Genomic DNA, 288,358 nt, shown 5'->3' with positions numbered 1-288,358 from the left:
TTATTTTCTGAAAGCGTGAGACGTTAAATACACATGGTCTCTTTTCCTTATGGGGCTGTAACTTAACGCACAAGGTAGAGAATAAAACAACTGCACTTATGTTAGAAGCAGGAGATCCTGCTTTATCTAGGAATGTAAGTGCATATGATTCGATAACTGTGAGCAAAGCACATCGGCATTCTGAAAAACCATCAGTATGGTGATACAAAGCAGGGCTAAGCAGTTTCCTCTTCTGTTAAAGACAGACATCCCAGGATTCAGTGAAGCTTATAAACTGACATCAAGATACGTAGTCAGTCAGGTAACTTTATGGTGCCCTTGGGTTTTTACCATGGTCCCGTCCACTGAAACATCCATCATTTCTTTCTGCGTGTGGTGACAGGCTTTATAAATCACTTAGATCAATTCCTCACCTAATACATAAATATTGCCCCCAAATTCCCATCTGATAGAGATCCAGCCTTAGTTTAACTGGTTTCCATTTTAGGTCAACCTTTAAGATTTCTTACGTGTTTTGACAGTTTTTCTACAACTGGAAAGCTTCTTAACCAATTACTGCTGTCTTTGTTAGGTGATATAACACCAGAGAGACACTGCTGGGCCCACAAACTGAGTGGTGTGGAGTTAGTTTGTAAGGCGCAATATTCCTCCCAAAGTGTTTTGAATTTTCTTAGATTCTTTCAATTGTGAAGAACTGAAGAGATTGACAATCAAAAATGTTTTGTCATTCACTAATCCAGAGTTCTTTATTACTTTTGCCTCTTTGTACTAAGTGTCTTTGAAATTAATTTTCACTTATCTTTTGCTTAGATTTCTTTTCTATCTCCCTTGAAGAAATGCATAGCCCTGCATGCATCACAGCAATTTAAAAGTGGGCAAAGAGGGGCTCAGAGACTGTAGCTATATAACACATTTTTGAATGAATGATCTCAGCTGTAGATATGAAATTGGCAGATTGGTTTAGAAATGCAGGCAGAAAGTTACTGAAGTAGATTTCATCTTCTCAAGTTCAGTGTCTCATTAGGAGGCAACTCTGAACCCTTCCACAATTGAAGAATTACCCCAGATTCTTCTCATTTATGTTAATAACAGTAAACTCAGTATGATTCATCTGCCCCATTCTTCTGGGATTTTACTGTGTTCTTAAATGTGAATAGTATGAAGGTCTTTATCATAAATAAAAGAAAGAAATATTACTTTTAAGACCCAGGATAGATTTCTTTGCATTCACTATTTGGTTATACAATTTCTGAAAAAGAGGGTTATAAAGGTATTTGACTTACAATGAAGATTTAAAAAGTACACATTTGTATATTTAGCAAAGCAAATGCAAAGTATACCTGTATCAGAACACTGCTCACAAGGTATCCAAAAGGATAATTTAGTTATTTTATTATAATATGACCCAGGACCATCTGGGGCAGTTTATGGGCATACAAATAAAACAAGGAATTAGTAGATTACCCTTATCTGTGCCTCCATTTTATCTGCAAGATTTCGGATCATCTTTACTACCATTACTCTGGATTCTTTTTCAGGTAGAATGCTTATTTCCTCTTCATTTGTCTGATCTTGTGGGTTTCTACCATGTTCCTTCATCTGTTGAATGTTTCTCTGTCTTTTCATTTTGTCTGACTTACTGTGTTTGGGGTCTCCTTTCTGCAGGCTGCCCCTCCGTGGATGGGTTTGGACCAGGGCCTTAAGAAGGCTTCCTGCTTGGGTGGACTTGTACTTGTTGTTCTGGGGGCTGGAGCCAGATCCTGTCTCTCTGAAGGATAGTGCTGCGTCCACTAGTGTGTTTGAGGGCGTCTATGGGCTCAATATGCCTGTGGACAGCCTTTCTGCTAATGGGCAGGCTCGCGTGACCAAGGTAGATCACCTTTAAAAAGAAATTCTCTGGGCACTCTATACTTCTCAAAGGGCTCAAACATTTTATTTCTATTCAAAAGATGCAGCTTCACTTTTTCATTCATTAATTTAAAAGTACTTGGAAATTTCCACTATGTGCCAGCCCGGGTGCCACTACGAGATATTGAGAAAACAATGCTGAGTAAAAGCATATAGGGCACAAATCTTCATGGCTCTTTCATGGAAAGGCATTGCACAGACAGAAGTGCTTATTCATGTCCATAATGAACTGATGCAAGTTCTGAGACAGAAAGAAATACGGTTCCAGATTTAAGGATAATCAGGCGTGTCCTCAGCAGCTTCCCAAAGGCAGCCCAACTAGTCAGGTTGGGAATCCCAGACCGCCACCCCCTCCCTCCCTCTTCAGACAAAAGTAACAGGGACTGCATCAAACACCTAGAATCACACACCGCTGCTAGCCTTCTAACTCTCTCCCTTCACTCCACAACTACCCAGTCGTGGTAACAGCTTCAGAACCACATTGAACAGGTGTCCTAACAGGCCTCAGCCCAAGGCGAGCCAAAGCTGACCCAAGTGCACACCTCTTCCACTCTGCGAGGAAGGCTGGGGTGCTGGAGTCTGCTCCAGAAGATCCCCAAGAGCTGATGATGCGCATCGCTTCCATTTTCAATGACATCCTGTTGATAGCTGCACATTGGCCGTGATGTCATACAGACAACTTATATTCTGAAAACACTTAACATACAATGTAGGGCTCCTCTAGCCCAGTGTTCCTTACCACGCTGGATACACCCCGCCCCCAGTGTTTTTAAGTGTCCTAGGGTCCGAGTGTCAGAGGTGAGGCACAGGATGATTGATGTGCCAGAGCTACGGTCAGTGTTCCTATTTGGAAGCAGGGAGGTCTGTCTACGCTAACCATTCTGGGTGAAACATCACGCAGGTCTTCAGAAAGAGCTCAGTGCCCTTAGGACAGTCCTGTCTCCAGTCTGCTGGCCACCTACCTCCTGGGCACAGGTAGAGTGGGGTCACCATCAGAATGAGGGTCATCCATCGGAAATCTACAACAGAAACTGCAGGATTTCAACAACCCGTGACCCCACACGTGACTCAGGCCGCTGGACAAGTATTTAACAAAACAGCATCACAAACTGTGTCTCTGCTGCATAAATTTCTATTTTTTTCTGAGAACACTGTTCAATTATTCAGCACAGCATTAATGACTGTATTCACCATGTTATATGTTAGATCCTCACAATGAATTCGCCTTATAACTGAAACATTGTCTCCTTTTGTCACATCTCCCTATTTCTCTATATTCTGCCACTCACACACCCCCCACAACACAGTGCCAGAAACCACCATTCACTCTCTGTATCTATGACTTTTTAAGAAATTCTACGCATAAGTGATCAGTTCAGTTCAGTTGCTCAGGCATATTGGACTCTTGGCAACCCCATGGACTGCAGCACGCCAGGCTTCCCTGTCCATCACCGACACCCGGAGCTTACTCAAACTCATGCCCATTGAGTCAGCAATGCCATCCAACCATCTCATCCTCTGTCGTGCCATTCTGCTCCTGCCCTCAATCTTTCCCAGCATCAGGGTCTTTTCAAATGAGTCAGTTCTTTACATCAGGTGCCCCAAAGTACAGGAGTTTCAGCTTCAGCATCAGTCCTTTCAATGGATACTCAGGATTCATCTCCTTGCTGTCCAAGGACTCTCAAGAGTCTTCTCTGACACCACAGTTCAAAAGCATCAATTCTTCAGTGCTCAGTTTTCCTTATAGTCCAACTCTCACATCCATACATGACTACTGGAAAAACCATAGCTTGGACTAGATGGACCTTTGTTGACAAAGTAATGTCTCTGCTTTTTAACAGGCTGTCTAGGTTGGTCACAACTTTCCTTCCAAGGAGTAAGCGTCTTTTAATTTCATGGCTGCAGTCACCATCTGCAGTGATATCGGAGCTCAAGAAAATAAACTGTCACTGTTTTCATTGTTTCCCCATCTATTTGCCATGAAGTGATGGGACCAGATGCCATGATCTTAGTTTTCTGAATGTTGGGCTTTAAGCCAACTTTTTCACTCTCCTCTTTCACTTTCATCAAAAGGCTCTTTAGTCCTTCATTTTCTGCTATAAGAGTGGTATCATCTGCATATCTGAGGTTATTGATATTTCTCCCAGCAATCTTGATTCAAGCTTGTGCTTCATCAGCTTGGCATTTCACATGATGTACTCTGCATAGAAGTTAAGTAAGCAGGGTGGCAATATACAGCTTTGACATACTCCTTTCCCAATTTGGAACCAGTCTGTTGTTCCATGTCCAGTTCTAACTGTTGCTTCTTGACCTGCATACAGATTTCTCAGGAGGCAGATCAGGTGGTCTGGTATTCCCATCTCTTGAAGAATTTTTCACAGTTTGTTTGATCCACACAAAGATTGTGGCATAGTCAATAAAGCAGATGTTTTTCTGGAATTCTCTTGCTTTTTTGATGATCCAGCGGATGTTGGCAATTTGATCTCTGGTTCCTCTGCCTTTTCTAAATCCAGTTTGAACAGTTGGAAATTCATGGTTCACATACTGCTGAAGCCTTGCTTGGAGAATTTTGAGCATTACCTTGCTAGCGTGTGAGATGAGTGCAGTTGTGCGGTAGTTCGAACACTCTTTGGCATTGTAACCATTCAATATTTGTCTCTGGTTTCTCTTACTTGGCATAATGCCCTCTGAGTCCATCCACATTATTCCAAGTGGCAAGATTTCCTTATTTTTTAAAAATAATAATATTTCATTGTGTGTGTGTATGTGTATATATATATGTTTACACATAACATCACATGTAAATACATATAATACTGTGTCTCTGTATATATACATATACATATATACCATTATATAAAACATTTTACATTTTACCCATTTGTCCATCAAAGAACACCTTAGTTGTTTGCATACCTTTGTTATTGTTATAACGCTGCAATAAACATGGGAATACAGATATCTCACTGCAATAATGATTTTGTTTCTTTGTATATATACATAGACATGGGACTGCTGGATCATATGGTTATTCTATCTTTAATTTATAGAGGAAGTTACGTATTGTTTTCATAGTCACTGCACCAGTTACATACCCACTAACAGTGCAAAAGATTTCTCTCTTCTCTACATCTTCATCAACACTTTTTATCTCTTGCCTTTTTGATAAAAGCCATCATAACAAATGTGAAGTACTGTCCATTTTGGTTTTGATATGCACTTCCCTGATTACTGCTGAGTACCTTTTCTTGTTGGTCATTTGTATGTCTTCCTTTTCAAAATGTCTATTCAGGTCCTCTGCCTACTTTAAATTTTTCTTTCTCTGTTGAATTCTATGAGCTCCTTGTTACCTTGGATGTTAACTCTTTATTGGGTGTGTGGTCTGCAAATATTTTCTCCCATTTGGTAGGTTGCCTTTTCATTTTGTTGATGGTTTACATTGCCCTAAGTTTTTTATGTTGATTGTTGCTTTGTTGCCTTTGCTTTGATGCAAAGGATCAGAAAGGATCTTACCCCTCTAATGTTTTCTTTTAGGTGGTTTATAGTTTGGGGTCTTATTCAAGTCTTTATTCCATTTTGAGTTGTGTGTGTTTATGTGGTATAAGATAGGGGTCTAGTGTCCTTCTTCTACAGGTGGATATTCAGTTTTCTCAGCACCACTTATTAATCTTTTCTATTGTCTTTCTAGCCTTTATTTCATTTATTTCTACTCTGATATTTGCTTTTTTTTTTTTCCCTTCTACTAACTTTGGGCTGAGTTTTTTCTTTTTATAGTCCTTGAGGTTTACAGTTAGGTTATTTGAGATTTCTGTCCTCTTAATGCAGGCATTTATTATTATAAACTTCCCTTTAGAACAGCTTTTGCTGCATCCCACAAGTTTTGTATGTTTTGCTTGCATTTTCATTTATCTCAGGTAATTTATTTCCCTCTTGCTTTCTTCTTTGACTGGTTGTTCAGGAGCATGTTGTTTCATACCCATGTTGGTTTATTTGACAGTTTTCCTCTTGTAACTGATTTCTACTTTCATACCATCGTGATGGGGTTTAAACAGGATTTAAATCAGCTTAAATTCGTTAAGACTTTTTTGTGGCTTAACAAATGATCCTGAGTTCTCTGATCCTCTCATTTGCTAAACTGGTCTGCTGTAGAACTGCTTATTGCATTTTTCAGTTCAGTTATTGTATTTTTCAGTTCTATGGTTTCTAGTTGGTACTTTTTAATAATTTTCCCCTGTTGAAATTCTTACTCTGCTCATGCATTGGTCTTCTTACCTCAGTGAGCATCTGTATGACCATTAATTTGAACTCATACACATTCTTATTTATCAGATAAATCACTTATCTCTGTTTCATTACAGTTGCTTTTGGGAGATTTATCTTATTTTTTTGTTTGGAACATATAACCCTGTCTCTTCATTTTTCTTAATGCTCTATGTTGATTTCTGTACATTAAACAGGCACTTCTATCTTGACAGACTGCCTCAAGGAGATGGACCTTGTCAATAAGTCAGACTGAAGCTCCTAGTTGCCTCTCAAACCTTTGTGATTGTCCAAGCCGCCATCTTTGTAATTAGTGGCTCTCGGAAATTGAAGATATGCCAAGACCTGCCAGTTTCCCAAAGGCGTGGGAAATGTCGTTATGCCTTTTCAGGCTCTGGGGTGACTACTAACCGCTCGCCCCTTCAGCTCCCCAATGCGCTAGTTGAAAGCTCAACTTTCAGGCAGCAGCTGAGAAAGTCAGGATGTTAGATATGCAGTCTAGCCCTGATTAAGGAGAAACTGGGAGCTGGGTATTTTGTCCACTCACACTGTGCTAAGCCAGAGGGAATCGTCTCTGGAATTCTTTATGCACCCAAACAGAAGTGCTTCTTTATTTGGTGTAGTCCCTGGGGACTCAAGAACGTCAATCCCTGTCAGCTTCCAGTGCTCTGTGACTTGGGAGTCACTAACAGTTGGGTGACAGCCATAATAGTTGGGGCCCTTGATAGGTAGATAAGCTCCTTCCAGGGAGAAAATGGACATTGGATTTTATCACTGGAGGAAGCTGTGGGGACACAGCAAAGGATATGCCCACCAGCTCTCTCAGATTCCTCGGAGGATCCCAATTAGCACCTGAAGCAATCAGAAGCCAGGGCCTTAAGCAGCAGCGGGGGAAGCATGCAGTCATATCCCTTCCAAAGAAACAGGAAGATGAACATTTTTGCCTGCTCCCTCTGTGCTTAGTCCTAGGGAGACAGCTGCAGGAAGCATCTGTTTTGCCCATTTGAAAACTGCTTTTTGTGTTTGTTTAATATGGTCCTGTAGTACTTGTAAAGGCCTCACTCGAATCCCCAAGTTGTCCGAAGGCATGGACAAGTTCTTTCCAGGGAAGAGACTAGGTTTTACAGCTGGAGTGAGACAGAAAGGGAAGATAGGGTAAGTGTATTCTCACTCCTCAGGGCTCCTGGGAGGATCATAGTCAGCAGTGAGATTAAGTCTGATCAGAAGTTCAACCCTCAGGGACCAGCCCTGAAAGTACTTAGGCAAACTGCTTCTGGAAAAAGATCTCTTCAAGAAAATTAGAGACACCAAGGAAAACATCTCATGCAAAGATGGCAATAAAGGACAGAAACGGTATGGACCTAACAGAAGCAGAAGATATTAGGAAGAGGTGGCAAGAATACACAGAAGAGCTATACAAATAAGATCTTCATGACCCAGATAACCACGATTGTGTGATCATTCACCTAGAGCCAGATATCCTGGAGTGAGAAGTCAACTGGGCCTTAGGAAGCATCACTATGAACAAAGCTAGTGGAGGTGATACAATTCCAGCTGAGCTATTTCAAGTCTTAAAAGATGATGCTGTGAAAGTGCTGCACTCAATATGCCAGCACATGTGGAAAACAGGGGCCACAGGACTGGAAAAGGTCAGTTTTCATTCCAATCCCAAAGGCAATGCCAAAGAATGTTCAAGCTACCACACAATGGCACTCATTTTACACGCTAGCAAAGTAATGCTCAAAATTCTCCAAGCCAGGCTTGAAAAGTATGTGAACCGAGAAATTCCAGATGTTTCAAGTTGGATTTAGAAAAGGCAGAAGAACCACAGATCAAATTGTCAACATGTGTTGGATCATCGAAAAAGCAAGAGAATTCCAGAAAAACACTTGCTTCTGCTTTACTGACTATGCCAAAGCCTTTGACTGTGTGGATCACAACAAACTGTGGAAAATCCTTCAAGAGATGGGAATACCAGACCACCTGATCTGCCTCCTGAGAAATCTGTATGCAGGTCAAGAAGGAACAGTTAGAACTGGACATGGAACAACAGACTAGTTACAAATTGGAAAAGGAGTATGTCAAGGCTGTATATTGTCACCCTGCTTATTTTATTTATATGCAGGCCAGGCTGGATGAAGCACAAGCTGGAATCAAGATTCCTGGGAGAAATATCAATAACCTCAGATATGCAGATGACATCACGCTTACAGTAGAAAGAACTAAAGAGCCTCTTGATGAAAGTGAGAGAGGAGAGTGAAAAAGTTGGCTTAAAGCTCAACATTCCAAAAACTAAGATCGTGGCATCTGGTCCTATCACTTCATGGCAAATAAATGGGGAAACAATGGAAACAGTGACAGACTTTATTTTTGGGGCTCAAAATCACTGCAGATGGTGACTGCAGCCATGAAATTAAAAGACGCTTGCTCCTTGGAAGAAAAGCTACATTAGAAGTGGTACATTAGAAGACAGTACATTAGAAAGCAGAGACATTACTTTGCTGACAAAGGTCCATCTAGTCAAAGGTTTTGTTTTTCCAGTAGTCATGTATGGATATGAGATTTGGACTATAAAGAAAGCTGAGTACTGAAGAACTGACGCTTTTGAACTGTGGTGTTGAAGAAGAAGACTCTTGAGAGTCCCTTGGGCAGCAAGGAGATCCAACCAGTCCATCCTAAAGGAAATCAGTCCTGGATATTCATTGGAAGGACTGATGCTAAAGCTGAAGCTCCAATACTGTGGCCACCTGATGCAAAGAACTGACTCACTGGAAAAGACCCTGATGCCGGGAAAGATTGAAGGCAGAAGTGGAAGGGGACAACAAAGGATGAGATGGTTGGATGTCATCACTGACTCAATGAACATGAGTTTGAGCAAGCTCCAGGAGATAGTGAAGGACAGGGAAGCCTGGTGTGCTGACGTCCATGGGGTTGCAAAGAGTCAGACATGACTGAGTGACTGAACTGAACTTCAGGAAAAGGACTGGGAGATGGATGCTTTTGCCCGGACCCTCTGCACTGAGCCCTGGTGGGTAGCCACAGCCAGTGCTCCTGTGGCTGCTAATGGCCGCCTCTTCATTGACTGTGGCCCGTGGCACTCAGGAATGCAAGCTCTGTTGGCTTCAGGCCTAGGTGACTTGGGGGCCCTTCTCTCAGGTGGTGGCCTTAATAGTTGGGGCTCTAGATATATGGCCCAAAACTTTTGCTCCTCAAGGTAAAGTGGGGAGTGGGGTTCCCTCCCCATTTATGGCCCTATGGAAGAGGTGGGGTTTTTGTTGAGTGTGCCTCAAAGACTTTCCTGTTTTGATATGTTTTTTTTCCAGTTGCCTGATATACAGAAGTCACTGAGCTAGTTTCTGAATTTCCCTCAGAGGGAAGTGCTGTGTGCAGCTGTATAGTCAACGTGTCCATGGGAGGAAGAATTCAGGAGCCCCTTATGTCACCTTCTCGGTGGCATCATCCAGATTTTCACTTTTGACACAATTAAGGGCTCATTCTCCAACTCACCATCCTATTAGCCAGATTGGAAAGGTGTAAACTCTATTTTCCAGACTCCCTTGCAACTTAAGATTTCTTATCTGATTTAGACTCTGTTACATGAACCAGTTTAATATTTGGAAGGCTTAAGAGAGGCAGTGTTAAGAAGCAGTAAGTTTATATGTCTATTCTTTTTCTTCCTCCATGTTGAGAGGGTTTCCATGACAACGTCTCATATCCAAGTTTACAAAGCCTGAATCAGAACCCCAGGGGTGTTCTTAAACTCTGAACTCTAGTATTGGCCTCTAGTGAATTAACACTCTTGTGAATCAGTCCTGTATAAATCTGGAAATCAGGCCACAGACCAAAGCTACAGCTTTCTTCTTAAGCCCTTCAAGTGACGTTCTAGTCACCTTGTTTTCTATATTAAACCTTTACTTCTGAATATAAGTGGTTTCTTTCTTCAGCACATAAAATATTTGGAGAAAGAAGTTAACACAAAGATAATTATCTGGGATTATTTTACTTGGTTTGGATTAGAGGCAGTAATGGCCTACTCTCATTGGAAAACAGAATATGGAAAACAGAGTGCATGAAATGATCAAAAAATCACTTAAATTATCATACAGTGTCACCTAGAATAAAGAACAGAGCTTGTTAAAACAACAGGTTTCCAAAATGAGCCTTGACAGAGACAAAAGTGAATACAGGGACTGTAAATTGGACTGGTAGCTTGTTAATTCCCTCAGATACAGATTAAGAAAAGGGGGGAAGAGAAGGAGGGAACTAGGAAGGATGGAAGACAGGGGAGGAAAAAGAGGGAGATGGGGAAAGGGGGCAGAGAGACAAAACAAAGGATGGTGGGGAAAAGGGAGGGCGCTTTGAAGAAAATGACAAAATCAAGATGGACGAAGTCAAAACGACAAAGTCAAGATTTTAAATTCTTTGCTTTAAGGTATTACCATGTACCAGAGACCTGTGCCTGCTCTAAAATGTTCTCTATTAGTGTGATACAGCTAAAAATCAAAGGCACAGTCTGACCACATAGGCTATCAAATTAAAATATAGATCAAAGTACTGTGTCATCAACTGTCCTATACAATTTAGTGTAATTTTCCAGGAAAGTTTTTCGCAGTTTCAATGAATATATCTAGGCAGATTCAATGGAATCTGAACTCTCTGCCCTCCAGATCTACTGATCTTCTCATGTCAGTAGAAGCAGCCTCTCTTTCCTTCTTATATGGTTATTCTACTTTGTTTGGAGATTCCTTAAGTTCTCACACAAAGTAGTTACCTCATAAGCAAAAAAACCCACTATCCTCATGACATACTGCAGTCAGTCTCCGGACTTAGAATAATTAAACTCTGCATACCCAGGGGCCAACAACAACCAAAAAAACCCAACATGGGATGAGATAGCTTTACAGCAAAATTTTAAGATTTTGCCAATGTATTTGGTTTGACCATGAAAAAAAATGTGCAAGAATAGATCCCTGAGGTCCTAAATAGGAAGAGAGCTTCAATTTTTCAGATTAGGTCTAATCTATCAATGTGTGTACATTTTCCAGAGATTTGTAATTCCGTGTGCTAACGAAAGCATCTGGGAATGCTTCTAAGACTCGCTTACATGGAATGATATAAACATTCCAGAAAATTCTTATTATGATGGACAAAAGAATACAAAGATTTAGGACGATAAGAATGATGGAGTAGATTTATTATCTATAGATCACTTATCCTAACTAAAATTACATCTGTAGGAGAACCCAAAGAGCATACTCTTCACCAAAGCACTGAGAAATGCAGAAGTCAGACAGGCAGCAGCTTATTATAAAGCACTACAGAGATCGTCCCTTACAGGCCAGCATTCATGTGGGAAAGGTCGCCATGTAAATGGTCTGACTTATTTCATGAGTTGATGTGTCTGCAAAAGAGAAATGCGGTGGTTAATGTTATGGGTCAGTTTCGACAGGACAGAGTGCTCAGCTATTCACTTAAACATTATTCCTGAATACCTTGTGAGGGTATTTAATAGAGGAAGTTAACATCTGTAATCAGTTGACTTTAAGGAGATTAACCCTGATAATCTGGGTGACCCTCGAAAGCTTTAAAAGCAAAACTGGAGGGGATAATATCACCAATACAGTGACATAGGTTGTTCCAGACTTCGTTCTCTGTCACAAGAAGAACCATTCTAGAGCAAGACAACAGTGAAAGAATCTTACAACGTGGGGTTAAGGCTGAAACATCCCCCTGACCATAAAACCTCAAATATACTGCATTAGAAGGTTAAGAGAAGTGGAAATGTGTTGACTGATCACCTCTCCCCTAGGTCGGCTCAGCACCTTGCAGAGAAGTCTCCCTTGAGCTTCTGGTTCCTCCAGTGGGAAAAGACATCAGCCCGCTCCAGCACTGTGGGGGCCCCTATTCTGATCTTTCACCAGTCGATTGCAGGGGCATCTGTGGGACCCGGGCTACGGGAATTTCACTGGAATGGAGAAGGGGGCTTGCAACATACCAGCACATGGAGCTTGAAAGACAGAATTCAGACTTCCAGTGCCCAGCAGATACCAGTCAGAGGCTTTGCTCATCCACATATCCGATTTAGTGGCATACACTGACCAGAGAATCCAGCAGGGTGCAGATCTGCTGGATGTAGATTCTCAAATAAGGAACTCTGCTGGCCCTAAAGGTTGATTTGCCCACACCCAGGCAAGGAACTTCCCAGGCAGCACTAGTGGTAAAGAGCCCTCTTGCCAATACAGGAGACCTAAGAGACATAGGTTCGATCCCCGAGTCAGGAAGGTCCCCTGGAGAAGGGCATGGCAACCCACCCCAGTATTCCTGTCTGGAGAAGCCCCACAGCTGGAGTAGCCTGGCAGGCTACAGTCTATAGGGTCACAAAGAGTCAGACATGACTGAAGCAACTTAGCAGGCAGAGAGCTTAATCACACCTCTACCTGCTGTGGAGAATGTCTTCTGGCCACTTCTGACCAGATGGGCTGCCAGGGGCATTTGGAAGCTGTGTAGCCCAGCAACTCTCACACCAAGAGGAAGGCAGGCAGAGCTGACTTCTTCCAGAGCAAAGCCAACACTGGCCACAGGTAGAGAAAGCAATTCGCAGCCAAGGCTAAGGGTGGTACCCAGCTCTTCCCAACTGGAGAACCTTCTTGGGAAACTGAGAGTTGCCTGGAGTGGATTCTCCTCCACCCACCCAGGCAAGGGAGCTGAGACACAGCCCCATGGACTGTGGCTCCTGACCCCATCTGAGCAGAAGGGCTGGGGAGAGCCCGGAAGCTGTGCAGCCAGGGGCACTCAGGCCAGCATGAGGGAACGCAGCGCCGGTGGTTTACAGAGCAAAGCCACTGGTCCTCTTTGGCCAAGGAGCTTGGAGCATAGGTCAAGTTCATGACAAGTTAAGACAATAAACAGAGTTTTACCAGCCTTAGAGCTGCTCCTCCCACTGCATTCATACAAGGAAAGATAAATATCATATACTAACGCATATATATAGAATATAGAAAGATGGTACCAAAGACTTAATTTGCAGGGCAGCAGTGGAGAAACAGACAAAGAGAACAGACTTATGGACATGGGGAGAGGGGCGGAGAGGGTGAGATGAATGGCGAGGATAACACAGACACTTACATTACCATATGTAAAATAGATAGCCAACGGGGATTTGCTATATGTCTCAGAGAACTCAAACAGGGGCTCTGTACCAACCTAGAGGGGTGGGATGGGGAGGGAGATGGGAGAGAGGTTCAAGAGGGAGGGGATGTATGTATACCTATGGCTGATTTATGTTGAGGTTTGACAGAAAACAAAAAAATTCTGTAAAGCAATTATCCTTCAATTAAAAAATAAATAAATTTTAGAAAAAAGTAAACTAGAAAATGATGACAAATGGAAAAAAAAAACCTACAGTCATCAAAACAGTAGACCAATGAAACACCTTTGAGAGCCAAATATAAACCAAGTAGAGAGGATTTACAAGTGAGGGAAGAATACTCAATGGAGAAAATACAGTCTCTTCAATAAATGGGTCCTGGGATAAGTGGATATTCACAGGCAAAAAAGTGTAACTGGATCCCTATCTTACACCACCCACAACAACTTAAAATGGATTAAACACTTAAATGTCAACCTAAAAGCATTAAACTCCTGAAAGAAAACATATGAATAAAGTTCCCTGATTTGGGTCTTCGTAATGATTTTTTGCATACAGCACCTAAAGCACAAAGAACAAAATCAAATATGAGCAAATTGGACTACATCAAATTAAAAAGCTTCTTGTGAAATGAAAGAAACAATCAACAAAGTGGAAAGACAACCTACAGAATGAGAAAAAACATATCTGCAAATCATGTATCTGATAAGGGATCGAATACATATATTTTTAAAAACCTCGTATAACTCAGTAGCAATAATAATAACCCAACTTAAAAACAGGCAAAGGACCTAATAGACATTTTTCTGAAGAAGACATACAAATGGCCAACAGGTACATGAGAAGATGCTCAACATTACCCATCATTAGGGGAATGCATATCAAAACCACATAAGATACCACCACACCTTTTAGGATGGCCATCATCAAAAAGACAAAGATAATAAATGCTGGCATGAATGTGGAGAAAAAGGAACCCCTGGATACCACTGGTGGGAATATAAGCTGGCATTGCCACTATGGAAAATAATACAAAGGATCCTCAAAAATGTTTAAGTATAATTACCATATGATTCAGTAATTCCACTCCTGGGTATGTATCCAAAGGAAACAAAAACACTTAACTTGAAAATATCTGTACCCCAGTGTTCATAGTAGTATTATATTTACAACAGCCAAGACATGACAACTACCTAATTATCCACCAATGAATGAATGAATAAAGTAGTTGTATAAATACACAATGGAATATTCAAAAGTGAGGAAATTCTCCCATTTGGGACAGGGAAGACAGACCTTGAAAGCATTATGCAAAGTATACTAAGTCATAGAAAGAATACAAAGTGTATGAATTCACCTATATATATAGAATCTCAGAAAAACAAAAAACAAAGCAAACTCAAAGAGGTCAGACTTAGTGATACAAAGGCTGAGGGGTGAAGGAGGAGAGCTGGAGAAGGTGGTCAAAAGGCACAAATTTCCAATTAAGGTGGCTCAGATGGTAAAGCGTCTGCCTACAACGCGGGAGACCCGGGGTTCAATCCCTGGGTCGGGAAGATCTCCTGGAGAAGGAAATGGCAACCTACTCCAGTACTCTTGCCTGGGGAATCCCAGGGACAGAGAAGCCTGGTAGGCTACAGTCCATGGGGTCACAAAGAGTCGGACACAACTGAGTGACTTCACTTTCACGAGTCTGATCTACATGATGACTATAGTTAACACTGTTATATGATATATAGAAAGTTAAGAGTGTGGCTCAGTGGTAAAGAATCTGCCTTCCAGTTCAGGAAATGTGGGTTCAGTCCCTGGGTTAGAAATATCCCCTAGAGAAGGAAATGGCAACCCACTCCAGTATTCTTGCCTACCTACCACATTCCATGGACAGAGGTGTCTGGCGGGCTCCTGTACATGGGGTAACAAAAGAGTCAGACATGCCTTAGCAACTAAAACAACATGATATACAGAAGGTTGTTAAGAGAGTTATCTTAACAGGTTCTCATCATAGGACATTTTTTTTTCTTTATTCTTTTTTTGTATCTAAATGAGATGACAGATGTTAGCCAAAATCAAACCATGATGCTATGAACTTCAAATTTGTACAGTGGTGTGGGTCAACCAACTCTTAATGAAACTGGGGTGGGGGAGAACAAAACTGAGGTGTCCCTGAGTTAGAAGAAATTCCATCCACAGACTGCAGTTAGCTTCTGCTTGAGAGAGGCCATCCTGCTGGTCTGCCCTGCAGATCTGACTTCCCAGCCCTCACAATCATGGAAACCAATTCCTTGATCTCTCTTCCCCACTGGCGCAGGCAGAGACAAATGCCAGCACTAGAATCAGTAGGCTGCTGTAATCGACATCAAGTCCAGAATAGTCATCAAAATGTTTTGATAACTAGGAATCACTGGCAGCGGCTTAAAATATTTGGGTGGAAAACTGTTGCCAAACAGATTTTTATATGAACAACAAACAAAATCCCATCAAGCTATAGGTCTGACCTGTGTGCACCCAACTTGAATCACTACCATTATTATGAAGTGACACTGCCTCTGAATCACTTCCAGACCCGTTTTATCTAGTCTGGCTTATCTAAGACCTTTGAATCAGGAGATAAGGTATCCCTTTGACACTGTCACAAGTGTGTAATATAAAGCTTCTTTACAGCCTCCACAAAGGTGCTGCATCTCCTCACTAGTTACAGTCAACCAGAAAAGGACCTTGGCTCTGGGAGTCTGGATGCCAGCATGAGACGTGACAGGCTGAGGGCCTGGGATCAGGAGATAAACCAAACTTCAGCCTAAGTGCATATCAGAATAGGCCGAGTGAGTCTGCAAATACACTCTAAGGTCATTTTCCTTGCTTCTGAATGTATTGTTGGTACATACATGTGCTGCAACTAACATAAATCCCACTACTGGCTCCGTGACCAATGGAGTGAATTGCTGCTGCCAATGAAAAGGGCATATTTGAAACCTCTAAAGTAATCCTTACCCATAAAACACAATACTGAACCTTTGGGAAAATGTCAAAAGAGTACCAACATCAAGTCTTGAGAAGATATAAGAGTGCTGGTCTGGGTTAAGTCGTGTTCCCCTCCATTCTCACCCTCAGTACCTCAGAATGTAACCTTATTTGGCAACAGGGTTGTTGCAGATGTAATTAGTTAAATTAAGATAAAATCAGACTGGTGTGGTTTCTTAATCCAGTATGACTGGTGTCTTTGTTTTAGAAGAGGAGAGACACGGAGAAGAGAAAGCTATGTTAAGACACAGATACTCACAGAGGGATGATCCCATGTGATGATGGAGGCAGAAACTGACGTGATGAGCTGCAAGCTAAGGAATGCCAAGGACTGATGGGCATGGCCAGAAGCCAGGAAGAGGCAAAAGATGATTTTCCTCTGCAGATTTCTGAGGAAGCATGGCCTACAACAACTTGATTTTGAATGTCTAGCCTCCCAAGACTGTGAGACAATATATTTTCTGTTGTTTTTAGACATCCAGCTTATGATACTTTGTAACTACAGCCCTAGGAAAGTACAAGAGACCTGTACTTCCCATCTTCATTTAACTTCCATTTCATCAGTGAAAAAGTTAGATGAGTCTTGAAGAAGGCAATGCCTTAACAGATCAGGTAGTAACCTCAATGACTGCTGACTAATCAGATGGGCCTTGCCTGAAGAAAATCAACAAAGCCTCTAGGAAGTAGCATGGAGTTACTGAGAAGGCAGATGGTTTATTTTTAATATTAAGCCAAGTCTATCAGAATCCATTTTCTTTCACTTGGAAGAGCCAATAGTATTTTTTACAATCTTAATTAACCTCTATGTTAATGTTCTAATTCTCCATCATACCTAGGTCCACAGGGATTTCCATCATCTCACATTTCCATTGAACATTACCTGTCTGCTACATTAAGGACTTCATGTCTATCAGACTTGATGAGCATAATACACATAATATCACATAAAGAAAAATGCATGCAAGATAATGCACAATAAACCCCAAGAAAATTCAAGGACATGCCAGTTTAAGGAAATTTCTGGATGCCTGTTTCCAGGCATGGTGCAGCTATGAAGGAATGACAATTACTGCGCTTTGTCCAACCAACCACAGAGAAAAGGTTAAACATTCAGTGGGACTCTTTGATTCTGGATGCAACATGATCATACTTGGATGTGCTGCTCTATCTACCAAGTAGCCTGCACAACTTAAAGCAGAACCCAGAGTCGGCGCCCCAGCTGTCCCAGAGTGCGTCATGAGGGCGCCATCACCCGAGCCTTCAGATGGTCAAACAGTGCTTAAATATCCCATGGGCCAGAGTGACTGACGTCGTTCAGTGGTGTCTGACTCTTTGCAACCCTGTAGACTGTAGCCTGCCAGGCTTCTCTGTCCATGGGATTCTCCAGGCAAGAATACTGGAGTGGGTTGCCATTTCCTTCTCCGTGGGCTGGTGGAATGCTAAAGGGAGCCTGCCGCAAACTCCATATGAGTGTTTCAGAGTTTCAAGCAATAAAACTCCTTCTTCAACAACTCTCCTTTTGAGACATAGCTCTGGATTGTGGCAGGTTCTAGTAGAGATGGGAGAAGTCTGTCACCAAAGAGCTGGGAAGCTGAATGACCCACGTGACACTTAGCGTCATCCATGGTCCTAAGGCATCCGGGCAGGTGCAGCAGACGTCCAGTATCCAGCGGGAGGGCGATCGATGAGACTGGACTCAAGTGGCATCTAATGGCAGAAGCGTTCTGCATGAGTGGGTGACTTAAACCCAATGCACTGATTTCTCTCCCTCGACCCACATTTTTGGTCTCATGAGAAAGCTCCCTATGACAAGTTGACTGAAGAATAAAATGGCAACTGCTTTACGGACATTCTCTTCAAAGACGTGGAAGATTTGTCCCTTTAGCGTGATTTCCCCCAGCAGAGCTGTCCTGGCATGGAAACTGGTTGTGTTTTAAATACAGCAGAATCCCTGCTCAGAGCTCTAATTTGAGCCATAAAACACACATAGTAACTGACTTGTAATTAATTTCTGCTCTACAGAAAATATTCTGATTTTGTTTATTTCTATAAGCAATGATGGGAAAATTGAAGTGGTGGCATTGGAATCTGACAAATTCACAGGCAACTCACAAGGCTGAAGGAGTCACAGATGCATGGGAGATTACCAAGCTAAACAGAAAAGTCCAGAATCAAAATGTGAAGTGAAAATCCTTAACAGAAAATAGAGAAGGATGCAGAAGTCTAGGTAAGTGCCACAGATGTTCTAACACATAAGGTCAGCGTGGCAGTTGTACTTGTCTTGAGGGTACAATAAAGAGAACTTCCAACAAGTAAAATGGAACTGACTAGGGGGAGGGTGTATGGAAAAAATCCAGCAGGGAGATTTTTCAGAAGAGACGAGGCAAACAAGTATTTGAAATCTGAGTTAGATTGGATGTTACTGTGTGTTATCTAGTAAAGAGAATATACACGTAAGTATTTAAGCCTTCACAAAAGAATCGAGCTTTTAAACACTTTAAAAAACTAGAAATTCTTATGTGAAATTCGAACATTTAAAATACACAAAAGCAAAGACACTCTGATTGAATGGGAGACATGCTGGAAGTGGACGGCTTCCCTGTCTTGGTCTCCTTCCTACTGTTAAGCTGCCACTGGTTTAAAAACCATCAGTGTTTAAGTTTTTTACTGAGAACAAAATCACGGCTGCATTTAAAAAAAAAAAATAGCATCAAATTAAAATGGAAGACAACCCAAGCTTTCCCCAAAAATGTATCTGAAAATTGTAAAAATGGTAGTTATAAACTATCCTCCTATATCTTTGACAATTTTTACATTTATAAGTCTCTTATTTTTTCTGCAGTCTCAAAAAAGTCTCAGTGTGATTCCAGAAACACAGAGTAATGTAAATGCTTGAAATAAGGATAAAATATTTGTTTACCAATTGTGTCTGGGCCCCATGGGGATTTAATAGTCTTATCCTATACCCACCTTGAAGGGAGAATTAACATTTCAGTAAAACCTATAGCAGTTTCTAAGGCTTTGTGAAATTAAATTTGTTTTGGGGGACTCAATACAGATTTTGTAGGAAAAAGGAGAAGAGGGATGTATCTGCATGCCACACAAAAATGCTCAATATAACTCCCCGCTTAGACTTCTGAGTTCTATCTCCAAAGTTCTAACGCATCTACAGTCATGTTATTTCCCTCCCATCCTTTCAGAACTCAATGTTTCCAGGTCTCTTGACTTTGGATTTCACCAACACTTCTATCCTCAGGTCTTGCTATTAATATAATCTTTTCCTTATTTCCTTCCCTAGATACAGAGCCTTACCATTTGCTCAGCAAAGAATGCAATCTCCCTACACCCAATTTTTCTGAGAAGTCAGCAAATAGCTGATGATTCTGTCATTTTTTTCTATCATATTTTTAACTTACTTAGGTTCATGTAACTGGTGGAACAAATCTCCATTGACACCCAGTTATATATTTTTCCCATCTCCTTCATTTATATAGTTCCTACCTACCCCTACCTATGGCCTCTTCATGGCATTATTACAGCAAACTTCATAATACTATACAGGCAGAAAAGGCTAGATTAAGTCATAGTAACAAAGGAATCCAAAATCTTGGTGACAGGAAAAAAAAAATCTACATATATGTCTTGCCCTTTCTACACACCTGTTATGCCTTCCCACCACTCTCCAGAACTTAGTCTGATGAAGCAAACACCGTCTCAGACATTCCTGGTCACAGTAACAGGAGAAGAGAGCTCTGGTGGCGTGGAGGCGGGGGTGCTGGGGGTGGTCTGAAAGCAGTAATTGAATGCACAGGCTCAGATGTGCTATATACCTTCTTATACCTTATTACCCATCCACACAGAGAGGCCAAAAAGCACATTATTCTATAAGTGGAGAAGGCGGAAAGCCAGAAATATTGCAGTCATCACTAATGATTACCATGCTGTATTAATAACATCTCAACCCACCTCTCATTTTTCTCCCCCACAAATGCAGAGGTGTAATTTCCAAGGTTTTGACACTGCTTGTTCCTTGCCCACTTATTTTATATCTTGCAAGGATGTACTGCAAAAACAGCTCTTTCTAACTCTACCATCTCCTGTTTCTCTTCTGAATCTCCAGTTTCCTTTTTCTTAAGTATTGTCAAAAAATACTTTATCCACGCTATAGAAGAGCTGGAGGATGAAATGTGGAATTTTGCCAAATTCACTCTAAAATGTTGCCTGAAAGCTCTCTTGCATGAGAATCATCAGAAAATAATCTGAAGATTCTCAGTCTCTTCAATTACCCCAAGGAAAGACAAAAGCGGGCCAGAGGTCTGTAGTGGATATCAACCAAAATGAATTTTTGCCACTTGTATCATTTAGTCTAAAAGTGAGCGGTGTGTGTGTGCATGCGCTTGTTCACTCAGTCATGTTTGACTCTCTGCAGCCCCATGGACTGCAGCCCACAGGCTCCTCTGCTCATGGAATTCTCCAGGCGAGAATACTGGAGTGGCTGTTAATGCTTTGGCCCCGATTCATTTGTCAGAACATCTAGTTTGAATCTCAAACCCTGAACAAATGAAAAGCAGTAAAGGTGAAGAATATTGCAGTTACAAATACAGAGGGAGAAAGATCATTAAGAAAAGGGACTCAGTGAAAGTGGAAGTGACTCAGTCATGTCAGACTCTTTGTGACCCAAAGGACTTTACAGTCCATGGAGTTCTCCAGGCTGGAATACTGGAGTGGGTAGCAATTCCCTTCTCCAAGGGATCTTCCCAACGTAGGGATCGAACCCAGGTCTCCTGCATTGCAGGCGGATTCTTTACCAGCTGAGCTGCAAGGGAAGTCCAAGCGTAGTGGCTAAAGAGGGCATTATCTGCGGTGATGGTATCAGGGATTGAAAGTGTAGGACAGAGTTAGGAAGAAGGGACTGAACCAAATACACCTTCACAGAATTGGGTGTATGTTCTTATCTCCAAGTACAGTCTTCCTTAAAATTATTAAGAAAATAAAAGTAACCTAGAGTGGAAAAAAAAAAAAAAAACAGCAAAAGAAAGAATACTAGAGTGGGTAGCCATTTCCTACTACTGGGGACCTTCCCTAACCAGGGGTCAAACCTGAGTCCCTTGCATCTCCTGCATCGGCAGGCGGGTTCTTTACCACTAACATCTCCCGGGAAGCCGATAAGTGAGGGGGCAGCAGTAATTCACCATCGGTGTATAATCGATTTGTAAAAATTTCTCCTTTCTATTTAGATTGGAGTTGATTGGTGGCTGGTATTATAAATTATTTTTTCATCAGAACATCCAATACTGATTTGCACATAGTAGGCAGTTCCAAACTGTCAGTTACATTGTACAATACGAAACTAAGTGCTTCTAGGAATATTTAAATAGGCCAGTAGAAGCAAGGATTTTTTTTTCCTGCAAAGACCCTTTCTTGATTAGAATTAATGTTAATCCTCTATATAATCTACTTTCACAACAACTTTATAAGTATGCATGATTTTGCCAAATTTTAAAGTGGAAGAAAATGTTCTCAGAAAGATTACTTTCTCAGTTGTAAGTGACGATTTGGTCATCAGGGAATCTGCAGCAGAAATTCATGCTTTCTGAACATAAATCCAGGATTGTTTCCATTAATAATCTGTTATAACTCTTGAAGCCAGATGTATCCCTGAGGATTGGGTTTGGCTGCATATACCAACAATGGAACGGCACAGAAGTTCTCTTTTCCTGTTGCCTCTATGTGGAGGTGGGCAGACCTGAGCCGCTGGTGACCCTATGGAGCGATTCAGGACCCCCGCTGCTGCCTTTCTTCCTCACCTTGGCTGCCACCCTCAGCAACAGTTTATGCTCCAAGAGCACAGCTGGGTTCCTGGGGTTTCCGGCCATCACCTCCCTGTGGAGGGCTATATGGAGAACTACTAAAAATGAGAAGCTGTGTACTTTGCAGTCCTCACGACACTTCCATCTCTGTGTCACTGGTCAGAACTTAGCCTGTGACCAATCTCACTATAAGGGTGGCTGGAAATCTGGGGGATCAGTCTTTAGTTCTGAGAGACATGAACTCGGTAAAACTCATGGACCTGTCACCAAGGAGGAGGGGAAGAATGGACGTGACAGGACAATGGCTGTCTCCATGACAGTTCGGTACCTATTTTAATCTGAATATTCTCTCCATTTTCAGCTCAGTTCAGTCGCTCAGTCGTGTCCGACTCTGTGATGCCATGAACCATCAGGCCTCCCTGTCCATTACCAACTCCCAGAGTTTACCCAAACTCATGTCCATTGAGTCAGTAATGCCATCCAACCATCTCATCCTCTGTCGTCCCCTTGTCCTTCTGCCTTCAATCATTCCCAACATCAGGGTCTTTTCAAATGAGTCAGCTCTTTGCATCAGGTAGCCAAAATATTGGAGTTTCAGCTTCAACATCAGTCCTTCCAGTGAATATCCAGGACTCATTTCCTTTAGGACAGATTGGTTGGATCTTCTTGCAGTCCAAGGGACTCTCAAGTCTTCTCCAACACCACAGTTCAAAAGCATCAATTCTTCAGTGCTCAGCTTTCTTTATAGTCCAACTCTCACATCCATACATGACTACTGGAAAAACCATAGACTTGACTAGACGGACCTTTGTCAGCAAAGTAATGTCTCTCCTTTTTAATATGCTGTCTAGGTTGGTCATAACTTTCCTTTCAAGGAGTAAGCAGCTTTTAATTTCATGACTGCAATCACCATCTGCAGTGATTTTGAAGCCCAGAAAAATAAAGTCAGCCACTGTTTCCCCATCTATTTGCCATGAGGTGATGGGACCAGATGCCATGGTCTTAGTTTTCTGAATGTTGAGCTTTAAGCCAACTTTTTCACTCTCCTCTTTCACTTTCATCAAGAGGCTTTTCAGTTCCTCTTCACTTTCTGCCATAAGGGTGGTGTCATCTGCATATCTGAGGTTATTGATATTTCTCCCGGCAATCTTAATCCCAGTTTGTGCTCCCTCCAGCCCAGCATTTCTCATGATGTACACCGCACATAAGTTAAATAAGCAGAGTGACAATATACAGCCTTGATGTACTCCTTTTTCTATTTGGAACCAATCTGTTGTTCCATGTCAAGGTCTAACTGTTGCTTCCTGACCTGCATACAGGTTTCTTAAGAGGCAGGTCAGGTGGTCTGGTATTCCCATCTCTTTCAGAATTTTCCACAGTTTATTGTGATCCACACAGTCAAAGGCTTTGGCATAGTCAATAAAGCAGACATAGATGGAACTCTCTTGCTTCTTCAATGATCCAGAGAATGTTGGCAATTTGATCTCTTGTTCCTCTGCCTTTTCTAAAACCAGCTTGAATAATTGGAAGTTCACAGTTCACAGGTTGCTGAAGTCTGGCTTGGAGAATTTTGAGCATTACTTTACTAGCATGTGAGATGAGTGCAATTGTGTGGTAGTTTGAGCATTCTTTGGCATTGCCTTTCTTTGGGATTGGAATGAAAACTGGTCTCTTCCAGTCCTGTGGCCACTGCTGAGTTTTCCAAATTTGCTGACATATTGAGTGAAGCACTTTCACAGCATCATCTGTCAGGATTTGAAATAGCTCAACTGAAATTCCATCACCTCCACTACCTTTGTTTGTAGTGATGCTTCCTAAGTCCCACTCAACTTCACATTCCAGGATGTCTGGCTCTAGGTGAGTGACCACAGCATCATGACTATCTGGGTCATGAAGAGCTTTTTTGTATAGTTCTGTGTATTCTTGCCACCTCTTCTTAATATCTTCTGCTTCTGTTAGGTCCATACCATTTCTGTTCTTTATTGAATCCATCTTGGCATGAAATATTCCCTTGGTATCTCTAATTTTCTTGAAGAGAGCTCTAGTCTTTGCTATTCTATTGTTTTCCTCTATTTCTTTGCATTGATCACTGAGAAGGCTTTCTTACCTCTCCTTGCTAGTCTTTGGAACTCTGCATTCAAATAGGCATATCTTTCCTTTCTCCTTTGCTTTTCACTTCTCTTCTTTTCTCAGCTATTTGTAAGGCCTCCTTAGATAGCCATTTTGCTTTTTTGCATTTCTTTTTCTTGGGGATGGTCTTGTCTCCTGTATAATGTCGTGAACCTCCATCCATAGTTCATCAGGCACTCTATCAGATCTTAAATCTATTTCTCACTTCCACTGTATAGTCATAAAGGATTTGATTTAGGTCATATCTGAATGGTCTAGTGGTTTTCCCCACTTTCTTCAATTTGTGTCTGAATTTGGTAATAAGGAGTTCATGATCTGAGCCACAGTCAGCTCCCAGTCTTGTTGTTGCTGACTGCATAGAGCTTTTCCATCTCTGGCTGCAAAAAATGTATCAATCTGATTTCAGTGTTGACCATCTGGTGATGTCTATATGTAGAGTCTTCTGTTGTGTTGTTGGAAGAGGGTGTTTGCTATGACCAGTGCATTCTCTTGGCAAAACTCTATTAACCTTTGCCCTGCTTCATTCCGTACTCCAAGGCCAAATTTGCATGTTACTCCAGGTGTTTCTTGACTTCCTACTTTTGCATTCTAGTCCCCCAACATGAAAAGGACATCTTTTTGGGGTGTTAATTCTAAAAGGTCTTGTACGTCTTCATAGAACCGTTCAGCTTCAGCTTCTTCAGCGTTACTGGTCGGGGCATACGCTTGGATTACCGGGATATTGAATGGTTTGCCTTGGAAAGGAACAGAGATCATTCTGTCGTCTTTGAAATTGCATCCAAGGGCTGCATTTTGGACTCTTTTGGTGACTATGATGGCTACTCCATTTCTTCTGAGGGATTCCTGTCCACAGGAGTAGATATAATGGTCATCTGAGTTAAATTCACCCATTCGAGTCCATTTTAGTTCACTGATTCCTAGAATGTCAATGTTCACTCTCGCCATCTCCTGTTTGACCACTTCCAATTTGCCTTGATTCATGGACCTAACATTCCAGGTTCCTATGCAATATTGCTCTTTATAGCATCGGACCTTGCTTCTATCACCAGTCACATCTACAACTGGGTGGTGTTTTTGCTTTGGCTCCATACCTTCATTCTTTCTGGAGTTATTTCTCCACTGATCTCCAGTAGCATACTAGGCACCTACCGACCTGGGGAGTTCATTTTTCAGTGTCCTATCTTTTTGCCTTCTCATACTGTTCATGGGGTTCTCAAGGCAAGAATACTGAAGTGGTTTGCCATTCCCTTCTCCAGTGGACCACATTCTGTCACACCTCTCCACCATGACCCGACCATCTTGGGTGGCCCCACACGGCATGGCTTGGCTTCACTGAGTTAGACAAGGCTGTGGTCCGTGTGATCTCCATCTTCAACCTCCAGTAAATAATGACTAACCCAGAAAATTACTATGAATTTATAGCAATGCATTTTGTCAATTGTGAGGTATACTCTTTCACCACCACCTTTTCACATGATGTATCTTATTGTCAGTAGAATCAATAAGATCAGTGAGGAGACACTTATCATTACTTGTCACCTGCCCTAACAGCCAGATTCTGTTTGCCTAAGTTCACCTCAGATGATGCATAGACGTCGCCTTGTTGTCGTTATCTGAGTCGCTCAGTCACGTCCGACTCTTCGTGACCCCATGGACTGTACTCTGCCCGGATCCTCTGTCCACACTGGAGTGGGTAGCCATTCCCTTCTCCAGGGGATCTTCCCGACTCAGCGATTGAACCTGGGTCTCCTGCACTGCAGGCAGATTCTTTATCATCTTAGCCACCAGGGAAGCCCAGACATTGCCTACATGGAGACTTACATTAATAACAGCTCCAGAACCCGAGCCTCTCCTGACTGAGGAAGGACAAAGCTCCATGCCCTGCCACACTTGGATAAATTTAATAATCATTTATTAACTAAGTATTCTTTCATTTACTTGATAATTCAAGAGTATTTCTTGAGTACATAAAATCAAGTAAGTATTGTACAGGGCCCTGAGGACATGCCAGATACTATGTCTTTGCTTTCATGGCTTTGGCACTCTTCTGGAGACAATATGACAGGAAAAACAAATTATATAAAAATATAGATACCAGAAGTGCTGTGTGCAGAGAAAATAAAACAGGGTATGTGACAAGGGGTGTGCTTGTGGGGAGCAGGGTCTTCTTAGAATTTACAGTCAAAGAAAGTCTGGTAGGTGATACCTGAGTGGATACTTAATTGAAGTGGAGCACCGACGTGCACGCCCAGGGGAAGGACACTCCAGGAAGCAAGGGATTCAGGATTAAGCTTCTCTCTCAGACCCAATATTTGATCCGGTGAAAAAAGAAAAGACCTATCAAACCATGTAAACACATGGAAGAAACTTACATGCATATAGCTAAGTGAAAGAAGCCAGTCTGAAAAGGTTCTCCACTGTGTGATTTCAATATATAACAGGCTTGAGAAGGTAAAACTGTAGCAACAATAAAGGATCAGTGGATAGATACTACAGGTCTGTGAGGAAGGATGGATGAATGAGTGGAAAGCAGGGGACTCTTAGGGCAGTGGGCCTGTTCTGATGCTGATAATGAACACACTGCATTATGCATTTGTCAAGACCCACAGAATGTTTGACAGAGTGAACCCTAATGTGAACTATGGACTTTAGGTAACTGTAATATATTGATATTGGACCATCAACTGGAATACATGTACCACACTAATGCAAGTTGTTAGTAACAGGAATGTGTATGTTTGTGATGGGGGGGGGGAGAGGAGTTGGGGAAAGGGAGTATGTGGGGAATCCATTCTTTCGGCATAGTTTTTCTGTAAATTCAAAATTCTCTAGAAAGCCTTTAAAAAAAAATAGCTAGGGGGAGAAATATGCATAAAAGGATAAGAAGAATTTGTGACTGCTTCTGCAATCTACCACAGCAACAAAGACCATCTGCCAAACCTCCAAGATTCATCTCCTAATTCATCTTGCCAGCCTCTGGTCAAATGGCCTAGCAACTCCCAACCCAGGCCCTGAATACAACTGTGTTTCGACACCCTGGTACATTTCCTGATGTTCTTCCCTTAGCTTGAGGGCTCCAAACTCCCCTTCTCTGTGTATTAAAGTTCTTTTCATTTCTTAACCAGCTTCTCTTATTTTCTCCATAAACTGTGTTTGTATCCTTTAGTCAAAAAGAATCCTCCTTCCTTTGTCTTCCAACAACATCCTGCAAGTGCCTTATTATTGACCCTGGTTGGCCTTATATTATGCTGTTATTCTATGGTTTTTAATCTGTTCCCCTTGAGGACCAGTTCTGTATCTTAATTTTCTTTGATTCAATTATAACACAGCACAGTGCAAGGCATGTAAGTGGTACCAAGTGACTGTTAATTGGAAACAGTAATCTAAAACATAGAAGAAAAATGATAATTTAGTCACAAAAGTCTTGTTTTCTTGGTTTTCCAAAGTAGTTTGGATTTCCTGGTCCTCTTTCAGTGTTAATGCCCCAAATGCCATTTTACTTGTAAGATACAGAGAATGATATGGAGAGACAGTGTATGTACCTGTTATTAAATTACACAAATGACAATAATAGCAAGTGATTTCATGTAAAGTATGTAGTGGAAGGGGAAATTGGATCTATTGAATATAAAAAATATCACATTTAACTTACAGGCTGTGAAGGAAAATACATATGAATTATTAGCTATTAGAGCGAGCAGATTCCTACTGTAATTGACAATGCTAACACTATAAGCACAGACAGAGTTTCATGAGAATGAATTTGGAGTCAATGCTATACCATTTGGGGGTACATTTTTCTTTATTACCTTGACAATCGGAAACAGTGGGGATTTGAGTTGCTGATTTTAATTGATAAGCAGATTGCTTTTTGCCAACTATTGAGCTCTAATGGCCTAAGGTCTGCTCATTTTTTCAACATCATTTCTGCGCAATTGAAATAAAATGATCAATTAGTCTTTTAAGCACAGCATCTGTGTTTCGAGGGCAAGTTAAGAACGGATGTAAAAATTGATTTTGTGGGTGAGTCTCAGAGGGGTACTGGCTCTTTCCCTTCAGGAAAGTTCCCATCTTTGAGCAGAAGGCAGCTGCTAGAATTAGGGCACAGTGGCAGATAAGTGCAGGTTTAGTACACAACCTATGGAGCAGTTTTAACTGGTAACAACTGACGTAAGTGAGAGCTAATCTAATGCCACATTAGCTGAGAAAAACAAGTGACCTAAAGAGAGAAATAACTACTCAGTGTTACATACCTAGAAGGGATAGAAGGCCATGACCCCAACAATACACAGCCTCTCCCGCTGCCACTATGAGGGACATGTGGGGTAGGGACAAGAACCAAGGAGGGAGAACCTCCACTGATGGGAAACTTTATCTTCTTCAAAATTAGGTAACAGACTCACATAATCCCCTGGGCTTTGTAATATACACTTATTAATACAAATGTTTGTAGGGATGTACTTAGTGATAGAAAATTATGCTCACACATGCATGTATTGTATTATATGTGTATGCATATCTGTATTATTTAGAGAATGTATGTACCTCTGTATATGAGTTCAGTTCAGTTGCTCAGTCATGTCTGACTCTTTGTGATGCCACGGACTGCAGCAGGCCAGGCTTCCCTGTTCATCACCAACTCCAGGAGCTTACTCAGACTCATCTCCACTGCGTTGGTGATGCCATCCAACCATCTCATCCTCTGCCATCCCTTTCTCCTCCTGCCTTCAATCATTCCCAGCATCAGGGTTTTTTCAAATGAGTCAGTTCTTCACATCAGGTGGCCAGAGTATTGAAGTTCCAGCTTCAACATCAGTCCTTCCAATGAATATTCAGGACTGATTTCCTTTAGGATGGACTGGTTGGATCTCCCTGCTGTCCAAGGGATTCTCAAGAGCCTTCTCCAACACTACAGTTCAAAAGCATCAATTCTTCAGTGCTCAGCTTTCTTTATAGTCCAACTCTCACATCCACACATGACTACTGGATAAACCATAGCTTTGACTAGACGGACCTTTGTTGGCAAAGTAATGTCTCTGCTTTTAAATATGCTGTCTAGGTTGTTCATAACTTTTCTTTCAAGGAGCAAGCATCTTTTAACTTCATGGCTGCAGTCACCATCTGCAGTGATTTTCGAGCCCAAGAAAATAAAGTCTGTCATTGTTTCCACTGTTTCCCCATCTATTTGCCATGAAGTGATGGGACCAGATGCCATGATCTTAGTTTTCTGAATGTTGAGTTTTAAGCCAACTTTTACTCTGTTTCACCTTCATCAAGAGGCTCTTTAGTTCTTCTTCACTTTCTGCCATAAGGGTGGTGTCACTGGATATCTGAGGTTATTGCTATTTCTCTCAGCAATCTTGATTCCAGCTTGTGTTTCATCCAGTCCAGCAATTCTCATGATGTACTCTGCATATAAGTTAAATAAGCATACAATACAGCCTTGACATACTCCTTTCCCGATCTGGAACCAATCTGTTGTTCCATGTCCAGTTCTAACTGTTGTTTCTTGATCTGCATACAGATTTCTCAGGAGGCAGATAAGGTGGTCTGGTATCCCCATCTCTTGCAGAATGTTCCACAGTTTGTTGTGATCCACACAGTCAAAGGCTTTGGCATAGTCAATAAAGCAGAAGTAGATGTTTTTCTGTATGTACATACATACATTAAATGCATGCATATCCATATATACATAAATGCATGTATATCCATATACATACATAAATTTATGTTTATCTGTACTTTAGAAAATGTATGTATATCTGTATATATTCTATTATTTAGAAAATAGTATTCACAGCTGTATGTATTCTAAAGTGTATACATAGGACCAAGATAACACCAGAAGAAATAATCTGTAGTAGTAAGAAAGAATCTTAGGTTATTGCACACAGCCCAGAATGTAGGGGGAAAAAATGAGCAAGAGTATGATATGCATAAACTCAACTGACTTAATATTCTACATGACATCCAAGACATGCCTAGTTCGAAAAGCTCCACTGATTCACTGACACCCCCAATTTTGATTAAAAAGATACCCTCCTGTTGTTTCATTTTCAGTGATGGAGCCTAGAGTTCATCAGATCCATTCCTCTGCTGTGAACACCACCCCAAGCAGCCATCTGTACCCCTCCCCCACCCAAGGCGCACACACACACACCCCACACTCCAGCCTCAAGGGAGGAAAGACAAAATTCATTTACCAAAATCATAATAAAAGTATTTATTTAGTTGTTTTGACTTTTAACTGAGCCAAATTTTATAAAACGCCTTGTACATGGCAATCTCATAAAAACTGCTATTACTGTTACTGCTATTGTCTGATTCCAAGGCAACACATAATCTAGGCATTAACCATTGTGCATAATGAGTTCGTCATGATACAATGTAAGGCGCTGAAGTGGAATCACATTCAGGAGTGTTTGGCTTATTTACTCCCCCTCCCTGAATCTCCACTTCTCTCTCTGTGAGATGGAGCGGTAACGTCTGCCTCAGGACTGTTGTCGGGAACTGATGCACAGTAATTAGGAAGTGGGTGTTGGTGGATCAGTGTCAGTATCGTCTGCGATCTCCTTCTAAACCTTTCCTGCGAGTGTCTCCACTCGAGACAAGAGGATGCAGCACTTGAATCGGTGGGTTGTACCCCTGCCATTCTTTCCTACTCTGAGTGATGGATGAAAACCTGTTATCTCTTTCTGAGCAGCAGCTGCTGTTGACTGCCACACAAGTGTTCCCAGAACATGTTGTGAGTAGATAGTGATGCTTTATTGCCCACAGTCAGCTGACCATTTCTCTGGAGGAGTGAAAAGCCCAAACACGGTATGTGAACCAATGCAGTCAACCTATTCAGAATTGGACCTGGATGGATCCAAGAGTGATCACATCCTTAACTACCCCATTTGCAGCAATGCTGCATGCTTACGAAGCACTCAAAAACCCATTTGTTGTAATTGTGCATTTAAAATGCCCCAGTTTTTATGTTTATCTCTAAAGCCAATTATGTTCCTAAATTTGTTTTGCAAGTTTTCTCCCAGGAAATATCCAGTCATTCTCCAGATTTGAGCTATGGTATGACTTTTTATCTCCTTCCACCATCCTTTCCTATTCGACTGGCCACCAAGAACTTTGTTAAGAAATTCGAGATGAATATTAACATGAATCCTGTACTAGCACTTCTGCAAAGAGGCAGAGTAATCTTGGAGGCCAGAAGGATATAGCCCTGATCGTCTCTCTGTAGGGGCTCTATATCAGTTAAGCCTCGCTTCTCTCAATTGTGAAACAGAGAGAAGAATGCATTCTGGTAAAGAATGGTTGATGCTTAAGTGAACACATGAAAGGAAAATGCCTAGCACATAGCTGATGTTCAGCTTTTCTATGGGTCTTCCTTCTCTACACACGGATTTGCTCAGTCTATCTTCTTGATCCCCCTTGTTAAAAACTTATCCTGAGCCTCTTGCCTATTTTAACTCAGCCCTGTCACAACTTCAGAGAAGCAATTTGTGAGCAAGTAGCTGCAGAGATACCTCCAGCTGTGTAGTTTCAGAGCTCCAGGCTTGGTGGCAGGGATGGGAAGGCTGGAGCCTTCCTGGGAAGAAGCAGTGACACTCTGGCACCACCCCTAGGAGACCACAGGCGGCCGGACAGACAGGAGCACTTTCTGGGCGCCCACTGGGCTCAAAGCACCTGACTGGGCTCCGTGAGGGCAGACAAAGGAAAGAGACGACGGCCCTCCTGCCTGGCTGCTCCTTCCACCAACTGCTCAGAAGCCTGAGAGAAGCCAGGCAGTCAAGGTCAGCTGGAAGATGTCACACCGCAATGCACTCTACTCGAGGAGAGCTCACTTTGAGCTGGCAGGTATTTGTTAGCACAGAAAATATTCACTCCTGGAGTAGGAAGCTGGAAGTTAACCAGATTCAGGGCGCTCAGGGGGCCTCGTAAATCACAGAGCCACTGAACCACCTGAAAACGCCACTGAGGACAGCGAGAGCATGTATTCCAGTCACAGAGGAGCGCAGGAGCTTTTTGTAAACCCAGCGAAGGCAGATGCTGGGCGACCGCTTCGCAGAGAGGACAAAATCTAGGACAGCGGCTACAGTAAAGCCACAGCGAAGCCACAGTCCTCCTGGTGTCCTTATTTTCACTCAGTCCTTCTTAAGTTTTTGGATCTGTCATTTGTGAATATTGCCTGATCAAAAGGAAAACCTCTTGTGTGAGCAGAGAAGGGCTGGGGAGGGCAGGGGCTGGTTTCTCTCTGCAGTGGATCCATCCCTCCGCCAGGCCTGGGGAGTGTGGAGGAGCAGACTGTTCCAGCTGGAGATAATGGGGTGCATGATCGCCCCGCTGTCTCAATTATTTCTGAAATGCAAGCGTGCAAGGGCAGATCTGTGTTTAGGAAAAACCCAAGCCTTCCCACACAGCTGTGGGCTTTGTTCTCGTCTTCTTCTCTGAGTCCCACTCTCTCTGGGAGAACTAGATTCTCGCAGAAACTGAACCAAAATGGGAAGATTAATCCAGGTGGGTTACATGCCAGTTGTTTTTCGACAAATCTTTGAAGATGGACGTGTAACAGACATTTCTAATTATTTATAATGACACTTCTATTACTACGGCTCTTTTCTCCTAAGGACTTAGATTTCAGCATGCTCTGGAAGCCTACTGCTATTCATCACAGGTTATTTGTTTAAAAATTGAAGTACGGTGGATATGCAATAGGCAATCGAAAGTCACATTTTATGCATCTTTCCATTATTAACATTTTTCTATTATCAAGAGTGACTACCTTCCTGTGTCAATTACATTATATTTATTTTTTTAAAGACAAATTTCAAAGTTGTAACTTAAAAGATTTAAAGGCAAAGTCAACAATAAACAAGTATAGGAAAAAGAAATTCAGATTTGAGACAAAACACTAGGTTTAGTTGAACGATACCACTTTAGAAAATGTTACTTACCCTTTCCAGGCACAGTGTCATTAGGTATAAAACAAGGATGAAAATGTCTATGAAAATGACAATGTTGTGGTTATTAGAGTTGAATTGTAGCTATAAGGGTTGCATGTGATCAGTTAAATACATGAAAGCTACCAGGTGAAAGTCTATGATCACTAGTGTTTCCCTGGGTAGCGGTTCACGTTCACACAACGGAAGGATAGCTTTGAACAGAGGTCCCATATTTGAGGACCAGGGATAAAGTTTCAAAGCTGGATTTCTCCAGGAAGTCCACGAATACCCTGAAAACAATGAGCAAAATTTCCGGGCACCTGTGTATGTTAGGACTCTGAGTTGCAAGTGACAGAAACTGAACCCACACCAACTTATCCGGACAAGAAAGTACAGGTAGAAGCCTGGGGAGCTTGGGGACAGGTGGAACCTGGGCCTGGCACACAGCCAAGGTGCCCGTCCCACTTGGTAGCTGTCTTTCTCAAATGCGCATTATTTGTAAGCAGATAGGGCGGGGGTCCTAGAGAAAGAGAACAAGGCATGGCTTTCTTTACATCAGAGAAACTATTCTGGCCTTAACCATTTTGTGATCTAAGCCTAACTAGAACGCTTGCTCTTGAACAGGTCTCAGTAACTGATGTTCTCAAGGGAATGAAGAAACAACGGAAAAGTAGTCAAGAAACAATCATCAAAATACACCAGAGTCCTGGTTCCTCCTCAAGGGGTATACACAACAATCTGATACCAATCTGAGTTCTACAGGAATTAGGTCCCCCCGCCCAGGTGGAGGATGGAAAGATGATGTTGACCCCTCAAACTTCAATCAACTAAAGCTTGGCCTCTGGCAACCTTTGCCCCAATTCTGTGATGAATTCTGCTCTGCTCAAGCCCCTTCAAGTACACACATACCCTTTCCTCAAGGGTTCCTTCATTTTGGTATTGGGGAGACACCGTTTTGTGAAAGATCTCTCGTGTTCTTCATACTTGCTGCAAGTAATAATAAATCCCTCCTTCTCCCTATCTCTGGGTTGGTTGTGTCTTTCAGCAAACCTAGTTTTTGGGTAACATATTCAATTTTACACAGCTGACCAGCTTCTCAAAAACATGTTGAGGGGCATGGATTCAGACCATCGCTTCACCCATACTCGAGAGGAACTGGTTCTCTCTCTTCCCAAGAGGTCTCAGGAGACAACTCCTTGGGAAGAGACTTCTGTCTTTTTAGAACATCACTGTGAGCAGGAGGCAGAGTATTGAAGATGCTAATGTGTACCACTTGCATGATGCAGAGCAGGAAAAAGGAAAGCATTTCCCAGGAGAAAAGGAGATTGAGTATGGGGAGAGAAAGTTCACATAAATGGACTATTTTGTGGGAATTCTTTATCAGATTTTCAAACGTTTACATTCATCACAGAAGAACCACACATATCTATAGACTTGAGAATTAAAAGGATGTTTCCTTTTGTGGAAACATGTCTTAAGGCAGGTATTTCTTAAAGAAACACAATCTTCTGTGATACGTACAAGTTTTCACTTAATTTCAGTCCTGTGATTAAAAAATTAAGTTACTAATACCTTCATATAAACCAATTAATATTCCAATTGACATGCACAGAAGGCTACAATTAAGTTCTCAGTGGCCATCTTAGGTTCCATAAAATGGCTAATATCAGTAAATTGACATTTATCAACTTCAACAAATATTTGAATACTTGTTATGCATAAGATTTTGAGCTTAGATAATGTCAAAATATAGTTGACCACTTTGAGGAAACATCCTTAACATTTGTGACGATTAATTTTACTCTCAGCTTAGCTAGGCTATGGTGTCCAATTGTTCGTCAAACACCAATCTTGATGTCGCTTTGAAGGTACGTTTTAGACGTGATGAACACTGCAATCCATAGATTCAGGAAAGCAGACTAGTCTCTATACTGTGCATAGACTCATCTAAACAGCTGAAGGCCTTAAAAGCAAAAATGGGTTTCTCAAAAAAGCAGTTTGGCCTCAAAACTGCAGCATAAAAACCTCACCTGGGTTTCCAGCCAGCAGATTCCCGGCCTGCAGATTTTGGAGAATACTGCAACACCTACCCTGACGTGAAATTTCCAGCCTGCTGCACAGATTTCAAGACTCACGGGCCCCACCATCATGGGAACCAATTCCTTAAGGCAAATCTCTTTCTTTCTCCTACTGGCTTCGTTTCTCTAGACTCTGGCTAACACAAGATCTCGAAAATTTTATAAAGAGTATCAAATAAATAAATAAATAAATAAATAAATAAAGAGTATCAAAAATTGAACCGAAAACCCAAAAATTAAAGCAGCAGAAGAAGCAGACCTTCTGCAAGGTCGCCTACCTTGGCGTGGCCCTCGATCACCTGCGTGAACACATCCCACCAGCAGCGCAGGCAGCGGGGACAGCGCGGCGGGCGGAACAGACGCTTGCAGGAAGCCTGCTCTGGGCCAACGCGGCTGCCTGAGGCCGAAGCCCAGGCGCTGCCCACGAGAAGCCTGCGGTGCTAGAGATGCACGTGTGGGTCATGATCGTCCTGCCTGAGACGGTGGTTAGCATGGGGTGGGGTGGGTTGGCTACAACGGAAAGAGCTTCAACCAGGTGCAAATCAAGCCTGACGGGCCCCTACCTGACCAAGTTCTCATCACCTATGGGCTCGTGGGGGACAGGGGGGGATTGATCGATCACCCACTCCAGTGCTCAAGTAGCCTGCTCTGCCAATAAAGGCACAGAATTATCAAAAAAAAAAAAAAAAAGACAGTTCTGTGACTGTTTCACATAAAAAGAAATACAAAAGATACTTAATGTTCTTCAAGATTAGGGAAAGCACATTAATAAGTAAATTAAAATATGTATATTACATGTCAGAATGAGAAAAAAAATACTTTAAATTTGTATTAGTAAACAAATGAACTCTGTTATTAGGTAACCACGCAGAGATAATTTTTTTAACCTGTGGTCATTAATTACATTAAGGTAGTTAGAGACTTTCAGTGTGAGAAAACAGAGAAAAGATATGCAAAGTAAAACAAGTTAAATGTAAAACTGCTAGCTTAAATTTGGAGACTCATTTTTCTCTTAAAAAACAAGCACATTTCTTGACTCTGTCCACAGAAAACACCTAATAGCAATGAGAAGCGGTGTGGTTTGTGAATATCATTTCTACTAAAATATTCCAGGGCTCTTGATGAAATGAGTGTTTATAGCCAGACCTGGGGCAAATGATGGGAACATGAACTTGAGACATCTTACTGTAACAGGAAATAAGGAGTTTATCTAGACCAATGTCCTCATATCAAAAGAAAACAGAAACCAAAATGTAAAGTGCTCTCTCCCCATTGGCCTTAAATGTGGAGCCCCATACCAAGGTCACAGGTGTGGAGCCTTGAACCACAGTCACGGGGCAAAAATCTCTGGAACTTACCAAGCCCCATAGCAACTGTTGTTTGAGCCTTGTGATCTAAACCGGCCAGGTCCCTGACGCCATGTTTGGTAGAAATACCCACACTATTACCCACCCTCTAGCATCCTAACCAATCACCTAATGCCACCCTTCTAGAAAGAATTTTCTCTGTCTCAAGGCTGTAAATTGGCTACCAGCCTGTGAAACGGTTTTGCTCTCCCTTGGGCAGGCCTGCTGTTCTAACAGTGTCTCCCACTCTAATAAATTTTATTTTCCTCTCATTCTGCCTCATGTTTGGAAATTCTTTTTCAACCTGCACGCAGACCATGATAAATAGGACAATGTGAGCATCAAAATAATAATAATGCCAGTGATAGATTGAAATGCATATGATATATAAAAATCCATGAGCTCATTAATATTCCTTAGGAAAAACTATTCCTTGGTTACCATTTGGAGTTCATAAGATCCAATGTTGTTCCTCTAAAAACTGGTGCAAGAAGAACCAGGCGTCTATTCTTCCTTTCTTGTAGAAACTTTAGGGTAGGGTAACTAAGTAATTAATGTGTGTAGTTATTTATAGAAGATTCTCCTCTAATATTGGAGAAGGCAATGGCACCCCACTCCAGTACTCTTGCCTGGAAAATCCCATGGACTGAGGAGCCTGGTAGGCTGCAGTCCATGGGGTCGCTAGGAGTCGGACACGACTGAGCAACTTCACTTTTCCCTTTCATGCACTGGAGAAGGAAATGGCAGCCCACTCCAGTGTTCTTGCCTGGAGAATCCCAGGGACGGCGGAGCCTGGTGGGCTGCCGTCTATGGGGTTGCATAGAGTCAGACAAGACTGAAGCGACTTAGCAGCAGCAGCAGCTCCTCTAATAGATGCTGAAATAATGATATAATTAGAAAATCATCATTTGCAGCCTCCAGGTTATCAATGGAACTGGAAAAAGGTCATCAATGGATGTTCAACCATTTGTTAAAGATTGATAGGGAAATTCATAAGAATACTTTGAACCCCAAATCTAATCATCATTAAAAGTGTGACTACCACTTAATAAGTGTTGGTGAGAATGTGGAAAAATTGCTACCCTTGTGCACTATTGGTTGACATGTATACAACTGCTCTGGAAAACAGTACAGCAGGTCCTCAAAAAATTAAAAATAGAACTACCATATGATCCAGCAATCCCACTTCTGAGTGTATAGCTACCAAAATTGTAATCAGGGTCTTAAAGAGAAATTTAGACACCCGTTTTCATAGCAGCATTATTCACAATAGCTAAAATGTGGAAGTAACCTAAGTGTCCCCTGAAGGATGAGTGGATAAGCAAAATATAGTCTATACAAGCGATGGAACACTATTCATGTTTAAAAAGGAAGGAAATTCTGAAAATGCTACAGGACGGATGAACCTTGAGGTTATAATGCTAGGTGAAATAATTCAGTGACAAAAGACAAATATCCCGTGATTTCCCTTGTTTGCGGTACTTCTGATAGTCAAAATCATAAAGACAGAAAGAGTAACGATGGATGCTAGAGTCTGGGCAAAGGGAAAGTAGGTTGTTATTTTATAATAGTTTTAGAGTTTTAATTTCATAAGATAAAAAGTTGAAGGGATGGATAGTGTTGACAGTTGCATAACAATATAAATGAATATAATACTCCTGAACGGTACATTTAGAAGTGGTTATGCTGGTACCTAGGTGGCGCAGTTGTAAAGAATCGCCTGCCAATGCAGCAGATGCAAGAGACGTGCGCTCAATCCTAGGGTTGGGAAGATACCCTAGAGTATGCAACGGCAGCCCACTCCAGTTTTCTTGCCTGGAAAAGTCCATGGACAGAGGGGCCTGGTGGGCCACAGTCCGTGGGTCACAAAGAGTCAGACGGCTGAGCAGCTGAGCACAACATGCAGGTACATTTTATGCTATGTATATTTACCGCGGTTTTTTAAAAACAGACTGTGAGGCATGAACCTCCTGATGTGATACAAAAGGAACTACACATTACAACCTTCAAGAGATGTTTGCCTAGATAATTGCAACTAAATCCACTCAAGCATCCACATTTAACCACTTGTTTACAAGGAATGTGTGTATGTACTCAGTCAATAAGTTATGTCAAACTCTTTGCGACCCCATAGACTGTATCCCATCGGGCTCCTCTGTCCATGGGATTCTCCAGCCAAGAACATTGGAATGGGCTGCCATGCCCTCCTTCAGGGGATCTTCCTGACCCGCGGATCAAACCCACATCTCCTGCATTGGCAGGCGGATTCTTTACTGCTGAGCCACCTTGAGTTGAATCTGGAATGATAAGCAGATTGAAATTTGATAGGAGAAGGGAGGGCTTAGAGGAAAGCATTGAAAGCAGGGACCATATCACAAGAATAAAGGAGGAGCAAGCTGTTCCTGTAGGAAATAACAGGCATTGAGCTGCATTCTGGAAGACCTTGAATGGAGACGTGAGAAGACACAAATAAAAATAACGGCAGTCACTCATGAGTGCTTTACAGGGCAAGGCTTTGGATTTCTTGTGCTCATTTATTTCTCAGCAATCTCGTATGAGAGGCATTGCTTTCACTGTTATACAGATGAAGAATCTGGGGCTTACAAAAGGAGAAGTAACGTCCTCAAGCACGTGTGTGCTCACATGCTCAGTCGTGTCCAACTCTTCGAGACCCCATGAACTGTAGCCTGCCAGGCTCCTCTGTCCGTGAGATTTCCCAGGCAAGGATATTGGAGTGGGTTGCCATTTCCTACTCCAAGGTCCCCAAGGATACTCAACACTTAGAAACAAAGATGATTTCAATGGTTCAACGTCATTGCTTTCTTGACAGTAAAATAGGAAATTCTTGAAGAAATTATTGCTTACACCTCTCTAGCTAAAATGCAAATCACTCTTTGTGACTTGTCCCTGGATTATTTATTTATCATATACTATATGATTTAATTGATTCAAAATACCATCAATTACAACACTCAATGATTTCATGTACCAAGAAAAATGCTGTCAATTAGCGTAAAATGTAATGTTTCATCATTTAGAATTTTTATCTGCTACTCATTGAATAATGCTATGGTATTATTTAGACATTTATTTTGAATCACATATCACTGTTATTATATGTAAAATTAATGATATTAGCAAACTATGTTGGCTAAGGATTCCTAAAATTTCTTAGCATTCAATGTGGACTTTCCTACATTGCTTTTCAACTCAGTCAGCAAGGTCTATATTCTTCTATACATTTTCCTTTGTGCCATCAAGAGCCAAAATATACTTACAGTCCACTGGTGTTGGGTACTTGTCAGTTTTGCCATAATATACAGATAGTCTACTTTTGAGTTCCATTTAGAACTTAATCCATTTTTTTTTCATGTCCTTCCCACCTCCTCTTGCAAGTGTCTTTATCCTATGAGTTAAAAGAGTGCTTCTGATTTTCCTCCAATATACTGAAATTTAATTTTGCAAGTTTCGATGCTATAATTTTTCATATTTTCTTATAAAATGACATCTATGGCACAAATACTATGAGGCAAAATAAAATGTCATTGGATATAACTTGTATCTTGATTACAGAGGTGTTAAAATGTGAGAAAGAAAAGTACAGGCCTTAGCGTTGCTAAATATGGTAGTGGAAAACAACGTATTTGCTTAAACATTATGAGATGTGGAGACAGAACCAGCGTAGCTAGCTGGGAGACTGTTGGGTTGAATCCTCTCTTGAGTTACTTACTTCCAGTGTTTCAGCAACAGCCTCCCTTCCTCCCTAATTTCTCCCTGTCTTTCCTTTCCTCCTTCCCTCACATATTTACTGAGTGCCTGTCATGAACTAAACATTAGTATAGGTACTTGGAAGTCATTGGAAAAAAAAAAATAAGGATCACACCCTTATACATTTTGATTTCAATCTTAAGGAAGAGAAACATCTGATAATTGTAGAGAAAAAGAAAGATATTTAAATGAGTGGGCTATGCAAACAAGTCAACAAAGTCAAAACAAAAACATTTTTTCTTATAGCCAGTTTAGACTCTTCAGAAATTACTTTCTGATCTTTATATTCTTAATTTGCATATTATGTGAATAAATTATGTATGTGTGTGTATTACTCTTTAAAATTGAAATACACATGGAGCTATTTGTACAGAACATCATATATTCGTCAAGGTGAAGAAGAAAGACTTCTGCCTAAAACGATGATCAGTGAAATGCAAAAAAGGCAACAACATGAAAATGAAACATAAATGAGGTTTATAAAACTATCTTGGATATATTTCTCTGTGGTGGTGTTTTCAGCCCATATGATCCATCCCCCCCTTTAGCACATGAGTTCTTCTTTAAATAAAATGCCTTTGGAGTTATTTTGCTGTTTACTCATGTGTGCTATGAATTTTATTTTTCCTCCCTTAAATCCATGGAGAATATGTATCCTCCCAAAATGCATTTAGTCATTTTGAACTTGAAATATTTCCTTGGATTCTTCATATAGGAACAAATCTATTATTTTGTACAGGGAATATTTTTTTTCCTTTGCTTGATATCACAGGATAAAGAGCATATCATTTTCAGCAATTTAAATTTAAATAAATCAGTGTGGTAACTTTGATTTGCCTCTGTTCCTTCACAGCCACATATAGTAGTTCGCATTAATCAAATTAATAATAAAGGGATTAAAATTGCTTACTTCTAAGCGAAGGTTGTGTCAGTGGTATTAAATGTTGCACTTGGAATGATTGTTCTTGCATGTTAATTATTAGCTGCCTGAGATACAGAGAAAGTTCAAGGAAATGATGCTCTAACCATGTGTTACCTAATTTAGGAAAAGTTCCTTTAAAGAATGAGCTGCATTGCACTGGGCTTTCTATCTGACCATGCACTAATTTAGATCAATGACCTTCAGTCCTTTAAGTCCACTATCATTGGCAGTCATTGGGAGGCTTCTGTAAAGCTGTTTACAAAGTTACATATCAAGACACAACAAAAGATGCATTTGTTTGCAAAATCGAATTTGTAATTGTGTGCGATAGAAAGGTCATCTCATTAGCTGTAGTGGTGAACAGAAAATTTGTGGCATTTTGTTTTTGGTGTGTGCGTAGACTTGAGAAAGAGGAGAAAGTGGAAGTAAGAAAGAAACGATCACTAATGTGGTTTTTGTCAACTGCTTAATTTCTTTCAGCAGCCTGACTGCTGCCACTTATGGATCCCGCAACACAGATGACCATTTTTCCTCTGTTAAGCCTAGGTATACAAATAATAAAGGGGCAAAATCAGCAACTGTTTGGTTGCTGTAGTGTCCACTCAATGACTTTCAGTCTAAAGAACCAGACACCCCAGCAGAAAAGAGCCTTCTTTTTGAGTCCCCTACCCCTGGATGGAAACTTGGACAGGACTCATGACTTTTGGCTCACTGAGAGTTAATAGACAGTTCTGTCATTACTTGAAATCACAAAACATAGTCTCATTTCAGCAAGGAAGAATATCTAGTCCAAGATATTAATCGACAATTTGACAGCTCAATCTTCATTGTGAAGGAAGGCTTTCAGTTTCTGTTTTGCTCTAACCAAAGCTTGAGCACAGAAGTGCAGTGTTACTGCTTTTTCCCATTCCCACCACACCCTTGTTTTGTATCTGTAGTTTTGACTCTGGGGACTTGGAGTATGGGGAAGGAGGAGGGAAAAGGTTAGAGAGGTAGGAAGTTTATTTACTGATGGTTTCAGGATTTCTGGCCTTGGAGGATATTTAAAGCTGTCTCTTGTAATTATTTAATTTTTTCCCCCTCCAATATAGCACAGTAGGTCACAGTCACAATAGACTAAGCTATAAAGGAAGCAAGTAACTAACTGATCTAATTGGAAGAGGGGATGTCACCCCAAACTTCAGTCTTAGTTGTACTGGGTCATCTGCGCCCATATTGCTACAAACTGCAGTAGACTAGAACAAAGTAAGGTGAACGTACATCCATCCAAGGTCTCCTATTCAGCCGGTCCTGTGGTCCTTTTGCCTGTGTCACACCTTGACCTGGCCATTGAGCCTGCTGACAGCGGCACAGATCTGACTTTAAGCTAGAATGAGGACCGTTCCATGGGTGTGGAGAAGACCGTTTCTAAGGATAACTACAAACAACTAGGCCAGCATTTGCCCAGGAGCTAATCTATTAGACCACATAGCCCCAGCACATCAGCAGTTCTCAGAGACTTTGTCTTTATAATGCAGAAAAAGATACTGTTCATGGTTTTGATATTTAAAAAAAAAATGCTTATTTTTTTTTGCTTACTGCCTCCACCTTTGTAATCTATACTCTGCTTTGCTGGGATTCCTGCTCTGCCATAATCTCCAATTTGCCCTCAGTAGTGCAAACAGAGTCATTTTCTCCTTAACATTTGCATTTTATTCTTTAAAAGACAATAGTCTTTGATGTAATCAGCATTCCTGCCATTTGACAGATGAGATAACTGAGGCTCAGGACTTTGAGTCTTGTGCTCCAGGCCTCACTGCTAAATAAGTTACAGATCCCTATTCATTTGGGAGTCCATTCAAAGTCTGCTTGTTTTTAAAGACTGCAATTTTTTCATTAAACCGATAAGTACCTCCATCTCTCAAGAATAACCTGTGCCATTTGGGGAACACAAGAAACAAAGGACCCTACTCTCCCTTCATACCATCGTTACTTTATCTAGGAGGTAGTGGAGAGTTGGGTCTGCAGGATCTGCAAAGGTTGCAAGAGAATTTGATGAGGGTGTATGCATGTGTATGTCTGTTTAATAATGCCCTCCCAATTATTTGTTATTTAAATAGCACTATTCATATTTTCCCCTGCTTACATTGAACCTTCCTGCTGAGAACTTTTGTGTCTTTAAAACCTGGTGCCTGAAATGTGAAAACACAAGGACAAGGTTAATGAAAGCAGAGAGAAAACTTTCTTGATATCTTTTGGGTTGTTGCTTGTGCTCTTTTAGATTCATGTTCCGACTTAGTGCCTGAATACCTGAGTGCTTGCTGATTTGTATGATTGTCCTAATGACCAATGACATGAATTACTGAAAACCTAATTAGGCCTTTGAGCTAAGAATATTTTTTAAGAGACTCTGACATTTGGTGAGAAATGTGGTGTCAGCGGAATATCTAGCCTGAATATAATTTCTAATTTGGGGAAAAGTATTGGCATGTAATTATGCGAGCATGTAGAGGGAGCAATTATATGAACCTGTCTTGAATGCTGAACTTTAGAACAATGGGAAGGGATGAATGTGGGCCAGAGCCAGACAGAACACATAATATGCCCAGTCTGCCCAGAAGCTTGTATATAAACTTACAACTTATATACTTAAGATCGCTAAATAGCTACTTGGCATTGCTTCAGATAATTCTATGTGTTGATCCCAAAGTGCATTTAATGCCACACAGAAGAGTTGGAGGTCCTGGGGGGAGAACATTGGTCCCAGGAAGGTCAGAGAAGACGGAAGCATTTCAGAAGTGCAAAAATCTAATCATTGGGGTTTTAATGAAATGTCTCTGATTTTTTGAGGAAGGAATCTTTTTGATATTAATCTGACCTCAGAAGTCAACCAGGAACTTACTTGCCTCTGCAGAGGTGAGCCAGTTAGCTACTGTCACATAACAACAGTCTCAAAACTCAGTAGCTTGAAACAGCCCTCTATTATTATAACGCTCATGTCTGTGGGTCATCTGACAGCTGATGTGGCCTGGGCTCAGGTGATCTTGGCTGAACGTGCTCACGTGCCTGTGGCTGGTGAGGAGCTCTGCTCTAGCCTCGGCTTGTTTGAGGCACCAAGCCTCAGATCTGCTCCAAAGGTCCTCAGCCTCCTCTTGGCATTAACAGGTTTGCCTTGGCTCATCCTTCTCATGGTGATGACAAGAAGGCAAGAAGAAAAGTGGTAGGCCCCTTGAGGCCTAGGTCCAGAATTAGAAAATGGCTACTGGTCACTTCTACACACTTGTATGAGTCAAAGCAAATCATATGGCTGAGTCTAGAGCCAAGGGGTGGGAAAATATGCTCCACCTTTTTCTAGGAAGAACTACAAAGTCACATGCAAAGGGCATGAAGACAAGTAAGGGTAAATAATCAGGATAACTAATGTAACAGATAGACCATAGAAGAAACAGGAATGCTGCTTGCAAAAGCATTTAATTTTAGGAAACATCTTCTGAAACATACAAAGAGAGGAATGGAAGGAAAGGACTTATTCTATGGTAGAGCTGTGGTGTGTCTTCTTCTAAGAAGAAAATGTGAGCCAAGGACAAAATCAAAGGTTGTACAAGCTTTGTGACAAGCTTCATATCACTGTCATCTTTTAGCAAAAGATCAGATAACTGCCATTATAAATACATGTGCTTTAAATCTGGAAACGTGAACTGATTTGGAGAATCAAATCATAACTGAACAGTTCCCCTGTGTGCCTCTAAGTTCCCAGACCTCTGCTATTCTGTTCTGCTCTTTCATTTCTAAATTGGAATGTAATTACTTTGGTAAAGCCCATTCGACTTTGCTTCCAATCACATGGTTTCACCACTGGATCAAAAGCCAGGAAAAATCATTTTAAAGAAGAAACTGAGAAGTTGATTTCCACCCTCAGCCTATACTCATCCATATACTACTTCTGCTGGTAAGAATGGGGAATAACGGAGCTAGCCCAACAAGAACTGTGTTCCTGGCAGTTTTTCTTTGGTGCAATGCCAACAGTCACTGGGTAATGATACTGAAGGGGCTAATATAAATTTCATTCCATGATAAAACATCATAAAAACCATAGCAATACTATTTATAAATCTGAACAACCCTTAGAATGGAACACTAATTCCATATATTGCTATTGTCATCAGGACAACAAAAAATATAATGAGTCCTGTGGCTGTCTGAGGAGGCCTTACAAATAGCTGTGAAAAAAGAGAAGCGAAAAACAAAGGAGAAAAGGAAGGATAAACCCATCTGAATGCGGAGTTCCAAAGAATAGCAAAGGGAGATAAGAAAGCTTTCCTCAGTGATCAGTGCAAAGAAATAGAGGAAAACAATAGAATGGGAAAGACTAGAGATCTCTTCAAGAAAATTAGAGATACCAAGGGAATATTTCACGCAAAGATGGGCTCAATAAAGGGCAGAAATGATATGGACCTAACAGGAGCAGAAGATATTAAGAAGAGGTGGCAAGAATACACAGAACTATACAAAAAAGATCTTCATAACCCAGATAGTCATGACGGTGTGATCACTCACCTAGAGCCAGACATCCTGGAATGCGAAGTCAAGTGGGACTTAGGAAGTATCACTACGAACAAAGGTAGTGGAGGTGACGGAATTCCAGTTGAGCTATTTCAAATCCTGACAGATGATGCTGTGAAAGTGCTGCACTCAATATGTCAGCAAATATGGAAAACTCAGCAGTGGCCACAAGACTGGAAAAGGTCAGTTTTCATTCCAATCCCAAAGAAAGGCAATGCCAAAGAATGTTCAAACTACCACACAATTGTGTTCATCTCACACACTAGCATAGTAATGCTCACAATTCTCCAAAGCAAGCTTCAGCAATATATGAACTGTGAAATTCCAGATGTTCAAGCTGGATTTAGAAAAGGCAGAGGAACCAGAGATCAAATTGCCATCTGTTGGATCATCAAAAAAACAAGAGAGTTCCAGAAAAACATCTATTTCTACTTTATTGACTATGCCAAAGCATTTAACTGTGTGGATCACAACAAACTGTGGAAAATTCTGCAAGAGATGGGAATACCAGACCACCTGATCTGCCTCTTGAGAAATCTGTATGCAGGTCAGGAAGCAACAGTTAGAACTGGACATGGAACAACAGATTGGTTCCAAATAGGAAAAGGAGTACATCAAGGCTATATATTGTCACCCTGCTTATTTAATTATATGCAGAGTACATCATGAGAAACACCAGGCTGGATGAAGCACAAGCTGGAATCAAAATTTTTGGGAGAAATATCAAAACCTCAGATATGCAGATGACACACCCTTATGGCAGAAAGCGAAGAAGAACTAAAGAGCCTCCTGGTGAAAGTGAAAGAGGAGAGTGAAAAAGTTGCCTTAAAGCTCAACATTCAGAAAACTAAGATCATGGTATCCGGTCCCATCACTTCATGGGAAATAGATGGGGAAACAGTGGAAACAGTGGCTGGCTTTTTTTTTTTTGCTCCAAAATCACTGCAGATGGTGACTGTAGCCATGAAATTAAAAGACACTTACTCCTTGGAAAGAAAGTTATGACCACCCTAGATAGCATATTAAAAAGCATAGACATTATTTTGCCAGTGAAGATCCATCTCATCAAGGCTATGGTTTTCCAGTAGTCATGTATTGATGTGAGAGTTGGACTATAAAGAAAGCTGAACACCAAAGAATTGATGCTTTTGAACTGTGGTGTTGGAGAAGACTCTTGAGAGTCTCTTGGACTGCAAGGAGATCCAATCAGTCCATCCTAAAGGAGATCAGTCCTGGGTGTTCATGGGAAGGACTGATGTTGAAGATGAAACTCCAATACTTTGGACACCTGATGCAAAGAGCTGACTAATTTGAAAAGACCTTGATGCTGGGAGAGATTGAAGGCAGGAGGAGAAGGGGATGACAGAGGATGAGATGGTTGGATGGCATTACTGACTCAATGGAGATGAGTTTGAGTAAACTCCAGGAGTTGGTGATGGACAGGGAGGCCTGGGGTGCTGTGCTCCATGGGGTCGCAAAGAGTCAGAGACAACTGAGTAACTGAACTGAACTGAACTGAACAGGCCAATATCACTGATGAACATAGATGCAAAAATCCTCAACAAAATTCTAGCAAACAGAATCCAACAACATATTAAAAAGATCATACATCATGACTCTAGGCTTTATCCTAGGGATGCAAGGATTCTTCAGTATTCACAAATCAATCAGTGTGATACAGCAATGAACAAATTGAAAGATAAAAACCATAAGATTATCTCAACAGATGCAGAGAAAGTTTTTGACACATTTCAACATCCATTTATGATAAAAACCCTCCAGAAAACAGGTATAGAAGGAACATACCTCAACATAATAAAAGTGATATGTGATAAATCCACAGCAAACATTATCTTCAATGGTGAAAAATTGAAAGCATTTCCCCTAAAGTCAGGAACAAGACAAGGATGCCCACTCTCACCACTACTATTCAGCATAGTTTTGAAAGGTTTAGCCACAGCAATCAAGGAAGAAAAAGAAATAAAAGGAATCCAGATTGGAAAAGAAGTAAAACTCTCACTGTTTGCAGATGGCATGATCCTCTACATAGAAAACCCTAAAGACAGCACCAGAAAATTACTAGAGCTAGTCAATGAATACAGTAAAGTTGTAGGATATAAAATTAATACACAGAAATCCCTTGTATTCCTATACACTAACAATGAGAAAACAGAAAGAGAAATTAAGTAAACAATTCCATTCACCATTTTAATGAAAATAATAAAATAGTTGGGAATAAATCTACCTAAAGAAACAAAAGACATATATATAGAAAACTATAAAACACTGATGAAAGAAATCAAAGATTTCTTAGATGGAGAAATATACCATGTTCATTGATTGGAAGAATCAATATAGTGAAAATGAGTATACTACCTCAAGCAATCTATAGAATCAATGCAATCCCTGTCAAGCTACCAATGGTATTTTTCACAGAACTAGAACAATTAATTTCACAATTTGTATGGAAATACAAAAAACCTCGAATAGTCAGAGCAATCTTGAGGAAGAAGAATGGAACTGGAGGAATCAACCTGCCGGACTTCAGGCTATACTACAAAGCTACAGTCATCAAGAGAGTATGGTACTTGCACAAAGACAGAAATATAGATCAATGGAACAGAATAGAAAGCCCAGAGATAAATCTACGCACCTATGGACACCTTATCTTTGACAAAGGAGGCAAGGGTATACAATGGAGGAAAGATAATCTTTTTAACGAGTGGTGCTGGGAAAACTGGTCAACCACCTGTAAAAGAATGAAACTAGAACACTTCCTAACACCATACTCAAAAATAAACTCAAAATGAATTAAAGATCTAAATGTAAGACCAGAAACTATAAAACTCCTAGAGGAAAACATAGGCAAAACACTCTCTGACATAAATCACAGCAGGATCCTCTATGACCCACTTCCCAGAGTAATGGAAATAAAAGCAAAAATAAACAAATGGGACCTAATTAAACTTAAAAGCTTTTGCACAACGAAGGAAACTATAAGCAAGGTGAAAAGACAGCCTTCAGAATGGGAGAAAATAACAGCAAACGAAGCAACTGATGAACAATTAATCTCAAAAATATACAAGCAGCTCCTGCAGCTCAATACCATAAAGATAAATGACCCAATCAAAAAATGGGCCAAAGAACTAAACAGACATTTCTCCAAAGAAGACATACAGATGGCTAACAAACACATGAAAAGATGCTCAACATCACTCATTATCAGAGAAATGCAAATCAAAACCACAATGAGGTACCATCTCATGGCAGTCAGAACGGCTGCTATCAAAAAGTCTACAAACAATAAATGCTGGAGAGGGTGCAGAGAAAGGGGAACCTTCTTACACTGTTGGTGGGAATGCAAACTAGTACAGCCACTATGGAGAATAGTGTGCAGATTCCTTAAAAAACTGGAAATTGAACTGCCATACAACCCAGCAATCCCACTGCTGGGCATACACACTGAGGAAACCAGAATTCAAAGAGACACGTGTACCCCAGTGTTCATCGCAGCAGAGTTTACAATAGCTAGGGCATGGAAGCAATGTAGATGTCCATCGGCAGACAAATAGATAAGAAAGCCGTGGTACATATACACAATGGAATATTACTCGGCTATTTAAAAGAACATATTTGAATCAGTTCTAATGAGGTGGATGAAACTGGAGCCTATATACAGAATGAAGTAAGTCAGAAAGAGAAACACCAATACAGTACATTAACACATATACATGGAATTTAGAAAGATGGTAACAGTGACCCTATATATGAGACAGCAAAAGAGACACAGATATAAAGAACAGACTTTTGGACTCTGTGGGAGAAGATGAGGGTGGGATGATTTGGGAGAAGAGCATGGAAACATGTATATTACCATATGTGAAATAGATCACCAGTCCAAGTTCAATGCATGAAACAGGGCACTCGAAGCTGGTGCACTGGGATGACCCAGAGGGATGTGATGGGGAGGGATGTGGGAGGGGGGTTCAGGATGGGGGACACACGTCCACCCGTGGCTGACTCATGTCAATGTATGGCAAAAACCACCACAATATTGTAAAGTAACTGGCCTCCAATTAAAAAAAAAAAGTTATGTGGTACCTGTATATGTGATTTATATATATGTATGTGTGTATGTAGGAAGTACTTAAAAATGTGATGTGATATATTAAATTTAAATACAAATGTGTTTGAACACATTATACAATTTTGTATATAATTTCTAATATATAGTATTAAAATATTATAATATTTGTCTATTTAGTCATTTGAATATCTTGGAATAATCCTTTACAGATGGTATAACCAGTTCATGTACCAATTAATATTTCTCAGTTTTACATATCATGAAAAGGAGGATCTGTTTATTAAAGAAATCTACAATAGATTCTGGTGAGCCCAGCCTTTAGATCAGATCTGGTTTGATACCTGACTTACCTACTTAGAAGCTAAATGTACTCAGGAGTTATAGTATCTTTCTAAACCTTAGTTTTCTTCTGTTAAATGGGGGATATTTAATACTACTTATAACTGTTAAGGATTAAATAAGATAATATATAGATGGGCAGAGCTCACAGTATGGGCTCAATAAGTATTAATCACTTCTCTGGCATGCTGTAGTCCATGGAGTCATAGAGTCGGACATGACTGAGTGACTGAAATGAACTGAACTTCCTTTGACACATATAGTTAGCTTTACCTTATTTTGAGGGGGGAGGCATTTCTAGGTTCATTCCTAGGTAATGTCAAATAGTATGCTGAATGGAGTGTTAGAGAGGAAGTGAAGAAACCGGCAAGGGTCCTCTTAATTCAGTTCCGAGGACAGCAACATGGGACACCCACAGTAAGCATGATCCCATGGTTAAAAATGGAGACACACATTATAGAAATCACCACTTGTGAAATCGAGGACCAGCTGAAGTGGCCCACCTGACATAATTGGAGGGCAGAGACAATTTTATTTTGCTGCGTTACCTCTCCAGGGAGATGGGGACTCACAATGAGTCTTCCACTCTATAATAAAGACAACTACTTTCTATGCATCAACATCCTAGCTTAGACAAGAGTCAGACCAGCTGTGAGAGATGTTGAAGACATATTTCAGTTTTATTATTTTAGGTATTGATGGGTATGTTAATCCATTTCCACATACAATTCCTATAATCACAGATAGGGAGTGAACCTTGAACTGGCAAAACCTGTCTCCTGTTGTCAAAGAGTTAAGTTGGAAAGATGGAACCTCAAAGTTGAGAATTGGTGTATCATCTTCCTTCCCAGCCTTGCTGTGCTGACGGCTGTCGGCACACACACAAGCTTTCCTTTTTATCCAGGCGCTGATCCACTGATAATAATGTTGTCTCTTTCTTCCCCCTGGCAAACTTTCTGCTTTCAGTCCATAGCTCAGAGTTTCCCATGTTCTGCTCTCTAGGTTCTGACAGCTGTTTTCAGACTTAACCACAGAAGCCAAGAAATAATTGTAGTATAAAACTCTCTTTCTATTGTCACATTGCTTCTTTCTGCAAATATATCTCAGGAGTTAAACTTTGAAACTTTGATCTCTCACACCAAAAGAAAAAAATATTTATATGAAAGTAACTTAATTTTAGTGTTCATGATTTATCACGGAAAGGAGGTGTTTAAAATTTTTAGAATTTTTTTAACAAAATTCTAAGATAAAAGAAAAAAAGAAATCACAGTATTTACAGAGATAACAGAATGGCATAGCCATGCAGAACAAATAACTTTGGTTTTTCCCCTTTCACTTTGGTTTAAATATTGACCAAGATTCAATTTTTTTCCTGCCAAATAAAACTTCAATAAATCAAAGTTTAGAGGCAAAAATAACATATTTTCTTTTTTCCCATCATATTTTATACAGCATTGAGTCTAATAGAATATTTTATGTATTTAATTCATACCAATACACTATAGGAAGCTTTTATTAAACTGAGTCACTATTGCTCAGACAGCAAACAGTTTACAAATGTACAACAATGTGTATTTCTAAATAATGCAAAAGTGGCAAAGTATTTATTCCTAATCTTCTTCTGACTTTAATCTTCAATTTATTTTTCATTGACTTCCTAATTAATTATTCCATCAATCTAAAAAGCAAACACCAGTTTTACTTTCCTCCCAAAGAACACAGTTCTATACCTGGAAATCTGATGTTCATTTTTTTCCCGATAAAGTTATGTAACTCCTGGGACAAAAATGGCCATGCCATGTTCTCCCAGAAACCAGGCTTCTGCTTGAAAGAGCAAAGTTTAAAAGTCTTGTCACAAGTAGCTATTGGCAAATATCCGGTCTACCTCAAAAAGTTTTCATTTAACACTACCACCCTATAGAGCTCCTCCAGCATAAAACATGTTTATAAAGTTACAAATTTGAATGTAACTAAAGATACATAGACATTTTATTATTACACTTTAACATACTGCTTGATAAATTATGTACCAGTTAAAAACACTAAATGATCTCAAGGTGCATTCAATATCTGTAGCGTAGTTAACAAAAACACACACGAAAAAAATATATATTCTATATTCTGTGGAAAATAACACAGCTTTGATAATGATCACTGTTAAAAATCTCCAATTCTGACTGATATCTTGTTTTTTAAAGGAAATAGATATAATTTTAAGGCAGTGGATAACCCAAAGGATTTAACTCCAATTTTCAGTTCCAGTGATTTACATTGTAACCTATGAAAATGGGAATGTTAGCCATGAGTTTTCCAAACTGTCTCTCATACATTGGCTTGTTTTTTTTTTTTTTGACAGAAAATAATTTACTAGCAGTTGTCTCTAAAGGTAAATGCTACCCAAGTTCTGTGTGATGTTTTTTTCAGAACAGGAAAAAGCGTCAGTTTGGGAGTCCTATTTGTTATTATGTGTGTGTCCATATGTGTGTGTGACTGCTTCTGAGAGTCAGCTGGCGGCACATTCACAGAAATAGTTCATCTGGTGCTTATCAACCTGACTCTCTGACTCCTCCCTAGTGATAAAAATCAGTTTTTGATTAGGGCAATGTCCCCAATCTTCACAAGCTTCCACCTTTGGGATTTAGGTGCTTGTGAGAAAGTTTGGGGGCATTACTGATAGCAATCAGAATCAGAAAGGTACCTGCTCAGATTATTCATATAAACAATTGAAAGAAAAACATCACATTATACATCAGATTAACAGCAACTCCCAGAACAAAGCTTACAGTGTATAAAAATAGCTACGTAAAAAATTTACATAAAAGGCAAACCAAAAAGAAATTCTCAGTGCAGACATTTACAGAAAAAAATCAAACCAACACAATATATGACCTATCATCATGGCTGCCAAAACTTGTTATTATTTGTAATTTCATTTCATTGTTTTAATTGAGATAATTCTCTGATATCCCATGACAGCTTGGTAGAATGAACTGCTTAATACTTGAACCATGAATTGCTGTCAGTGTCTTTGTATATGTCTTAAATACAATCCACGTTCATGCTTCAATTGTTCTATATAGTTTTTTTCTGAAATTATAAAAAGAAACCCACATAATTCAGATAAGTTACCATAGCAATCACTTTTCACAATCAGTAGATGCCTTATACTAAATGTGATACTTTGCAAGAACTTTTTATAAAACTCTGTCATCCCTGAACCTAGCTGTAATCCCAGTTATTGTTGCAGCTCTTCAACTAATAATTTTTTTTTTTGAATTGTTGAAAGTCTTTATTTTGGGGAAACTTGCTTAATTCTTATGAAAATTATAAGGTTTTCCACGAAAATATTTCATTCTGTTTCTCTTCAGGTTAAAAATCTCATTTATCCCTTCAAATCACACCCCATTTTGTAGGCTTTGTATTCAAGCTCAATTTTCCTTTGAGAATTTCCTCTATCTGATTTTGAAGAAAACGGAAAGGCAAACTCTATGTTTATAAAGGATTGAGGAATGAATCCTAGAGAAGCAGAAATAAAAATCAGGTGGGAATGCTGCATGCTTGGCCTCCAATGGGAGGCAGGATGGGGAACAAATTTAGTTTTTACTCCTTTCACCCTATCATTTTGAAATTCTGGTTTTCAGATTTTAAAAATGTCTTATTTCAGTCATTTTATTTTTCTTTCCTGTGTGCATCCTTCTAATTTCAATTCCTTCCCTTGTTCTCATCTCCTTTATGGGATAAACTTAGGTGACCTACTCAAACTATTTAACTTGTGGTTTACTTACAATCAACCAAATTTCACTGTGGCTGTTGGGGACTTTTACATATATGAATAAAGTATGGTAACACTTATCCTCAAGGACATAAAAAATAATTTGTCCAAATGACTTCTCTGTTGGGCTGGCTTGAGAGAGCATAAATAAAAGTAAAATGTTCAAATTGAAAGAGGCAATACCATGGAAACATACCTCTTGGAGACTGTCTTTAAAAGCATACTTACATAGCAATTATATATAGATATATGCAATATATATGTATATATATAATATCAATATGTGCATTATACACACATATATATGCATGTATAGATACATACATATAACATATACACTATTTGGAAAAGTTGTGTGTACACACATACAAATTTGTTAGTCTTTTCATTAGAATGATTCAGAAATGGCTGCATAAATGCACTGACACTTCTAAGTGTATTAAATCCTTGTATTAAAATTATATCTTAAAATTGTTCTCACAATTGCTTTTTAAAGTAAAATATGAGAATGGCTCTTACCTAACCAAAACATCAACTTATAGAATTAAGCTTTTTGCACTCAGCAAAATTTTTGGCATTAGATTGAAAATGCTCACTGAATGTTAAAATCTCTAAATTGAGTTCAATTATCCTGAGGATAATGATTTTCTTGAGAATGGGGAGTCCACTGAGATTCCATTCTTCTGAGAATACCTTTCTGAGTAACCAAAGTTTTCTTTGGAAAAAATCTCTTCCTGTTTTTAAAGCTGCAATTATAATGCATGTTAATGTCAAGGCCTTCCCTTTCATCACTAGAATGTTTCATATTTTTCCAGGGAATGATCTTTGTAAACCTCACACAGCCTACCCACCTGGACAACAAGTGGAACAGTTTCTCTCTTAGGCTTCTGTTTTGTGACTGTTTTCTTCTAACTTTTTGTTTTCTTCCATATTACCAAGGTCCTTGTTTACATGTTTTGATGCAGTCCTACAAGAGAATTAAATACACATTACCACACTGACAAACATATTTAACGTTTCTTAAAAGCTGTTAAAACTCAACATTCAAAAAACAAAGATCACAGCATTCAGTCCCATCACTTCATAACAAATAGATGGGGAAATAATGGAAACAGTGACAGACTTTATTTTCTTGGGCTCCAAAATCACCATAGACGGTGACTGCAGCCATGAAATTAAAAGACGCTAGTTCCTTGAAGGAAAAGCTATGACAAACCTAGACAGCATATTAAAAAGCAGAGACATTACTTTGCTGACAGAGGTCCATGTAGTCAAAACTATGGTTTTTCCAGTAGTCATGTATGGATGTGAGAGTCGGACCATAAAGGCTGAGTGCCAAAGAACTGATGCTTTCAAACTGTGGTGTTTGGAGAAGACTCTTGAGAGTCTCTTGGACTATAAGGAGATCAAACAAGTCAATCCTAAAGGAAATCAGTCCTGAATATTAATTGGAAGGACTGAGGCTGAAGTTGAAGCTCCAATACTTTGGCCACCTGATGTGAAGAGCCGACTGATTGGAAAAGATCCTGATGCTGAGAAATACTGAAGGCATGAGAAGAAGGGGACGACAGAGGAGGAGATGGCTGGATGGCATCATTGACTCAATGGACATAAGTTTAGGCAAGCTCTGGGAGTCGGTGAAGGACAGGGAAGCCTGTCCCATGCAGACCATGGGGTTGCAGAGTCAGACACGACTGAGAAACTGAACATTTTTAATATTAGAGTTCACATTAATGTATCTTTGAAAAGCAAATGTTTTACATCAAATACACATATGCTCTTAGGATGAACAATTCCACATCTGTGAGCCTTGACTGGTAATAGAACACATTGCACTGAAACTACCTTGGACCTGGGGTTGCATTAAACATATGCTAAGAGAAATAGAAGTCATCGGGGAAACCTCAGTGATGGTACTTCAAATTATTATTGCTATATAATTCCTAGTAATTGTTATTGTTGTTCAGTTGCTAAGTCATGTCTAACTCTTTGCAATCCCATGGACTGCAGAATGCCAGGCTTCCCTGTCCTTCACTATCTCCCAGAGTTTGCTCAAACTCATGTCTATTAAGTCAGTGATTCCTAGTAATACTTACACTTTTAAAACTTATATAACACCACATGTGTTTCTTGATTAAGGAAGCTGGGATAGAAAATGTCATTTTTCCCTAAAAGTATTGCTATGTTTTAAATAGAATTCTGTAACTCATTTGCTAAGAATCACAACTTAATAGTGTTAATACTGTTTAAGAGTGTATGCTTTATGTCCAAGTGAGATAAAGACATATGGCTCATTCATACTGGGACATTCATTATATTGAGCCTAAATTTAATTTGTGATTTAAAAATTTTTAATTTATCTTAAACTACAGTCTTAAATCTTGCCAAGATGACTGAGTCCTATAATATGTGACAGAATAGATATGAATTTACATATATAATATAAAGGTATATATACTCTTATATATATACATATATATAATGTAGATGGTATGTATATAATGTAGATAGTATGTGTATATATATATATAATGTAGATGGATATATATATATATAATTATATGCATAACACAGATTTTTTGAGTTCTACTCTCTTTTTCTAATTAGTTGCTTTGTGTGTGTGTGCGCAGTCACATCTGACTCTTTGCAACCTCACGAACTATATCTCACCAGGCTTCTTTGTCTATAGGGTTTTCCCAGCAGGCATACTGGAGTGGGTTGCCACTTTCTCCTCCATGGGATCTTCCTGACCAAGGGATCGAACCTGTATCTCCTGCGTTGGTAGGTGGATTCTTTACCATTGAACCAACTGGGAAGCTTAATTAGTTACTTAACTAGTAACAAATAAAATCTTAGTAACCTCAATAATGGAGTTTTCCAGGTGAAGTGGTGATGAACAGGGAGGCCTGGTGTGCTGCAGTCCATGGGGTCTGAAAGACTCTGACACGCCTGAGAGACTGAACTGAACTGAACTGAAGTGGTAAAGAATTCACTTGCCAATGCAGGAGACCCAGGAGATGTGGGTTCGATCCCTGTGTCAGAAGATCCCTTGGAGGAGGAAGTGGCAACCTACTCTAGTATTCTTGCCTGGAAAATCCCATGGACAGAGGAGCCTGGCGAGCTACAATCCATAGGGTCCCATAGAGTTGGATGTGACTGAGCAACTGAGCATGCACACATGCAACCTCAATAAAATCCGTAGAAGATAATGTCACCATCAAAAGTGTACAATGGATTTTCAAAGGTGGATGTACGAATGTAACTGGTAACGGGCAACTAGCTCAAGAAACAGAACGACTTCAGAGGCAGAAGTCCCTCATACTCCCTTCCGGTCACTGCTACCTCCCCAAAGGTTATCACAACCCAGACTTCTCACAGAATGGTTTCATCTGTTTTTATAATTCGTTATAAATGGAACCGTACCATATGTATTCATTTCTATCTGCCTCTTATTTAAACTCAACTTTATGTTTGTGATATTCATATATAATGTTACATGTAGTTATAGGTTGTTTGTTCTCATTACTGTATAGCTTGTTACCAGACTGATTTATTTCACTGATGATGGACATTGTTGCTCTTTATTCTTTCTGGGATTTCACTTATGTTGATACATAAGTTAGACCTTTACGTGTGTCCCACATGTCTCTTATTCTCTTAAACATCCTATCTATTCTTTTCCCCTCTGTGTCTTGACCTCTATGTATTCTATTGATCTGTATTCTAGTTTGCTTCTCTTGTGTTCTGCTGTGGCCAAACTACTTCTAAATTTATCCACCAGTGACCTATTTTTAATAACCCAAACCCTAACCCTAACCTATTTTAATATATTTTCAGACCTATCTTAATATATATTTTAATATTATATGAGAAATGCTGGGCTGGAGGAAGCCCAAGCTGGAATCAAGATCGCTGGGAGAAATATCAATAACCTCAGATATGCAGATGACACAACCCTTATGCCAGAAAGTGAAGAACTAAAGAGCCTCCTGGTGAAAGTGAAAGAGCAGAGTGAAAAAGTTGGCTTAAAGCTCAACATTCAGAAAATTAAGATCATGGCATCTGGTCCCATCACTTCATGGGAAATAGATGGGGAAACAGTGGAAACAGTGACTGACTATTTTTCTGGGCTTCAAAATCACTGTGGATGGTGACTGCACCCATGAAATTAAAAGACTCTTGCTCCTTGGAAGGAAGGTTATCACCAACTTAGACAGCATATTAAAAAGCAGAGACATTACTTTGCCAACAAAGGTCTGTCTCGTCAAGGCTATGGTTTTTCCAGTAGTCATGTATGGATGTGAGAGTTGGACTATAAAGAAAGCTGAGCGCCGAAGAATTGAACTGTGGTGTTGGAGAAGACTCTTGAGAGTCCCTTGGACTGCAAGGAGATCTAACCAGTCCGTCCTAAAGGATATTAGTCCTGGGTGTTCATTGGAGGGATTGATGTTGAAGCTGAAACTCCAGTACTTTGGCCACCTGATGTGGAGAGCTGACTCATTCGAAAAGACCCTGATGCTGGGAAAGATTAAGGGCAGGAGGAGAAGGGGATGACAGGATGAGATGGCTGCATGGCATCACCGACTCAATGGACATGGGTTTGGGTGAACTCCAGGAATTGGTGATGGACAGGGAGGCCTGGCGTGCTGCGGTTCATGGGGTTGCAAAGAGTTGGACACGACTGAGCAACTGAACTGAACTGAATATGGTGGCTTAGACAGTGCCTCAGATGGTAAAGAGTCTGACTGCAATACAGGAGAATTATATCATATTTAATATTATATTTAAAAAATATTTTGAAGTACATTTCCATTTTTGACTCCATCTCCTTTGGCCATCTTTTCTTTCACTTTCAATATATTATTTATAGTTTTATTAATATCCTTGTCTGTTAACTACAAAACCCAAATAATGCACAGATCCACTTGTCTGCTGTTCCTCTTGATTACTGATTATATTTTCTTGACTCTTTGTATATCTAGTCCTTTTTATTTTGCATGACACCATATACAAAATAACAGAAGAGACTATATACAATGTTATTTTCCATCACATAAGATCCCCCCTTTACTTTGTTAAACAGAAAGGTGAGTAGATAGGATGACTTCAATTTGGTCAGGGTTTGAGCTAGGTTGAAGCTCAGTTGCAGTTTTAGTAAGATTCAGTCTACATCTAGTTTGTCCCTACCCCTAAGTCATGGCCCTCTCAAGCTTCTGATTGAGATTCTGACATGTCTCGCTTTCTCCAGACCTTAAACATAGAGAGATCCAGCTCTTCCCATCAGAAAGTCTCCACCCCGGTCTCCACGCATCTGTCCTGTGACATTTCAAATGTGGTCAATCTCTTTAGTCTCCTTGACTTGAATGTAAACTCCTTGATAGTAAGGACCATATTTTATTTATACCTTCTTGTCTGAATAAGGTAGGCACCCAAAAGATATTTCTTTTACTGAATTAAACTAACTGGCCTTATTACACTTCATATGTATTTCCTTTTACTGTTCCTTATGATATTAGTGTTCACCAATATCGAGTCTAAACTAAAGAGCCTCTTGACAAGGGTGAAAAAGAGAGTGAAAAAGCTGGCTTAAAACTCAATATTCAAAAAATTAAGATCATGGCACCTGGTCCCATCACTGTATGGCAAATAGATGGGAAAAAGGTGGAGGCATTGACAGATTTTCTTTTGGGGGGCTCCAAAATCACTGCAGACAGTGACTGCAGCCATGAAATTAAAAGACGCTTGCTCCTTGAAGGAAAACTATGACAAACCTAGATAGTGTATTAAAAAGCAGAGAAGTCACTTTGCTGCCAAAGGTGCATCATCATCAAAGCTATGGTTTTCCAGTAGTCATGTATGCAAGTGAGAGGTGGACTATTAAGAAGGCTGAGGGCCAAAGAATTGATGCTTTCAAACTGTGGTGTTGGAGAAGACTCTTGAGAATCCCTTGGACTGCAAGGAGATCAACCAGTCCATCCTAAAGGAAATCAACACTGAATATTCACTGCAAGGACTGATGCTCAAGCTGAAGCTCCAATACTTTGGCCACCTGATGCAAAGAGCCAATTTATTGGAAAAAAGCGTGATTCTGAGAAAGATGGATGGCAGGAGGAGAAGGGGACGATAGAGGATGAGATGTTTGGATGGCATCATCAACACAATGGATATGAGTTTGAGCAAACTCTGGGAGATAGCAAAGGACAAGAAAGCCTAGCATGCTGTAGTCCATGGGGTCTCAAAGAGTCAAACACAACTTAGTGACTGAAAAACAACAATATAAAGTCAATACAGCCCCAGCTGCTTTTTCACAGATAGGTAAAATAGAATACTTTTGATAGCAATCAGCATAGTGACTGCCTAAGGGAAAAAGGATGACAGGGCTGGACAGGAAGGAATTCCAAAGGGGTGATGGGGTGCTCTATATCATGACTGGAGTAATGGCTACAATGATGTATACATTTATCAAAACATACTGAATTGCATATTTAATGTAAGCAAATTATACCTTAATATAAAAATATTATATAGAGAAAAACTAAAGCATTATCCTCATGGCCAAGAATTGCAAGAATCAGGCAAAAAGTACAATAAGAACCTGGATACCGCTCCCATTTCCAATTCTACTCAACTTCTAGGTGGATTTAGTATTTGTGTAGGGATGAAGGGTAATTTCTGTGATTTCAAAAAATTCTATCAAAAGAAAGGGGTCTCGAGAGGAAGGGAGTGACTAGAATTCTAAGGAAGTTGTGGTTTTCAGGGCAAATCATAATATTTTTCAGCATATTGGTCAGGTAAAATCAGGCTAAGAATCACTGCTTACAGTTTGGCATTATGAAAAAGAGTTTGTTAAGGGTAACATGAAACATATTTGTAGAATATGTTTGTAGAAGAAGAGTTGAGCAACTTCAAATTGATTACTTTTAAAATTAAAAGAGAAAAAATTTTCCCATCTTTCTTAATCTCACTATCCAAAAAAATAATTGCTAAACCTCATATTATGCCTCAGTGTGCCCCAGGCCCTGTTCTAAATGCTTCATAGATATTAAATTATTTTACTTTAGGATGCCTCTGTTTTACACTGAAGTACACTAATAAACTTGCTTGTGGTTACCCAGCTAGCAAACAGCAAAGCCAGGATTCAAACTCCAGTAGTCTGGCTCCAGTATCTACGGGCCAAGTTACACAGTTATACAAATATGCTAAGTGTTAACCACTGTGAAATGTATTAAATAGAAATAAAATCGTGCTGCTGTGGGGGGAGGGAGGTATTCACGGAGTGCATGTATGTAAGATTTACTTGAAGTTTTTATGAATTTCTCCATTTTTGTTACTGAGAGTCTGCTCTCTCTAACTGGGAAAAAACTCTAGAACTTACTCTGATTACTTTTGGGCTCAGTTTTGAGATTGATGTGGTAAAAATAAATATAATTTTATGGGTGTGTCTTTTTTAATTTGTGGAAATTTTAGAGGTGTGAAAGCATTACACAGGTTAGAAATGCATCTACTACTGGAAGAGAACAAAATTTTAAACCATTCTTTTGAGCAATATTTTCAGTCAATATATTTTTCTAAGTTGATTCATTTGAGGAAGGATGTTAAGGCATTTATAAAGAATGAGCATTTCGGTTAAAATACAAATTATTACAGTTACTTGTCTGAAGAGTTATGCATCAGTCAGCTTTTTTTATAATTTTTAAATGAGATGAAATTTAAATAATAGAATAACAAATTAATATTGGAAGAAGCTCTGGAGGTGACCCTCTAATCAGTAAAGTGGAGAGAAGAGTCTTAACCCTGGGGTTAGTAAACCTGGGTTCTCATCCTCATGTGCCAAGTCTGAGCTGCGAGTCCTTAGACAAGTCCGTCCTCTCAAGATGTTTGCTCCTCTGTGAGTGGGGGAGCTGGTGTGAGGATCAATGCAGAGTGTATGTGAAAGTCCCCAGGAAGTGACAGGGACTCACGAAACAATGGTGAGTCCTGGATTGTTGCCCAGCCACATGGCTACCGAGTGGCCAGAGTTCAGTCCTCGCTCTCAACCACTCTTCTGTGTTATTTCTGTAAGTGCAGTGCTGCTAAGCATTCAAGTTGCTTTTAAGTAACATTTTTAGGAGATTCTTTAACTTTTTTGTGAGATTTTCCCCAATACTATAAATTTGTTTCCAGATCTAAATGTGCCTTTGCTTTAGAGTTACTAAGAGATGGGATAGAGATGTTACTAATGCTACATTGGAAATCATATTGCAGTATATAAAGGTATCAGATCAACACGAGGTACACTTTAAATTTATTCAATGTTATACATCAACTATAGCTCAACTAACATAAATTTAAAAGGGGATAAAGGAGGTAGGAAAAGCAAAGGGGTAGGAATGGCAGACATAGCCAATATATCATAATCTTGGAATGTGGTGTCATTGGAAAGGATACATAAAGTGCTCTAACAGAGTTGCACATTTGGAAAATAAAAATAATAGCCATGTATAATAATTCATACATGAGAGAGTTCATAGGACTTTAGGTTTTCCAAATGTAGGCATATGTATAACAAATTTGAAAACTGAGAGGCAACACGAGGAATTATTAATACTTCCCAGTTTAAAAGGGCATTTTCTATGATTTCCACTTTATAGCATGCCTGGAACACAGCACAGAAGGGCACCAGGATCACAGGTATTTAAGACTGGGACCCTGGCAGTGTGGAATTGCCACTCTCAGCAAACCGGCCATTGATACCTGTGCAGGTAATCAGGGTCATAACCATGAGAACAGTTATTTTTCTTTATTCTTTGGTCACAGCTCTCAGCAAAGTAAGCTTCCCCCTGGGCTAACCTTAATAAAGAGTTAGGAGAGGAGGACTCTAAGCCCCACATCTCAGAAGGATATTCGTCAGCAATTTCTGGGTTTGAAGAAGGAAAGAAAGAAAAATGGATAGTTGGACTTCTTAAAAGTTTTGATTAGATATCCTTAGCATTTTTTCAAATGACTCTCCAATGAAACTCTCCACCAAAACAGTATATCCTAATATGTTATATCCTAACACCAATATATATCCTAACCAACATATAGTTTGGATATCCTAACTAACATATATCCTAACATATTCTAATATAACACCAAATTATATCCTAACACTAATATCCTCAGTGAAAAATAGAAGATAGCCTTTCATTTGGGCAATAGCAAATATGGAAGCCACCATCATGTTAGTGGATCAGTGGATCAAAATAAACATAACAACACTGAGTATACATGAAAGCAGGATGCCACCGGCATGTATTCAGCATCATGGTTCAAAGCATTTCCTTTAGGTGGGTGATTTAGGCGTTTCCTTTAGGTGGGTAATGTGGTAACAGTATGGGCAGAGGCAGAAACTTGAGGAATAGGCCTTCCCTTCACCTTTGAAACAATGATTTTAAAAAAACACAAGAGATGAAAGAAATTAAGTGAAATGCATATATATATATAGACAGGCTTCCCTGGTGGCTCAGTGGCAAAGAATTCACCTGCCAATACAGGAGACGCAGGTTTGATCCCTGGGTTGGAAAGATCCCCTGGAGAAGGAAATGGCAACCCACTCCAGTATTCTTGCCTGGAGAATCCCATGGACAGAGCAGCCTGGTGGGCTACAGTCCATGGGGTTGCAAAGAGACAGACAGGACTGAGTGAGTAAGCACACAGAGAGAGATAAAAATGGAAATTTTGATGCTATCTCCTTCCACTGGAAAGGTTTCAGTCCACATGTAGTCGGAGAGAGCAGGGCCATGGACAGTTCTGCCCTTTTGAGTGGTCCTGACCTTGTGACTGACTGAATGGGGACTCCAGCATTCCCACATTATCTTATTTCCTCTTTAGTCTCTTCTATTATTTATGCTTTGATAGAATAATGTGGCATTGTCTTTTCTTCCTCTTTTGGCTGCCTGCCAGGCTATGGGGCAGCAGAGGAAAAAGAAGCCAAAATGTGGACTAGCTTAATGTCTAACGTAAGGCAAGAGGCCACGTCAGCTCTGCACTTGAAAGCACATCCTTCCACCCCTAGCACTACATAAAATGCCAGCAGGCAATTAAAGTCAGAGATGAGGTTTTAATTCCAAAGAAAGCCTTGTGAGGCAGCAAAATGTATTTGAAAGTTTATATGGGATACGGAATAAGATACTGCATACGCTAACTTGGGCAGGTAATATTCACTGAGCCTTAGATACTATGAAATATGTTTAATTAAACTTACCTCATTAAATTTTGAGGATTTCAGTTATGTAGTCATACACTAGGAAATTCACTCAAAATGTGCCATAAATGGTCCTTCAGCCCTGTATTTTCAAGTCATTCAGAGGGGAGTCAATCTTTCCTTATGGGAACATTGATTTTAGAGAGAATGTTGATTGAAAATAGAACTCAGTTAAAATTACATTTCTTGCAAGATCCTCTTCCATATACTAAGAGATACTAATGAGAAGAGTTCTAGAAAGGTTTAATATAACCATATTTCTTAAAGTCTTGGGGTTAAATACTAGTCTTCTTTTGGAGAAGGTAATGGTACCCCACTCCAGTACTCTTGCCTGGAAAATCCCAGGGACGGGGGAGCCTGGTGGGCTGCTGTCTATGGGGTTGCACAGAGTCGGACACGACTGAAGTGACTTAGCAGCAGCAACTAGTCTTCTTTAGCCTTTTGCCAATTTAGGACTGTCTGTGTTTTTCCCTAAGACAGTAGTAGAATAGTAAAGCATTATATAAGGCAGAACTGACAAATGATATTTGTGATTTTTAGACTTCCACATTGCCCTCATATTGTACAAAAACTTCATGAAAATAGTCATGAGTTCCACAGTTGCAAAAGATAAATCTCTTGGTAAATTTCCAAGATCCACACAACATGTATTTTGACATTATAAATGTCTGGTTGATGCTTACTTTTAGTTTAGTGATGGTCAGGGGTCTCTTAAATGCAACCAATCAGGAAATTATGGTTTTAATACACTTCTGAATAAGCTTGTGGCTACATCATGCTGCCTGACATTTTTTCCTTTGTCTCTGACTCTCAATTTTTCAGTAGTTCTTGTACTATAAAAATGCAGGAGAGAAATTAGAACTCAAAAAGTAACATTTAACTTCCTCCAGATATAAAAACAATGTTCAGAGAACATGATGGAGTGAAATGGAGTAAATAGTTTTAAAAGGCTTTGAATTATCTCTAGGTCTAGGTCTTTATGTCTCCATGTTTCCTATTAAGCATGGCTCAGATGGTAAAGAATCTGCCTGCAATGCAGGAGACTGGAGTTCAATCCCTGGGTCAGGGAGATCCCTTGGAGAAGGGAATGACTACCCACTCCAGTGTTCTTGCCTGGAGAAGTCCATGGACAAAGCAGCCTGGTGGGCTACAGTTCATGGGTTGCAAAGAGTTGAACATGACTGAATGACTAATATTTTCACTTTTTTCACTCGTTAAACAGCTAGATATGAACTGGGTTTAGTCAGTTAATACCTTTTGCCTTGAAATGACAGTTAGTACCCTGAATGCATAGGAAATGATGAGTCATCCATTCTCACTATCAAAATATCTCAAATTAAAAAAAAAAAATTCCAGTGAGAAGTTATATGAATAAAAACAGTAGAGGAAGCACAAATCCTTATTCTACAATGAACATACCATATCACAATGTCACACACAACTGCTAAGCATTTTCTGCTGCAGTTTTCCATATTTAAAATAGATATAAAAATATGTATCTCATATGAATGGAATGGGGAGTTCCTGTCTTTTGAGTAGTCACTAGGTATGCTGTGCTCAAATTCTACTTGGGCATGAAAGATTGTTTTTCTCATTTCTCTCCCCACTGATGTTAAACTGCCAACGCAAAGAACTAATATAATTGTTGCTACAAGTTGTTTGCAATAATGGGTGACTCACTAAGACTGTTGATGGTATCATTTCACAGGAGGGTAACCACAGGGGCATATTTCTTTAGGTATCTGAGAAAAAAGTCTGAACCATATCTTTGTTATTAAATTCTCTCATATCCATATAAAATGGTGATGAACTAAGCTAAACATAGATGTGAAACTCTCATATTGACTTGTAAAGGTGAGGTTACACAGAGGAAAAGGAAGAAAAGGGGGTCCTGTGGACCCAGAAACAGATCTCAGGATTCTTAACCTGAAAGCTCTTGCTATGAGTCTGCACTTACTCTGGGCAGAAGTATTAACAATAACTCACACAGCAAAACTGCTTGCTTATCTCAGAGGGCAGCAGAAAGAATAGCTAGTCAGGAACGTGAAGCACTCTCTAGGAGAAGGAAATGGCACCCACTCCAGTATTCTTGCCTGGAAAACCCCAAGGATAGAGGCTGGCAGGCTACAGCCCATGGGGTTGCAAAGAGTCGGATACGACTGAGTGAGCACAAATGTGAAGCACTTAGCAAATCTGAAGAGTTCTGCAAAGTCTTAATAAAAACACTTTGATGCTTGGGGTAAAAATTGCAATTTATTATTCTGATTACCAATAATATTGACTCTAGCAAAGTTGGTGCACTTTTCAATTAATAAAAGTTATTTAGACAAATGTTCAAGTCAGATGGTAAAATAAGCACTTGATTAAATGAAGTACTTCAAAAGAAATGCATGCAGTCTTAATCCTTAAACTAAAGACACTATGAAGCTAAATGTCCAGCATTTATTTACCCATGATTTTAATTCTGGGTTATCATATGGTAATATCCAATGACATAACTTAAAACAGAACAACCTCCCTGCCCTCCACACACAATTTTTTTTTCCTATTCATAGAAAGACAAATAGGATATGATGAAATATTGGCAATCAGAGTATGATGATTAAGGACACTGGGGAATGCCATGAGTTTCACATTCATTTGATCATAATGTAGAAGACTGCTGTTTATTTTTCAGTGTAATTCCAGGATACAGAGAAATTTTATTTTTATTCTTTAAGAAGTAAAATTATTTTGAAGTGCCCTAAATAAAAATTACTTTCAGAAACCCTAAATAAATAAAACCAAAATACTCTAGAGGCCAAGTTGTTAGATTTGTGAGCACCTCATTGTAGATTATAAAGGAAGGATAAGATTTTGATAGTCAGGAAACTTAGACACATAGAAGGAGAATTTCTAATAAGATAGATACCGCCTCTGGGAAACTGCATTTCCTTTCTTCTACATGGTACAGACAGTCTTCTACACTTTCCATAGAAACCATGGGTACAAAGCAACAATGAAGAGTTTGTAGGTAAAATGTTCACTGAGGAAAAAACCCACATTTGTTATCAAGTGATAGTGTGGACTGTTCAAGAGAGAGGGCTGAAGTGCCAAGACGAGCAGTGGCTATGCCCTAGTGTGAGAGTGGACATGCATATCAACTACAGTACACAACAGGAATGTGTTTCTGCCTCTCTGAAGAGAGAGAAAGCAAGGCGTAATGAGAGAAAATAAGACCCAGGAATTAAACACAAAGATTCTAAAACACTACTGCCTTAAATAAAACATAATTCTGTCCCTTACAACTGTACGATCTTAAGCAACCCTTATAACCATTCTCTGCCTTGGTTTTTTTCCAAAGTGAAATATGTATAATAAGATTATCTACTTCAGAGATGGACTGTGAGAACAAGGAAGAACTCAATTCATGCTCATATTATGTGAGTTTAAAAATTGTAAGCTACTACCTTCTTTTGATGGTAGATCTGTTCAAATATTACTTCACTGAAATTTGTATCTGTAAAGAGTAGAATCATGGATCTGATTGAGTCTGTTTTTTCTTTTGATTTTAAGTTAACTCAACCTGAGTTGTTGATAGGGGTTATATCAAAACATTAAGAAAATACAAAGTAAAGTCCAAAGTTGCCACAAGCTATACACATTCCCTTGTAAAATTCAGTTTCCTCATTTATAAGATACAGGGGTTTGAAACCCATGATTGAAACCAAGGGTATGCCACAGAATCACTAATGGAATTTTTATAAAATGCAATACAAGAACCGCATTTCTGCCCAATTGCATCTGAATCTAGGGTCAGAGTTGGGGAAATGAGGAGTGCTAGGCACGTGTGTATGTTAAGAATTTTCACTGTTAAAGGTGAAAGGAGTAAAAAAGCTGACTTAAAACTCAACATTCAGAAAACTAAGATCATGGCATCTGGTCCCATCACCCCGTGGCAAATAGAAGCGGAAAAAGTGGAAACAGTGACAGATTTTATTTTCTTGGATTCCAAAATCACTGTGGATGGTGCCTGCAACCATGAAATTAAAATACACTGTATCCTTGGAAGCAAAGCTATGACAAACCTACACAGCATATTAAAAAGCAGAGATATCACTTTGCCAACAAAGGTCTGTATAGTCAAAGCTATGGCTTTTCCAATAGTCATGTACAGATGGGAGAGTTGGATCACAAAGAAGGTTGAGAGCTGAAGAATTGATGCTTTTGAACTGTGGTGTTGGCCGAAGACTCTTGAGAGTCCCTTGGACTGCAAGGAGATTAAACTGGTCAATCCTAAAGGACATCAACCCTGAACATTCACTGAAAGAATTTGATGCTGAAGCTAAAGCTCCAACTGGGCCACCTGATGGAAAGAGCCAACTCACTGGAAAAGAACCTGATGCTTGGAAAGATTAAGGGCAGGAGAAGCACGACAGAGAATGAGACGGTTGAATGGCATTGCTGACTCAATGGACCTGAGTTTGAGCAAACTCCAGGAGATAGTGAAGGACAGGGAAGCCTGGCATGCTGCAGTCCATGTGGTCCAAACAGTTGGACACAATTTGGTGACTGAACAACAACTATTAACTGGATTTTCATTATAAAACATTATTAGATGATTTGTGAGGTTGACTCTATATGTATTATTGTATCATTCTAATAATCTTTAATCTAAACACCATTTAGTCATTTTTAAAGTAATCTTATTACTTTAATCATTTTTTAAAAAATTCAACACAACATAATGATGACTTTTTCCATGAATTAGATCCTCCTATGAAAAAAAGTGACCTAACTAGAATCTAAGAGAAGTAGTGACAGCAAGACGGCTTGACCTCACCAACAATTTCACTGCTGGCCAGACCTGTCACTATAAAGACACCCACTGTCCCCATGGGATGTACTAACCACTTTTAATTAATATCCACAAACCTCAGTCAAACAGTTCAGAATGGCTGACTCCTAGGGACTATGTGCTTTTTAAAGATCTACCTATTGAGAAAAATAAGATAATTCAATTCAGACTACTGACTGAGAAAAATAAGGGGACACATGTGAAATCACTCCAAGTCATGTCCCCAGTGTTGGTAATGTAGTCATGGTGAGCTGAAGGCAAAACATGATCAACCTGACTTTGGGCAATATGTCTTTCCTCTAAGAGAAACTTACATGCTCAGCTGAAATAAACATAATGAACACATTGAATTTTCTCCCTGTGAAAGTCAATGAACAATGAAGATCTTTTTTCTTCAACTTACTTTGATTTCTTCATGTATAGCCAATAGACGACACCGGCAACTAGGGCAGCGAGGAGGAGACCAACAACAATTCCCACAATTAGTTTTGCCTGGTCATTAACCTTTTCTTTGTTTTCATCTACAACAAAGAAGAAAAGCCCATGCAATTACAGACAATGCCAAGCATTTCTGAAAAGAAGTCAATCTAGTTATTATTTCTGATTAAAAATGACCAAGGCTCACTACTAAGAGTAACATGCAAACTTGTGCTTCTAAAGGATTAAAATTTTAGCATTCTTACTATCTTGTCTCATTTGCTATTTTAATTCAAATCAAAATGTGGCAGCTAGGAAAATTACTTATGCAATGACACTTCATAAATCTTGAGCAGATAGTCAAGGAAGAAGAGCCGGCAGCATAGTACCTACCACTTATCTCGTCTGCCTCATCGTGTTCTGGAATACTTACTGAAATGAAAAATGTTAATATGAAATTAAAAACAAAATTTGTTGATATATGAAAGTCACCTTTACCATTATAGTATGATGTAATAATACTCAAAGATAAAATATCTATTCTACAGCTGAGGGTAGAAAAATTTACATTTAATAAAGCGTGAACTTCCGTACAAAGAAATTCATCTTGTTTTAAAGAAAAGACAGTAGATAAAACTGCAAAGGTATTCGTCTACCATAGAAAACTTCACAACTGACAAGCTATAGTATTAATCTGAAATCCATATTAACTTTCCCACTATCTACCACCTTTTAATAGGACTTTATTTTTTAGGAGAAACAAGTTGCAATGCATGGAATCTACAGTGTAGTGTTTCTCAACTTCAATTTTCCTGCCTCAGTGGAGGAGAATTTATTTTCATACTCTAGTGTCAGAGATTTGCCACTTAGAGACATTTTCAAAGTGGTAGGGGTGGTGGTTAAAACTGGGGACATCTCAGAGGGGAAGGTGCAATATACATGATGCTTATAAAAGCCCTCCAGATGACTAATAGCACTATGATCTTGGCCCATTTAAGGGACTGTCACTGTGGTGGATTATCATTTAATATTAGACTAAATAAATATTTTTATTTATGACTTGCATCAGAACTTTCAGTTATGATTGTTAAAATGCAGATTCCTAGACCCTCCTCATACCTACTATATTGGAATTTTAGGAGGTGCTCATTGACTTTGAAAATGATGGTATTAAATGTTGATCAAACCACTGCAAGGTCTATAAAGCCACCGTTTAATGGGTTAGAATTAAAAAGAGAGACTTGTGTTCAGGAAGAAAGGATAACTTCTCTTTTAGGTAGGACAGATCAATACTCACTGAATTGAATTCAGAGAAGTCAATGCTCCTATTTTAGAGTTAAATTCATTTGGTTCTTTTCTCCTGTCAATCCAAAAGGCTTTTATGTTCCAGTCATATTCTGTTAAGGGCCATTATCTTTAGAAAATTATTTTCTCCTAGCTTCAGCTAATTCCTAGCCAGTATATCTCTGTCTTGCTAAAATCACATAAAGGATTCCAGCTGACTGAGGAATGAAAGTTTGGAGAGTCAGTTAGTATCCTGTCCGGATCCGAGTCTCAATCTAGGCCAGCCCTAATTTAAGACTAACACAGCAAAATAAAGAATTATAGAATCGAAGATGATAGATAACTTCAAATTAAATAAAGAAGCAGATATTGGTATGTACCCATTACCTTGATTTCAGCATTGACAGATTTTTTTCACTTTCTCTGAGATTATCTCATTTGTTTGATTTTTAACCTATGATTCAAATATGATATTCAAATGCATCAATTTTTGAAACTAAACTTTTGGATTCCTGATACCAGTTTTACTACCAATTTGCTGAATGACTTTAAGCATGTGGCATTCCTTTGCAAAATAAGAATAGGATAAATACCACAAAGAATTGAAATGAAAAATAATAGATTAAAGGGAATTAAAAATTTACCAAATTTAAAACTGTTAGAGAAATGTTTTCAGGTAATCTTTGAATCATCTGTATTCTGAACACAAAACATGGTTTAAATAAGAGCAACACAGTCCTTATCCTCTGTTGATCTTGGAAATATTCCTGTACAAGATAAAGTCTCTGATCCATAAAACATGAAATGATTTAACTGTCAAGACAAGGATTGTAAAGAATGGACACCAGGAAAAAAAAAAAGAATCTTATGATGATGATACCAAATGCAAAATAAATAAAACTTACCATAATGCAGTACAGGAAGATGGAATTGAAGATTTTAAACTAATGAAGAATAACTTCAAATTTTCTTACTTTTTTTAATGCCAGAAAGGAAATACTCACTAGCAGAGACATTCAAGGAGTTTACTGTTCTCTCCAGCTGGTTTTCTGCTGTGCAAGTTAATGTAACATTCTCTTCAGGGGAAATGATAATTTTACTATAATACCTGCCATTGATATATGGAGATTCCTCTGTCTGGAAAAAGAAAAGGAAAATGGCTTTAGAAATGGAAATGAATTAAAAACATAGGAAAGGGTAACACTGAATGGAACAAGATAGGTGTGGTGCTCTGTGTCATTATCTGGCATGCAAGGGTATTTGTAAGTTCATAGGTGAGACCAGGTCAGGTTTCTAACTACATCAGAGAGGAAAAAGAATAGTGAATCCATACTTGGATTTCTCTTTATGTTTCTATTATTAATTTAAATAATTAAACTAACTAAGCTCTTCTTTTTCAACAGATGTCTCAAGTTAGTCTATATTTGGCATGATAGTACCTATCTCAAAATAATTAATTAGTGATTAACTCATCACCAGTTTTCTCCTAATAAACATATGAGTTTAATTCTATTTGTAAACTATGTCCTCAGTTAGCAGAGCATGGAACCCTTAATCCCAGGGTGATGGGTGCATGCCCTGAGTTGGGTAGTTGCTCTCCTATATTTAGGGCTTCCCTGGAGGCTCAGCAGTAAAGAATCTGCCTGGAATGCAGGAGATGTATGCAGGAAATGTGGGTTCAATCCCTGGATCAGGACGATCCCATGGAGAAGGAAATGGCAACCCACTCCAGTATTCTTGCCTATATTCTTGCCTGGGCAATCTCAAGGACAGAGGAGCCTGGTGGACTACAGTCTGCAAAAGAGTTGGACATGACTTGTCAACTAAACAACAAAACTGTCATTCCCCTCCACTATAATACTGAATTCTTTTATTTTAAACCATGATACGTACGTGCATATGTATGTATGGTTTTCTCATGGGAAAACCAGACTCCCTCCCTCTCTCTCTCTCTCTCAATTTTATTGAGTTAAATACAGAGGATGGGTTCTTTTTCAGTGACTGGTGATGAGGGTAACCACTTCTATTTAATTTCTTCAAACATAAGAGACAATCCACACTACTCTCTTCTGTAAGAGGATTCTCAGTCCAACCCCACTAAAGCAAGCATGTACTTGCATTGTTTTCTGAGACATATTATACACACCATGTCCTCTAGTCCTCTATTGCTCTATATTTGCTTCCTCCTCAACTGCATTGTAAAGGCCTTGAGGACAGGACAGAGCTTCATGATTAGAGATATCGTGGAGTCCCTGGGATAGGGGTGGGACAGAGGTACCAGTAGTTGTAAAATAATAGATTCACCATATGATGGAGGAGGGAACAAATAAAAAAAATTATGGCTGGATCAGCACAAGCCTAGGACAAGAAAAATAACATATCACCTAGTGGGCCAGAATCAATCCTTCTCCTTGACAATGAAGAATGGAATTATTACTTTTATCCTCATAGTAAGTTCACCTGCTATTTTGTCCAATTCCCACTAGTATTTTTCATATGACTTTCTCACTGGACTTTTCTCATATGACTTTTTAAATTTTTATTATTTTTATCTCTACAAAATGCATTTGCTTATTTCTAGGTTGACCTTTTAAATCTTTGTATCTTTTTCTTCATTAAGCACTTATCTGATAATTTTTTTATTTTTTATGTTTGCATTACACTGAAACAAAAGGTCTTTTTTTCTGTAATTATTATTAAATTGAACTAGAGAGCCAAAAAAAAAAAAAAAAAAAGAATAGAGTAGAATAGAAACAGTTATTTTTGATGCTAAAAAAGAGATCTAAACATTGTCAGCAATTCAGGTCTTTATTCTGAAATCAAGAGCCTCTTTGTCATCCTCAGGCATGTTCTCTTACTTGTGTGTCCCATCACATGTAACCAAGTCAGGAAGCATTTGCTTGTGTCCACTCCTTTAGGGACATTCCATACCTGAGTTATGCAAATAAACATGCATCACGCATAGTTGAAAGAGCCAAAATTCACCATGTTCTGCAAAACTAGACTGTATAAGCTGGACTAGTAGCCCACCTTCAACAGACAGAGAAAGAGTGGACATTGTAAATTACAATTCTGGTTTATGCATGCCTTCTCAGATTTCAACAGAGTCGAAAGCTGGGAAAGAGGCAACACAGATGATTCAAATAATCAAATGGCTCATGTGGGTATTCCTGAGGAATCCTTAAGGGGCTCCACTGAAGAGAGGGACATGAAGACTGTCGCAGAGAGAATGGAATTAACCAGTATGTCAGTAACCCAAGCTGACTGGCAATTTAATGGGATTACAGCTCTGAACAGTTTGTGATAAGCCGGATTCTCATATTTTTTTGTCAAAGAGAAAATTATTGGTAGTGTTCATACATTCTTGGCCTTTTACTACTGCAAACTAAAATGGTGAGACAAAGGTACAAATATTACTGTTTGGTTTACATATACGTTTGTTCAGCAAAAATCTTCCTAGATACTATATATTTAGCTAGCCTTACTTTGGCTCCAGTACACACAGATCAGACCATATGTTCACAGTGACTATGTTCTTCACCATTCCCCAGGACCCAGTATCAAGAAGAAATAACCCATAATGTGCATAAAAGTAAGCAAAGTGTAAGTGAGGTCACTTATACTAAGAGGTGGAAGTTCAGGATGTAGGTAAATATATACCTTAATGTATTAATCACCCAAATTTCAGGAATTAGTGACCATGGGATATTACCTAATTTATACATTTTTAAAATTTACTTTTAATTGGAGGATAATTGCTTTACAATGCTGTGTTGGTGGCTGTGCTACAACAATGTGAATCAGCCATAAGCATACATACATCCCCCCAGTTGAGGCTTCCTCCCACCTATGACACCCCTCCAGGTCATCACAGAGCACCCTATGCTATATAGCAGCTTCCCGTGAGCTATCTATTTTATACATGGTCATATACATATGTCAACACTACTCTCAATTTGTCCAGATACTGACCACAACAAAGTAAGTCTTCCATACTCCATGACCCTAGGATTTTAAATTTCTCTTTGAGCTATGGTCTTCCTTTGGGAAAATTAGGAAGTTAGCAAAAGCTTCCTCTGAGGACATACTGTGAATTTCGTGTTGATAATAAGTTAGATCACAGTTTAGGTACCTAAATAAAACCACACACTGGACCAAGTACAGTACACAACAAGAAGACAAATACTTGCTTGGTTTATGACACTTCCACTGCCAGTAATTGTCCACTGTATAGCTGGCTTTGGAAAACCTTCCACATGGCAGATTATTGTTTTAGACAGTCCACTAGGGTCAGTTTTCTTTGTCATTTTGATTTGAGGTTTTCCTAAAAATATTACAATTAAAATAAGATGTTGAACTGAGATCATAAAAGAAACAGACTAAATTCTCAAAGAAAATTCTGAATTGGTGCTCATGTATTTTATTACCTTCTACAATCAGAGTCAACGACTCTCTTTTCTTTAATCCTTCAACCTCTTGCAGAGCAGTTTCACAGACGTAGTTTCCAGCATCCTGGTAATGGAGACTAGAAAATGATGGGCTAGATCGAAGTTTGATGTTATCCTGATTAAATAAAAAGTTAATTATGTCACATGGCACAATTATAACTCTCCATGTATTTATTATATAGTAATAAAGACTGAAAATTATTCTTCTGGGCCTAATGAAAATGAAAACTTCTTTTCTTAACTTCAAATGTTTTCACAAATAGATTTCCTTTTTCCTCTGTACTTTTAGAGTTAGACAAATCAGAGTTTTATTTCAGACTCTTCCATTTACTGAATTTATATTTGGAACAAGTTCATAAACTTCTGAGATTCAGCTTCCTTACTTGTAAATAGGGTAGTAATCTTACCATATTAAAGACAATTATCAAGACATGGAATCTATTACAGAACAATTAAGACAAAAATGTCTTTTAAAGAAAAATTTTAAATGGCTTACTATACTAAAATTTCTATGAACAAAGGAAATGCAACATTTAACTTCGAAAATAATTTGATATACAGAAAATAATACTATTTACCAGGAATTGAAATGCTCCTAAGGCAACTAAACACAATCTTAAGATTATATGGTCTTTGTACACTATAATTTTTTTTCCATTTCCATCAACTAACCAATAGCCAGGCAATATTGATCAGCACTACTGATATGAGTTACTCAATTGACAACAGTGACTGCAGCTTATGAGGAAACTGGTTTAACCAAGTAAACTTAGCTTCTCTAGTTCTAAGTAAAACACACCATGAGAGTTCATATACCAAAAACCTATCAAGCCCCTTGACCATTAACTGCCATAACACATCATGTTAAGTATTCAGTCTATGGAGTGACGTTTTAACTATGTGGGCAAATAAAATGTTGTGATGAGGCTGTGTTTAAGAGAAAACAAAATAATAAACTGAGTTTTAAGAGTTAAGATAACAAGTAACAGAGGATCTGGCATGAAAAGAGATAAAATACCAATAGAAAACAATTTACATTTTCATCTAAAAGAAACTGGAGCAGTACATTTCCCACAACTTTTTACAAACATAATTCTTGTCAACCCCTATTTTAAGTGGTTTGATGTGTTTTTGTCAACTCATTACTGGATAAGTGCTTCTGCTACATGTCACATTACAGGAATAAACAGACTGGGTGCTTAGATATACTAGTTAAGGATTTGAGTGGAGGGAACCTAGTAACACCCTTTCCCTTTGTTGATAAAGAAAGAAAGTGAATGTGAAGTCGCTCAGTTGTGTCTGACTCTTTGTGACCCCATGGACTATAGCCTACCAGGCTCCTCCATCCATGGGATTTTCCAGGCAAGAGCACTGGAGTGGGTTGCCATTTCCTTCTCCAAGGGATCTTCCTGACACAGGGATCAAACCCAGGTCTCCCACATTGTAGGCAGCCGCTTTACCATCTGAGCCACCAGGGAAGTCCTGATGATAACCTTATCTTTATTGATAACCTTTGTTAATAACCTTATCTCAAATCACCAATTTCCAATGCTACCGATCTCACTCTAAAAAGATAACAGCAATGCGTGGGTCACCAGATAATAACCTACATTTCAGATTATAACAAGAACATAAGCACTCAGGACAGCACATTAAAAAGCAGAGACTTTTAAATATGTCTTTAATAATAATAATAATGTCTTTAATAATACTTTGCTGAAAAAGATAACAGCAATGCTTGGGTTCCCAGATAATGACCTATATTTCAGATGATAACAAGAACACAAGCACTCAGGACAGCATATTAAAAAGCAGAGACTTTTTAATATGTCTTTAATAATAATAATAATGTTTTCAATAATACTTTGCTGACAAATGTCCATCTAGTCAGAGCTAGTAGTCATGTATGGATGTGAGAGCTGGACCATAAAGAAAGCTGAGCACTGAAGAATTGATGCTTTTGAACTGTGGTGATGGAGAAGACTCTTGAGGGTCCCTTGGACTACATGGAGATCCAACCACTCAATTGTAAAGGAGATCAGTCCTGAATATTCATTGGAAGGACTGATGCTGAAGCTGAAGCTCCAATACTTTGGCCACCTGATGTGAAGAACTGACTCATTGGAAAAGACCCTGATGCTGGGAAAGATTGAAGGCAGGAGGAGAAAGGGACGACAGAGGATGAAATGGTTAGACAGCATCACTGACTCGATGGATATGAGTTTGAGCAAGCTCTGGGAGTTGGTGATAGACAGGGAGGCCTGGTGTGCTGCAATCCATGGGGGTCGAAAAGAGTCAGACACGACTGAGCGGCCGAACTAAACTGAACTGAAGCACTCAGGAAATACAGACTAAGCTCCTAGTATGTTCCAGGCGTTCTACTATGGCCCAGGGGTGACAAGAGATCGCTACCATCAAGGAACCCACATTCAGACACTTAAGGTCAGTCTCAACTGAAAGGCAGAAGGTTATGTGACTAAAGTGTGGTGTTTATGCTGGGTAAGGCCTGAGCTTGAGCCTCTGCTCTGTCACCTATGAGCTCTCTGATTTCTCTCACTTCAAGTTCTTTCAAATAATGTACGGAACTAACCATTTTCCTGCATATTTCACAGGGTTGTTATAAACACACTGTTAAGAACATTACGGCTTAAAACACACTGGAAATTGTTAACCCCTAAAATATATAACTGTATATGCGTGTGTGTCCATATGCATGTGTATATGTCTATAATTACTTAGTAAATACACATAATTAAATTAATGCCCCAAACAAAGTTTCAGAGCAACAATTATGGATGCCATAGTGATACTGAGTACCTCTAAATTTTATTTTAGTCTATTTATTATTATTATATATAAAAAAAGAGAGTATGAGTTTGCATGTATAAAGATATTACACATGACTATACAAGAGAAGCCTAAAAGGAGTCAGTCCAAAAGAAGAACATTACCAAGAATACTACTTACTTTCATCCACACCACAGTTGCATTCCTACTGGCAGATATTGTGCATGACACAGGCAGAGCATCGCCAATCTGCTTGGTCACCTCCCCACTTGGGTTTAAGGACAAATCCAAATCTGTGAAGCAGAAAAATCTGCTTGAAATACAACTCCAGAAAATGAGACAGTCAAAATATTTTTGGAGAAAAATAGATGAAAGAAAGAAAAACTCCTGCTAACTCTACTTGAAATTCAGAAGTGATTTATGTGACTGAAATAACTCAAGTGTAGCATAATCACTCTAGTTTTTCAAGCCAGCTTTGAGACCAGTTTAGACAAGTGTGAATGGTCAATTTAATTGATTATGCATTTATATGCAGTTAACATGATTGATGTTTTGAATGCATGTAAGTATTCATCTGGGGTCTATCACCTTCAGAAAAAATTCTTAAATCACTTCTGGAAGAAAATAAAGAAAGATGATGACTAAGTAAATATTATGAAAAGAATTGAAAAGACATACCATGGGAAATCAAGTATATCTACACAGCAGGTGATAAACTAAAATATCATAAGGTGTTTACATGTTTCTTCAGAGAGAATTGACTACAGTAGCTAGATACTTTTAAAAAATGCTATCCCATTTCTCATGTGGTTGAAATTTTAAATTTAAATATTTTTTGTTGAAGGATAATTGCTTTATAGAATTTTGCTGTTCTCTGTCAAACCTCAACATGAATCAGTCATAGGTATACATATATCCCCTCCCTTTAGAACCTCCCTCTCATCTCCCACCCCATCCCACCCCCTAGGTTGATACAGAGTTGCTGTTTGAGTTTCCTGAGCCATACAGCAAATCCCCATTGGCTATATATTTTACATATGGTAATGCAAGTTTCCATGTTACTCTTTCCATACATCTCACCCTCTCCTCCTCTCTCCTTGTGTCCATAAGTGTATTCTCTATGTCTGTTTCTCCTGTTGCCCTGAAAATAAATTCTTCAGTACCATTTTCCCAGATTCCATATATATGTGTTAGAATACCATATTTATCTTTCCCTTTCTGACTTACTTCACTCTGTATAATAGGCTCTAGGTTCATCCACCTCATTTAGCACTGACTCAAATGCATTCCTTTCTATGGCTGAGTAATATTCCATTGTGTATATGCACCATAACTTCTTATCCATTCATCTGTCAATGGACATCTAGGTTGCTTCCATGTTTTAGCTATTGTAAATAGTGCTGCAGTGAACAATGGGATACATGTGTCTTTTTCAATTTTGCTTTCCTCAGGGCTTAGGAGTGGGATTGCTGGGTCGCCGTCTAGTCAAGGCTATGGTTTTTCCAGTGGTCACGTATGGATGTGAGAGTTGGACTGTGAAGAAAGCTCAGCACTGAAGAATTGATGCTTTTGAACAGTGGTGTTGGAGAAGACTCTTGAGAGTCCCTTGGACTGCAAGGAGATCCAACCAGTCCATCCTAGAGGAGATCAGTCCTGGGTGTTCATTGGAAGGACTGATTCTGAAGCTAAAACTCCAATACTTTGGCCCCGTGATGTGAATAGCTGACTCACTGGAAAAGACCCTGATGCTGGGAGGGATTGGGGGCAGGAGGAGAAGGGGACGGCAGAGGATGAGATGGCTGGATGGCATCACCGACTTGATGGATGTGAGTTTGAGTAAACTCTGGGAATTGGTGATGGACAGGGAGGCCTGGCGTGCTGCAATTCATGGAGTCACAAAGAGTTGGACACGACTGAGCAACTGAACTGAACTGAACTGATGGTGGTTTTATTCCTAGTTTTTTAAGGAATCTCCAAACCATCCTGCATAGTAGCTGTATCAATTTACATTTCCACCAACAGTGTAAGAGGGTTCCTTTTTCTCCACACCCTCTCCAGCATTTACTGTTTGTAGACATTTGATGAAGGCCATTCTGATTGGTGTGAGGTGATATCTCATTGTAGTTTTGATTTGCATTTCTCTAATAATGAGCGATGTTGAGCATCTTTTCATGTGTTTGTTAGCCATCTGTATGTCTTCTTTGGAGAAATGTCTGTTTAGGTCTTTTTCCCACTTTTTGATTGGGTTGTTTGTTTTTCTGGTATGGAGTTGTGTGAGCTACTAGTATATTTTGGAAATTAATCCTTTGTCAGCTGTTTCATTTGCTATTATTTTCTCCCATTCTGAGGGTTGTCTTTTCACCTTGCTTATAGTTTCCTTTGCTGTGCAAAAGTTTTTAAGTTTAATCAGGTCCCACTTGTTTACTTTGTTTTTATTTCTGTTACTCTAGAAGGTGGGTCATAGAGGAACTTGCTTTGATTTATGTCATCAATTGTTCTGCTTATGTTTTCCTCTAAGATTTTTATAGTTTCTGGTCTTACATTTATGTCTTTAATCCATTTGGAGTTTATCTTTGTGTATGGTGTTAGGAACTGTTCTAATTTCATTCTTTTATATGTAGCCGTCCAGTTTTCCCAGCACCATTTATTGAAGAGGCTGTCTTTGTGCCATTGTATATTCCTGCTTCCTTTGTCAAAAATAAGGTACGCATAGGTGCCTGGGTTTATTTCTTTGCATTCTATCTTGTTCCATTGATCAATATTTCTGTTTTACTCCCAGTACCATGCTGTTTTGATGACTGTAGCTTTGTAATATAATCTGAAGTCAGGAAGGTTGATTCCTCCAGCTCCATTCTTCTTTCTTAAGACTCTTTTGGGGTCTTTTGTGTTTCCATATGAATCATGAAATTTTTTGTTCTAGTTCTGTGAAAAATACCATTGGTAATTTCATAGGGATTGCAATGAATCTGTGGATTGTGTTTGGTAGTATAGTCATTTTTACAATATTGATTCTTCCTACACTGGAACATGGACTATCTCTCCATCTGTTTATGTCATCTTTGATTTCATTCATTAGTGTCTTATAATTTTCTGTGTACAGTTCTTTTGTCTCCTTAGGTAGGTTTATTCCTAGATATTTAATTCTTTTTGTTGCAATGGTGGATGGGACTGATTCTTTAATTTCTCTTTCTGAGTTTTCATTGTTGGTATATAGAAATGCAAGTGATTTCTGTGCATTGATTTTGTACCCTGCAAATTTGAATTTGCTAAATTCACTGATTAGCTCTAGTAATTTTCAGATACTATCATTAGGGTTTTCTATGTACAGAGTCATGTCATCTGCAAACAGTGAGAGCTTTACTTCTTCTTTTCTGATCTGGATTCCTTTTATTTCTTTTTCTTCTCTGATTGCTGTAGCTAGGACTTCCAGAACTAAGTAGAACAATAGTGACGAAAGTGGACACCTTTGTCTTGTTCCTGATCTTATGGGGAATGCTTTCAGCTTTTCACCATTGAGAATGTTTGCTGTGGGCTTATCATATATGGCCTTTACTGTGTTGAGGTAGGTTCCTTCTATGCCAATTTTTTGAAGAGTTTTAATCATAAATTAGGGCTGAATTTTGTCAAAGGCTTTTTCTGTATCTATTGAGATGATCATATTGTTTTTATCTTTCAATTTGTTAATATGTTGTATCACATTGGTTGATTTGCCTATATTGAAGAAACTTTACATCCTTGGAATAAACCCAACTTGATCATGGTGTATGAGCTTTTTGATGTTTTGCTGAATTCTGTTTGCTAAAATTTTGTTGAAGATTTTTGCATCTTGTTCATCAGTGATATTGGCCTGTAGTTTTCTTTTTTTGTGTTGTCTTTGTCTGGTTTTGGTATTAGGGTGATGGCAGCCTCATAGAATAAGTTTGGAAGTGTTTCTTCCTTTGCAATTTTTTGATAGAGTTTTAGAAGGATAGGCATTAGCTCTTCTCTAAATATTTGACAGAATTCTCCTGTGAAGCCATCTGGTCCTGGACTTTTGTTTTTTGGGAGATTTTTGATCACAGCTTCAATTTCAGTGCTTGTAATTGGGTTGTTCATAATTTCTATTTCTTTTTTGTTCAGTCTTGGAAGAATGAACTTTTCTAACAATCTGTCCATTTCTTCCAGGTTGTCTATTTTATTGCCATACAGATGTTCATAACAGTCTTTTATAATCCCTTGTATTTCTGCACTGTCTGTTGTAACCTCTCCTTTTTCATTTCTAATTTTGTTGATTTGATTCTTTTCTCTTTTTTTTCTTGATGAGTCTGGCTAATTGTTTGTCAGTTTTGTTTATCGTCTCAAAAAACCAGCTTTTAGTTTTATTAATCTTTACTATTGTTTCTTTCTTTTCCCCTTATTTCTGCTTGGATCTTTATGATTCTTCCCTTCTACCAACTTTGGGATTTTTCTGTTCTTTTTCCAGTTGTTTTAGGTGTAAAGTTAGGTTGTTTATTCAATGTTTTTCTTGTTTCTTGAGGTAGGATTGTATTGCTATAAACTTCCCTCTTAGAACTGCATCCCACAGGTTTTGATTTGTCATATTTTCATTGTCATTTGTTTCTAGAAATTTTTTGATTTCCCTTTTGATTTCTTTAGTAACCTGTTGGTTATTTAGAAACATGTTGTTTAGCCTCCATGTATTTGTGTTTCTTACACTTTTTTTCTTGTATTTTTATATCTAGTCTCATGGTATTGTGGTCAGAGAAGACGCCTGATACAATTTCAATTTTCTTAAATTTACTGAGGCTTGATTTGTGACCCAAGATGTGGTCTGTCCTGGGGAATGTTCCATGTGCACTTGAGAAGAAGGTGTATTCTTCTGCATTTGGATGGAATGTCCTGAAGATATCAATGAGATCTATCTCATCTAATGTATCATTTAAGACTTTTGTTTCCTTATTAATTTTCTATTTTGATGAACTGTCCATTGGTGTCAGTGGGGTGTTGAAGTCTCCTACTCTTATTGAGTTATTGTCAGTTTCTCCTTTTATGTCTGTTAGTGTTTGTCTTATGTATTGAGGTGCTCCTATGTTGGATGCATAGATATTACAATTGTTATGTCTTCCTCTGGGATTGAGCCCTTGATCATTATGTAGTGTCCTTCTTTATCTCTTGTAATCTTCTTTATTTTAAGATCTATTTTGTTGATATGAGGATTGCTACTCCAGCTTTCTTTTGCTTCCCATTTGCATGGAATATATTTTTCCATCCTCTGATTTTCAGTCTACATGTGTCTTTAGGCCTGAAATGGGTTTCTTGTAGACAGCATTTATATGAGTCTTGTTTTTGTATCCATTCTGCCAGTCTGTCTTTTGGTTGGAGCATTTAATCCATTTACATTTAAAGTAATTACTGATATATATGTTCCTACTGCCATTTTCTTAATTGTTTGGGGTTGATTTTATAGATCTTTTTTCTTCTCTTGTATTTCTTGACTATATGAGTCCCTTTAATATTTGTTGTAAAGCTGGTTTGGTGGTACTGAATTCTCTTAACGTTTGCTTCTCTGAAAAGCTTTTTCTTTCTCCATCAATTTTGAATGAGATCTTTGCCAGGTACAGTAATCTTGGTTGTAAGATTTTTCCCTTTCAGTACTTTAGATATATCCTGTCATTCCCTTCTGGCCTGTAGAGTTTCTGCTGAAAGATCAGCTGTTAAGCATATGGGGTTTCCCTTGTATGTTACTTGTTGCTTCTTCCTTGAGGCTTTTAATAATATTTCTTTGCATTTAGTCTTTGTTAGATTAGTATGTGTCTTGGCATGCTTCTCCTTCGGTTTATCCTGTATGGGACTCTTTGTGCCTCTTGGACTTGATTGACTATTTCCATTTCCATGTTGGGGAAATTTTCAACTATAATCGCTTCAAAAATTTTCTCATACCCTTTCTTTTTCTCTTCTCCTTCTGGGACCCCTATAATTCGAGTGTTGGTGTGTTTGATATTGTCCCAGAGGTCTCTGAGACTATCCTTAGTTCTTTTCATTCTTTTTACTTTATTTTGCTCTTCAGAAGTTATCTCTACCATTTTATATTCCAGATCGCTGATTCATTCTTCTGCTTCAGATATTCTGCTATTTATTCCTCCTAGAGTAGTTTTGATTTCAGTAATTGTGTTGTTTGCCTCTGTATGTTTATTCTTTAATTCTTATAGGTCTTTGTTAATTGATTCTTGCATTTTCTCCATTTTGTTTTCAATGTTTTTGATCATCTTTACTGTCATTACTCTGATTCCTTTTCAGGCAGTTTGCCCGTTTCCTCCTCATTTATTTGGACTTCTCTGTTTCTAGTTCATTCCTTCATTTGTGTAGTATTTCTCTGCTTTTTCATTATTATTTTTTTTAACTTATTGTGTTTGAGGTCTCCTTTTCCCAGTCTTCAAGGAAAGTTGAATTCTTTCCTTCAAGGTTGAATTCTTTCTTCCTTTTGGTTTCTGCCTTCCTAAGGTTGGTCGAGTGGTTTGTGTAAGCTTCCTGTAGGGTGAGATTTGTGCTGAATTTTTGTTTGTTTGTTTCTTTCCTCTGGTGGGCAAGGCTGAGTGAGGTGCTAATCCTGTCTGCTGATGATTGGGTTTGTACTTTTGTTTTTTTTGTTTCTTAGATGAGGTGTCCTGCACAGGGTGCTACTGGTGTTTGGGTGATGCTGGGTCTTGTATTCAAGTGGTCTGTTTGTGTGAGTTCTCACTATTTGATATTCCCTAGGGTTAGTTCCTTGGTAGTCTAGGGTTTTGGAGTCAGTGCTTCTGCTCCAAAGGCTCAGGGCTTGATCTCTGGTCAGAAAAGAAGATTTCACAAGTGGCTTTTTATGGCATTAAATGAGATTAAAACAAATATCCAAAAACGAGAAGCCAAAGATGAACCCAAGACAAATGGCAGTTACAAAATCAGGCAAATAATAATTAAGATAATGGAATATATACACCCATGAGCAAAGTCAAAACTGTCCAACAAAAATAAAGTACAGTCGATTGACCCAGAAAACAAAGGGTATAAAAAATTATATTTACCAGTTAAGAACTAAGCTAACTAAAGCACAAAGTCAAAAAAAAAAAAAAAAAACTAAAGCAAGGTGCCAAATGAGTTATAAAGCTATGAAAACAAAACTAACAAATATGTTGAGAGGAAAGAAAGAAAAGAAAGAAAGAATAGATATGCAAAGCTAAACTGAGGTAAATGAGGAAGATTTATATTTATTAAAGATTAACTGCAAGGGGAAAAGAACAGTAGGAAAGGCAAAGAAAGGAATAAATGTAGAGAAAATATAATAGGTTTAAAAAATTAAAAATTTAAATTATTAAAAGGAGAAAAGAAAAAAAACAGAAGAAAAAAGAAAAAAAAAAAAAAAACAAAGGAAAACTCCACCAAACTTCAAAAGCCCAATGTAGATGCAGAGGTTTATAACAACAATAAAAAGTATGAATGAATATATACATATACATATACACCTATAAGCAAAATAAAAACAGTCCAACAAAGATAAAGTACAGTCGATTGACCCAGAAAACAAAGGAAATCAAAAATTATATCTACCAGAACAAAACTAACTAAAGCACAAACTGGAAAACAAAACTAAAGCAAGGTGCCAATTGGGGAATAAAGCAATGAAAATAAAATTAACAAATATGTTGAGCAGATAGGAGAGAAAGAAAAGAAAGAAAAAATAGATATGCAAAGTTAAATAGATGTAGATAAAGAAGATTTACATATGTTAAAGATTAACTGCAAGGGAAAAAATAACAGTAGGAAAAGCAAGCAAAGGAATAAATGTAGAAAAATAATAATATTTTTAAAAAATTAAAAATAAAGAGAAAAAAAAAAAAAAAAAAAAGAAAACTCCACAGAACGGCAAAAGCCCAACATAGAGGCAGAGGTTTATAACAATAAAAATATATGATTGAGAAAAAAAAAAGAGCTCAAAAGCTTAATTGGATTTCATAGTGCCAATAAAAATCACAACTACAACAGAGTGGGTTCAAAAAAGGAAAACAGAAAGAAAAAAAATCCAAAAGATTCTACAGAACAAGTCTAAACATAAGAATAATAAGTGTTTTTCTTGACTCACTGCTGTCAGGGTCCTCACCCTCGCTGGGAGTCACAGTCCCCCTCCCCTCCCCGGGATGCCCTCCAACACTGCGCTGACCTCTGGACCTGCCGTGGGGGCAGCTCAGACTCTAACTTGGTCCTGCTCCTCTGTGTTCTTGCCTCCAATGCCCACAGCTATCAGAACTAGTGCGTTTTCTTTTGTGGGAGCTCTCAAAGACCTTTTATATAGTCCACAGACAGAGGCTCTGCCTAGTTGACCCTGTGGATTTAATCTGCAGCTTGCACAGCTGGTGGGAAGGTTTGGGGTCTTCCTTAGCCACACTGCCCCTGTGTTTCAATTGTGGTTTTATTTCCACCTCTGCGTGTGGGTTGTCCACTGAGGTTTGCTCCTGAGGCTGCCGCACCAGGTACCCAGGGGAGTTGGCAGCTAGGGCAGCAGGAAATATAGTGCTCTAGAGGGGTGTGGCAAGCAATATTGGCCAATATGCTTCAGTATTCTTTCCTGGAGAATCCCCCTCCTTGACAGAGAAGCCACAGTCTACAGGGTTGCAAAGATTCGGACAGGACCGAAGTGACCCTGCGCGCATAGATGAAAGACTTTTTTGCCTGTGGCAGCTCTGTCCCAGTCAGAGTTGAGTGTGAAGGTGGGGCAGCTGTTTGCCTTGAGGGGACCCTGGCAGCGCCAAGTGTGCAAGGACTGCCTCCGCTGCAGGGGTTGTGGCCCTATCAGGGTCTTTTCTCAAGCTTCTTGTAGCTGGCGATCAGAAGGCCTCTTTGGCCTTTTTCTGCAGCTCCACCCATTCAGGCATTTAGTGAGTTCCATTGCCTGGGGTCCTTCTCCGTTGTTCAGCCGTCAGGAACATGGAGGAGCCCTCTGACTGGGGCTCCTACTCTGTAGATTGGTGTCTCAGGTACTTAAAAGGGCACCCTGGATTGGGTCCTACTCTGTAGTTCAGTGGATCAGGCATTTGATGGGCCAGCCTCTCTATTGTTCAGCTGCTGATGCTGGCCCTGGGGAGAGAGGCTATGGTGATGGCTCCACCCCCTATGCGTGACTCAGCAGTATCGCCTTGCTTCCATGGCTGCCTGGCTTTCCTCCACAGGCATTTCCCACCACGATCTCCTCCCCCACATCCCCTTGATCTGTCTCTCCACAGTCAACAGCATCCCTTGCTCTGGGATTGCTCCACAATCTCTAAACCCCAGCTCCCAGCCATTGAGCTTTCCAGGGGACCAGCGTTCCTGGATATGTATGGGGTATGTTTGGGGATATGTCCGGGGTATGTATGGCTGCAGCAAGGACTGTCTGATTCTCATTCCATTTAGGCTACCACAGATCAGCTGTTTCCCTCCCAGCATTAAATGTTTCTCCTCTGACTCAGATAATTGCCTTGATGTAGGGATCGGACGATTGCTTCAGTTCCCCCACCCAAGAAGGGCAAGTCCACTCCTACTAACACTCCTGTTTTTTCCCCTAGTTCCTTCATCCTACTGAGCTTGGCGTGGCTTTATATATTCTTTTCCACTGGTCAGGCACTCCTGTCTGCTCTCAGCTGGTGTTCTGCATGCACTCCTGTGTCTGAAGGTGTATTCCTGATGTATCCGTGGAGAGAGATGTACTCCACGACCACCTACTCCTCCACCATCTTGTTCTCCCCAGTTGAAATTTTAAATAAGGCCTATTGTTAGGTACACTGTCAGCAGATACCACTTTTAAAAAACACAGCATAAACACATCTACGGAAGTATAATCTTTCAGATGGAAAGTCATTTCTATAAAAAACTACTGTCATAGTATGATTTGTATGAGGAAAATCCAGTTCAATAGAACCTTTATTGTACTAGGTTCCAAGCACTGACAGGAGATACTGAGATGAATAATGAGCTTACAATTCACAATCTGAGGTAGAGGTAATATGCACTCAAGTATGTGACGATACTACACAGCAGCACGAGATCAGCACTTGGTGGTAAATGTGCTATAGATTAGGAGCTCAGGAAATATTTGCTGAAAAACTAGAGTAAAGGCTACAGACAGAGGTACAAGCAGAGACTTACAGGAGGGCGGAGAACAGAACCAAGATGGGTTTCAAGGCAATAATGAAGGCTTTGTATGGGAGGTGATATCTGTTTGTGGCCCCTGATGGTTGAGAAGGACTTTGATAAGTGGAAATGTTGGTAAAATTTCTGCCACATAAGCAAAGGCAAAGAGGTGAGAGAGGGTGGTGGATTTCACAGTGGTGAGTAAAATGGTATCAATGGTTAAAACACATGGAAGATAAACCTATACAAGTAATTTAGGCTAGCCTGGAGAACGAAATGGCAACCCACTCCAGTGTTCTTGCCTGGAAAATCCCATAGATGGAGGAACCTGGTAGGCTACAGTCCATGGGGTCGCAAAGAGTCGGATACAACTGAGCGACTTCACTCACTTCACTTATGAAGGACTATGCCTGCCATACTAAGTGAAGTGAAAGTGCTAGTCTTTGCAACCCCATGGACTGTAACCTGCCGGGCTGCTCTGTCTTTGGAATTCTCCAGGCAAGAATTATGGACTGGGTAGCCATTCCCTTCTCCAAGGGTTCTTCCCTACCCAGGGATTGAACTCGGGTCTCCTGCATTGCAGGTGGATTCTTTACCATCTGAGCCACCAGGGAAGTCCATTTCATTTGGTGATTTAGATGTATTCATTCATTAGTTCAATCAACATTCAGAGATGACAAAGCTTATTAGACATTATTAGAGTTACTGTGTGTGTGTGTGCTAAGTTGCTTCAGTTGTGTTCAACTCTGTGCTACACTATGGACTGTACCCAGCCAGGTTCCTCCTGTGTCCATGGGATTCTCCAGGCCAGAGTACTGGAGTGGGTGGCCATGCCCTCCTCCAGGGAATCTTCCCTACCCAGGGACTGAACCCATGTCTCTTAAGTCTCCTGCACTGGCAGGCATGTTCTTTACCACTAGCACCACCTTGGAGACTGCCATACTGAGTTGGGACTCTATCCCATGGCAGTGGGGATTTGCCATTGCACCTTGTCCTTCCCGTTGGTTTTTCATGTTATACTCACAATTTGTTGATTGTTTGCAACATTATTTTTAATACTTGTTTCACCTACTAGGTTATAGGCATCATGAGGGTAGGGACCATGCCCTGAGTTGTCACTGTGTATCCACAGTGCCTGACACATTGTAGGCCTTCAAAAACTCTTGCTGAATGAAGTGAAGAAGCATGTGTCTCAGTTTCTCATTAATATAAAAATATACATTATCACATAGAAAAGTGGAGTTTCCTCAGACTGTTTTGTTGAGTTACATTTAGATGAAAATTCAATTCAGGTCGAGTTAAAGCTTTTATTAGTTGGACAGATAACTTGCCAGAGAGAAGACAGAAGAAGTTATTTTAAAGAACGATGATGGACTTTGAAAGCTCAGATGAAGAATCTACGTGTGAATGAATCGGCAGAGGACTAGTACTTCAGCAACTATGAGTCTGTGAACTGAAAGCCTGATGAGAGCTCTGTTCTGCTGTCACGTGCAAGTGCTGGTGGGCACTTCTCTATCCACTCCCTTTAGTCGTCTATGAGAAGAAAACAAATCTTGCTTTTTTGGAAAAAATTTAGGATAAGTAGGCTAAAATAGGATTTTTATGTTTTCATTTCATGTGAAAGTGTTAATCGCTCAGGTGTATCTGACTCTTTGCGACCCCATAGACTGTAGCCCTTCAGGCTCCTCTGTCTATGGGATTTTCCAGGCAAGAATACTGGAGTGGCTTGCCATTTCCTTCTCCAGGGTTCATTTCATGTAATTTATAGTAAAATATTTATTTACTTGCAATGTTGGTAGCTCAGCTGGTAAAGAATCCACCTGCAATGCAGGAGACCCGGTTCAACTCCTGGGTCAGGAAGATCCGCTGGAGAAGGGATAGGCTATCCACTCTAGTATTCTTGCCTATCCACTCCGGTATATCCACTCTAGCTATCCACTCTAGTACTCTTGGGCTTCCCTGGTGGCTCAGCTGGTAAAGAATCTGCCTGCAATGCAGGAGACCTGGGTTCCATCCTGGGTTGGGAAGATCCCCTGGAGAAGGGAATGGCTACCCACTCCAGTATTCTAGCCTGGAGAATTCCATGGACTGGATAGTCTATGGGGTACCAAAGAGTCGACAGGACTGAGCGACTTTCACTTTCTTCACTACTTTAGCTTTTAAAGAGCAATATAGGCTTTAAAGCCCAGTGTTAAAGCCTACCTTTCAAAACCTAAATGTATTTAAATCAAATCTAATTAAATTGCACTGAAATTCAATTAAACTGTTGCATGCTTTTTTTTTTTTTAACCACAGCTGACCACTGAGTTATCATGAGCTGCAGCCAAGCCTTTTGCCTAATCCTTCTGCTCTCTCTCCTTTTCTGCCTGATATCCAGGTGATAAAATGAGAGTTCTCTTTCTTTAGGGTTCTGAGTAGCTAGTATTTCTTAGACATAACCACACTGTACCATCTCTAAGCACTGGATTATTGGTTATTGGTCCAAAGATCTCATGAGCAATGATTACAGAAAGTTATTCCACAGGCAATTGTATCTACTGGTTATATTCCCTCACTTCATTTCTTTTTCCCTATGGAGCAAACTGGATAAATGATCCCAGGACAGAATAGTTCTCAGAGAAGAAGTAGCACAGCTGTTATCGTGAGAAGTTGCTGCTTTCTCTCTAACTTGCCCCTGATGCCAGACACACTCTGATCTGTTCAACACGAAAATGAACAAACAGAGAAGTCGCTTGGTTGTGAATCTTAATATTCAACTGTCACCACAGTGCCCTCCAGGGTGTGCGCCCAACATGAGACACTCAAAGGCAACCGTCTGGTTACTCTGTTCCCCAGAGTACTGCCTTACATCTCCGTCAGAGTTTTAACTCCTCTCCTACATGTTTCCCAAGCATTATGGGTAAAGTGAAAGATTTAGAAACATTTTCTCAGAACAGTTTCCAACATCTCTTTCCATTTTGAAACAAAGAAACACTCATAATGAATGGGATTGTAATGAATCATGTCTAGAGAAACCTTACTGTAATGGATCACAGCCAGAAGTGTTGTTGGGTACAAAGGACTTATTAAAAATTTTGATCTATGTCTCCAAGCAAAACTGACATTTGCCCAAAGAACGCTGTGAATTCTAGTGTCACCAGGGAGAAGTTCAAATTGGTTTCCCATTTCTACAACGCACTGGGTACATCAGTAATACAGACAGTCAGGAATTACAAAAAAAAAAAAAAGAATTGAAATAAAGGTCTATTTTCTATATATATTTATTATTTTCAATCTACTGGAATAAATGTAACTTTGGGAGCACCTGGAGTATAAAAGAGAGTTAAAAAGTATGTTTAGGGTGATTTTGAAGTTATGTTTCCAGAAAATTTCTGTCCTTCTGTACAGAGACCATTAAAAAACTCTTGGTGGTATCCACCTCCTCCTCCAAAGTTGAGTCTATTCAACTTTGTGTTGCTTGGGTTGAGGGATTAAGAGTACTCTGTAAATTAAAAGATACTTAATCTATACTTTTATAGGCCAAATGAAAACCTTTTAAACTTCAAGAATACTCTAATATTTTCTTAAAATATAAAACAATTTGTTATTTTAAGGTGTATGTGTTGTTGTTATTGTTTAGTTGATAAGTTGTATCTGACTTTTTGCGACTCCATGGACTACAGCATGCTAGGCTCCCCTGTCCTTCACTATCTCCCAGAGTTTGCTCAGATTCATGTCCATTGAGTTGTGATGCTATCTAAACATCTCATGCTCTGCTGCCCCCTTCTTCTTTTGCTTTCAATCTTTCCCAGCATCAGGGTCTTTTCCAGTGAGTTGGATCTTCGCATCAGGTGGCCAAAGTGTCGCAACTTCAGCTTCAGCATTGGTCCTTCCAATGAATATTCATTGGTTGATTTCTTTTAGGTTTGACTGATTGGATCTCCTTGCAGTCCAAGGGACTCTCAAGAGTCTTCTTAAGCACCCCAATTCAAAAGACTCAATTCTTCAGCACTCAGCCATTTTTATGGTCCAACTCTCACATCTGTATATGACTACTGAAAAACTATAGCTTTGACTATACAGACCTTTGTCTGCAAAGTAACGTTTCTGCTTTTAAGTAGGCTGTCTAGGTTTGTCAAAGCTTTTCTTCCAAGGAGCCAGCATCTTTTAATTTCATGGCTGCAGTCACCATCTGAGGTGATTTGTAGTCCAAGAAATAAAGTCTGTCACTGTTTCCATTGTTTCCCCATCTAGTTGCCATGAAGTGATAGGAGTGGGTGCCATGATTTTCATTTTTTGAATGTTGAGTTTTAAGCCAGCTTTTTCGCTCTCCTCTTTCACTTTCATCAAGAGGCTCTTTAGTTCTTCTTCACTTTCTGCCATTAGGGTGGTAACATCTGTGTATCTGAGGTTGTTGATACTTCTCCCAGCAATCTTGATTCTAGCTTGTGATTCACCCAGTGCAGCCTTTTGCATGATGTACTCTGCATATAAGTTAAATAAGCAGGGTGACAACATACAGCCTTGATGTATTCCTTTCCCAATTGGGAACCAGTTCATTGTTTTATGTCCAGGTCTAAGTGTTGCTTCTTGACCTGCATACAGGTTTCTCAGCAGGCAGGTAAAGTTGTCTGGTATTCCCAGCTCTTTAAGAATTTTTCACAGTTTGTTGTGATCTACACAGTCAAAGGCTTTAGCATAGTCAGTGAAGCAGAAGTAGATGCTTTTTCTGGAATTCCCTTGCTTTCTCTATGATCCAACGAATGCTGGCAACTTGATCTCTGGTACCTCTGCCTTTTCTAAGATCAGCTTGTAAACCTGTAAGTTCTCAGTTCACACACTGCTGATGCCTTTCTTGAAGGATACTGAGCAGAATCATTTGAAATAAGCACAGTTGTGTGGTAGTTTGAACTTACACATAAGAACTATACAAAAAAGTTCTTAATGACTGGGATAACCACAATGGTGTGGTATCATTCACCTAGAGCCAAACATCCTGAAGTGTGAAGTCAAGTGGACCTTATGAAGCATTGTTACAAACAAAGCTACTGAAGGCGATGGAATTCCAGCTGAGCTATTTCAAATCTTAAAAGATAATGCTATTAAAGTGCTGCACTCAACATGTCAGCAAATTTGGAAAGCTCAGTAGTGGCCACAGGACTGGAAAAGGTCAGTTTTCATTCCAATCCCAAAGAGAGCAATGCCAAAGAATATTACAGAAAAGATGCACATGAATATTTTGTTAATACCACAAATTGGAGACATTTAGATAGAAGACAGAGGTTTATCACTCCCAACAGTTACAATTATTAGATCCGTTCAAGATTTTAATACTGGAGGGCAAATTTAATACTGTAGGGCAAAGGGTAACATCAGATATGCGGATGTTACCACTCTAATGGCAGGACTAAATTTGGGTTCACTCTGATGGTCTCTAGTACATCTGTTGAAATCACATTATTTAAGAAAAATAGAGTGCAATTTATTTGAAAAGACAGCAGAGTTAAGACTATGAGAAAAGGCCTTTCAAGTGAAGTTAGTAAAGAAGAATAAATTGACTTACAGTGAACTGTGATGGCTGCTGAAGCAATCATGCTTTTTTTGTCTACCAGGGAGCATTTATAGTCTCCTGTTGCATTGCGTTTCACATCTGTCAGTGTGTAAGTATTTGAACTTCTAATTCCTTCAGGCTGTCCCTTTTGATAGAGGCAAAAACGTCAGATGATTATACTTGGTAGCTACAATAAGAACAGTTGTATTTGTTGATAAAAATGACATTTTTCTCAGATAAGAAAAAAAAGGAATATGTTTCTTTGATTGGAAAAATGATATTAGATTTTGTATGATCTGAATCCTGGGAAAATAATTGATAATTTGATTCTAAGGAAATTGAGAAGGTAATTTACATTGTATTGATGGCATATATTTTGACATTATGGCTTGTGTTAAAATAAAATTTAAAAAATAGCCAATATTTTATTTTTACATTTATCTCTTAATTTGACAGAAAGACTTGAGGGAGCTTAAAAGAAAATATAACATATATTCAAATTAAAGAAAGAAAGCAAGGAGGGAGAAAAGGAAGGAAGGAAGAGAGGTAGAAGGGGAGGGAAGGAGGAAGGAAGGAAGGAAGAGAGGAGAAAAGAAATTTTTAAAAGAAAAAAGAACCAGGAACTAAGAATTAAAAAATATATTTTGAGTATTAGGAGTATATATTAACAAAAGACATAGTGACTCATAAAACTAAGACACAAATTTGGCTCTGTAATCCCTGAAAATCAAGGTAGAAATGTAATTAGTTTCAAATTTTCATTTGCATATCAGACAAAAACACTATGTCAATTTATTAGCATACATAGAATCTTCTGTCAACATTTAGGTATAAAAGTGAAAGTGAAAAGTGTTTAGTCTCTCTGTTGTGTCCAACTCTTTGAGATCCCATGGACTGTAGGCTATCAGGGTCCTCTGCCTGAAGAATACTAGAGTGGGTTGATATTCCCTTCTCCAGGGGATCTTGACCCAGGAATTGAACCTGGGTCTCCTGCATTGCACGTAGACTCTTTTCATCTGAGCCACCAGGGAAGCTCCTTAAAGTAAAAAGAAATCACTTATACTGGTCTTCTGAGTAATCAGTGGTTGACAGTCTAAGGCATTACTGAACAATGCAGCGGGTGGCATTATGAACAGACCCCTGCAGTAAGAGCTGCATACGGCTTCTCCCAAAGGAGTGTTCTGTCAAACACAAACCTGAGAAGGCTGTGGGAGAACCAGCAAGTGTCCTCAGGAGTAGCTCTCATCTAGTCTGCCTCCACAACACTAGGACATCCAGAACACAGCCAAATTATCCTCTAGACTTCACTTCTTTCCGTTCCAATACTGATAAAAGTTAAGAAAGTGGCCTTTCATGACCATGTATGATGGCAAGATATAGCCCATTGCTTTCCTCTATCAAGCTAAATATAATGGCAACACAAGTGTCCCTGTATTGGGAATTCAGGGACATGTTGAGGAACACCCTCTGTGTGGATTTAGAATCCACAGCAAACCATTTGCTATTATCATTCTACGTTTTATGTTTGTCTGCTTAAGAAGAGCAGATTCTTACAGTTTATTTGGATGATGAAACTTTGAGTTTCAACCATGATGGTTTTCTATGATCAGCTCTTCTCCTCTTTGTCTCTGATTCCACTTAACACTGAATAAAAAAAGGCAAAGGCACCGGCATATGCCAAAAAACTTTTAAAGGACATTCCACAGGTTTCCGTTGTCTCCAAGAATAACATCCTTTCTCACTTAAGCGGCCCAAGAACATACAATTCTTAATGTCAGCCAACTGCCAAACAACAGGACAGAATGATAGCAGTCTAGCTCAAGTAAAAATCCTGAATCACTTACTGGCAAGTAAAACAAAAACTCCTCAGGAGGAGGGTTACCATTTCCCAGGCATTTAAGAGTGATATTGTCCCCTTCTTTGATGGCATTTTTTGATGGCAGCACTTGGATTGTCACCTGCTCTGTAGGATCTGCAAGAGTCACAAACACAAGTTAACCATTTCATCAAGCACCAAATTACTTTGTACATAAAATGTGACTAAATTATACACAATTTTCTCAAGAAGCTAGTAATGGTAATTACTTAAATGTATCTTTTTATAGAAGGACTGAAGTTAATAGCTACTTGCTATAACAAGTACTAATCTTGGTTAGAGCAAACTACAAAGAAGCTCTGTTACATAAAAATCAATTTCTTCTTAGCAAAATGCCTTTACCTGAAATAGGAATGACCATAATTATTTTATGTGTAAAAGACCAGTAGGAACAATCTCATTGTATAATCTCATTATAAGGGCATTTAACTATATTACACATATCTTACAGTTTGGAAAGATTGCTAGAAAAGGAGCTAAAATTATCAGGCACCCTCACACTCATATTACACAATAATATCTTATGTTAGATAAAAAGGGACATAAGCCAAATAATACCAGGAAGATTTTTGGTATGCAGGAGAGCAGATTTGCTTTCAGAAAGATGAATCCCATGAACAGAGGGAGACCCTGAATAAGATACAATCAACAGAACTGTGAATATTTTGTAATTCTTTTCTGTTCATTGGAGCCAAGATGCAACTTTAAATTCCATTTTGGTCATTTTTAAGGAGAAAATAGGGCTAAAGGGTATTCTTTGGTCAAGGCTACTGCTCAACAGTAGAATGCTAAAGGAATTAAAAGCTGGATGCACAGTGGACCATATCTACCCAACAAGAAATCAAAGGAGGCCGTGCTGGCAGTTATAAATGACCCACTTTCTAATATATTCACTTGTTATGTAGCTGGTAATACAATGAACAGTGAATTTTGAAATCATATAATGTAAAGGTTTATTTTAGAGAGTCTTTTCCACAAGGCTTAATAACTACTGAGGCATGTGTCTATATTTCCAAACTGGCAGCACTAAAAATAATCCATCTATGAAGACTTACTTTGCTATTAGCTAATAAAGTGAGATGAATAAGTGGTAGACTTTAAAGCTGTTTTTTCTTCTATCTCTTGCAATCATTTACTTGTCTTGCTAAGATTAAAGGCAGGAAAAAAAAAAAAAAAAGAAACCCAGAAGGGTTGTTATAGATTGCCTCTGACTTTTTTTCATGCTTGGGCATTTCTGAATATTTGCCCAGAAGGTTCTGAGGCTAAAGAGTAATTGACTTAATATACTTTTTCATTTTTCTGAATTTGCCTGAGGTAGTTCCCTGACCAGTTCTCAGTACAGTGGGAAAGTAAATAAAGTTTGTCCCCCGCTGGCCTTCCACCTCTAGGCCTCCCTCACTCATTCACATGGCCCTTCTCTGCCTGGTTTGGTCTGTCTCACATCACTGCAGCACGTCTCTGACCAAAGCTGACACCAGAACAGCTAGGAATCATAATCGATCTGACTTTCTGCTTTATTTTAACCCTGCTTCTCTGGATCCCTTCTTCAATAGGCTCTGCTCTGTATGGGAGAGTTGAAGATCTAGACTGAGATCAGGGGGTTAATGTAACACATTGGAGTTCTAACAGTGGCTTTCTGGATGCCCGCTAATGTGCATCCAACAAAATTAATGATCTCATGCTCTCCCTTTGACTTTGAATTTTACTCTATTAGTAAATCATCAGCCTGCCAGTTACTCCGGCTTTCTCCTTTGCCCTCTCTTATCCACTCAGTCACCCAATCTTAATGACTAATCCTTATATTCTGCATTTGATTCTTCCCTTCTGTTCTCCCAACACTTTCCTTGTAAAGGCTCTACTTAATCTACATCTGAAACATTGCCACTAAACGTCATTTAGTTCCTCACTGTAAGCCTTTCTCTTTTCTACATCTTTATACATACTTTCTCTAAATCAGTTTTGGAAATAGTGCTTTGACTATTACAATGATATTTAAAAGTCTTCATGCATTCCCGGAGAAGGCAATGGCACCCCACTCCAGTGCTCTTGCCTGGAAAATCCCATGGACGGAGGAGCCTGGTAGGCTGCAGTCCATGGGGTCGCTAAGAGTTGGACATGGCTGAGCGACTTCATTTTCACTTTTTCCTTTCAAGCATTGGAGAAGGAAATGGCAACCCACTCTAGTGTTCTTGCCTGGAGAATCCCAGGGACAGTGGAGCCTGGTGGGCTGCCGTCTATGGGGTCGCACAGAGTCGGACACGACTGAAGTGACTTAGCAGCGGCAGCAGCAGCATGCATTCCCAAAAAGCAAATATTGAAATAAAAATTTCTTAATCTGGTATCCATAACTGCTTTGAACTTACTTTGGGTAAGAATCATATATCTCACTACTCCATAAATACCCCTACATAATAACCAAAAGGGTCTACCCAATTTTTCTTTTTCTCATTTCTCCATTTATCTTATGTTCATTCATTTGGTTAATACTTGTTTAGTTCAAGTACAAAGTGCTGGAGTTACAAAGTTGAAAACAGCAATTCCCTGCCCTAAGTGAACTCTCAGTTTATTTATGATGATGTCAAATTTATAAATTAAGACTGTAACAACATTAAAACTGCCTAAGACGCATAAGCATAGCAATCACTGGTAGCTTATAGATTCACCAGATGAGGAAGCTTCTGGTAGGAGTTGGCCCCAGAGCTAGGTTTTGAAAAATAAGATGTTTGCTGGATAATAAAGATGATAGCATGACAGCATATGAATAGGAATGTACACAGTATTCTACAGGAGGAATCTGGAAAATAGAACAGATTAGAGAAGGCAGTGAAGTGGTGAAGGTTGTAAAAGGAAAGGACCACGGCTATAGGAGACTCAAGGCATTTTGAAGTTGAGAATGTAAAGATCACCCTGAGAGATCTGGGGAGTTGCTGAAGAGTTTTCATCACAGGAGTAACATGTTCACAGGAGTAACATGTTCACATTCGTGTTTTAGAAAGATATGTCTGGCAGCAGCTTGCAGGGCAGTTTCGGGTGAATAGACAGGAAAACTATTTTTGAAGCTGTTACAAAAATACCAGCAATGAGGAATGGTGGCATAATCTTAGGCAGTGTCAAAAGGCACAACTAGATACACACAGATGAAAGAGGTGTACTGTGAATCAGATATACACAGATGAAAGAGGTAGGTTCTATAAAACTTTCCAGATGAATTGATCACGTTTCTTTTTCTTGAATGTATACTTCTGTACTTTTCATTTAGCTCCTCCTTCTCTTCTCTTAAGTCATCCTGGAGCAATGAAAATCGCTCAGTCGTATCCAACTCTTTGAGACCCCATGGACTATACAGTGCATGGAGTTCTCCAGGCCAGAATACTGGAGTGAGTAGCCGTTCCTGTCTCCAGGGGATCTTCCCAACCAAGGGATCAAACCTAGGTCTCCTGCATTGCAGTACCAGCTAAGCCACCAAGGAAGCCCATGAATACTGGCACGGGTAGCCTATCCCTTCTCCGGTGGATCTTCCTGAGGCAGGAATCAAACCAGGGTCTCATGCCTACTGGGTGAGAAACTCGAAAGCCAGGTCCAGTAGTCTGTATTCTAGCAAGTCCTTCAGGGATTCTGATGCACACTGATGTCTGGGGATCACTGCTCTTGGACCCTGAACTTTCAGGACTCATTCACTGAGTCTTGCGGCACTTACCGTTGCAACCTTGCACTGATAATTTCCTTCCGATGCATCTATCTTCTCTATTGGAGAAACCCCTTGAATGTCAGGATGATGTCTTAAACACTTTGGGGTCTTCGCTTTGAAGGCCAGCACTGCATACACTGTGCCTTCTCAAAAGCTCTGCCAAATGTGCTCCACACAGCCAGCCACAGTAAAATCATTTCCTTCTTATTCATCCAAGGAGTTTTCTGCCCATCTATTTCCCCATGCCTGATATTCACATATATTCTGTCCTTCCTAAGCCAATTTTCCAATCCTTTTCACTCATCTTGATGTTCTCTCCTATCTTGTACTTCTGTGCTTACACCAAGATAGTTTATTTCCAATTGAATATCTCTGAATAGAGTTCTGCTTCCACATACAGAAATAATAGTTTGATTTTAGATAAGCTGTACATGATGAAATCCTCTCAATCCTTGCCTTTAAATCAAGTTGAAACTTGTTTACAAAGTTTAAGGCAAAACATCTCATGATGGTTAGAGCAAGTGGAATTTCAGTTTTGCTCTTTACATAAGATTCTGCACTTTATGGAACCCAAATAGAAATGTAGCTGAGATAAAACTCTTTGAAGGTTTAATGGGCATTTCTATCCTTTCTCTCAAATAGTTGTAGAAGTATTAGGTTATTCTACAACATATGACAGTATTATGGGAATTTCTAATTCATTAAAAATAGTAAAATATTCTGTATCATTCCCTGAAATATATCTTGTCTATATGCTTATTAGGTAAAAATGATAATAGTACTTACTAACAAGCATTTAATGTGCTACATGTTGTGCTATTTTAGATTTTTAATTTCACTGAATCTCTATAACACCACCATGAGTTAAGTATTATATTTGTCCTATTTCAAAATATGAAAACAAAGTAGTTAAGCTTCTTTTCTAGAAATGCATAGTAACCAACAGCAATGAAACTGGATTGCCAGCATCTTTGCTCTAAATCATATTATCTTGACTTCCATCTTACAGGAAGGAACACAGCATTGGAGAAAAGGATTCTAATCCAGTTGCTAAAGCTAATTTAGGGCAGTCTCTGGGTCTCATTTTGCTGTTAAATAAAATAATGGACTTAGATCAGATGATCAAGAAAGTTCCTTTGTAGTCTAATATTCCAGGTTTTAAAATCTGTGGTGTAAAGTTAAACAAAATACCTTGGAATTCAACATTCTATCTAACGTATGCAATTGATTGCACTATTAAAATATTTCTCTTTATTAAAATGGAAATTCCATATCTAGAAAACCAATCAGTCATAAGTCTCTATTCATCTGTCATTCATTCAGAAAACCATCAGGTGGCATTTTGAACTCCTACAAAGTCCATGACTATGTGCCAGGGTGGAGAATTAACAGAAGAAATCAGACTAGGTTAGAGAATACAGAGGAGATGATTATAAATAACAAAGTAGAGGCTGAAAGCTATCATAAGATGGGTGAGCATTTATTCTATAGGTCTTGCAAAGAGGAAGATATTACTTGGGTACTGTGGAATAGGGATGGGAGTTTGGAAATAGATTCCAAAGAGCTTTTGAATTGGGACTTAAAATAACATTGGAACATTTTTTCTAATACATTAAAATTGTATAATTGTGTTGAGTTACTTACAGTAAATATCAAAAACTGCTTGTTCAGAGTAAACTGTTTTCTGGCCAGATGGTCCATAATATGTCACAGAGCAGGTGAATGGCATTTGTATGTCAGCCTTGGATGTCTTGTACTCCAGGGATGAAGTCATGGTATAGAGCTGAGTTACTGGGTCCATTTGCTTTCTAAAAATTATGACCACCGCTGAAGAAAATAAAGAACACTAATGGTAGGATCTTTCATCGGAAAATCACAGCCCTTAATTAACTGTCATAGCAACTTTGAGAAGTGGTTTTGTCCTTCTTACTGCATTTAACAGGAGGGAAAATTGACATGTAGTGAGGTAGATGTCTTTTCAAAAGCATGAATCAGAGACATGGACAGAAATAGAATCCTGGGAATTTTATCTCCCACTCACTTTAATTAACTTCTAGAACATGCCATATACAGAAATAATTTTCTCTGCTCTTGATTCTTCTGCACAAGGTCTAAAATGAAGTTTTAAAAAATCCCTTACTGATTTAATGGATACTTAAGTAACAAAGAATATAGAGTCATAAATCAAAAGAGGGCAATGCATTTAGACTCAGGATAGTCTAAAGAATGCTTCGACAAGAGAAAGGCAAAACAGGTCACCTGGATTTATTGCCCACTTCTTACCCACCTCCTTCAAGAGGCTGCAGAACTTTTCCATGCCTGTACCACGTGATGTTGCCATCTGGATAACTGTCTTTTGAAACGCACTCACCCAACTGCAATATAGAGAGGAAATATTACAACCTTGGTTTCATCAGGGGTTGTCCATTTGAAAGCCCCAGACTCCTCAAGGGATGCAGAGTTCCTCCAATGATTTCCTGACCCATTCATTTTATAAGTCCCAACTAAGGACTGAATGAATGCACTCTTACATAAAAACAATGTCTTGTGTTTAAAATTATAGTCTTGCCCATTTTAAAATGTGCAGTAGATGCTGCCACCATTAATAAAATCACATTCATTTAAAAGCATTACCCAATTCATTTTGACAGTATTCATTTTTAACATTAACTAAATAACATAACTGTATTAACGTTGGCTATTACCATGGTTGACAAATCTGCATTTGAAAGAGTCATTAACGGTGTTAAAACGAGGCTGCCTCTCCAGCTTCATGCTACATTTCAGATGACATATACTTACCATGAACTGTAATCCTTACCACTGTACTTCACATGTGTTTTTATTATGTGTGTGTGTCTGTGCATGCATGTGCATGCTCAGCCACGTACAATTCTTTGCAACCCTGTGGACTGTAGCCCGCTAGGCTCCTCTGTCCATGGGATTCTCCAGGCAAGAATACTGGAAATGGAATAGGTTGTCATTTCCTACTCCAGTTTTTAATATTTAGTGTTTATCAAATAATATTATGCAGTCAACGTTAATCTGATTCAAAGAATTTTGAACTTGCTTTTTCCTTCAATAAAAGAAATTTGGGCTATTTTAATTAGTGAAAGTGAGATTATGAATCAAGTGATATGCTCACATATGGAACTCCAGTTTTGCCCTTCCTTCAAATCTCCGCTAATATGATTGCACAAATCTGATCTTACCCCTTTTCTTCAACTTTTCAATGGTTTATCAGTAAGATAGAGACCAAACATTATACATGATAGAAGGTTTGTCATAACCAGCCTCTCTTAACTCTCGAGATTCACCTCTTACTGGACTCTCTTGCCCACTGGCTGAGCACCCAAAATTCCAGCTCTGCAAATAATGTTTCCCAACCGCGCCACTTCCTTTCACACGGTGTTATCTCATATTGGTGGGGAGCCCTTCCTGTCTGTGGTGTGCAGAAGATGCACGCGTCTACCATGGCCTCATTAAACACTCGCTCACTCAGACAGGAAAGACCGACGCTTTTTACAAAGAAACTCGCATCTCCTTCTCCCCACCTGCAGAAACAACCATGCCTCCCTCTACGCCTCCTTTCTACCTTGTGCGGGCTTTCTGACTGGTACCTGGAACACTGTCAACTCCACAGAGCAAAGTCTATCTTATTTGTCCTGGCATCTGAGGACAAGAAAAGGCATTCAACAATAGGCTAAGGAAAGGCAACCAATCAAAAACAAGTTCTTACCTTCTTAAGCTGGTCTGTCTCAAGAAATGGGGCTTTGCTTACAATTTCAGGTTTAGATGGTTGCTCTAAAGTTAAACAGAGAAATATTTTAAGTGCACATGGAAGAAGAAAATGGACATTTGTGATTTGGTTTACAGAAAAATAATTAATTTACTCAAAGTAGAAAAATAAGCAACACAATAAAATTTCCCCATATAATCTATAATTAAGAAATCTGGTTAGCTACCCATTCCAGATATTTGCTTTATTACATTAAATATTATTTTAAATGTTTATTACTCCTGTGAATAAAATATTGGTAACATTTTCTGGATGCTTTATAAACAGTGAGTATGGTTCAGATGGTAACAGAGGTTAATGTATTAAAGAGGATATATTATCTGCAGTTGATTACTGTGTGCACTTTCTACTTACCAATAATTTCCAACTCTAGATGAAAACTGGAGTTCACATGAATTTGAATCACAGGGGCGCTTATTTAAAATGCAAATTTCTGAGCTCTATCAGGCCAACTGAATCATAATATCTAGGGGAAATCCTATAAACCTACTTTTAAAACAAGTTCCATTGGGGATTTTGGGGCACAGTATGGTTTAAGAATCACTGCTCTAAAATCAAGGGGAATATATAGTGGTTAAGGGATGTAGAAGCTCAAGTTTCCTATTATCTTAAACCTTGTCTTTTGAGTGAAGTTATATTATGAAACTATAAATGTAAGAAAATCTTTCAAATTTGGAACCTAAGATAATGGACAGAGGCATTTTCAATATAGGAAGCTCTATAAGCATATATTCTAATAGAGGCTTTGGGAAAAACTGATTACAAATTGGATCAACATGGTATTATTTAAACTTATTTTATTCTAGCCTTTAGTTGTCTATCATTGATGGATTTTTTAACTTATTAATTAGCTCTAAGAATTAGTCTATAGAGAATGGATATTTTCTCACATTGTCATTGATTTTTGTTAGTCTCATGGACAACTATTCTATTCTCAAATAAATAGACAAAGACAACCAACTATCCTTTCTTTCATAATCTCACTGTCTACCATCACTGTACTTTTACTACCAAACTAAACTCGCTTTTCTATTATTATTATTCAGTTTGGAATTCAGTTATGACACATATTACCTAAACAGACTATTATAGGGAACATGAAAGAAGACAAAAAGTCTTTGAAATAGCAAAATGGGTATCACCAAGATTCCAGGCAAAAATAATGTAATCTTCTTCAAGTTAATATCCAGAGTTAATTTTCCCTTTGCAATTATTTTATATTAGAAGTTAGAACAATGAATAATAATAGTGAATTTGCCTACGTGTTGAACTTGCACTTCAATTATAGGAGGCCTATTTACTATTAATTCTAGAAATATAATTTTCTTGATACAGCTTCCTGAAGAGCAATTATCTATATTCTAAATGCACAGATTGAAAAGAAAATATAAGAAAGATTAAAAAGTAAAAGAAAGATAGAAAAATAGAAAAGAATAACAAACAATTACATTAACACAAATAAGAAGTGATCTGGCTACCTGACTGCTAAGAATGTGACCAAAAATTACGAAAAACTGAAAAAATACTCAAAATAAATAGCAATTTCTGGGAAATATGTAGCCTTCTACACATCAGCAAGTCTTAATTTTGTGACTATTTTAAAATAAAATCATTAATGTTCATAATTACAACTTGAGTTATTGATAAAACCTTAAATTATGTTCAGAATCCAGTGTTTTATGGCAAATGTCCAATGCCTTTGCGATAGGGCTGCATCCAAAATATTTAAACAGAACGAAAATCTTGGGGTTTGAGTAAGTGAAAGTTCTCTGGAAACTAAAGTCAGCTACTCAGTGACACCACTCTCAGAGCTCAAAAGAGGTAAGGTATTAAATTAATTTATGTGGTTGATTAAAAGTCAAGTTTAATAAGAAAAAAAGAGCAAAATAGTTTTCTGTTTCCCTTCAGTTACTATCTATGCCTGGAATATACATATAGATTGGAAAAGATCCTCTAAAATATTAGATTTTTAATAGAAAGTGCAGGTGGGCAGTTTTGTTAGGTTGCATTAATGTCTAGTTCATGAAAATCAGATGACAACTCAGTTAGACACATATTTCCTCTAATGTAGAATATACTCCTTTACTATAATTTATAAACTCTGTATAACTGTTAATACTGGTGTGTTCAAATTGTTGGTCTTTTCCACATGTCCATGTGCACTTGTTTCCATAAACACTGTCTAAAATTTATTATTTCAATAAAAGAAAGCTGCAGCAAACCCAGGGAAACCTGATGAAAGGATACTTAAAATTTAGTTCTCTTTGTACAGTTGTTCATTTTTCTATTTAGAAGAGAACGTCATATTGAATATTGAGAAAGTAAGGCTAATACCAATTGCATTTTTTTGAGTTATTTTCTCAAACTTTTGTTTCAAACATTTCATATTAAATACATATTTTGCAGGTAACTTTCATATCAGTGTGTAACAATCGATGAGTGTCGGTTAGAGGACCATAAAAGAGGACGTGTACTATTTTAGCAAAATTGCATATTGATTCCAAAGTGATTAAAAAAGCTTTATGTGAATTACATCTTAATATGATTCATGGATTCATAACTAAGTATAGAATTGAAAGGAAAAGTCATGTCACAAATTTATTAGCATTATTAAAATAATTTTGTCAAGGGTTTCACAGCCAGGTGAGGATGAAGTGATGAACACAAAGCTGCTCTATATCACCCAGAATGCACTAGAGTTATTCTCAAAAGCCACACAGAGGACAGACAGCTCAATCTGGTATGGGAAGAGAGTAAGAGGCAGATGTACTGGCTACAGTGAGTCAAGGACGCTTCTCTCTGTATTTTCTCGACAATCACCTCTTGATCTACTTTAAGTAATCATTATGAACATTAAATTATAGTTTATTTTCCTTATGAGATGGGAAGAGGTATTATTTTTTTTTACATTTAAAGGATCAAAATGAAATATAGAGGGTAGACCTCATTTGTTGAAAGGGTTATTTTCTGCTTCTTTCATTAAAAAAAAGAAGTGGCTTGCAGTTGAATAATTTTCACAGGGAGGGTTTGAAGAGGGATGCTCAGTTCCGATAAATATTGAGCACAGTGTCCAAATGAAAGCTCTAAAATAACACTGTGATGTCAACCATTACTAGGAGAAGAGCTGGCTGGTCCAGGTAGACACCAGACTCCAAGTTACAGAAATAATCTTCCTTTTAACACCACACACTCCAGTGCCGAAGATTAGGCTGGATTGTGATTTTCAAAGGCTTTTTACTGCTCAAGCCCTTCTCTCATTTTTTTTCCCCTGAACAAAATATCATGAAAAAACTTTGAAACACTGAGTGACTAGAATTCTAGTTATTCAAGTAGAAGCTGCTCCTCACTTTCCTCAGCCTTATTCATTAGCTCCTCAAGAGAATCCTAGGAACAGAGTGGGAAAACTCACTTACGGACGAGGAGAGACTCGTACGCCTTGCCCTGACTGGGGAAGTCACTTGTCCAAGGTCAGAAATTTGTAGCAGATCTAACAAAGCTAGATGTCCTGATGACCAGTTCAGTGATTTTCCTATTATACCGCTGACAGCCATTCAGCCATTTGGCTCTCTGGGCACGCATTCAACCTCTAAGACTTTTGCACAATCACAACAATGAATCTTTGCAAGAACTTTTAAAGGTTTGCTCTTGCTAAGGGATAGTTTTATTAACTTCAAATGTACATTAAACGCAAAGAGTCTGATTTTAGTGCCATTTTAACTACCAAACAAACGAAAGTGCCTTATTAGTGGTGACAAAGCACGAGACTCATTTTGGATCTGGCCTGCTTCACTGGCATGATTTCTTGCATGAGAGATATAGCTTAGGACTGAATAAACAAACCTTCATCAGAGTAATAAAGTCATCACTCATGGCCTCTAGTTTGAACGAAAACAGTTTGACTTTGCCTATAAGGCGGACATTCTGCAGCAAGCTGATTTGGGATTAGCTCACGTTAACCGTACTCATTCTGTGGTACACAATGCATGTTGCTAGGTGACTCGTCAGAAGGAAACAGAGGACTGATTGATGAGCCTAGTAACTCTTAAGTGACTGCAATATATACATGCACAGAGTGAAAGCCTCCATGTCACAGCTGCTATTTGCTTCACAAATAATGATCCAAAGTAAATTCATTATTTTTTAAAAAAGCAAAGTCCCTATATGCTCTTTGCAGACTCTTTATCATGAGCTGTGCTGTTTATTTAATTGGACTTGGAGGGTCCCACAGTTTCTAGTATAAAACCCCATTTTCAAAAATGTATAACTCATCTATTTAAATTCTCCCTGGCCCAGAGCCTGGAATGCAAATTCTGTTTCTGAGAATCACTTTGTTTTCAACAACATTCAAAAGAGAAGGGGGTAGGTAGCGGGAGCTGATGGTATGCAGGGTGTGAGATTGTTTTTTACAAACATAGATATCCCTTACAAATTTTATTGAATTAAGCCAACCGAACTTCTGGGCATTTAAAAAATTATATTCTAAAATTTGTATTCTGAAAATGGAACAACCTGGATTTTTTCAACTTTCTTGTTTCTTTCTCAACTGTCTCTTCTTTCTCAACTGTCTTGAGATTTGGTAATTTTAACATAATAACAAGAAATGTGACAATGACATCAATACACACAACCCTTTAGAGTGATGTGACTTAATCTCTACCTACTGCAGCACATTCCTGTATACTTATATTAATGACATCATGGCCTAATTAAAAGATTTTGGATGCTCTCTTTAGAAAAAGTGTTTCTAGCAGTGCAAAATTCATCTTCCTAATAACATAAAAGTGAAATAAAAGGAAAGAAAAAAATACATGGAACTTTGGCAAATACAGGATGGAGATTATCTGGGGTGTTTACTATAAGGGGGCATAACTGAGAAACACGTGGTACTTGGTTTGATCCATAAAATAATTGAGTTGAGTTGATGGTTTCTGGAAAGTGCCTTCTAAGCTGAAAGGTAATCAACTGAAACATGTAGTATGCTTTTACACGGTTCTTCTGGAGAACAAAGGCTTCTTTGATAGTATAAGCACTCTTTGAATCCTTGTCGTGAGCCCAAAGGAGCTTTGAAGTCCATATAAATGCTTAAGGGACTGTCCTACTTAGTTGCATGGGCTATTACAAGAGAAACAGGAAAAATCCAAGGTTACTTGCTGTAATAGCAAGGCCCTCTGGCTTTCTTTCTTCCCTGTTTATTTTAATAATTTCTAGGTGCTGTCAAGTTATCAGAAAACTGGAAAAAACTAAAAAGTGAGACCTTCTTCCCTAATTAAAAAAGACTGGCATTCTGAAACCTTTGAGACCTATTTTTCTCCCTGTAATTTCTAAGATATTATGATGTAATGACGGCGGGATATTTTATTTAAATGTTAAAAGATAAAACATTTTAATTAGAACTTCTCAAGTCATTTATTTGCAGAGCTGTTTGCACCCTCACACTAACTACATAGTATCATTAGCCAAAGTAACCTACAGTAATTATTCCAAGCTTCTTTACAACTTTCTCTTCTTCCAATCCTACTCTACTTTCCCCCCCTGATGGATTCCACATACACCACATACACCACATAAAGAAGTGGTGAACTTCTTTATTTTAGGGCAATTTTCTAAACCACTTGAACACTCTCAGAAAGTAAATCAACAAGCATTAAGTGCTTAAGGTCAGAATGTGTGTGTGTACACACATATACATATACATATACAGAAAACTTAGGTCTCCTGATTGCATTTTGTCATTGTTATACATCAAAATAGCAATTTTATATGGTTTAGCCTAATGCATATTTATAGATGCATTGATATGCATGAATATGTATATCAAAAATGTTCAAATTTTTCCATAACGTTGTACAGAAAATCCCGATGAACTTTCTGGCCAACCCAATATGATGTATCTATATATTATCTACCACATAACATTTATTTGTATATGTCAGTGAAAGTGAAACTTCACAGGCTCATTTTTATTTAACAGCAATTCATATCACAGGAAATTTTATCCAACAAAACAACAGAATATTCTTTTGTTGCAAATAAATAATATTCTGCTTCCTTGCTAGATAAAATTCTTATTTGAATTTCGGGTTTTTGTTTTTCTCACTGACAGCATGCATGAGCAGAACAAAGCTCTCTAGAAATCCTCTAACATGATACCTGCTGTGGAGACACCAGAGAGTTCAGCCTTCTTTCTAAAGAACATTTTCTAGGACCAGTCATCAATCCCACTTAGCAGTTACACTCGGACTACTTACTGAACACCTTGACTACTGTGGGAGCCTCAAACACGTCGTCCTCAGTTACTAGCATGCACACAAATCTCTTTTCATCACTGATCCTTGCATTACTGATAGAGAGAGTGTAGTTTTCTGAGAGGTTCAATCTGTCTTTGTATTCTGGTACATCGTCATACTGTACACTTTTCTTTGTAGAGGACCTGAAGGCAATAAATACTGGGGAGCCATCGGGCTTTTCCTAAAAGTTAAAGTAACAATACATTAAAAAACAGGCATATTTAGACATTTCAGAATTACAGTCAGAGCAACAAAATTTTCTTGGCCATGTTATTCCATCAAAATTTGTAGTTCTGTCCAAGAAGAGTAATTTTGGATATGAGCCTCACATAAATCTTTGGTTACAAAGGATCACTCTTCATAAGGGAAAAGCTTTAAGTTCTTTTACAGGCATCAGTAAGTATACAAACATGAAAGGATGGAGCTTAAGGGATCCCATCTTTTCTTGCATCTGAAGGACAGAATTGGTATCTCTTTTAAAATTGACAAGGGTTGGCCTTATGTCTAATATAAAAGAAAAACAGGTGAAAATAAACGTGTTTTGTGTTATGTTACAAAAGGATTTTCAGCTAACTATCACAGCAACACACACTTGAGCTGCAAACACTCATTTAGAAATCCTAGGCAATTATCTTTAGCATGCTCGTTACTTTAATCTGTATACTTTATGTGCCCACACTTTTCAGTTTCAGTAAGAACTGACATAGCTGACCTTTACATATAACATAGTTTAATGAATCTTCATGGAGGAACAGTATATTTGCCCTTGCAAAAGGATCATGTCCATTAAAGCAATAGAATCCGATTAATCACTGAAACCCATGGTTTTGCTATCTGAGTCATAAAACTTAGCTCAGAGGGTTTTCATACAAAAACTTATTATCAAAGTAAAATATAATCTGGCATATACACTTATGCCAAGAGCACTGAGACATACAATTCATTCCTTCCTTTGCTCTCACAGACATCCTCTTACTTAATAACAACAATCTAAAATAAGGGCCAATCTCTCTTCTACTTGGGGCTTCCCAGGTGGCACTAGTGGTAAAGAACCTGCCGGCAATGCAGGAGCCACAGGAGATGTGGCTTCGATCTCTGGGTCGGGAGCATCCCTTGGAGGAGGGCATGGCAACCCACTCCAGCATTCTTGCCTGGAGAATCCCATGGACAGAGGAGTCTGGCAGGCAACAGTCCATGAGGTTGCAAAGTATTGGACACGACGGAGCAACCGAGCGCACATGTGTGTACTCTCTTCTACTAACCTCACAAGGTCTTGAAGAAAATAAAATATAATAAAACATTTTAAAGTGTATGACAAATTTCAAGGTGTTAAGAGAAGTAACATTTTAAAAATTATTTTATTTACTACTGTTATGAACTCAAGGCTTGAGACCCTCCCAAAATTGTATGTCTAAGCCCTAACCCCCAGGGTGGACCTTTGAGAGATGATTAGGTTTAGAAGAGGTCTTGGGGATGGTACCCTCATGATGGAATTAGTGCCCTTATAAGAAGAGGAAGACACATGAGTGCTTCCTCTCAATGAAAACACAAAGAAGAGGTCCTGTGAGCGCATAGCAAGTGGCAGGTATTGGCAAGTTGGGAGTAGGGCCCTCTTTAAGAACTGAATTGGCTGGCACCTTGATTTTGGACTGCTCAGCCTCCAGAACTCTGAGAAATAAACATCTGTTTATTTAAACTACCAGTCTGTGGTAGTTTGTTATTGCAGCCCAAGGTGACTAAGACAATTACTAAGCTAAAATTGGAGTCCAAAAGGTTCAGTTTGTTGAATATCTGAATACATCAGTAACATTCTCTTTAAATCTTCTAATATTGCTACAGGTTTACAGTGCAAATCCTTGTACTAAATCATTCCTTCATTAAGAAAAATATGTTAGAATGGTATCTTAAATTTCTATAGTTGTTCACTCATGCAAGAAATGACAGTTATTACATTTTGAGCACTTAACTATAAACCAGGGGACTTTCTTCAGGCTTCCCATGCATTAATGGATTTAATATTCATAACAACCCTGTAAATTACACATAATACTGCTCTCATTTATAGACAATGGAGACAGAGGTTGGTTAAATAACTGGTCCAGGGCCCCAGCCAGTGTACCTCAGCAGGGCCAAGACTGGAGCTTCACTGCCTGGCTCCATTATGACTACATTATATCACTCTTGACAGCCTCAGATGCTTCTTCTGTACCAGGCACAGAGGTGGATGCTGGTGAAGAAGCAGTGGGAGTGGGGTAGGGTGGGGTGCAGGGAGGTATGATCTCCACTCACAGGGAGATTACCATGCAGTAAGAGAGGAATGAATCCATCTTTCCTCTGGGTTCGCTCCCTTTCACTCTTTCCAAAGCTGCTCTTTGTCTTTCAGGCTACATTAAATTAGAGGTTGTATACTGCATCAGGGAATCAAGACTGCTTTCAGAGCATATGGCACTTCAAATATAGCTCATCAGTTTATCGCTGAAGCTTTTTATTTCATTAACAGTTTGAAACCTGCCATTATTGTTTGTTTTCACTGCCATTGTGCCAGTTCAGTTTAGGTGAAAAGTATTCCCTGGGCATCAGAAATGTCGATAATCACAGAAGTTTTTCACCAGCGGATTCCATTTATGTTAGCACTAATGGTGGTAGCCTCCCAGACCCTTGGGATTTTAGGATTGTGAATAGACTTTGTTCTCACAGGCCTTAACTTTGTATTTCCATTTTTATACAGAACCAGAAATAGCTAAAAATTACCCAGGGTGAGCTGGATGTTAGGAGGAGGGAACAGGGAAGTGGTATGCCGCCTCACCTCCTTCTGCCTTCACCTGCCCCATCACACACTGTGTTTAGAACTCGGTGGTACCACACTCACAACAGTTTACACTTTTCACACAATTACCACGTGCCAAGTACTAGGTAAGTATTCCTATATGAATTACTTCATGTAACCTTCACAACAGTGTAAGGGAGATTATCATTATCATCTCATTTTTTTTCCCATGAGAAAATGGGGATTAATTCACTTGTCCGGAATTCTATAGCCAGTACATGATAGATTATGTCAGTCTGACTTCAGAACCTGTACTTTAAGAGATTGTGCTTCACTACCCCTTGGATGCAACTATGCACATTTCTATTCTGTGGAACATTTGTTCTTGCAGATATCTGAGAGAAAAAGTTGTGTGGTTCAATAAACCTAAGAAATGAATGAACTCAGACAATTTATCATGTAGCTGTATATAGGAAAGGCTCTGAGAAGTATTGTAATAAAACAGTTTTCAAAAATTATTGGACCATCAAATCCTTTTCCTATTCAAATATCTTTTAACATTTCAAGGACCTAGGGAAAATTTGCCAATTGTGTTCAATGAAACATATGTCCTCTGTTCAAACTTGCAAACTATTGTGTCTTATGTGATCTAGCACTCGGAAATGGTGCCACACAGACTTTTTGTTGGTTCTGGGAAATAGATTGAGGTATCTTATTGGTCAACGTTTTCCAGCCTTTCCACTTCACCTACTAGGATAGCTACCCTGCATTTCCAAACCTATCTGTACCTCAATACCTGAGAAAATATGATTTTCCTATCTGTAAGAAATGAATGAATGAGATGGTTGGATGGCATCATCAATTCGATGGACATGAGTTTGAGCAAGCTCCGTGAGTTGGTGACGGACGGGGAGCCTGACATGGTGTCCATGGGGTCGCAAAGAGTCAGACATGACTGAACGACTAAACTGAACTGAAAAAATGAATCAAATCAGCAATGTTAAATTTTAAAAGAAGCTACCACATCTACTGAGTTGTAAGACCAAGTACCAGAAGCAGGCTTCTAACATTGACGACTAGTTTTCAGTGGACATTTGATGCTCCGGTTCCTGGTACGTCTTGCCTTTAAAGTGACCACACCAAACAAAAGGTGAGCATGTAGAGAATGGCAACCATTCTCCTCCACGCCCCGTCCTACACTCCCTGAGTGTATTCTGGGATCCTGCCATTTCTTTTGCTTTGAACACTTCAGGGTGACTCTTTCAGACTAATTTGAGCTAAGAATTGCCTGTTTATTGGCTTTATTTTAAAATAGCATTTGTTATGTAAGGAATTATTCTTTTAATATACTCAACACATTAATTTCATCTTCTTACATTTATATCCACAGTTGAATATTACCATTATGTTATTTGAAATTCACATTTACTCATTTTCTTTAAAAGACTAGAATTTTCTTTAAAAGACTAGAGGCAACTAACCAAGTCCTAGATAGATCACACTTACATATTTCCATTTGCCAAACATGAGATTCTGAGGTACATCAACTCGGCAAGGCATGATAATGGTATCTCCATATGCTGAGTTTACAGTGTACCATCCAAGACCTTTAAAGGAAAGGAACAAAAGAGAGACAGAAGAGTTCAAATATTCTCTTGAAGCAGCAAAGCAAATAACTTCAGTACAAGATGCAAGTCTTAGTGAAGGTTATCTATTATAATTTTATCTTAAATGAAATACAACAAATTGTACAGTTAGAACATATTTCCTATTTAAATATCAACAGTTCTTATTTAGTTTAGTTCTTATTAAGCCTTTGAATGTCATAAGATTCAAATCTATAAAACTCTCAATTTTACCAGGGAATAGACAAGTGCATGGGTGCATGATAAGTCGCTTCAGTTATGTCCGATTCTTTGCAGCCCTGTGGTATGTGGCCTGCCAGGCTCCTCTGTCCATGGAATTCTCCAGGAAAGAATACTGGAGTGGGCTGCCCTGCCCTCCTCCAGGGGATCTTCATGACATAGGGATACAGTCTGCATCTCCTGCGGCTCCTGTATTGTAGATGGATTCTTTACCACTGAGCCACTGGTGAAGCCCCATATAAATAAGCAGTATATGCCAAAGGAACCGTATAACACCTAGGGTTTATTTTCACCTTCAACTGTATTTCATAGAAACATAGGACTACACAAAGAGATTAATATGCTTAAATTTTTCAAAACTGGGTTCAAATATATTTGTGTTTTTCATTTGAAAATACTCTTACATTTAACTTCTGAAAAATTGCAAAAACTATCAAAAACTAAGAACAAGTACAAATAAGCCCACAACTGAATCTTAATTATAAGTGGAAAAATGAGCATGAAAGTGTCCTGCTTTACTGTAGTAATGGTTAAAGTACTAGTTTTCACTTTAACTATACACAAAATATTAACATGATAAGAGTCTGTAGGGAATTCCCTGGCGGTGCAGTGGTTAGAACTTTGCACTTTCACTACTAGAGTGAGGGTTCAATCCCAGGTTGGGGAAACAAGATCCCAAGCTGAGAGAGGGCAAAAAAAGAAAAGAATTTGTGGTATGAAATTTCTTCATGAAATGATTACACTGCTTTTTTGGTAGACAATCTAACTTAAGCAATTGTTTTGCTACTAAAGTACAGAAAACTTCCTTGTTTAATTCTTTATTAAAAAGAATGAAAATTATAACTAATTGAATTATCAATAATTTCCACATTTTCATAGATATGTAACATACTATTCAAATTTATGACATTTAAAGAAACATAGGCATTTAACTTGGCAATAATATAGTATTTAGGGACTTCCCTGGCGGCTCAGAGGTTAAAGCGTCTGCCTGCAATGTGGGAGACCTGGGTTCAATCCCTGGGTTGGGAAGATCCCCTGGAGAAGGAAATGGCAACCCACTCCAGTATTCTTGCCTGGAGAGTTCCATGGACGGAGGAGCCTGGTGGGCTACAGTCCACGGGGTCACAAAGAGTCGGACACGACTGAGCGACTTCACTTAGCAAGTCTAGCAGATCTTTTTACCTTACTTTATTTACAACTGTCTTTAAGATTATATACATTTACAATTATTTAATTGTATTAAATGATTTAATATCTATTAAGATACCTCATAATGGGATGCAGAATGTGAAGGGGCTAACTAAACCGAAGAGAAAAACAAACGATATTTTTTCCACCAGGTGGCGCTAAAGTGCAAAGCTAAGGCAATGACAATACATGAATAAGGCCATCTTATGACTTTCTAAAGAAACAAGACAGGGTGGAGACTATCTTTCACTGCTATCCATCAGTAACAACATAAACAAAAATTTCATATTAACCTTAGTATAGAAAGAAAAGGAATTCTGTCAACTGAGGAAGGTACTTTCCTTTAAAGCACTTTTGCTCCAGTGAACAAAAACATTACAGAGAACACAAATTTTCACAAAAATAAACCACACAACTACTTTCCAGGATTTTTAACATCATTAAAATGAAGAATACCAAGGATAGTATAAGCCATAGAATGCATTTTTAACTTGCTATTATAGACAAAATTTGACTAAAACTTTTATTACATATTATTTTATAATGAAAAATTAAATTTTTCCATCAATAATTTTCAATTGTTTAGTGTCAATCATATTGATTTAAATTCTTTTTTATGATAAATCAATGAAGAGCATAAGACTGTAAATGAAGAGATGGTCTCTTCAGCTTTATTAAAATAAAAATTGTAAGGATTTAGACATGTGGTTGTAGACAAGCAAACTTATGGCAGTTAAGGAACTGCTTTATTTTACAAAATAGAACTTGGTTTTGTATAATACTTTGGATCCTAAATGTGGAACTTGTATCATGTATTTTAGGATCTGTTCAAGCACTGTACACAGGGGCAGGTTTTCCAAGCCATGGAAACAATTTTGTGATTTAGTATCTTGTTTTTTTCATGACTATATAGCAAGACACCTGAATATGTAATGACTCTAGAAAGCTGTGATTCTCGTCCTTAAATTATGGTAAGACATGCATGTCTAATTACTTTCTGTATTATCAAAACGTCTTCTTTTGGCAACTGATGGTGTTCCCATGGTTGGTCCAGGAGTGAAAACAGATTACAGAGCCTGGGTACCAATGAGGTGATCCTTTGCCAGGTAAAGGGAAATAAAAAATGCCTTTTCCAAAAAATGCAATGCTCTGCTCTATCTTATAGACCATTTTTCTTTCCTCTTCTCTATAAAGCTTCAATATACAGCAAACTTTATAATTTTATAATTTAAAATCTTAAAATGTTATAATTTTATAATTGAAATTAAACCTATATGAATTTCAAGTACATAATGTATTAGCATGATGAAAGCACAATTACAGCAGGGAAGGGAACACATTTTTTTTTAACCACAGTATCCCTGGGATAATTTCTGGCATTTTTAATGGGCATCTAATAAGATAATTTTCCATTTGAATATTGTGGAGTCCTTTCCACTTTAGTAATCAAATTAACATCTTTGAAACCAGGGAGGCATTGACAACACTGGAACTTTCAAAATTCTTATTCTTGGCACCTACTGTGAAGGCTGTCATATACTGCCTTCAGTGTTTAGGGAACATAGATTTGAGCTTGAATGTCATGCTCTTACTTGAAGAGAAACAAGCACAAATTCCATGTTTTTATGAGTTTATGGATGTAACTACAGGAGAAAACATTTCTTCCTTCTCTTTCAAGAGAAATGAAGAACCGTTTGTACCCCATGATTTGCAAATGTCCCTAAGAAATGCCTTTTCCTTACCCGTGATGACCATACAACAGAGTTGTTTTTTAAAGTATTTGCACATTTATGGATTGGGTCTTTCAGTGACAGCTCGATATCCAAAATAAAGGCCGTGACAGGACTTGCCAGAAACATAGGGCAATAAGATATTTGACAAGAATGAGCACAGTAGGTAAACGAGCAAGAGAGCAATCCACAGACTGAGGCAGAATGAGTGGTAACCGTTTGGAAGGCATCAGGAGCCACAGTCACAATGAGTTTAGAAATAAGTTGGCCATATTCATCAACTTTCCTCTTCAGGTGGGAGTATAATGGCGCCCGGGTGCACCTGAAAGAAAGACTTATACGTGTGGGAGAGCTAATGTTGTTAACCCTCTAGAGATACAGTAGCCATAAAGACTACCACGATTTGGTGATACATTGGCTTCCTGACACCTCTAGGGCATCTCAGTCTTTGAGATGAAGTGCCAGGTAGACCCAAAGCACCTGTCAACACAAATAATTCTGTTTATACTTTTCATGGAAGCAAGAGATTTTATCTTTGAACTGTCAAGTTTGAATTAAATTTAGCTTACTAGAATCCCCCTGCAATTACTCCCCTGTAATATTAGTTTGTTAAATTATTCATGGTTTCATAGTCTAGAGATTATTGGATATTATTGCAAATATAGAATACCTATGATGTCCTTTCTCAAAGAGGCTAAATATAAAATATAGAAGGAAATGTGTGTGTGCACAAGGGTTTGCATTTCTGTTCTATACATGTTATGTCTATACGTACATGCATATATCAGAAGATACTTTAAACTGGGCTAAATCACCTTATGTATTAAATGTGTTCTAAAAATTTAGTGTAATGTTATTCACTATTATTACTGTTGCTATCAAAATGTCATGACATAGAATAAAACATAAATATGTGCTGTACTTGAACAGAATTGTGTAGTTCTTTAGTCATTCTTATGAAGAGTTATTAGCTACAGATAAAGAACTATAGAACTAGAAAGGTGACAGGAGAATTCAGTGAGAAAAAAATAAGACAAGCACATCCCAAGAAAAATCTCTTGACCAAATAATCTCACATATAGAATTCTCAGGCAAGTGATCGTAAAATACAAGATAATTATAGTTATGCATTTTATACAGCAAATAATTTAAAGAGGCACTAAAACAGACTCAGGCAACCTTTTGAAGTCAGGTGAATGCTTTATATTTCTAATTAAAATAATAAAACTGTAATAATTTGGGCTATATTGGTGAGAATTTCCTTTTCTGTGTAAAGTAATCCTTAAGGATGATCAACGTCTGAGTAATCATTCTCTTTACATTGTTGACATATAGACACCTGCACTGAGGTCACTTAAAAGTCAGAATCTGCTACCATATTTCAAGAGGAAGTGCAACAAATAATATAGAATAGTATAAGACCAAAATTCACCAGAGTCTGTTTTACACGCTGTAATTTAGTGTGGTTAATTATTTTTTATTGCACTGATACTTTGAAAGTATCATCATCCTTAAAAGCATTTTTTTTTTTTTTTTTAGCTCTGTAGCTCTGGTTGGTGCCATAGAAGGGTAAATCATTTTACAATGGGCTCAGAGCTTATGAATAAAAACTAAATTCCAGTTCTACAAAAATGTTAGAGAAATTTATTTGTGCAAATGAACTGTTGGGGGAGGAAGTAGGTAAAAATGAGACTTATCCTTAGAAATTACTTTCATATGTATTTGACTGATTTTGACAAACATGCCAATGTCCCTATTTGCTTTATTAATGAATTAAGATATATACAACTCTAATTAAAACAGGTAGTGTTTCTTAATTTCATCACTGTTGACATTTGGGACTGAATAAATCTTTACTGTGGGGGGCTGTCCTACATAATTCTAGCAGCACCCCTGTCTCTGCCCCTCAGATACCAATAGCACCTTCTTCTCACTAAGACAACAGAAAAATCTTCAATCATGGCAAATGTCCCCGGAAGGCAAAACTGTCCCCAGAAATCCCAACTAGTTAAGAACTACTGGTTTAGACCTTCACTCATTTAATAAAACTGTGGTTTCCAATAAAGGGATCATTGTTGTAAAATAGAATCTTAGTGTAGGACTAAATAATCACTGAATATGAATGAAAGGATGGAGGAAGCAATTGCACATAATAACATCTGGTTATTATCAAATTGGTTTTCTTCACAGAAACATATTATATTAAACTATGATAGGAGGATTGATTTCTGACTTTGAAACACTGGGATCCAATCCAATCTAAGAAATTACAAAAAATCTATTCCATAGAAATCTACTTCATATATTCATTATAATGAAGCACAAATTGTATCTACTATATATGCTTTCTAAAGTGTATATAGCACATGTATCTTACTTGATATGATAAAATATAATAGCTCTACTGACAGAAGATTAAGCTGATGTCTTTAAAGAGTCTTCCATACCTGATTTTATGATTCAATGACACATAATTATATCTCATAATTCCTCTCATAAACTATTATATTAAACAAGAGTTTAAATCTTTGTCAAGGTCATGTAATATACAACAAGTAAGATTTCTGTATGTGTGTGTGTACATGCGTATGCATGTATGATATGAGTTCTTGTAATTCCCAAATAACTTGGTTGCATGGCAGATGGGAGAAGACATCTGAGGGAATTCAATATCACTTTGTGAAACTGAGAAAACAGCTACGCAGCCCACTTTTTCTTGTTTAATTTCCCTTCATAAACGTGGGTACATGGGGGTAAAGTTGGGTCTTTGCTAAATCAGAATTAGGAATATAGTTTTTCAAAGTTTACTTTCTACATTGCCTTTCATAAGTATCATATATTATAATATAGGTATAGTTGTGCAATGCCTACATATCAGAAAAATAGTAATTCTTCCTTTCTTTTCCTCTCACCAGTTACTACAATTTTAGAAATGCATTGTGTGCATATGTGCTTCAGTAGTGCCTGACTCCTTGTGACCCTTTTTACTGGAGCCTGCCGGGCTCCTTCGTCCATGGAATTTTCCAGGCAACAATACTGGGGTGGGTAAACATTCCCTTCTCCAGGGGATCTTCCCAACACAGGGAGCGAACTTGCATATCTTGCATCTCCGGCATTGCAGATGGGTTCTTTACCACTGAGCCATTGAGTAAGCCTCATAAATGCATTATATTATGTCTTTTAGATAAATGGTTAGGCCACTGTGGAATCACATTCAGATGAAAAAAATCTTATTAAATCATAAAATACTGCTAGTATTCAGGAATACACTATAATATATGTGTTTTTAACATTACTTCCAAGTTTGGCATGTTATAATGCTCAAAATATTTATCTTTTTAGTGGAGTATAGGTCAATTTAATAATCCGTATTATATCACAGAAGGGACATCTAGAAAAACAATACAATTTAAAAAAATACAGTAACCAGTTTGCATTACTGTGCTAAAAATTACCTTCTCAATTTACCATATGAAAGTAAAAGTGAAAGTCACTCAGTTGTGTCTGACTCTTTGTGACCCCATGGACTGTACAGTCCATGGAATTCTCCAGAATAGAATACTGGAGTGGTTAGCCTTTCCCTTCTTCAGGGGATCTTCCCAACCCACAGATTGAACCCTGGTCTCCTGCATTGCAGGCGGATTCTTTATCAGCTGAGCCGCAAGGGAAGCCCAAGAATATTGGTGTGGGTAGCCTATACCATATGCCTCATATATTTATAATTCCTAAGCATATAATCTATGAGCCTGATAAGTCACATTTATTTCCTCTTAGTTTAGGTTTTACTTCATCTCTGCTTCATTTTTATCATTGCTCCTTGAGACCATCTGCTCTGACTTAATTCCTACATATTCTTAAGACCCACCTAAAAAATCACCTATTTATACATTAAACAAGCATCAAGTATTTACTGAACACCTACTACAGTCAACACCTACTACTACTATCAGGGCTTCCCTGTAGCTCAGTTAGTAAAGACTCCGCCTGCGATGCAGGAGACCCCGGTGCAATTCCTGGGTTGGGAAGACCCCCTGGAGTAGGGATAGGCTACCCACTCCAGCATTCTTGGGCTTCCCTTGTGACTCAGTTGGCAAAGAATCTGCCAGCAATGCAGGAGACTGGGGTTCGATCCCTGGTTTGGGAGGATCCCCTGGAGAAGGGAAAGGCTACCTACTTCAGTATTCTCGCCTAGAGAATTCCATGGACTACACAGTTCATGGGGTCACAGAGTCAGACACAACTGAGTGACTTTCATTTTCACTACAGTCAAAGTGCTAGATGTTCTTTGTGGGGGAAATATATAAATAAAATAATGAGGCTTACTCCTCAAAGAACATGATGGATATGTACATGATGGAATTTGTAGGAGGTGCTTACTAGGTAAAGTAAGTGGTATGGCAAAGCAGAGAAAGGAATCCAAGCAAGGAGTTTGAGGATATTGGTTAAAGTGTCTTGGAGAAAATTTTATTTGATGTGAACACTGAATTTCTGTGATTGGAAAGATGAGAACTACTTCACTGGCCTGCCATAACCAGGGACCATGTAGACGCATTGAGTGATACTTGGTTTTCTGTCTTATGGCAGATTCCATTTTTTATTATAGTAATTTTGACAAATTATATCTTTGATCCTCATAAGGAACATGTCCTAAAACTGGCAGTTTACCCAAATTCATAAATGCACATAAAATTTTCTTAATAAAATGCAATAAACTGTTACATTTTTTTTACTTTTTTTTTCCTTTCACCATCAACACCAGCATTTGGATTCCATTTGGGGTCACTTTTTAATGATAAAGCAAAAATTTTACTTAGAAATGATTTAAAAGCAACAGAAATGATTTAATTTATGGACTTTTATTCTTACTTTTGGGAAATGCCTCAGGAATTTTAAACCAGCAAAACACAAACTCTATTGTACTTGTTAGAATTTCTTAACTTGGAATCCATAAATGGACTTTAGGGCATCTATGAATCCTCTAAAGTTATTTTTTAAAAAACCCAAATTGTGGTATACTGAAGCATTTCTTTTTAAAGAAAGAGAACTCAGAACTTTTATTAGATTGTCAAAGATTGCCTTGAATTAAAAAACAAAATATTTAAGGTTCATTCTAAATTGAATAGAACTTATGGAAGCATAATTTGATGGTATCTATCAAATTTTAAAATGTTAATACCCTTTGATCTAGTAATTATACCATTGAGGATCTAGCCTACAAAAAGTTTTTGCACAAGTGCATGATTGTATATAAAGATAACACAGAATTATTTTGAATACTAAACAACTGAGGAAACTAATGTTCATTAAAACAGAAATATAAGCTAGAGGTGTATCTACACAATGCTCTCCATGAACCCACTGAAATAAATAGGCAAATACATGGTTTTCCTTTTTGCCTGTATATATTTCAGTGTTTATTCTTTATCATTCATTTATTGGCTATTGAGTGCTCGCTTTGTGCCAAGGGCTGTCTAGGGTAGGCGATTCACACTGATGAAAAGAAAACATCCTGCACTCAGAGTTTAAATTCTAGGCATATACATATATACATGTGTGTGTATATATATATATATATATATATATATATATATGAAGTTTAATTTCTTTTCAAAAGAGGGAGAAATTATCAGTTTAATTATCCACCATGCTGCAACCTATTTGAAGGAAAAACCTACATTGCCCTCACTTTGAAATTCATCGCAGCACCATGAAGGTTGCAGGTGCTCAATAATAATGGGTAAAATAAAGCCCCATTGCAGTGCACTGAAAGGAACTCTTATCAGATCATATTCTTACAACCCATAATTTTTAGTTTGCATTTAACATTTCAGAAAACCATATACTATTCTTTGGGGTTCTACGGAATCTGGGAAGGTGGGGATAAAGCGGATACTGAAGTAATTAGAATTCAGTATCTTAGCATTGTCCCCCACCAAAAAGCTATTTTGTTTTAAAAATATTTTTAATGGAATAAAACATACACTCAAAACAGTGCACAGACCTAAATTTACATTTGAAATGTCACCAAGAGCATCAGGATTTAGGGTTTCTTTGACAGTTCTCTTCACATTCTTTGTTCTGAAGATGAGACTGGGGTTTCAAAAAATTTGTTTCACAGGGGAGCTGTGTGTCACCAAGTTCTCATTCCTCAGTGATGAGTTTTTGACTGGACTATACAATCTCTGTAAACACTGGTTCCTTTGTGGGGACAAACTCAAATAAAAATACTTAAAAACAATTCATGCTCTATGGTGAGGCAGGGGGAAGCCAGGAAGACTACATTGAACCAGAAATTTAAAAATGTATATGAAAATAACAATCTTCTATATTTTATTTTAAAATGGATTTCATAGTAAAGGAGACTAAAGAAAAGAAGGCTTAATCATGTTTCCCTTTATATTCTACAGTTCACACGTTATAATATTTACAAATACTTATGTAACTAATAATTTATGTAAGTTGAGATTCATAAAGTTGACTATTTTCTACTATCATGCTTCTCTCCTAATTATCTAGGACTTGATGCTGTGTCATTAATGAGAATCCACTCAGATACTTAATCAATACAATGAAAAGAATCAGTAAAATATTATTTTCCTTTCGTTTCTCTCCCCCAATTCAATTTCCTGCATTAATTCTTGCACTGTCTCTATTCAGATCCTGAGGACTTCATTTGGGAACCAGCTTAACTAAAGAGGTAGGTAGAAGAAACCCCTATTTGAACACTGCCCCATGTTAGATGCAAAGGAAAGATGCTCCAAGTTTAACTAAGTGTATCAATTATATGGGAATACTGAAAAGTTACATTTTCCTGTGCATTTTCCCACGTAAGTTGTATTGAAATTGTGAATATGACTTAATTATTTTAGCAAAGACAATAACTGTATTGTATTCATGAAAACACTATCAACAGGAAAGCAGGCACAATGCTTCACAAAAGACCTTAAGTGCATCATCTGAAGTAATGGAAACTTTTGGAATTTAGACTAGAGCCTGTCTTCAGAAAGAGTTCATAGTTATTGTGACATTATTAAATTTGTTGTCTGCAAATAATTTAATGCCATGACAACAAAAAGACCTCTTGATTTGAGATAATCAAAGCTGTCCTTGATAACACTCTCCATCTCCCAAACAACAAATTCCTAATAGCTTTTACATTTCTCAGATGTCTTAGAAAAAACATATTATAAATATTTTTAGCCAATAAGATCATCATTGTTTTCAGAGAGCTTCTGCTAATAACAGCTTGTGCTAATTTTATTGCTTTAGCATTTAAAGTAATATTCAATAGCATTAGAGAATTTTACCCAATAATTGAGGTAATGAATTACGGGGGTATAGCAAATAAATTGTCAAGGCTCCTGAACGAGCAGAGTAGTAAACTTTTGCTTCCTAATTGGTTGAGTGATCTTGTCCAGGATGCCTGCTTCTGGAATATTCCCTGTTAAGTATTTAACTGCTGCTGCTGCTAAGTCATGTCAGTCGTGTCCAACTCTGTGTGACCCCATAGACGGCAGCCCACCAGGCTCCCGTCCCTGGGATTCTCCAGGCAAGAATACTGGAGTGGGTTGCCATTTCCTTCTCCAATGCATGAAAGTGAAAAGTGAAAGTGAAGTCGCTCAGTCAAGTCCAACTCCTCTCGACCCCATGGACTGCAGCCTACCAGGCTCCTCTGCCCATGGAATTTTCCAGGCAAGAGCACTGGAGTGGGGTGCCATTGCCTTCTCCGAAGTATTTAACTAGGTACCAAAAAATGTTTACATAGGTTGAAATAGCTTTTTGCTCTTTTCTTCACATGAATCCCAATTAACACTGCCTACGTCTCCTGAGGATATAGATTTGTACAATCAAACACAGTAAGTAATAAAGGTTAAAAAGCTATTTAATAGATTTCCCCACATATTTCGTGAAGATTGCTGGCTGATTTCCAAGACTTAGATTAGTGTAAATTCCATGCTTTTAAATTGACAACTTCCCACAGGGGTTGTAATATAAGTTAAGGTCATAGGAAGAAAATGATGGCTTTCTATGGCATTTGCCCTTTTTAAAGAACTAAACAACTTACTATGAAATCTAGTTTTCTAGTTCTGATGAGGAAGAAGAAATAGAAACATTTATCCAATATATTTTTTGAAAGCAATTAAGACCACAGGAAAAATAAAATTTTCTTTAAAAAAATTAAAACAGATAGTTGCATAATAGGAAATCAGCATAATCTACTATATAAAAATGAAATCATCCTCCAGTTTTAGAGGTTTTGTGTTGCTTCAAGGACAGGTAAGCATAGAGAATGGTACCCACTGTAGCTTGTCCATAGCACAAGCTCAGTGGCGTTGCTCTGAAATGCATGAACTTAGACAATATTAACAATAACTTTGATATATTACACTTTTCCTGACAGTCATTACTCTTAATTGATGAGTGGGAGGAAAAGTGGGAAAGAGAACAAGATAATTTAGGAAGGCAATAAGTAGAAACAAGGAATATAGGAAGTTGTATTGAAAGGTAGTTTTAACATTTCTAAGGATATCAGAATGGGGGAATGCTTTTAAAAGACCTTGTGAAATCTGGATCTTAATTTGGCTGAGCTTTGAAACTCCCTTACTCTCAAAGATTTCTAACTTGCTGAACACTTTGTAATCCCAGAGGCTCACTGTAACTTTAAAATGTGTCATATTTATACTGTGATTTAGGAAAAGGTCTAATGATCCGCAGAGTTTCTGGAAGACTAACCATCATGGACAAAATGGCAAAAACGGTGACAACAACAAACACCTAGAAAGGTAGACAAGTTCTCACAGCAGGAAATGGCTCTTCTGCGTTCAGCTGGACGCTCCACTCTCCAGGCCAAAACGCCAGAGTGGGCAGCCTTTCCCTTCTCCAGGGGTCTTCCCAACCCAAGGATCGAACCCAGGTCTCTTGCATTGCAGGTGGATTCTTTACCAGCTGAACCACAAGGGAACTGACCCTCTAAAATTAGTAGGTTATTGGATCCTAGAAAATTCAGATTGCAATAGGAGTGTAGTGAAAAGAAAAATAAAACCTACAGTTTGATTTAGTAAGGAGTTAGTCAAATTAAAAGCAAAAATACATTAGAGCAATTGTAGCAATAATAATGGACATTTTATGGTGCATTATAGTTTGTAGTGCTCTTTTATGTATATTGTACATTTTTGCATTTGACTCTCACAGTAGCCGCATATGATGAACAAATAAAGGTTTATGGTGAACACATACTATGATGCTTCCTTTGCTGATGGGATCCTGTTCACCCTTCAAAGCCAAGAGACTACTATACAAGAGACTACACCAACAACGTCAAGCAAACATCAAGTATGTAGTGAAGCTAGAGCGCCAAATTAATTCTCACCTGCAGTCCAATACTCATCACTATTAGATACACAGAAAGTGATGACATGTTCTTATTTCATTTTAAATTGTGGTTAAGCTAGGGATATTGTTTGAAAAGTAAAAAATGTTTTCCATATGTATTATTAAATAAAACTTTCATATTTAACATTATAAAACCTATAGATCAGAAGGACAGAAGGACTAGCAAGAAAATAAACTATCAAATTTACCACCTCTTTCTCAATTGGATGTTATATACCAACCGAGCATTTATTGCCAGGAAATATGTGAAGTCTTGTCTATGACAGCTCATCTGATTCTCAGAACACAACCAGAAAACTGCTAATATCTGAGATAGATATCTTTCATATAAGGAATCAGAGGTATAATAAGGCTTTTAAGTGTAGACAAGGCACATTTGACAGGTGGAGTGGCACTTTATTTAAACATTTCAAACACCCAGCACAGTAGAAATAATAGAGGAGACTACCAAGAAAAATTTATTGGATGAATAAAATGAAGGTTAGGATTCAAATCAAGTCTAACTTCAAAACTCATGCCTTTCCTCTCCATCAAAAATAGTTTTCACAATTACAAGTTTTTGAAAATTTTTTACTTTTTATTGGGGTATAGTTGACTTACAATGCTGTTCTAGTTTCTAGTGTAGTAGTTGTAGTTTAGTCCCTAAGTGGTGTCCAACTATTGTGACCCTATGGATTGTAGCCTGCCAGGCTTCTCAGTCCATGGGATTTCCCAGACAAGAATACTAGGGTAGGTTGCCATTTTCTTCTCCAGGGGAACTTCCTGACCCAGGAGTCAAACCCAGGTCTCCCGCATTGAAGGCAGATTCTTTACTGACTGAGCTACAAGGGAACTCCATCAAAGTAAATAACTTTATCAAAATAAATCAGTTCTACATGTACATATATCCACTCTTTTTAAGATCCTTTTCCCATATAGAGAAGCGTCCTTTTCCCATTATAGAGTATTGAGTAGCATTCCTTGTACTGAGTTGAAAATGTTTAAGTTCACAAAAAACCTTAATATAATGTTTATTCATAATTGCCAAAATCTGGAAGCAACCAAGATGTCCTTCAATAGTGAATGAATAAACCAGGTGGCACATATGATGGAATATCAGCAATAAAAAGAAATAAGCTACCAAGCTCATGAGCTCAAGCTCATGAAAAGACAAAGGGAACTTAAATGCACATTGCCAAGTGAAAGAAGTCAATCTGACTGATCTTCTGTGTCAATCTGTATGACTCTGACATTATAGAAAAAGATGAAATGATGGAGATAGTAAAGAGAGGAGTTCCCAGGGGTTTGATGAGAGGAAGGATGGGATGGATGGACAGAGCCCAGAGAATGTTTTGAGTAGTGAAATTATTCTGATACTATGATGGTGGATACAAATCATTATACATTTGTTAAAACCAATAAAACAGACAACACAAAGAGGAAAACATATATAAATTATAGATTTTACTTAATAATAATAATGTGGCAATATTGACCCCTCAGTTGTAACAAATGTGCCACGCTTATGCAAGATGTTAATAATAGGGAAATAGGGGGATGGGGAATTTTGAAAGAGTATAGGGGAACTCTCTTCTCTCCATTGAAATTTTCTATAAACCTAAAACAGATAAAAAATACTCCATTAATTAAGAAGAACGATGCACATAGTTTCTTCAGCCTATGGAATGTATACATTCTGTATCCAGACAATCTCATTTAAATTCCCTTGGTTAAGATGGAAGGAAGGACATAAAATCTTCAAGGACAAAGCTTTGCATCCCCCAGCAAAGGTGATCTCTGTCTAGCCAGCTGCATCCCCAGGTGGCTCTCCGCAGGTGCTGACAACACTAAGACCTCTGCTGAACATTGTCCTGGGTGGTCATGCTGCAGCAAGAAATGGCGTTTTATGATTATGCTTTCTACATATTCTCAATCCCACCAAAGTGCTAATATATTTGGTTCATCTTTGGATTATAAGAGATAATGTCTTTGATAATTTGTTCATGGTTACTGCTTGGGAAGATAATGATGCTCAAAATCCCCCTAAACTTCATATTATAATATTACCTCCTTAGCTCTGCTATTCTTAACAGTTTTTAAAGACAATAGTGTCATTAAGTTTAAAAAAGCAATTCACTGTTCCTACACATTAAAAGAATACCAGGTTACAGAGATGAGCTGCTGGCGTGTAAGCAAGACTTCATGTTATATCATGTGTTTGGTTTATGAATTTCATTTGAGTTCTATAACTGAAAATACTCCTAAAGCTGACTCTCAAGGAAGAAATTAATTAAAAACAAACAAACCAAATAGAAATGACTGGGATGCTTAGACTGTGTCACTGTCCGAAAATCCAATGGCAATTTTCAAGTTAGTTCCCCCTTAAGAGCTTTACCAAAACATGCCAAAAGTGTGCATTCTTCAGCTACAATTTTACCTGTATATAGAACAGATGATAAAGTACGTCTCTGAAATCAGCTTTACAATGTTTTCTTCATTATCATTTTTTCATTTGTCAGTAGCCTCAACATACAAGTATGAATATTGATGCATATTCAATCTCTCTCTCTCTATATATATATATATATACATATTCCATACCTTTATAGGTAATCAGTATGATTTTAGAGTTTGTTATTCAGAAATTCATTGTTTCTTACCTCTAATTTTAAAAACCAAGAGATATTTTACAAAGGAAATTTCCAACCCAACATCATACCTAGTAGTCACCCAAGGTAAACCTATATGGTCAATGAAAATAACTCATACACAAGTACTTCAGAAAGATATCACTAGGGAAGTGTGCTATTCATTCTAAAACCTTAATAGCTAAAAGATAATTTATAATGATGTACATTGGAAAGCCACTGAAATCTACTGAAAATGGAAAATTGCATGTGCCTGAAGAATAGTCTAAAGTAATTACAGGTTAAACATTTATCCAATATCGTTGATGTAACTGAGAAACTATAAAAGATATATGCTAACCACCAAGATTCACAGTTTGCATCTCAATATAAACATTTTATTATTGACTTGTGCCATATTTTCCTTAATTTTTTCTAAAAGCCTATGAAAATAACATTTCCTTAACCCAAAAGATTCTATTTCATGTTATTTATAAATGCATCATACCATAAAGCAATAGGTTGGCTACAATATGTCAGATACTGTATTCCTCTTCAGCACACAAATGTAAATAAATTATCTATTTGAAGGAGATTAAAATCTAGAAAAATGTTTTCTAGCCAAGAGTCTACTACACAAGAGACTACACCAACAACGTCAAGCAGGTGTGATTCCAGCCCTGATACTAAGAAGGTAAGTGACCTCCAGAGTTAGTTGAACTGTATGTTCTCATGTTTTCCAGCCATTAAATGGAAGACAATAGTATCAAGCTCAAAGGGTAATTGTGAATATTAAATAAAGTGATGTGTAAGCTGCTTAAAGGCCTTCTCCGGTGGCTCAAACAGTAAACAATCTGCTTGCAATGCAGGAGAGCCAGGTCCAAGCCCTGGGTCGGGAAGATCCCCTGGAGAAGGAAATGGAAACCCACTCCAGTATTCTTGCCTAGAGAATCCTATGGATGGAGGAGCCTGGCGGGCTACAGTCCATGGGGTCACGAAGAGTCAGACATGGCTGAGTGACTTAACACACAAGCTGCTTGAAAGAATACTTTTCATACAAATGCTCAGTAAATGCTAACTATTAATAAAAGATGCTCAACATCATTAATCATTAGGGAAATCAAAACCACAAGATACCACCTCATACCTCTTAGGAGGTATGGTCAAAAGGCACATGTTAGTGAGAATGTGGAGAAAAAGGAATCTTTGTACACTGTTGGGGGGAATGTAAATGGGCACAGCCATCATGGTAAAGTACAGATATAAATAGAAATACCATATGATTAGCAACCCCACTTCTTGGTATATATCCAAGAAAACAAAATCACTATGTCTAAGTGACATTACACTCTCTCAGTCACTGTGGCATTATTCACAGTAGCCAAGATATGTGAACAATCTAAACGTCCATCAATAAAGAAACTGTGATACACACACATACATACAACCACATAATAGAATGCTATTCAGCCTTAAAAAAGAAGAAAATAAGGAAATTCTGCCATTTGTGACAACATGGATGAATCTAGATATTTCACTGAATCAAATAAGCCAGACACAGGAAGACAAGCACTGCATAATCTCACTGATGTGTTGAACATAAAAAGCCCAACAGATAGAAACAGAGAGTAAAATGGTGGTTGCCAGGGCTTGGGGGAAGGGGGGACGGGGAAATACTGGTCAAAGGCTACAAACTTTCAGTTATGAGTAAATTCTGGATACTTAACGTACGTGCGTGTGTGTTTAAGCTCAGTCATGTCCGACTCTTGTGACCCCACCAGGCTCCTCTGTCCACGGGATTCTCTAGGCAAGAATACGGGAGTGGGTTGCCATACCCTTCTCCAGGGGATCTTCCCAAACCAGGGATCAAACCTGGGTCTCCTTCACTGCAGGAGGATTCGTGACTGGCTAAGCCACAAGTGGTTATAATTAATAGTAATGTATTGTACACCTGACATTTGCTCAGATTAGATATCAAGGTTCTCATTATATCCCCCCAACAACACACAAAGGGAAACTATGTGAGGTGATGGATACACTGATTAGCTTAAATGTGGTAATCACAATGCAATATGTGTATCAAAGCTTCATGTTACACACTTTGCACACATACAATTTTTTTTTCTGTCAATAATATCTCAGTAAAACGCAAAATTGTTAGCTATTATACCTCTTTTATTATTTAGTGGAATTAAAGAGATTATGTGCCAAATGTTGTACAAGCAGAGGAGAGATTGATGAATAGACTGAAGAAGGCTTTATTTTAAAAGGACATTCATATTGACCTTCACAGACAAGAATTTCTTCAAGTGAGAAGGAGAATGAAGGAAAGTACATGCAGATGAAACGCTGGGAACAAGAGGTATGATCTCATTCAGCCAGTGTGGCTAAAACTTAGGGCATGTGGGAGGTAATGGAAGGAAATAACAGCTGGTTGCTTCTGGAGTGATATTAGGAAAGTCCTTAAACAACAGCTTAAATAATTTGGATTTTACCCAATAAAGAATGTGGAAGAAAGGGTTTTTGGTGTATTTTAAGGATGGCAGTGAAGTAGTCAGATTTTTGCTGTTGAAAATTCTCTTTAGCAGTATTGTGAAAGATAATCAACTGCAGAAGGGACTAGGGGATGGTAACCTTGTCAGAAACTTACAATGTTTAGAAGGTCAGGTAATCATAGTAAAATATGGCAAGAGAATGAAGAGAAAGCACAGTGCGAAGGAAACATTTCCAAATTGGAATCTATGTGAGCTTCATGTGATCACAAAGTTCACATTTCCCAACCTAGCCGGGTACACTGCTCATGTGAAGAAGAGATAACACTTTGTCTTGTAGAAGCATATCATGCACCATGTGTGAAATCACACACGAACTAGGCAAATAGGAGAGCTGCCTTTTTATGTTAGCTTTTTGGGAAAAGCTTGAGACTAAACAAGCAGAACCGTCCAAAGCAAATATTAAGTCTGGTGGTGTTAAGTGCTTGGATTTCTAAATGCAAATTGTTAATGTAACTTGCATTTTGGTTTTAACACATGCAAGCCCTTTTCGGTAAACACCGCAAAAGACAGAAAGAGAAAAGCCATGGTGCTGAAACTTATATAGTCCTAAAGAAATTTTCCTGCTTATTATTCCCCTAAGGCTTTGTGTTTACCAGTTAGAACCTTTGATGAAAAAAGCAAAAACGAAATGTAAAAGAAAAAGACCTACAATATTGAGCTTTTAGGTCACTACTAATTTTTCTTTTTTAGAGCAGTTTCTGAATTCAGTTGGGATTCCAGAAGTGTTTCTTCAAGCACTGGTGAGTGGGTCAAGGACCTCACAGAGCTCTGATATAAAGTACAGAGCCTGACACTATGTATAAAGTAGGTAACTAATGAGAATATAATGCACAGCACAGGGAACGCTGCTTAATGAGCTGCAGTGACCTGAATGGGGGGAGGTCCAAAAGGAAGGGAACGTATGTCTATGTGGGCTTCCCTGGGGGCTCAGGTGGTAAGGAGTCCACCTGCAGTGCAGGAAACCCAGATTTGATCCCTGGGTTGGGAGGATCCCCTGGAGGAGGGAATGGCAACCCACTCCAGTATTCTTGCCTGGAGAATTCCATGGACAGAGGAGCCGAGTGGGCTAACGTCCATGGGGTCACAAAGAGATGGACATGGACGGGCGACTTTCACTGTTTTCATGTGTATACGTTTAGCTGATTCATTTTGTGGTACAGTAGAAACTAACACGACACTGTAAAGTGATTATACTCCAATAAAACAATTAAAAATACAAAGTCATTGTACTATCATAGTTTAAACATTCCAATTCAAGTGACAGTGTGACCAAAGATGGTTGCCAAAGACTATAAAGGGAGAGAGTGGAAGATATTACTTCTATATCTTTCAAATAACCCTTTCAGAAGTTGCTAGTAGCTGGGACTTAGCAGCCTCTGGTGGTGTTCTTTCTTTCCTTGCTGTACAAAAGCATAATCGAACGATCTGTGCCCTTGTCTGCCAGGAAGTCAATCAATTCGACTAACCTGCACCTGCCTGTCTAATGTCCTTTCTCCTGCTCACCATTCAGCTGCTTCCGTGTGCTCTCCTTAAATGCCTGGACTTTAGGAAATGATTTCCAAATTATGGCCTCAAGTCCCCAGGATCATGGACTGTCATCTCCATCCACTTTTTCATTCTTAAAATGTCTGCCATTGATGCGATAGAGTAGATTATTAAGCTGTCTTTATTAAAAATTCAGTATAAAATATCGAATCTGCAACTCATGGTTGAAAGAACTCTGGTGTGGTAGTTTAGGAACCTGAGTTCTTGTCTCATATTTAGCTTGAGATCATTGAGAATCTGTTTTCCTAGGCCTCCATTTATTCATGTATAATATGATATAAAACAGGGCTTAAATTTCTAGGCTTAACATTCCCAAATATGAGAAAAGGATTCCCATATTGGATTCTCATAAAGGATTCTCGTTAATTTTCAGCTGGCATTTGAAGCCATATTACTTTTATGCCTGGACTGGCAAAATCTTTTGAAAAAAGAGAGAACATGTCAGATTTCTTATTTTTGCTTTATAACTTAATTTGCTGTTGGCATTTCCAGTGAATATTTTAGAAGCTTGACACCGACAAACTTTGGTTTTGGTTTCTAACTTCTCAATTAATGAGTGTTTTTAGATTTAATTTTAGTTTTCTTTATGTTGGCTACCAGTATCACTCAAAAATTATTAAAAACTTTTATTACATTGGCTCAGCATGTAGTATGTTTTGAGTATTGGCATGTATTATATTTTGCATTACTCCAACAGTATGCAATACTATCATAACAGGCTCACGAGTCTAGAAACAGTGTTACAGAAAATTCTAAACTGAGCACATAATAATTTTGTTTAATCATGGAGCAAAATGAATTAATATTATTTTATCTTAATTACTTCTACTATAGATAATAAAAAATTACTGCCTTTCAAAATTAGAGTAGCACTTCATATATTTAGGATTACTCAGATATAATTTTTAGGTAATTGAAATCTAGCCCATTATGTACCATATTACATTAAATTTTTAATTCTCTCAGATGGAAAACATTTGTATCACATTGCCTACTGTCCTGAACTTCAAATCAAATTATATGATAATACCTAACATGTATATATTACTTAAAAATGCACTTTCCAAGAAATCATCTCTTAAACCAAATATTATTCAGAATATAAATAAACTTTCTTGTGGTAATTCAGCTACTTCTATAAGCACATACTGTGCTATAATTCAGAGAGGATCTTGGAAACTATTGAAAGGATTAAACCTATTTGCCCAGGTATACTAAACAGCACAGCCCAACAGAATTTTGACATCACTATGTTTGTCTGAAATGATTTATCTTTCCTCTCACTGCTCCTGTCAGGTGTCATTCTTACTAATGATAACAGCCCAGATTGGCACGTTACTTGAGAGCCTACAAAGCACTTTCCCATACATTGTGCCATCTTGTGATGGCCTCGTAGTCCCTTTCCAAATTGCCAGGCCTTTGTAAACAAGATAAAGTTAAAAAGCGATTCTATTTAAAGAGCAAACAATCTGTGAGTGAGGGCCCCAAGGACTTTCCCAAGGAATAAGGTTAGGAATGCTCATGGACACCAGCATTTGTTTTGGCTGCTGAGAACCTATGTGTTTCCCCATAGATTCTTGGCTGGGCTCTAAAGGGTTGAGTTTGGCAGATAAGAAGCCTCTGATTCTACACAATATTCTGTTATTGCACTATATACAATGAATTGTCTAGTGATTTAAAGGCACTGTACACTGGAATGAGAAATAACCTTAGAGATTATTCACTATAGGTTACTCATCATACAACTAAGGAGGCTGACGACTAGAGCATTTTTAGTGCTAAAGGTAGAACTGACTTCAGGAAACAACTCTTCTGTTCCCAATCAATGTGCTCTCTATTAACACCATAGTGTGCCCTTGTTCTAAACCTCCCTGGTATTTTTAAGATACTGAGCTTTTGGAATCTAGCCAAATGATAGATGAAGATAATGTATTTTCAAGTGTATGTAGTATGACATACACTGAAGCATGTAACAGAGTGACTGACTTTCCCACTATTAAACTGTAAATACCTTATAGGTATTTTCCCCATAGTTTCAAAAGTTGGAGAGAAAACATTGTAAAAGACATACTGAGTTTTAAAAAAAATGTTATCTGACTACTCTCACATACAAAGCCTATATTTTGAAAATACGAAATCCTAAAATAAAAGGAAAAGAAAAAAGGAAAGGAGTGAGAAAGGGAAGAAGGGGAAAAAGTAGGAAAGGAGAGAAGAAAGGAGGGAAGAAAGGAGGGAGGGAGGTTGAAAGGAAGAAGAGTTGGGGAAAGTAAATCATTCTTTGCGTTTGAATATTAAGGAAGTATAGCAATTTTTGTGTTTCAATAATTTTCTCCCATTCTATTAATAATATGAACTATCATTAGTTTGTGGTTAAATCAGCATAGGTATTTCAATTATAGCTTTTTGGCAGCAGGGAAAGAGTGGCTAAATTGGTCACTTGTATTCTAAGTGATGGTGTGTGAAAAAACTGATTACTATTCCCCCTAAATTCTCCACTTTCAACTAACTAACACAATTATTACCAAACATTTTGGTGTTCAACTGAGTGACAGTTTTGACTTGATACTTAATTCTTCTCAGGTGTTGAGAGTAGGAAGAAATAATTGCCTGTTACAATCTATTCGTAGTTCATTCTGAAAAACAATCCTGTTTGTCAAATGACCGCACTGGAATAGAAGAAAAATGGATCAAGTATTTTAATATTTCATTTTAATAAAAAATGCATAAGGAAATAAAAGCAGACTATATATTTCACTGTAGAAAAGTCAGTTTTTTTTTTGTTTTTATTACCTAACAACTTTTCACCATGTTCACACTTAACAACAACAACAAAAATGAAAGTATGCTTTTTTCCTTGGTTAGGAGAAATTGACTTGAATATTTGCAGATTTATTCTCATGACAAATTAATGATGATTCATATATTAGCTTTGGAAGTAGAATTCTGGAGAAGAAATTCTACTAACAATTAAACTAGAAGCTGTGCTAGTAAATCAAGTACAGGTCAGTTCAGTTCAGTTCAGTTCAGTCGCTCAGTCGTGTCCGACTCTTTGCGACCCCATGAATCGCAGCACGCCAGGCCTCCCTGTCCATCACCAACTCCCGGAGTTTACTCAAACTCATGTCCATTGAGTCGGTGATGCCATCCAGCCATCTAATCCTCTGTCGTCCCCTTCTCCTCCTGCCCTCAATCTTTACCAGCAAGAGGGTCTTTTCCAATGAGTCAGCTATTCTCATCAGGGGGCCGAAGTATTGGAGTTTTAGCTTCAGCATCAGTCCTTCCAATGAATATTCAAGACTGATTTCCTTTAGGATGGACTGGTTGGATCTCCTTGCCGTCCAAGGGACTCTCAAGAGTCTTCTCCAACACCACAGTTCAAAAGCACCAATACTTCGGTGCTCAGCTTTCTTTATAGTCCAACTCTCACATCCATGCATGACCACTGGAAAAACCATAGCCTTGACTAGATGGACCTTTGTTGGCAAAGTAATGTCTCTGCTTTTTAATATGCTGTCTAGGTTGGTCATAACTTTCCTTCCAAGGAGTAAGCGCCTTTTAATTTCATGGCTGCAATCACCATCTGCAGGGATTTTGGAGCCCCCCAAAATAAAGTCTGACACTGTTTCCATCATTTCACCATCTATTTGCCATGAAGTGATGGGACCATATGCCATGATCTTAGTTTTCTGAATGTTGAGCTTTAAGTCAACTTTTTCACTCTCCTCTTCCACTTTCATCAGGAGGCTTTTTAGTTCCTCTTCACTTTCTGCCATAAGGGTGGTGTCATCTGCATATCTGAGGTTATTGATATTTCTCCCGGCAATCTTAATCCCAGCGTGTGCTTCATCCAGCCCAGCGTTTCTCATGATGTACTCTGCATATAAGTTAAATAAGCAGGGTGACAATATACAGCCTTGATGTACTCCTTTTCCTATTGGGAACCAGTCTGTTGTTCCATGTCCAGTTCTAACTGTTGCTTAGTGACCTGCATATAAGTTTCTCAAGAGGCAGGTCAGGTGGTCTAGTATTCCCACCTCTTTCAGAATTTTCCACAGTTTATTGTGATCCACACAGTCGAAGGCTTTAGCGTAGTCAATAAAGCAGAAACAGATGTTTTTCTGGAACTCTCTTGCTTTTTCAATGATCCAGCGGATGTTGGCAATTTGACCTCTGGTTCCTCTGCCTTTTCTAAAACCAGCTTGAACATCTGGAAGCTCACGGTTCACGTATTGCTGAAGCCTGGCTTACAGAATTTTGAGCATTACTTTGCTAGCGTGTGAGATGAGTGCAATTGTACGGTAGTTTGAGCATTCTTTGGCATTGCCTTTCTTTGGGACTGGTAACATCTGAGAAAAAAATTGGAAGACTTTAATTGGTCCTTATGTGTCCTAAACAACCTATAATGAGGACCCTGAGTAGACTGTTGTGAGTTAAGCAAATCCACAGCAGGTTTATCTTCTTCAAAGAGGCTTTGAAAGCAAAGTGGTTGTTAGCTAAAATAATTTGAAATAAAAGACAGGCAACATCATATTAATTTAAACGACCAGCATTCACCAGTACAGCAATTCTAAAATTCCCACTTTAAAAAGTAGCTCTCTTGGGGATTCCAAGAGTTAAGTGGTGATGGAGCAGTGAAGAATGTATCTATATCTGAACTGAGGTCATTAGTGTAAGATGTTCTGTCTTGAAATCACATGAGCTTTCCACCCAAAGATCCTGAGGATATATGTTTGTTTCTGTCTGCCACCATTTACTTATTTGATCATGTGTTTAAATACAATATGCCAATCACATCAAACAACCACTTTTCCACCCCCAGGAGATTATAACCAATGAATACAAATTAGTTGGTAGGTAGAAAGATAGACATGAACTAATTTATAGAACATATCTTTGAGGTAAAACATATTTCTTGTCATTAGAAGTTCAGTTCAGTCGCTCAGTCATGTCCGACTCTGCGACCCCATGGACTGCAGCACGCCAGGCTTCCCTGTCTATTACCAACTTCTGGAGTTTATTCAAACTCATGTCCATGGAGTCAGTGATGCCATCCAACCATCTCATCTTCTGTCATTCCCTTCTCCTCGTGCCTTCAATCTTTCCTAGCATTAGGTTCTTTTCCAATGAATCAGCTCTTCGCATCAGGTGGCCAAAGTATTGGAATTTCAGCTTCAGCATCAGTCTTTCCAATGAATATTCAGGACTGATTTCCTTTAGGATGGACTGGTCGGATCTGCTTGCAGTCCAAGGAACTCTCAAGAGTCTTCTCCAACATCACAAAAAGCATCAATTCTTCAGCTCTCAGCTTTCTTTAGAGTCCAACTCTCAAATCCATACATGACTACTGGAAAAACCATAGCTTTGACTAGATGGACTTTGTTGGCCAAGTAATGTTTCTGATTTTTAATATGCTGTCTAGGATGGTCACAGCTTTTCTTCCAAGGAGCAAGGGTCTTTTAATTTCATGGCTGTAGTCACCATCTGCAGTGATTTTGGAGCCCCCCAAAATAAAGTCTGTCACTGTTTCCATTGTTTCCCCACCTACTTGCCATGAAGTGATAACGAGCAGATGCCATGATCTTAGTTTTCTGAATGTTGAGCTTTAAGCCAACTTTTTCACTCTCCTCTTTCACTTTCATCATGAGGCTCTTTAGTTCTTCTTCACTTTCTGCCATAAGGGTGCTGTCATCTGCATATCTGAGGTTATTGATATTTCTCTCGACAATCTTGACTCCAGCTTGTGCTTCATCCAGCCTAATATTTCGCGTGATGTACTCTGCATATAAGTTAAATAAGCAGGGTGACAGTATACAGCCTTGATGTACTCCTTTCCTAATTTGAAATCAGTCTGTTGTTCCATGTCCAGTTCTAACTGTTGCTTCCTGACCTGCATACAGATTCTCAGGAGGCAGGTCAGGTGGTCTGGTATTCCCATCTCTTGAAGAATTTTCCACAGTTTGTTGTGATCCACACAGTCAAAGGCTTTGGCGTAGTCAATAAAGCAGAAGTAGATGTTTTTCTGGAACTCTCTTGCTTTTTTGATGATCCAATGGATGTTGGCAATTTTATCTCTGGTTCCTCTGCCTTTTCCAAAACCAGCTTGATCATCTGGAAGTTCACATGCTATTGAAGCCTGGCTTGGAGAATTTTGAGCATTACTTTGCTAGCGTGTGAGATGAGTGCAATTATGTGGTAGTTTTAACATACTTTGGCATTGCCTTTCTTTGGGATTGGAATGAAAACACTAGAAAGATAGAATTAAAGGACTTTTCTATTCATAACTCAAAGCCATGTTAATATTATGTGTTTTTGGCCTGGGGATTTGGGAAAGAATTAATAAAACATACCTTATCACTAAACTGATAATATAGTATGAAGATAAAACTGCATGACTTCTATATTCTGTTTTAGCTATAATTTAACATTCTAGTCTGATCTTTTGTCTTAACTGATAATCCACTTATCAATTGCTGGTTTTTGCTTACCTAAGTTCATTTACTCTTAGGGGATATGAATACAGGCATATTTTAATTAATTTTCTAGGTCTTAGATATTAAAGATATGAGATCTCCATTCTACATGGCTTTGAAAATTCTCCTTTTTGCATTTTTACAGTGATTTAAATATCATTTCTAGTCAGCTGGTATATTTTAAGCACTTTCATGAACTCAGAAATAATCTTGTGACATTGTACCAACGAAATTTATTGCCATTCATTTGCTTTTAAATAGGTGAGATAGGTCGAGTCCTTCTCATTCCTAAACATATACATCATTTTTACCATACACAGTATCATTTAAAAAACTATGAAAAACATTAGTGTTTGTATAACCTAATGAAGAACTGTTTCACTCTATTTTAGAGCAGCTTGTGATGAATTACATCTTCATTAATGGAACAAAGCCACTATCTAATGTCACATTAACCATACCATGGCAAGACAGAAAAAGGCATATTATACTAATAGATAAGGTACCTGCCCACCCTCCCACCCACCCTGCCCCACATACACACACACAGAGCAAACTGACAAACATAACATTCTGGTAAAAAGGTTGTCAAACTTAAGACAAACTGCATTGTGATTCTTCTCTATTTAGTATGGAGACCAAAGTCCAGAGCACGCTAATCACACACTCAACATTTAGAAAACTTCTCAGTAATGCTGATGATTCACATTTGGTATGTCTGACCACAAAGTATGGAATAGCAAGCAGAATATTATACAGCAGGGGTCCTTGACCTCTGGGATCTAATGCCTGATGGAGCTGACGAAATATAATAGAAATAAAGTGCACAATAAGTGTAATGTGTTTGAATCATCCTGAAACCACCCCTCCCTACCTCACCCCCACCCCTGGTATATGGAGAAATGTTGGGGACCGCTGCTATAGAGCATGAGGGAAAAGCCCCAAATTTTGCTATTCAAATGTTCTGGTTTGAACCCTCGCATCATGACTTCCTAGCTGTAGAAGTCTTGAGTATATCATTTAACCCTGTGTGCTTCTCTACTTCACAAACTGTAAAATGGGAAAAACCGCACCTCTCTTCCAGCATTAAGTAGATAATGAATGTAAGACATCTATCACTCTGGACATGGTAGGTGCTTCACAAGGGATAGCCCAATTTTCACTTTCAAACAATAAGAGCTGAGGAAATTCTGCTTGGCAACATATGAATTCAGTGACCACATCTTCCAAATGAAAAATTGAGACATAGTCTGCCAAGTATGAATGCATTTTTGGTGACAGCAAGACAGAGCGTTTGAAAGTGGAAATGTCACTGCAAAACCATGATGGGTGTTTATCATACTATGAGGAATGTAGCCATCAGGAGAACATCCAAGAACATTCATTTTTAGAGGAATTTTATTTAACAACCTTTGGTATTTTCACTTCAAAAAGAAAGGAGACTAACTAGAGCACAACACGCACCCCAAAAGTCATTTTCTCTGAAAAAGATATTCTTATGATACATTTCATGTTGTTATAAATTGTAGAGTTGAGCAATTCTGATGAATTGCATATAGAGTCAAATATAAAGAGCACTTAAAGGAAGCTCCTTATCAGTTAGGATGACTTGGGAATGCTTTCCTTCCTTCTCTACCTCCTTTTTCTATTTAGTGTCTAGAGAGAAACCATTGCTTATCTTCAATGCATTCTGTGACCTTTTAAAAGTCCCCCTTTCCTAGTGAGAATGATTTGATGTTGTTTAAAGAAAAAAAAAAAAGATAGCATCCTCATGGTTTTCTGTGCTTCAGTGGGAAGTACACTTTATTTGAATTTCTTCCTTAAAGGATACCATAAAACTTTCTTTTCTTCATTGATTCAATTCAAAAATAGAGTAGAAAATTTTTTTCCTTTCATTACTAAGAATAGTTGGAGGGAGGTAATAGAGTGAAAGAGGAGATGTAAAAAGCCTATATATTTCATATTTGAGGGCTAATCTTTACTGAACTTCTTCATTGCTCCTTCTTGTCTCTTCTTTATACTTCTGCCATAAATACATACATACATATTTTTTAAAAAACTGGACAACCAGAATATTTAACCTCACTGAGTATGGTAAAAAAGTAATCTCTTTAGAAACTCTCTCTTCTAGTAATAATAAATTATCCCACAACTTTACCCAAGATGGCCTTATCTATCTCAATTACTGTATTCTGTTATTGTACTTAACACCAAGAATGTCAAAAGACCTTGCAGAGAACGGAGAATGAGACAGTGCATGCAGAATGATGTCTGAAAGTCAAACAAGACTGAAGACAAGCAGGGAGCTAGGAAATATGTATTTCTTCTTCAGTGATTGAGGAGGGGAAACTTTTTTTAAAAACTCTGTTTAGATGACAGTATTTAAAAACATAACTTTTCTTCTTTCCCTCCATCCTTAGTCCATATTTCCCCCTTTCTTTGCATACACAAATTAAGAAGCAAAGTTCTTTGTAAATTCTTGGGACAGAATTGATTTTTTCTTAAAGGCTATCAAATCGATTTTGAATGACATAGACAATAATATGAAATGTTCTTAAGCAATGAAAATATACTAGCAGTGTCACGCCTCTATCTAAACTAAAATCATTCACTAAGAAATCATTCAACTGATTTGCAAAATCTAGATATATTCCTCTACATCACAAGTATTATTTAATGTTAAAAACTGCAATGTATTGATGCACTTTGTTGTCATGATGTGCAAATGTTTCATATGTAGAAGAAATTCCCTGGTCATATTTTTCTTTTCATAGCTCCTATAAGTGTTTCTTATAGAAAAAATAATTAGGTAATTTCAAAATTCATTTATTTTAAAGAAAGATCTCGACATTTCTAATAAGCATTTTGAACTTACCACAAATAGAAGTATTTATGCTTTGAGAACAGCCAGTTGTTGAAAGTTAAGAAAAAGCAAGAGATGGAAAGCAGAAATAGTTCAGTTCTCTTTTATTAAAAAGTATATATGCATGGCTCATAAAATATACTCCGTAATTCTATGATTTTCCATGCCCTTAACATTTTATCTTTAGATAGAATCATCAACCCATTCTTAGCTAACCATTTATTTGCTGTCAAAGGTACTCAATGGCACTTCATCTTGTTTGCTAATTTTAGACATAAACTGACTCTAATCTCTTGCTGTGCTGTGTTAAATGTATCCCACCCTGCTAGCATATTTTGAGTACAACCTCAAACTCTTCTACAAAAACAAATTCTTATTCATGTTGCTTTTTTTGTTTTTACAAGTTTGGCATCTGATTCTTCCATTGCCAGAGTTTGAGTCTGTCATCTTTTTGGAATCAGGACTCTCTCTCTCATAGATTCCCTTTCTGTCTACACCCATCATCATGTTCTTCTTCTCCTGTAGAACAAACAAGCTTCATTCTCCCCCTCTTCGTACCAAAATGTCCTTCTTGTATTGCAGTTCATATCAAAGAGGATTCTTCTCAAAGAGAGATGAAAATACAGCCAGCCCCTAAGTGGCCTCAAGGGCTTGCAGCACCAAAGAGGAAGAAATCAAAGGGCTCCATTACTGTTGGTCCTCCAGATTTCTGATGTGGAATGCGGGGTCAGGTGGAGCACCAGAGAGACCTCAGAGCTCTCAAGAGCACAGGCTCATCACCTCAGATGTCATTTAGACACGGAATAAGTGGTGTTATTTTGGTGAAGAGGATATAAAATGTTCAAAGCTCCCAGGTTAAAAAAAGAAAAAAAAGAAAAAAAATTCTCCCAACTTGAATGAGTAAGGAGGGTTAGGAAAGCTTTTGAAAGAAGGGAGAAAGAAGCATTAATGCATCAAAGAGAAGAGAGGCACCTTGGAATAGCGACATAAATAAGAGAGAAGACAAATAGATGAGGAGCACCATAAAAGTAAGAAGAAAGCACTGCTGCCTCGCAAATTGGCATTGAAAAAATTTTTTTTTTAAATTTTTAAAAATTTAAAAATTTAAATTTAAAAAATTAATTTTAAAAAATTAAAAAATTTAAAAAAAAGAGACAACTTTTTTCCTTCTTCTCAGATACACAAGTTTAGCTGCTTAGGCTGAGAAAAGAAAAAGAGAAGGAATGAGAAAAGGAAGAAAGAAAGGAAACTCCATCATCAAATAAAAGATCATTTGCTACATTCTAGAATATGTCATACTAGTGATGTTATGCTTAATTATTCCCTTATAAAATATTTTCAAAATCATTCATATTACAAGAAAATTAAAGTTGATGATTTTAGAAAGATAAATAAAACTAATTTGGCACAATGAGCACAGTAATTTTTTTCTAAAGGACCCAAAATCCTCACAGGTATCCTCATTGGCTCTTCTTTCCAGCAGGTAACTGGCAAAGAAAAATTGATTTCATTCCATAGTAGGAAAAATGAAACTCTTGCTTGGTTTTGATATATAAAAGGATTTTAAACATATCATCTTTAGAACAAAACAGTCCAGGGATCAAATGCTGACTTCATCATTTACAAGCTAAGCTTGAGAAGTTATTCCAGCACCCTAAACCTCAATTTCCTCATGTATAAACTGAGGATAATGATAGTCTTTATTTCCTAGGGTTGTTGTGAGGTCAAAATGAGTTCACTTAAATTACTGTAGCAGAGAGCCTAATACATCAGAATTTTCTATTGCTGCTATAACAAATTACCACTTTGCTTGTTGCTCATGACTGAGCAAACATGCTCAGTCATGTTTAACTCTTGTAACCCCATAGACTGTAGCCCATCAGGCATCTCTGTCCATGAGGTTCTCCAGGCAACAATACTGGAGTGAGTAGCCATTCCCTTCTGTAGGGGATCTTCCTGACCCAGGGATCAAACCCGGGTCTCCTGCATTGCAGGCAGATTCTTTACTGTCTGAGCCATTAGGGAAACCACAAACACAGTAACTAAAAACATAAGAATTGATTATGTTATAGTTCCTGGAGGTCAGAGGTCTGACCTGGGTCTCACTGGGCTAAAACCAAGGTGTCGGCAAGGTTATGTTTCCTTCTGAAGGCTCTGTGGGAGAATCTACTTTCTTGCCTGCTGCTGCTTCTGGAAGCTGTGTGCAGTGCATTCCTCTTCTTGTTACCCCTCTCCTGCATCGGCAAAGCCAGAAAGATTGCCTGTTTTTCTCACTGCAGCATCAAAGCCTCTCTGCTTCCAAGAACTCATGTAATTATGTTGGGGCACTTGGACAATTCAGGTAAATTTCCTCTTAATCTCAATGTCCTTAATATTAATCACATCAGCAATGTCCCTTCTGCCATGTAAAGAAATATATTTCTGGGTTCCAGGGAACAGAAGGTGGACATCTTGGTTGGGGTCAGGTCATTACCCTACTTACCACAGCTTAGTATCTCAGAATTTACTACATAAATGTAATTATTTTATTATTTTTATCATTACCATTACTATTTTTATTGGCATTAGGGTAGTCATATGCCTACAGACTCTCATAACTTAGGTATTATTAGTGACCCTGACCTCCCATACATACTGACACCTCTCATTTCGCAGTTGAAGAATTAGAAACCGAGAGATGGGAAACAACTTACTCAAGGCCATCCAGCCAACTGATGCTGATTTTTGTCAATTCACCTCATTCTTGGCTCCACATAGTGCTTCCCCCATATTACACAGCTGAGAACAGTAATCTAAAAAGTACACCTAATATTTATACTGAAGTTTATTTGCATAGAACCTCAAAAATGTCAAACCAATTACTTAATTTGCATAACCAACAGCATAAATTAAAACAATAATTATTCTACTTTTCACAGACTTAAGATATATTAAAGAGGATGCTTATAATTGCTAAACTTCACTGAAGCCAGATTAGAATTTTGATTTGGAAAAAGTGAGTTTTTAGAGCACAGATGTTTTATCTATAAGCCTTTCCATTTCTCGCTTGTTTTTTCTTGTATATTTCTTTCTTTGTTTTGTACCCAGAGTTCTGAACGAATATGTTGTCTGTTCAGCAGGAAAAAATTAACACCACAAGAAGACAACAAATTACTTCATTTATAGTTTATGATAACATTATATCACTAACCTATTATTCTATTTTTATTCAAAGAGTTTCTATGTTGATTCAAATAGGTTACCCATTGGGACTGTTTGAAATATTCTGGGTTATAGTTTGAAAATATCCACCTGTATACCCTGCTACAGGGAAACAAGCACAGACTAATTATCTATTACAAATCTAAAAGCCAGTGGTCTGTTTTGGTTTGATAGACACTTTATATAGACAAATTTTAGACATAACTAGGTTTCTGTTCACTAATGCATGTCAATCACATTATGATAAGGTGTTTGATGGCTATCCTTTCTTAGTCCCCTAATAAATTCATGCACCTCACTTTTTAGTTGTTCTTCATGGTTTTCCAGGTGGCACAGTGGTAAAGAATCTGCCTTCCAATGCAGGAGACGTGGGTTCAATCCCTGGGTCAGGAAGAGCCCCTGGAGAAGGAAATGGCAACCCACTCCAGTATTCTTGTCTGGAAAATTCCATGGACAGAGGAGCCTGGTGGGCTACAGTCCATGGGATTGCAAAGAGTCAGATACGACTGAAAAACAAAGCACACACATGCTGGCAAAGAAATGCTCTAAATTCTCCAAGTCAGGCTTCAACAGTGGGTGAACCGTGAACTTCCAGATATTCAAGCTGGATTTAGAAAAAGCAGAGGAACCAGACATCAAATTGCCAACATCTGTTGGATCATCAAAAAAGGAAGTCCCAGAAAAACATCTACTTCTGCTTTATTGACTACGCCAAAGCCTTTGACTATGTGGATCACAACGAACTATGGAAAATTCTTTTTTTTTTTTTAATTTTTTTATTAGTTGGAGGCTAATTACTTCACAACATTTCAGTGGGTTTTGTCATACATTGATATGAATCAGCCATAGATTTACACTTATTCCCCATCCCAATCCCCCCTCCCACCTCCCTCTCCACCCGATTCCTCTGGGTCTTCCCAGTGTACCAGGCCCGAGCACTTGTCTCATGCATCCCACCTGGGCTGGTCATCTGTTTCACCATAGATGGTATACATGCTGTTCTTTTGAAACATCCCACCCTCACCTTCTCCCACAGAGTTCAAAAGTCTGTTCTGTATTTCTGTGTCTCTTTTTCTGTTTTGCATATAGAGTTATCGTTACCATCTTTCTAAATTCCAGAACTATGGAAAATTCTTAAAGAGATCAAAATCCCAGACCATCTGACCTGCCTCCTGAGAAATCTGTATGCAGGTCAGGAAGCAACAGTTAGAACTGGACATGGAACAACAGCCTGGTTCCAAATGGAAAAGGAGTACATCAAGGCTGTATACTGTCACCCTGCTTATTTAACTTATATGCAGAGTACATTATGCAAAATGCTGGGCTGGATGAAGCACAAGCTGGAATAATGATTGCCTGGAGAAATATGGATAATCTCAAATATGCAAATAGAACCACCCTTATGGCAGAAAGCGAAGAACTAAAGAGCCTCTTGATGAAAGTGAAAGAGGAGAGTGAAAAAGTTGGCTTAAAACACAACATTCAGAAAACTAAGATCACAGCATACGGTCCCATCACTTCATGGAAAATAGATGGAGAAACAATGGAAACAGAGACAGACTTTATTTTCTTGGTCTCCAAAATCACTGCAGATGGTGACTGCAGCCATGAAATTAAAAGACACTTGCTCCTTGGAAGAAAAGCTATGACCATCCTAGACAGCATATTAAAAAGCAGAGACATTACTTTGTCAACAAAGATCTGTCTAGTCAAAGGTATGGTTTTTCCAGTGGTCATGTATGGATGTGAAAGTTGGACTATAAAGAAAGCTGAGCACTGAAGAATTGATGCTTTTGAACTGTGGTTGGAGAAGACTCTGGAGAGTCCCTTGGACTGCAATGAGATCAAACCAGTCAATCTTAAAGGAAATCAGTCCTGAATATTTATTGGAAGGATTGATGTTGAAGCTGAAACTCCAATACTTTGGCCACCTGATGCAAAGAATGGACTCATTAGAAAAAATCCTGATGCTGGGAAAGATTGAGGGCAGAAGGAGAAGGGGGCGACAGATGAAGAGATGGTTGGATGGCATCACCGACTCAATGGACATGAGTTTGAGCAAGCTACGGGAGTTGGTGATGGACAGGAAAGGCTGGTGTGTTGCAGTCCACGGGGTCACAAAGAGTTGGACAAGACTGAGCGATGGAACTGAACTGAACTGAACTGAATGAGAAACGTTAATAAAAAGTTCTATCAATATCTAAATAAATCATTCTTAATCATTATACTTTTGTGTAAATTCTTCATCCTTTTTTTTTCTTTAGGATACTGTGGGAAGAGGTTAATATTTATTAACAGAATACCTGGTATTATCCGGCCAGAAGCCTATCGACAATAAATTTAGCTATTTGAAATTTCTAGGTGATGGAATTCCTAGCTTACATGTAACTGATAAATGGCAAGTATATTTTCCCACAATGTTCCCGCCTTGTTAAATATATCTTCTTATGCAAGCGCTCATATGTGCTCAGTCACTCAGTTATGTCCAACTCTGCCACCCCATGGACTGGAGTCTGTCAGGCTTCTTTGCCCATGGGATTCTTCCCAGCAAGAATACTAAAGTCAGTTGTCATATCTTCCTCCAGGGGATCTTCCCGACCCAGTGATCAGATACACATAGCCTGCATTGGCAGGTGGATTCTTTACCACTGAGCCACCTGGGAAGTATTATATTCCTTAATATCCAAGTGTCCTAAGTATAAACAAGTATAGCAAACATTATACTCAAAGTCTGTGTTATTCTGTGACAGACTGGACTTTTTGGATAATTCTTCCCTGTTAATTTGTATTCAAATTATAGGTTAACATTAACAAGAAACTGCAGACACTGGAAATTCATTTTTCATTTATAGGAGTCTATACAGGGTCAAAGATAATGGCTATTCAGAAACGTTAGTGCCAAAAACACCCAAGATTTATTGAGTCCAATTCAATAAATGATGAAGAGGGGAACAGTCCAATAGGAGTATATTTTAAATTTAATTTTATATTAAAAGAACATTTAGAGACCACAATCCTAAATCCTAATGCATATCCTGCTTTTTTCTCACCCATTTCTTCCAACCAACACACACACACACACACACACACATACAGAGTTACGTTTCAAATAACAGGAAATATACAAGAAACAAAGAATCAGAGGACACAAGTGTGTACTTACGAAAGTAATATTTCACTTCTGTTTTCAAAGGTACTACAGGCTAAGAGTACCTTTGAAGCCCTGGGTTGGGAAGATTCCCTGGAGAAGGAAATGGCAATCCACTCCAGCACTCTTGCCTGGAAAATACCATGGACGGAGAAGCCTGATAGGCTACAGTCCATGGGGTCACAAAGAATCGGACACGACTGAGAGACTTCACTTTCTTTACTTTTCACAGGCTAAGAGAATTCAGTGTTACAAAGTAAACCTGAACAGTTATCTTTATTTACCCAATTTCTTTCACTAAGTGTTAAAATAATTCTATTGAGTATGGTCATTTGACATCACTCTTCTATCACAAGGCATCAACCAAATGTTTGTGAAAGGCTAGGAACATAAGAGGCTCAAACATTGGGTATTTAGATTATAAAAACTTGACTACAATGCCTAAATAAGGAGGACACTTGCAACCTAGAAACTCTCAATAAAGAAGACTTTCAGGAGGGAGGACACTTGCTGCCTAAGATATCATATATTTTTAGCCTCACTTCTCCAAATTCCTTAGTTACCTTGCTAGGGAAACAAAAGTTCTTAATATGTACATTGGAATCAGACCTGAGAGGCAGGAACTGATAGCAATACTAACCCTACTTAGAAAGTGTTATTGGCACAATGACTGGAATGTGAAAAATAAAACAGGTGAAAATCATTAAATGGTGACCTAGCTAAGTGAGTTTAAGTGATGGATGGGGAAAAGTACCCAGATAAATTTTTTTTTATGGTAATAAGTCTTTTCTCTATGCCAAGACAGTCTTCAGAAAATGCAGTTTATATTCAGTCCCATAAAACAGATTGAATTACACCTAAAGGCAGCATAAATGTACATATTTACACTGACACTTCTTTTATATATCTTCCCCTGGAGAATAAAATGTTTTGGATGAGAAAATTTTCAAGATAACTAAAGCATACCCATTTAATTATAAAATTATATCAACAAAACATGGTTTGAGATTTTGGGTGGCAATTTCTCTAAAATGCACTGAACATTCCACTGATTTATCCATCAAACTTGGTCACATGCTAAGCAGAAACTATCCAATTTTAGACGATATAAGGATCAAAATTATTGCCCTGTTATTTAAGCGAATGAACTCTCTGGGAGGTGCCATGCAGTTTGAGTGACCATCTATCCACTAAATGCCTTCTGGATCGCTGCGTTTCTCCAGATTCTGATACTTCAATCTCCTTTATCACTGTCAGCCATCATTTCTTTATTGTGTCTGGTTTAAGGATTTTCCCTTCCTTTCCTTTCTTCTTCTAAACTATGCTTCATTAAAATGAACTAAACCCTAAGAGAGAATCAGACAACTGAGATATAAAATTCAGGAGTCTTAAATAGTCACACAAGAACCTACAGGTAGCACTTTCTCCTTCTTGCATAAGGATAGATATAGAACTAGCTTTGCATGAATATTATTGAAATAATTGTTAAAGTCTGACTTATGAATATGGTATATATGAATTTGCTTTCTTTCACCTCAAACTATTAGAATATTAATATAATACATTAGGATATGAAAAATGTGGTACTTATTGATATCACATGGGAGTTTGCTAGAAAAAAGCTCAGTACTACTCCATCTTGAAATCTACTGAATCAGAATTTTGACAATATCACCACAAGAACTTTATGCATATTAAATTTAAGAAACACTGATTTAGAACATAATACTCTCCAACAACAAGCTCGCCAATGATGAAATTTCATTACTATCACCTGAGAAATCAGGAATTTTTGTTCTGAGAACTCAATTTTTCCCCTTAATACTCTTCAGTTTACCTTCATGGATTATTTTTACTATCTAACATACCCTTATCAAATCGTTATTTTCAAGAAAAAAACCTGAGTTGAAATAAATTTGTTGCAGATAAAGGGATATATTAATCAATTCATTTAGAGCCAAGAATCATAGATTTTTAATTCTTTGAGGAACATTATAAATTTTCAGGGTCAATCTAATCCCCTCAATTTGCACAAGAGAAAACTGAAGTCCAGGAAGATGAAGTGACTTGGTTTAACACACTAATCAAGTATTAACATGCTTTATTCTATCTTAATCACAGATCCACTCATTCAGTTATGTCCACTCAATTCCTTTTGTTTGCTTAAAATTTTTTTTTTCTGTTGAAATTCATGCACTCTTTTCTACACATCAGTGTCAAAACCGTTCAGTGGGTTCATTCTCCCTTAGATTAAACTCTACATATCTTTATCAAGACTTATAGTAGGAGTCCCATGTATTTATGCCTCACACTTAGTTCAATCTCCCGTATTCTTGCCAGAAAAAATCTTATGGATAGAGGAACCTGGCAGGGCTACAGTCCATGGGGTCACAAAGAGTCGGATACAACTGAGTGACTGGGTCTAAGTTAAGGCTTTATTCATTTTTCCATGGACTTTTCCTGATCTCCTTTTCTGCCTGGACTGACCTTTGCATTCAGGTTGGTGGCGCTCTATGCAAGCTCCTTAAATTTTAGGAGCTCAGCCCAGGGGCTCTTCTTAAAGTAGCAGCTAAATCTCTCTCTACTGCATCATCAGCTCTCAGGAGCTCATCTTACTCTCTACCTTTATAAGTCTTTAGTCACATCTTGTAGGGTTAGGATAAAAAACTCAACTCCACCTTCCTCTCAGACCTCATAACTCTTAACAATAAGTACTAGTGTTAGTCATGGCAAAAGCATGATTGTAGAAGATTATGAGCTCTGGTGAAAGAAACAAATAATAAGAACTTTTTTGTTTCTGGCCTCTCTTTCTTGAGCTCTCTTATAGCTCTTGGATTACTTGTTCTATTTGCATTATTTTCTCTTATTCTATGTAACTATTAGGTGAGCAAAGGACAGGAATACATCATTTCCTTCTCACAAGCCTATGCCATAAACAAGGAAAATAGGGAATAGGAGTTGACCCCAAAATTAGATTTTAGTCTTAGCCTTATTTAGCCTTATCTGTGCTCAGCCCAGGAGCACAGATTCCATATGGCTATAAGTTTAAATCTAATTAGTAATAAAAGGTATACTTTACCTAGAATCTCCCTCACACAGGACTCTCCATGAGTATTTGGGAGAAGGATGTGAGGGGAAGAGAAGAAGGGGCTTCTTATTAAAAATCTCAATAGGCCCCAAACAGTTTTATATAGTTAGATTTTTAAAAAATAGTTATTCCACCTCTAAAATGTATGCTCTTGTATCTTATCTGGTTTTCCCAAATCCAAATGAAAGCTTTCTTTTTTATGTGGCTTATAGATAAAACTCTTGCAAAACTAGGCAAAAATCTTCTTCCTTCATTGGTAACCTATTTTGAATCTGAGCCTAGCACAGCAACTAAATAAATAAATATGTTTGTAGTCTGCTCAGAGAGATAGCATAAGAATAATTCACTGCTAAAAATAACCTAATTTTTAATGCAGGTGTTTAATTTCAAAATAAAATTCATCCATTTTAAAGTTAGACTTCATGCTAACCAATTTGAAAATTAATGTTGAAAGATGAATGTAACATAATTCCTGAAGTATTTTTCATCTATATTTTTAGGAATGCCTTTGGATTGGTTAACTATCAGAAGCTGGCCTTTCTAAATGCCCCATGTCTAGCAAATTAATTTAGCTGTCAGTATATGCATCTTGTTCTGTGGTAAATTATTAGTGAACGACCAGTGCAATTAGATGAATACTCACTAAGATGCATAAGATGAGAATTCAAAATGATGCAGAACACATTCTCTCCTTATTAAAAACTAATACTAATTCCCCCTAGTATGGACTTTGTTTTGCATTTTGCTCTCTTTCTACTGGCCTCTCCCTTAAAGAAGAACTACTGAGTTACAGCTAAGTATAGAATATAGACACAATTGAAGTTTGTTGAATGCCCACTTGGAAGGTAGAAAATATATCAGGCTTTATAAGCTGATATAATAGTCTTATTTGGAGAATTGCAATTCAAGCAAAGATTCAGTAATGCCACATCTCAAATAACTGAGTATAGTACGCATCCACTAAGCATGAAAGCATTTTTAAAGAACCAAGCTGGGCTTTAGAAGTATCTATCACAATATTAAGATCTTCATTCAGTAAATTGGATTGGTGTCTCTCCCAGTAGGATTATCATTGTAATGACAGTGCCCAGCAGGATACTCTTTTGTAAAGCACAGGAAGATCAGTGCTTTCACCTAAAAATATTAAATTTAGAAAGGCTCAAAGTTGCTACAAATAGGTTAACTCTTTCAATGCTTTAACTAAACGGTATTGAAAGAACTGTTTAATCCAAATAGTTCTGTAAGCAATAACTTTCTAAAAAGATATGCGATCTTGCTGTTTTGGTAGCTGGTAAAATATCAAGAGGAGCAAGCCCTTGCTTGACAGATTGTAAGAATTATTTTTTTGGTAAATTGATATAATCTGTGTAACAGAGTCAAAGTTTAAATTTGCATGTCATTATTTGGGTTCATACAGTAATAAATTTGCACTTTTCTTAAATTGCCTTTATAAGCTGTTGATTAACACTTACCATTGGAGTATACAGGGATGAATCAAATACTGGATTAAAAAATATGAAATAGCCCCTTTTTCCTGAGGTAAAAAATGGCCATAAGTGGATAATTTCATATTGTTTAACATAAGCCAAGGTTAGTAGATATATAATTTCATTAATATCATGATTACTACTCAATAACCCAGATGTTTGGTCTGTAGCAGAGTGAGCATAGTGAAGTCGCTCAGTCACGTCTGACTTTTTGCAACCCCATGAAATGTAGCCTACCAGGCTCCTCGTCCATGGGATTTTCCAGGCAAGAGTACTGGAGTGGGGTGTCACTTCCTTCTCCAGGGGATCTTCCCAAACCAGGGATCGAACCCAGGTCTCCCGCATTGTAGGCAGATGCTTTACCGTGTACTATGTATTTATTGAAGGAATAAATAGTGGAGAGTTAACACAACTCTTTCACCTATCGGTCTTCTTATAGACTTAATGCTTAAATCCAACTTTCTGGGTCAAACTATATTGATTTAGTGTATCTTCTATATTCCAGAAAGCACAGAAGCAGATAAATTTCTTCTATTTTTTTTTTTTGTTATATGCAATGCTCTTATCTCTACTTCTCTCTTTTCTTCTCTTTCTTCTTCCCCTTCATCCCTTGCCTTTCTCCTTCCCTCTCTCAAACAGACACACACACACACACACACACACACTACAGTCCTGTCTGACATCTCAAAAATAATCCTAGACTATCGACCATAATTACAACTTTCAAATATCAATCAGTGAAGTGCTCAAGGCAAAGCACAAGGGCATTTTTTGACCAGAAGCAGTCTGTGTGTGAGTCTGAATGCTAGCAACTGAATGCACCATCCACAGGCTTCTTTTCATACTGCATTAGAGATGCAATATTTGGTTTTGCAAGAATATCTTTTATTTTTGTCTTCTAAGTGGAATTTATTTTTTTAATTTGATATTTGATCATTAAACACTGGACAATGAATAAAAGATTGCTATTCATTTTAATTTTTGAGCAAATGTTTAGGGGATATTTGGTAAATACTGAGAATGTTTTCAAGATTTCTACTATTTTCCAAAGAAATCCATCCTGATTTTAAGTTTGTTTATAGGCTTAATGAAAATTATTTGCTTTCCTAAAGTATGAGTATGTACAGGGTCACTAGCTTCTGAATAGTTTCTCTAGTTAAGCTGTTTTCATTTTGGTGGCACATTTCCACAACAGCTGTTTATTCCATATGTTTATGTTGAAAACATATTAATCTGAGCACCTGGATATAATTATCATTATGTACAAATGTCTTTGGATGTTAATGATTCCTCTTCTGCCCTTTCTCTATTGTCTGAAACCTGATGTTATTAGGAACTAATATCTTTGTGTCATCGTGGTATCGCTAACATCCTGAAAGTCATCCACATTGACTTTGGTTAAGAAAGCTTGAGTTCCAGTAAATATTCTTCAGTTAACTGTATATAACTCAATAAATAGATATTTCTTTTTTTCCCATAGGAGTATGTATTAATATTGACTTGGTAATAATAACATAACTCACTGATCTTTGTTCATCTGGAATCATTTAGATTTAACAATTTTTTCCTTGAGATCTGGGTGTGACAAACATGTAAGATGCCATTTGGATTAAGCTGGTAAAGCAAAATATCACCATTGCTTGGACTATTGACATTCTTTATATGGTTTCCCAGTTGTTATATAATGAATGTAATTCATCTAGTAGAGCAAACACAGCAAAAGTTGCTCTCAAACTTTACTGTTTATATGATTTCAACATTTCCTTCCATGGTTGATATTCTGATATATGACATGAACTTGACATATGATGGCTCTATTTGTCTACTTCTATCCCCTAGGAAATTGCTTCTGGTCAAGAATGCTTACCTGTTTACTTTCAATACTGTACATAAAATATTGACTGTTGAAGAACCACTTTATTGAGTCCCTAAAGTTTACAAATAAAATAAAAAGATAAAGACTCATTGAGACTTGTTTCAGAACACTCAGTTTGTTAAAAAGCACTTGCAACCTAATTGGGTTTTGTAAAATGCTAGACAGGCTAAGCTCTGACATTCAGAATAAAGCAAACTATAAATCTGATAAAAATTATTCATTACCACATGTACTTCCTTTCACCCCCTTCACTTGTGGTCACATGCGTTTTAAAATAGATGTTTCTTTTTCTGGCTTCATGGTATGTTGCTCTCCTATCCTCCTTCCTATCTTCTATCCTCCCTCGGTTATCCTTTACTTTCTGTATCTGCCTGGCTGTTTATGTTGTATCAACTGCATCCAGTTGCCAGGATCTCTTGGTCAGTATATTCAGTCCTGACCATGCTTCTGTGATCCACACCCATATTTGCAATTGTTCACAAATCTTCTTCACCTGAATGTTTCACACACATCTTAAACTTAATATGGCCCAAACTGAACAACTATTTTCTTGCTCTCCTCACTCTATCATCCATAGGCAAATAATTTTTCTCCTATATTTTCTACTTGGTTACTAATTCAACAATCTATACAAGCAACCAAACTGGGCAGGCGAATGTCACTCTAGATTTCTCTACCACTCTCAGTTCCCCACACCTAATCAAACACAAAGTTCTCCTAACATCTTATATGGATGTCTGTCATTTGTCTTGTCCTCATTCTCTCCATTCTACCAGTTCATTGTAATGCCTATGTAAACACATAATATGTGCTTTATAAATTTTTATGGATGAATGACTAGAACAAGAATGAGCAAATGAATGATGACTAAGACATCATTCCTACCCTCATTTAGCTCACTGTCTAGCAAACGGAGAAAGATAAAGAGATATTATTGTGATGCATGTTGTTCCAAGAAAAGTCATATATGAGGTTACCTAAGCTGGAGCATGAGGAAGTCTTTCTGAAGAACAAAAACCTAGGTAATGAATAAATCTACTTACTCATTTATAATCTATTTAGTTTTCTACTAATCTCTTCATATTTAGTAAAGAAGAAATTTGGATGAGTTTTCCTCATGGCTCAGATAGTAAAGAATCTGCCTGCAATGCAGGAGACCCAGGTTCAATCCCCAGGTTGGGAAGATCTCCTAGAGAAGGGAATGGCTATCCACTCCTGTATTCTTGCCTGGAAAATTCCATGGACAGAAGAGCCTAGTGAGCTACAGTCTATGGGGCTGCAAAGCCGAACATGACTGAGCGAATTTCCTTTTCACCTTGGGTGGTAACAAAAGGAAATTCAATGGTTTCCACAAAGATCAGTTTGGCGCTTTTCTGGTCCCCAGGTAGCCATGACTGCTTAGATGTTCTTGGGCACATTTTTTTTTTCCTAAAAGACCTATGTCTGTTTTACAAAATTAATAACTCACAGAAAAAGACTTAGCCCTAGATTTTGATAAAAAATCATGAAACATGAGGTTTTCATTAATTAGCAGATTATGTTGCCCTATAAACTGAAATGAATTCAGATGAATCCTTATGTTTTACTATAAAGCATAGGCTGCACAAATACACTGATAAAGCTATAGTATAAGATTCAGCTTCAACTTTCGTGTGAGATGAGCTCCATGGGCTGGTCTCATCTATATGATGACACTCAAAATGAACAGGTATTTCTAGTGGTCCTTATTACTTTTATTTGGTCTGAAATGGACAAATTATGTATTAACAATAATAATAGTAATAATTAAAAATTTCCTAATATACTTTCTAGAAAAAAAATCTCCTTGAAAATTTAGAAAATTCTTCCCATATAATATTCAGTATGAATTAATATTAGTAGTAAATTATCAAGGTTCAAGCAGTATTTCCTGGCTCTACTTTAAAGTTTGTTTTCCATTAAATTTTCTTTTTGGGGTTAATTAGTCTACAGTGTAGGAAACCTATCAAATAATAACCTTGTTTACTCTCTAATTACCAGACATAATTAGGTAAATAGTGAAGAGATCAATAGATTCAATTCTCATTTTTAATTTAAACATACAAATTTAATTTAAACATACAAACTATCTTTAATGAATCAGTCTAGCACCTCAAATAACACCTTTATGGTTTCATAAAGAAAACACTAAGAAATACCTAAACAAACAACAAAGGGAAAACACAGCTTTTTTCATCAAAAACACATATTTTTCATCAAGAAAAACTCTCATCACTTTTGTGCAACTCTCTGTGTTAATTCAGTGTATGAAATATGTGGAGAAATTTATTAAATGAAATATTCCCCTATTTGGTTCCTTTTGGTAAAGGCACTATTTAAAATCTGTATTTAATGTCAAATAACCAAAAAAATCTTGATAAAGAACAACACTAGAGGGATGCTCCCTGATTTAAAACTATAAAATACAAAATTATAGTAATCAAAACAGTATAGCATTGCATAAAAACAGACTATTATATATTATTGGAACATATATATTAATATTATGTAATGACATACATATTAATGGAACAAAATAAAGAGCCCCTAAATAAACTCACACATATATGTTCAATTAATTTACAGCAAAGAAGGCAAGAATATATGATGGGAAAAGGACAGATTCTTCAATAAATAATGTTGGGAAAACTAGATGCCAAAGAATAAAACTGGACCAGTCTCTTATACCATATACAAAAATTAACTCAAAATGGATTAAAGACTTAAATGAAAACCCCAAACCATAAAACTCCTAGAGAAAACAAAGGTGATAAGCTCTTTGACATCAGTCTTAGCAATGTTACTCCAAAAGGCAAGGGAACTCCAAAAGGCAAGGGAAACAAAAGCAAAAATAAATAAATAGGACTACATCAAACCAAAAACTTCTACACAGTGAAGGAAACCAACAAAAAGTAAAAAGGCAGTCTACTTAAAGGAAGATGTTTGTAAATCATAATCTGATAAGGGGTTATTATCTAAAATATGTAAAGAACTCCTACAACTCAATAACAAAAACCAAACAATCCAATTGAAAAATGGGTAGAAGATCTGAACAGACATTTTTCCAAAGAAGACATACAATGACTAATAGGTGTATGAAAAGATGCTCAAAATCACTCATCGTGAGGGAAATGAAAATCAAAACCACAGTAAGATATCACCTCACAACTGTGAAAAAGCTATTATCAAAAAGACAATATAGCAAGTGTTCGTGACAATGTAGAGAAAAGGGAACCCTGGTACACTGTTGGTGGTATTGTAAATTGGTGCAGTAACTATGGAAAACAGAATGGTGGTTCCTCAATTAAAAATAGATCTACCACATATGATCTGGCAACTCTACTCAGTAATTAAAAAAAAACACACACACACACCAATTCAAAAAAATCTATGCATCCTCTAGTGTTTGCTGCAGCATTATTTACAATCACCAAGATACGGAAGCAATCTAAGTATCCATGGATAGATGAATGGCTAAAAGAGATGTAGTGCATATATACTGTATAGCGGAATACGAGCTAACAAGAAGAATGGAATCTTGTCACTGTGACCACATGGACGGACCTTGAGGTTATCATGCTAAGTGAAATAAGTCAGAGAAAGACAAACACTACATGATTTCAGTAATATGTAGAATCCAAAAAATAAACAAAAAAACCAGAAACAGACTCATAGATACAGAAAATAGCCTGGTGGTTGCCCGAGGGGAAAAGGATGGAATAGGTGAAAGAAGTACAAACTTCCAGTTATAAAATAAATACATCATGAGGATATAATGTACAGCATGAGAAATATAGTGAATAATATTGTGTTAACTTTATAAGGTGACATATGGTTACTAGATGTATTGGGATGACCATTTCACAATGCATACAAATGTTGAATAACTATGTGGAACTCCTGAAACTAATTAATATTATATGTCAACTACACCTCAAGAAAAGACCAAATCATTTTATAGTAATTTAACTGAAAAGGCAAAGTAATAAAATAAAATGTGTATTCAGTCTGGACTACTTGTAGAATTAGTTTTTGAAAAAGATGATAAAAATACTGCAAATTCAGAATTACACACCACATTTTATCATCATTTCACTTACTTTTACTTTCTTTCCATGGCAAAATTACATTTTTAACTTAGTATCCTATAACCTGTGCTATGAATGATCTAGCTTTTAGAAAGGAAAGGGGAGGCATCACTTACATCAGTAAAAAATGAAATTCCAGTTATTTCCCAGTATGGGAAGATGAATAGCATTAAGCTATGTATAATATGTCTGCCCTGGTTCCCCTCGCAATTGTTGAGTAACATTGAAAAGTTGTTTATGAACTACAGTTATGTGCTCAGTTTTTGGTTTTAGCAAACAAAATATATTTATGTCTTACACAAGTGCAAAGTCTGATAGCATTTGCTTTATTGGCCCCATTAAGTAACCCAAACTCACCGATTTTCTCAGTTTTCTGGCTAAAAAATACATTCTACTTTTCACTATCATGAGTGTTGATGGCTCTATTCTTATAAAGCGTGTTAGAAAAAAAACAGAACTCCTTACATCCCAAGGTTGTGCTACTCTCAGCCTCTCTGAGGGTCAACAGAGAGGGCAATGAGAGAAGCTGTGCACTGTCACAGCCTGAACAACACCTCATCATCAAAGGACAAGAGTTTCCTCTCTGGTGCTTTCTTTTCGCTGGAGTGGAAACAAAGGGAGGAGTCCCCAAACAAGTAATTCTGATGAATTACTGTGTAAGACTGTGAGGAAAAATGGCAGTGCTTATATCTCAAGTATGCAGTTTCCAACATGAATAAATCATTCTTAGAAAATACATTTTATCTGAATTTTATTTCATAAACACAGGAGGTCCAAAGTAACAGCACATAAAAGTTAAAAAAAAAAATCTAAAGTCAAGCTTTATTCTATGTATGGAGAAGAGAAATGTTCTCATCCTAACAAGAACTTTTTTTTTTCACTGCACGTTAGCTTAGCACACCCCTTACACAACCTCAGATGTCTGGCCGCGGTGAAGCCATGCACTGGGGGGATTTTGATCTGAGCTCTATGAGTCTGTTAAGTCAATGGATCAGCATTCAGCTCCCTTCTCAAACCACCTCTTAGGAACTGCTTCAAAAACTTTACAATATGTATATACATACACACGCACACACACATACACACACTCCAGCAAGCCAAGGATTAAAAAGCACTAAAGAGACCAGAAATTTGAGGCCAATGAATGAATAAACTTTTAATTTATTCTTACTTCCATGGTTTTTCCCATATATATTTGTTAACATATTATGTCAAAATGTGTGTATTCATACTGTTAGGATGGGTAGTAAGGAATTCAAGGTTGTGCCTGGTATAGGGTAGGAATGGATTAGATATAAATGAGTGGAATCTCCACAGTACATGATCTGTCCAAAACTTTGCAGACATAAACATTAGGTGTAATTAGGCTTTAGGAGACTGATTCTCAGTATCTAAATTCACAAAGAATGGCTATTTAACCCAACTAAAAAGCAATAGTTTCAAAATAGACCTATGTGAAACAAGATTGACCATGCTAATAGCAAGCATAAGAAACATGCAATGGATACTTTATATCAAATAGAATAGACTCAAACCAAGAGTATTACTAATATAAAAGAAACATTTCAGGGTAATAAGAGAATTAAGATGATATAAGTAATCATAAACGTATACAAACCTAATAACAGAGCTTCAAAGTACATGAAAGCAAAAATAAATAGAATTAAAGAGAACAATAAATAATTCTACAATCATAGTTGGAGATTTTTAATATCCTCTTGGCAACTGATAGAACAGTAGTCACAAAAACACAGTACAGAGATGTATAATCTTAAACAAAACAGTCAACTACCTTTGCCTATTGATATTTGTATAATATAAATATAAGACCTTAAAAGAAAGGAATATGAATGTAAAAAATAATTATGAAATTGGGTATCTATTTTTGCTATACTTCCAAAAACATTATTATTTTGCAAAACTCATTAATCAGTCTTTGGTGTTCAGTCTTTTAACAATCTTTACACTGATTGTACTTACTTGTAAATCTATTTGTTATTACATAATTAACCTTAGAAAGAAATCTTTGTTAAATATGTATTATATGTTGTAAAATAAAAGGAAAGCGTTTGCAAAATATTGATTCCACAATTTAAAATACAGTAACTGAACAATTTGCAACCTGATCAAACATCAACAAATTGTTTAATTCAATTCTTTAAGTGTGAATGACAGAAAGCTATAAAAAGTCTCAATAAAGCTCTAAACATTTATTTTTATTTAATTTACATAATCAAACATTTATTTTGTATTTTGTTTTAGTTTTTGAAGCACTTACCTTTTAAAATCTAATTAGAGAAGAAAAATTTCAATTATGTATTTAGTAGTTTGATAATTATTTTTAAAATATCCTCTATGTACATGTGAGGCATTATTCCAGAAGCCAGGGATATATTCATAATCTCTGCTTTAATAAAATTTATATTCTAATGGGGAAGTAAGAAAGCAAATAAGAATACAAAAATAGCTAACTATTTAATTATAACGGTGCTATAAAAGTGAAGTAAACAGATGCCTGGAGAAGGAAATGGCAACCCACTCCAGTGTTCTTGCCTGGAGAAACCCACGGACAGAGGAGCCTGGGCAGGCTACAGTTCATGGGGTCGCAAGAGTTGGACACGACTTAGCGACTAAACCACCACCAGCACCCAACAGTGATATCAAAGTATGTGGTAGACAGGCTCAAGAGACAGAAAATGGAGCTGAACTTTGAAAAATGAACAAAAGTTAATCAATGAAGAGAGTCTAAGAAAGAGGGAGAAGTACGTGAAGCTTGATTCAGAAAGGGGAAAATGTGTTTGAAGGACCCTAGAAAAAGCCTGTTGATGGATCACGGAAGGAACAATGGTTTCCAGGTAAGGCAGGCAAGGTTAGCTCAGCCTGGTAGACCAAGTAAATGATTAATAGCTTTTCCTCTGTTGCAATGGATAGTCAGTTAAAGCACTTTAGACAGGCGATTTAAAATTGAAAAGCAGATATTCTGAATTTGGAGAGTCAAAGGGAACAGTAAACTATAGTTCCTTGGTTTCTAGCCTAAGCAACTAAGTGGATGGTGATGCCACTTGCTGAGATGGGAAAAATAGAAAAGGTAGAAATCTGTGGAAGAATTAGAGAGTACTTGTTGGGACATACTGAATTTTAGTGGAGGTGCTGTAAGACATTCAAAGGAAAAAGTTATGGGTACAACTCAGTACAGAATTGTATATCAGAGAAATGTTTTAGTTTAGAAGTGTAAATTTTAGGGATCATTATCACACAGATGACAATGAATGCTATGACTGTGAACGAGAACATTTAGAGAAAGAAGAGAATTGCTATCAAAATATGCCACTTGAAGCTCAAGCAACTTTATCACTTGGAGAAGGTTAGGTAGATGAGATAAGCCAGCAAAGGAAAGAACAAGTGTGTGCCATGCGGTGAAGGGCAAGAAAGTAGCGCCTAGAGGAAGGGATCATCATTAGTTGCGATGTACCGGAGAAGCCATGCAAAATGCAGAAGCCCAAATCCTGTTGCTTTAACATTATGGCCTCCTGTTGCTCTTACAGTGAATCACTTTTTTGCTGGAGGGATGAAGCTTGGAGGAAAATTAGGCCTGATGAAAAAGGCATGTGTTATTAAAAAGGAAGAAAAAGAAGAAGGGGGCCATTGGAAGAGTGAAGAAAAGGAGGGTTATATTGGTAGAAATACATTTTTTTTAAGTTGGCAGCATTTTGAGAGTGGTGATGAAGGCAAGGATCAAATTCAGAGGGAGAGAGTATAGACAAAAGAGAGTATGAAGGGCCTGAGAGACTGCCAGAAGCTATGAGAAAGTGAGTTACATTTTCAGTTAGTCCAATAATCAGAGACAACATTTAGAAGAGCTTTCTCTCAGATTTATTCAAATAATCTGATATTTTATTGAGCATGAAATTTATCACAGTTACATTTGATGCTGAAAAACTTTATTGCCAAATTATGTATGTGATTAAGTCTTCTTTATTTAAAACGTATGCCCCAGTTAATGAAAAGTTATAGATATGTCTTACCTACTTAGCAAAGACTACTTTAAAGGGAAATGTTAACTTAACCAGCAAATTAGTTTTAAGCAAGTATACAACTGAAACAGATGAACAGAACACATACTGCAATTTACTGTTTTATTTCTGGAGATTTACCTGAGTGATTTCTCCTCAGAGAAATCAGAGCACTTTAAAAAACCTCATTTAAAATTTTTTTAGCATACAAGTCAACCTCATATGAAGGATGTTATATAATTATTTGTATCATTTAAAATATATTCATCGAGGAAACTACAAACCTAAAGCCTTCTGCATTAATAGACTTTGCTTGATCGTTTTAATTCAGAATACAGGCTTTAAAACAAATGCCCTCTACCTACCTACAATGTAAACAAACACCGTCAAGAGTATAATAGGTTAGAAAGTGTGCTGCCAGATTTTTGCCCATGGCAGGGGGATAAGTAGGTGACTCTGCATACAGCTACAAGAGCATTGCAGTTGTAGATACTCAGGTATTGTTTGCTCTAATTGAGCTGCTCTGGGGATGATTCTCAACGAGCCAGTTGAATGAATGGACTGTCTGTAATGTATTTTGCGTGTGACACAAATAAAAAGAACCAGAAATCCAAAGGAGACTTAATCACAATAATTCTAGTAAATATAATAAAAAGTAAAATATTACAGCTTTTTTTTTTTTTATTAGTTGGAGGCTAATTACTTCACAACATTTCAGTGGGTTTTGTCATACATTGATATGAATCAGCCATAGATTTACACGTATTCCCCATCCCGATCCCCCCTCCCACCTCCCTCTCCACCCGATTCCTCTGGGTCTTCCCAGTGCATCAGGCCCGAGCACTTGTCTCATGCATCCCACCTGGGCTGGTGATCTGTTTCACCATAGATAGTATACATGCTGTTCTTTTTAAATATCCCACCCTCACCTTCTCCCACAGAGTTCAAAAGTCTGTTCTGTATTTCTGTGTCTCTTTTTCTGTTTTGCATATAGGGTTATCGTTACCATCTTTCTAAATTCCATATATATGTGTTAGTATGCTGTAATGTTCTTTATCTTTCTGGCTTACTTCACTCTGTATAAGGGGCTCCAGTTTCATCCATCTCATTAGGACTGATTCAAATGAATTCTTTTTAATGGCTGAGTAATATTCCATGGTGTATATGTACCACAGCTTCCTTATCCATTCATCTGCTGATGGGCATCTAGGTTGCTTCCATGTCCTGGCTATTATAAACAGCTTTATAATTTAAAATTATGGTATGTCTACTGCAGGGGCTTCCCCGGTGGCTCAGTGGTAAAGAATCTGCCTGCAAATGCAGGAGACATGGCTTCGATCCCTGGTTCAGGAAGAACTCCTAGAGAAGGAAATGGCAACCAACTCCAGTATTCTTGCCTGAGAAATCCCATGGAGAGAGCAGCCTGGCAGGCTACAGTCTGTGGGGTCACAAATAGTCAGACACGACTGAACGACTGAACAGCAATAACAACAAAAATGAATAAAAGTACTTATGGTTGCTGTAAATCTCTTAGGTAATAATCTTATGTCCTGGGGACAGTTTAACAAACTGAACAATCTCTCATAGAACAAGGGAACATACTTTGTCATAAATTTTCCACATAATACTTCAATCTAGTCTACAAACTGCAGTGTGGAACAAGTTGGAGCACATACACAAACACAGGAAGCTGCTTCATGAACACCACAGAGAGAAGCTGACATGCAGATTGCATTCCAATAGTTCTATTTAGTGTCTAATTACATATTTAATTCAAAATTATGGGAGGGCAAGTGACAGAACAGCATCAAAATTCTTGTAACGAGGTCTACATAATCCATTTGATGTTGTTGGAAAAACAGCATATGTTTTGGGTAATTGCTGAAACCTCAAAGGATATTTTCCCAACTTCTGAGAGTGAAACCAAATGCTACAAACCCCAACCACTACCTGTGATACTGATGGAACCACAGGTACATAATCACAGTGATAGGGTCAATAATTAAGCAGCCATTAACTCTTAAAAGCATGGTTTCAACCTTGAATGTAACTCTGAATAAGTGGGTATAGCAGACATTTGAAGACAGTCACTTTCACTCTTTAAAGAAAAACTGTCCTGTTTCCATTGTTAGCAGCAGCCCACATTGGCTAGTGGCTTGACTGACCTAAATACCTCCCCAGGGTTTAAGAGGGAGAGAATGGAGCAGGAGATGGAATGTGCCATGAGACTCTGGGCAGGAGTGTTATACATGTATTCTTTAGTCATAATGCTTTTTGGGGAGAGATGTAAGCATATAAGAAAGTATTTACTGACCTTTTAACAGCACAATAATCAAGCTTTTTACAGCCAAGATGTTCTTAGAAAATGACATTGTTACTTCCCCTAAGTTTCTTTTTCAGGTAACTTTTCCCCTTTTCTCAACAGTTTGGCCAGAGTAACTATAAATTCTGGCTTCCAAAAGAGAATGATTTAACCATTAAACAATAAAGAATCTTATTCCCCATGCTATCACATTTGACCTATTCTACACTAATAAAATTTTCCAAGCAATATTCTAATTAAATGAAAATAAACCAATAAATTGACCTACATGTATAAGAATAGATGGTCCTCTTATTTCTTCTATTCTCTTCCTTCTCCTTTCCCTAGTCTCATTCTTTTAGGGGAGGTGATATTGAGAAGAAGGACAGAAAACTAGTATAAAGTAAATGTAGCATTTCACTGAGCAGCTTTGAGAGTTGAAAAATTCTTTATATACGAATAGTACAAAGCTCAGAAAATGGAACATTCTAATTAAACTTTCTAGTGAACTTAAATTAGGGAGGAAAAACAGTCTTTAAATGTTTCAATTCTTCTTTAAAACCTTTTGAAAGTGATTTAACTCCTTTCTTGGCTTATTAATTATAATCTATGGAGAAGAAAAAACATATATGATGAGTTAGATTGAATCAGAATCACTTATGAATAATAATTCTTATTGTACATTTCTGGGATGATATCAAAGTTTGGACTGATCATATATAATCTTCAAAAAGCCATAGAAAGTTATCTTCTGAGTAAATCCTGTTTATCACTTACTCTTTTTCTCTCTTTTCTCTTTCATTTAAATCTGAGCACTATAAAATTCTAATAAAGTGAGAACTATAGTTAATTCTATTTATAGTAAACTTTAACTTTTCATATGTATAAAAATTTTCAATTATCAAAATATGAATTATTTTAATTATATTTTAACCTCTAAGCACTTACTTTCTAACTTCCACTAATATGGTTGATTAATTCATTATTAACACAAATATATTCATTATTTATTGTGGCAAAGGAACACCTGGAATGATGGTTCTATTTATTTATAAATTAATTGTGTAAGTTCATTCTCATCCTGGTAAATATATGAAGAACTTCTAGGATAGGAGAGATTACATGCTGTCTTAATCTGGAGTGCATGGAATATGGAATGCTAATCCAAAGGAGAGGAGAGGAAAGCTGCATAGTGATTTTTTTTTTTTTAAGAATGATTCTCAGTTTATCTATTTATTAAATAATAATATGAACCTACTATGTACAAAGCACCCTTGAATTCTGGTACCCAGTTTCTACCTTTTAAGACTTTAGAGAATAATTGAAATAAAGGATGACTTTCAATTTAGGTAAAAATTGTAGACAGAAATTAAACCTATCATTTGCTGAGTACTTACCAAGTATCAGTCACATTAAAACACTATATTTATACACACACACATACACATATGTGTATATGTGTATAATGTGTGTATATATATAATGTTATATATAATATACTTATATATCACACAAAACCCCACACATACAACATATCATAGTGTCTCTAGTGAATAAGAGTTATTATTTCTGTGTTTATAGATATAAAAACTGAGGCTCAGTGAGGTTAAGTAAACCAGAGAGTTTATGAGTTCATGTTTCAATATGAGAAGATCACACTGTCAGCTAGAATAGTAATGGTATATATTTTCTGCACACACCACCTTATTTATTTGGTCCACAGGCAAAATCCTATAAAACCAAGAAACATATGAATTTGCCCAGTGCATTATCTATTTCTAAGTTCAACTCTCAGCTCTTCTACTTTCTGCTTACTTTTGGCCTCTTCAGTGCCTTCAAATTACATAAATAACAGTAAGCTCCATAGTCTTACTGACTTAACAAAGCAGAGTTTGGAGCTAACAGCATCTGGAGCGGGGTTGGGTGGAGGAATCTTGGAAAGGAAAAAGCTGCAGGGAGGCAGAGGACAAACACTGCAGATTAAACCTGCTTAATAGCTAGCAGAGCCCTGAACTATATACACATGAGCACTGAAAATTCTAAGAAACTCAATTAAGGCTAAAAGATATGAAAAATTGTTACCTACTTTCCCAAGCTGTGGAGACAAAGCTTGAAATTAATTGCCTCATAAAGCAAACAAACAAAAAACACTCTTTGGGAGAATATAACAGAATCTAGAGTCCTTACAATGCATTCATTATTCACAAGTCCTGGACTTGTGTATAATAATAATGAATAATCAGATATTATCACACATATAAAGAAACAGAATAATGTGATTCACATGTAAGGAAATGACAGTCAAAGAAAACTGGCCTTTGTGTGACCCAAAGGCTCAACTTAGCAGGCAAGGACTTTAAAGCAGCCTATTATAATTATACTCAAAGATATTTACTAAAAAAATCAGTAAACAAATAAGAAATGACACCAAGAAATAAAAAGAAACCAAATAGAATTTTAGAACTGAAAAAGTCAATATCTGAAATAGGAGGTTGTAGTGGACCTACAACATTCATTTAGATAAATACCAATGTTTTCAGACATGCCAGCTTTGTATTTTAAGCATAAACTCACAATAAAACTAAACTGAATATTATTTTATGTGCTCTCAGTCATTGTTTATGACTCTGTTCAACCCTGTTAGTAAGAAATTCTTTTTCAGAAAAGGAATAGAGATGACAAAGTAAATTATATCAGCAACTTGTCACATGCACTGCCCACGAGACATGAAACCACAACCTTTTCACAATGGACGTGCTGTTTCATGGGTTGATTTTCCTGAAATGCTGACAGGATGCAAAAAGCATTCATATGATCTATATCTCTATAAAAATAACATAAAGAAATGGTTTTTGATCAAGTTTACAGATACAGTCTATAAAAAAAGTTCACCTTATGATATTGCTTAGGAGGGGAATCAAATAGTTAGTCAAAGCTATGTTATTAGATCTCTTAGCATTAATCTCTAACCAACCAACGGTTGATCAACCAAACTTCTTACTAACTAATCTTTATTAAGTGTCAGTTAGTAAGGTAGTTTTATTATATATTTTATAGTTATCCTAGTTTGGTACCAGAGAAAGAGAGTAGTAAAGCCAAGAGTTGGTAAAAGGCTGTTTTATTAGTTCTTGAACAAACATGTTGTTTGTTCAGTTTGAACCATTTTCCTTCTCCTAAAAACCACAGTTTGTTCTGCTATTACAACATATACATGGCTCAATGATGAAATTAGCCCATTCTATTGTAATTGTCCTTTTCTTGTCTACAACCTTCCTCACATTCAAACTTCTTGAGAGAGGTATAAATCACTGCTTTCTCATTGGCCAACAGGCAACTGCATGGAAAGAATCACAAAAATTGACCCCTACTTCCTCAACAAAACTGAAAATTTAAAATGTGAGATGAAAAAGTGAACAAAAAGGTTTTCAAGATGTCTGAGGCAGTGGTGGACAGATGTAATAAAATTGTAAGTACCACAGTGCTATTCTGCAAAATGAGATCCCTCATTTGTATTGCTCATAAGTGTATTTTTTACTCGGTACACTGCAGGCACCTAATAATTTTTCTCACTTCAGAATCAGGGTCTGAGAATCACCTGAAATTTAAGTTATGAAGAATCAATATGAATCTGAAGAAATGATGCTGAAAAATAATTTATTTATTTCAGAAATAAATCTGAAAAAATTTAAGGTATCTCCAAACCTCACTGAAGATCTTGAATTTTTTCCTAATTAAAAATATGTCACAAAAGATCAGGAGTCAAATTATCTAAGAAAATCACCTTACAGGAAAGATTATACTATGAGAAGCATGCAATTAATAAGGAATATTGAAGAATAAGAATTATATAGTGAAATGTTTCTATACGTCTCTTACACACTCTATAAGAGAGGTTTTTTTTTTTTTTTTGGACTAAAGTCCAATATTAGTTATCTATCCAGAAATATTCCTAGGTTGAAGAAGATTCATTTCATTAAGGCTGCACTAGATAAAATGTCACTCTTTATATAACTCTGTGTTTATGAAATATCTGTTTGATCTGAAGACTGACTTTCTGAAGGAGTCTACCGACTAGTGCACCAAGCTCTCGTTAGGTAAACATGTCTGTGCTCAACAGGAATGAAGAAAAATAAATCAATATTTACTTAGCCAATAATACATTCCAGAGAAGTTCCTATGCAATTCTCATATATAGTCTATGTAATTCTCAGCAGAGTCCTGAATAAGTACTATATTCATTTTATAAATAGGAAAATTAAATTCAGAGGGATTAAATTATATATGCAAAGTTACACAGTTGTTAAACGGTGAGGTTCAGAACTAAACCTCATTCTACATGGTTCCAAAGTCCATACTCTTTCTTTTCCACTGTAAATTGATAAAATGCCATTTTGCTACATAAATCAATTTCTGATGAGCCTGCTTAGAGCAAATAACTTCTACAGAGGCTACTCAATTACCCTATGTGGAATTGATAAAATCAAAAGTCTAACCCATTCAAGCAGTTGAGATTAGACCTTGAGTCTTCTGGTGGAAAAATCCAACTAGGCTTCTGGCATTTGAGGCTAGAAGTCAAATATCTGCTTGCTCATTTGACCTGGATCTAGACAGAATCAATTCAGGTCATTTGTCACTAATTAATATGTGCTGAAACAATGTTCTAAACATTTAGGGTTTATAACCTTTTCATTCTGCATGTCTCAGAGATGCCAGAGTACAGTCACCTCTTGATTAAGCTAGATGGACAAGTTAACCTTTGAGCTACACCCTGGAACATGAGAAAGAATGGCTTTGTTAACAAATGGAGCTGGGAAGAGAAGGATGTTTATTAATATAAAAAGAACAGATGGATATAAGAAGAGCACTTAAACACTTCTTATACAGAAGCAGACTCTTCAGAACATATGCAGCCTTAATAAATGAGTAACCATTAAATAAAAATGTGAAGATGGCACAATGCTAGAGGATGCTTTTGCCTGATCTCTGGCCCCTGATGGCTGAAAGGGCTTGTGATTTGCACTTAAGAGCATAGTCACCCTGGCCTATTCATCCATGATTTTTTGGACAACATTCGAGATGGACATAAAGGAACTTATTAGGTGTAGAGACTTATTAGGTGTCCTGGAAATTAGGGGAATCTGGACCTACAAGGACAAGAGCTCCCCCAAATATTGAAGAGTTAAGAAACTAATCATAAAGCAGGGATAACAGAATAGCTGTCATCACATTGTTTGAGTTAGAAATCAAGGACCAAGAAATAAATGGTGGAAGAAATTTTTAAAAATTAGATACTAGGGACTATTTGAGTGTCTTGAATAAAAGAAGAATGCAAAATTAATGTTGTATGAAGATGATGGCCACTTAGAGACTGGCACTGCTTTGATTTTTAGTGGAATCATCATAGATCTGAGGTTTGAAGAACAATGGCCGCCTCTCTTCTTGCAGTATTTTTCTCGGTGTTTAAAATCAAAACCTATTTACCTCTTTGGTAATACACAGTGGTCTAGCTCTCCTGTTGCTGTTGTTTAGTCACCAAGTCCCGTCCAAGTCTTTTGCAACCCCATAGACTGCAGCCCGCCAGGCTCCTCTGTCCATAGGATTATCCCAGTGAGAATACTGGAGTGGACTGTCATCTCCTCCTCCAGGGGATCTTCCAATTCAGGGATTGAATCCATGTCTCCTGTCTTCGCACACAGATTCTTTACCACCGAGCCACCTAGGAAGCCCAGTCTAGCTCTCTACTCAGGTTTAATTACGACAAAATTTTTATGAAAGATTAAAAGCTACAAAAATTCCATGTTTAGAAGAAGAGTTTCATTAATAAATGTGTTTTAATGCTTATCTATAATAACAATAGTAGAAAACAAAATGAAAAATCTCTTAAATTTGCTGAAAGATTATCAACCATGTTGTGTTTAAACAAGCAAGTTGCGTCTTTAAAGCTAAAAAGAGAAATCAGGTATAAACCGGAGATAGCTACTTCAGATATGCTAAAAGTGGTCACAAGCTCTTCAAACCAGATACCAGAGGGTGTAAATGTCCTACTCATAGAAACTGCCATTTCCTTGTTCCTTACCAATTTTTTTCTCTATGTATTTTTTAATATGCTCTAATTATCGTTACACTTTTGATCGTTTCCTGAACTCATCTTGCCCATAATCAATCTTGGCTAAATTATGTCTTTTGATTCTTGAACCTACTCTAGCTCAGAACATTCTGGAAAAAGTCACATAACAGTGTTGACTGACAGGATTACGAATTTATGTTTATACATCTTTTTATCTCCAGTTCAGGATAGATATGTTTCTACTCTTTCAAAAATCACATAATTACTTATGCCCTCTCTCTTGAATCTTCTAGCTCTTTCTCTACACAAATTCTTTCCCGGAGCCCATGAACAATATAAACAAGTATCCCGACAAAACTTCTTGCCTCTTCTAACTACCAGGTATTACTATTTTTTTCTCATTATCAAAATTTCTAAGTATATATCATAGTATTTCATTTATACCAAATTAAGAACAGACAAAACTAACCTATAATAATACAGAACTTGAAACAGTGATTGTCTCTGGGCAGGGCTACAGGAGATTAACTGGAAAGGACATGAAGGGAATTAGCTGGGGTAGTGGAGATGTCTTGTATATTGGTTAGGTTGGCTGAATGCATTATCAAAACTTATTGATCTGTACAATTAAGATCTAAATTCAAACTACATCTCAAAGATATATTCAGAAAGTACAGCATTTCTGATATTTCCTTCACCAAACTACTCACATATTTTTCATCTCTTGTTAGCTATTTCTACCACAATATTATTTCGTAGCTACTTTTCCAAAGACAGTCCTCATATGAAAACCCCATTAATCAGCAAATGTAGTCACCTATTCTGGGAAGGATTATTTCTTGATAAGCCTTTTTTTTTTTCATTATTTTTTTGATGATAAAACAGTTTCCTATAAAGTGGAAAATTAACTACATTATTCCACGGGCATCCAATGCAATAAAATTTATTATTTGCCCCAGTGTGCTTACAGTTATGAAGACTATATGAAGAAAAAACTAGGTCCCTCACTTGAAGACATTTGAAAATCTCTTTGTAGATTGAGATTTGACTGGTTTAAGTAACCAAAAGTAACCAATATTTTTTAAAATTTCCTTTCTAAAATGCCCAATTTTTGTACACAGAAATTTTGTTTGGGAACCAGGATTATGCATAATATAAAGCATGCTAAGTTATTAATTATTTTCAATTATTGTTCTATTACACTGCATTTCATAGAGTCAAATATTCCTCTACATAGAAGCTTTCAGTGAAAATTTTGGTGGAAAAAAATATGAATTTACTAACACTCTAAATATGCTTAGATAAGAAAATAAATGTATTTAACTATCTAAGACAGGACTGTCTCTGTTCTATGCATTACCTTGCACTTGCATGGAAGTTGACAGATTGGCTCTTGTAGAGCAGCAGATATTTTACAGGCACTAAATAATGTGAAACAAACTGCACATCTTGTTAGCTTATTTTAATCTTGCTTGTGCTGAACAGAATATCTGTGCATTATAAAAACCTTCCTTAGGAAGGACACAAATTTTATAAATTGCCAATCCTCCAGATAAAGTAATCTGCAGTCCCTGGGAAATTGCTATTCCTTCTATTGATTGAGTGACTTCAAGGAAAACAGTAACAGAACAAAATCTCCCATATTCCTAAATAGCTTCATTGCATCTCTGAATCCATGGCCCCAATATTCCACAGTTATATATTATAACACATTCACTATGAAAAAATGTAATAGACATCTGTGTTATCTCCAAAAGTCAACAATGGAATTTTTTAGAGTAATTGCAAATTTCAAACTTTTCAAGAGAATTAGTTTAGCCTTGTTATGCAGGTGGTACTCATTGAATAATCCTCCTTTTCTAAAAAGCCTCCAAACTCTCTATTCACATAAATTGCAAATCAAAAAACTTAACAAGAAAATTTTATATTTTTATCAAAATGCTTTAAGAGTGTCAAGTTGTTCACTGTTGGAAAATTCTGTTCTTAAAGTTATGTCACTTAAAGGTTTCTGCACCTTTACCTTCTTAGCATATAGACTTACTGGGCACAGAAATAGACAAATTAGAAATATATGGTGAAGATAAAAATTCCATCACAGCAGGCAGGAAAATGTATGCAAGAGAACCACCATTAAATAAACAACCACCCTAATAGCTGCTGCCCGAGATAATGTTGTGCTGACACAGTAGAAACGGGCTGAGGGAGGTGAAATATTACTGAAATTCAAATGCTGGAAAGTTCCTTTTGGGTATATAGTTTTTAATAAAAATTATTAAGTGATACTGACTTTTATTCCTTTTCATGATTGAAATATGGTTTTCTGAAAGGTATGCAACAAAATAAGGTTAAACTGCATTATATTTGTTATGTGGTATGTCAGCTATGAAGGAGTAGCTTTAAAAAAAATAATATCCAAGATACAGATTTAAGATGGTCATGCTGACACTTTATTTTTCTTGTACATATGGATCTGATCTCTCTCAATTTTCAAGTTAAACTTGGAGAGTGCACAACTAATACTCTGTGTGTCTTGGAACAGTGCCTGGAAAAGAAGACTGTGAGAAATGGATAGAGAGGTTAGGCTAGCAATACAGCATTTTTGAGTAGAATGTCACTATGCAATACAAGCTTTCTAAGTACATATTTTATATTAAACTACCTAAACTTCAATGCTTTTGGAATGGTTTTCAACTGTTTGATCATGTTTTAAGAGTAATACTAAGCTTGAAACACCAACATAGACTTTTGTTAGCTTTATGTGTAGCAATTTACTATGCTATGGGCAGTGAACAATTGAATAAAACTTTTCCCACCAGTACTTACTCATATTCATTGATTAGCAACGTAATTATTCTTTAAACACATTACATTTTACTCTGTTAAATATGCGTCTTTTGATATATATGTCAATCTGTAAAATTAGTATATATCTCAATCTATAGTTTAGAAAGTATAAAGGCATCTGCTGAAGCTAGAATGTCAAATATTTTTAATATTTATACATGTATATTGCATAAAATGAAATATTATATGTAATCAAAAATATTTGGGGGGATATACCAGTACTGCTCCCATTCTCCAGAATAGCTGTCCTTTCTTTTTTATGCTTCTCTACCTATCTCTCTGCAAATCTATGTGGCACATTCACAAAGGGCATGTAAGGTAAGAAAGTAAAGTATATAAATATTACTTGTACTGATTTTAATATTTGTCCTAATGATAAGTATTCATTTGATAGCTGTTGAATGGAATTTATTCATTAACTGACCAAAAGTTTGGCTATCCACTTCTAATTTTTAACAAACTTTTGATGAACATGAGATGGTTTTACGTTCATTTGCTTCTAGAAATATTTTGACACAATTATATTTGACATGCTACAGAATCTTATATACAAAATATTATTTTTTATTTTCACAGAATTATGGACATTCTCAAATAATTCCACTTTCTTCTAGAATAACTGAAGTATATCTAGTATGACTGTCCATGTAATCAATTTGTAATAAGGTTGGTTTGACCTGTGTCCATATGCATGTGAGACCATGTATTAATAGGAATTGTCATTTGGAGTCTGAAGTAGTATATGGAACACAGTAGGTATTCAATAAATATTTAATTACTTAATGAATATCTCTGTTTTATCCTAAGTCAAGATAGGAGGTGACAGAGCATGGAAAAGAAAACAATGGATCAGGGGTTAGAAGAAATGGTTTCGGTCCTTTCTTTGTTCTCACTTACTGTCTTCCCAAATTATCATCTCTAGGCTTCAAACTGCTTTGCTTGGAATGCTGACCCCCCTGCTTACTGTGACTAATAGCCACTCATTCTTACTAAACTCATTACGTTTCAGATATCATCACACTCCTTCCCATAATTCTGGCTTAACCTCAGCCAGCATTGATCTCTTTCCTTTTACACTTATAAGTTCTTTAACACGTTGTTAAGTCTTACTTCCCCAGTACCATCTCATGTTCCTCAAAAGTTTATCAAAAATTAGAAGCTGAGAGCCAAACTTCAATAACAGTTTGGTCAGTTAATGAATAAATTCCATGCAGCAGCTGTCAAATGAATATGTACCATCAGAGACATCCAGAGGTCTCAAACTTACAACTGAATTGTCTCAAATACGTATTTTATTTGACCATCACACAATTTCAATGTTTAACCAGTCGCAGATATTCATGTGAGAAAGTATGACAAAAAATAGTTTTCTAATTTCTCTTAGAAAAGTACAGAATCTGGTCCCATTGGCCTGCTTCTTGTTTGGCAGTGATCAACCAGAGCTGAATAACTACTGCCCATTTAGTCCAGGCACATATTTACATTTATCCCCACCTAGCATGAACCTGTGGGATATATGAGATTTTAACCCCTGATGATACTTCATCCTAATATACCCACTCTCAGCACCACTCTCAAACATCCCCCCCCGATACACACAGACTCCACACTTACTTGAGGTCTCTAAAAAGACCCAAGGTCTCTATCTATATATCTGTTAGGCATTTCATATTTAAAATGTTTAAATTTTAAAACGCTATCTAAATTGTCAGGTTATCTTCCTGTTTCCTATATGTCCATAAAGTGAGATTCAATTTAAAAATGGTGTTGAATCTACTTCTTATTTCCCATCTTCACTAATGGTACATTGAGCAATTAGAAATCAAAAAGCCATTTCGACTTCTTCGTTTACATATCGGTATCCAGTGATTTCCCAAGTTCTGTCAGAGATTTACTGGCAGATTAGGGTGGTCGTGGTGGTGGTGGGGGGACTCATTTTCTCCTCTCCATTCCTACTGTTTCTTGCCCTCAGAGTCTGCACTTGGTGAAACGGTGCCCGTCACTCTGTGAGGGGACCTGTCCTTAAAATTAACAGAGCTGCACTAAGCAACTCCATTTAGCTTTGATTTCAGATTCCAGAAATCAGAGTCAATTTACAGTCAACAGTAAAAGAGTTGTTTTAGAGCCCAAATTCACTTTCATGGAGCTTGCAAAATGGCACTTCGAAACATTTACAATGATCTAAGAGACGATTGGTGAAATGTTTTGGCACCAGCAAGTCTGCTCTGCAGCTCTCAAGACAAGTGGCATTTCAACCTATATCCTACTTGACTTTATTAGAAGCACTGCGTGTGAGAGAAACAGGAAATCTGCGCAGCACTTTTAAAGTAATGCGGTGAATTATAAATTAATGAGGGTTTAGCATGGGAAGGGAGTAACATCTGCAGAAGAGCGGATTTCATAAAGACAAAAGGGAAAAAGGTTTCCCTTAATAAAACATAACCTTTCTGCATGCACAATCAATTCTCAATTAGTCATACCAGAGAGAATATCCACCACAGACTGTCAAACTGCCTCACTTTAACTGCTTCCTTTCCCCCACACTGTTTTCTGATTCTGCCTCCTCTCACCCAAGATGCTCCTTGAATTAATATTTCCAACAATTTTCTTCAATCTGTTTCTGCCATCAAAAAATCCAATTTTCTTTTTATTTCAGTGGAGTCTCTATTGCATGATACAGCTTTTCCTCCCATAGTTTCCTGGCCTTTCTCTGCTCAAGCCTAATGCTTAGTCAATCAAAGTGGGTAAGAAGCCAGAAGAGAACAGGAACTCAGAGGAGAAATGATTTCCCTAGGAAGTTCTCCAATTCCTTCTTTAAACCTCTTTAATGAGCATACAGCAATGAAGTCATCACTTTGGAAGTTCAAAAAGACAACAGAGAAATTTTTGGAGTGCTTTCAAAGTTCAATTCAACAATTATGGACTGAGTACTTACTTACTATGTGCAAAGCCTTTAAGTGGTACATAGGAAAAAGAACTCTCTACCCTACAGGGCTTACACTCTAACTGGAAGGGGAAGTAGAAGATAATTTTGCAAATAACGAAGACCCACACCATGACTTGTATCATAGTAATACCATCAATGTTTCACTCAGTAACATCAGTAGACAGTAACCAAACATTCACTACTTGTTAGATGCCCTATAAAGCCCTGGAGATACCAGGATAAACAAGATGATACCCTATCTTCACAGTCTATTAGGAAAGTAATGCAAGGAAACAGTTACAAACATCAAGATTTAAATGTTCACTTAAGTGCTATGTAGAAAAACATGGCTATATATGTGCCAGAGAGACTGTTTCTATCTCTGCCCAGGAATGGGCAGGAGTGCCAAGAAAGTTTTCAAAGAGAAGGAGCTGCATCTTGAAGGGCAAAGAGAGAAAGGCATTTAATACTGAAGCACCAGGATGTGCAGAAGCTTGGAAGTATGAGAGAACATTCTGCATTCCAGAAGAGTTCATTGTTCTGTAAGGTGAGTGTACTCACAGGACCTGACCAGGGGGGTACTGGGAGATGAAGCAAGGAAGAAATATGATCCTGGAAAGCTTTTATGAGTTAAGCACCCAGCACAGCACCTGGTACAAAAATAGGTGTCAAAAATTCGTGTGAATGAATGAGTGAATAAGGAGTTTGGCTTTTATCATAAGGGTGCTGCATATGTACAGAAGGATTTGCATTTGGGAAAAGGTTCCAAAAGGTGAACGTGATGGTTGGATTGGAGGGGCTAAGATGAAAGGTACAGAGACCAGACAGGACACTCCTGCAGTTGTCCGTGTAAGCTGACGTGCATGTATGCATGCTAAGTCGCTTCAGTCCTGTCTGACTTTGCAACCCCACGGACTGTAGCCCGCCAGGCTCCTCTGTCCATGGGATTCTCCAGGCAAGAATACTGAAGTGGGTTGCAATGACCTCCTCCAGAGGATCTTCCTGACCCAGGGATCAAACCGAGTCTCCTATGTCTCCTGCACTGGCAGCTGGGTTCTTTACCACCAGCACCACCTGGGAAGCTCCATGTACAATGATATGAGCCCTCAATACAGGGAGAGCTGAAAAATCGGAGTAGAACTGTTTCAGAAGTTAAATGGCATAGCTTGTTGAATAACTGGATGTGAGGAGGTAAGAGAGAGCTCAAACATGAAGATGTTTTTCAGGTCTGTAGCTTGGATAATTGAGTAGATTTTGCTGCCCTTCATAAAGATAGTGAATTCGAGAAGAAAAGCAGGTTTAATTCTACCTAAGCTACCACATGCTCAGCAGAAGTTCCTCAGGTTCTTATTTGAGGTTCATTTGATCTTTACTTGTGGGCTTCCATGGCGGCTCAGACGGTAAAGCGTCTGCCTACAATGTGGGAGACCCAGGTTCAATCTGTGGGTCGGGAAGATCCCCTGGAGAAGAAAATGGCAACCCCCTCCAGTACTCTTGCCTGGACAACTCCATGGACTGAGGAGCCTAGTACTCCTAGTACAGGCTATAGTCAATGGGGTCACAAAGAGTCGGACACGACTGAGCGACTTCACTTTCTTTCTTTCTTATCTTTACTTAGATAATTTAAAAATAAGCCTAAATATCTAGTTTACCAATTCAGCATAAGTTAGAAACTGAAATTTTTGAGTAGGTAGGTTTCACAGAGCATTAAGAAATGAGAGCCAATAGCTTAAGAGAAAGAGGTAAAAAAAAACCTTAAAAGCAAATAAAACCACACCAACTGGTGCAGTTTTTATTTCTGGCATTGTTTAATGACATTTACCATTTCTCTGTGTGCTGAAGTAGAATGCTGCCTTGGCCCACATAGGCCTGGTTTTCCATACAAAACTTAACGGTATACCCAGCTTCACTAATAGGCTAAGTACCTGGCTCCTCCTTTAAAGGAGCAGCATAGGACTACTGCATTCAAGGCACTTTCCAGGGAAGGCAGCCTTGAACTTAACACACAGTAGTGCCACCTTTTCTGCAGTTCTGATTTCCATGGTTTCAGTTACTTTTGGTCAAAAACAGTCTGAAAATATTAAATGGAAAATTCCAGGAATAAACCATTCATACATTTTTGAAATTGCTTGCTGTTCTGAGTCGTATGATGAAATCCCGCGCTGTCTGCTCCATTCCCCCATTCCTGGAACGTGAATCCTCTCTTTGTCCAGCATATCCAGCCTGTAAGTCACCGAGTAGTTGGTCTCTTAGTAGCCGTCTGAGTTATCAGATCAACTGCTGGGCTATCACAATGCTTGTGTTCAAGTAGCCCTTATTTCACCGAATAGCCCCAAAGCATAATAGTGGTAATGCTGGAAATTTGGATATGTCAAAGAGAAGCCATGAAGTGCTTCCTTTAAAGTAAAAAGGTGAAAGTTCGTGAATTAATAAGGAAAGAAAAAAAAAACTATGCTGTGGTTGCTAAGATATATGATAAAAAGGAATCTTCAATCCATGAAATCATGAAGAATGAAAGAGAAACGTGTGCTAGTTTTGCTGCAGCACCTCAAACTGTAAAAGTTATGGCCACAGTGCAGGGTAAGAGCCTATTTAAGATGGAAAAAGCATTCAGTCTGTACAGTAAGATATTTTCAGAGAGAGACCATGTTTGTATAACTTGTATTACAGTAAATGGCTATAATTATTCTATTTTATTATTGTTATTAATCTCTTACTATGCCTAATTTGTACATTAAACTTCATCATATGTATGTATGTATAGGAAAAAACATTGTATATATTTGGGTGCAGTGTGTTGGAAGTTTCAGGCATCCATGAGATTGCCTGATATAAAAAATCTGGGTTGAAGAACTTTTAAAGTTCCATAATGATTCCAAATCCAGCCATTCCTCTAAAATTTATTTTCTGAGTTAAATGATTCCCCTATATGTAGATGTTGAGCTGTACTGTGTTGGTTCCGCTATAAAGTTGTTTTTCTGAACTGCATGTATAGTAAGGATGATTATAAGAAATAGTTCTAGGAAACTAGCTTTTCTTAATCTTTCTAATGAGTGTATTGCTTAAGAGGTTCTTTAGTACAATACCAGTACTCTTTCATTCATTCAAGATATATTCATTGATTATCTGTAATTTTTCAGACACTGTGTTAGGTTTTGGAGATAAAATATGATGAATAACACAGTACCAATGCTATTAAGAAACTTTCATGAAATAAATGAAAAAAAAAAGAAAGAAACTTTCCAAAACCATGGTGGAGAAAGATGATTAAACAAGTAATTATAAGACAATGTTGTAAGTGCAATGATACTGATACATCTCAAATGACAGTACTACAGAGGAGGGGCACCTAACAATGCCATTGGAGGAATGCATGCGAAATTTCTAAGTGTTCTGAGTAAGTCAGTGAGAAGTGATAGGACATGCCAGGTAGAATTAGCCAGCAGATGGGAAGGCATGGAAACACTGTAACGTTTTTCTCAGGACCAAAATAGCTCTGATTCTTCTGCACATCTGAACAGGAGAACATGCGCACACATGACATCTCCCTATTGTTGTAGGCTGCTAGTCACTTGTGCCTTCCTCTAACAAATGAAGAGCACTTCCTAATACACACTTTTTGTTATTATCATCCCCAGCCTCATCTTATTGGTTTTACTTAATTCATCTGTATCCTGATTTCCCTGCTTCTTAACATTATTTCAAAGTCATTAAAATGCATTTTGTAAGGAATATTAAACCCTTAACCATAAAGTGGAGTATAGATAAATAAAAAACTCCAATGGGGGTCATGATAATAGTAACATCTTTTAGAACAAAGGCTTGTTTAGAACAAACACTTGATCATCAGTGTGTAACTGATATTCATGATGTTCACCCCTAAATCATCAAGAAAAGTTTAAACCTTTTATGTTCTATATAATAAAGTTCATTTGTTTTAAATACCCAGATCATTTAAAAATGGTTAATGTAACATATTAGCATGAATAAACTTAGAAACCTTTAGATCAAAAACATGCCTAACTGGAATTGCTTTTCCCTGAGGTCCGTAATAAACAGAAGCTTTCATGTGCTTGATTTAGAAATACTTTTAATATAATGTAAAAATCTACTTATGGACTCTAATTAAGTGTAGTAGAGTCCATAGGTAGATTTTTAGCTACATTATATTAAAAATATTTCTAAATCAAACATATGAATGCTTCTGCTAGTGGGCTTCCCTCTGGGCTCAGCTGGTAAAGAATCTGCCTGCAATGCAGGAGACTGGGTTTTGATCCCTGGTTCGGGAAGATGCCCTGGGAAAGGAAATGGCAACCTACTCCAGTCCTCTTGCCTGAAGAGTTCCAAGGACAGAGGAGCCTGGCAGGCTACGGTCCATGGGATTACAAGGAGTCGGACATGACTGTGCAACAACTTTCACACTTAATTAAGGAACAGACCACCTTTCTGCACTTGAATAAGTGTGGGCTGACTATAGATCCACACGTAAAATGCAAATAGGAGTCCAGGGAAAACCCAGGCTATTGCTTTATAAGTCTCATTCAAGTTTGGATAAACACTTCTTAAACAAACTATGAAGATGCTTTTGCTGAAGAAAATCAATAAGAAATAATGCTTTGCACCTAATATAACACTGGAATTATTTCTACAGGCTCAATTTAGTGAGTAACTTATTAGCATGTATTTGCATTTTATAACTTTTTAAGTCATCCAATTTATACTTTCATGTTTGTTATTTTACATCGCTTTTTTATATTTTGAACTTATTATTGCTAATAAATTATTTTACAGAAATCAGAACTTGGGTAAAATATCACTGTTCATCCAACCAAACTTATGAATAATATTTAAAAAACAGGGGTTTGCCTAAACCTCTTACAGTAACTGAACTGCTGTCTGTTGTTACAGGATGTCATTCATTAAACAAATTTTAATGAGCATCTACTGTGTCGGCACCATTCCAGGTGCTATCTAGTAATAAACAATGAGGAAGGGCATACTCAGAGCTTCCCCTTCTGATGGAGTATTATTGGAAATTATAAGTTAGTAAATGAAGAAGCCAGCACCAAAATACAAGCTTACTGACTCATGGTCTACCTTCTAAGCCTTTGAGATACTCAATTTCCCACATTGAAAATGAAGCTGATACAGAGGAAAGCATGTTGACAGATAGCAAGAGACAATATCCTGATGACATACTTTTAGTACCTGGATCCAGCCAAGCCTAAGGCCATATGTACCCTGTACTTCCTAGCACTCCAAGTCAATAAAGTCTCTTTTTAGCTTAAAATAGTTTGTTTACTGTTAGTTGCCACTAACTGAAACCTAGATAATAGATAATCTGTTGGATAATTTTGTGATTAGTCTCTATGAGTATGAATAAATTAAGGAAAGTATTATTTGATTATAGTATTAGTTGATAAAAGCAAAGTACCTGTCATAATCCTGCTAGAATTTTCAGAATTATATTAAAAATATTATAAATATAATGCTATCTTCCTTTGAATTAGATGACTTGAGCAAGTTATTTAACTCTCCCAGTGCTTCAGTTTTCTCATATGTATAATGAGTAAAGTACTAGCATATAGGGCTGACTTGAAGATAAGATTAAATGAAATAATACATATTTTATATAAAACATAAAATTGTACCTGACAAATTAAAAGTACTCAAATAGAATACAAATATTTTTATTAGTATTAGTCTTCTCAAAGGGGTTTCTGGCACCCACACAATTAAAGAAACACTGCCCTATATTTTCATGACTTTTACTTTAGAAATTATGTGAGGTAACCAAGATTGATTTAAAGTATTTACAATTCTTTTTAAAATGCTAAATGGGCCTATGTGAGGTGGTGTTGGGAGATGACAGTTGGCCCAGGACATTGAGAAGATGAAGAATAATCTGAGATCTGCAAATCTGCATACCAATTTTTGTAGAACTTCTACCAAAATGCAACTGCTTCTGCAGAGCAAAAAGGAATGACATGGAGGGATAATATAGAATCTAAGTCAAGATCAGGAGGAAAAAAATAAAAAAGGAGATTCCAACCACAGAAAACAAAAAAGGAGAAGAAAATACCATGACCCTGTGATTTAATTGGTGGAGTATCTTAACTACTACTTAGAGTGGCTACTCTATGTAACATATGAAGCACCTTCAAACTGATAAATTTGTGGTAAATATTCATGGTGCTATAATTTGAACTATTATAAGTAGCATTTGGGAAGCAATAAGCAGTACCCAGAAGGCAGTAACCATGTGGAACACTTTCTTGCTTCAAAGACACAAGGACCTACCATGAAGAGAGATTTTTTAATGAGAGATGTGGTAGTCTGGCATAATAGACTAGTTTGGGTTCAATCAGCAACATTTTTAAAAATTCATCATTTAGGAAAAAAAAACGAGAAAACAATTCATTTGATGAAAATAGTATACTTCCATTGAAGTACACAGCAATACCACCATTCTCCTCTATTTTCCTCTATTTCTCATTAGCTTCATCCCATTAAAATTTTTGACAAATATAAATCCTATAAGGCTGATTGGTTTGATTAACCTAATAAAGAAAAAAAGTCAGCCACTTATCAACCTTCACCTGACATTGACATAAAGTCTTTACATGGCACAGTTCCTGGGCTTTGTCATTTGAAATGGGGCAAGGGATAGCTTAGTAGAATGAATAGGGTTGCAGTGCAACAGATTAATTAAGCAGCTCACAGGAACAATATTGAGAGGTAACTGATTAATTGAACATTGAAGCCATCTAATCAAATAGCAGACACAATAAATATGTTTCTTCAGAGATAAATTATGCCCTGATTAGCATATTCATTTATAGAGTTGAATTAACTCTTTATCTGCTTTTAAAACTTTGCTTAGCCGTAAATAATTACCTCTTTCATGTCGTTCTAAAAATGCCTGGTGAACATGCCTGTATCCTTCAAGATTTGAGCAGTTTATTCATTAATTATGCAAGCTTTCTGTTCACAAAAGAGGTAAAAAGTCCACTAAGTCATTATTATTATTCCACACACCCACAGGCAGACAAAGCATACAATATAATTGAAGATGAATCAGTAAGAAACCAGAATCGAGGGTTTCATAAGAAAGGGAGAATAGATAGCTGTGAAAATATTAAAATCAAAGATCTATCAAGTCATTTATAAATGAAAATATGCCTTTTGAGGTGTGAAAGCATGGTAATTATTTTTTTCATATGAGCCTATATGGAAAAGATGGTCACTTTGCATTTATGAAGTTTCAGTAAAATAAAGGGTTGAACTTAAATCAGGGCAACTGGGGGAAGATGAATTCACAGAGCGTAAAGCGGTTCATTTGTGCTTAAACTGTCTTCCCTTTTGCTAGTACTGAAGCCCTGCCCCCTATTTTTGACACCCGGGCAGAACCCAGTTGTCACAGCTGTGTAGCTCAATGAATAGCAAGAGTCTGCTCCCTGTGCTTGAGGATGCTCATCATCAAAGAGGGTCTGTCACCCCCTGGTCCAGAGGCAAGTTCCCTGCCAGCCTGAAGGAACTGAGCTTCATGGGGGCAGGGCAGAAAGTCCCAGAGATAAGAAATGTGGCCTTGTCAGCATCTGAGCCCTGGCAGCATCTAGTCCTAATGCAGAGTCCTGACTGAATTCCTGTGTCAATGATTTTCTTACAGAAATTCAAGCTCCACCCAAGGAAGAGCTCTCCAGGAAAGAGGTCCTGTGAAAGCCTCTGCTGCCACAGATGTCATGTGGAAAACTGGATGGAGCCATGGTTACTCATCTCTCTGAGCTGGAATTGGCTAAAAGGGCAGTATCACGTGTAGAGGCAAGATGTTACAGAGCTGTTGGCTGAAAAGGGATTCAGAAAATTACTGGAATTATTTATTCTAGTGAAAACTAAAGAACTATAAGTGATATTTTTTCTTTCAGCTTAGAAGAATTTCAACATATCAGGGGTGAATAATCTTATACTGCCTAATATTTTATGCATATATTTGCATTTTATATATACACGTACAGATGAAGATTGCTTAAAATTGATCAGAAAGAGTAGGTCTCTCTCTGTGTATCTCACTTCCTCCTGTTTTTTATTATTTACTTACATTTCTACAGTTTATAAAATCCTAAAGTTGAAAGTTTTGTAAGCAGAAAGAATAATATGTAAGACGTATTTCATATATATGATAATTATTTTAAATTGATCGGAACAAGAAAGTCCCTAAACTGGAACTGAAATGATTTCAGGATGTTGCTGAAATACTTACAGTTCAACTTCAGATGCCTTTTAAATAACTAACCTCTAAAAGAAAATAGCATATCCTTTACCGTTAGAACTTCACAATCACAACTGCTTTTATTTGGTCATGGTGGTATCTACATATAGAGAGTTCATGTCAAACACATCCAATTGCAATAATCTATAAACCAATAGGAAAAATATAATCAGGACAATCAAACATCTTTCTCCTCATATTTTTGATCTACTTCCTTACTGCTACTGCTAAGTCACTTCAGTCGTGTCTAACTCTGTGCGACCCCATCCCTGGGATTCTCCAGGCAAGAACACTGGAGTGGGTTGCCATTTCCTTCTCCAAAGCATAAAAGTGAAAAGTGAAAGTGAAGTCGCTCAGCCATGTCCAACTCTTCGCGACCCCATGGACTGCAGCCTACCAGGCTCCCCCGTCCGTGGGATTTTCCAGGCAAGAGTACTAGAGTGGGGTGCCATTGCCTTCTCTGGATCTACTCCTTAGAGCATTATAAAGATAAAGTGAAGTACATCTTTTCAACCTATTCGTGTGTTTACTGGTAACAATGTCATGAAGGAAGACAGAAACCCATTCCACTGCCAAACACCAGCATTATTTGATAACAAAAGGAGAACACTTGTCAAAAACAAGCTAGAGTTTTGAGGATTATATTTTTCAAAATTATAAACATGAACTTGTCTTCCTTTTAATAAGACAGGTGTTGATTTACCTTTAAAAATATATTCAATCTCATTAAATTCTGAAATTTACTGCTGCACTGAAATTACAAAACCTTTTACATCTTTCCCTCTTAGCTAATCCTTCCAATTTTTAAAGATGAAAATTACCTGTTCATGTATTACTTAACCAACATTTATTGTATTTGAATATGTGGCAGCTGTGTAATGGAGTGAATTAATTTACATATGTCTTCAGTGTTAATTTCTCCAATTATTTTTGTTGTTGTTGCTCTTTAAGTTCATTATAAATACTATTACTGTCTGACAGACTAAGATGAATGCAGGTCACAAAAAAAAATTTGTTTCATAAATCACCTATCAAAAAAACTGCTAGTTGTTTCCTGGATGTACTTGGAATGTATGAGTTATATACATTTGTACATATGTATCAGTTGAGTTCAGTTCCTCAGTTGTGTCTGACTCTTTGCAACCCCATGGACTGCAGCATGCAGGCTTTCCTGCCCTTCACCAGCTCCCGGAACTTGCTCAAACTTATGTTCATCAAGTCGGTCATGCCATCCAACCATCTCATCCTCTGTCAGCCCCTTCTCCTCCCGCCTTCAATCTTTCCCAGCAAAAGGGTCTTTTCAAATGAGTCAGTTTTTTGCATCAGGTAGCCAAAGTATTGGAGTTTCAGCTTCAGCATCAGTCCTTCCAATGAATATCCATGGCTGATTTCCTTTAGGAGGGACTGGTCGGATCTCCTTGCAGTCCAAAAGGCTCTCAAGAGCCTTTTCCAACACCACAGTTCAAAAGTATCAATTATTCGGCACTCAGCTTTCTTTATAGTTCAACTCTCACATTCCATACATGACTACTGGAAAAACCATAGCTTTGACTAGACGGACCTTTGTTGGCAAAGTAATGTCTTTGCTTTTTATTGTGCTGTCCAGGCTGATCACAGTTTTTCTTCCAAGGAGCAAGCGTCTTTTAATTTCCTGGCTGCAGTCACCATCTGCAGTGCTTTTGTAGCCCAAGAAAGTAAAGTCTGTCACTGTTTTGATTGTTTCCCCATCTATTTGCCATGAAGTGATGGGACTGGATGCCATGATCTTCGTCTACTGAATGCTGAGTTTTGCCAACTTTTTCACTCTACTCTGAATCACTTTCATCAAGAGGCTCTTTAGTTCTTCGCTTTTTGCCATAAGGGTGATGTCATCTGCATATTTGAGGTTATTGATATTTCTCCCAGCATTCTAAATTCTAGCTTGTATTTCATCCAACCCAGCATTATGCATGATGTACTATGCATATAAGTTAAATAAGCAGGGTGACAATATACAGCCTTGACATACTCTTTTCCTGATTCGGAACCAGGCGTTTGTTCCATGTCCAGTTCTAACTGTTGTTTCTTGATCTGCATACAGATTTCTCAGGAGGCAGATAAGGTGGTCTGGTATTCCCATCTCTTGAAGAATTTTCCACAGTTTGTTGTGATCCACACAGTCAAAGGCTTTGGCATAGTCAGTAAAGCAGAAGTAGATGTTTTTCTGGAACTCTCTTGCTTTCTTTATGACCCAGCGGATGTCGGCAATTTGATGCCTGGTTCCACTGTCTCTTCTAAACCCAGCTTGCACGTCTGGGGGTTCACGGCTTATACACATATAAACTTCTTTCCAGGGTTGTTGTTGCTGTTCAGTCGTGAGGTTGTGTCTGACTCTTTGTGACCCCATGAACTGCAGCACGCCAGGCTTCCCTGTCTTTCATTATCTCCCTGAGTTTGCTCAAACTCATGTCCATTGAGTCAGTGATGCCATCCATCTTTCTATCGTAGCTTTCAATATTTTCAAAATGAAAGGTTCATTATTTGTTAAGATCTGCATAGGTGATTACTTACCTGACTACTTATCTTTTAAAAAGAGCAGAAAGATAAAAAGCATGAATACTTTTTAAAAGTATATACAACAAAAATAATATTACTAAGCATTTTGGTTCTAATTATAAAGATGAATACCTTGCACATTGGAGGGACCAGATTTAAATAATCATGGCACTTTGAATTATTTTTTCATCTTTTGAACAAATTTTAAATGTGTTTTGTGGCTTTTTGAATTTATTTTATTTGGTCAATATTTTTGCTTACTTAAAGAAAAATCGCAAATAATCTAATATAACTGATTAAGGGAAGAAATAAAAAATCTAAACACACCAGTCACTAGTAATGAAATTGACTCAATAATCAAAAAACCCACCAAATGAAAGTTCAGAACAACATGACTTTACACCAAACTTTTATAGAAGAGATAATACTTATTCCCCTCAAACTATCCCCAAAAAATTTAAAAGGAAGGAATGCTTCCAAACTCACTCTATGAGAGTACCATTACTCTGATACCATAACCAGATAAAGACACTACAAAAAACAAATATTAGAGTCCAATATGCCTGATAAACATACATGTAAAAATCCTCAACAAAATATTAGCCAACAAAATTCAACAATGCATTAGATTATATACCATTATCAAAAGGGATTTATTCCAGGGATGGTTCAGTATGTGTAAATCAACCATGTGATACACCACATTAACAAAGAAAAGGCGTAAGAATCCTGTGGTCATCTCAGTAAGTGGAAACAAAGCGTTTGAGAAAAGTCAACACCCATTTATGATATCACTGTCAACAAAGTGGGTGGAGAGGGGACATACACCAGCATAATACAAACCATGTGTGATGAACCCTCTGAAATCAGGAACAAGACAAGAATCCCTAGTATCACCAGTCTTAATCAAGATAGTGTTGGAAGTCCTAGACAAAACAATAAGACAAAAAAAGAAAATGAAAAAAAGGGAGAGATAAAAGGTATCCAGACAGAAAAGAAAACAAAACAGTCACTATTTGAAGATGACATTATGCTATATATAGAAAATTTAGGTATTTTATTCTTTATGATGCAATTGTTTTCTTAACTTCTCTGTCTGATAGTTCTTTATCAGTGTAGAGAAATGCAACAGATATCTGTATATTGATTTTTTTATCCTGCAACTTTACTGAATTCATTTATCAGTTCTAATAGGTTTTTGACAAAATCTTTAGGGTTTCCTATACATTGTATAATGAAGAAGATCCAAAAAATTGGGGGGGGTATATGTGTATATATATATATATATATATATATAGGTGATTCACTTTGCTATACAGTAGAAATAAACACAACCTTGTAAAGCAACTGTACTTTAATAAAAATTAATTTAAACAAGAATAAAATACCTAGAAATAAATTTAACCAAGGAAATGAAAGACCTGTACTCTGAAAAATATAAGACATTGAGGAAGAAATGTGAAGATGATGCAAATAAATGGAAAGATATACCATGCTGATAGATCAGAATTGTCATTAAAATGTCAATAACAACCTAAAGTAATCTGCAGATTCAATGTAGTCCCTATCAAAACATACATGACATTTTTTCACAGAACTATAACAGGTAATCATAAAATTGTATGAAATTCCAAGAACCCTAATAGCCAAAGCAATCTTTAGAAAGAAAAATTGTAGCTGGATGCATTATACTTTCTGATTTCAAAGTATACTACAAGCTACAGCAACCAAAATTGTATAGTACTGGAGCAAAAACAGGGACATAGATCAAAGTAACAGAATGGTGATCCCAGAACTAAACTCACACTTATTTTGTCAATTAATTTATGACAAAAGAGCAAAGACTATACACCAGGAAAAGAGAGTCTCATAAATAAATGATATTGGGAAAACTGGACAGCAACATGCAAAAGAATGAAATTGGACCACTTTCTCACACCATATGTAAAAATAAACTCAAAATGGATTAAAGACCTAAAGGTAAGACCTGAAACCATAAAACTCCTCCAAAAAGACAGAGACCATGTACTCTTTGACATTGTCATTACCAGCATTTTTTTGGATTTCCCTCTTCAGGCAAGGGCAACAAAAGCAAAAATAAACAAGTGGGACCACATCAAATTAAAAGGCTTTTGTGCAGCAAAGGAAACCATCACAAAATGAAAAGGAAACCTACTAAATGGGAGAAGATATTTCAAATCATGTATCTTATAAAGAGCTAACATCCAAAACATATAAGAACTCACAAAATTCAATATCAGAAAAAAAACAAAAAACAAACAATCCAAATAAAAAATGGACAGAGGACCTGAATAAACATTTTTCTCAGAAAGACATACCAATGGCCAACAGACACATGAAAAGATTCTCAATATCAGTAATCATCAGAGAAATGCAAATCAACACCACAATGAGATATCACCTCACACCTGTCAGAATGGCTATTACCAAAAAAACAAAAATCCAGTTTTGGCTAGGATATGTGTAGTCAGTAGGACTGAATACTGTTGTAGCTACTATGGAAAACAGCATGGAGGTTTAAATTAAAGATTAAACTTCCCTGTGATCCAGCAATCCACTTCTGGATATTTTCCCAAAGAAAACAAAAGCACTAATTCAAAAAGGCATCTTCCCCACTTGTTATACTGCTATATACAATAACCAAGAGATGAAAACAAAACTGAATATTACTCGGCCATAAGAAAGAATGAAATCTTACTGTTTGCAATAACATGGGTGGACCTAGAGAATATTATGCTGAGTACCGATATATGTCAGACAGAAAAAGACAAATACTGCATAAGTTCACTTATATGTGGAATCTAACAAAACACAAAAATGAACAAAAGGAAACAAAACATAAACAAATTCAGATACAGAGAACAAACTAGAGAATGCTAGGGAGGAAGGAGGTGAGAAGTTGGGTGAAATAGGTGATAGGGATTGAGGAACACATTTCCAGTTATAAAATGACTAATTCACAAGGATGTAAATGTATAGCAGGGGGCCCCAACTCCTGGGCCATGGACTACTACCATGCATGGCCTGTTAGAAACAGGGCCACACAGCAGGAGGTGAGAGGTAGGAGAGCGAGAGAAACTTCATCTGTATTTGTGGCCACTGCCCATCGCTTGTATTACCATCTGAGCTCTGCTTCCTGTCAGATCAGTGGCAGCATTAGATTCTCATAGGAGTGTGAACTGTATTGTAAACCGCATATGCAAGGAATAAATAGGTTGTGTGCTCCTTATAAGAATTATCCGAAACCATTCCCACTCCTGGTCTGTGGAAAAATGTCTTCCATGAAACCAGTCCTTGGGGTCAAAAGTATGGGGACCACTGATGTACAGTATTGGGAATATAGTCAGTAGTACTGCAGTGACTTTGTATGGTAACAGATGGTTACTAGACTTGTGGTGGTGATCAATGAATAACGTAGATAAATGTTGAATCACTATGTCCTAAACCTGAAATGACATAATGTTATATGTCAACTATATTTCAATTAAAAATATATATTTTGTCTATTTATAGAAAATAAATTGCAATACCACTGTAAAAGCAAATACAACTACCTTTATTATGAATGATTATAAAAGGCAGTATTTCTTGCCCTGTTATGAACAAATCATGCTATTCTTACAGTCATTTTTTAAAATTAAATTTATTTTTAATTAAAGGATAATTGCTTTACAATATTGCATTGGTTTCTGCCACACATCAGCATGAATCAGCCATGGGTATACATATGTCTCCTTCCTCCTGAACCTACCTCTCGCCTCCCACCCCTTCCCACCCCTCTAGGTTGTTACAGAACCCTGGTATGAGTTCCCTGACTCACAGCAAATTCCCACTGTCTATCTGTCTTACATATGATAGTGTATATGTTTCCATGCTACTCTCTCCATTCATTTTTTTAAAGGCCCTTTAAGAAACTAGTAGTGGTTTCATTTTATTCAAAAGGAATAAAATCAGTTCAGCAATAGACTATACTATACAATTATCCCAAATACTTTTTATCATATGAGGAACCTATTAAAAATTTAGTCTATGTTTTTGGCATCATGACAACAGTCCTCTGAAACTGGGTATAGACTGAATGAAAGTAGGCATTAAAGAAACATTTGATTTATCTTTTAATACTGTGAAAGTAAGAGTTCTGAATTTGATTCAAGGTACGAAAGCTATAACTGGCCTGATTTAAAATTACTCATGTCAGCAAGTTTATATGCAACTTCTCTAAGCCTATTTTAATAACAAAACTTCTCTCAGCCTATTTTGATAACAAAGATATTTCATTTTACATTTGTCCAGTGCTAAAGATGGCTTCCCTGGTAGCTCAGACGGTAAAGCGTCTGCCTGCAGTGGGGGAGACCTGGGTTCGATTGCTGGGTCAGGAAGATCCCCTGGAGAAGGAGATGGCAACCCACTCCAGTACTCTTGCCTGGAAAACCCCATGGACAGAGGAGCCTGGTAGGCTACAGTCCATGGGGTCGCAGAGTCGGACACGACTGAGCGACTTCACTTTCACTAGTGTTGAAGACACAAGTATACATATATATATATTTTTTTATTATAATTTCAAGAGAAATCATATTTTCTAGTTTAAAAAGCCTATTATTTTACACAAACCTCAGCTAAGGTTTTAATTACTGAATTATTGAATTTGATTATATACTTTTTACTATTATTCAATGTCTTTTGTATAGCTGTGATTTAATTCATTGGTTCTAAATATTTTTTCTGCTTTTAGGAAGCTCATTTGCACAATATCCTTTACTCATAAACATTGCACATGGGCAGTATGATTTTCAATGCAATAGAAATGAGGGAAAGGGGGGAGGCAGTTCAAATTTAGAGAAAGTTGGAGAGGGACGATGCAATTCGTAAAAGGCACCTTTCAGGACCATGATTTAAACCCTATGAAAATATGCTTGTCCTCATACAAAAATTAACAACTAAATGAATAATCTTTCAATTTAGTTTTCCAAATAATACATATTATTTTAATAGTATATCTTAGGGTGCACTGAAAAGCAAAATAAGAAAAAAAGCCTTAGGTTAAAACAACTCTTTTTATGAAAAGGTATTCTATTGATACTTCTTTTAATAATGTTTTGATATATTGTATGCTTCTTCCAATCTGAGAACTTTGAATTTACATATTTAAAAAAAAGTAATTCTTTCTTTAAAAAAGTCTTTTTTTCCCATTAAAATATTTGACTTTTTCTTATTTATTTATGCTAAGGCACAAAGTGAAAAGATATCTTCATTATTACCTTGCAGTGGAAATGTTTTAGTTTAAAATAAATTTGTAAAATTACTCGGCTCACATCCTTCAACGTTTTAATACACTTTGAAAACAATAAATGTCATTAAGCTCATAATGTCTCTGAGAGTTAGGATGGCCCTAAGGGTACCCTGGTACCTCAAACCTGGGAGACAAAAAGAGGCACAAAGGCCAAAGATAGATTGGCTCTGGTCACAGTCTAATTTTGATTAATAATATAAAATCACAGTCAGCCTCAAAACCAGCATGGACCCATTTATAAGCTTTCAATCTTCTACTCTTCCCAGTACTTTCACTATATATGTGTGTGCATGTGTGTGTGTGTGTGTGTGTAAATCCCCTTGGTTATTTTAAAAAGCAGAGAACAAAAAGTCTTCACCTGTAGTAAATGATAAAAATTGAGGCGTTACTATAAAGTATTGAAGTTTGAAAACAGGTTCTAAATGCCATTCCAAAAGAACAGCAGCAATAACCTACATGTAATGGCAGTGGCCTTGGAATAAACGTATTGCCACTCAGGGTGACTCCTTACAAGTATGTAGCATTCATTTAGATATTTAAATAGAGTTGGATTTCTTTAAATATCAATCTTGTTAACATTATCTTCAAACAGTCATACTTCAAAACAGATGAAATGCTAAACCCTTCTTTTATTAAACAGTAATATAATGAGGATTTGGAGCCTGTTACAGGGAAAAAAAGTTTTGCAGAAGTTTTAAATAATATGTAGAAAACCAGACATTTATTTGAAGGTGAGTTGTGAAGGGGCTGGAATACTATTTCATTTATTGATCACAGGATTTACAAGAGGCAACATGGGAAGGATGCATAGTCAAGGTCAGCTGCATCTTTACATATAAGTTCACATATTAACTGATGAGCTGTGGCTGTATATGTTTCCTACTTGAAAATCTGTGAAGGCTTTTTCTTTCAATTGATTAAAAGCAAAGGAAAGTTGACAGGGGAACTAATGAGCTATGCATAATGAATAAGGTGGCAATATTCTCTTCTAGTCAATCTTCCCTTTTATAAACATGGGAGCAGAAACCTGATTTCAACGCATTGCCATAGAGGCTGATCTGTGAACTTCAGCCACTGTAGCAACTACACTGTTAAGAACCTTTAGTTACCACAGTTAAAAGTATATGTAAACATGAAAACAAAATAAATCATCTGATTCTGGGCTAAAAAATGGTGAGCCCACAAGAAAAGTCAGATCTAATAGTTAGAACTTGTATTTCCTTTTATTCTTGTTTGGTCACAAAGTACATTGGTCCTTTGGCAAATGGCCAAATGATATTTGGGCTTCTATTCAAAATCCAGTGATCATGGTTGATATATAGAATCAAACTGTAAATTCAGGTCTTATTATTTATTCAGGTCCTATTAGCTCAGGCTTTAGCTGGACAAGGAAATGGTAAACCAACCCAGTATTCAGTCAGTTCAGTCACTCAGTCATGCCCTACTCTTTGAGACCCCATGGACTGCAGCATGCCAGGCCTCCCTGTCCATCATCAACTTCTGGAGCTTGCTCAAACTCATGTCCATTGAGTAGGTCACGCCATCCAACCATCTCATCCTCTGTCGTCCCCCTTCCTCCTGCCTTCAATCTTTCCCAGCATCAGGGTGTTATCCATTGAGTCAATTCTTCGTGTCAGGTGGCCAAAGTATTGGAGTTTCAGCTTCAGCATCAGTCCTTCTAATGATATTCAGAACTGATTTCCTTTAGGATTGACTGGTTCCATCTCCTTGCAGTCCAAGGGACTCTCAAGAGTCTTCTCTGACACCACAGTTCAAAAGCATCAATTCTTCAGTGCTCAGCTTTCTTTATGGTTCAACTCTCACATCCATACATGACTACTGGAAAACCCCCAGTATTATTGCCTGGAAAATTCCATGGACAGAGGAGCCTGGTGGGCTACAGTCCATGGGGACACAGAGTTGAGTATGACTTAAAAGACAGCATGCACAAGGCCTCAACAGCTTAGAACAAATGCTCTTGAAGGGGTTTTCTAACTCATACAAAAGACCATAGGTGAAATTTTTTTAAAAGAGGAAGTTTCTTTTCTCTGTTTCCTCACCCTCATTCTGTTCCCCCAAGAAGATTCACGAAGACCCAAATGGCCCGAACTTCCAAAGAAGCTCACACCTTTCCTCTACTGCCTGAAAAGAAATGTTCTGGGGCAGCAGATCTGAGATAGCATTAACAGAAAAGCGATTTGTTTGGTTATCTGATGGAGGTAATTTATGTAGAAGTGTGCAACGACTTACATTTCCTGCCTGACTTGCTTTTAAAAAAAGGATTATTAACATAAATGAATCTTGATTACTGACAGGAGGTGGTAGGCTCAGCGCTCTTTGCTAAAGTCTTCCCTAGGGCATGTTGGAGGTAAGAGGTCAGTAACTTGGCAACCCTTTAAAGACTGCACCGTCTTTTTAGTTGAAAGTCTCTTATTTGATGGCCTCTGAGCGAAGTGCTGAAGACAGGGTCATAAAAGAGACACTCCAGTCCCCAACCTTGAAAAGTTGTGACTTGAGGAGGTTGTCTCCTCAAATCTCCCCTCCTCTAGCAAGCACAAAAAAATTAAGCAAAATAGAGCAAAATAAAACAGGTCTGAAAAGACTCTGTGCTACTCCAGGATGGGCAGCAGGATAAACAATAAATTATTTTCTTTTTAGCTTTAGAGTTGTTCCACAATTTTTTTTTTCTTATCAAAAGTGGTACCTCTTAGGAGTTTCTCTCTTCTGTTTCATTTTCCTTTGCCTTTCCTGCCCCAAGGTTCCCTTCAGTTCACTCGCTCAGCTGTCTGACTCTTTGTGGCCCCATGGCCTGCAGCATGCCAGGCTTCTCTGTCCATCACTCACTCCTGGAGCTTGCTCAAACTCATGTCCACTGAGTTTGTGATGCCTACAAGGTTCCCTTACTTGATTTAGGTGTTATTTCTTGGGCTGACCACAGCTAAACTACTCCCAGGGGTTTTCTCTCATTCTGAATTTGTTTTCTCCTTATCCTGTTAAGACTTTTATCCTTATCACTTTAATCTGCATTGATAAGTATTGTTCTTTGCAAATATTAAATGATCCTTACATATGGCTGAATGAATGATATACAACTGATGTTTTTCCCATAGGAAAGAAGTAATATTGTGTATCTAAATCATCTTTAAAAAGAAAAGTTTACCCAAAGTAAGACCATAGCTTCATATGCTTTTAGAGGCAAGATAGTAAGTCAAATGCTGCAATCTATGAAAAAATTTTCTTAATTTGTATTAAGGTGGAAAAAGAAAAGAATTTAAAATAACCATTAATGAAAAAAAAAGTATTCAAGTTTTACTGAAGCTTTGACTCAACAAATTGATGAAAATTGATTTTGAAGCATTAACAGTTGACTGTCTTTACAAAACACCATAATGGAAAAGTACATCTTCTAAATTTTGTCATTCTTATCTGTTTTTTTAAAAAAAAAATTTTAAAATGCAACTAAAGGACAGCACTTCAATTAACCACGACAGTATTCATTTTAAAAATCTCTCCTATTATGGTTAAATATTGCTAGATGATTTTCAATTGTTTACTGTGCCAATAAACAATTATTATAAATGACATAAATATTTTATTTTTAGTCATAAATCATAAGGTAAAAGAAAATCACAGCTTGTCTCACTTGGTATTTTGAACTTAAAGCTAAATGGAAAGCAACTACCATCTTTATGATTAATGGTGCTATAGGTTGAGGGCTTTTATTCAAAATATTGATTTAATTGATTTATGCCCTGAACTAAATACGTAAGGAAATGAGAGAAGAGAAATAGCATGGACATTCAGAAATTACTGAATATAATGTACAATTTTGAAAAATAAATTGCAAAGATACAGCAATAAAATAATTTTCTTTTTTAGAATACGGGATAGTGCCACATAAAATTTTATTTTTAAATTTTACAAAAAGCCTTGAATGTTAATGTTAAAACATAAAATGTAATTCATTTTAATTCTTTTATTTCTTTCCATCATTTAAAAAAAGAAATAGAAAAAATGATGTTACCTATATAGCTTAATCTAGTTTTTCTGTTATTTATATTTCATTCATTAGCATTTCATGCTGGAAATCTTACATTTCTTATTTACTTTTTGTGAAAGTCACTCAGTCGTGTCTGACTCTTTGTGACCTCATAGACTGTAGCCTGCCAGGTTCCTCTGTCCATGGAATTCTCCAGGCCAGAATACTGGAGTGGGTAACCATTCCCTTTTCCAGGGTATCTTCCCAATCCAGGGATTAAACCCAGGTCTCCTGCATTGCAGGCAGATTCTTTACCAGCTGAGCTACCAGGAATCGTTGATTTACTTTTTAGGCAGTAATTATTGATATGCATTTTTCTTATGATGATATTTCACAGCAAGGAAAAGTAAAGAATGCTTATGAAAAGAGAGTGGAAATGTTCTACAAATTCTGCTAGGAACTTTCACATGCCTAATTTTATTTAAAGACAAATTCAAAATAAAAAAAAAAATTACTGGCATACACAAAAATGGTACCTATAGTTTAATGTAAAATAAACTGTTATAATATAGAATATTTATTAACACTTTAAGCTTTATTTTTGATGATAAGGACCAGAACTGAACTGTAAAAGTATTCCTTTAACCACACTTTTCCTTTCATGTTATAGCCAATAAAAACAATGACAACAACAAAATAGCAAGTTTTGTAGCCACAGGGATTCTGCTCTCTACAAAGCAACTATACTTATTGTCCTGACCTGCAGCCTGGAAGATTCCTTCAGGAAATATAAAATAGAATACAGAAATTACTCACTCAGCATTGGGATTGGATTCAATCCGTGCTCTGCATACTTGTATCCTGATCTAACTGCACCTGACCTTTTAGATTCTAGATCAATACTTGCTCCAACTTTCTATTTTTAGATACAAGGTCAGAATTCCACACTGAGCCAGATTCTTTCCATCCCCAATTCTCATTCACGTGTTTTACTTATCTTATGGCTTTCTTCCCAACAGAAACACAAGCTCATTTTAGAAAGAGACTGTTTCTTTACCCAGATCATAGTAAGTATAATTTGTTGAGTACTTACCACATGGAAGGTGAATTTCATGATTTTCTATACATACCAACAACAACAAAAACCCCAAACATATAAAGTGTTTTTGTTTAGTTTCATTTTACAGTTGACCCTCGAACAACATAGGTTTAAACTGCTTGGATCCACTTATATACAGATATTTTTCAATAATAAATATTACATGATCTGTGGTTGGCTGAATCCAAGGATGCTGAGGAATCTTGTATATGGAGGGCAAACTGTAAATTACAGGCAGATTAACCACTGCCTTGTCCGAGGGTAAACTGTTTTACTTTGTCATTTTTATTGATAATGAAAATGAGTGAGTGCTAAGTCGCGTTAGTCATATCTGACTCTGTGCAACCCTATGGGTGGTAGACTGCCAAGCTCCTCTGATGGGATTCTCCAGGCAAGAATACTGGAGAGGGTTGCCATGTCCTCCAGGGGATCTTCCAACCCAGGGATTGAAACTACAGCTCTTAAGTCTCCTGCACTGGCTGGTGGGTACTTTACCACTAGCACCACCTGTGAAGTCAATGATTTTTTTTCTAAAAGACGAGTGTGAAAAAAGCCTGAAAGATGACTTTGTGTTATATAATTAGTTGTTGTACAGAATCATGTATGTACAAATAGGGTTTGAGTTTAGGCTACAGCTTTTCTTTTAAAATTTAAATGGGGCCTAAATTCAAAATTGATTAAAATGTAAATTTTCCTTCTATGAGAGCTGAGGAACCTTTTCATATACATGGATGTAAAAATAGGCTGCTTCTAATTTGCATACAATGGTTTAAGTATGATATTTTGTATTCATTTGTAATAAAAATGAATACAAAATGAAAAGGAATTCATAACACTGTAATAAATTTTGGGGTAGATTTTAAAAGAGAAACTTTTTATGTTAACTTACATCCTTTTCCTCTCTTGGAGGAAAAAAAAAGTTAAATCAGATTCAGGAAGAGCCTATTACCCAGGAAGATGATATGCTATTAGGAACAGTAGTTCCTTTAATATTATAGCTAACCAGATTTTCCTATCAGCTACATACCAAAAGTTCATGTAATATAGTTGAATTAATTTCAATGTCCTTATGCATTAAATTTCCTTTCTTATTAGCTGTTGTTGATGAAGTGTTCTAATGTTTTAACATGTAAGAACCAGCCAGCACTTCTTCCACAAAACACCTAGGATTTTTAAAAATCATTTTTATTCCTTTAGAAAAGAAAAACAAAAACCACACACACACACACAAAAGAAGAATCCTTCCAGGTAATATCAAAAATGTTAAGGAATAGTCTTTAAAATTTTTCCTTGTCTCAAGATATCTGGGGACCCTGAGGGGTAGAAGTGATAGAAAAATAAAAACTAAATCTATCTTTGCCATGAAGTTATATAATATCATGGTGACAGTAATCCAGAAATTCAAAAAGGCTGTTCTAAAGAATACTGAATGAGACCCCCAGAAGGTATATGAAAAATAATTAATCTTTTTACTAATAACATTAAACAAAGGTTACTATAATGTATGACATATTACAGGTTTAAAAATTCTGTGATTGAGTTTTTAGAGGACTGTAATTATTATAGTCAATAATCAACTATAAAGAGAATAAAAGAAAATCCTTAGTATTTCTCCTCAAAATTATAGTGTGTGGAAATGAGAAATGAATTAACGCAAATCCCCTCTTGAATCAAACTTGAATCCAGTTCCCATATCATGAAGTATATTATGCCAGGTATCATGAGCTGAATGTTTCAGCTCAGTTCAGTCACTCAGTCGTGTCTGACTCTTTGCGACCCCATGAATCGCAGCACGCCAGGCCTCCCTGTCCATCACCAGCTCCCTGAGCTTGCTCAAACTCATGTCCATTGAGTTGGTGATGCCATCCAGCCATCTCATCCTCTGTCATCTCCTTCTCCTCCTGCCCTCAATCCCTCCCAGCATCAGGGTCTTTTCCAATGAGCCAGTTCTGCACATCAGGTGGCCAAAGTATTGGAGTTTCAGCTTCAACATCAGTCCTTCCAATGAACACCCAGGACTGATCTCCTTCAGGCTGGACTGGTTGGATCTCCTTGCAGTCCAAGGGACTCTCAAGAGTCTTCTCCAACACCACAGTTCAAAAGCATCAATTTTTCGGTGCTCAGCTTTCTTCACAGTCCAACTCTCACATCCATGCATGACCACTGGAGAAACCATAGCCTTGACTAGACGGACCTTTGTTGGCAATGTGATGTCTCTACTTTTTAATATGCTGTCTAGGTTGGTCATAACTTCCCTTCCAAAGAGTAAGCGTCTTTTAATTTCATGGCTGCAGGTACCATCTGCAGTGCCTTTGGAGCCCAGGTAGGAGAGACCAAATATGTGTTGACCTCGGGAAAAATAATGTTATGGTCTGTTCATGCTTCCCTCACAGCTCAGTTGGTAAAGAATCTGCCTGCAATGTGGGAGACTGGGGTTTGATTGTTGGGTCAGGTAGATCCCCTGGAGAAGAAAATGGCAACCCATTCCGATATTCTTGCCTCAAGAATTCCATGGGATCACAAAGAGTTGGACGTGACTGAGCGACTTTCACTTTCCCTTTTGTGCTCCTGTAGCAGAATACCATAGGCTGGTTGGCTTAAAGACAGAAGACCTGTAATACTGCTCATAGTTCTGGAGACTGGGAGGTCCTGTGTCAAGAAACCAGCAAGTTCAGTGTCAGATGAGTGCCCACTTCCTGATTTATAAATGATCTTTTTCTTTTCGGGTCCTCATGTGGTGGAAGGAGCAAGGGAACTCTCTGGGGTCTCTTTTATAAGGACACTAATCTCCTTCAAGAGTGCTCCACCCTTAGGACATAATCACTTCCCCAAATCCCAGCTCCTAATACCATCATATTGAGGTGGGGACTTCAACATGTAAATTTAGGGGGACATAAGGCTTCAGCAATACATGAACCGTGAACTTCCAGATGTTCAAGCTGGTTTTAGAAAAGGCAGAGGAACCAGAGATCAAATTGCCAACATCTGCTGGATCATTGAAAAAGCAAGAGAGTTCCAGGAAAACATCTATTTCTGCTTTACTGACTATGCCAAAGCCTTTGACTGTGTGGATCACAACAAACTGTGGAAAATTCTGAAAGAGATGGGAATACCAGACCACCTGACCCACCTCTTGAGAAACCTATATGCAGGTCAGGAAGCAACAGTTAGAACTGGACATGGAACAACAGACTGGTTCCAAATAGGAAAAGGAGTATGTCAAGGCTGTATATTGTCACCCTGCTTATTTAACTTATATGCAGAGTCCATCAGGAGAAATGCTGGGCTGGAGGAAGCACAAGCTGGAATCAAGATTGCCGGGAGAAATATCATTAACCTCAGCTATGCAGATAACACCACCCTTATGGCAGAAAGTGAAGAGGAACTAAAAAGCCTCTTGATGAAAGTGAAAGAGGAGAGTGAAAAAGTTGGCTTAAAGTTCAACATTCAGAAAACTAAGATCATGGCATATGGTCCCATCACTTCATGGGAAATAGATGGGGAAATAGTGGAAGCAGTGTCAGACTTTATTTTTTTGGCCTCCAAAATCACTGCAGATGGTGCTTGCAGCCATGAAATTAAAAGATGCTTACTCCTTGGAAGGAAAGTTATGACCAACCTAGACAGCATATTAAAAAGCAGAGACATTACTTTGCCAACAAAGGTCCATCTAGTCAAGGCTATGGTTTTTCCAGTGGTCATGTATGGATGTGAGTGTTGGAGTATAAATAAAGCTGAGCACAGAAGAATTGATGCTTTTGAACTGTGGTGTTGGAGAAGACTCTTGAGAGTCCCTTGGACTGCAAGGAGATCCAACCAGTCCATCCTAAAGGAGATGAATGTTCACTGGAAGAACTGATGTTGAAGCTGAAACTCCAATACTTCAGCCACGGGATGCGAAGAGCTGACTTATTTGAAAGTACCCTGATCCTGGGAAAGATTGAGGGCAGGAGAAGGGGATCACAGAGGATGAGATGGTTGGATGGCATCACAAACTCAATGGACATGAGTTTGAGGAGACTCCGGCTGTTGGTGATGGATAGGGAGGCCTAGGATGCTGTGGTTCATGGGCTTGAAAAGAGTCAGACATAACTGAGCGACTGAACTGAACTGAACTGATGGCAGGAAATAGGGATAATCACAAGGTGTCCTCTAAGAAATGTCTAGCAGTGTTTGTGTTCTCTTTTTAATTTACTCATATTAAATTTAAGAAGGATAAAAAACCGGATTTATTTTTCTGTCAACAGCTCTAGATGGTATGTTTTACTTTGTGTGACTTGCCACTGGTGGCTTCAGCTGTGCTGACTACAAAATTGAAGTAAGATAATTAATCATTACTTTTTTCTGTCAGTAGCATCCAACCATAAGCATGGTTTAAAAACAGAGAAAGAACAATCCAATCTCCACAGAAGGAGTTGCAATTTACTAAATCATACAGCAGCCTAAAATTGCATAAGGAATCAACACATATACCGTCATTTCACAGTTGAACAAAGTTAAGGGTTTTGCCTAATGTCATATCACTGCCGTGTAGCAGAAGCAAAGACTAAAACACAACAAACCATACTGGGAGTTTACTTATCTTCATGTTATAATTTCTTTTCAGAGACTTCCTTTTAAATCACAAATATAAGAGCTTACAATATTTAGTTAGGTTTAGAACTCTATTCACATGTAGAAAACTGGTTCACAATTTCTATGTATATGTATTATCATTAGGCAGAATTTCATGCTGTGCACTATTAAATAAGAGTTCAATAAGCAATGATTTTATTAGCAGCTTCAAACTTCCAACATAAACTTATACAAGAGTTAAGAAATAAACAGCTTCATTTCTGGAGAATTAGTTATCTTTTAGGTCAATGGTTCATAATTTACCTAATGCTACTTTAGTGTCCTGATAAATTTAGTCTATATTTTCTTACCAGTAAGAACAGGTCTATGAATTACTTTAGTAATTGCCCAAGAAGATAAAAAGGCCAATGTAGAATATATTTACATATATTAAAAGATACATAACTTTTAGTAAAGGAAACTCAAAATCTGAGACAAAATATTCTTTATATTACACTTTCAAAATAAGGACAAATCATTTAAATTAAAATCTAATTTAAAATAAACAGATCTTGTATGTTCAACCTAAGTGAGAAAAGAATTTGAAAAAAAATAGATACATGTATATAAATAACTGAATCACTTTGCTGTACCCTTGAAACTGACACAATAATGTTCATCAACTATACTCCAATATAAAATAAAAAGTTAAAATAAAAGAATAAATAAGTAGATCTTAGCAAAATGAACTTCTCACATTTCAGTCTCATTTACCATGAACTCCAGTATTATTGACTGAAGAATCCCACTGACAGAAGAGCCTGGTGGGCTACAGTCCATGGAGTTGCAAAGAGTTGGACATGACTGAGAGATTAAAGTTTTACTTTTTTTTTTTTAACCATGAACAGAAAACTAAGACAATTGGTTAAGATAAAGTCTTAGGTATTTGAAAGCTTTCCTAAAATTGCACTCTGTTTTTCTTAATGATTTCTCACTTCTATGTCAATCACAAAATTTATAGTCATAATAAATTAACTACAGTATGAGACAAAAAGTGCTTTGAAGTTCCTGAATGAAAACTCTGTTTTAATGCAACACATTATTAATTTTATAAATGCCAAAGAATTTGAAAGAGAAAGTCATTTTATGAGGAGAATAGATTTTGAAATTAATTAGAATCATAAGAAATTCTTACTATCAAGGGCACCCTAGTCTTATATTTTAAGATCAGTTAGTCTCATAATTAAGACCCTTCCATATATCCCCAGTGGTGGGACGATGAAGTAAGTACTTTGGGGGGGAAGAAAATATGAAGAAACTCTTCCATTGCTCTTAATTAATCACTCAGTCTTGGTGGCAGCAGATTCAGGAGCACTTCTCTGCCGTGAGATAAAGCCTAATTGGAGGATTCACTCTGACCAGCTCATCATATGTCTATCACAAAATTTAAACACACTGTCTATAATCCGCTTACAGGGTGTCAGCTTGTCTGAGAGTGTGCATATATTTTCGTACTGCGAAGGAAGTAATGTCAAGCTCTGTTTAGAAACTTGCTCAGCACATTCCAGAGACAGTAAAGGAGGAATTTGGTAGCTTAGACATAACTTTTTCATGGATTCTATGAAACAATATTCAGGGTCTTGCAGTGAAAAACTACTTGTCTGGAGTATCTGAATGTTTCACGGAATCAGAGGAAGCTCTGAACACCTATTTATCGATAGAGCCTCTTTGTCCTTCACAAATCCTGGCATTGAGGACCTGGCATCAACTAGGATACTCTGTGACAAACATCCAGCAATAACAGAAAAATTAAACAAAGAATGGTTCTTTGAAATATATCTAACATAGTACCTGATTATTATAGCAATAAGCAAAAATTTTCATTGTCTCTGGAAGGAGGAAAAAGTGATATCTAAACTGAAGTGTAATATTTGCACATTCTCTCTGTTTTACTACATGGCCATTTCTCAAAGTTCAAAGTGTTACAAACAGAGTTCTCCAGTTTAATTTATGTGTGCGTGCATATTAGTTGGGCAATTAGTTGCGTTACATTTAACTGGTAATGATCATGCTCCTGTTGTTTCAGAGACTATGATTAGAACAAAAGTGTATATATAAATCCTTGTAACATACTGGTTACAAAATGTGGTCCACTGGAGAAGGGAATGGCAAACCACCTCAGTATTCTTGCCTTGAGAACCCCATAAACAATACGAAAAGGCAAAAAGATAGGACACTGAAAGATGAACTCCCCAGATTGGTAGGTGCCCAATATGCTACTGGAGATCAGTGGAGAAATAACTCCAGAAAGAATTAAGGGATGGAACCAAAGCAAAAACAACATCAAGCTGTGGATCTGACTGTTGAAGAAGCTAGGTCCTATGCTGTAAAGAGCAACACTGCATAGGAACCTGGAATGTTAGGTCCACGAGTCAAGGCAAATTGGAAGTGGTCAAACAGGCGATGGCAAGAGTGAACATTGACATTCTAGGAATCAGAGAACTAAAATGGACTGCAATGGGTGAATTTAACTCAGATGGCCATTATATCTTCTCCTGTGGACAAGAATACCTTAGAAGAAATGGAGTAGCCACCATAGTCAACAAAAGAGACCGAAATGCAGTATTTGCATGCAATCTCAAAAACGACAGAATGATCTCTGTTTCCAAGGCAAACCATTCAATATCACAGTAATCCAAGCCTATGCCCTGGCCAGTAATGCTGAAAAACCTGAAATTGAACGGTTATATGAAGACCTACAAGAACTTCTAGAACTAACACCCAAAAAAGATATCCTTTTCATTATAGGGGACTGGAATGCAAAAGTAGGAAGTCAAGAAACACCTGGAGTAACAGGTAAATTTGGCCTTGGAGTACATAATGAAGCAGGTCAAAGGCTAACAAGAGTTTTGCCAAGAGTACACACTGGTCATAGCAAACACCCTCTTTCAACAACACAAGAGAAGACTCTACACATGGACATCACCATATGGTCAATACCAATATCAGATTGATTATATTCTTTGCAGCCAAAATGGAGAAGCTCTACACAGTCAGCAAAAACAAGACTGGGAGTTTATTGTGGCTCAGATAATGAACTCCTTATTGCCAAATTCAGACTTAAATTGAAGAAAGTAGGGAAATCCACTGGACAATTCAGGTGTAACCTAAATCAAACCCCTTACAGTTATACAGTAGAAATGAAAAATAAGATTCAAGGGATTAGATCTGATAGAGTGTCTGAAGAACTATGGACAGAGGTTCATGACACTGTACTGGAGGCAGTGATTGAGACCATCCCCAACAAAAAGAAATTCAAGAAAGCAAAATCTAAGGAGGCCTTACAAACAGCCGTGAAAAGAAAAGAGAAAAGCAAAGGCAAAAAGGAAAGATGCCCATCTGAATGCAGAGTTTCAAAGAATAGCAAGCAGAGATAAGGAAGTCTTACTCAGGGATCAGTAAAAAGAAATAGAGGAAAACAATTGAATGAGAAAGACTAGAGATCTCTCTAAGAAAATTAGAGATATCAGGGGAACATTTCATGCAAAGATGGACACAATAAAGGACAAAAATGGTATGGACCTAACAGAAGCAGAAGATATTAAGAAGACGTGGCAAGAATACACAGGAGAACTATACAAAAAAGATCTTCACAATCCAGATAATCACGATGGTAGGATCACTCACCGAGAGCCAGACATCCTGGAATGCGAAGTCAAGTGGGCCTTAGGAAGCATCACTATGAACAAAGCTAGTGGAGGTGATGGAATTCCAATTGAGCTACTTCAAATCCTAAAAGATGATGCTCTGAAAGCACTGCACTCAATATGCCAGCAAATTAAAAAAACTCAGCAGTGGCCACAGGACTGGAAAAGGTCAGCTTTCATTCCAATCCCAAAGAAAGGCAATCCCAAAGAATGCTCAAACTACCGCACAATTGCACTCATCTCACACACTAGCATAGTAATGCTCAAAATTCTCTAAGCCAGGCTTCAACAGTACGTGAACAGTGAACTTCCAGACGTTCAAGCTGGTTTTAGAAAACACAGAGGAACCAGAGATCAAATTGCCAACATCCGTTTGATCATCCAAAAAGCAAGAGAGTTCCAGAAAAACATCTATTTCTGCTTTATTGACTCTGCCAAAGCCTTTGATTGTGTGGATCACAACAAACTGTGGAAAATTCTGATAGGGATGGGAATACCAGACCACCTGACCTGCCTCTTGAAAAATCTGTATGCAGGTCAGGAAGCAACAGTTACAACTGGACATGGACCAACAGACTGGTTCCAAATAGGAAAAGGAGTACGTCAAGGCTGTATATTGCCACCCTGCTTATTTAACTTATACGCAGAGTACGTCACGAGAAACGCTGGGCTGGAAGAAGCACAAGCTGGAATCAAGATTGCCGGGATAAATATCAATAACTTCATTTAGGCAGATGACACTACCCTTAGGGCAGAAAATGAAAAAGAACTAAAGAGTTTCTTGATGAAAGTGAAAGAGGAGAGTGAAAAAGTTGGCTTAAAACTCAACATTCAGAAAACTAAAATCATGGCATCTGGTCCCATCACATCATGGCAAATAGATGGGGAAACATTGGAAACAGTGACAGACTTTATTTTGGGGGGCTCTAAAATCAGTGCAGATAGTGACTGCAGCCATGAAATTAAAAGAAAATAGCTCCGAAGAAAAGTTATGACCAACCTAGAGAGCATATTTAAAAGCAGAGACATTACTTTGCTAACAAAGTTCCTCCTAGTCAAAGCTATGGTTTTTCCAGTGGTCATGTATGGATGTGAGAGTTGGACTATAAAGAAAGCTCAGCACCGAAGAATTGATGCTTTTGAACTGTGATGTTGGAGAAGACTCTTGAGAGTCCCTTGGACTGCAAGGAGATCCAATCAGTCCATCCTAAAGGAGATCAGTCCTGAATATTCATTGGAAGGACTGATGTTGAAGCTGAAACTCCAATACTTTGGCCACCTGATGCGAAGAACTGACTCATTTGAAAAGACCCTGAAGCTGGGAAAGACTGAAGGCAGAAGGAGAAAGGGATAGCAGAGGATGAGACGGTTTGATGGCATCACTGACTCAATGGACATGAGTTTGAGTAAACTCCAGGAGTTGGGAATGGACAGTGAGGCCTGGTATGCTGCAGTCCATGGGTTGCAGAGTCGGACATGGCTGAGCAACTGAACTGACTGAACGTACTCGTTTATACCAGTTATTTGTTTCGTTCGGACTCTGCAGGATGATTTTCTTTCTAATATGCATTTTCCAATGCCTACATTTGAACCAAAGTGTTGGTATACAGCAGATAATCTCAATCTGAGAATAATAGATATATGGACCCTGGCAAGTGACTGAAAGACTTTTTTAAAGACAGTATTGGCAAGTAAGGTATTAAATAAACATAAAATTATATATATATCAGTGATATCAAATTATTACTAATGATCTTCTTATGTATTAGTCACAGTACTATGTTTGACAGCCTATCTATCATTTAATTCTCATTAAAAACCATACAAGATAGACTTTACACTTCCCTTTTACAGATTAGGTAACTGGGGCTCACAGAGGATAAAAACCCTAGCTAAACCAATTTTTCAAAGGACAGAATCAAGATTTCAACCCAGATCTTCTTGGATTTTAAACTCTTAATTTTTCACTACGAAGTGCTACCTTAAACATAAGCAGCTTTCTAAGGCAAGTGTAACAGAAACTGCCTCTTTTAGGATTGTATTTAGAATATGAGATGTTAACATATAAGTTTATATTTAATTACATCTCATACATTATTTTCAAATGTTTTAAGAAAAAAAAGCTATTTATTTGTTTGTTTCAATTTTCCTACAGAAAAAAATAGGATTGATATGCATGAATTCTGAAAGGCTTATTTTATTTCAAACAAACCCTAAAACAACAAATATGCAAGTTGCATATTTAATCAGTTGTCAATAATGCTATTTTAAAGAACATTTCCATGGAGACCTCTTTAGAAGTATGAGTTTACCCTTTCCTGAATATTCACTAAGAATAGATTATTCATATGTCTAATTGTGGCATAAATGTATATGGGGGAGATTTATAGGCTTAGCTGATTCTTTCATTTTACAGACCTGTTCATTATTACTCTTCAAATTTTGCTGCATGAAATTCTTTCATATTGAAAACACACTCCTATTAAAAAGCTTTTGTTCAATAAGATTTTATTATAATCCGAGATGTGTGCAGAATTGAAAAGTAAATTACTATCTTATACTTTTAAATGATTTGGTCCTCAGTTTGGATAGAACAGCTTTTGAAATATGATAGTTAATGATAGCACTGCACTTCCATTTACTTTCATAATTCATAACAAAAACAGGGTGAAAACACTTTGAAAACAATAAACACACTCAGGAGAGCTCAGACACTTTTCCTTGCATAGTTAAGCTTTGTAGATTGATTGCTTTAGTGGCCCTACTTTGTACCCATCCTGTACGGGCTATGCTCGCCATGCGACCTTTTAGTTCTGCTCGCTAAGGAGGCACGGATCTCTTCCTCTTTTCTTAAATTTGGGCTCACATTGACTCTTGCTTTGACCACTCTAATGATAGCAAATGGGATGTGAGCAAGAGTCTTCAGAAAAATGCTTACACATTTCTGCTCACTCTTGCCCAGAACAAGCCCAGGCTGGTCTCCTTCGTGAAAAGAGATCTTGGATTGGAGCTGATTTGCCCCAGGTATGCTCCCTGAGTCAGCTGATTCCTCTGGCCTCTCTCCCTCCCCTCTGACACCTGCACCTAAGCGAACCCAGCCAACATCAGCCAAGTTTGGGCCAGACTGGCTGAACTCCATGGACTCACAAGCTATATAAATGTTTATTGCTATTTGCTGCTAAGTTTTAGTGGTTGTTTATAATGTCACATTACTGCAGCAATATCTAAATCATATACTCTGTCTCCTCTCCTTTTTCTTTCTAAGAGTATAAGTGGGGATCTGCAATTAAGAAATAAAGTGAAAGCGAAGTCGTTCAGTCGTGTCTGACTCTTTGCGACCCCTTGGACTGTAGCCTACCACGTTCCTCTGTCCATGGGATTTTCCAAGCAAGAAAACTGGAGTGGGTTGCCATTTCCTACTCCAGGGGATCTTCCTGATCCAGGGATCAAACCTGGGTCTCCCACACTGTAGGCAGACACTTTACCATCTGAGCCACCAGGGAAGTCAGTTAAGAAATAAGTTCATCTTAATAAAGTACATTTTATATTTCTTCATTAGGAAACAGCCCATGAGCACAGTTCTATACGCAGGTTTCTATTAAATTACCATTTACTGAGCATCTACTATGTTTCTGGCACTGTGCTAAGAACTCCAAATATAAAAAAATAGTTCAAAAGATATGTCTGGAACTGTTAGAGCAACAAAATAAGCAAAGTAGTAAAGAAATATGATTGACAGCATAAAATAAATATGCATGAGAGTATACAGATATAAATGATTACATAAATAATAGAGGAGAACAGATAAATGTCCCATGCAGAATGTGTGCGTGTGTGCATGCATGCACGCTCAGCTACGTCTTACTCTTTGCAACCCTATGGACTGCAGCCCACCAGGTTCCTCTGTCTGTGGAATTTTCCAGGCAAGAATTGTGGAGGGGATTGCCATTTCCTAGTCCAGGGGATCTTCCCGACCCAGGGATGGAACCAGTGTTTCCTGGGTCTCCGGCATTGGCAGGCAGATTCTTTACCACTGAGCCACCTGAGAAGCCCATGTAGGATAATTCTGAGTAATTTAGATAGATACTTCACACTTAAGGAGGCAGAGAATAAATAACGTGTCCTTTAAGTGAGGGCTGCACATAGTGACTTCTTTCTAAAATGCATGGTAGAGAAAGAGGGAAAAAGAGTAACTTCACTGGGCAGAAATCTAACAAACACCAACTCAGCCAGGTGTTGGAGGTTAACAACAGCAGCTGTTAATCATGTTGATAGTATGAACCTCTGATATGATGGGATGAGAACTGCATTTTGCCTCTGTGGTTTTCCTCCTCAAAACCTAATATTTCAATCCCAAAATTATCACAAGAAAAACAACAGATGAATCCCAATAAGGAATATTCTACTAAATAATTGACCAGTACTCCTCAAAACTGTCAAGATGAATAAAAAGGGGGTAGGGTGGGATTTGAGAAACAGGCCTAGTCAAGAAGACCTTAAAGAGGCATGATGACTGAATGGAGAGGGGTGTTCTAATGATATTAGGCAAAAACTAAGAAATTCTGAATAAAGTAGAATTATAATTAATAATTACTTAATAATTATTCATTCATTCATTGTGACAAATGTACTATACTGTTGCTAAGATGTTGAGAATAGGGAAAACTGGGTATAGAGTATATATGGGAATTCTGTGCTATTTTCACAACTTTTCTATAAATCCAAAAGTCTGAAATTAAACTTTTATTAAAAATATAGTGCCCCTGAAAATATGTAACAGTTAGTATGCTTTTTTTTAAAAAAATGAATCATTCACTGCTCCACTGTACAAATGGAAGATTTTGATTGATTATACACAACATTTTGTTTATGTATTATTGACCTGTTTGCTTTCTCTTTCATTACCTAGTAAGATTCTCTTGAAATTTCAGACATAGGTTGTCTAAAAAGTCTGAAAAATTGTAATTTCCCCAACAGTGTTATACAGAAATGAATTTTAACAGATTACTAATTTAATATAAATCACTAGTAAACAAACAGTATCTCATTCTGAATTTTGTAGGTTAAAGTAATTTGAATTCTAAAATGAATTTGAATGAACATATCACACACTATTTTAACATAATTTTGAAAGTAAAATTTAAATCACTTAGTTTTCACTATCATTTTCTAAAATTATGGTCAAATATCACTTCTTGTCACAGTTTTTCTGGAGAAGATTAATGGTAAGATCACAGAGATACCAGCTGTTTAAATATTCTTTTTATTTACAAAGCTAGCTTAATAAATAACCAGTCTGCTTAGCAACTATAACCTTTTTTTTAGCTGCAAAACTTTCATGAATGTCCCCTACATATATGGAACATTATTATTTTTTAACACTAGGTTATTATCCTTAATAACTTAGTGGTATGAGACAAATGTTCATTGAAGTGACAGAAATAACCACTAGCTCATATGCTTGGTGGCTTTAAAGAAATGAAAGCTATCCATCGAGCTTTGGTAAACAGGTCTAAAAGATAAAGGAAGCAGGTGTAGAAGACATTTAATAAAACATGCCTCTCACTTTTATTCCTTTTCTGTTTGGTTTCTTGGGAATCTCTATTTGACAGTGAACTGCAGTATATTTGCTTCAGGCAGATACTTTTGTTCTTTCTGTCTACTGACGTGGCAACCAAGAGAAGGATAATGGAAGAATAGTTGACACCTAATATTGTCTTAAAGAGCAAAATAGACTTTTTGCAGATAGGATTGTAGAGTGAAACAATTTAAGATGTTGGGTTTTGTTTGTGTGTGTGTGTGTGTTTTCCAGCTGTGCTGTATGGGGGATCTTAGTTCTCTGACCAGGAATCAAATCCATGCCCCTTTCAGTGGAAGCATGAAGTCTTAACCACTGGACTACCAGGGAAGCCCACTGGTTTAGTGTTTATTATCTGAAGTTGCCCATAAAATGGGAGCATAGATTCCAAAAGTTAGAAGGCAATCATGTTATGCTTGATTTTTTTTTTTAATCTGGAAGGAAGAATATTAACATAAATTCACTAAAAGTGTTTTGCTCTGTCCAATGTGAAGATTATATTGAGTATAAATGGACAAATGTAAATCACTAGGTTATAAAGATTAAAGATTTGTTCTTCCTTTAAGGGCCTGGTGACACCAATTCCCTTCTGGAGACCAACTCCAGCACACTGTGGCTCCAGTTTGTTTTTTTGCATGCCCTCACAAACACACGTTTCAGTTTTAATAAATATTTTTGGTTAACAGTTTCAGACACTAATAATATTAATCCACCTTTGCTTTGTATAATGGTCCATACAACTACCATGTCTCCATAGGAGATACAAATAGTGGAATTATTAAAAGATATATAAATGCAGTGTTCCATGAATTACCTTTTAAAAGTAGAAATTCTGAATATTTATTAGAAGACTGTAATATCTACTATTGCACTTTGTTCAATAGCTCATTCCTTCTTTAATGAGATTAGCAGAAATTCTACATATAATAAATTTATATATATACATTAAAATGTTTGTATATACATTACTAGTATTTATAGTACATGCATTATATGTAGTATTCTAAAAATATGTACAGAGTGCTCAACTAATCTCTTTCAGTGCCAGAAAACATCACAGAAGATAGTCATAGTTGCAAAGAAGAACCATTAGAAATTTTTTTCAAATTAAAAAAAAAGTGGCTTATAAATAAGGGTGAAAAATTAAGAGGTAAAAAATAATGTCTCTGGTTTTCTTTTTTTTAGATTTTATTGTTTCCAGGTTCATTAAACCTTAAGAGGAACATTGTATTAAAAGGGCCTTTTAGCCCTGGAAAACGTTTAGATCGAAAAACTGATTTCTTTTTTGATTTCTTCTATGATTTGTTGGTTATTCAGAAGCGTGTTATTTAGCCTCCATATGTTTGAAGTTTTAACAATTTTTTTCCTGTAATTGAGATCTAATCTTACTGCACTGTGGTCAGAAAAGATGACTGGAATGATTTCAATTTTTTTGAATTTTCCAAGACCAGATTTATGGCCCAGGATGTGATCTATTCTGGAGAATGTTCCGTGTGCACTTGAGAAAAAGGTGAAGTTGATTGTTTCGGGGTGAAATGTCCTATAGATATCAATTAGGTCTAGCTGGTCCATTGTGTCATTTAAGGTTTGTGTTTCCTTGTTAATTTTCTGTTTAGTTGATCTATCCATAGTTGTGAGTGGGGTATTAAAGTCTCCCACTATAGAGAAATGCAAATCAAAACCACAATGAGGTACCATTACACGCCAGTCAGGATGGCTGCTATCCAAAAGTCTACAAGCAATAAATGCTGGAGAAGGTGTGGAGAAAAGGGAACCCTCTTACACTGTTGGTAGGAATGCAAACTAGTACAGCCGCTATGGAAAACAGTGTGGAGATTTCTTAAAAAACTGGAAATAGAACTGCCATATGACCCAGCAATCCCACTTCTGGGCATACACACTGAGGAAACCAGATCTGAAAGAGACACATGCACCCCAATGTTCATCGCAGCACTGTTTATAATAGCCAGGACATGGAAGCAACCTAGATGCCCATCAGCAGATGAATGGATAAGGAAGCTGTGGTACATATACACCATGGAATATTACTCAGCCATTAAAAAGAATTCATTTGAACCAGTCCTAATGAGATGGATGAAGCTGGAGCCCATTATACAGAGTGAAGTAAACCAGAAAGATAAAGAACATTACAGCATACTAACACATATATATGGAATTTAGAAAGGTGATAACGATAACCCTATATGCAAAACAGAAAAAGAGACACAGAAATACAGAACAGACTTTTGAACTTTGTGGGGGAATGTGAGGGTGGGATATTTCAAAAGAACAGCATGTATACTATCTATGGTGAAACAGATCACCAGCCCAGGTGGGATGCATGAGACAAGTGCTCCGGCCTGGTGCACTGGGAAGACCCAGAGGAATCGGGTGGAGAGGGAGGTGGGAGGGGGGATCGGGATTGGGAATACATGTAAATCCATGGCTGATTCATATCAATGTATGACAAAACCCACTGGAAAAAAAAATAATAATAATAAATTAAAAAAAAAAAAGAAAAACTGAAGCATCTAATTCTAAGGTCGTCTGATAATATTTATGCAGTCATGGGAGTTTACCAAGGATATGAGTAGTGTGATTCTAAGAGCACACAGCAACTCATGGTCTTTCTAGGCAGTCTAATATTTAGTTCAGGTGCTTCAAGGTTATAAATCAAGGATTTTAAAATATTTTTCTTTCTTTTCCAAAATTGTTCTGTGTAGGGGCTAAAGGGATAAAATATATCTTACCTCAATCTAACCTTTGATTTGCCTATCATTTTAATAAATATTATAAATTGTGTCTAATTCTAAAATTAGACATGTCTGGATGAGCATGTCTGGATGCTCATCCATGCTCATCCATCTTTGGATGAGTATTTCTGCTCATGTCTGGAAACGTCCTTTGTATACAATTTGTAAACATTTTCCAATGGAAAGAATTGTGCACATAGTAGTTAAATTTGTAGGAGAGCTGAGAGAAGCAAAATAACAGGTGATGAAGAGCTGGCAAGGAGAAATCAAGGAAAGAGTTGAAAAGTACACATGGGTTAGGTTACACTGAACCAAAATGAAGTCCAGGTTAATCTAAGAATCTAGTCAATTCTATGTACTCTCTCCATACAAACCCTCAAAAACACTCCAAACTTTGCTAAAGAACATTGTGAAGCTCATTTAAGGACTCCCTTCCAGAAGCTCAGGTGTTAAAGAGTCCTTGCTTTAAGTAAAGTGTCAGACAAGGCAGGGAAATAGATGAAGAATGGTAGATACTGAGGGAGACTACAGTTTCACTGTCTTCAGGCTCTTTCTTTCCTTCACCACTCAGAGGCAACCTTGGGCCTATGATGATGAAACTGTGAACAGAGGGCAAGAATTAGCAGCAAGGGAAGTTTTAAGGCAATCTAAATTAGAGTTTGCCCTTCTACCCACATCCCACCTTTTTTTTCTCTCTGCCTCTCACTCAGATCTTCCTCTCCCTTCTCCTGCATCTCTTCATTACAGATGAGAGAAAGACACAGTTGTGTGGGGCAGCCGCAGTTTCCCTGGAAAGGAGGAGCATAGCCAATAGGAGTTTTCCAGTCAGAATGAGAAAGATAACCTTGGCCAGCCATTCCGCTTTCCTAGTTATCCTGGCTGCCCTCTCCCCACGTCCCTCCTGTGTCTGCTTCCCTCCATTTCCCTGCTGCGCAAGGAGCTACTAAGAACTAGAGATAGTTCTTTGGCAAGTGTGGGCAGTGGAGAAGGAAAGAAGATGATTTCCTTTATTTCTCCTTCCTTTCCCACTCCTTAAAGGTTTCTTCAAAGCCAGACAATTCCCACTGGCACTGAGGAAGGCAGCAGAATCTCTGTGTCTCTCCAGAAGGAATGACTGTTCAACTGTAAGAGAACTCTCTCAATCATTGAATCATTGCATATATATACAAAACTACCCATATTGTTAAATTATGCTTATTTTTGATCAATAATGGAAACATTAAAAAAATACATTTACAAAAGTCTAGTGATTCATTTTTGCTGTTAATTCTAGTCATATCTATAATATCCAGGGAACAATATGTTGTATGCTAATTTACATTTTGCATTTGAAGCAAATAGCAATTCTACATTGTCCAGACCTTTAGGCTTCCCAGATGACTCAATGGTAAAGAATCTGCCTGCCAGTATAGGAGATGCAGGAGATGCAGGTTTGATCCCTGAGTCGGGAAGATCCCCTGGAGTAGGAAATGGCAACCCACTCTAGTATTCTTGCCTGGGAAATCCCACTGACAGAGGAGCCTGGTGGGCTACAGTCCACGGGGGTCACAGAGGCGGGCACAACTGAGTGACTAAACAGCAGCAGCAACCTCCTTTAACATATCCAAGATCAGTTATACCCCCAAGGAAAGTCCTCCACAAAAGCAGATAATGTTATACACTCTTGAATTTTTGGCCAACTGTTATATTCGTTCCTCCATTTTCTGTTAATCTTAAAAGTAACCAAAAAGATAGAAACAATCATCACTGTCCCAGTAGAGATGTCTGGGGATTGAATCTAAGTCTTCCTAAATTCTAGGTAGGCTTATGAACTTTATGGTATTTTGCCAAATGAGATCCAAAGTCTAATTCAGAAGAATCCTCGTTGCTTAAGCAGCTAACAAACTGTATAACTGGAAAGCAACTGAAACTTTTTCTTCATGTCAGAATACTGAGGGGTTGCTTTTTAAAACCCTTTTAAGTATTTTTGATTTCTAAGATAATATTGAAATAACTTAGGGGCCAAGAACCTTCAAAAGTAGAATAAATATAGAAAGATGATTATTTTTATTTGACACCACCTATAATTTAATTCAAACTGCTCGTTTATCAGCTTGAAAATTAAAGCCTATATAACTTGAATGATTTACCCAAAGTCACTCACCAAGTTAAAGTCACTGTATATAGATCAAAAAATACCCAAACTTTCACTCAAATTAAGTTTCTAGTTTATAACCCTAAAATGAGGAACAAGTGTATAACCTAAAATAAGCAAGACAGCGCCTACAAAAATAGCAAAATAGAGTGTAGTTTTGCTATGATCTTAAGGCCAGCATTCCCTTCTACTCGAAGCACAGGTCCCCTATTAAAGTAAATCATTGAAATCTTCCAAGGATCTCATTTTTGAAAGAGAGACTTCTACGTTTCTAAGAAATGAACAAATCAGCAAGCACAGAGCAGCTAGGTAAAGTCTACTGCTCATGTCCTGACAGAGTATTCTGCCATTCCAATAATCATGTGATGGATACTCCAATTCTGCAGAATCTGCCCCCACTTTACCGTAAAAAGTACCAAACTACGCCAGCAAAAACTGCCTACTAGTTGTAGTATTAATCTTTTTACTATGTACATACCAGTGGCTATTTAATCTATGCCTAGTTATTATAAGGTACTGAATGGTACATTTAAAACATAAGTTTACAGCTAATCAGAAGCTAATTAAAAACTTTACACTATAATTTTCTCTGCTTGCTTTCATCTGTAGTTTTACAGGAATAATTATGTGATTTTTATAGTGTAATCTATTTGATTTTTACAGTGTAATACATTTAATCTTTATAATAAATTATTCTTTAAATCATTTCTGGAGAACAAAAATCAGTTTCCTAGACTCTAAAGTGCTCAGCTGAAGCTCTAAAAGAACAATATTCCTCTAATAGAAGCTCCTCCTCTGACAATTTGAGAGGGTCTCCTCTGGATGAAGAGAAAATTCCTCAAGCCTCACTAGATATTATACAGACACACACACACACAAAAAAAAAAGGAAATGGAACCATTGTGTCACCAAACATATAGCACAGCCTGAACTCAAGTAAGAAAGTAATCTTTTCAGAAAGACTAGCACTTACACTGAAAGAATTATAGAAGTACTTAAAAATTATGAAGCACAGAACATGACTGCAAACATTCAGAATTTTAGCACTTATTCTTCTATTTATGGTTATAATAATTTACATCTTTGAGCCCCATTCTTCCTATGTCTAGCTGCTGCTGCTGCTAAGTCGCTTCTCTAGAATGAAACTCAAAATAGCAGAACATGCTGCCACCCACAAGTTGGAGGCCAGAGTTCAAGTTCTACTTCTTCCACTTACTTCAGGATACTGAGTGCAGTGGCAGGTACATAGCAGGTGCTCAGTCTTTTGGATATGTCTAAAGGCGACGAAAAATGGCAGGTTTCTTTGGGAAAGGACAAGATTAGCAAGAGAAGTAAGGATGACCTCATTGGAACATAGATGTGAAGCCCCAGCCACACTAAAATGACATCAAAACAATGAAATCATGTTAGAACACTATAGCTATTTCAAAGAAACAAATCTTTGTTGATAGATTATGGTAGGTGAAGAAGAGAAAAAAGAACTTACTCTCTGACCTGAGAATCTGGCTTCATTCACTTAGCAGGTGTGCTCAGTCGTATCCAGCTCTTTGCAACTCCATGGATTGTACGTAGCCTGCCAGGCTCCTCTGTGCATGAAATGTTCCAGGGAAGCATACTGGAGTGGGTTGCCATTTCCTTCTCCAAGGGATCTTCCCAACCCAGCGATCAAACCCACATCTCCTGTATTGCAGGTGGATTCTTCACCACTGAGCCACCAGGGAAGTCTAGAACACTGCAGTGGGTTGCCATGCCCTCCTCCAAGGGACCTTCTTGACCCAGGAGGCAAGTTTGTGTCTCCCGTACCTGCTGCACCGGCAGCTGGGTTCTTCACCACAGAGCCGCCTGGGGAGGCCAAACTGGCCTTCCAATTATTTAACGTTATCTACCCCAAACTCTAAGAGAAGCAAATTTAGTTCTTCAGTATAATACCATAGAAGTTCTCATTCTTATACCAACATGTTTTGCTCTGAAATGCCCTCTCATTCTCAGCATAGGAAAAATAAGATTTTTGGATTCAAAAAATTCTAAGTTTTAATATGAATTCTGATATTTGACTAGATGTATAATTTAGGATAGCATGGCTCCTTATAAATTTGGACTAAGTACTTAATAAGTTTTTTGTGAGGATTAAATGAGAAAATAATAGCAAATAATAGATATAATTTATTGAGAGCATACTATAGCTAATACTCAATTCAATACCATTTTAAACACCACAATTTTTATAGGTATTTAAACATGTATGTATTTGCATGTATGTAAAATGTATTTACATGTTTTACATGTATTTAAATACAACCCTTATGGCGGAAAGCGAAGAAGAACTAAAAACCTTGATGAAAGTAAAAGAGGAGAGTAAAAAAGTTGGCTTAAAACTCAACATTCAAAAAACTAAGATCATGGTATCCAGTCCCATCACTTCATGGCAAATAGGTGGGGAAAGAATGGAAACAGTGAGTCTTTATTTTTTTAAAGTGACTCTTTTATTTTGGGGGGCTCCAAAATCACTGCTGATGGTGATTGCAGCCATGAAATTAAAAGACGCTTGCTCTTTGGAAGAAAAGCTATGACCAACCTAGATAGCATATTAAAAAGCAGAGACATTACTTTGTCAACAGAGGTCCATCTAGTCAAAGCTATGGTTTTTCCAGTAGTCATGTATGGATGTGAGAGTTAGACCATAAAGAAAGCTGAGCATCGAAGAATTGATGCTTTTGAACTGTGGTGTTGGAGAAGACTCTTGAGAGTCCCTTGGACTGTAAGGAGATCCAACCAATCCATCTTAAAGGAAATCAATCTTGAATATTCATTGGAAGGACTGATTCTGAAGCTGAAACTCCAATACTTTGGCCACCTGATGCGAAGAACTGAATCACTTGAAAAGACCCTGATGCTGGGAAAGATTGAAGGCAGGAGGAGAAGAGGATGAGATGGTTTGATGGTATCACGGACTCGGACATGAGTTTGAGCAAGCTCAGGGAGTTGGTGATGGACAGGAAGGCCTGGCGTGCTGCAGTCCATGGGGTCGCAAAGAGCTGGACATGACTCAGTGACTGAACTGACTGACATGTATTTATATGCTTGATACTTGCAATAACCCTATGAAGTAAGATAAGATACCATTTCTCATACATGAGGAAGTTGGGGTATGGAAAACTAAAGCAATTTTCCAGTAAAGATGTGTGGTTTCTGAGCTGGTACTGTTAACTTCTAAAAAGCATGTGTATCTGGAGTAGTAGTGTTCTTGGTATATGCACTGAAAATGTTACTAAATGAACAATCTTAAATTTTAATAAGAAATCATTTATTTAAAAAAATACTAGGTGTATTTTCCCCAAACTATTCAAATACAGGTAGCTTATTTGACACATGAATCAAAGTTACTGTATATATAATTAAACTCTTATAAGCTCTATTTTCCCTCTATGAAAAGTGTATGAACTCTTAACTATAGGATCAAGGTTTGTTAATGTGTGGATTTCTTTAGACTTAAATACTAAGGGAACTTTTCTTTATATTAAATTACAACAGCATTAATTTGCAGAATAAAATGACATGAGTGTATACAATTTTCTGGTAAAATCTGTGAAAATACTGTTACCAACTAAAGTAATTTGGTTACTGCACTAATACAAATTTTAGTCATTAGAGAAACAAACATGATCCTGACAAAGAATTAGAATTAGTACAGAACTTGACACTTGCTCCTTAGAAGAAAGTCTATGACAAACCTAGACTGTACTAAAAAGCAGAGACATTACTTTGCTGACAAAGGTCAGCTATGTTTTCTCCAGTAGTCATGTACAGATGTGAGAGCTGGACAGTAAAAAAGGCTGAGTGCTGAAGAACTGATGCCTTCAAACTGTGGTACTGGAGAAGATTCTTAAGAGTCCCTTGGACAACAAGGAGGTCCAGTCAATCTGAAAGGAAATCAAACCTGAATATTCATCGGAAGGACTGAAGCTAAAGCTGAAGCTCCATTACTTTGGCCACCTGATGCAAAGAGCCAACTCACTGGAAAAGACCCTGATGCTGGGAAAGATTGAAGGCGGGAGGAGAAGGGCCGATGACAGAGGATGAGATGGTCGGATGGCATCACCAATTCGATGGACATGAGTTTGAGAAAACTTTGGGAAATAGTGCAATTTTATTAGCTTCTTATGATAAAAGTTTATTAAAAATAGAATATGTGGTCATTGAGATTTTATATTTTCAATGTTATACTCAACACAGAACTTTCATGAACCGCAAAAGAAACAGCACCAATATTATTCTATTTTTTCTATCAATTCCACAGTGTTTTCCTCCTATCATAGGTTCTTGTCTTATATTTAATTCAGTCAGCTAGAACGTTAGTGGTGATTAGTAACTGTGACCAGTGCCATTTGCTTACTCTCTCTGAAGCCATTTCTTACTCTCTGAAATAAAGCTAACAACTCTTATCTCAGAAGGTTATTGCTACTATTAAGGGAGATAGTATAAGTAAAACACGTCATATCTAAAATATATTTTAAATAGTCTCTGAGGATTATAAACAAATGTTTACTAAATTATTTGCCCACAGGTTGCCAATCCTGAAAAATATTGCTCCAAAGTTACTACTAATTTATCATTCATTTCATGCCTTAAAATGCAACCAAATTGTGTGTTAAACCCCTGAATCTTTTAACCCCATATTCCCACAGAGCTGACAAATCTCTGTCATTTTGCCTTCCTCTCTTCTGCACAGACATCTTCCACACCTCCACCAAAATATATTGCTGCCTCATTTATGTTCCCATAGCAATATCTCCATTATTGTCCCCATCCTAGTGCATTATAGCTAGTTGTGAATGTGCATGTCAATTTGACTGCACTGAGTACATCCAGAGAGAGAACCTGGCACCTTCTGGAATGCCATCACTGAACTGAATGACTCAGGAGTGGCATTAAGAAATAAATGCTCTATGAGCTGAGGAAGATAATACTAAAAATTATTATTTGATGGGAAACAATTTTCACAATTCAAATATATAATTCCAAATGCTCTTGTCTACCAAATCAGTTCAGCTCCCTGAGAGTTCAGTCTATGGTTAGTTGATGCTGGCTGAAGTTTAGATGCAATATTTAGATGTAATATTTCCTCAAAGCTAACATTCTTGGAACCAGAGTTTGATTCTCTTAGAGCAGATAGCAACGTGTGGAACCTGTCCTTGAATTTTGCTAAGTTAAAACAGTATTCTCAATGTTCTTTGATATAGAACTCTGAGAATATAATAAAGGGCATTACATATCTAGGCATTGAACACATTTGGAGCACCTTTTTTAAAAGAAAGGCAAGTTTTGTCTGTTTCTACAAGTGTTCTATACATGGCAAGTTGGAAAGAAGAAAGCAGCTCAACCTGGAGCCATAAAAGAGTAGGCATCTTCTTTCCACATCTGGGGTACTCAGGTATCTTCATTCCTTGTAACTGTTTACTAGTCTGCATGCTACTTGTGGAATGAAGGAACTTCAGGAACTCTTTAGTGAGCACAACCCTGAATCAATTCCTATCCAGTTCTTTCTAAAGGACAATTCAGATGTCTGGTATTTGAGAGGGGCTTCCACAGAGATGTGTGAACATTCACTTTCTATTGGCTTTCGTAAAATTTCTATTACACTGGTTTTTGTCCTTTCAGAGGTAAAGGCCTTTTTGAGAAACCAAGAAAAGCAATGAAAATTCTCTTCAGAAGAATGCAACTGAGCAGATACCTCAACATGTCTGCGCAATCCACATTAAGAACACCTGATTTATGTTGAGTCATATCACCAAAACAACATGTATGCATCCTATCAGTTTGGGTGTCCACAAACATGACTTAAACTGAGTTATATGTCAATGAATTGTTCTAAATTTTTATTGTTGAGAACCAATATAAATGCGATCACTTGAAGATCATGTATACATGAAGAAGAAGAAAGGAAAAGAGGAAGGAGAACATCCAACAGTGACTCTATGATGCAAGGTAACTCAGTTGTCTATGGGAAAATTAGAGCATGTACACTTTAGGGAATTTTTTAAAGTATTTAGTATTTGCTAATCTATCATTTAAAATATGAAATAATATTTATGATTCTTCAAAAATGCCAAAAAGGGTTTTATATTTGATCTTATATATATATATATATATATATATATATATACACATATATATATACACACATATACAAGCCCCATCCATCTTCCACTTACATGTCCAAATGGCTAAAACAGAAACCTATAGATGTGCCAGGCACACAGTGGGCACACAACAAATGATCATTTTGGGAAATGAAGCTCAATTCTCTTTTTAAATTTTTTATTTGGGTATACCTGTTTCAAAAAGATGTGTTAGTTTCTGCTGTACAATGAAGTGAATCAGCTATATGTTGACAAAGATCCCCTCCTCTTGGACCTCTTTCCCTCCCTCTGCCCTACCCACCTAGACCACACAGAGCACAAAGCTGAGCTCCCTGCACTACACACCAGGTTTCTCATGAGCTGCCTGTTTCACACACGGCAGTGCACACAGTTCAGTCCCAAACTTCCAACTCATCCCGCTATTGTCCGTGTCTCTATTCCTGAGGCAGATCAAAACTACAATGAGGTATCACCTCCCACCAGTCAGAATGGCCATCATCAAAAAAACAAACAAGAAATGCTGGAGAGGCTGTGGAGAAAAGAGAATCTTCTTGCACTGTTGATGGGAATATAAATTGGTAGAGCCACTGAAGAGAACAGTATGGAGGTTCCATAAAAAACTAGAAACAGGAAGGTTGATTCCTCCAGCTCCATTCAGTTCTCAAGACTGCTTTGGCGATTTGCAGTCTTTGTGTTTCCACATGAATTGTGAAACTTTTTGTTCTAGTTCTGTGAAAAATGCCATTGGTAATTTGATAGGGATCACATTGACTCTGTAGATTGCATTTGGTAATATAGTCATTTTCATAATATTGATTCTTCCTACCCAGGAACAAGGAATATCTCTCCATCTGTTTACATCACCTTTGACTTCTTTCATCAGTGTCTTATACTTTTCTGTGTACAGTTCATCTCCTTAGGTAAGTTTATTCTTAGAAAATTAATTCTTTTTGTTGCAATGGTGAATGGGATTGATTCCTTAATTTCTTTTTCTGATTTTTTATTGTTCAGTTCAGTCACTCGGTCGTGTCCAACTCTTTGCGACCCCATGAACCACAGCACGCCAGGCCTCCCTGTCCATCAACAACTCCCGAAGTCCACCCATGTCTGTCTAGTTGGTGATGCCATCCAACCATCTCATCCTCTATTGTCCCCTTCTCCTCCTGCCCTCAATCTTTCCAGCATCAGGGTCTTTTCAAATGAGTCAGTTCTTCGCATCAGGTGGCCAAAGTATTGGAGTTTCAGCTTCAGCATCAGTTCTTCCAATGAACACCCAGGACTGATCTCCTTTAGGATGGACTGATTGGATCTCCTCGCAGTCCAAGGGGACTCTCAAGAGTCTTCTCCCACACCACAGTTCAAATGCATTAATTCTTCAGCGCTCAGTTTTCCTTATAGTCCAACTCTCACATCCATACAGGACCACTGGAAAAACCACAGCCTTGACTAGATGGACCTCTGTTGAAATGTAATGTCTCTGCTTTTTAATATGCTATCTAGGTTGGTCATAACTTTTCTTCCAAGGAGTAATCGTCTTTTAATTTCATGGCTGCAATCATTATCTGTAGTGATTTTGGAGCCCAGAAAAATAAAGTCTGACACTGTTTCCACTGTTTCCCCATCTATTTGCCATGAAGTGTTGGGACCGGATGCCATGATCTTAGTTTTCTGAATGTTGAGCTTTAAGCCAACTTTTTCACCCTCCTCTTTCCCTTTCAAGAAGAGGCTTTTTAGTTCTTCTTCACTTTCTGCCATAAGGGTGGTGTCATCTGTATATCTGAGGTTATTGATATTTCTCCCGGCAATCTTGATTCCAGCTTGTGCTTCTTCCAGCCCAGTGTTTCTCATGATGTACTCTGTGTATAAGTTAAATAAGCAGGGTGACAATATACAGCCTTGATATACTCCTTTTCCTATTTGGAACCAGTCTGTTGTTCCATGTCCAGTTCTAACTGTTGCTTCCTGACCTGAATTCAAATGTCTCAAGAGGCAGGTCAGGTGGTCTGGTATTCCCATCTCTTTCAGAATTTTCCAGTTTATTGTGATCCACACAGTCAAAGGCTTTGGCAGAGTCAATAAAGCAGAAATAGCTGTTTTTTCTGGAACTCTCTTGCTTTTTCGATGATCCAGCGGATGTTGGCAATTCGATCTCTGGTTCCTCTGTGTTTTCTAAAACCAGCTTGAACATCTGGAAGTTCACAGTTCACGTACCGTTGAGCCTGGCTTGGAGAACTTTGAGCATTACTTTGCTGGCGTGTGAGATGAGTGCAAATGTGTAGTAGTTTGAGCATTCTTTGGGATTGCCTTTCTTAGGGATTGGAATGAAAACTGACCTTTTCCAGTCCTGTGGCCACTGCTGAGTTTTTTTAATTTGCTGGCATATTGAGTGCAGCACTTTCATAGAATCATCTTTTAGGATTTGAAATAGCTCAATTGGAATTCCATCACCTCCACTAGCTTTGTTCATAGTGATGCTTCCTAAGGCCCACTTGACTTCACATTCCAGGATGTCTGGCTCTAGGTGAGTGATCACACCATTGTGGTTATCTGGGTCATGCAGATCTTGTTTGCATAGTTCTCCTCTGTATTCCTGCCACCTCTTCTTAATATCTTCTGCTTCTATTAGGTCCATTCCATTTCTGTCCTTTATTGTGTGCATCTCTGGAGAAGGAAATGGCAACCCACTCCAGTATTCTTGCCTGGAAAATCCCATGGATGGAGGAACCTGGTAGGCTGCAGTCCATGGGGTCACAAAGAATCAGACGTGACTGAGCAACTTCACTTTTCATGAAATATTCCCTTGGTATCTCTAATTTTCTTGAAGAGATCTCTAGTCTTTCCCATTCTATTGTTTTCTTCTATTTCTTTGCACTGATCACTGAGGAAGACTTTCTTATCTCTCTATGCTATTCTTTAGAACTCTGCATTCAAATGGGTATATCTTTCCTTTTCTCCTTTTATCTTCTCTTCTTTTCTCAGATATTTGTAAGGTCTCAGACAACCATTTTTCTTTTTGCATTTCTTTTTCTTGGGGATGGTCTTGATCCCTGTCTCCTGTACAATGTCACAAACCTTCATCCATAGTTCTTCAGGCACTCTGTCTATAACATCTAATCCCTTGAATCTATTTGTGACTTCCACTATATGATTGTAAGGGATTTGATTTAGATCATACCTGAATGGTCTAATGGTTTTCCCTCCTTTTTTCAATTTAAGTCTGAATTTGGCAATAAGAAGTTCATGATCTGAGCCACAGTCAGCTCCCAGTCTTGTTTTTGCTGACTGTATAGAGCTTATCTATCTTTGGATGCAAAGAATATAATCAATCTGATTTCAGTGTTGACCATCTGGTGATGTCCATGTGGAGTCTTCTCTTGTGTTGTTGGAAGAGAGTGTTTGTTATGACCAGTGCATTGTCTTGGCAAAACTCTGTTAGCCTTTGGCCTGCTTCGTTTTGTACTCCAAGGCCAAATTTGCCTGTTACTCCAGGTATCTGTTGACTTCATATTTTTGCATTCCAGTCCCCTATAATGAAAAGCACATCTTTTTTGGGTGTTAGTTCTAGAACTTCTTGTAGGTCTTCATAGAACTGTTCAAATTCAGCTTCTTCAGCATTATGGTCAGGGCATAGACTTGGATTACTGTGATATTGAATGGTTTGCCTTGGGAACGAACAGAGAGCATTCTGTCATTTTTGAGATTGCATCTAAGTACTGCATTTTGGACTCTTATTGATGGCTATGATGGCTACTCCATTTCTTCCAAGGGATTCTTGCCCACAGTAGTAAATATAACGGTCATCTGAGTTAAATTCATCCGTTCCAGTCCATTTTATTTCACTGATTGCTAAAATGTTGATGTTCATTCTTGCCATCTCCTGTTTGACCATTTCCATGCCATTGGTAAAAGTATAATGAAGCTGTATTTTTGACATAAAATTGTAGGGTTGATTTACGAAGAAACAGCACAAAGACAAAAATCTTGATGGAAAAAGATTTTTTTTCTTTTCTTTTTTTTATTATCATTAACACCTTCTGGGGTTGACATTCTCAAACTAATTTATATATGTCTACTTTGTTTCAACATAATTGCTGGTTCATGTTGTTTCCAGAAGAAAACAAATAAATGTTTCCACCATTTTCATTAATTTAGCCATGGGGCTGAGCAGCAGGTTGTTTTCTGGAGGGAATATCTATAAACTGTTGTCAGTGGACAAAAATTTTCATTTCCTTGCAAAAGCTGGTCCTTAGGAGATCACTTATCTGGAGATCTCTACTCATCTTTCACTTCACACAATTTCTGCCTTTTAAAAATTTATTTCCACAACATAGACTTGAGACACTTAGAAGATTTATTTGTTTCAGGAAAACTATGTGTCCCATAGTTTTTCTTTCTAAAGAACTTTATCTCAACTAATTAATACATAAAATCTCTCTGAGACCAAAGTGGTGAAGGCAAGTAATTCATGTTTATCGAGAAAGAGAAAATTTAGGCCTCTTGCCTGGAGTCTCTCAATAAATAAGCAAGGAAAAATGGGCATCCATCAGATATTCCCTGGATAAGCTCTATAAGGTCAGCAAAAACAAGACGGGGAGCTGACTGTGGCTCAGATCATGAATTTCTTATTGCCAAATTCAGACTTAAATTGAAGAAAGCAGGGAAAACCACTAGACCATTCAGGTATGACCTAAATCAAATCCCTTACAATTATATAGTGGAATATATATGCTCTCTAAAGAAGTCTGCAACAGTTTCAGGCTGCTAGCCTGACAGTGCATGCAAAACAGTACTCTAGAGAGAAGCCAAAATTTTCTGAGCTGGCACGGATCTTGCTGGTGCTTTATCTAATATATCTCTTGAATTAGCTCTACCAGTTCTGCTCTCAATGCTGTTGATCAGATTGAGTTTGTCTCTTACCTTCATTATAGCTTCTTAAATGCTCTCCTTCTTTCTAAAGTTTCTCCCCAAACATATCTTAAATACTATCATCAGACTTGCCTTTCTCAAATACAAGTAGTCTCTTCATTCCCTCAGTCATAAAAGCTTTTGATACGTTTACAAAATAAGCTCCACACCCTTCATCTTAGAATTCAAATCCTCCTCCAGTTTAACTACAACTTTATTTTTGAACTTTATCTCCTACTACACTGACTCTTAGTCCATCTTTCACCAAGAAACACAACCACACAAACATACATGTGATACACCCTATATTCTCTGAACATGCTCTAAGCCTTCTCAAATTTGAGTTTATTTGATCAAGCTGTTTTGTAAAGTACTCTTAAACTTCATAGCAGCCTTCCCATACATCATAGGTCAGCTGCATAAAGAAGATACCCAATTCATCCCAGTTTGAAAAAAATCTATATTTCTCTTCTAAACTCACAGTACTTTGAATGTGCATCTCTTCAAACACTTTCACTGCTTATCTTAAACTTTGAGTTTCTGTGCATCACTGGATTTTAAATCACTAAATAGAAGAACTTTATCTAAGCTATTAATGCTTACATTTATTCCCCTCCATCAGTGTTGGGCGTGATGTTTTACATATAGTAAGCACTGCATTTGCTAAACTTAATAATGTTTGATAAATGACATCATAGCACATGTCCATTTTAGGTCTAAGTAAAGATAATTATGTTCTACACCATTTTCTTCCATTCATTGAGTGCAAAAATTCAATAAAAATATTCCACATTCTATTTTATTACTTTTCATTTGTATTTCTTCAATGAAAAGAGATTGTAACTAAAAGGAGGCCTATAATGATCAAACACATGCTGCAATAAAAAGGAGCTGTGGATATATTACCTATCCAGTATTAAGCCTGCTCTATATCAAATAGACGGAGAAGGCAATGGCAGCCCACTCCAGTACTCTTGCCTGGAAAATCCCATGGACGGAGGAGCCTGGTAGGCTGCAGTCCATGGGGTCGTGAAGAGTCGGACACGACTGAGTGACTTCACTTTCACTTTTCACTCTCATGCATTGGAGAAGGAAATGGCAATCCACTCCAGTGTTCTTGCCTGGAGAATCCCAGGGACAGCAGAGCCTGGTGGGCTGCTGTCTATGGGGTCGCAGAGAGTCGGACACGACTGAAGTGACTTAGCAGCAGCAGTAGCAGCCGCATATCAAATAGAGATTCTTGGCATTGTTACATTGATAATTCCAAACAACTTGTTAAATATCAGTCCTTTCATTTTACAGATGGGAAGGACTGAAATGGAATATGTGACTTATCCTGTGCCCAGTTATTAGGTTCTAGTTCAGGATCTATAAGTCAGGTATATTTTACCATAGAGTCTAGACATGTTCTAGACTACAGCACAAATTTCCAGGTCTACAAAATTGAAATGCAGTGCAAATATGTATAGAAGAGATGGAGAAACTATTTTTCATCCTTATTTGTATAGCAAATTTATAGAGAGATTTAACACGAGAAAGGACTACTAAACAAATATATCTTTCTATAAATGTCCCAGCCTATAATATTTAACCTAAAATATATGGTGTTACTATCAGGTACATATTTTAAATCAAATGATAATTTTAAAATATAATCTTTGCAGACATAATAAATACCAATTACTGTGCCAAGCATTTAATTCACTAATTAATCATCACAAGAACACTAAGGTAAATACTACCATTATACACATTTTACAGATGAAGAAATGGAAACTCAGAGATGGTATTAATCTATCCAAGATCACAATGCTAGCTAGGGGTGGGACATTGATTTAGAACCAGGACTGCTGGAATGGCAAGATATATTTCCTAACTATATGTGCAAGTTTATATAATCCAGGCAGAACTTAAGCATCTGAAATGTTAAATTTAGATAAATCTTTTATTATTGTTTATCATATGATAAGGAGTTTACATGCATGAGATTTATAATAATTTTGTTCAAAACGTTTCCTTGGATAAATTCTAATTAATATCCTCATTAATATAACCTTTGGTTGTTACTGAGCATTTAATGTAAAATATTAAACATAGTGGATGAACATTAACTTATAGTTCATATTTTTATTTACATACTGTTCTAGTATTTTCCAAAACACTAGAGGGAAATTTTTTCTTAAACCAGACAAAATCACCATTTGTTTTCTGCTCTTGTTGACTTGTGGCGCTATATCTAAGTCATTTTTCTTCCAAAGAACATAGCACTTAAGACTGTAAATCATCTCATGTGTAAAAGACGCAACATGGCACTTAAAAATATGATTCTGAATTAAAATTTGAGCATTTCCCAAACACAAAAATACAATGTAAGATTAATAACTCGCAAGACAAGATGTGCAAATGGATCACTAATTTTACTGCCTTTAATAAAAAAATCACTATTTTACTTCTAACAGTGTTACTATGAGAGGAATATATTTGTTTAAATTTTGAATACCACATTTCAGACTAATTATAATTATGCAATTTAAACATCATCTACCACTTCAGTTAACAATGAGAATAAGGCACATTTGTTTCTAATAATTTTGGCCTTCAAGTTTTTCTTTAACTACATGCTTCAAGATTGTTAAAGTGGAAATGCTGAATGTCCTAATTATTTGGTCACACAAATCTCTTTCTCCCCTTATGAGTACAATTCTGTGATACTAAAAATTTAAGAATTACTTTACACTATACACTCAGAGGTCTGTAAATGACTCTAGAGGCTTATCCTCTCATTCTCCAAGTTTTACTCATATCATTCTATATGTATGCTATTAGTCCTGATATTAAATATCTCAAAGGGAAAAGATTTCATTTCTTCCTTCAGCAATTTGTTGCAGTTCATAAAATGCCCTAACCACTATGAGAGTTTTTCCATTCTTCCTATTTACAATATAAATGTTACATGTGATTAAACCATTTCGTACACTTTTCATCTGAAAGATAAATACATTCTACTCCATCATCCCTGGTGGCTCAGATGATAAGGAGTCTGCCTGCAATGCAAGAGGACACGGGGTTTGATCCCTGGGTTGGGAAGATCCCCTGGAGTAGGAAATAGCTACCCACTCCAGTCTTCTTGCCTGGAGAATTCCATGGATAGAGGAGCCTGGCAGGCTGCAGTCCATGGGGTCAGAAAGAGTTAGACACAACTGAGCGACTAACATACATACATACTCCTTCATTTTAGATTATATTTCTCTCCTAGGTTATGAAACCCCAAACACAGAGGACTGTAGAATCTTCTATATATTCTGCCCCTTAGCATTAGAAGCTGTTCATGTCAGTAGTTACTCATGGAGTCAAGTAAGGACTTCTGTTGCCTTAAAGGCAGCATTGCTAAGAAACTCCTGTTCAGCTCTGTACAGATGATAATCAGCATCTCTAAACTCTGAACACTATATACCAATTTGCCCTTAGTCCCTTTACTGATTTTGATGAATAATTTCCTCATAGATAATCTCTGTACAATGGGAATAGCCCATGTTTTAGGGGCTAATTTGAGAATTAAAGGAGTTAAAACACGTAAAGAGCTTATAACAGTGCCTGCACATAGTAAATAATCAATAAATGTCACTTGTTGCTCACATGGTACTATTTCAGTTACTCCTATTATTTACTACTGTTGCTCCTGCTACTACTACTGCTGCTGCTCCTGTGACTATTATTACTACTACTCCTTACGACTACTACTATTACATCTGCCATCAGACCTTGGCAGATGCACTCTCTTCTACCATGTGGGGCACCCAGAGTGAGCTTTAGGGAACTGAACATCACTTCCTCCCAACTCCTAACTCCTCTTAAATGTACAGTTGAGCCAGGCTCTCCTTGATCACATGGTCTCTAACATAATTATTATCCACAGTTGATAAAGACACTGCAGCAAATTTATACAGATCAGGGCCTCTAGCTTTTCTGGCCCTTCATCCTTCCTGAGAGCATTCTGACAGTCTGTCATTTTGTAAGATCTGCATTAATGTTCTTCCATTAACATGAATAATTGAAAGTTGCCTGACAGAAATATCTTTCAATATTATATGATGTTTATCAGCTTCATAAACGGGCTGTGATGTTTTGTATACAAGCATGTATAAAATTATAAAGATAGGTCAAAAATTAAATTTCTTAAAAACTGCTATATTGGGAAAATATTATACCTTTTTCCTCATGAGATGATGTCAAAGGAAAATTTGAAAATAATTAAAAATACTTTTTTAAAAAGGAATTTGAATTTTCAAAATGTCACACAATCATTCTTAATGTTTACTCCTTAATCAAATCCCCATGGGAGAGTATGTCATCATCAACCATTTTTTTCACAGATGAAAGGTCTAACTTGTAGACATGAAGCCACTTAAAGATGAGTCAAACTGTGACTAGATTTCACAATCTCTAAGTCACTAGCACGCTGTTAAGAATATTGAAGCACTGCCTGCCATGGAAAGGTAGCAGAATAAATGAGTTAGCCTTTAGGTTTCCAAATAAACCAACACTAGATCATTAACCAAGTAAGTAAAGCCTATTTCCATGGAGCTGCAAATAATATCAGGGTACACAAACACAGACACACCATAGACAGACACACAGACACACACACACGTACAAAGGGAGACTGGGCACACGCCTCTGCCCTGGTTTGCTTTGAACCCACTCTGATTCTCTGATGGATTTTATGGAAGACCTCACAGCAGATACTACCTCCTTCCCACCAATGTTGGACAACTTGCCTTTGTGACTTCTAACGCAGCCTGTCCAACCTGCCTTTCCCATTGTGCTAATTCTGGGTGACCCAGATTGGTGATCTTAGAGACTGAAACTGCAAATGGACATCAAATGGATGGCCTTGTTATAACATCAAAGGTGACTGTGAGGATAAAATGAAGCCAGTAAAGTTACAAGCAGCAAATTCAAATTCATGTAGGTATTATTACTAAAACATAGACCAATCTGTCCTGTATTCATTGTAATCATATAGCTCCTGTTAGCAAGGTATGGCAAACTATTTTTAGGACAAGAAATTCCTAGTACTATGATAAAGTGACTAGAGGTCGCACATTTCTTGACAGAAATTTCCATTGAGTACAAATGAAATCACTAGATTATGTAACAGTAAGTTGTTTCACTTGTTTTCTGTATAAGCCATATACTTGGAATATTTCAGTATTACTTTTATCATTCCCTTTGCTTGGTGTTTGTCATTATACATTATCTCAGAATTACATAGTGTTTCTCTTCTCTGCTTTCCACTCTCAAGCAGTGGTTCTCGATTATAGCTACACATTAGAGTCAAGTCCAAAGGTTTTTTTTTTTTACCTAATTGCCTGCAGTGAAACTCAGTTATTACTATTTTTTAAGACTCCCAAGATGATCCTATGGTGCAGTCAGTGTTGATAACCACTGACCTACAGGCATTTACTTTGTTTCCGAGAATCAAATCATTATCTAATAATGATTAAGGGCAGTAGTCACTGAAAGGATTACAGTATGGGAGTGGAAACTTTACATAATTTATTCTACATAGTATGATGAATACCCTACGAAAGAGTTGAAATTATTCATTTTTTTAGACAGACTTTAAGTTCTGTGAAAGTAGGGACTACGTCTACCTTGGCTACTACTACATTTCCAGGTGTTCAGTTCAGCTCAGTTCAGTTCAGTCTCTGTCATGTCCGACTCTTTGTGACCCCATGGACTGCAGCACACCAGGCCTCCCTGTCCATCACCAACTCCGGGAGTTTACTCAAACTCACGTCCATCGAGTCGGTGATGGCATCCAACCAACTCATCCTCTGTCATCGCCTTCTCCTCCTGCCTTCAATCTTTCCCAGCATCAGGGTCTTTTCAAATGAGTCCTTATTAATAACATAATAAACACTTGCTGGACAAATGAATAAACAAATAACCATACTGAATTTATTCGGAGGGAAGACAAATTTCTTATGAGAAAATTATCTGAATATGATCTTCTCCTGAAGATTCTGTCTAGCTTCTCCACTGTATTGCACCTGTGTCACAGTCCCTTAAGTAGTAAGGGACTTCTCAAGTAGTTGTATACAGAAGTCAGCAAGGTTTATATGTCTCAGTGGCGCTCCATTAAACACATGATATAAATTCCAGAGAGACAGCTATTACACTTTTAAGTTCAACTTGAAAGCAGGAGTAGAATACATATAAACATACATGCATATAAAATTTGTATATAAGAATAAAGGTATCAATATACCTGTGACAGAAAGTAGGTTATGGTAGTGAGGGATGGAGTAAGGGAATTTAGAAAAGTATTTGCTACTTTTTAAGAGCAGTTTTTATACAAAGAGATGGAGGCTGTCTGCTGAACAAGTTAATTTAAGCCAGTGGTTAAGAATACTCTGTATTTTCAGGCCAATGGCAACTCTGCTGAAAGAAAGCCAAAGTTTTCCAAACAGAGTGACCCTTGTTGTCTTTGTATGAACTGACCAGCTCTTTTGGATTTTCCAGGGAGGGAAGGTTTTCACAGTTGGATGGTCAGAAAACTCCAACCTGTTAAATTGGATTGAAAACACAAAACCATAGTGATAGATAGAGCTGTGAACAATTATGAGACAGAGAAATTAACATTAATAACAATGACTAGATATAATCTTCTGCTTATTTCATTCACTGTTTATATTGAAATTTGATAAGGAAATTTAAAGAGTTGCAGCCAATAAATCTACATAGGTCTAATAGGTGTATATATGTGCAACACAATGTTAATTGAGACTAGGTATTTTCTGTTAGCTATTTTGAATTGTTTTAACTAGTTTTTTGGCAAATAAATAATAACTAAGTTAATATTTTAATATTTTTACACAGTGTTATATTTAATCTTTTCAAATTTATAAAATTTAAAGTGGAAGATGAGTCTTGTAAATGTAGCAAGCTATTTTAAGCTTCAGGGAAATAACAGACATGCAATTTCTTCTGAAGCTAAAATGTATAGAACAAAAATAGTCAGTTCAGCAAATATTAACTAAATGTATTTTGCACTATACATATACAGAAATAAGGTGACAAGTGTCCAAGGTTTATCTGAATAATTCCTATAGAATCTGAAATGCATTCATTTTGAGATGGAAAAGGCCACCAAATTCAAGTAGTATTTTTCAAAATTGATAAAAGTTTATTGCTATCCGTATCTTATGGTAGTTTCAAATATACCTTATAAGAAATTCACATTTAAGGCTGTGTTTCAAAGTACTTTTAGTAAACTGTCCCAAATCACTTAGGATTCCCAAGGGAAAGGGCTGAGAATGAGAACAAAATAAAGGAAGTGTAAAGGTAGTTTGAAAAAAAAAAAAGGCTTATGAAGGCTGGAGGCCCTTTTCTTTTGCTGCTCTTGGCAGAAGGAACAAAGTGAAAGGCAATCTTCAGTGCTAAGAAAAATGCAGACATGAATAATGGTGATTAAAAATTGGTAAATACTACCAGCTTCTTTATAAATACCTCTCCTAAATGTACTATGTTTAATTGTTTACTGTACAAAAGATATGACCAAAGCAAAAGCCATAAAAGAGGTTTTCATGCTAGGAAAATAATTTATACAACAAACACAAGTGTAGTCATTCTAGCTGGCATGCTGCTATCCATCTTAATTATTGCAATAAATGAACTGCTGGCCATCACTTTTAAAAGACTATGGAAATCTGGAGGCTTACCAAAAGATCAGAAAGAAAAGCTTTATGTTAAAACAAAGTGATGATTAAATTGGAAATCAAGCCGTAATGCTGATGATACATTTTTCTGGGATAAACAAGGTGGCTTTGTCTTTGAAAACTGTATCTATCTGACCTTGTAAATTTCTTGATTATTTTATAAGCAACTACACAATATGTGGGCTATCCAAACACCAGACTGCATATATAGAAAGCATACTTACTGGTGAAAATAACTACAAAGGGAGTCCTGCAACGGGCAGGGGTCATCAGAAGGTAGGCTCATTGGAGACTGGGTAGATAGACAACATTGCCTTCCTCTGGCACAGCAGTTACCAAAGTGTGGTTCCAGGAACAGCAGCACCAGTAATATAAGGGAATTTGTTAGAAATGCAAATTCTGGACTCCATATCAGAAGGACTGAATTGGATATTCTAGGCACTGGACCCAACAATCTATGTTTTAGCAAGCTAACCAGGTCCTTCTGATGCATGTCTGAGTTTGAGAACCATGGTTTCACTGAAATGAAAGCTCCATGGGACCATATTGTGTTTGCTGCTGATCCCCACCACTCAACGTAGCACAATGGCCAGCCCATGGTAGGCACTCGAATATTTGTTGATTGAATTCATTAAAAAGAAACCATTTTCTGAAATAAAGTAAACTTCAAAAGATATCCCAAATCATCATTTTAGGTATTTCTAGTGCTATAAATAAATAATTTCATTTACAGAAGTTGAACTTTTTAAAAAGTTTCATTTAAATGGAAGCATTCTGATTCAAATTTAGTCAACTGCAGTTGAAAAATAAAATGTTCTTTAACAAGTTATCATGACAATCATCACATAAATAGTTTTGAATTTATGAATGAGTAGTTTGTTCATTTTCTGTTGGTACTATTGGAGGGAGGATTATTTGAGAAGGAATTGGTCTTCTTGAAAAATAAAATCTATTACCCATTATTCTTCATAACTGGCATAAATTATTTATTAAACTTAGTCATCCATTTAAACTTTTTAGCTATCATTTCTTGTTATTTAACATAATTTAATATATTCATTAAATTCTGTGTCACAAAATAACTAGCACTTTGGATAGCTTCAATTCATATATATCGATACATGTGCAAAATCTGTAAAAGATATCCTTTATTTTTCAAAATCAGTGCTCACAGAGGATGAACAAAAATAAAAACTTAAAAATAAGAGTAAGATTTGTATCTGCAAACTCTAAACTTATATTGCCAGTTAAATAAGAAAACAAATGCCAACAGGACAATTTATGAACCTCAAGGGGCAGAATAACGGCTGTCATCATTTTACAAAGTACAATTTTAGGAGACATGCTTTTATTGCATTTTTGTTTGAATTATAAACTTTAGTAGAAAATGGGAAATTGGGCACAGTCATATATTTTAACTTTAGCAAACCATGTAACATAGCCTCACAAAAATATGTTACTTCAAAAAGTTAATTCCATTCATCTGCAGTAGGAAACCTGTCACCAGGATCTAAAAATTGGCTAAAAGCCAACAAATAGAAAGTCAATAAATAATGTTTAATGCTTAAAGATATGCATTCCCTTTTTATAAAAATTACTATTTCACATGCTGATGTATAACAAAAGAACTATAGAACTGCTATGAAATGAATCCAGAGGCCATGAACTTTGGAAAGGAATGAAAACCCGTAATGGAACAATCTATTCTCCTGAATGTCATCAGTGGTGTTAGCCATGCCAATAATTGCTGACACCAGGAGCATCCAGGGCAGGAGAAAAGAACAAAAGAAACAGAGGACCAGGTAGGGAAGAAAGCTATGCTTCCATCAAATTTTAATTCCTAGGGAGTACATATCACTGCAGAATGTCAAAAACTTTATTAAGCCCGCTACAAATCTACTTTTAAAACCCAGCTGATATTAATGCCTTGATCCACCTTTCGTTTTCTCCTCTGAGGAAGAAGCCCAAGTTGCTAAGCACTCTATTTCCATTTCTTGGCTTCTCCTCCTCCAACTTTAACAGTTTGCTTAATCAATCCCCATTTGCTCCCAAGTCTAGTTCTGCCACTTTAGCTTGCTTCATCTTCTCTGTTGACCCACATACATATTTTTTTTTTTATGATTCCAACTCTATGATGTTTTATTTTTTATTTATTTTTATTAGTTGGAGGCTAATTACTTCACAACATTTCAGTGGGTTTTGTCATACATATTAAGATCTCTTCTTTCCCAAACATACTCCGTTGAATCAAACCCCTTAGCTCCCTGACCTCCTATCTCTCTCCTTATCATTACCAATCTCCGTTTTCTGTCTGCATTGTGCTCCAATGACTGGTGCCGTTGCTGTGTTGCTCTAACACCTTTTGATGTAGTAACTATCTTATTTGTCTTTATCCAGAACAATAGCTATTTGCAAAGGAATGCTCCTCATGGATGTGCAATAAATATTAAGTTAATTAAAGTACAAGTATTATTGTGCAAGTATTACATAGTATTAAAACTTACTTGCAAGTATTATACAGTAAAGAAAAGTATTATTGTGCCTGTCCAGTCCCTTCCGTTACCACATGCCCAATTTTCATGAAACTGCGCAGAAAGCTGTCAACCTTCCCTCCAATCGTAGCTGCTTGGTCTGAAGTCAGTATCTGATCCAAGCTAAGCCAAAAAGAATCCTTTCCATGCTAATTTGGACCTGGAACTAGACAAACCATGCTGGTTAGTTTACTGAGTGAAGATGAACCAGATCCAGGCAATACAGCCTAACCTTCAGCATTAGAATCAAAATATGATAGTTTGCAGAAAGAGAGAAGGCACACAAAGACAAAGAAGAACTAAGAAATGGAGAAAGAGAACTGACAGTGATCATGCCCTTGATTCTATTCAGTTCGCAGTCCTAAATCCTAGGTGTATCATTTCCCGTTGTTACACAGATACTTTGTACCCTCATTATAAACCCCCTTTTTTGCTTAAACTACATCAAGTAGACCACTGTTACTACCATAAAAGATCCTAACCAAAACAGGTACCAGAATCATGGGTCACATTTAGTTAACTACTTTTGACTTAATAAGAGAAAAGCATATTTTCAGGGTAAATGAAATAGAAAGCTAATGTGGAAGAGTCACTTGAAATCAGACAGAACAAATATATAACATGAGTATATACAGAGTAAGAAAGTAACAAAAACCATCTACATGTGGGAAGTAGGAATCTATTTGTCCTTTTGGATTTTTACACTTTTGTATATTCTCAGAAGACAAAAAGCTCTAGATATCCATTTTACTGTATAGGATGAGGATGACAATATGTGGAATGTTGCCATGAAAAAATTCCATTGAATATGGTTCAACATAAAATGTAAAAGTGTACTCTGTTGTGGTCACTGCTGTTCAGTTGCTAAGTTGTGTCCAACTCCTTGTGATCCCATAGACTGCAGAACGTCAGGCTTCCCTGTCCTTCACCATCTCCTGGAGTTTATTCAAACTCATATCCATTGAGTTGGTGACACCATCCAACCATCTCATCCTCTGTTGTCCCCTTCTCCTCCTGCCCTCAATCTTTCCCAGCATCAGGATCTTTTCCAGTGAGTCAGCTCTTTGCATCAGATGGCCAAAGTAGCGGAGCTTCAGCTTCAGCATCAGTTCTTCCAATGAATACTCAGGGTTGATTTCCTTTGATTGACTGCTTTGATCTCCTTGCTGTCCAAGAGACTCTCAAGAGTCTTCTCCAGCAACACAATTTGAATGCATCAGTTTTTCTTTATGGTCCAACTCTCACATCCATATATGACTACTGGAAAAACCATAGCTTTGACTATCTAGACCTTATTGTGGTCACTAAATATACATATTTTTAGTGGACAGCTATCCATAGTAACCGTTAAAAATTTCAATAGTACAAAACATTTGTCAATAAGTTAACAGGAAAGTCACTTCATTAAATCACAGATCTTACTTGTTAACTTATGATAAGCTTTAGGTGCAATTCTGTGGTATGTGATACATACTTTATTTACAATGCTTCCAACTTATGACCTTACAAAAAACTATATATGAACCTGGTCATTATTAACCTACCCTGAATTTGTTTCACCAATTATAAAACTACTTCTACTTTCCATATTAATAGAAAGGATAATAACATAAAGCAAAACCTTATGAGAATACCATGATGGATTCTGAAAAAGCAAAGGCAATCTTTGTAAGCTACTGAATTATCATTAAATAACTTTCCAAAATATAGTCATTGGCTTGCCATACTTTCTACATGGCTGCAGTTAATCTTAAAATGAAAAAAAAAAATCATTTGCCAAACTAAATAAGTTTGCTCATGACAATAAGTGCATGAGACCCATAGACCATAAAGCTGCATGATATAACTCTGAAGTAAGAAAAATAATTTTGTGGAGTACTTTGTGGAATTCGTTTCATATCTTGTATTTTCTTAAACACAGTGATAACTTATAAAAAGTCCTCTAGGACTAAGGTCTGTTTCACAGTCAGCCTGGGTTGAAGTAGTTAAAGGAAATCTTTGAAGCCCTAGTAAGTGTAAATGGTAGCAAAGAAACGTCAATTGAGAAGCAGGCGATGTGCATTTTGAAGACAGAAAAGCCCAAGCTCTGGGGAGAGAGGGTGGAGGCTCACTGACCAGAGCTGTGTGCACCTGCAGCGGCCACCTGGAAACATCTCAGGATGCCCTGGCCCCCTCCTTGCTCGAATGCCCAGTAGTGTCTGCCTGCTCGCTCAGTCGTGTCTGGCTCTGTGACCCCACGGACTGTAGGCCGCCAGGCTCCTCTGTCCACGGAATTCTCCAGGCAAGAACGCTGGAGTGGTTTGCCATGCCCTCCCAGTTCAGGTACCATCATCTCATACAGATGAAGTGAGTCAGGTGTTATGGGCTACAAGGGAAAGGAAAAGAGGAACTAAATACACTCACCTTACTGCCCTAAACTATTCTGCACCTTCTTAGTGGGTTCAATGATCTAAGAACTAATCTTAATTCTTTCAGCTTTTAGGTGTTTTACATACTGTTGCCATACTTGGTGAAAGTGCCATAGTACTCTGCCTACTGATGTGGCATTCTTGAGGAAATGGACTATAACCACATTTTAAAAACACAAAGCCTTTTTGTTTGCTCCTATAGCTATGGGATTACTATGGCAATTTGAGGGGATTCATAATGCCTTTCATATACTATTCATCCAAGCTCATAAACTGAAAGCACTTTTACTTAAATCAGCCTGGCTTCTATACATGACAAGTGAGATCAGTTATAACACTCTGGAATTGTTGATTACCTACAGGCAGGTGTTCATTATATTAAAAAAAAAAAAAAAAAAAAAAACAACCTTTTACTCCCTGTCTTAATTTTAGTATCTTATTCTTTCGGTTGTTTCTTTTAATACACGTTTACATGTGTTTTAAAGTCTAATCTCTTTTGAATTAGCTCTTGAATAGCTGTGAACTAAATGTCAGATACAAAGGAGGGCCTAGAAATCAGAACAATTTGTATTTCCAAATGCCAGAATACAATCTAAAAGTAAGACACCATTAGACTGCCAGTACTGAAAAGAATCATTTTATGAGTGATGTTTCTGAAAAATGCCAGAGATAACAACTATAGGGAGATTGTGGCCCAAGTGCTGTCTCATGAATCAGGTGAGTTATAAATACGTTTTGTATGAATCTACACTTGAAAAAAATCATCCTTTGTTGTTAGGAGGATTGCGAGGAGGGTTAACTCTGCCTCACAGAATGTGGCTCTGCTAAATTCCTCCAGTGAAGACTTAAGATTTAATATTCTTCCGTTCCTCTAAGCCCTCCTTAAATTAGAATAACAAAAAGTTTTATTTGCAGATATTTATGCTTTGAAATTTTCTGATTGATAAAAACAATTTGGTAATGCAATTTTTCTATATTCTGTGTAGTAATATTGTATCTTTGATAACCCCTGAGTCCTCTAGCTTCTTATGGGGTGCTAAGTATTCAGCATACCAGGCAAAAAATAATGAAAATAATACAATTATTGTTGGCTACTTCTCCAAATATAAAATTAGTCTTAAGTAAGCTTAAAATTAAAAACTGGATGATATAAATTCCAAATTATGAAGAACTCATATGTAGCTTCATAGAAATGAATTGTGTAGACTTCTTTAGCTGGCTATTTTGCTCTTCTGTCGTACTTTTATTTTTAATGCAGAAATATAGTTCTAGATGATTTCAGAAAGCAAATAATTTTAAGTTTGGAAAATAAGTTTCATTTGTGTAATATATTTTATTTGTAAATGTGAATAGAATAATGTTTCCTAAGCACTGATTCTCTAAGTGTCTTAAATCAGACACCAGATTAAACAATGCTAAACAAATTTCTTTACATCAGACATTAGTAAAGCTTATTTATATACTGAATTTTAAGAGTGAGTATAAACGTGTACCATTTCACAGATGAATTTCATGATACCCTAATTATTGGGATCATAAGAGTCTAAGAAACATTTCTCCAGGACTTCAATTCCACAAGTTTCTAAAGTTATCAATTTTATAAAACATGGTTCAACAACCTTTGGTGTCAGAAAATTATCACTGATACAAAATTAAAATTTGTCTTCTTATATGTTTTCTTCTCAGGCTCATTTGCTTATCTACACATGTGTGAATTTGTTACCTATATGACTGAACAGTCTTTTAGTAGGTATCATATAGGCTTACATTTACATTTGCAAGTCACTTCAAAATACCAATTAACAAGCAACCTGCAATATTTAACTTATATGCAGAGTACATCATGAGAAACGCTGGGCTGGAAGAAGCACAAGCTGGAATCAAGATTGCCGGGAGAAAAAGCAATAATCTCAGATATGCAGATGACACCACCCTTATGGCAGAAAGTGAAGAAGAACTAAAAAGCCTGTTGATGAAAGTGAAAGAGGAGAGTGAAAAAGCTGGCTTAAAGCTCAACATTCAGAAAACTAAGATCATGGCATCCGGTCCCATCACTTCATGGCAAATAGATGGGGAAACAGTGGAAACAGTGGCTGACTTTATTTTTCTGGGCTCCAAAATCACAGCAGATAGTGACTGCAGCCATGAAAGTAAAAGACGCTTACTCCTTGGAAGGAAAGTTATGACCAACCTAGACAGCATATTAAAGAGCAGAGACATTACTTTGTTAACAAAGGTCCATCTAGTCAAGGCTATGGTTTTTCCAGTAGTCATGTATGGATGTCAGAGTTGGACTATAAAGAAAGCTGAGTGCTGAAGAATTGATGCTTTTGAACTGTGGTGTTGGAGAAGACTCTTGAGAGTCCGTTGGACTGCAAGGAGATCCAACCAGTCCATCCTAAAGTAGATCAGTCCTGGGTGTTCATTGGAAGGACTGATGCTGAAGCTGAAACTCCAAAACTTTGGCCACCTGATGTGAAGAGCTGACTCATTGGAAAAGACTCTGATGCTGGGAAAGACTGAGGGCAGGAGGAGAAGGGGACGACAGAGGATGAGATGGTAGGATGGCATCACCGACTCAATGGACATGAGTTTGGGTGGACTCTGGGAGTTGGTGATGGACAGGGAGGCCTGGTGTGCTGCAGTTCATGGGGTCGCAAAGAGTCGGACATGACTGAGCGACTGAACTGAACTGAACTGTAATATCATCTTAAATTGATTTAAAGTGAAATATGGACTAGTATTTTGTAAAATGTCAACAGAAACGAGGGGTTATTTTAATTCCAATATATTTGTAGGTTTACTATAATAAATCAAAAAACTTTCATGGGCCTAAAGAAAAGAAACAGAAGCAAGAAAGGCAAAAATGAGTATAACTGTTACTCTAAAATTTTATAATAATGGATGGCACTGTATGCAGAGAAATGTTCTAATTTCTCAAGTCAAAATAAATACATTACTTACTTGAAAAGATGTATCTCTTCTATAGTTTTGGTAGTAGCACTATTGTTTAATAATCTTTGTATTAGTAGCTTATTTAAAAATAATATACAATTATAAATACTCAAATCACATAAAAGAATATGCAGTTAAAACAGAAAAGTCTTCCCTTCTGTCTCATATCCCCTGCCCTCCCTTTCAGAGATAGCCATTACTAAATGTTCTTGTATGTTTTTCAGAAAAAAAATAGCTTTGTATACACAAGTATGTTAAATGATTGTGTCTGTTTAAGGACATATTCCATTTTCTTGCAAATGAGCATATCATATACATAGTTCTGTCACTACTTTTTTCTGAATTAAAAAAAGGATAAAGAAAACTATAGTGGGGTAGTTTTCCACTTTACATGAAACTTTTTTCCTCTTATCTATTATATTTGCATATGTATAATATTTAAACTTTTCCATGAAAGTTTTAGCATATTAAAACATTATTTAAGATGTTGACAACAATGGCAGTGCTAACAATAATAGATAACATTTCAGCCTGTACTTCTTGCCATTCAGTTTGCTAATCACTTTACAAAGATTATCTCAATTAGGTTTTTCAGCAACTCTGATATTATTACTCCTTTCACATTACAGATGGGCTTCCCCTGTGGCTCAGCTGGTAACAAATGCACCTGCAATGCAGGGGACCTGGATTCAATCCCTGTGTTGGGAAGATCCCCTGGAGAAGGCAAAGGCTACCCACTTCAGTATTCTGGCCTGGAGAATTCCATGGGCTGTATAGTCCATGGGGTCCCAAATAAACGGACATGACTGAGCGACTTTCATTCATTCACTCACATTATGGACAAGGAAACTGACATAGAGAATTACATAACTTACCCACTTAAGTATCTGTTTCAGTTATTCATTCTTCCTCTTTTCTTTCACAATGTCCTTAATATAACCACTTAATTTATAGTGTCTATGAGTACATGCATGCTCAGTCACTTCAGTCATGTCTGACTCTTCACAACCCTATGGACTGTCGCCCACCAGGTTCCTCTGTCCATGGGATTCTCCAGGCAAGAATACTGGAGTGGGTTGCCATGCCCTCCTCTAGGGGATCCTCCCAACTGGGGAATCAAACTCACATCTGAATTCGTCCTCTGTATTGCAGGTGGATTTTTTTACCCACTGAGCCACCTGGGAAGCCTCTATGGTCTTTATATCTTGAATATAAAGTCTCAGGTCTTTGAAACCTAAAGAGCTAAAAGATCCACAAGGTCTGGTTAGACTCATTTTAAATCTAATTATTAAGTTCAAAATCTACCCATGTGGGGCTTCCCTGGTGGCTCAGTGGTAAAGCAGCCCCCTGCCAGTGTGGAGGACATGGGTTTGATCATTGGTCTGGGAAGATTCCACACGACACAGAGCAACTAAGCCCATGCAACGCAACTGCTGAGCCTGTGCTCTCGAGCCCAGGAGCCGCAACTACTGAAGCCACAGGTCCTCGAGCCATTTGCTCCACAGCAAGAGACGCCACCAAAGCCCATGCACCACAACCAGAAAGTAGCTCCCACCTGCCCCAACTACGGAAAATCCTGCACAGCAACGAAGACCCAGCACAGCCAAAAATAAATGGATAAACATTTTAAAATCTACCCGTTTTATCTTTTAAAAGAAAAAGAAAGAGAAGTCTGATCTTTTAAACTAAGTTTCCTAAAAGGATATTTCTACAATTGAATATTAAGCTAAGGTTCAGATCCAACATTCCAACACTCAAAAATCATAGACACTTTGAACAAGAGAGATCTTAAGTTACAGTTTCTATCATGCAACGGATAAGAAAAATGAAGTGTTTATCACCAAGTTTATTATCCTTTCATACTGATCTCTGCATTGAAAGAGATATCAGAAAAATCTCCGCTTTGATTATGAAATACATATAAAACATCCCAGACAGACAATTGGCTATAACATTTTGTAACACTATCAGAGACAGCAGTCTCTGAGTCATTCTCAAAAGCAGCCAATTCAGAGTCAAGGAACTATCTTTTTTCAGTAGCTGAATCCTGTGTTGTGATTATTGATGTAGGACAGCTGTCTCTGAAGACAGAGTTATGGATCAGTGTTTTCATCACAGCTATTAATTCACAGTTTACCCCTTCCTTCTCTAGACTTTAAGTCTTCTTCACAAGACCTGTATTCTATAAGGCTTAATCAAGTTTATTGTTTTTGTCTGCACCAAATCTAACTTCTCTATATCTTTATTTCAAATATTGAGACCAAAATGAAAACATGATAGTGTATTCTCATCAAGTATGTTCAGTGTTGACTAGGGGAGAAGTTATATTCCTCCTGTCTGCCATAATTTCACACACTGATAATGCTTGTCTATACTTTATTCTTTATTTCTACAGTTTATTATTTTATTTATGGGACAATGTGATTGGTAATCTCAAACTGCAAAATGTTACATGGTTAGCTCTTAATTGAGCACATTGGTGAGAACAGAAGAACAACAGTGAATACCAAGAGAGGCAACGCAAAGATCCTTTTTATTTGGCAATATAATTAAATCACACAGCACTTATAATCACATGGAAGGAAACTCACCCACTTATAATCAGTCACATGTTCTGGCCTAATATCATCACTGAACAAGCAAAGAAACAGAAAACAGCAAAATCCCAGGGCAGAACTGAAACTTGGGGCTCGTATTTCCTCTCCAGTCTCCTACATCACTCTGCCATTGATCACTGGCAGTCAAGCCTCACCAAATAGGAAAGCTTCTGGTCACTGTTATCAACGCCACAACGATCCTGGTTACTGTTACTGATTCAACAATGGCAAACAAACACTCACTATTAAATATTTTCTAGTTTAATCATTAAACAATAAAGTTAGTGGAGTATGTGACCTGTTTTCATGGCAGCTGTTTTCTTAGTTTCTTTTTCATTTTATTTTACCATTTGTGAAGCACCTATAGTTAATAATGTAGTTATGTGGTTAACAAGTACACACAGGTTCTGTTGTGAGAATCAATGTCAGTTTTAAAAAACTTAGTAGTACATCTCATATCCTGCAAACATCTAAAGAGAAAAAACTAACAGATTGTGCAATATTTCCAGAAGGCAAAGTAAATAACCACAAAAAAGTAAAGGATGGTCTTATGTTTGAACTGTTTCCGGGCTTTGTTTGATGGTATTTTGTGGGGAGTGGAGAGGTTTGTTTAAATATTTTATTTTTATTTCCGCCTGCCATTCCTGTAGCAAACTCATTTGGAAGTTCAGCCTGTTTGACTTCTAAACACTGCTGTGGAAAATGAAATTACCACTCAGTTATTTTAATTTTTAAGGGGAAATTTCTAAATACCTATCTAGGAAATTATCTGAGGTGAGAAAAGAATATAAAACTCAAAACTTATCAATTTGAAGTATCATTAACATTTAATATGATATGAACCAGAGCGAGATTAAAACTATTGGGAAAATAATGTTTATTAGGTAACTTGATCATACTACCTTTGACCTTGGTTTCATGTTAAAGCATTAAATTCAGAAGGATACCATTCGAAACATTAGAGATTGTACTTGAAAAAGGAATACAATGACAACGAGTTATTTGGTAGTTCTTGAATTGGGCTTTGTGTTCAAACAGGCATGTGTCTCATAAATGTGTGTAACTCTACAGGAAATAATAAACATCTCTCACACGATTTTAATTTTTAAAAAATCCACAACTCACTTAAAAATCAACTAAATACATGCAATTATTTTCATATAATGAGAGGCCAAGTTGAGGCTATCAGGAAGCAGGGTCTAACGTCTCAGGGTAAAGGCAATGGGGAAAGAGGGTAGGAAGGTAGCATGTGGGCAAAAGTGTCACAAAATCTAAGCATGGGGAGTAATGTCCCCAGCCAATAAGAACTGATTCGGCTGCACTCTTGCCTTATGAATAAATCAGGGGAGGGAAACTGTAAGTAGAACCAAATTTGCAGTTATTATGGTCTTGAATTCAGTAGGCTTAAGCATGAGCCATGGTGCAGTTGATGCCAAACAGATGTAGAGGCACCTGTTCTAACCAAAGATATTTCACTGGTTCATTTTTGTATACCTAACTCTGGTTTTCTAATATCCATTTCTTCCTCCTTCAGGATGTCCACCCATCAAACTTCCTTTTCCAGAACTTGAGTAGTCACCCACTTATTTTTCTGTTATACTCATTCCTCTAACTTTAACTTCCTCTGCAAACTTGGGAGTTAAACTGTTCATTCCAGCCCAGACCCACCCTTTGAAACAGAAGCTCAATGCTCAAGCCTTATCTCAGGCCCACTAATCCCCAGGTTTAGAGAAGATCATTTAATACTATGTTAATAGCATATGCTCCATCCATCTCTTGGGGGAGTAGTTTCAAAAACACTGTCTTAGCAGATTCTCACTGGTTCATGTCGGGAGCTGGATTTGTATAAACAAGACTTCAGCACTCATCACAGATCAGAATATACATAAATATGCTTAGAATATGTATCAGAATATACATAAATATGGAAAATGACCATTATATTGTATATTTATATAACTTCACTATTAAATGATATGCCCTAGAATTATTTGATTTAACTTCAGTTGATCTCTGGAATTCAGCAAACTAATACCATTCAGAATTCCCCAACTTTGATAAAGAAACATAATTTCACATTCTGCTATTGTAGTATTGGATAGACACTGCTAAATTTGGTCAATAATTATCTGGGTTTCAATAGAGATTTGCATCAAAATTTCTCCGTAAGAAGTTTCTTTCCAGCCATTGCTCTCCCTACTCCAAGATTAAAAAAAAAAAAAAAGTGACTTTTAGTTATTGAGAAGAGAGATTCAAATTTGGAATTACTAGAGTTTATTATCAACCAGGTGCTGAGCTGAAAAGAAAAATTATTTTACGGTATGATGCTACTGGTCCACATAAGCAATTTGTGTTAATCTCTTTTAAATAGCAATTTCTCTTTCATGCTAGCATTCAAGTTTTGTCTCTCTTTTCTCTCTGTAGAGAGGTCCTCTCATTCACTCTTACATATTCCTCGGTAGTACAGGCTGCCCCCTTAAGCATCACTTGTCTTCTACAGCATATACAAAATACTCATTTTTTCCTATAATCACATTTCCTATAAGAAAATTTAACTTTTGAAACCTATTCACATAGAATAAAATAAGGCTCACTGATAAGGAAAATTATTTCATTGTATTAACCTTAGATTCTGCATCCATGGAAAACTGAAAGCTCTATGATTTATATATTGTCTGACACGACTGTGGGATGATTGTTTTGTTGGGTTACAATATTGTTAATGTGGAGCCTATATTAGAACCCTAGAATCCATGCAACATTTGTCATAGAAATGAGTAACATTTTTTCAAGCAGTAGAAGAAATTAAAAAAATTAAATTCTCATGTGGACTATTTGACTAATACAGACTCTTGACAGGTCATTGACATGGCCCAACCAGTTTTATATATATAAATAAAAAGTCTCATTTACTCGGCTTTATTTGAGAATATGTTTACACTGATTAATTTTTGATACATAATGCTATATGCATTCAACACTATACACATTCAAAGTCCTATACTGTAAAGGCTGAAAGTGACAGTAGACTTTGTAACTCAAAAAATAAAATAAAAATTATAGTCCTTAAGCTTAAGATTGATTATACAAATATATTGGTCATTCTTTTCTAAGGTACTACTGTGCATGGAGCATACCAGGTATATAATCTGTGGGATCTATTAATGACAACGTGTTGCATTTGTGTTGGTTTATCTGGACAAGTACTTTTCTAATATATTAGAAATTCTCTGTGGGATTCAGGACTTGAGTATCAGACCATAGAAGTAAAAATTTACTAACAAGGTATTCTATAGGGAATAACAGAATACAGCCATGATAGGAAAGTTAAAATTCCAAACAACTGGGAAGGAGTCAAAGTAAAGTAAAAATAAGTAAATAAAGGCTTATGTTTTTAAAAAGACTTTAACTAGAAATCTTATAAGGATTAAGATTACTTTGCCCAGAGAAAAAATCTAAGTTTCAAGTGCACAAGGTTTATTTTTCAGTAAAAACAAAATCCACTTTTTTCATGAACTTTTCTCTATCTGTACCTACATTTTAAAAATTCTTCGTACATTGATATGAATCAGCCATAGATTTACACGTATTCCCCATCCCGATCCCCCCTCCCACCTCCCTCTCCACCCGATTCCTCTGGGTCTTCCCAGTGCACCAGGCCCGAGCACTTGTCTCATGCATCCCACCTGGGCTGGTGATCTGTTTCACCATAGATAATATACATGCTGTTCTTTTGAAACATCCCACCGTCCTAATAAAATAAATAAATAAAAATACATAAAAATTCGATAAAAAATACTTCTACAGAAGTAACACTAGATATTGTCCAAATTATCTCTGATATTTTACTGATAACAGCCTTCAAGGCATGGCCCACAATACATACATATCTTTTGTGGTACAAATATATTCAATATTGCCTGTGTGACTAACCAACTTCTAATGAAATCTTTTCTATCCTGTTTTTGCCATAATCAGGAAAATGCCCTGATCCAAAGTTTTAAGAATTCAAAACAGGAGAAATAAAAATATTACTGGTCATTTATTGCCTATTGAGGATGTGTTCCTACAATCTTCCTAGAAAAATTTAGTCTTAAAAACAAAAATAAATCAATTTAAATGCACTTCTGTATTTCTCTGGATGATCTTACTTTTAACGTTCAATGTCTATGGGAACACAGTTATTAAGGTTTTTATTTTATGTTAACCTGGATTGGCACCTGGAAGTAAAATTAGGCCAACTTTATTCCACTTCTTTTTATACTTCATTGCATAGCTTGGGTGAAAAAGTGAGAGAGTCAGTCGCTCAGTCGTGTCCGACACTTTGTGATCCCATGGATTATAGACCACCAGGCTCCTCTGTCCATGGGATTCTCCAGGCAAAAGTACTGGATTTGGCAGCTATTCCCTTCTCCAGGGGGTTTTCCTGACCTAGGGATGGAATCCAGGTATTCTGCTTTGCAGGCAGATTCTTTACCATCTTAGCCACTAGGGAAGCCTGTAGCTTGGGTAAAGTGTGGAAAATATTTCTTTTTAAGAACCATAATTCAGGAGATTAGCCATTCTCTAATTGAATTTCTAAAAGCCATTGAAAAATTATCCCCGTACAGATATTCATATGTTTTATATGAATATATATATCTATATATATATAAATCATATATATATATATAGGCTTTATTAAGATTTCTAATTTTACTTAATGTATTTATTCAATCTTCATATATGTATGGGGGATATGGTGTGTATCAGTAGACACTGAGTAGGAAAAGAGATTAAGACATAGCCCCTGCCTCCAGAACATAAAAATCCTCTAAGGTAGAGAGAAATGAGTAAACAGGCATTGGGCAATAGAGGAAATTAGCTTTAGAACTAAAGAGAGCATACACTTTAGGGCAATCAGGGAAGAATTTCTGAAGAAGATGGCATCTAAACTGTGTCTGAAGGATGGAGATGCCAGTTATTTTTCAGGCAAAGGGATGGTGATGGAGGAGGGCAGAGAGAGAACTCTGGAATAACACAGTGACATGAATAACAACACAGGGTCAAAAAAGTCATGGCACACTTAGAAGTATGACTGGAGCACAGATTTCCAAGAAAGACTGTGTCAAGAAATGCATGAAGGACCTTAAATGTTACACTTAGAAGTTTGTATTTTATCTTTACAGTAACAGAAAGCCATTGAAGTATTTTAAGCAGAACAGTAGCAAGATTCTTTCACATCTTAATTTCATTTTAATGGCAGATAGAAGAGGTTGGAGGGGTGCTAGACTGAAGTTTGGGAAAACAGACTGTTTATTTTTTTTACTTCCTTAAAATTGCTTATGATCACTACTCTATTGTACTCTGAATCTAGAGTCTACATAAATCTGTCTTAAGCACATACACATTTTCTTACTCTTAAATTACCTCTGGCCAACTTACAAGAATGACCTAAAACAACAATACACTTTCAGACGCTGTGAACTAAAGTCTACAATTTTAGCTTTAATTTTACCTCTAAATTTAGACCACAATGCAATTATGTTTCACTATCAGACAAGAATTGTGTCATAATGAATATGGTACTAATAATTAATGGATTAAAGCCTAGGCATTTGTGAATGACTTATTTGTTTCATATAGCAAATAAATTCAAAGTTAATGACTAATAAATAACATCACTGCCATTCATAGTCTGCTTCTTGAGTAGAGAAAAAAGGTGGACTGGGGAGGAGCTACAGCTGTCAGTTTTTTAATTTGAATAACCTGAGACCTCTCTTTTTCATGTGTTATATTAGTGGGAGTAAGTTGGGTTTATAATCATATTTGGGGGAAGTTAGAGATTAACTGAATTTAAATATTTCAGTAATATTAACAATGTACTGAGAGCAGATTATTTGACAATCACACTACTGAATGAGCTTGTCCCTATTGCACACATCATTAGAGAAGAGGATTAAACAGTTTGCCCAAAGTCACCCAGCTAGGAAGGTGAAGAGTGGAGATGAGGTCTCAAAACCACTCAGTTTGCCTCCAGAAGCCACACTCTCAAAACTCTAATCTAAACAGAAAGAAAGCTAAATCAAACAAGCACTTACTTCAAAGAAGGCTTAAAACCATAATGAATAAGTTACAGGCCTCAATCCCAGGCTGCTCCACTAGCCCTGCCAAGAGAGCACATGTCTAACTTTAATTTATGAAATGTTTAAAAGATGTCTCTCTCTGTGTTGGTGATTCTTACACGTACTGGGCCATTTCTTTAACTGATGGCATTTTTTAAATAAATTAGGAGGTCTGTGTATAGAATCAGGCAACTTTCTGTAGAACTCATAATTTCTGTTTTGAATAAAAAGTAAACAAGAATCATTTTAAAACCTTTTTTCTTAATTGGGCCTCCAGCAAAAGTTATTGATTACTACTGATTCAAACCTATATAAATTTTTCTAGATCAATGTATAATTTTGAATCTTAGAATTTTTAAGATCTTAGAAATCATAAGACAATACTTCCATGACAAAAGTGAACCCCAGAAAAGGTAAATGAATTGTCAGGGTCACACACAAGTGACAGACTTCAACTTAGATTGAAAATATAGTTGGAGCTATCTAAATCAAGGGGATATTTGGAAAAATAAAAAAGTGGGAAAGATACGAGTATAGGCCATTTGCACATAGACATCTATAATCACTGGGTTAAAAATCTAGGCAGAGTGTGAAAAATACCAGCTATTTTTCCTCTTCTACTCCATTATATAACTGTCTTATTTAACAGATACCACAAAAGTAATATCAAAATATTCATTATTTTATCATTGGAAATAAACTTATCCTTTGATGCCTTGCTGTATTAATTTGAAGTATGCTTCTCAAGAGTATACCTACTTTAATTTCCTCTAGTGATTTATTATTCAAAGGATATAGAGAACTAAGAACTAGGGTTTTAAAACATATATTATGTGCAGAAGCACTTTTTGAATTCTATTAATAAGAGGAAGATATTGTTCAATTTCAAAAATATCATTAATATGAAAATTACAAATTTTTAATAATTTCATTATTAAATTAGAGGTCACCAGAAAATCATAATAAATAGAAGCATCCTACAGTACTCACAAAAGTAAAGTAGTGGAGCTCCCTCTATTGAATTATGGTTGAGAAAAGCATCTTGTATTTAAAATCATAATTTTACCTTCAAAACAACTCTATTATAATATTGTAAAACTTTTCCCTTTCTAAGCTCTACTTTTCAACTTATAGAAGCACATATGCAATATCAATTTCTAAGAATAGTATTATAAATTGCTTATGTCTTTATAATTTTACAAAGTGTTATTTTTCTTTAACGATTTTTGTTTGCAGGAAATTACATTTTAAGGCTGCGATTTTCAATTTGTGTTTTCCTTTTGTTTTCCTTGAGTTTGTAAAACTGAAAAGTTACTTGACAGATACTGGGACTATGATATGTCCTAATAAGAATAGGAATTCCAATTTTGTTATGGAAACTCAAAAATGTACTTTAATGGAACTAAATATATCTTCCAGCCAGTAAAGTGAGGTATTTCACAGATTTTTCTGTTACAAATAAACTGACACTTATTATAATATTATGAATTCTGAAAAACGTGATTCATAATGATTATTATTGGTTGAGAGTCCACTTTGTGCTAGGCACTGAGTCATGCACTATGCATTCATTACCTTCTTGAATATTCACATCAAGTGAACTTGATAGTATTGTAATCCTCGTTTTACAAACGAGAAGATAAAGGCAAGAGACAGTAATCAAACTATTGTTCTGATCCAGAGCCCAAGCTCTTGAGCTCTTGTGCAATGGAATATATGCTATGTACTGACAGTCTGTGAAATCTGTAAGCAGTGACAGTCTACAAAAATTAAGCAATTATTTTTTAATACCACTGAGGTATAGCCACAGTGTACACACACACACACAAAATCACTACTCAGGTAATTCAAATCCTTTTTAGTTCAATATTGAGGATCATTTCTAGAAAATGATAACCTCCAAACCATACCTGGAAACTCTACTCTTTTTACTGTTTTATCATTTATTTTAGAAAGAAGACATACTTATCAGCAAAGAGAAAAACAGCTGAGTTGATGCAGGTTTTGTTTTAATAAACATATTTATTTGCCATTCCATTATGATCAGAAAAGCAGTTTTATCATATACTAATCAGTCATTTCTAAAGGAAATTTTCTATTTGAGAATTAGATTATGATACACTGGGGTTGGGCTTCATAGAAGATTAATCCAACAGGGTAAATCCAAGTATATATTACATTTTACTCTTAGATCTGATATAAAAAGCATTATTCATTATTCATATTTTGCTCATCTCTGCAAAAATATAAAACCTATGCCTTATGACCAACATAAACATTTTTCTTAGAAAGTGTCATACCTATCACCAGGTAAAGAAAAATGCCTACAGAATGAAGACCATAAGTTTGGATATTTAAAAGTAAATGCTAGGCAGAAATTGCTTTATTCATAAAATTACAGTATGTACATACAGTAAGTCCATTATGAGCGCTTGTTGCCTTTTAAAAATATCTCTTCAGCATATACTTGTTGGAAACTTCATGTATATATTTTATGGTTTCTCCACATAAAAGTGATTATTAAATTATACTTTACTCATTTCCATAGTTGGAAAATTACAGGGTGGAAACATATGTAATAGCACTGATATTTTTTATAAACTTATGGAAGATGGTATTTTTATCAGCTCAAAAAAAACTTTGACAATCCTGTTAAAACAAACTTGGAAGAACTGTTCAAAATATGATTTACTTAAAAATGAGGTCTATTCAGTAAAACTTATTAAATAGGGTTTAGAAAATGGCGTTAGTGAGAACACCCACAAATGTGTATTGTATCCACAATGAACTAACATGAATATTTGGAAACCACTTGTGTAATGAAAAGCATTATCAACTACTCTTAAGGTTCACATCTTGCTCCCTCTTAATCCACTGCTTCAGTTAATCTCATCCCACAGAGTATGAGTCTTCTAAAATGGAAAAAAATATGGCTTATGATTATATGGTTTATGTTCTAAAAGTTACCCATCTTATGTGGAAATAGCAATGATAATAATTCATAATAAATGCACTTCTTTCCTGCATTTGTGGCTCCAGGGTCATGACTGCGCATGCACACACCCTCCTGTATATTGGGGCTTCCCAGGTGGCTCAGTGGTAAAGAATCAACCTGCCAATGCAGGAGACACGGGTTCAGTCCCTGGGTGGGGAAGATCTTCTGGAGAAGGAAATGGCACCCCACTCCAGCATTCTTGCCTGGGAAATCCCACGGACAGAGGAGCCTGGCAGGCTACATTTCATGGGGTCGTTAAAAGAGCTGGACACAACTTAGGGACTAAACAACAACTCCTGCATATTCAAGTTAGACATCAAACTGTCTAGAGTTTTCCCTTACATAAAGATGTGTGCCAATTATTCCTGTAATTCTCACTTTTCCCACAGGCTCTAAATAAATAAGAATTAACATATTATCCTGGCTTTTTAAAAGTTATAGTAATAGTAGAGGAGAAGTAAGGGTAAGGTGCATCTGCATATACCTTTGTTGCAATTAAAGATATGTCCCTGCATGCTAAGTCGCTTCAGTCATGTCCGACTCTTCACAACACTATGGACCATAGCCCTCTAGGCTCCTCTGTCCATGGGATTCTCCACACAAGAATATTGGAGTGAGTTGCCATGTTCTCCTCCAGGGGACCTTCCAATCCCAGGAATCAAACCCAGGTCTTCTGAGGCTCCTGCACTGGATTCTTTACTGCTGAGCTGTAAAGGCAGATTCTTTACTGCAGAGCTGCTGAGGAAACTTCTCAAAGATACATATTTCATTTTTAAATAGAGATATAATTGACATATATTTGTTTTAGGTGTACAACATAATGATTTTATAGATGTATATATTGCAAAAACCATCAACCACAATAAGTTTAGTTAACCATCATCTCCATACATAGTTACAATTATTTTCTGTGATGAAAACTTTTAAGATCTACTTCCTTAGCAACTTTCAAGTATATAATTCAGTATATGTTCTTTGAACTGTAATTATTAATAGAATCTCTTTCTAAATGTAAAATACATATATTCTTTGACTCAACGATTTCACTTCTAAGATATTTTCCTGCCAACATAATTGATCTTATGAACAAGAACCAGTATTAAAATGTCCACCACCATATTGTCTGTAATAAAGATTAGGGAAAAATCGACATTTCCAAGAACTGGGGAAATGGTTAATTATGGTATGCATAATAAACTCCAATACACCATGTGAAAAAATGAGGTAGAGATGTGCTGATATTAGATATTCTCTTATTCTCCAAAATGTGCTTCTAAATGAAAAAGGAAAAGTACAAAATGGTATGTAGAGTATGTTCCCCCTAGGTATTTTTATTTTGTTTTTTAAAATTTTTTTTCCCCTAGGTATTTTTAAAGTGGAGAAAGTATACATGCAAATATGTGTTAGTATACAAGAATTTGAATAAAATCAAAGAGATCCTCTGCTGAACCCCACAACTGGTAAGTAAATTAGAGAAATTACAAAAAAGAATCTGAACAACGTCAAGGAATTCCTGGTTACCTCTAGGAGTGAGAACCATATTCCTTCTCCTTAGTGTATTCACTCATCTCATTCCTTCAGTTCATATCTTCTGCTTAATTATCTCTCAACTTTAGATATCACTTCCTGAAAGAACCTTTCTGATTTGTTTTCCTAATCTCCAGACCAAATTTGGCCACACTGGTGTAAAATGTTCTTTATGCATCCTTGTAGTACTTAGCAAAAGTTCTATCCAATAATTATATAATTAGCTGAGTTATGTCAGTTTCCCAGAGAGAACATAATTTCTTGACATGAAGGACTTGGCTATTTAGTAGCTAGTTTATTACGGTATCCCCAGCACCAAGCTCAATCCTTTGCACATACTGAACACAATTTGAATGCTATTATATATGCTGAATGGTTAATTGACAAGAGTTTTAATTAATTTTGGCTTGGTTATACTTAGGCAAGTAGCTAAGTACTTTTAAGGTTCTTCATAGCTCTAAAACCTTGAACCTATGGGTCTAAACATACATCAAACTAAAAACATCGTTGTCCCCAAAAATGGTGGTTAAGTCTCTTTCAAATTTTACTTTTCTTTACCTGTATCTTCCTCTATCTTAGCTGTCAACAGAAGAACTGAAGAAGATGGAAGTCTCAGACACCTTCTCAGTTTCCCAGTAACCCCTCTTCTACCACATTTTATCTTCTGATCATGAATTGCAGGCCTTTAACCCTTCAGTCTCTCTCTCCGCATACACATACACACACACACATACACAGATTAAACTTGCCATGATTTTATTCCAGGGGAAAATTAAGTTTGAACAGTGGGCAACAATATTCTTATTGGACACTGCTCTACAATATGTGAGCTCCTATAATATTTTGTGCCTAATAATCTGGAAAAGAAGGGTGTAAACTGTGGATATGGAGTTAAGGATCTGTAGGAAGGACCCCTGTTACTGCCACACCCCTCACTACTATTGTGAGAGGTAGACTGATTGCAAAAATAATACTAACCCTCTCTCCTGGTCTTTATCAACCCCTTTAGCAAAGTGATTTTAGCTCCTTCCATTCAATAAATAGAGATGATTTCCCCACCCTTGAATTTGAGCTGGGCTTGAAATTTGTCTTTACAAACAGAATGTGGCAGAATGGTTTTCCAGAAGACTTGCACACTTCTGCCTTCTCTCAGAATCCGGCTTCCATCAAGAGAACTAGCCTATGGAAGCCAATCAGAAAATGAAAGACTATGGAAAAGAATTAATTTTTCCTGAACAACAACCAGTTAAATCTCAAATGCAAAGCTACATAGGCTGACCCACAGCAGACTACAGTAGAATGATATGGAACTAAAACCAAAAAGCACCCAAATGCCCAGTCTAAATTGCCAAACTGAAAAATAACAAACTACATAAGACAGTTGCTGTTTTAAACCATTATATTTTGGAGTACTTTATTATGTGGCGTAGTTACCTGACACACTGTGGTTCAAAATTTTAATAAGAGTAGCAAGACTTCTTTTTGTTTTTTGCTTGATTTGGAGCTAGAAAACCAGAAACCTCTCAACTATTAGGGAAAGTACTTAAGAATATGCTGATAAGAGTTTTAGCCGCAGTGTCCAATGCCCTCTCCCTTCAATCTATCCTATTAATAAGGACAAATCTATGCACCCTTTAACTGTGTGCTTAGATAATACCCTCTCACATTTCCCACCTCCATTTGCTCTTGGAGTTTTCTGTATATCTGAGACCCTCAGAGACAGATGAACCAAACAACCTGTAAGTAACCAATTAGGAATAGTCAGTCTTGACACTGACTGTCCTGGCCTTGTTGTTGGCTGTTGCAAGTCAGGTTACCATATCTAGCTGATGGAACTGTAGCTCACATGTACAAAAAGGCTCGAAACCCTCCTTCAATTGGATAGATATCCTTGGTAATTTATTATTAGATCGAAATTGACAGTGGAGTTACTGAGAAACTTTACAGAACAGAATGAGAATTGTGCAGCTGGCTAAGAAAGGATTTCAGAATCAAACTGAAATAGGCCTTCCCTAGATAACACCATGGCTAAGTATAGCTCTCAGGTGAATTTCAAACACCACTACTCTCTTGGCATCTCAGGTCAATTTGATTTCCACTCCAATCCATGGAATCCTTAATGTTTCACACATACTACAATATTCAGGGGTTCCAGCCATAACCTTATATCTCTGTCGAACTTGACATTAAAGAAACATATAACCCCTTATTGATACTTCTCTGTAGCTGATACTTAAAATAAAAAGGTTAGAAATAAGCAGTGTGTCAGGATGAGGAATGCCTTAACTGTAGTATTCTAACTTAAGTATTCTAAGAAAGACACATAGACAGTCAAGTCATTAATAATTATTGTGACCATATAATTTGCCATCCAAACTGCACTTCTGAGAGTGAAAGGGTGCCATTAATAATTGAATAAACCAGGCATAAACCAGGAATGTCTTGGATCTACCATGATGTATGGGTCATGGAGTGACAGAGAACAGAGTTTTAGGGAGGAAAAAAGGCAGGGAAGCAAGCCAGAGAAACTGGACAGCTGTCTAATTTCTGATTAGACTTTTCTCCCACAATTTCATTTCATTATATTGCAATACTATGAATTCTTATGGAGAAGGAAATGGCAACCCACTCTAGTACTCTTGCCTGGAGAATCCCATGGACAGAGGAGCCTGGTAGGCTACAGTCCAAGGTCACAAAGAGTCGGACACGATTGAGTGACTTCACTTTCACTTTCACTTTCATGAATTCTTAGAAGGTCAGACATAGTCATGTTCATTGAAGTACCTCAACTCAAAGTTGAATTATGTAATCCTTTGATTAGAAATTTTTGGATTTTGCACAACTCTGATTGCCCCTTGAATAGAATAGATAATTGAGAACTGACTGGATAAATAAAAGAGGAAGCACTAAAAGCTAATTTCATTCTTGGAACATACACTACAATAATGGGATCTGATAATAGGTTACCATAAAACAATTACTGAATACTACAGCACATTTGGAACTAGTCCTAGCTGAAATATATATGGTATTCTGTCTAATACGTTTGGGGGAGAGAACATAAATTTTGTTATTTAAACAGAGAAATTAGCTGGATGAAAATATCAGTAACTACAAATATATGATATTTTGTACACTATAGGGATACTTGTAATAACTGTAGGATTTAACCTTATCAAAAGCCAATAATATCCTTTTTTTAGATATATTTTAGTCTTGGCTTTGTTCTCCACAGGAAAAGGAAACTTCTGCCCTAATAAAAAAGTAATGAGAAATATAAATGGACATTTTTCCAGTCTTTTTCAATCTGTATTGAAAATCAAAAGGAGCTGATATCCAAAAGTAATAATCAAATAAACATTAATTCATCACTTACCACTCCCAAGAAAATTTTCTTTAGTATTCCAATAAGTTAGTTCAATTCTTAATATGCTACATAAAATCATGTGTGAGAAATAAAATGGGCCTTTGTGAAAATCTAACAATTAAGAATAAAATTAACACTTTGAGGGAAATTAAAGTTTCTGTGTATACACACAGGCAGAGTTACTCTTTTATCATAGCTGCACCTATGTTGCTCTCCTGTATATTTGGGATACACATTGCATGTGTCTACTTGAGTGAATTGTTCCAGAGAGCTAGAACTCTTTGATGATGTTTTATGTGAAATAGATGACTAGAACAAAAAGAGGTGTGTTTGGGAATATAAAACAAGGTAATTATAAAGCATTTAAAATATTATATGACAAAAAGCTGCCATCTTACAGTAAGTAATGCTGACAACTTAGTGCTTAGTTTTACAAAGGCCTATATTTAGTGTCATGAAAACTTGAGTGCAAAAAGGGGGAAAAAAGAAAACATTTTTGCCTGTTTTTAATAAAAAGGTCAAAGTGATAATTAAGTGGAATAAATTTAAAAGTGTTACTCTATAAAGGATGTAATAAAAGTCTTAATATAGCATGTTTTACTTGAAAGATTCAAAATGCTGAGCAAGGGAGTTACTAATCTCACCAAAATCAGAATGATGCACTACACAGGGAGATAATTTTACAGATGGGAAGTAAAAAGGAGTAGAAAAATAACTTCCTCAAGGTTACAAAGTTCTTATGCAGCATAGCTACAAACTGAACACATGAGTACTAATACCAATATAAAGAATTTTTTGTTAACTTTTAGAAGTCTTAAAGTAGGTTTTTGTTGATTTTTTTTCTTTTTATTAAGTCAACAATAGAGAAGCATTTCTTCTAAATTTCTATTTTTAAAGACAAGCTAGTTTAGATTTTCTAAAAAGTCAGAAAAAGTTTAGAATCTAGTCATAAAAATATTTTGGATTTCTACAGATTTCAAAAATGACACAAAAGCATTATTATATTCTATTTCCTTCTGTATTGTACATTCAACTATGAAGCCAATCAAGTTTGTTTAGGAGCATTTTTAATGTGTACATATAAGACTTTGAACATATTAGCATAAACCATGACTTACAGTTTATTCTAGGAACTATATATGAAGTTTAACTACAGCCAGTCTTCCAGAAGGGATGGGCTGCAGTAAAGGGTTTTTCTGTTTTTTGGTTGTTTTGTTTTTTTTTTTAACAACCCAAAGCCTTTTCTGACTGTTGGGATCCCTTTTACCAGGAGAATGGAAGACTAATTCTATTATACAATTTTTAATAGTCTGATTCAGGCCCAGAGGAGTAAGCACAAGATATGAGTTTAAAAAGAAGGAAAAAAGATGGGAAACTAGCAAATGGGAGCCACTCACATTTTTCTAGTAATAGAATTTATAGGAATTGTGTCTGTCCACACTGTCTGAAAGCATTAGAAAAATACAATTGGAAAATGACTCTGCCTTGCCTAAATGAGCTTTTTACCTTAGGTTATTAGAAACAGAATTTTGAGCTGGCAGAGCTCTCAGCAGAGTCTCAGTCCACCCTTTTCCTCATATATGCGGATACTGAAGCCCAAGGATGGTGAAATGACTTGCTCAAGTGCCTGAAGGTAAATGGTCCTGAAACAAACCTAGAAAAGCAGTTTACTTTAAATAGTGCCCCATTAAATTATAAATTGCTATTGGATTAAATAAATCATCAAGGAAACAGCAGTATTACTGGCTTCTAAGCAGTTTGCAGTTTTGAAATTATAAATTTTAATAGTCCCACGTGAGGTAATCTGAAAGGACATTATTTGATGTTTTCCCAAGGCCTCTTGAGATAAACAGATGCATTCCGAACATAGTATTTCAGTGGGGGGGGGGGGCAGCTTCAAGGGTGCTTATGTTTTGGAATGAACCTTATATCAGTGAGCAATTCAGAAACATTGCAGAGAGGAGCGCGCACAGATGACCCAAGAGAACAGATAGTTAATTACAGGACCCCACCTTCCTGTAAATAACCAAGGAAAGCCTTTTTAAAGGCAATACAAAATGTCACCACAGGCTGACGCTCTTTCTACGAGAATAATGAGATTCTTGCTCCCTCAGATGCTGAACACATACTTCATCGCCTTTATCGCCGAATTCATTTTCCGTGGTTCATAGGTAATCCTCCCCCTCCCTTCAAAACAGACTACATACCATGCCTACAATATATTGATTTCAATGCTATATAGTGACTATAGACGGGAAGACCTGCAGGGGCAGTTTCACAAACTCTAGGTTTCTAAACACACTGTCAAAACGGCTCCGGAAATGACGGGCTGCACGCGGGGCAGACAGTTAGTCCCTTCGCCTAAGCCAGCTACTGGCACTGCACCCCCACTGGGCTCGGCTGTGCTGAGGGATCCGAAGGAGGCGCACTTGCCGTCCAAGACTTGCGTCCAGAGTCTGGACATGGCGGTTTTAGTGTCATAATCCTTTCTTTCAAAACACACATGCCGTACGGAGAATCTGGAGCATATGTCAGCCGGGTAAATTCAAGGAAAGCACCGATCTGAGCATCCGAGCCTTCTGACCCGCAGATCAGTGGCGGGTAGGCAGCGGTAACGGAGCCCTCCTGGGCTGGCTGGAAGCGCGCAGTCGCGTGTCGGAGAGAAACGCGAGCTTGCTGAGCCAAAAGAGTCGCCCCAAGATCCGAAAGAGGAACCTCTCCCTTTATAGCAGTTACAAGTGCGGAAAAACCTGTCCTCCGAGGTGGCCCAACTGAAAATAAATTCCAGCACTGAAAAGGAAACTGGGCGTGTGCATGTGGTCCGGGGGGGGGGGGGGGGGGTGTAGGTGAGATTACATTCTCAAGGTGCCCAGGGGGTTAAAACCAACTGTAGGCGTGTGGATCTTTGCATTTTACAAACTACAGCCACTCCCTCCTCTCCCCTCGGCTCCCGAGTGAGTGCCCTTCCTTCCCACACCGGACACTGGGATCTGGAAAAAGTGAGATCTGTACTGTGCCTGACCCAAGGGGGTCTCCCCATCCTCCCTCCCGGGTGTTCTCGCCCCACCCCACCAGCTTTCAATCCGGTTCAACTCTGGCTTCACACTCGCAGCCCCAGAACCCTGTCACAGACCCCTCTTTCTCTTCCTCAGAACAGCAGGTGAGCTCATTGCTTCAACTAGAAATATAACTTTAAAAGAGACCCGATCTGGGGAGGGCACCCACCTCCCGCGTACCACCACCACTAACACACACAGCGGCGGCAGTTCACCAACACCAGGGATCTTCAGGCTCTAACCCCCAGCCTCACTCTTCCCTCCTTTCCTGGGAGAGATCCAGAGGCTTTCAAACCTCTGCTTTGACCTGAGCTGGCCAACAACTCAAGGTATGTGCAGAAATAAAAGATGCGAAAAGCAAGTGAGTTTTCCTTTGATAAAAACTAAAGCAAGGAGCAAGAGGACAAACAGAAGCCAGAATAACAGGAAGTAGGAGTTTTATCTTCAACTGTCTAGGAGGGGCTACAGATCAAAACTTCAAAGGGAGAAAAGAATGTCCCCCCAAATCCTCAAGTCAAGGGAAAAATTAACCTGCTGGTCTGTCAAGCGACTGCGAGCACGCGGAACGCCCTGGGAGGATCAACTCCTGTCAGCCACCCAGCGGGTCTCGAGGATGACAGCGCCAGGGGACGTCCCCAAGGGTGAGGAAAGGGATTCCCAGGCGAGATATATTAGTTGTTGGTTGGGTTTTTTTTCCCCCCTTATGAGTCTCAGTACAGAACTGAAAACTGAGGTCGGATCACGGGTCCTGACCAATCCTCAGCCCCCTCACTAAGGGCGCACAGACCTGGCTGCGGACTCCAGTCCAGGCTGCGTCCTTTGCCCGCCGTCACCCCCACCCTCACAACCCACCCAGACAATGGACGAAGGGGCTTCCAAGCCGCGGCCGGAGCTTTTCAGCGGTTCCAAAGAGGAAAGCCCTCCCTTCCTTTCTTCACCTCTCACCCAGGGGAAGTTACCAGGGGATTTATCACGAAAAAGCGCGAGTTATTGCCTCTGAGAGCTAGGCGAAAGGAAAACTGCCCAGAGCGCAGTGACGTGGACTTTGATACCCGAGGGGTTGTCAGAGGGCGAGAGCTCGCCACCCAGGCGGGAGCCGCATGGGGGAAGGGGAGAGAACCAGACGAATCTTGCCTGCGGGCCCCCTGAAGCCCCGACCCCGGCCGCACCCAAACTTCCTGGAGATTTATCCAGTGCCCCCAGTCGCTGCCCCAACTTGAGCCAAGCGATCGAACTCAAACATGCGGCACAGGTGAGGGAACCCAGGGCCAGCTCTGTGCCCGCACCGCCGGTCCCTTACCTCCCCCATCTGCCTGGGCGCGCCGCCCAGAGGGGTGGGGGGCCCGAGGCCCGGGCCCGGGCCCTAGGAAGCTGACCCCCGGTCCAGGCCGCCCTGGGGCTGCTCCGAGGCCCCTGTTCTTACCTGGCCTAAGGACAGCAGCGGAGATCAAGAGGCAGAAGACCAGACGGCAGGAGGGGGCCGCCTTCGAAGCCATATTCCTCCTCCTCGGGGACCACCGACAGAGTCCGCGCCGCAGGAGGGGGCGTCGTCCCCGGCCCCGCGCGCTCGCGCTCCGGACGCTGGGGGCAGAGGCTTCTCCCCGACACACCGCCCTCTGGGCTGTGGCGCTGCACCTTCCCGTCTCCGCCGCCCGCAACTTTCCACCACGCAGTGGCCCAACTCCTCCCGCCTCCCCTCCCACACCCGCCCTCGGCCCCTTTGGCCGCTCCTCCCGGGGCCGGCGACCCTCTCTTCCCGGGAGACACTTGAGTAATTCGGAAAGGTATACGTGGTTCTTTTTAGCGGGTCTGTTGTTTTCCTTCTCTTGGAATAATAATAATGGCAGTGGCAGTGTGCATAAAAAGCCCGGTGTTAGGAAAGAACTGCCGGGGGTGGCAGCCGAGGGGCGACAGGTCCCGGCGGTCTCCTCAGGTGGCAGCGGCGGCGGCGGCGGTAGCGGCGGCAGCGGCGGCAGCGAAAGCAGCGGCGCCGGCGGCGGTCTCTGGGCTGCTCTGAGTGGAGGGACTGGAAGGCGTGTGTAAGCTGCCGCTCTCCTCCTCCCTTCGCCCTCCCTCTCTCCTCGCAGCTCCCCGCTTCGCAGGAGGTACAGCCAAGCGCAGGTGGTAGGAGCGGGATCCGCAGCCTAGAGGCGCTGCAGGACCAAGTCCCAGGCTGAGGCGGGATCTGGAACTCCTCTGGGAAGTCGCGCGCGCCGCCTCCTGGAGCCCCCAAGTGGGCGGGGCATTTGAGTGGCTCCGCCCCGGGGCCACGCCCGCCAATAGGAAGCGGACCCAGAAGCAGCCGGCTCTCGGTAGGGCCTCAGAGACCGCCACTTGCAGTGTCGTTACCAGAACTGCGTTCAGACCTAGCTCACTTCACACTGCCCACGCAGCTTCGCAGCGGTTCAGATTGCCCCCTGTTTGCCCCCAGACGCCAGTTCACTGACTCACTCCTCAGGGACTTTTCGGCCGTGATATCGCAGCCTGCTTCTTCTGTAAAAGGAATACTAGGGCAGGGAGGTGGGGGTACGGACCTCGCCAGGGGCTCTCACTTTGGGTCCAAATTGGGGGGAGGGGAGCAAAAGAGGGAGGGAGGGACTGGAGGAGGTGGCTAGGGTGGGAACTTGCCTCCGAGAAGTTAAAATGAACGGCTACTGATTGGCGGGGTGGGGGGAGCAACTCATTAGGCTGAGTCCTTCTACCCGCACCCTCCCCCCCCCACCCCCCCATCCCCGCCACGGGCCCTTCTCGCACACACCTTTTGCAGGCTGATCGCTTGGGTCGACTGCCCAGTTGCAAATAGAAAATATTTACTCTTTCCCGGGGGAAATTAAATCAGGAATTTCTAGATCCATACTTCGTCACACAGATTTTCCCAATGTCTGCAAAAGCCAGAGCGTGTGTCTTTTTTTATTTTGAATTAAGCGGCGGCTTTAAGTTACAAACAGAAATCTTCAAGTTACTCTAACAGCCAAGCTTCTTTTCCGTTTCAGAAAAGCCAGGCATGCCGGCAGATGGACAGGCTTCTCCGGCAATTTCTAAAGATTAAACCACCTCCCAGGCGGAACATTAGGAAGCTGTGCTGCTTTCAGATCAGACAGAGAGCATGAAGGAATATTTTCCTCTAGAACACCTGGGTGGAGCTGTCGAAGCCCTTAGTGGCTCTAAATCCGGGATGTGGGATCACAACTCTCATCCACGAAGCATAATAAAATCTTGGTCCCAGAACCACTTCGCCAAGGCATTGAATAGCCTTCTGTGCATCACAGGGTCACCCCTGTGTGAGGCTAGTCTGCAGAAGAGAATGTCAACTAGCAATCTTCACATACTGCGCTTTCATCAGAAGGCTTGAGTCACCAGCTAGATGGGGATGAGCGGAGTTGTGGCAGGAGAAATAATAAAACAAGAGGGAGCACGGTCGCGTGTGCACACACAAGTCTTTGAATTCTTTTTCTTTTCATGCTGAAATCTCTAAGCTCCGTCTTCCGCTGTGATTTTTATGATAAAGGCTGCCAGTCTTGTGTTCCTGGTTCTTCTTACATTACACTCACAGTATTCTAGAGTTCTTATATTTTTTTCCTCTCTAAATAAGTAGTTTCTCCCTCTTGGTTTTAACATGAACATTTCATTTTCACCTATGGACATACAAGAAGGCAAATGCTATGAGGCAAACACCTTTTAATTCAGTATTCCTTTTATTCAGTATTTATTAACTCAGTATGAGTTAAGTTTGACTGCATTGCTAGCATTCCGATGGAATCCTGTAGAAATCCTTTAGGGAACTGTTTCCCTTTTAACAGCAGTTCTAAGTAGCTTTACAGGGACAAATCATCTTAACTATATATTTAACCTCCACCCATCTCCCCCTCAACTCTCTCTATCTGATCCCCTTTATTTTGGGATGAGAGTTAATATAGCATAATTGTTAAAAAGTGGATCTGCAAAAGGCAGAGTGTTTGATTTGGGTTTTGACATTTATCAGCTGCATGATCTTGATGAACTCAACCTCTCTAAGCCTCAGTTTCCTTACTTGTAGAGTGGCAACAATAGTGCCAGCCTTGTGAGATTGCTCTCATGATTAAAGGAAATCACACAAATAGCTGGCTAGGCACAGTAGAAGGAGCTTGGGCTTTAGGGAGCAATAAGAGTCTAGTTAAAACTCCTGTTCTGCACAAGTGAGTGACCTTGAGCAAAAGTCAGTCTCATCATCAAAGTGTGATGACACGTCAGAGGGCCACCTTCAAAGATGTGCAGCTAAGTTGGATCAGAATACATTCTATAAACTGAGCATGCTATACATACGTACATTTAGAACAAGTATGATTGTATGTAGTGCTCAGTTGCTCTAGTATTCCTTTTAGGGAGGAATTTGTCCTATCCTAGGAAAATACCTTAACATGCCACTTGGAGCAGTAACTCCAAAAGTTATTAGTCATCTATAGCTAAGGTCTCAAAAGTGATGGTGAAACTACTCTATATTAAATCACATAAGAAAAGCAAAATGAGAAAATACAAAATAATAAAAATAAGAATTTGGTAGGGGAGTGAAGACAGAGATGCTGAGAAAAGAAGGGACCAAAAAAAAAAAAAAAAAAGAAGGGACAATGACTAAGCCACACAATTCTAAACTGAAATGGTGGAAGACCTTTAAATATATTATAAATAACATTAATAACAGTTATTAAACACTTACTTTTTGTTAGGCTATTCTAAACAATTTATATGAATTAGTGGAATAATCCCCCCTCAAAAAAAACCCTATGAAGGAGGTGCTAATATTGTCTTCATTTTACTCATGAAGAAACTGAAGCCCAGAGACATGAAGTAACTTTCCCAAGGTCACACAGTCATCCATGATTTATAGTAATGGTAATACTCAAGGGATTTTGATGTTAGAGCTTCATTTCTATTTGCTTGCTTATCACTATCCACTTCGTTTATCAGAAATGTGTAACAATAAATTTGACTTTTTTTGCTTGGGGGGTGGTGGTGTTGATTAAATATAAATTCCTTTATAGTCCCAAAGCTTTAATAAAGCCTCCTACCCTCAAATACATTTTCCTTGAAGAAATTAGTAAAGCAGTGCACCCTATCTGCATGAGCAAGGTACAGTGCATATGAGATGACAATACTATTTCTAGTAATTTAGCACAAGTAAGAGCTCAGAATTGGAAATAAGCTTGAAATGTAAGTTCCACTAAACAATGTAGTAGAGTATTTGTCCTTCACAATCTAAAGAATGGAGAGATGGAACCACTTTACCTAGTTCTTAACAGGAAGACCTTTTCCGGAGCATCTGGATCACAGTTGCTTTTGTTACAACCTAGAAAACAGTATTCCAATGATATTTACCAGTTTAGTCATGCATCAGAGCATCATAATGGGTACTTCTTATTGCAGGAAATAAAATGAATAATGTTCAGCCAGAGAAAAACATATTTCTTGTTACCTGAAACATGAGAAGCATTTTGCATCTCCAGTATAAAAGAATCCATCATCAGTCAGGACAGTAAGCCGAGAGCAGTAACAGCACAGTAGACAATTTTTCAGTTTAGAATCTGTTGAGATCAGTTCTCAGGATCCCAGAGGCTCAGGTCAGGAACTTTTGCCCCATCTGTACTAACCCATCAGTATGTCACAACACAGCTAGGTGGGGCATGTGAGTATTTAAAAAGTTGAAGTGATTTTTGCTTTGATCAATGTAAACAATTCCCCACTGGAGATGAAATTTCCCAAAGATAGTTTTGGAGCCTGGGGATGATTGTTACTTACCACCTTTGTTACAGTGTTTTGTGTGCCTTCCTAGCTTAACAAAAGATGTATGCAATTCAAGAGCATACAACCAATCTGACTCACTTTGTCCTCACCCCCACCTCCCAAACAATGAGTACACATTTCTGGCCAATACTTTGCAAATACATAGACTACTCCCTAAGCACGTAAGTATGAAGGATACGTAATGTGAAAGAGGTCTTTATAGAACAGCGACCCTGAAACAAACTTAATGGGAAGAGTGAAAAATAGAGATGAAAAGTGTTTCCACTGTGCCTTCAATGATTGGACTAATATGTTCTGGTACCAATTCCATCGTGTGGGGCTTTTTTTACATACCACCAAGGAATTCTTGGACCCTAGCTAAATGTTCTACAGTTCAACTTAATTCTGACAGTATCAGCCTGGTTATGGTCTTAACCAGATAGAAGAGATGCCTAGGGCAAGTTGTGTGGGAAGGAGAGCAGAGCTTCCTTGCTCTCTGAGCAGGCCTCTCTCCCCCAAATATCCAGCTGTTTACCAACCCAGAAGCTCTTGGAACCCAGTCCTTTCAAGTTTTTATGGAAGCTTCATTACATAAGCACCATTGATTACATTCTTAGCCATTGGTAGTTGAACTCACTCTCAAGTCCCACTCCCCACCCAGGAGGTCCAGAGGTGGGACTAAAGGTCTCACACTTTAATCACAGAGTCAGATCTCTTGGCAACCAAGAACCATCCTTAGGTGACCTAGGGCTTTCCAAAGTTACCTCATTAATATAACAAAAGATCCCCTTTCCCTCTCCTTATTTAGGAAATCCCAAGAGTTTTAGGAGCTGTGTGCCAGGACTCAAGACCAAATATTATATTTCTTAGTATCACATACAATATTACATCTAGGCAGACTAAGCTTTAGGAAAGGCAAAAAGAATGAGTCAAGTCCTAGTCACCATAGTGAAAACCTTGAAATATAAGCTGAGAAACTTAATCTACAGGAAGAAGAGTGTGGAAAAAATTATTTGTCATCAGTGAGAAGAAAACAGAAAGAGCCACGCTGAGAACAGAATCCTGACTAGTAAAGTTCTCCAGTGAGCAGGCAGGGAATGTGCAAGGGCCTTGCCTAATGCATTGATGAGAGAGATTGAAATAGATTAGACTGAAATGCTAAGTGGTATTTATATTAAGTCTAGAAAGATATAATTATTTTAAAGAAGTGCAGGGTTTACACAGATATAAGACAAAGCTCTGTTTCATTTCTGGACCCTAAAGCTTTTTAAGTCAATGATGCTTAAAATGACTCTAGACATGGACTGGGGAACAGAAGGGTATCTTTCCTTCTATAAAATTTTCTCTTGAATTTTATTGTTTAATTTTGATTAATAGTAATATAAGTCATCACTTGAATACAATTTTGTAACTCACATCTTCAATAACATTAGCTAATAAAGCTGTATCACTGGAGCTCAGGAGGGCAAAAACTTTCAAAGTCTATGGTAAACACTGAGTTCTTATTTCAGACCGTGGATCACTCAGTGTCTGGGTACAAAAAGAAATTCACAGCTTTTTCAATCAAAGCAGAGATCCACTTAGTCATTTCCTTCCTGTCTTCTACATGAGAAATGGAGAAAGAATCTAGTAAGCTCTCTGACTATGAAATATATACCGTTAACTATAAAACAGACGCCAAAACTCTTAGTGTATTGAACACTCGTAATTCATTAGTGATTTCACTAGGTGCATAAAATTTACTCAAAAATTATAACAGTCTGAGTTCATCCTATAGGTTGAGAGTGTCTCTTCCAAGGTCTTTATGTGTTTTCAACCTTTAACTGAAATATACCATTCTTTCAGTTTTGGGTAGTTAGAAAGTGACTAAGAGTGTAATTATTCAAATTTTTGATACCTCAAAAGAAGTTTCAGCCTGATTACCTCTCCAAAAATTCTGCAAACTTTTCTCCACTTGCTCTATCATATGTCTGCTGTGCTGTCCCTCAGTCATGTCTGGCTGGCTCTTTGCGGCCCCATGGACTGTACCCCGCCAGTCCTCTTCTACCCATCAAAGTTTCCAGGCAAGAATACTGGAGTGGATTGCCATGTTCTACTCGAAGCATATGCCTGCTAGCCATTGTGATTTATTATAGTTTCACTCAGAAATTCTGAAGAGAACAAATAATAACTATAGAAATTGGAAATAATGTATCTTTGATTTTCTAAAACAAATCATCATGGATTTAATGGACTTCCAGAAAACTGAATTAAATAAATATTAACTAGGCCTAGGTTATCTATACCATTTTTCCTTAAAATAATTAAGATAGTTGAGTTTACAGAAAAGCATTAAGATGAAATTCTTGCATAAATGTATTATCCCTAAGGAGTGATTTTTTTAGGAGTGATATTAATTAGCAAAAAAAGGTTAATAACACTGAATAATGTCTCATTGATTATGTAACATATGAATCTTATCATTTTAATGTTTCTTAGGGACTTACAAGCAATTGAGATGAAGAGTTTTCATTCTTTATTTAAATACAAACTTTTTTTTTTCTAATGTAGGCTTACTCTGAAGTCCAATTTCCTATTTCCCCATTTGATCCATTCAAACCACCTACCATATTCCCACAATGGGACCTTTGCACTTATTATTTCTTATCCTTGATACTCTTTAACCCAGTTATTAGTGTAGCTTACTCCATCATCTTTGTCAAGGTATTTGCTCAAATGTTACTGTCTCATTGAAGCTTTCCATGAACAACTGTTTAAAATTTCAGCCCCCAGCTCCAATACTCCTTATCTTCCTTTCATGTTTCATTTTTTTCTCTATCGACTCTATCACCATATAACATGATAGCCTGAAAGCTCAATGAGGGCAGAAATGTGTGTGTGTTTTATTTTCTGCTATATGACTAGAATAGACAGACACGTAGTAGGCACACAATACTACTTGACTGAATACATCAAATCACAAATAGTTGATGAATAATAAATTACTGTGAAAGGTAATTAATAAACTGAAGCAGGTGGGACTGCTTTTACTGAAGTTTGATAAAGCAGCCTGAAGTTTCACTTCCCCCTTTAGATACTTCAAAGCTTTTCAGCATAGCTAGGAAACCCACCAGGCCAGTGTAACTGTATCATAAGACAGGTGATGTAGTTGAGGTCCCAGGATCCAGAAGACTTTATCAAAATTTACACAGATATGGGTAAATATCACTCTTGCTTAAATGCAAAAGGACCACTTTCTGGCAGAGTAAATACACAAGATCCTCTGTAACTTTTAAGTTGAATAAACCAATATAAAAAAATATTTGGATGCTATCAGGTCTTATTAGTCAATTTTAAATGCAGGGTATTTAACCAATTTTTTTTTGGAACAGACGTTCTGAGTAAAGTTCTGTACAACATTTCACTAAGACATGATTACGGATGCAGTATCAATATTGCAAAGTCTAGAGGTGGCTCAGTAGTCAAGAGTTTAAGCCTCAATGTTCTTTATACTTTGTTCTTTACAGGGTACATTTGGCAAAATTATAATTCAGAGCAATGTATTCCGCAAACATAGATGATTCATAACCTATTCAGCTAACAGTGCTATAGGACAAATATTTAATTTAATTTAATGCCCAGCATTTTAACATTACAGGGAGGTGTTTAATGTGCTTACTTTTCTTTGTAAGGGCAAGAAATCCACTTAATAATTGTACCTCAAGGTGAAAGCTTAAGAGAAAACACAATACATTTTAAAACAGCTCTATAAGCTAGTGCAGAAGAAGATTTATAAACATGTATGTGCTTTCATTGAAGTCACCAGAATATGTGATGTGTGAGTGAGCTGGCAGGGAAGTATCAATAGATGAAATGATTTTTAGCTATGGCTTCCAGTTTTGAAATTCTGTTAAAACTAGTTAATTGATACATCTCTTAAGGAAAATTATTTATCTTTTTATAAAACTGACATCCAAGTTATAGAGTGAAGCATACTGTCCAAGAGCAGTTAACACATCAAGGTAGGAGATAATGCCCAAAGAATGTAACTCTCGATCATTTTTCCCAGTGAGTGCTAAGTCACCTAAGTGTGTGACTCTTTGGAACCTTATGGACTATAGCCGACCAGGCTTCTCTGTCCATAGGGATTCTCCAGGCAAGAAGGACATTTCAAAAGAGAGCAAGGTCCATGGTTATTTCTCAGATTTTCTTAAGACTGAGACAAATCTTGAGCTTCAGATTAAATGATCTCTAAATTCAACACTTAAAGGCAAAGGGACATCAAACAGCAGCTTGAGAGTGTGAATGGAAGGGGAATCATAGTCATCTAGCCTTGCTGAGAAGGTAATAGCCTTAATTACTCAGGTTTTTCTCCCACAGCAGCAACTGAGTCATCTTGTATTCTCACTTCTCCTCTCCTCATATCTTCAACTTCTGGGATCTTCCCAGAAAGTCTAAGTAAAACTCCCAAATTACTCTATCTTGAGGTGATTTTTCACCATCCGCTCAAATTCCTGCCATGAAATTTAAGATGTGAAGCCTTTTTTTTCTAGCACTGATATGTCTTTCCAGTTCTAAAATGATCAGCATTTCCTTCTCTTGTCTTTTTCTCCCAACTGAGTGCCTTGTCTTTGGCCAGTACCGTGAAAGCTCAGCTTCAAATACTAAAGTCATGACAATTTATGAAAGAAGGAAGACATGTATTATGGTCTGGATATCAGTGAAAGAAAGAGATATTTAAAGAGAGGTGAGTCATAGGTCAGGAAAACACACAATTAAATAAGAATTATCTTAGAATATAGGCCAAAAAAGGGAATTTAGTTCTTGGTATTTCCCCTTCCCCTTTCCTTCTGCTTTTTATTTATGTATTTGAGCTACAGAGACATTGTTTTGATAATGCCAGTCAGCCAGCAAGAGTTTGTCATCATGTTGGGAAATTTTTACTAAAGTTTTTGTAATGGTCAGGATACTTTCAACTAAAAAAATGACAAAAACACGGTCCAGAGAGTATAACTGAGAAAAAAACGAAGAGGAGGAGGAGGTGACTTACTGGTTTAAATGACTGGGAATCCCCAAAGTATGTGTATGTTTAGGCATATCAGGATCAAAGCACTTGAACAAAATTGTCAAGACTCTTTGTTCTTTTTTCCATGTTTCAATTCTATATCCCTTTGCTTGTCTTGGACTGTTTTCCTAGTTTCTTTGCTGTGGCCCAACTTCCTTCATCCAAAAAGATACCTTCAAACTTAAGCTTATATTCATAGGGATTGAAATTCTAAGGGAAGAAATAGCCTCTAACTCATGGAAAAAAGTGGGGCTTCCCCAGGTGATGCTAGCGGTAAAGAAACTGCCTGCCAATAATGAGACAAGGGTTCAATCCCTGGGCTGGGAAGATTTTCTGGAGAAGGGCATGGCAACTCATCCAGTGTTCTTGCCTGGGAAACCCCATGGACAGAGGAGCCTGGCGGCTACAGTCAGTGGGTTCCCAAAGAGTCGGACACGACTGAATCGACATACCATGCATGCACACGTGGAAAAGTGTAGAACTGGTTTTACCATCTCTTCAGTAATTTACTGTAAATAAGAAGATCCAGGACCATGACTGGCCAGTCCTGAGTCATATGTCCACCTCTGCAGCCAGAAGGCAGGTGGGCATCACACTTGACGGGACCTCAGAATTGCAGGGGTGGGGGCCATTTCCCAAGGAGCAGACAAAAACAGTAGACGTACATTGCATTTGCTTTATGTTATTTTTTAGCTGGTTCTTAGAACCAAGATGCTTTCTGTTCAGATTGTGTACAACAAGAGCTTTTGATTATAAAGGTGAAAACAGAAATACTATGTAACATAGGAAAACTTAATCATGTTTTCATCCTTGTTCCTTTCTAAGGGCTAAATCACTGGCACAAAGAGAAAACAGGCATTACTTGCAAATTCTTACTAATGGTTTCCCAGGTGCCTCAGTGGTAAAGAATATAATGCAATGCAGGATACACGGGAGACACCGGCTCTATCCCTGAGTCGGGAAGATAACCTGGAGAAGGAAATGGCAACCCACTCCAGTATTCTTGTCTGGAAAATTCTATGGACAGAGGAGCCTGGCAAGTTGCAGTCCTTGGGGTCAGAAAGAGTTGGACACAACCGAGTGACTGAGCATACATGTCCTGTACACACTCTGTTTATGTGGGGAAGGAGTAAGCATTAGTGTTGTTCTATGCTTAGAAGGATGTGAAACAAAGTGACAAAATAAATATTCTGAAGTGTTCACAAATATGCTTGTTTCCTCTGAGAGTCTGCCAAACAAGCAGGTATTTCCTCAGGACTTCTTTTGAAGGTGAGCTGAGTAACTCCTTCCAACTTTATTGTCCATATATTTGCTACAGCTCATTTTCCATCCATTTATCACTGTCATCAGTCTGTTGTTGTCCTTACATAAAGAAAAAGTAGAAAAATAGCCAGAAATTCATATTGGCCAATCTCTCTGATTCATCTAGGCCCAATCTTTTCAGTTTCAGCAGTCCTTAAGACAAGTGCCTGTAGGAAGTCACCATTCTGGTCTTTTTTCAAGCAAACTGCCTACCCCCCAAGAATGGTGATTTTAAGCAAGGAGCTGCCAGCAGCCAATCCTCAATCACACATTCTACTGGATCCCTCTACAATTAGCTCAATCTATCTACCTACTTGAGTATAACTAAATGAATCCTCTTTCCAGCCTCCATGCATTATCCCTTCTTTCTCCAAGAATCACTGCGAATCATACCCCTTCTCTAACACATGGCCCGAGCTTCCACTCCTCCATGGTACCGTTGTAGACTTCTCCCCAGAGATGCTCGTGTACAGCGCTTCTGAATGCCACCTTCGGTATGTCACATTGGCAGCTTGAAATTGCCATCATGGGAAATGGAAATTGGAAATTGGCAAACAGTGCAAGTCTGGGCTGGTTTTGGTTTTGAGAGATGGTTGTTTTCATTTCAGTTCAGTCACTCAGTTGTGTCTGACTCTTTGTGACCCCATGGACTTCAGCATACCAGGCTTCCCTGTCATCAACAATCCCCTGAGCATGCTCAAACTAATGTTCATCAAGTCGGTGATGCTATCCAACCATCTCATCCTCTGTTGTCCCCTTCTCCTCTTGCCTTCAATCCTTCCCAGCATCAGGATCTTTTCCAATGAGTCAGCTCTTCGCATCAGGTGGCCAAAGTCTTAGAGTTTCAGCTTCAGAATGTCCTTCCAATGAAAATTCAGGACTGACTTCCTTCAGGATTGACTGGTTTGATTTCCCTGCAGCCCAAGGGACTCTCAAGAGTCTTCTCCAACACCACAGTTCAAAAGCATCAATTCTTAGGTGCTCAGCTTTATTTATAGTCCAACTTCCACATCCACACATGACTACTGGAAAAACCATAGCCTTGACTAGATGGACCTTTGTTGGCAAAGTAATGTCTCTGCTTTTAATATGCTGTCTAGGTTGGTCATAGCTTTTCTTCCAAGGAGCAAGTGTCTTTTCATTTCATGGCTGCAGTCACCATCTGCAGTGATTTTGGAGTCCAAGGAAATAAAGTCTGTCATTGTTTCCACTGTTTCCCCATCTATTTGCCATGAAGTGATGAGACTGAATGCCATGATCTTAGTTTTCTGAATGTTGAGTTTTAAGCCAACTTTTTCACTGTCCTCTTTCACTTATATCGAGAGGTTCTTTAGTTCTTCTTCACTTTCTGCCATAAGGGTTGTGCCATCTGCATATCTGAGGTTATTGATATTTCTCCCAGCAATCTTGATTCCACCTTGTGCTTCATCCAGCCTGACATTTCGCATGATGTCCTCTGCATATAAGTTAAATAAACAGGGGTTCCATGTCCAGTTCTAACTGTGGCTTCCTGACCTGCATACAGATTTCTCAAGAGGCAGGTCAGATGGTCTGGTATTCCCATCTCTTTCAGAGTTTTCCACAGTTAGTTGTGATCCACACAGTCAAAGGCTTTGGCATAGTCAATGAAGCAGAAGTAGATGCTTTTCTGGAACTCTCTGGCTTTTTCTATGGTCCAACATATGTTGGCAATTTGACTTCTGTTTCCTCTGCCTTTTCTAAATCCAGCTTGAACATCTGGAAGTTCTCAGTTCACAAGAACTTCATGAACTGCTGAAGCCTGGCTTGGAGAATTTTGAGTATTACCATGCTAGTGTGTGAGATGAGTGCAATTGTGTAGTAGCCTGAACATTCTTTGGCATTGCCCTTCTTTGGGATAGGAATGAAAACTGACCTTTTCCAGTCCTCTGGCCACTGCTGAGTTTACCAAATTTGCTGGCATATTGAGTGCACCACTTTCACAGCATCATCTTTTAGGATTTGAAATAGCTCAACTGGAATTCCATCACCTCCACTAGGTTTGTTCATAGTGATACTTCCTAAGGCCTACTTGACTTCACATTCCAGGATGCCTGGCTCTAGGTGAATGATCACACTATTGTGGTTATCTGGGTCATTAAGATCTTTTCTGTACAGTTCTTCTGTGTGTTCTTGCCACCTCTTCTTAATATCTTCTGCTTCTGTTAGGCCCATACCATTTCTGCCCTTTATTGTGCTCATCTTTGCACAAAATGTTCTCTTGGTATCTCTAATTTTCTTGAAAAGATCTCTAGTCGTTCCCATTCTACTATTTTCCTCTATTTCTTTGCGTTGTTCACTGAGGAAGGCTTTCTTATCTCTCCTTGCTATTCTTTGGAATTCTGCATTCAGATGGTTGTTTTAAGTACTAGCATATCATACTGTCCTTGGAATTGACTTTATTCTTCACTAACCACTTTAACAGTGCTTGCAAGTCTGAGGGTGGTGTCAGATATACTCAAGTTCTGGTTCATTGATCTAGTATTTATGTGACAGTGAGTTGTTTCACCTGTCTGAGTCAGTTTCCTTAAGTAAAATAACAGCGGTGAAGTTTCTGGCACAGAAAAGTGCTGAGTGAGAGTAGCTATTTCTTCAACGGCACTTGATCCTTCATGTGTGTTCCATTCATAGTTTGGATTAGCTATGTTTCTGGACGTATGTTGATGTCTTTTGTATTTGCTTTCCTTCACCACAGAACCCCCAGTGTTAAAAAAAGAATCATCAGAATATCTTGCTTAGTATGCTTGGTAGATAGTGAAGCCACAGTAAATCCTACTGTGGGGCATATTCATAGAGTAGGCAGGCACAGAGTTAAAATTGTGGCCAGTGATGCCTGACAGCACTAGATAAAGAATGCTATGGGTGTTGTGCTAATTTGCTTCAGTCATGTCCGCCTCTTTTCGAACCTATGGACTGTAGACTGCCAGGCTTCTCTGGGCAAGAATATTGGAATGGGTTGCCATGCCCTCCTCCAGGGAATCTTCCGGACTCAGGGATCTAACCCACATCTCCCAGGGATCAACCCCCCATCTTCCATGGATTGACTCTGATGTTTCATGCTTTGGCAGGCAGGTTCTTTACCACTAGAGCTACATGGGAAGCCTAGATTAAGAATGCCTGAATTTCAATCTCAGAACACAGCACACTAAATGGTAAGAACTCCTGGATCAAACATCTCTACTTTTGAATCACAGTTCCACCTCTAATCATCTGTGCTGACTTCATCAAGTTACTGGCCTCAGAATCACAGTTCCACCTCTAATCATCTGTGCTGACTTCATCAAGTTACTGGCCTCAGCTTCCTCATCTGGTAAATGGATGAAAGAGTAGCTTTGTACTTAGTGTCAGTTTAGGAAGATCCCTTGTACTAAAAGATGCTAAATATGTGGACGGTCTTAATAAAAAGTGGCTACTACCATTCTTCCACTAGTTGATCCTATGGTTTAATCTTCCTAAACTTCATAGACTTTAACTATATCTATGAAAGTGAGAGGGCTAATTTGGTGTTCTCTCAAGAGACCTTTTTTATTTTGAATAAGTTTCTTTATGTTGAAAGCCCTTTATTCTAGAAACAGATAGAAGTCCTAATGCCAATACTCTTTGGTGAACAAGATCTCTCCCTTCGAGTCTCACTACTCCTAGCCCAGGCCCCCATCACTGTACATGAATTTTCCAACCAGTCAGCTACCATGTGGCTCTACTCGTCATCCTCCAGACTTCCCTGTAGTCTTCGTAGACTGGCAGACTACACACACACACACACACACACACACACATACACTTGATTGTGGCACTCCCTTTCTTTAAAATCTCTGCTGGAATCATTTTACTTACAAATGAAGGTTAACCTTCCTAGAAAGATCTCTAAAGCCCTTGACATTCTTGTCCTGGTTTCATATTTACCCATCTTGGTTTCATATCACAGCCCTCTCTCGTGAGCACTATGCTTCAGTCGGGTTGAACTCACTGTTTCCTAAACATACCCTGGCAGCCTTTCTCAACTTGTGTCATGACATATATGGTTCCTTTGGCAGCCTGAGATGCACCTACCAACCTACCCCTTTGTTTCCTGGGATACTCCTACTCATATTTCAAGACCCACCTCACATGTCAAGTTGTCTTTTAAAAAGGTTTTCCTGATTCCCCCAGGCAGTGTTAGTCATGCTGTCTCTGTGTTTCTACAGTGCTAGCACTTTCCCCTTTGAATTATATTTATCTGTTTACAAGTCTGGCTCCTCCACTGGAACAGTAACTTCTCAGTAGTGATGTGCCACAGGTCTGGAGTCAGACTGTCTGGTTTATAAACCCCTGCACCAACACATACTAGATGAATGAGCTTGAGAAACCTACTCAACTTCTTTAATCGCCCATTTTCTTACCTATAAGGTAGAATGTTGCATTATCAGGGTCCTTATAGTAATTAAAAGAGAAAGTGCATGTAAAGCTCCTACCCATATGCCTGGCATAAATTAAGGAGTCAATAACTCAATCATTCTCAATGCTGATGGTGATGACAAAGGAGATGGGACAGCAGCAGTGGGAGAGAAAGTGATGGGGAAAAAAAGAAAAGAGAAAACCCTCATTTATCTTTGCAGTCTCTGGACCGGTTCCCAGTCTGGAATCTAGTAAGGACTCAATGCGTGTTTGTTGAATGAATGGTGCTACTTTATAGCACACCTAAAATGACAGATACCAGCTCTTTTCTCATATGTGAGTCCAAGATGCTGAATTAATTTTTGAGATGCCAACAACTGAGTTGCTGATGGAAACTGGGAGGAGGGGAGAAAAAAGATGATGGAGGATAGAGAAGGAAAGTAGCATGTTGGGCATGCTCTTCATAACTTCGTCTAAGCATTACTGTTATTGTCATTATTAAGAACGGAAAAAAATTTTTTTTTTTTTAAAGAAGTTAAGTGGTAAGGATTCCCAGTCTAGAGAGCAACCCCACCAATAGGCATTACTTGGGTGTGAGGGCAGTCAAAGCAAACTCCTTTGATGTGATAAGACAGTCAGAGGGCAAAACCGCAGGCCACAAGGGGTTGGAATGCAAGGGGGTCAGAACGAAAATCCTTTCTTATTATCGGAAGGGGCCGAGATCACTTAATGATGAGACCGCTGGACTAAAAAGGACGGAAACATTGAGAATGGAAGTCCAGATTAGCGACACAGTAAACTCCGGAGTCATTTACACAAATTAAAACCAAACAAAAGCCTAACACACAGGACATAAAAAAAGAAAGACAAATTTTTTCAATTAGTTCCGAAGAACAGCTGGAAATCAGACTAGGGCTGCTGCGAGAATGGGATATCAGAATTTAAAGTGGGAAAGGAGAAGAACGGAGGAGGTGGAGAGGGAAGCGGTGCTGCTGAATTTATCTCAAAGAAGAAAACAGGATAAATACATGCTCTCTTGTATCCATTAAACGTTGGATGCTCCCCAAACCAGAGTATTGGCTGATTCCCTTTCTGCGCTCGGTAGAGAAAAGAACACACAAACAAAAACAGAAATAAACACAGAAAAATAAAGGCATGCTTTCGTCTTCCCCTCCTCCTCCCCTCTTCCAGCCGAGTCCTTCCCCGCAAGCAAAGGTTCGGCTTCGCTGTCCACGGCCCGCGTCCTTCCAGACCCCCAGCAGCTGGCCTTGCTTCCATTCTCGATCCCCGACCTAGGCTGGGTCCCCGGATCTCACGGTCCCGGAAGCTGACCCGCTTCTCTCGCCTTCTTTTCTCCCCTCCCACTGCTTCCCTCCTCTTCCCTCCGGTCCGTCCGCTCCGCTGCCCAGCCGCCTCCGGCTCCCCTGGCTCCGCACGCCTACGCGGCGAACCCACGGCGGGGAGGAGGGCTGGACGCCCGGCAGAGTAGGCAGGGTCCCAGAGAGAATCCCAGCTCTTCCTCTTTAGCAAACCGCCGTCTTTCGCACCGGAAACTGATCTCCACTGACGAGGACGGTCCAGTCTGCGTCCGTCGGGACCGACCGAGAGAGCGAGCCTGCGCTTGATCTTTGGCTCCGGACTCGGAACCCGAGAGAGCCCGGCCGGCCGCGCGCTGGCCGCGAACACGCTCGTCCCCAGCTGCCCCAGAGCCTGGGGCATCGCCAGCCCCCAGGTCGGATAGCTCGGTTCCGCCTCGCGCAGAAGAGATAATGCAGTGTGGTCCACTGCAATCCTCCGGATCTCTGTTCCTCTAGATGAAGGGCCCCAGCCGGCCTCCTGGGTCAGAAGCCGCCGACTGTTTCTGAGAATTGGATTGACTGATATACATAGAGGAACCGAGCCCACAAATACGTTAAACAAAATAAGCAAGTGCATGCTTATGTCTTGTCATTATCACTGGCAAAAAGAAGTCTAGGATTTTCCCAAGTAAAATTCTAGCAGCCCCGCTCTCCCTCATAAACTTCCATTATTAGTGACTGTGCGTCTGTCTCAGTCGTGCCCAACTCTTTGTGACCCCATGGACCGTAGCCCCCTAGGCTCCCCCGTCCATGTTTTCCAGGCAAGGCTACTGGAATGGGTACTCCGAAATGAGTCTATACCCCAGATAATATTTAGAAATGATGATTGTACTTTAATCAACATCTGATTAAACCAACCTACCCAGATTGAATCAAGATTGCCCGGAGAAATATCAATAACCTCACATATGTAGATGACACCACCCTTATGGCAGAAAGTGAAGAACTAAAGAGCCTCTTGATGAAAGTGAAGGAGGAGAGTGAAAAAGTTGGCTTAAAGCTCAACATTCAGAAAACTAAGATCATGGCATCCGGTCCCATCACTTCATGGGAAATAGATGGGGAAACAGTGGAAACAGTGACAGACTTTATTTTTGGGGGCTCCAAAATCACTGTAAATGGTGATTGCAGCCATGAAATTAAAAGATGATTACTCCTTGGAAGGAAAGTTATGACCAACCTAGACAGCATATTGAAAAGCAGAGACATTACTTTGCCAACAAAGGTTTGTCTAGTCAAGGCTATGGTTTTTCCAGTGGTCATGTATGGATGTGAGAGTTGGACTGTGAAGAAAGCTGAGCACTGAAAAATTGATGCTTTTGAACTGTGGTGTTGGAGAAGACTCTTGAGAGTCCCTTGGACTGCAAAGAGATCCAACCAGTCCATCCTAAAGAGATCAGTCCTGGGTGTTCATTGGAAGGACTGATGCTGAAGCTGAAACTCCAATACTTTGGCCACCTGATATGGGAGAGCTAACTCATTGGAAAAGCCCCTGATGCTGGGAGGGATTGAGGGCCGGAGGAGAAGGGAAGGACAGAGGATGAGATGGCTGGATGGCATCACTGACTCGATGGACATGAGTTTGAGTAAACTCCAGGAGTTGGTGGTGGACAGGGAGGCCTGGCATGCTGCGGTTCATGGGGTTGCAAAGAGTTGGACATGACTGAGCGACTGAACTGACTGAACTGAACCCAGATTGAATAGAGCTGACTTTACTGGAAGGAATTCCTCAGCAAAGCAGGATGTGTAACTTATGGAAGGCTACTACTAGAATTCTCTGGAAACCAGAGACTGGGTTGTGAAATAGCTGACAGTACAGCTGAGCTGGTTGCAGGAAGTGAAAGGCCTGCTCATGTCTTAGGGCTTCTGGGGCACTGTTTTTTATATTTAGGTGCGAATGCTGATTTTGTCATAATTGATACAGGGAAAGTTATGAATTAATGTAGGAAACAAAATCTTAAGAAATCCTTAGGCAATATCTGAAAGAGCATTTAATTCTCTGTCACTCAAGAAAAAGGAACAGTTCAGTTTTCAGAATGTATCTACATTATACAGTCAGCCAATAAAACATAATCCCCACTTAAGCAATTAGAGGAGGGTTGTGGGGTTGCAATGGGGATTTTTAGCTTGGTTAAAGCAAATAAAATACTGTAGGAAGAATGAAATCAAACTTGTTGAAACTTGGATTTACAGAAATATAAGGTAGCCTGAAGAAGATGAATTCAGGTGGAAAATGACCTTTCCATTATGTTCAGGAAGGCATTAGAATGTCAGGAGAAATGCTGGAAAGGAGATTTATTACCATAAGCACAGTTGACAAGTTCCATTTTGTTGAGTATCTTGGAAGGAGGAAGGAAACCAGCCTTTCAGGAGGTGATTAAAAAAGCTCTGAAAAGAGTGTTCAGTAATCCAGGCAGACCTGAAAGGTGGAGGAATGTGTTGCTCTTGGTCTGCTAAGAGGCTCCTGGGAGTCTCAGAGTCCCCCTGATTTGCTTATTCCTCGTCTGAATATTTGTACTAGATGAATTACATGTGATATGAGATGGGATAGAGACAATGTGTGTGTATGTGTGTATCCTTCTTAATCCCTGTAAAAAATTCTTCCCCCTCCCCTCCCTCTCTGTATTTGTATGTGTATACATGTGTTTGTACAAGCAAATCTATCTACATATATATTCAGAGATGAGGAAGGAATTTTCAAAGCTATATCATTTCTCTGTAGTAAAGTCACATTTATACTGTTTTACATTTTGAAGGCCATATTCATTTGAGACATATACATACCTTGTGTGGCCTAGAGGGCTTATGTTACGTTTCCACTGCAATGATGAGGAAATGAAGATCAGAGAAGGGAAATCACATAAATATTGTTTTGTTTTGAAAGCCACCTTTCAGTTAAAACATACACATGCCTCCTGTGGCCTAGAGGGCTAGTGTTAGGAGCCCCATTTTAAAGATGAGGAAATAAAGATAAAGAAGGGAAGTGATTTTCCCAATGTCCTTTTCAAATTTGCCACGAAACCTTTCACAGTACTTGTGATTCATAAGCACAAACTTTAAAACCACACAGGACCTCAACACATCCTCTTTTCTTGAGCATTTTCTGTTTCTCCTTTTTAGTTTGAATATTTAGTTAAAATCTGATAAAAACTTCAACAAGTCTCCATGCACACTCACCTCCTATTCTTTATTCTTGTTTTGTTTTCCTCCTTAGCACTTCTGACTCTGGAACACACCTTACATTTTACATACTCATCTTGCTTTTTGCATATGCTTTTCTGTTCCAAAGAATATGCTCAGTGAAGACCAGGAATGATTTTGAGGGGTTAGGTAGGGAGTGTGGTTTTTCTGCTGTATCCTCAGTGCCAAGAAAAGTGCCAAGCAAATAGGAGGCCCTTAATAAATGTCTGTGAAATGAATGCCCACGTGTATGAATGAATGAGGGCTTGAAAATAGTCCATGTAAATCTACCTAGCATCTATCAAGTCACTGCTTTTTTTGTAAGGGAGGGGTGCTCACTAGTTCCTGTAAGAAAAATAATGAAACGACCTCACTGCAGGTCCCTGGACACTTGATGTGAAGATAATATTCCTTATTTGTCTTAGTTTTTTCTGTTAGCAAAATGTGGTTGAAACCTCACTTCTGAGGGTGAAATGATGCCTCTGCTGTGGCTGGGAAATTTTTGTATGTCTTATGTCTTTGTTGCCTCCTACTCTGCCTTCACATTTCTCTCACGTGTGCACAACCCTCAGGAAATGCCCTCTGCCTACAACCCAGCCAGGAATGTATTTTTCCTGGACCAGTGCCCTTTACTTAGGATCTTTCCAGACCTTTTCCTCCCTCATTAAATTTTACCTACCTTTTCCCCCATTCTCTCTGGTGTCTACTTTCCATACTGTTTTATGCTTCCTAGGTAATACGTTTTTATTTTGTTAGAAACAAGTAGTCTTAGAATTGCAAGACCACACAGTACAGTTTCTCTTTCAGATATCCAAGTCTTTCTATAGTTTTGACAAGTGAGAAGCAGTATAAATGAAAACTCAGTCTCCAGATACAAGATGGATAAGCTTTCTGACTTTCATGAGTTATGTGACTTTGGGCAAATTATTTGACCTCTCTAAGCTTCAGTTCAGTTCAGTTCAGTTCAGTTGCTCAGTTGCATGTGACTCTTTGCGACCCCATGGACCTCAGCACGCCAGGCCTCCCTGTCCATCACCAACTCCCTGAGTTTACCTAAACTCATGACCATTGAGTTGGTGATGTCATCCAACCATCTAATCCTCTGTCGTCGCCTTCTTCTCCCCCCCTTCAATCTTTCCCAGCATCAGGGTCTTTTCAAATGAGACAACTCTTCACATCAGGTGGCCACAGTATTGTAGTTTCAGCTTCAACATCAGTCCTTCCTATGAACACTCAGGACTGATCTCCTTTAGGATGGGCTGGTTGGATCTCCTTGCAGTCCAAGGGACTCTCAAGAGTTATCTCCAACATCACAGTTCAAAAGCATCAATTCTTCAGCACTCAGCTTTCTTTATAGTCCAACTTTCACATCCATACATGACCACTGGAAAAACCATAGCCTTGACTAGACAGACCTTTGTTGTCAAAGTAATGTCTCTGCTTTTTAATATGCTGTCTAGGTTGGTCATAACTTTTCTTCCAAAGAGTAAGCGTATTTTAATTTCATGGCTGTAGTCACCATCTGCACTGATTTTGGAGCCCCCCAAAGTAAAGTCAGCCACTGTTTCCCCATCTATCTGCCATGAAGTGATGGGACAGGATTCCATGATCTTAGTTTTCTGAATATTGAGTTTTAAGTCAACTTTTTTACTCTCCTTTTTCACTTATATCAAAAGGCTCTTTAGTTCTTCTTCACTTTCTGCCATAAGGGTGGTGCCATCTGCATATCTGAGGGATTGATATTTCTCCCGGCAATCTTGATTCCAGCTTGTGCTTCATCCAGCCCAGCGTTTCTCATGATATACTCTGCATATAAGTTCAATAAGCCCGTGACAATATACAGCCTTGACGTACTCCTTTTCCTATTTGGAGGCAGTCTGTTCTTCCATGTCCAGTTCTAACTGTTCCTTCTTGACCTGCATACAGATTTCTCAAGAGGCAGGTTAGGTGGTCTGGTAGTCCCATCTCTTTCAGAATTTTCCACAATTTATTGTGATCCACACAGTCAAAGGCTTTGGCATAGTCTATAAAGCAGAAACAGAGAAGGCAATGGCACCCCACTCCAGTACTCTTGCCTGGAAAATACCATGGATGGAGGAGCCTGGTAGGCTGCAGTCCATGGGGTCACTAAGAGTCGGACACGACTGAGCGACTTCACTTTCATTTTTCACTTTCATGCATTGGAGAAGGAAGTGGCAACCCACTCCAGTGTTCTTGCCTGGAGAATCCTGGGGACAGGGGAGCCTGGTGGGCTGACATCTATGGGGTCACACAGAGTCAGACACGACTGAAGTGACTTAGCAGCAGCCTAAAGCAGAAATAGATATTTTCTGGAACTTTCTTGCTTTTTGGATGACCCAGCAGATATTGACAATTTGATATCTGGTTCCTCTGCCTTTTCTGAAACCAGCTTGAACATCTGGAAGTTCATGGTTCATGTATTGTTGAAGCCCAGCATGGAGAATTTTGAGCATTACTTTACCAGTGTGTGAGATGAGTACAAATGTGCGGTAGTTTGAGCATTCTTTGACATTGCCTTTATTTGAGATTGAAATGAAAACTGACCTTTTCCAGTTCTGTGGCCACTGCTGAGTTTTCCAAATTTGCTGGCATATTGAGTGCATCACTTTCACAGCATCATCTTTTAGGATTTAAGATAGCTCAACTGGAATTCCATCACCTCCACTAGCTTTGTTCATAGTGTTGCTTCCAAGGCCCACTTGACTTACCATTCCAGGATGTCTGGCTCTAGGTGAGTGATCACACCATTGTGGTTATTGTGGTCATGAAGATCCTTTTTGTATAGTTCTTCTGTGAATTTTGTCACCTCTTCTTAATATCTTCTGCTTCTGCTAGGCCTATACCATTTCTTTCCTTTATTGAGCCCATCTTGGCATGAAATGTTCCCTTGGTGTCTCTAATTTTCTTGAAAAGATCTCTAGTTTCCCATTCTATTGTTTTCCTCTATTTCTTTGCATTGATCCTTGAGGAAGGCTTTCTTATCTCTTCTTGTTATTCTTTGGAACTCTGCATTCAAATGGGAATATCTTTCCTTTTCTCCTTTGCTTTTTGCTTCTCTTCTTTTTGCAGCTATTTGTAAGGCCTCCTCAGACAGCCATTTTGCTTTTTTGCATTTCTTTTTCTTGAGCATGGTCTTGATCCCTGTCTCCTGTCCAGCGTCTCAAACTTCTGTCCATAGTTCATCAGGCCCTTTGTCTATTAGGTCTAGCCCCTTAAATCTATTTTTCACTTCCACTGTATAATCGTAAGGGATTTGATTTAAGTCATACCTGAATGGTGTAGTGGTTTTCCCTACTTTCTTCAACTTAAATCTGAATTTGGCAATAAGGAGTTCATGATCTGAGCCACAGTCAGCTCCCAGTCTTGTTTTTGATGACTGTATAGAGCTTCTCCATCTTTGACTGTAAAGAATATAATCAATCTGATTTCGATGTTGACCATCTGGTGATGTCCATGTGTAGAGTCTTCTCTTTTGTTGTTGAAAGAGGGTGTTTGCTATGACCAGTGCGTCCTCTTGGCAAAACTCTATTAGCCTTTGTGCTGCTTCATTCTGTACTCCAAGGCCAAATTTGCCTGTTACTCCAGGTGTTTCTTGACTTCCTACTTTTGCATTCCAGTCCCCTATAATAAAAAGGACGTCTTTTTTGGGTGTTAGTTCTAAACGGTCTTG

The 288,358-nt window shown here is 37.8% G+C and overlaps 1 protein-coding gene across 3 annotated transcripts; it reads right to left on the bottom strand.

Moving 5' to 3' along the window:
* Nucleotides 1–50,951: 50,951 nt before the first annotated feature.
* Nucleotides 50,952–265,835, bottom strand: ALCAM (activated leukocyte cell adhesion molecule). Of its 3 annotated transcripts, XM_043892845.1 has the most exons (16): nt 265,058–265,835; nt 113,637–113,737; nt 109,325–109,544; nt 103,017–103,081; nt 101,565–101,652; nt 100,922–101,104; nt 95,558–95,685; nt 93,726–93,858; nt 78,245–78,357; nt 75,257–75,392; nt 75,020–75,153; nt 71,834–71,966; nt 69,939–69,977; nt 69,532–69,649; nt 54,918–55,033; nt 50,952–53,381 (listed from the first exon to the last, which is right to left on the bottom strand). In XM_043892845.1, the coding sequence occupies exons 1-15, from the start codon at nt 265,128–265,130 to the stop codon at nt 54,946–54,948; spliced, it is 1,752 nt and encodes a 583-aa protein (XP_043748780.1). In that variant the 5' UTR covers nt 265,131–265,835; the 3' UTR covers nt 50,952–53,381; nt 54,918–54,945. The 3 variants fall into 3 exon arrangements, with proteins under 3 accessions (XP_043748780.1, XP_043748781.1, XP_043748782.1); XM_043892846.1 differs by lacking the exon at nt 69,939–69,977 and having other exon boundaries at nt 265,058–265,763; XM_043892847.1 differs by lacking the exons at nt 50,952–53,381; nt 54,918–55,033 and having other exon boundaries at nt 69,528–69,649; nt 265,058–265,763.
* Between the last annotated feature and the right edge of the window lie 22,523 nt (nt 265,836–288,358).

The sequence above is a fragment of the Cervus elaphus genome, chromosome 31 (assembly GCF_910594005.1).
Source record: "Cervus elaphus chromosome 31, mCerEla1.1, whole genome shotgun sequence".
Taxonomy (NCBI): Eukaryota; Metazoa; Chordata; class Mammalia; order Artiodactyla; family Cervidae; genus Cervus; species Cervus elaphus.
The sequence above is the reverse complement of the archived record's forward strand: the minus strand, read 5'-3'. Positions and strand labels throughout refer to the sequence as shown.

What these genes read in the sequence shown, in the direction of transcription:
- ALCAM (XM_043892845.1), bottom strand. Translation starts at nt 265,130, where the DNA reads ATGGCTTCGAAGGCGGCCCCCTCCTGCCGTCTGGTCTTCTGCCTCTTG. An exon ending in GTGGAAGTGTCATAAACCAA is followed by an intron (nt 71,967 to 75,019) that starts GCAAGTATTTGT and finishes TTCTTTTTCCAG; the next exon opens with ACAGAGGAATCTCCATATAT. An exon ending in CTATACATGAAGAAATCAAA is followed by an intron (nt 55,034 to 69,531) that starts GTAAGTTGAAGA and finishes ATTCTCTTGTAG; the next exon opens with GACTGCATCAAAACATGTAA.